The following is a 288358-nucleotide window of genomic DNA, read 5'->3' as shown; positions in this document are numbered from 1 at the left end:
CAGGAAGCCCGCTTCCTCCTCTCTCTCTGCCTGCCTCTCTGCCTCCTTGTGATCTGTCTGTCAAATAAATAAATAAAATCGTTAAAAAACAACAAAAAACCCAATATATTTCTCAAAGCAATTGGGTGAATGGGGTGTGCTTCAGGAAGTGTTGCCATATAAGTGAGCAGTACACAGTGCCACGGGGAGCATTCTGACGGAGCCCTCTGAGGGAAAGTGTGAATTGGAAAATAGAGGAACATGCAATAAATCTGTAGTCAGTGGGGACAGCTCTGGGCCAAGAGCTTGTTTTAACATCCACCAATATGTCTGTTACAACCTGAAAGAGGGCCCCATCCCTGGGGTCCAGAGACGCGGGTCCAAGTGAACGCTCTAGTGCCTGCTGGCCATATGAAGTTGCTCTCTGGGAGCCAGCTTTCTCATCTGCGAAATTGGGACAGTATGCTGTATCTTTCAGGGTGGTTGTGGGTAGAGATAAGCGTGCAAAGCCGCTTGCACTTTATGCTATGCAAAGAGAAGCCGTTGGGGCCGTTCAAACTGGCCAGGCCTATAACTACGCTTTGTTCAAACAGCTCCGTCTTCACCGGTTTGCAAAAGATACCAATGTCACAGCATAGCCAACACTAGAAGCTGACAAGTCGTACCTGGGGTCCTGGAGATGATTCACGGTAAGAGCCCTGTGGGAATAGACAGAACCCAGGGGCCAACATCGCAGTGTGGATCTTCACGTGACTCAAGAGTCTAGAGTCCAGGATGTGACAGATCAAACGAGGCCAAAGCCACAGACCTAGAGAAGCAACCCTCACTGTGGGTTAGAAGGAAAGCCAAAGCCTGAGCCAGAAAAGCTGAACGGAGCACCAGTTTGGATAAGTAAGAATAGGAAGCAGAAAGTAGGCCAGGACTCAGGAGAGTCCTGAGCATGGCGTACATATGCATGGTTGACATGGGATGTCCGTGCTAGGGTGTGGCAGGAGGCTCTTTCTTCCATGCCACTGGGGAGCTAGCTGAACTGCCACAGCTTCTGAGATGGACCCTTGCCCAGCTGTCTGTCATACCCTAGCAGCTTCCCCAGCTCTGCTCTTGTTCTCTCACCTGTAAAGAACAAGAGAACAGAGCAGGGAACAGAGATTGGTCCAGGTAAGAGGTTGCTAATGCTGGCCAGCAAGTGTAGGTGAGCAAGGAAACTCCAGGCCCGTAGCAGTCTAGAAGGTCTCCTTGGTACAGATGGAAGGAGCGTTTCCGTGCATCAAAGGCCAATCTCCTTGCCCACCTACAGAACCAAATCCCTCAGCACAGAACTCTACAGAAACTCACCAATTGCCTTTGAAGACATGGAGGTGGTGACAGACCAGCTTCATAGACCTGGGGTCCAGGGTGGGTGGCCTCTTCTCCACCTCATGTCCACCTTCCCTTCCTGACCACCAGCCCCAGCTGGCAGATGAGATCACCACGCAGTAGTTCAATATTCCCAGTCAATGTATAGAAGATGAAAGACAATTTAGGATTACCCATAATGTATAAAACAATGGCGTGTACAAAAGATGATTACTGGACCTTGTGTAATCTTTCGTTACAAATGTACTTCGTGAATTTTCAAGAAAATCTAGCATGTAGCATTTATCAAACTTTATTGTACTAATAGAAAAATGTTATGGGCTTCCCAATTCATGTGTTGAAGCCTGAGCTGCTAGTACCCCAGAATGTGACCATATTTGGAGACAGCACCTTCAAAGGGGCAATTAAGTTCAAGTGGAGTCATCAGAGTGGGCCCTAACACAATGTCTTTATAAAAAGAGGACATTAGGACATAGACAGAGATACCAAACAGGTCCAGGCACAGAGAGATGACAGTGTGAACACACAGCAAGAAGGTAGTTAAAAGCCAAGGAGAGAGGCCTCAGAAGAGACCAACCTTGCCAACACCTTGGCCTCAGACTTCCAGCCTCCAGAGCTGTGAGAAATTACATTTCTGTTATTGAACCCACCCCCAATGTGGTACTTGGCTGTGGTAGCCCTAGCAAACTAAGGCAGAAAACCCGTTAATATCTTAATGTCCAGTTTGGGATATGCTGGAATAGATGAATAATCGTTTCAATACGATTTTATTAAAATTTATGGTGGATATTTATTCATTTTTATGCATCAGTTACCTAGTAGCCCTGGTTTATAAGCACTAACTTAGCCTTTGTGTGAGTTCTTTGCACTGGACCTGCACAAATGCCCCATGTGGTAGACTCTGCCATGACAGACAAACTCAGTCCGTTCTCGGGCTGTGCTCCTAATCCCTAGCCGAGGCCTATGGGACCGTGTTGGCTTTGTACCAATATGGTTAAGCCGGGACCATGTTTCCGGGAAATCAGGGGGCAACCTTTGGAAGGCGGAAGTGACGCGGCAGCCATGATTGAAGCAGAAGGTCGGTGTGGGTGGCAGCTCGCGCACCATGCAGTGCCTCTGCTGGCTCTCCGCTTCTCCAGTTTCTCTGAATCCTGGCTAGGTCTGTAAATAACTCCATGACGAAGTGCACCAGCTCTTTTGCAGGTCTGCTGCATCATCGAAGTCTCAGGAAAGGCATCAAAGCCCAGTGTGGGACCTACAGGTCCCTTCTCTTTTCACAGGTTCCGGTCCTCTCCTGCGCTCCTCGTGGCTCCACTTCGCATCCGTCTTCCCCTCCTGAAGCTAGCCCAGCCTGCTGACTTCAGACCCGCGTCTTGACGCGGGGACAACAGATTGCACAGACTGCTTAACCAGCTTCCATAATCATGTACATTCTAATCCCTACAATAAACTCCTTGTTTCACTCAAAGTGGTTTTGCTTCTCCAATCAAACTTTAATTGATACAGATTTTGGAACCAGAGTGAGGGCTGCTGTAATAAAAACCTAAAACATATGCACTGGCTTTGGGACTGGCCTTGAAAAGTCTGTCAGCAAAGACTTAAATAAACATGAGGAAAATATTATTGGAATCTGAAAGAAAGGAGACATTTTTATGGAGTGGCTTAGGGAAGTTTAGCAACATTGACACCCACGGTAACTTGGAAAGTAGAAAACGCACCAATGAATTGTGTGATCTGGCAGAGGAAATTTCCAGGCAAAGTGTTGAAAGTGCCACCTGGCCTCTTCCAGCTGCCTACAATAAAATGAGGGAGTTATAAAGATAAGCTAAAGAACAAACAATTAATTATAAAGGTGACAGGACTTGCTGAGTCTGAAAACAAAATGGCTTCTCGTTCCCAGATGGCAAACAAATCTAAAATTAAGAGGTGGCTTCTGGATCTGGTTCCAGTAAAAATGGAGCAAGCAGATTCCATAGTCTCTCTCCCACCGGTTACATCTAAAAACACTAAACAGAACATGTAAATCAACTAAGGAGAACTCTGAAAGGTAATAATACTGGGAGGGTTGGGGAGGGAAATCAAAACTCCAAGAAAGGCCAATAAGGTGGTGAGAAGTCTGGGGTGTTTCTTCTTCCCCAACTCTTGGCATAAACTCACAACTTGAAACTTGGAACAGCTTAAGTTGCAAAGACAGGAAAATATCTCAGAGAAACCCTTTCTTTCTTATCAAAAGAATAGGGAGGGCAGGGTGCCCAGGTGGCTGAGTCCCTTGAGGATCTGACTCCTGATTTTGGCTCAGGTCATCATCTCAGGGTTTTGAGATGGAGCCCCTCATAGGGCTCCTTACTCAGCAGGGACTCTGCTTAGGATTCCCTCCCTCTGCTCCTCACCCCTCTCTCCTGGGGGCTCTCGGTCTCAAAAAAAAAAAAAAAAGAGAGAGTGAGCGAGAGAATAGAAAGGGGAGTTCCTTCATAAAAGACAGTCATTAGGGAAATTCTCAATTTTGTTTCTTTCTGACCTGTCCTGATTCCATAAAGCATTGAGACTTAGGGGTCTTGGGGAGGGGATGAGTGTATTTTGCTTGTGGGAGGGGTGTGAGTCATTGGGGCCAGAGGGTAGACTATAGCTCACTATATCACCTAAAGACGACCATAAGAGTATCTCCTGTCCCACCTACTCTTCTGACAACGCAATCTATCATCTCTGCTAAGAGATGAAGTCTGTATCTCTTCCCCCTTGAATCTGTGTGAAGCTTTGTGACTACCTCATGCAAAAGTGATACTAACGGAACTTCCAAGGCTCGATCATAAAAGGCGATGCAGTTAGCTCCTGGCTTATTCTTTGGACATGTGTTTTTGGAGGCCAGCTGCCATGCTGTGTAGAAGCCCACAGTACATGGGGAAGCCAGGCATGAGTGTTTCCCCATGGCCCCAGCTGAAATCCCTGCTGACAGGAAGCAATAACCTTGGATTCCAGCCCCAGCCACCCCCAGATTTCAACCCAGCAAGAACAGCCTACCAAAGCCAAATCAATGCCTACAATTATAGGAGATAATAATAATAAACATTTATTGTTGTATTATGCCACTGAAGTTGAGGTGATTCAGTTTCTCTGAATGGCGATAGGTCACTAGAATGGGTACCATAAAAACAGCTGTTCTAATTTCTTGCTCAATAGCTCTTTGGAATTTCTCCAAATCTATTCTCCTACCTCCCACCTGGAACAGCCAGCCCTGCATATTGATTGCCAAAGCATTCCCACCTTGTCGTTCTCACACTGTGGTTCACACTTCTCATCTTGATCCTCATTGACTGGGAAACCCTGCAGCCCAGACACCTACACTAGGAATTGCCTCTAAGATCCATCCTCAAGCTTCACCCTTCAGATGTGGGACCAGCAGAGCGGGAAGGAGGACCTTTCATGACTTGGGGATCATAAGTGTAGAGAGAAGCTTAGTAGCCCCTTGTAAAAGTGAGAGTGAGTAATGGGTATAATTATTGTAATTATCACACGACAGAAATCTAGAGAAATGTTGTCAAAAATACAGAGTAAGTCCTAAAGGGAAGAAAGAAAAAAATCAAGAGAGAAAAGAGGAAATGAAAGGGACATGTCAAGAACATGAGAAAAATAGACACAGGCTTCTGAGAAATAGAGGGGAAGAGATACAATCAGGAGGTAAGAAATGGAAAATGAGGGCAGAAACCCAGGACCAGTGCCTAATGCTTGAGAGGTAGCCTAAAAGTTCTGCTGAGTCATACAGACATGTGTGGAGCTCCAAGACAGCCATGGTGTTGTGCAAGAAATGAGCTAGCACTCTACCATATGTAATCTATACTTCATCGAAAAAGTGAACCAGAAGAAAGAAAAAAAAAAAAAAGCCCTAGCTGGACTAATGTATACCTATCTTCTGCCTCTGCTGTCAGAACAGTAACATTCAAGTCAGTTATATATCTAATAATAATGCAAAACTATGAGCTTTGGAGATGACACCTAAAATTTTGAGGGTCTTACAGGAAGAGATTTGACAAGGATGACTCTGCTTTCAACGGTGCCTACAATGTTGGCAGAGCATACTGAAGGATGGGCATTGGCTTCCCTACATCTGTTGGGATGTTAGTCATTTAAGGGACAAAGTGTGCTCTACCATTAAATAAATTATGCTGTAAGAAGATGAGAGCCATGACAGAGGTCGAGAAAAGCAATAACAAAATAAGCGATATGGTAGAAAGCAAGAGTCTATAGAACGTGGCCCCACTTTACTGAAGGACCCCAAACCAAAGAAGCATGTTCTTTCCTCCCTATAGCCCTGAATGAGAAAAAAATTATCCTATGAATCTGAGACAGATCCCAAGAGAAGGTAAAATAATCTGGCTTTACTTCTTGTAGCACCCTGGTTTGAAAGGGCATTTGATGGAACATAGCCAGGGTGCTTGAGCAAATGCAGTACAGGTGGGCCAAACTATTGAGTCCCTCATCCCTGGGAGAGGCCATGTGCAGCCCCATGCATTTGCCCCTGCATGCAATACACAAATTTATCTATCATTATGATTTTCTATGTGTCTCCAGTGAGGTAGAGAAAACAGAGTTGTAGTTGAGTTGATCATTTATTGGCAAGACCTTCCTGTAAGTAACAAGTCTGTGCATAATCTACCCTGATTCCATCCTGGTTAAGGAGAAGGGAAATCCACTTCAAACTACTTTACTATCTGCTTGGAACCCTCCCTCCAATCTGGGCTTTACACCCAAATTTATGTGGGGAGAAGTAGACTAAGGTAGAGGAAGGGAAATGGAGTTTACTGACCAGCTAAGTGACCTGGGCAAACTACAAATATCATCTAATGAAATCCCTTCACTGTATCCATGAGGAGCCCAGACTGAGGTTAAATGGTTTGAAAAATCAAAGCTATGGTGAGGGATAACACCAAGAATACAACCCCTGTGCTCTCCAGTGCCAGTATGAGGCTGCCCCCCCACTTGAACCAGACTCCTGCCCTGCCTGCCATGAGTAAATTACTCATTTAAAGAACAACAACAACAACAACAAAAAAAAAAACCCCACCATGTCACATAGGGAAATCCGCAGGACTGTGGGCCAAGAGGACTGGCTGGCCACTAGGCAGGAAGTTCATAATGGGTGAAGAGCCTTGACCTACTCCTCACATTTAAAGATAAGGGTTCTGCTTTGTTGATCCAGAAACCCCAGAACTGGTTGCATCATGGGAGGACAGACTCACACCAGCTGTCCCCAAAGACATGAAATACAAACCAGTGTATTCCTTGATAAGGGGGACTAGGTCCTCCCAAGGACTATTTCTGCCATCTTCAGTCACTCCTTCCGGTCATCCAAGTCCCTTAGGGACTAAGCTGAGGAGCACGAAATCAGAGCACCCCAGCCTCCATGAGACCTGACAAAAATCCTGCTCATAATAGGGGATCTATGACTACTGCTTCCTCTTCCACGCCCATCCCACCTGCTGTTGAATTCCGCTGTCTGGCTCCTCACCTGAGAGGGCGTCGCCATCCCACTCCTAGTAACACTTGTCCTTCCCTATGTAGAGCAAACACAATTGATTCCTGGTCCTCTGTGAGAATAATGACGTTCAGTCTCAGATAGGCTTCTATAGATGTCCTGATATAACACAATGATTAGTGGGGGGTCATCTCTATTTCCTTAGTCAATAATTGACTGACTATCCTTAGTCTGACTTCCCTCACTATCTTTTGATATGTCCTCACTTAGTCCCAGAGGTGAACTTTATCTCAAAGCTGTGCCTTCTTGTTACCGCATGCACTGACTACAGATGCTTCTAGAAGCAATGCCTAGTGACTAGTTCGGGAGCCACCCAATGAATTCTCACTGACCCGATTTTGGGAAATCAGGAAGGTTAACACACATTAGAGTTGCTCACTTGGGATTTTTTTCCACCCAGTGGCACAGAGGGGCTGATTTTGTGTCACTGAAGTACACTTTAGTGTGCCTTCTCCACTTACCCCTCCCTTGGTCCACTTTCCCCTTGTTGTCTTCTTTTTGAATCTTTTGCCTCCTTTGCTCCTGTATATTTGTAGCATGGCACAACCATTAGCTGCACTGACCAACCGCCTCACTTCCTCTGGAGAGAAGCAGAGATGAAATCCTGGCCTTCAGTGCTCCACTGCCAATTCTCAGCCAGGAGACTACTTGGGGGGCCTCAATTTCCTCAACTGCAAAATGGTGACAGTCCCTTTTATCACCTGTCTTCTTCCCAGGATTGTTGCGAAATTCAAATAAGATAATATAGCTAAAAATAGTAGGAGAGGCTTGGCAAGCCACACAAATGTAAGGAAAACATGCAGTCATTTGCAACACAAATAATTAGGCATTCATGTTCATTCATTTAAATGTGGCTTTGTTCCTTTCCTGTATCTAATTAAATCAAGAGAAATGTCAGGTGTAAGATTCTAAGGGAACAGGATTATATTCTTTCAGGACAAGAGAAATATGCCCTCAAGTGCCTTGGAAATAGAATCAACTTGGTTTTCTGTGCTTTAGGATTAAGGCCCTATCTGGAATTCTTATGGCTTTTTATCTTTCCCAACCATTTTGATGCTAATGTAGGAAAGTTCAGCAGGGATGAATATTCTAAATATATATTACTTTGTTTAATGAGTATCTTCATTAATAGTTATGGTTCATCACGTGACTAGCTTTTTTCAAAAGCAAGAGTAGGCGGATAGCAAACCAACCCTTGTGCTTGCTTGGAGAAGAAAATTCGGAGACCCAAATAAGTAAATTTAATTAGAGATTTCACATGGAATGATTGCGGGATGCAGGCAAACTTCACCCTGCCTTACAGTAGGAGGGCTTTGTCCTGGTGCATAGCGTTTCCAAGGCCCTTGTTCCTGGGAGCCCTTTTCCCCGGCCGCATACAGGCTTTTGCAGCTGCTGTAAGGTGTAGAGATTTCATTTGAAACGCGGAATATTCTCCAGCTTCTGTAATAACCTGCAGCTGTTTGACCACTGGCCGCAAGAGGTTGAATGTTGTGCATTGTCCCCGGAGCTACTTCAAAACCAAAGCAAAATATTTTCCACTTCCAAGAACCAGTGAAGGGCCACCTATTAGTGGAATTTAAAATATTTCTCCAATTAAGCCCCAGACCTATAGAGTCAGTTTTGAATGTGAGAAGAAAGGGACAAGGAGTTAGTCGAGTTGCTCTAAAGAAGGCTGTTCTTGAGATGAAAAAGCTTGCTGTTTGGAGCAGCCTTCAGCCCTCCTTCTGAATAAGGAAGCACCTGCGTGCAGGGGAAATACAAAACCCTCATTCCCTCCAGGCGAAATGAAAGGGAAAAGTTTGTGGATTTTTCTGGGCTGTTGTCGAATGCTCAACACCTGTAAGTGAATGCCTGACTAACAAGTAGTGTGCACAGAGGACAGACAATAAGCTGTTGGTTGAATCAGTAATTAGTGAAAACTGTAACTTTCGGGAGGATTTCCTTTATAAAATTTCTTCCAACCGAGTTCAACTTTTTCCTTCAAATTCTAAAAATACGTGATTGCGAGATGCCTGGGTGGCTCAGTCAGTTAAGAGTCTGCCTTCCACTCAGGTCATGATCCCAGGGTCTTAGGATCGAGTCCCGCATCAGACTACTTGGTCAGCAGGGAGCCTGCTTCTCCCTTGGCTGCTGCTCCCACGGCTTGTGGGCTCGCTCGCTCTCTCTTTCTCTCTCTCACTCTGACAAATAAATAAATAGATAAATACATATATAAATAAAAAAATAAAATAAGACAAAAATACATGGTTGTAACACCACTCTGGGAGGGACACCCACAGATTGGGGAAGGGTGTATGCTCCTGGCAAGCTAGATTAGTTGAACCAAACCTGACTTGGCAAACTAGATTAGTGGAACCAAGGAGATGACAGAAATCCCAGCAGATATCACTTATACCCTGTGTCCTTTTCTATCAATGCATTTCCATTCCAGCGCCCATTAGACCCTGGATTATTGCTAGGCTAACACTTGTTTTGTTTTTTTTTTTTTCAAATTGTTTAGGATTGACCACACTGGAGCTGGTCACATTCCAAATACTTACACCAAATATCTTTAACACGAAGTGTAAAACAATGGTATTTAGTTGTGTTATGGAGGAATATTTGAGTGATGGTTAGAGATTCTAGGATTAGAAAAAAGACACAATGGGCATGACTGTCATGGTCTCCCATTATCTCTTCAAAGCCACCCTCTTGTTTTTGTTTCGGCCATGAAGATAGACCAGAAACAAAATGTCAAGGTTTTGTTTTGGTCACTGGGCTGTCACATGTATCAATTTGATTTTTCTCCTCCTAGATGAGACCCAGGTGGCAAGTGGTGACGTTCAGAAAAATATTTACTTTCCACCGAAGCAAGATGTCCTTGACAAAGGTGACTTTGGGGGCTGGGATGCATGGTTGTACACAAAGATTTGGTGCACAGAGATGCTACAGCTGACTCCTTCTCTTTCTTTGTCCCAACCCTGAGGATCTTATTCAGAAGAAGAAACCCTGGGATTTCTTGCACTGTAACATTCACAGGAAACTAGATATGGGCCTAATAAAACCAGCCTTGTTGGGTTTTCTCATGAGAGTGCTAGCTAGTATCTATCTATGTTCCTTTAGTGCCAAGCAGCTTAGACCCAGAACTAGAAGAGCCCGCAGAGTTCCCCAGAGGTAGACACTGGGATCCCAAGAACAAATATCTTGACTCAGCACTATGACTTGGATGCATGCGTACCGTGTCTTCAAATAACTGCATTTGCCCAAGAGCTGAAGGGCCTTTTATAGTAGAGTCCTTCAACCATACACGGAGTGACGATTTGCGATCCTCGTATGGTACACAAAAAGGACACAGAAAAGAAGGAGAGCAATGAAGCAGGAAAACAAAAGAACATTCCTCCATCTACTCCCCTGCTCTATACCGAGCGTCAGAGCTCCACCAGGATCACAGGCCACAGCATGCTTCAGGGAGCTATGAAATCCTGGAGTCTCTTGGGACAACTCCTATTTGAAGATGCCCATGTTATGCTGAATGGGGGATCCAACCTGAGGAAAGGCTTGCTTTTCTTCTCTCTGCATCTCTGACATGTCTGAGCTGCTTTCTAGTGTGATCACTATGGTACATAGGGAACCTAACCACATTGCTATGCCTCTTTCTTCTGCTTCTTTCTATTGCAAACTTTTTCCTTCTAACACATTTGAGGGCGTGGTGTGTAAACGTACATGTGAATTTTTTGATGTCGGAATTGAGGAGGAGGAAGCTTTAAGGATGTCCCAGTTTTGCTTATGCGGTATCAGCAGACCCTTCAGGGCACCTCTACCAGAAAAAGTGAGACTCTGTGTATTCCAACCTCTGTGACTTCTGTAGTTCCTGCTTCCGATCACTCCTGTGAGCTCAGACCGATGACCTGTCCTTAATGACTGTCCTTGAGTGAAACTGAGACACTAAGGTACAGTTTTTGAACGTGCACTTTCCTATTCAGGACTTCCCAACTCATTCCTGTCCCTCCTCTTTTGGGGGAGTACGGATAGATTCACCTGCTAAAAGGGCAAGGCAAGTGCCCCCAGCTGGCCAGGCTGAGCTGTTTCTGAAATTCAGAATGGCTATGACTCATGCCTCCTACAGTCCGTTAACTTCTCACTCTGACTCCTACAAACCCACTTATTTTCAAATTTGCTCAATAACCATGACATTCAAAGGCAACCTGTCCATGCACAAGGTACTGAGAAAACACGCAGTGAGACCTGAGGGGGCACAGAAGAAATGCTGACCGCAAAGGGAAGACTTTTTTTTCTTGGATGCTGGGTGGTAAGACATAGTTACAAATGGGATACAGCAGCAAGTTTTAGGGCATGCACCATCCTGCCCAGTTAAGGGAATGCAGTCATCCTAACTGGTGATTTTCAGGAAGTCACTCCAGATTTTAATTGAATTTACAGGCTCCTACGGGATTAAGAACAGAAGACTTTGTGCCCAAGGCAGACTGAGCTGGTTAACAATGAGTTGAAATGGTTTGGGGCCATAAAGTTGTGATGCTCAAACTTATTCTCCCTGTGAACACTTCTGGGACCTGTGGCCAATGTCACAAAAGGAATGGTTTAAAAAAATTTTTTTCAGAGAAGGTTCTGGTCTTTTCCTGCATGGGTCCAACTGGCAGTGCAATAAAAAAAAAAAAATCAATGAATGCATGAAGCAGAATTGCAGCTGCATTTAAGAGAACATTGGGAGAAGAAATGACAAAAAGAAACCATCAGTTTGGTGCAAAGTCTCCAAGTAGCAAGTAGCGCCAATTTGTCCCATCCTTCCATTTGACTCCATGAATTTAAAGGGGTCTTAGCTGCCTATTTGTGGTCAGTGTCCAGGGATTCCAGGAGCCTATAATACTTTGCAAAAAGAGGAAATATTCAGCAGATTCATTCAGCGAGTATTTGTGAGTGCCTACTGTGTTTCAGCACAGAGACACAATGAGTTATGATCACAATAGCTGGTGTGGGAATCAGCTCCCCCAAAATTGAACCCCTGGACTATTAGTGGGAACCCTAAAGATACATATTCAGCATGAGCCCAAATTAAAAATGCAACTCGCTTTCTGTGTTATGAATTTTTTTTTAATGTCTTTGCTTTGAAATGAGATCCACACAGACTATAACCTTTCACTTTCACTGAGGTCTGGATGCCTATACGCAACTCTCGGCAGAAGGCTCACCGAGATGTCTGTCAGAGCGGCTCTGTAATCGCCTTTAAACCCAAACCCATTTTCTGCCCTCCACATCTGTAGGTCAGCTGATGGCAGTCAATTGCCCGAATCCAAGCCTTACCGCCTTCTACTCTTTCACTTGCAAGATCTGATTAGTCGCCCCATCACATCACTTTAATGCTTTAAGCACTATTCAAAAAATATGTGATCTCTTCTGTAGATATAGTACTGGGCATTCGTAGATGGGAACTATCATCCCCCCATTTTACAGATGAGCAAATAGGACTACAGAGGTAAAGTAACTTGCCTAAGTTCACACACTAATAAACAGCAAAGCCAATATTCAATGCAAGTTTCTCCAATTCCAAAGACCAGGGGTTATAAACCCTGCGCCTCTAACTTAACAGTCACTGCCCTGGTTTAAGCTTTGTCCCTCCCTCTGTCCTCTTATATCTCTCTGCCCTTACTCTTTTCTTTCCCTTGTTCATTTTTTACCTTTATTTTATTTTTTACAGTCAAGTGTATAAAGGTATAATATGTGAAAATAAAATTCACCCCTTTTCAGTACAGTTTGATGAGTTTTAACAAATTGTATGGTTGTTTCCAGCAGCCCAAAGAGTTGTTCTTGGACTTTTAACAGTCAAGCCCTTTCTCTGGTTCCAGACCTTGATGATTATTAGTCTGGTTCTTCCCTCTATAATTTTGCCTTTTAAAAAATATAACGTAAATGGAATAATATAGTGTATAACCTTTAGCATCTGGCGACCTTCACTTAACATAAAGCTTTTGATTTCATCCATGTTGTTGTGGGTATGAATAGTTTGGTCCTTTTAATGGCTGAGTATTTTCCTTTGCATGGATGGACCACTGTTTGCTTATCCATTTCCCAGATAAAGGACATGTGAATTGTTTCCAGTTTGGGACTACAATGAATAAGCTTCTAGAAATATTTGCATGTAGGTCTTTGTATAAATATATGTCTTCCTTTATCTTGGTTCAATAAATATATAGGAATGGGGTTATGGGTCAAAAAGAAAATGTATGTGTGTGTTTGAGTTTCTAAGAATATCTCAGACTGTTTTCAAAAAAGGCTATATAATCTTGCATACCAACCAACAATGAATGAGAGTTAAATTTGCCCTCCATCCTTACCAGCACTTAGTATTGCCAGTCTTCTAAATTTTAGCCATGCTAGTATGTATATAGTGGTATCTCATTATGGTTTCTATTTGCATTTCCTTAATGAATAGTGACATTGAAATCTACTTAATGTACTTATATCCTATCCATTTGTCTTCTTTAGTGAAGTATCTGCCAATCTTTATCTCATTTTTTAAAAACTGGGTAGTTTGTTTTTGGATTATTGAGTTTTGAGAGTTTTATATTTTATGTATAATTTATTAGATACATGTTTGCAAATATTTTCTCCAAATGTATGACTTGACTTGTCATTTTCTTCACAATGTCTTTCAAAAACACTGAATTCTGATTAGTTCCCAGTTCTGATTAGTACAATTTATTCATTTATTTTCTTTTATGATTCCTGCTTTTTTTTTCTTACTAAGAAATCTTTGCCTAAGCCAGGGTCACAGAAATTTTCTCCTACATTTTCTTCTGGATGTTTTATAGCTTTACCTCTTATATTCAGGACTCTGATCCATTTTTGAGTTAACTTGCATATGATGCAAGGAAAGGGCCAAGGTTTATTTCTTTGCCTATGGATGTCCAATAGTTTGAACACCATTTTTGAAAAGACCACACTTTTCCCATTAAATCATTTTAGTACCCTTATCAAAATAAATCAATCAACCATATATGTATAGGTCTATTTCAGGTCTCTTTACTCTGTTCCACTGATCTATATCTTATTTTTATGCCAGCACCATATTGTCTTATGTACTGTAACTTACAGTAAGTCTCCATCAGGTAGTATGATTTCTCCATTTCTAAATTATTTTGGCTAGTCTAGGTATTTTGCATCTGATACAAAATCAGCTTGTTGATTTTGACAAATAGCTTGCTGGAATTTTTTTATTTGGATTGTATTGATCTATTGATCAACTTAGACAGAATTGGCATCTTAACAATACTGAGTTTTCTAATCCATGAACATTATTTAAGCCTTCCTTAATCTCAGCAACATTTTGTAGCTTTCTGTGTATGTCTTAACTTTTTCTTAAATTTATTCCAAGAATTTCATTTATTAAAAGCATGGGAAATGATTTTTCTATTTAAATATCCAATTGTTAATAACCTTGCAATCGTGACCTTGATAAACTCACTTATTTATTCTAGAAGATTTTGTAGGTTATTTAGTTTTTTCTATGCAAGTGATCATATAACCTGTGAATAAAGACATTATTTCTTCTTCCTTTCAAACTGATATGCACTTAATATCATTTTTGTTTCTTAGCACACTGGGCAGGATCTGTAATAATTTTGAGCAGAGTGGTCAGATCTGACATCCTTGTTTTGTCCTCGTTTGGGGAAGTAAAACATAAAGACTTTGACCCCTAAGTATGATGTTACCTTCAGGTACCCCTTATCAGATGAAGGAGATTATAATCTATTCATTGTTTCCTAAGAATTTTTTTAATTTTATTATAAATTGATGCTAAATGTTATAAAATGTGTTTTCTGGATCTATTCATATTATCATATGGCTTAACTTTTACCATCTGTTGGTATGAATTACATGGATTGATTTTCAACCATTTAAAGAGCCTCGCAGAGGGCCCTGGAAGAGCATGACTTTATCTTGGGGATCATGGGTTCCCATGTTGGGTGTACAGAGTACTAAAAAATAAATAAGTAATTTTTTAAAAAAGAGTCTTGCATTCCTCAGATAAACCCTATTTAGCCATGATATATTATTCCTTTTACATATTGCTGGATTGTATTTCCTAATGTTTTGTTAAGGATCTTTACATCTGTATTGATGAAAAATATTGGTCTCTAGGTTTTTTTATGTCTTTTTCCTATTTTGGTATGAGTGCAATGTTGGACTATTTTCTGGAAAAATTTGTGTGGAATTCATACTATTCCTTTCTTAAACATCCAGTAAAATTCATCACTGAAGTCATCTGGTCTGGAATTTTATTGTGGAAATGTTTTAACTATAAGTTCAATTCCTTAAAAGAGGGCTATTCAGGTTATCTGTTTCTTCTTGAACGAACTTTAATAGTGTGTGTGTGTGTGTGTGTCTGTGTGTGTGTGTTTTATATATATGTCCGTTATATTTAACTATCAACGTTATTGGCATAAAGATGACCCCAATACTTATTTTTTAGCCTTCTCATATCTGTAGGCTTTGTAGTGATGCCCCTCTTTTATTCCCAATATTGTTCATTTGTATGTTGTTGTTCTCTTCTTTATCAGTTTGGCTAGAGGTTTATTTTATTGATCTTTTCAAAGAAATAGTTTTTTATCTTATTTATTTTCTCTATTTGCCCCCTTATTTTTTAGCACATTGATTTCTGTCTTTTTTTTTATTTCTGTCTTATTTTTATTTTTTATTATTTCTTTTCTTCTGCTTGCTTTGGATTTAATTTTTTCTTGATTTATAGGCTTTATCTTAAGGTGCAAGTTCAGGTTAATAATTTGAGTTCTTTCCAATATAAGCTTTTAATGCTATAAATTTTCCTGTAAGCTCCACTTAACTGTATTAAGGAAATTTTATATATACACCATATCAATCATTCATATTATAATTATGTCATAATTATAATTAATTGATTAAATTATAATATTTCCTTATCTTTGTGATTTCTTCCTTAATGTAAGTTATTTAGACAGGTGTTGATTAGTATTCAAATATTTCAAGTTTTTCTGGATATCTTCCTGTTATTGATTTATAGTTTAATTTTTTGTGATAAGAAAATTTACCTTGTATTAATTTCTGCATTCCATACTTTTCTCCTCAAAGCTACACTCTAAATGAAGAGTATCTCTCTACATTGCCATGGAGTGATCCCCAGAAAACAGTGTGAAAAAAGCAAGGTAGAAATACAACTTATATATGTTTTTTAAATGGAAGGATAAACCACAAAATTAATAAACAAAATGATTCCCTACAGAGTGAATTGAAAGAACCATTTAGAAGTGAATAGTAGAGATTAGATTCTTCAAATATACTTTGTTTTGTAGATTTTACTTTAGAAGCATGATTTTAATACAAGACTGAATTGGAATAAGAGGGGAAAAGAAACTCTTAAAATAAAAAACAATATGCTCACGAAATCATACAGACAAATAAAATGGTTTTCCACAATGCTTTGTATTCGCTTACAAAAATAAACAAATGGTCCATTTAAACCTTCTTAAAAGAAGTATTGTGGTTAAACTTGACCAACTAGTTTTTGTCTGGGAGCCAGAGTATAAAGAAGGAAATATAAACCCCAAATCTTAAAGAGGAAATTTTGTAATGAGAAATACCTATTTGCTCATTCTTTTCCAGAGTAAACATTTTAAATTTCTGTTTTTTTATGAAGAAAGTAAATCTAACTATCTTATTCTTCTACTAAAAAAAACCTCAAGGACTCCTCACTGTTTACGTGAACAAGTGTGATACCCATACCCTTGGTAGTATCTGAGATGATTTTAAGTCACCTGTGGACAAGTATTTTCTAATTTTTTAACTGTAATGTTCTTACTGTAAAGTGTATTAGAAAAAACTAGCATAACAAGACTGATTTCAGGGACATTACGCTAAGCAAGTTTAAGTTAAAAAGTGAGCTGATGGGAATATCCAACAAATATTACAGAGACAACAGGGATATGGCAAAAAGTTGGTAAAGCGTGGGGGGAAAAGTTGTTTTGGAATCAGCGGCTAACAAGGTGAAGTTCACAAGGTCTTCTCTCTCTACCTCCTTTCTTGCCACTTCTTGCCCAGCATTTTATGTATGCGTCAGTAACAAACACGGAATACCAGCGGTTTTCCATCCTCCAAACTGTGTCTTGCCTTCCGATGCCTATCCTTTTCTTCTCGCCTGTCCTCTCAACTCCAAACGAGCCCTTCAGCTTGTGTGCAGACCATACATCTGTACTTCTGTAACCGCACCTACCCACAGTCTACAGAAATGATGTCTTTGTATGCTTTTAACCCAGAGGATTATGAGCTCCTGAGGGCAAAGATTGTTTTATTCATCCTTGTACCTCCAGTGCTAGCACAGTGGTCATTAACTCAAAATTGTCTTGCATGAAACCTAGAGTCAGCATGGAATATGCTTAGTCATAAAATGGTAGAGCTTTTATTGAATCCCTCCTGTGTGCAAGGCAGGGTAGCAGACAGTTGGGAGCAAAGAAGAATAAAAATAAATCCCTTTAGGTAGCCTGTAATGATCTCATTTAATCCTCAGAATGCTTTTATGAGTCAGGAATTATTCTCTAGCTTATAGATGAGAAATTTGAGGCTTGGAGTAGTCGCCATCTAGCATAATGGTTAAAAGAACAGATTCTGCCTTCAAAAAGCTTATATTTAAGGGGTGCCTGGGTGGGGCTAAGTTGGTTGAGTGTCTGACTCTCGGTTTTCAGCTCAGGTCATGATCTCAGGGCCCTGGGATCAAGTCCTGCCTCCTGCTCCCCGTTCCTGGCAGGGTCTGCTTGTCTCCTTCTCCATCTGCCCATCCCCCAACGCACGCGCTCACTCTGTCTCCCTAAAATAAATAAATAAATCTTTAAAAAAATAAGCCTATATTCAAATCCACTTACTGGCTCTGAGTGGGTTACTCAACCTCTCTAAATCTAGGTTTCCTCTTCCGTAAAATGGAATAACAGCAGCAATACCTACTTCTTTGTGTTGTTTTGAGGGTTAAATGAGATAGTGTTAATAAGGCTACCTGAACAGGGTATGTATACATATATTAAGTCTATGTCTATATCACATTTTAAAATGCATGTATACATATATGTATCACAATAATTATAACATAATAATATAGAAGAGACTATTGTATTGCTTCATGGTTTATCTCAATTAACAGGAGATGTAAATAAATTACATCCACAAGTAATTTAAAAGCAGCTCAAATCATCATATCATTCTTTGAAAATGCCAAAGAGGATTTCCTCCATAACACACAATCAAATATCTGTAATATCTTTCTCATCTAGCATGAAACTGCCCAAAGCCCTACTGATCAAAGCATGCGACTACTTTCCATCTTTTTCTGCCTATGTCTGACCCTCTCCCCACCCCAAAAGAAAACCAAACAAAACTCTCTCTTCAAACACAGCCTGTGCTGGCTTTCTTTTTTTCTTTCTTCTTTTTGTCTCTCTCATTTTCCCTGCCAAATCCATTCTTTCCCCCAAATAACTTTCTGCCCTTTCCACTGTAAATCAATTTGGCTGTGAACCTAAAACAACTCTAAAAAGTAAAGTCTATATTTTTAAAAGTCTTTGGAGCTTTCTTGGTTTATAGGCTGTGTCACAGTTTTCTGGTAGTCTGCATAACACTGACTGAGTTATTCAGTAGAGGAGGAAAATAACAGCTAGCATTTTTTGGACATTTCCCATATGACAAGCCCTGTTCTGAGTATTTTATGTATATTATCTCATTTAGGCGGGACCCTCCCCTCCTCTTCATTTTACCCTGATCTGTCAGGTGGGGCCCAGTTATCAAGATGGCAAAGATAGGCTTACCTTCATTGGGTGGGAGAGGGGACCCTATAAATATGTTACCTTTCTTTCCATGTCTCAATAAGTTAACCTCCCCAGGTAAGAGGTTAACTTAATGCTTAGTAATGGAGGAGGTAACGTTTCTCTCCAACTCCAAACCCCACAATCTTTGCAAGCTCCATGAGGATAAGACACTAGATTACTTAAAGCTGAGCTGTCTCAAAGGATAATAATAGAGTACAGACCAGTGGCTGCCAGAGATTAGTGTGACTACAAAGACATAGCACAGGAAGTTTTGTGTGTTAGTACAATCGGTTAGTATCCTGATTGTGATGATGGTTACCTAAATTTATACATGTTAAGATTCACAGAATGAATTCCACCCAAAATTCCATTTCAGTCTGTGATAATGATAATGAAAAAGGAGGAGGAGAAGGAGGAGAAGGAGAGGAAGAAGAGGAAGAAGATGAAAAAGCAAAGCTGTTTTACAAAATTTCTCCCATCCAATATGGATAAAAAACTGAAATTGACCCCAAAATCAGAAACTAAAAAGTCTAGGCTGTCTTTCCTCTCTAGGAAAAGCGTACCTAGGGTCAAGTTGTGACTAAGCAAAGGCTTCTTTTTACCTTCCACCTCCTTTTCTGAGCACCCGCCCTCCTTGCCTGACCCTCTCCTGTAGCCCTGCAAGCAGGGGCACCCGTGGGCTCCTGCCGCCCTCCTCCCACGTGCACAGGATCTGCTAATAGGAACATCTGGCCCACTGCCCTGGGATTCCTGTCCTAGGGAGCTCTGTGCCTTTGACAACTATAGCCCTAACCTATGTATCAAAAGTAATTTCTTTGACATGAGGTTCTGCTCTCCACTGGTTGTCATAGCAGGAAGGGTCTACTGAACCCTTGCTCACCGAAGGGAGGTATTACTAACCAAGAATGATCGAAAGGGATGGAAATGTTAGTCAGGAGTAGACAGACAATGGGCAGATGGGGGGGGGCAGGGAAACTTTCACAACCTCATTCCACTCATTTCTTGTAGGTCCTGCCCATTATGGCCTCAAAATATAAACAGCCCTTCACAGAAAGATGTTATTCCTTTTTTTTTTTTTAAGATTTTATTTATTTGACAGGCAGAGATCACAAGCAGGCAGAGAGGAAGGGAAGCAGGCTCCCCACTGAGCAGAGAGACCTATGCAGGGCTCAATCCCAGGACCCTGGGATCATGACTTGAGCCAAAGGCAGAGGCTTTAACCCACTGAGCCACCCAGGCGCCCCAATGTTATTCCTTCTTTAAAAGTCTTCAGAACAGTGGGGGAGGCTGTCTGGGGTGGGGGGGCAGAAGTACTTGGGAACTCTGTACCTTCTGCTCAATTTTGCTGTAAAAGTGAAAATGCTCTTTAAAAAAAATGATGTCTATAAAAAAAAGAAGTCTTCAGAGCTTTCTCAGTATATATGCTATATGGCAATTCTTCAGCTAGTCTGGGGAAAATGGACTTTATTACTCAGTAGAGTAATAATAAAATAGAAACAGCTAGAATTTTCTCAACAGTTATCCTATGACAAGCTCTATTCTAAGTGTTTCACATATAGGTTCTCATTTAATTTTCTAACAATCCCAAGATGTAGGTGCTATGATTGTCTCAATTTTACAGGTGAGGGAATTGAGGCAAAAGGTCAGAGCCAGGTGACCTCTTGTGACAGACATGGGGGTATGCCACCCAGAGGCCTGGTCCTGGGGCTCCCCTGTGGTGTGGGTAAAGAAGAACAGCCAGCCCCTTGCCCTGTGCTCCCCAGGGCTGGTCACAGATACAGAGCATGCCTGGCCCAAGATCCTGCCCTTCCTGGCAACACAAGTGAGGTTCCATCCAAGGTCGGTGTGGAATGGTCGGGTCATTTCAGCTCAGTGAAGGACAATGACCGTCCAAAGCTCCCTGCAGGGTTGACTGAGGCTGTCAGACTTGGGCGTTGTTCCTACCCCTTCCACCTAGCCCTGCCTCTTCCCTGCTTTCGTAAGTGCTGATCCTCAACACATATCCTGTACCCCAAACTCTGTCTCAGCGTGGACTTCTGTAGAACCCAACTTACATAGCGCTGGCCAGGGGTCACACAGCAGCTAAGCGGTGATGCCATGAGTCAAACCCAGGCAGTCTCTTGCTTCCATATATAAATACAGAAACAAACACAGAACATTGATAGCAATGGTTGAAACCATTACTTGGAATATCAGAAACTTTGTTTTTAATTCTTTATAGTGGCTTTATTGAGATATAATTCATATGACATACCATTGACCTTTTTCATGTATAAACACAATTCAGTGTTTCTAGTATCATCACAAAGCTGTACAACCATCACCACCACCTACTTCCAGAACATTTCACCCCCTGAAAAGAAACTCTGTTCTCACAAGCAATTACTCCCCGTTTGTCATTAATTTGGTTCCCATAAACAATAATTAATGTAGTTAATCTGTTCTTGTGGGTTAGGCTATCCGTTTACTATCATCAGAGGTACAAACTTTATTAATTTGACTCTTTTTTAAAGTATCAAAGCCATAAACATGTTCAAATTCTTGTTTTGTAATGTCACTCCTAGGAACAGATCCTTTAAAAAAAATTAGGAAAGATGGAGGAGGGGGCAGAAATAAAATTGTTTGCTACAGTATAGTTCCTACAACTCAAAACATGGAAACAACTTTGTCCATTGTGGGGATTGGTTAATGAAATCATGGCACTTTAAGAAAATGGGAGTATTACGTGTCCATTAAAGACCAAATAGCAGGAAGGAAAATGTCTGGTATCATATTAACCATAGCGGCAGAATACAAAATTACATCTACAACTACGTAAAACATGTACATATGGATAAAGATCAAAAGGAAATGGAGAAAAATGAAACAGTTGCTACAACAGGATGTTGGAACCGTGAATTATTTTTATCCTTCTGAGTTCCTTTATTATGTCAAAATGTGGTCCTTGCAATAAATGAGAATTGGAGGGAAACGTGCATATATCTACACCAGTGAAATTTTTCATTCAGAAGGGCAGGTGGCATGACATGAAATTCTCATCAAGAGCAAAGACTTTGGAGTCACGCAGACTTGGATTTTAATTCTGGCTCTGATACTTCGGAGATGTGACTTCAGACCCTGACCTAAGCTCTATAAGCCTCATTTTCCACGATTAACAGGAGCTGATACTATCTACTGCATAGGGCTATTGTGAAAGATGCAGTGAGTGACAGCGCCTACTACCACTTAATAATAGAAAGCTACCGCTATTTTTTTCCTGCATGAGTAACAGTGATGGGACTCATGGTAGTGGGACTGACAAGGGAACAGGGGAAAGGGGACGGAGGTTTTTGCTCATGAAAATACAACTAGTACTGCAAACTTTGAATGGCAATACGACTTTACAGTGAATAAACAGGTAGAGGATTTTCCATCATCCTTATCAAAGGATTCCTCCAATTTAGACCAACTGGATCTTGCTTCCAGGGAGAGTTGGGGTTGAGGTCATTACTCTTTCTTAGCTGGAGACCTCAAAAATTCTGTACCTGTAAGGTACTCTTCAATGTGCTGGTTGAAAACTTCATCAAAGAAAATCAAGGACTGCTGAATTTGTGTGACTCATTTTATGAATGAATACAAAGGCTCCCCAACTATTTTCATTGCTGTAATTGTTAGTATTATCATCATCACTAACAAAGAGCCACTGTGGCATATTAAGCAAGTCCTATCTGTCTTTGTCTGTTCCGGAGGAGCTATGATCTTCTCCCAGGCCCGTGTCTCCCTTGAGCACAGGATACACAGGCCCACTCAAGGAGCCAGTTCCACTTCCTTAGGCCTCCATTTGTCCTCTCTTCTCATCCCTATATGGACATGCTGTAGCACCTTAATAAAAAACAAAAATCCTCACTTTATCCCATAATCCCTTCTAGGTATGGCCATTTCTCTGCTCCCCTTTACAGCAAAAGTCTTTGGAAAAGAACAGAAGAATGCTAAAATTTATGAAAGCAGAATGATGGGAGTATGTATGTTGCATTATTCTTGCTATATTTTTGAACAAAAGTTTATTGAGCTATAATTGAAACACAGTAAATTGTATATGTGTCACATGTACAGTTTAATACTGTATGAGTTTTAGTATTATACAATAATCAATAATTACATATTTCATACATATAATTTAATAATAATATATGCACTTACCCTGATTATTCATTGTTATTATATAAAACCAAAATTTTTTGTATATTGGTCTTGTGTCCTGTAACATTTGTAACCTCAGTAGTTTTAGAAATTTTTTGTAGATTCCAAAGGATTTTCTACGTAGACCAAGGGTTAGGAAACAATGGCTTATGGGCCAAATGGGATCTGATTCTTGATTTTTAGGTAAGGTTTTTCTGGAACACATAAATACTCATTGGTGATAAATTGTCTAGGGCTGCTTTTGCACTACAGTGGCAAGATTAAGTAGTTACAATGAAGACCAGACTATCTGCAAATAGTTTTGTTTCTCTAACTCTTAGCACAAAGCTGAATAAAAGTGATGAAAGCAAACATCCTTGTCTTGTTCTTGACCTTAGAGGAAAAACATTTAGTCTTTCACTATTAAGTAAGGTGTTAATATTGATTATTTGTTAAGGCCCTTCCATGACTAGTTTGCTGAGTTTTTAATCATGAATGGATGTGGGATTTTGTCAAATACTTTTTTCTATTTCTATTAAAATTATCATAGTTTTTAAAATCTTAGGAATCTAATTCTGTAGTTTTCTTTACCTACAGTGTCTTTGGTTTTGATGTCAGGGTAATGCCAGCTTAAAAGTGATTCCATGTTTCTGGCATTCTGGAAGCATTTGTATAGATCAGTATCATTTCCTTATTCAATGTTTGATAAAATTCACTAATGAAGTCATCTGAACATGAAGTTTTATTGTGAAAAATTTTAACCACAAATTAAATTCTTTAGTACAAATAGAGAAATTAGGGTATCTCTTCCTGCTTGGGCTTCTGTAATTTGTTGTGCCTTTCAAAGAACTGCACATTTCATCTAATTTGTTGGGTTTACTGGCATAATACTGTCCACGATATTCCTTATCATCCTTTTACCACCAGGGGACAATACAGTGATGCCACCACTTTGTTCCTGATGTTGAAAATCAGTGTTATCTTTCTTTTTCCTTCATCCTTTCAGATAAAAATATGTCAATTTTATTGTTTCCATCGATTTCCTCTATTGTTTTTGTTTTCTACTGTATTGATTTGTGCTATAATTTTTTTTAACTCAGCTTTGGGTTTAATTTGCTCTTTTTTCCCTAGTTTCTTAAAGTGGAAGCTGAAATTGATAACTTAAGATCTTTCTAATACATCCATTCAATTCGATAAACTTCCTATGTACTATTTTATTGTCATACTGTGCATTTTATATGCCTTTTTATTTTAATCTCTTTTAAAATACTTTATCATTTTCCTTTTTTAAAAAAGATTTCATTTATTTATTTATTTGACAAATAGAGAGATCACAAGTAGACAGAGAGGCAGGCAGAGAAAGAGGGAGAAGCGGGCTCTCCACTGAGCAGAAACCTGATGCAGGGCTCAATCCCAGGACCCTGAGATCCATGATCTGAGCTGAAGGCAGAGGCTTAACCCACTGAGCCACCCAGGTGCCCCTCTCACTTTCCTTTTGATTTATTCTTTAACCATTTGTTATTTAAATTACAAATATTTGAGGATTTTCTAGTGACCTTTCTGTCATTGGTTTCTAATTTAATTTTATTATAGAGAAAACACATTGTATGAATTCAATCCTTAAGAATTTATTCAGAATTATTTTGTGGGCCAGGATATTACCAAGTTGGTATATGTTCCATGCACATTTTAGAAAAATGTGTATTGTGTCATATGCAAGCTAACTATTCTATGACTAACAAGTAGGTTAATTTGATTGACAGTGTTCAAATTACATATTATCTTAGAGCTTTAGAGGTCTTGATGAATGTCTTCACAATGATAAATCATTGTGGAATGACATTTTTATCCATGATATGATATTAATATAGTCATTCTTTTTCTTTTTTTTAGCTACTCTATCTTTAGATTAGTATTAACATGGTAAATATTTATCATTATTTTATTGTTAATCTCTTTATCTGCATTTGAAGTGTGATTCTTTTTTTTTGAAGATTTATTTATATGAGAGAGACAGAGAGAGAATATAAGTGGGAGAGGGAGAGGGAGAGAGAATCTCAAGCAGACTCCACACTGAGTGCAAAACCTGATGTAGGGCTTGATCTCACAACCCTGAGATCACCACCCAAGCTGAAACCAAGAGTTTAACTGACTGAACCCCATGGGTATCCCTGAAGTGTGATTCTTACAGGTAGCATATAATGGGTCAAAATTAGGATGCCCCAAAACAAATTCTATTTTATCTATTTTGAAAATCTCTGTATGAAATGTAGACCATTTACATTTAATGTGATTACTGATATGATTAGGTTCACATTTTTTTTTCAAGAGAATATTAAATCGTTTATTGATTACACATGATAATGGATGATACATAAGCTTTAATCCCATCTATAATTTTATCTGATACCATAATTCAATTTAGATATATTGCATAGGATGTGCCAACAATCATATTAATAACCAAATAAACTCCAGGACTTTGCTTGGGTGACCTTTTAATGGTGAACTCCAGGTCACAAGACATTAACTGTCAGTTCAACTACACCAAGGTTTGTGGAGACAATGGCTTCTGTGCCCAAGCAGGTTGCAAATAAATTTCGAATGGAACCTGGCATCACCCTGAAGGAATTCTAACTTCACACTGTTGGGGTAGTATATCAAGATGGCTTCAGAGTAGACTAACTTTACACAGCACATTTAAAAAAAAGACACATTTATTCAGCGTCATGATCAGACTATTACATTTAGCAATCAACAGCATGGGTGCAAAAAAAAAAATCTACATTAAAACCCTTTGTTGGAATGCTTTACACTTTCCACAGAACAGAAACTAAAATAACCTGTTATACAATTAGTCACAAATACAGTCCTCGAGTTTTTTTGCCCATACACATGAGTATTGTCTAAAACATGTCTTCTTTGTAGCAGCTAGGCCCTGCCACCACTGTGCTTGGCTGAGTTCACAAATCTGTTGTAACCTGTAGCTTCCCTGTCACTTCTCTGGCTCTCCTCTCCTGCTAAGCTTTGTTTCCTGGCAGTAATTAAAACCTTCTGCCACTGCCATAGCTGCTGCTGCTGCTGGAACCACCATAGCCACCTTGGTTTCGTGGTTTGGCGAAGTATTGGCCTCCACCACCATAAGGACCAGAGCTTCTGCCTCCAAAATTGCCTCCTTTCATGGGTCCAAAATTTGAGGATTGATTGTTGTAATTGCCAAAATCATTATAGCTTCCGCCACCTCCAAAGTTGCTTCCATCATCACCAAATCCGTTATAGCCATCCCCACTGCCACCATATCCACCACCACCTCGACTGCCACCAAAGCCACCTTGACCACTGAAGTTTCCTCCGCGACCAAAGTTGTCATTCCCACCAAAACCACCTCCACGACCACCACCAAAGTTTCCAGAACCACTTCGACCTCTTTGGCTGGATGAAGCACTAGCCATCTCTTGCTTAGAGAGCGCTTTCCTTACTTCACAGTTGTGGCCATTCACAGTATGGTATTTTTGAATGACAATCTTGTCTACAGAATCATGGTCATCAAATGTTACAAAAGCAAAACCCCTCTTTTTGCCACTGCCTCGGTCAGTCATGATCTCAATCACTTCGATTTTCTCATACTGTTCGAAATAATCTCTTAGATGATGTTCTTCAGTGTCTTCTTTAATGCCACCAACAAAAATCTTTTTCACAGTTAAGTGGGCACCAGGTCTTTGAGAATCTTCTCTTGAGACAGCCCTCTTTGGTTCCACAACTCTTCCATCCACCTTGTGTGGCCTTGCATTCATGGCTGCATCCACCTCCTCCACAGTGGCATATGTGACAAACCTAAAGCCTCTGGAGCGCTTGGTGTTCGGATCTCTCATTACCACACAGTCCGTAAGTGTTCCCCATTGCTCAAAATGGCTCCTCAGACTCTCATCGGTTGTTTCAAAGCTCAGACCTCCGATGAAGAGCTTCCACAGCTGTTCAGGCTCTTTGGGAGACTCTGACTTAGACATGACGGCGGTGGGAGGGGAGACTTTAACGATGCTTACTCGGCAGCGTCCACGGGCCGATTAGGTTCACATTTATCATTTTTCTATTTGCTGTCAACTTGTCCCATCAGTTTTTCCTCTCTTTCATCTTTTTCTGATTTAATCTTTTCTGATTTAATCTTCTTTTAGTTTGAGTATTTTTTATGGTATCATTTGATCTACTTTGTTAGTTCATCAGCTATAATTGTTTTGTTATTTTTTGTGGTTGCTTTAGACATCTTACCTTACCACAATCGGTCTTGATATGATATTATACCACTGTATATATAACAACCTAAAAGTATGTTACTTTATGTTACTTAAACTTTTTGCTATTATTATCATGTGGTTCAGCTTTATATATGTTGTAGTCCTATATTACAGTTATTATTTTTGTTTAAACCATCAGTTATCTTTTAACAAGATTTAAATACTTTCAAAAATCTTATATTTTTACCTATGTAGTTTTAATCTCTGGTGTTCTTCCTTTCTTTGCTTCGATCCACCTTTCCACACTATTTCTTGTAGTGTGAGTCTGTTGGTGATGAATTCCTTCAGCTTTCATATATCTGAAAAAAATCTTTGTCACACTTTTATCTTTCAAAGACAGTTTTGCCAGGTACAGAATTCTCAGCAGTCTTTTAAATTATTTTATATGTTTTAAAGATGTTGCTCCACTGTCTTATCATCTGCATTATTTCTGGCAAGAAATCTACTGTCATCCTTATCTTTGTTCTACTGTATGTAATATGTCTCTTTTGAGATGTGCTTTTAAAATTATCTCTTTATCAGTAGTTTTGAGCTGTCTAGTCATGATGTGCTTTGGTGTGATTTTCATCATTTCTTGAACTTGGGCTTGTTGAGGGCTGTGAATATATGAGTTTATAGTTTTCATTAAACTTCAAAAAATTTCCTTATTATTACTTCTTACAAAATTTTTTCTGTCCAAGCTTCTCTCCCAATTACATATGTATGAGGCCATTCAACACTCTTCCACACCTCACTGCTATGCTGTTTATTATTTTTTCTGATTAATTCATTAGTGTTTCATTATTGTTATTTCAAGTTCATTAATCTTTTCCTTTACAATGTCTAATCTTTTCCTATACAATGATCCCATCCTGTATATTTTCATCTGTGATATTATAGTTTTCATCTTTATACATATTTGGATATATTAATATCTTCCATATCTCTGTTTAAATTTTTGAACATATACAATAAAGACATAATAATCATGGTCAAGTCTTTGTTTGCTAATTCTAACTTCTGTGTCACTTCTAAGCTGATTTTGGACCAACTGATTTATCTCGTTATTATGTGGAGTATTTTCTTGCCTAATTAACTTTTATTGGATATCAGACATTATGTATTTTTCCTTGAAGGATGCTGGGTATTTTTGTATTCCTATAATGAGTCATGAGCTTTATCTTAAGATGTTAAATTACAATGATTTGACCTTTTTCAATCTCATTTTTAATATATGTTAGCCAAAAATGCAGTGTCTGTGGCTAATTAGTCTCACTACTGACGCAAAAGCTTCTAAGCACTATAACAAATGTTACGTGAATCTTGAGTTCCATTGTGGCTGGAGGAAAAAGACACCATTCCCAGCACTGTGTGAATACCAGACAATGTTTCTGCTAATCCTTTTAAAGGAATCGTGTGCTAGTGTGTATTCAGTTAATAATAAAGTGAGACCTTCTCCAGATCTTTGAAGTTCTCGCTCTGTGGCTCTCTCCTCTACAGTATTTTGTTCTGTGATGTTAGTCACTTAGTCTCCCTAGACTCTCAGCTCCACATCCTCAATTCAAGGACCCCACCAGGCTCTGTCCCCTTTCCTGTGCTGAGGCCCAGAAACTCACTCAAATCAGTAAGCTGCAGCAGTCATGTGGCTCACTCATTTGTTTCTTCTCTTTCAAGAGTAACTGTCTTTTGTCACCCAAAGTCTTTCAAATCACTGTTTCATGTATTTTGTCCATTTAAAAAAATGTTTCATGTGGGAAAGTAAATACAGTGCCTGTTACTCAATCTTGGCTGGAAGTGAAAGTCTCTATTCTTGCTATATTTATTCACAAAAATGTCCACAAATAAAACAAATTAAGAAAAAAAAAAAAGGAAAGAAAAAAAAACTCTGCAAAAGAGAGTCTTCTCTGTTTCCACTTTATTCCTTCCCATGCTTTCTCAAATCCACTGCAATCTCTTGTCCCCCAAATTATGGAAACCATGCTCTTCGATGACCCCCAAAGGATGATTCTCAGTCCCCCTTCCACTCACCATCAGCTTGTAACCAGTTAATCACACCCTCCATCTTGAAACACCTTTTTCCCTTTTATATCCATGATACCGCAACATACACTCTCTTGGTTTTGCTGCTGTCAGCCTCTCTTTTGTTGGCTCCTCTTCCATTTTCCCACCTTTAAAGATTGGAGCACCCCAAAATCAGTCTTTAGTAGTTATCTTTTGTCTATTCACACTCCTTCCTTATTTCATTTTATTCAGTCCCAAGACGTTGAATATCATCTGTACATTCACTTTTATTTCAACTCTAATATCTTTCAGACTTACTTTAACCTGACATTTTCATAAGAATTTTTAACAGATATCTAAAACTTAGTATGTCCAAAAACAATTCTTTTTTTTTTTTAAGATTGTATTTATTTAACTGAGAGAGGAAAAGAGAGAGAGGGCACAGGATTGGGGAGGGTCAAGGGAGAAGCAGACTCCCCACTGAGCTGTAAGCCTGACGGTATATCATACTTAACGGGTCCATCCAACAAGAAGATCTAACAATTATGTATAATTATGACATATTGACATATGACATATAATTATGACTATATTATGCTCCTAACTTCTGTGCAGCCAATTATATAAACCAATTAATAACAAAATTAAAGAAGCACATTGATAACAATACAATAGTAGTAGGGGACTTCAGGACCCCACTTACAGCAATGGACAGATCATCTAAGCAGAAGATCAACAAGGAAACAAAGGTGCTGAATGACACACTGGACAAGATGGACTTCCCATATGTATACAGAGCATTCAATCCTAAAGCAACGGAATACACATTCTTCTTGAGTGCACGTGGAACATTCTCCAGAATAGATCACATACTGGGTCACAAATCAGATCTCAACTGGTACCAAAATACTGGAATTTTTCCCTGAATATTTTCATATCACAAAGCTTTGAACTCAATCACAAGAGGTAATTTAGAAGCAATGCAAACACTTGGAGATTAAAGAGCATCCTACTAAAGAATGAATGGGTCAACTAGAAAATTAAAGAAGAATTTCAAAAATTCATGGAAACAAATGAAAATGAAAACACAACTGTTCAAAACCTTTGGGATACAGCAAACATGGTCCTAGGAGGGAAGTATATAGCAATATAAGCCTTTCTCAAAAAATTAGAGAAGTCTCAAATACACAAGCTACCCTTACTCCTAAAGGAACTGGAGAAAGAACAGCAAATAAAGCTTAAACCAAGCAGGGGAAGATAAGTAATAAATATTAGAACAGAAATCAATGAACTAGAAACCAAAGAAGAGTAGAACGATCAATGAAAGTGGGAGTTGGATCTTTGAAAGAATTAATAAGATCGATAAACCCCTAAACAGACTTATCAAAAAGAAAAGGTAAAGAACATCAAATTAATAAAATCATGAGTGAGAGGAGAGATAATGACCAATACCAAGGAAATACAATTTTAAGAACATATTATGAACAACTATATGACAACAAATTAGGTAATCTGGAAGAAATGGATGCATTTCTGGAAACTCATAAACTACCAAAACTGAACCAGGAAGAAATAGAAAACTTGAACAGACCCATAACCAGCAAAGAAACTGAAGCAGTAATCCAAAATCTCCCAACAAAAAAGAGTCCAGAGCAAGATGGCTTCTAGGGGAATTCTATTAAACATTTAAAGAAGAATTCATACCTATTATTCTCTGTTTCAAAAAACAGAAATGGAAAGAAAACTTTCAAACTCATTCTGTGAGGTAATACTTTGGTTCCAAAACCAGACAAAGACCCTACCAAAAAGGAGAATTACAAATCAATATCCATGATGAACATAGATGCCAAAATTCTCACCAACATACTAGACAGTAAGATACAACAGTACATTAAAAAGATTATTCACCATGACCAAGTGGGATCTATTCCTGGGCTGCAAGGGCAGTTCAACGTTTGCAAATCAAACCATTACATTAATAAAAGAAAGGACAAGAAGCATATGATCCTCTCAATTGATGGAGAAAAAGCATTTGACAAAATACAGCATTCTTTCTTGATTAAAACTCTCCACAGTATAGGGAAAGAAGGAACATACCTCAATATCATAAAAGCCATACATGGTAAGCCCACAGTGAATATCGTTCTCAATGGGGAAAAACTGAGAGTTTTCCCCCTAAGGTCAGGAACATGACAATGAGGCCCACTCTCACCACTGTTACTCAACATACTACTAGAAGTCCTAGCCTCAGCAATCGGACAACAAAAAGAAATAAAAGGCATCCAAGAAGGCAAAGAAGAAGTCAAATTCTCTCTCTTCGCAGATGACATGATAGTTTATGTGGAAAACTGAAAAGACTCCACCCCAGAGTTGCTAGAACTCATATAAGAAATCATGGCAGGATGTAAAATCCTACAACATGGCAGGATATAAAATCACTGCACAAAATCAGTTGCATTTCTATACACTAACAATGAGACAAAGAAAGAGAAATAGGGAATCAATCCCATTTACAATTGCACCAAAAACCTAGGTATCTCAATACCTAGGAATAAACCTGACCAAAGTAGTAAAGTATGTGTACTCTGAAAGCTACAGAACACTTATGAAAGAAACTGAGGAAGACACAAAGAAATGGAGAAACAGGGCTGCCTGGGGGGCTCAGTCAGTTAAGCAACTGCCTTCAGCTCAGGTCATGATTCTGGGTCCTGGGATCAAGCCCCCTGTCAGGCTCCATACTTGGCAGGGAGTTTGCTTCTCCCTCAGCCTCTCCTCCTGTTTTGTACTCTCTCTCTCACTCTCAAATTAAAAAAAAAAAAAAAAAAAAAAGGAATGGAGAAACATTCCATGCTTATGGATTAGAAGAATAAATATTGTTAAAATGTCTATGCTACCCAGAACAATCTTCAAATTTAATGGAATCCCTATCAAAATACCATCAATTTTTTTCAATGAAATAGAATAAATAATCCTAAAATTTGTATGCAAGCAGAAAAGACCCTGAATAGTCAGAGGAATGTTGAAAAAGAAAACCAAAGCTGGTGGCATCACAATTCTGGACTTTAAAAGGAGAATTAGCTCCTTTTAATTAGCTCCTTTTTAAGCTCTATTAGACATCTATAATCATCAAGACAGTACAGTACTGGCACAAAAGCAGACACATAGATCAATGGAACAGAATAGAGAGTCCAGAAATGGACCCTCAACTCTATGGTCAACTAATCTTTGACATAGCAGGAAAGAATATCCAATGGAAAAAGGACAGTCTCTTCAACAAATGGTGCTGGGAAAATTGGACAGCCACGTGCAGAAGAATGAAACTGGACAATTTTCCTACACCACACACAAAAGATAATCTCAAAATGGATAAAAAGCCCAATATGAGACAGGAATCCATCGAAATCCTAGAGAACACAGGCAGCAATCTCTTTGACCTTGGCTGCAGCAACTTCTTGCTAGACACATCTCCAAAGGCAAGGGAAGCAAGGGCAAAAATGAACTATTGGGACCTCGTCAAGAAAAACCTTTGCACATTAAAGGAAATAGTCAACAAAACTAAAAGACAACAGACATAATGGGAGAAGATATCTGCAAATGACATATCAGATAGAGGGCTAGTATCTAAAATCTATAAGGAACTTATCAAACTCAACACCTGAAGAACAAATAATCCAGTCAAGAAATGGGCAGAAGATATAAACAGACATTTATACAAAGAAGACATCTAAATGGCCAACAGACACATGAAAAAGTGCTCAACATCACTCAGCAACAGGGAAATGCAAATCAAAACCACAATGAGATACCACCTCACACCAGTCAGAAGGCCTAAATTAACAAGTCGGGGAAAAAACAGGTGTTGGCAAGGATGGGGAGAAGAGGTAACCCTCCTCTATTGTTGGTGGAAATGCAAGCTGGTGCAGCCACTCTGGAAAACAGTATTGAGGTTCCTCAAAAAGCTGAAAATAGAGCTACCCTACAACCCCACAATCGCACTACTGGGTATTTACTAAAGATACAAATGTAGTGATCTGAAGGGGCACGTGCAAAGGAATGTTTATAGCAGCAATGTCCACAACAGCCAAACTATGGAAAGAGCCCAGATGTCCATAGACAGATGAATGGATAAAGAAGATGTGGTATATGTATACAATGGAATATTACTCAGCCATCAGAAAGGATGAATACTTACCATTTACATCGATGTGAATGGAACTGGAAGATATTATGCTGAATGAAATAAGTCAATCAGAGAAAGACAACTGTCATATGGTTTGACTCCTGTGTAGAATATAAGAAACAGCACAAAGGATCATGGGGAATAGAGGGAAAATTGAATGGGAAGAAATCAGAGAAGGAGAAAAACCATGAGAGTCTCTTAACTATAGGAAACAAACTGAGGGTTGCTGGAGGGGAGCTGGGGGTGGGGTAATTGGGTGATGGGCATTAAGGAGGGCATGTGATGTGACAAGCACTGTGTGTTATACGCAAATGAAGAATTATTGAATGCTACATCTGAAACTAATGATGTACTATATGTTGGCTAATTGAATCTAAACAAATAAACAAATAAAACCCTTATCAGTGCTAAGGGGTAGATGACCTAATATAGGACCCTTGGTTAGCAGGTCACATTAATATGATTTTGGATATGCAAAGGTAAAGTTTAAAGCTGAGATGGGTACGCAAGGCTAAACTGCTCTGTATAACAAAGAATAAAAATATTATTTCCTTGGAGAGTCTGAAGGGAGAGGCCCAAGAATTAAAAACGGGGCTCCACATAAATGGGAAAGATAAGGGGAACCATGCTTTGTGGGAGGAGGAAGGAGTTGGAGAGTAAGATGTCTGGTAAGAAACTGGAGAGAGAAAGCACAGAGTCTTTCCATGGAGGTTAAGAGAGAGAAATCAAGGTCAGTGATAACAAGAACTCAGAGCCAGGCTGTCCCTGGAAAGTGACAGGAATCTTGGGAACTTGACCCCAGTTTTACTCAAAAGTGACTAAGACTGTCATATCTCTGGAATGGGAGGAGCAATGTATAAATACAACCTTCATTAACCTCCTTTCCACCTTTTAAGAAACTGATGGAAACAAATAATGGAGATGTCCTCTTTGGAAAACAACAGCAACAACAATATGATGTGAACGGAGCCCCCTGGGGTCCTGCAGGGAAAGGTGGGAGGCAGTGCAGCAATGCCCATAGCAGAAAGTAGGCTTCCAATTTTGTTAAATGTTTCCATTATTAGGCAGGATGAAGATGTGGCCATCCCACTGCAAAAACAAAGTCAAGGGCTGGAGTCTTACTCAATTTTATTCTAGGCTATCCTTATTAAGAAAGGATTTATTAAGATAGTCTATTGTTTTGGCTAGGACATTAATTAGTCTTAATTTGACATTGAATTACATTGACATTCAATTACCCTTAATTTAAAAATAATAAACTTGAAAGTACTGTTTTAATTCTTTGTTATAAACATGTCTACAACAAAATTCACAAGAGAGCAAAGAGTAACTCTGTTTAAATCAGTGTGTTTTCTTTCCACTTGGGAAACAGAGCACAAAACAGTGATCCTTTTATGACCACACCTAGCATTTAGATACAAAGTTATCTTGTAATCTTGAAGCAAGGTCCATGGGACCACTGTGACCCACCAAAGGCCAGCCATCCTGAATTGGAGGACACTCAGAATATGTCCCTGCAAGTTTTACTTACAGTCCTATCTATGTGAAGAAATAAACGGTGTTGTGTGAAAACAAGAATCATTGTTCTGAAACATGGCTTTCTCTCCCATCTATTTCTTATAACAACAGAACAAAGCAGAAATCAAGCAGCAAAAACATAGCTCAAATGCTGCAGCCAACTGTCTATTTTTTTTCACATTCTGCCCACACCTTAAATAAACATGAAACATTATAACTAGCTACAGTCAGATACTACAGGAAACAGCAAGGCCAGAAGAAAAACCTCAGACATCCGGCCTTCATCCTTCTTCTACATGAAATCTACTTTGCTTTATGACTATAAATGTTGCCTTACAGAAAAGTAAAATCAGACATGATGTCATAGAATGGCTAGGTCCACACAACCTTTCTTGAAATTAGTATTTTGCTGAAAAGCACACAACTCACAGATCGGAAAAAAATTGTTTTATCAGAGGTGACCAAAGCTAAAAATTTTGTTTGTATCACTATGTCAGGAACAAGGCATGGACGGGGTTCAATATGAGGGTCCATTCCTTTGGATATTTTCTTAAATGCCTGTCAACTATTTATGGTAGTAATTATAGTGGAGCTGGGTCAGGGTTATTTATAAAGCTTTGTTGAAAACTAACATCTCTTTTGTTGTCCAGATCAACAACCTCAGGAGAAAACAAAAGAAGGCTGATGAGTAGAACAACAGCAGCAAAGAGTGCACATTTTCTCTCATATGTCAGTGGAAAGCAAATGAATGGGGCCTCTGACCTAGAACCAACTACCCCTGCACTTAAAATGGCAGCTTGTGGGGGCACCTGGGTGGCGCAGTCAGTTAAACCTCGGCCTTCAGCTCAGGTCATGATCTCAGGGATCAAGTCCAGCATTGGGCTCCTTTCTCAGTGGGGAGTCTGCTTCTTCCTCTCCCCCTGCTCATGTTCTCTCTCTCAAATAAATACAATCTTTAAAAAAATAAATAAATAAATAAAATAAAATGGCAGCTTGGGGCAAATCGAAAGATTTGTTGCCAATCTGTTCTCTGGGCTGCATCTGCTGAGAGATTTTCATTCTGTTTTGCAACTGAATAAAAAGACCTTGAACCAAACTGCCTATGGCCCCCAAACTCCTGTATTAATAACAATTCTAACTTTTGCATCTCACAAATCTCACAAGTCTTTTATCTGTTCAATTCCAATAGTTTTACTTTTAGTCTATTTCAATGATTTTTTTTAAAAATAATTATTTATTTATTTATAAGAGAGAGAAGGAGAGCGATCGTGAGACACAGCAAGCACCAGCACGGGAAGGGGGAACAAGAGGGGGAAGCGGGTTCCCCACTGATCAGGGAGCCCCATGCAGGACACCAGGATCATGACCTGAGCTGAAAGCAGTCGCTTAAGTAGACTGAGCCACCCAGGCGCCCCCTACTTCAGTGATTCTTATTAATGTCCCACCTTTGATACTAAATACTGTTCAGAATGATAACAGCCACCTCTCAATAAATGCTTATTACATGCCAGGCCCTAGGCTGAACCTACGTTATACATCAGCTCTTTGTAACTGGAACAAGCCTATGTATTAAATATTATTATTCTCAGTTTATAGATGAAGAAACTGAGGCTCGGAGCCATTAGAGAACCTGTCAAAAGCCACAGAGCTAAGTAGGAGGATATAAGGTATGTTCACCCGAGTCTTTCTATGCTGCCTCTGCACTACTTCTTCCACCTTCAACGTATCAAACTGAAATTCCTCCCTTCTTTCCAGCAATCTGCTCTCCTTCCGCCCTTCTACCCGGCTCCTATCTCAGAATGGAGTCGTCACCATTCATTCCACGGATATTGTGCTGGGTGTTCATATGCATTGAGAGCCTACTGCGTGCTGGGTACTGTTCTAGGTGCTGAGGACACATCAGTGAACAACACAGACAAAACCCTCGCCGGGTGGAGCTTACATTCCAGAAGGGGCCGAAAGACAATAAACAAGAGCAAGCCGCGAAGCACCTGTGCTGGTCCTGCCTGAAGTGAGGTGCAAAGAACCATCTCCCCGTTCAGAAAAGCAGAGTCTGGGCACAACTAGGCAGCGGTTTCTCTGCTGCAGCCCTGCCGCGTTCTTGCGACTGGATAAAACAAGCTACTCCCAAAGCTCTCCAGGCGGCCCACAAGCTCCTCCTACCTTAAACTTCCCAGACAGGCCGAGCCACTGTTACCCAGGAAACGGCCTGACAGGAAGTAAGGCTGCGCGGGCAACATCACGATGCATCCTGGGAGTTGTGGTCCGCTCTCAGAAGGCGCAGGCGCAGCCGTGGAGGCGGGGGATGGGGCGGAGAGGAGCGCACCCAGGAGCAGAGCCCCACGGGGATTGTAGTTTTTCATGAATTACGCACATTAAAGGCGTCAGAAAATCAGACGCGGTTCCAAGACTTCTCATTTCAGAAGGTAAAGGGATCAGCCGGCATGAATGCCTATGGCTCAGGGAGACTTGGTTTGGGAACGGTGTGGGTCGTCCTCCGTTCAGCAGTAAATCTGAGATGAATTGAGGTAGCCCCCAAATGGAGAGAGTGGGGCGAAGGACAGACCCCGTAATTTGCAAACGGGAATATGGAACGACGAGAGGATGCAGTGGAGTAAGGGAAGGAAGACGCCCCAGAGACTCAGGAAAAGGACAGACCTCAGTATTCACTTCATGAATCAGAATATTTTTCAGAAATTTTGGCCTCTTCAAAAACGATACAAAAAAATTACGTATATGACATGCAGTCTAATGAAAGTATGGCACAGTCTGGAAGAATATGCCGCAAACCGTTAAGATTTTTCTTTGGGATTACCTTTTTTTACACTTTTATGTGTATTTTGAGTTGTTTACAAGGGCTAAGTATTCCTTTCTGGTAAAAGATACCTCAAGTATGAAAAAAAAAAAAAGTATACAGAGCAATTTTTTAAACATCTTGGTATCCTTCCTTCTTCCATTCTTTCCTCCCTCTTTCTTTCCTTCATTCTAAGAGGGAAAAAAAATACAGGAAAAAGTAACTTTACAAATAGAGATGTCCTTTATGTAGCCCTTTCTCCTCTGCAGAGAAATACACACACTTGTTCACACACGCTCAGACACGTACACAACGTATATATTCTGCAAAGTATGTACGTGGCTGTGTGTGGATATACTTATAAATGTTTGTGTATTATGTGTTTTTCAGGTGATGGTGTCATACTGTTGTATAATTCTTTAATTGGCTTTTTTTTTCTGTAATGGGCTTTTACTACTCTGCATCCTGTTTTTGAGATTTATCAAGCACAATGAATGCATATAGTTCTTTTTTTTTTTAAGATTTTATTTATTTGACAGACAAGAGATCACAAGTAGGCAGAGAGGCAGGTAGAGAGAGAGGAAGGGAAGCAGGCTGCCCACTGAGCAGGAAGCCCGACGCGGGGCTGGATCCCAGGACCCTGGGACCATGGCCCCAGCCAAAGGCAGAGGCTTAACCCACTGAGCCACCCAGGGCCCCCACAATGCACATAGTTCTAATACTTCCTTCTGTACATCATTGCATTCTATGACAATGACATTTAATTATCTAATCTGGCAAGGAATATTTACTCTGCTTTAAATATTTTGCTTCTAAAAAAAATTGCTATGTACATTTTTAAATAGGTGCATGAGTTTCTCTAAGGCAATTACCTGTGACTGGAGTTGCCAGGTCTTGGGATTATACCTGTTTTCAGTTTCACAAACTTCTGCCAAGTTGCTTTACAGGGTAGCTGAACCTCTTTCATTCTATCAAAATTGATTGTGAATTCCCAGTGACACACATTCTTGCCATCACTGAGTGTTTCCATAACTTTCTCATTATTGTTAGCTTCATTGACTTAAAATAGTATCTACTATTTTAACTTACATTTACTTGACTTTTTCAGAATTTTTAAATTTTAAAAACGGGACTTTTTTCTCCTTTTTCTACAAGAAACATTTATATTTATATAATAGAATAATTTATTTTGGATTTAGATTGCATTTTGATAATGGTGTCTTTTTCTCTGTATTGTAAGTTTTTTGTACTATTTTACATTACTTGTATAATTATTTTTAATTTTATTACACTACTTTTCACTAAGCAACACTTCCTTGCTTATGTAGAGAACACTGTATTTCTAGTGAGTTCTGCCTAAGGCTGCCTTAACTTTTTAGCTATTATGGCAACAAACAGTATTGTGTATTATGTACTCTATACTCAGAGTATGTGTACATATTGAAACTGTAGGCCTCAACCTTTTTCTCCTGAAAAGCTTCTCACCAGAAATTTTCTATTCCTAGTTCTATTTACTTTCAGCATTTCTGATTATTTGGCCTTGATCTCTTGGCTTTGCCCATTTCCATCTAAATCAGTTCATGCTTTCTCCTATTTTTTTTTCAGGCATTCTCTGTATCTTGCTGTCAACCATAAGACATTTTTAGGAATCAGGTGTATTGAGATAAAATTGGCACATAGTACAATTCACCCTTTTTAGTGTGCAATTCCAGAAGTTTTGACAAGCATACGTAATGATGTATCCACTACCAAAATTGAGATAGAGAACAGACCCATCCTGCCCAGAATGTTCCCTCATGCTCCTTTGTAAACAACTCTTCCAATCTGATGCCCTGGCAACCACATATCATTTTCTGTTCCTATGCTTTCGTTCTTTTGAGACTGTGATTGTGTTAGTCTGTTCTGGTTGCTATAACAAATTATTATGGACTGGGTGGTTTCAGTAACAGACATTTCTTTCTCATAGTTCAGGAGGCTGGGAAGTCCAGAACCAAGGCGCCAGCAAATTTTGTTTCTGGTGAGAGCCTGCCTCCTGGCCTGCACATGTCCACCTTCTCACTATGTCCTCACATGGACACAGAGTTCTGGTCTCTTTTCCTCTTCTTTCTTCTTAGAAAGACACTAATCTCATACTGGGGGGTGGGGGGCCCCTCTATGACCTCATTTAAACTTGATTTCCTCTCAAAGGCCCCATTTGCAAATACCATTGCATTTGGAGTTAGGCCTTCAACATAGGACTCTGGGGGGTGAGAGACACAAACATAGTTTCAGTTCATAGCAGTGGTATAAGTAAAATCATATGTAGCCTTTTGAGGCTCAGTAAAATGCATTTAAGAGTCAACCATGTTGTGTGTGTCAGTAGATTTTTTTTTTTTTTTTTTTTTTTTTGCCAAGTAGTATACCAATACATAGATGTATGGCAGTTTGTTCCAGGATCCATCAGCTGAAGGAGATTTGTGGTGTTTTCCAGTTTGGGGAAAATATCCACAAAACTGCTATCACCATTTGCATACAGGTTCTTGGGTGAAGGTTCGCTTTCATTTCTCTTAGGTAATTACAAAGGAGTGGGTTTGGTATGTCTTATTTAAAAGTGTTTATATGAAATCGCCAAACTGTTGCCAAAGTGCCTGTATTATTTTTATTCCCACCATTGTGTTTGACAGCACCTGGTGGTGTTCTTTTTCCTCCCCCACTCTAAATATGTGTACCGATTCCTCATTATGGTTTTAATTTGCATTGTTCCAATGACTAAAGATGATAAGCATTTTTTCATGTGTTTATTTGCCATTCATAACTGTCTTTTTTTTAAGATTTTGTTTACTTATTTATTTACTTTTTTAGAGAGAACAAGAGCCTGCACGTGCACAAGCTGAGGAGGGAGAGGGGGAAGGAGGAAGAATCTCAAGCAGGCTCTGTGCTCAGCTCAATCTCACTATAGAGCAGGGAACCCGAGCAGAACTGGATCCCAGGACCCTGGGATCATGACCTGAGCTGAAGGCAGATGCTTAACAGACTGAGCCACCCAGGCACTCCTGTGCTTTATTTTTCCTGCCTTTTTGCAATAGCTAAGGCCATCAGTATTATTGTTCAATAGGAGTGATGAGACAGATGTCCTTGATTTGTTCCTGTGTTACTAGGGGAAAGCATTGAGTTTTTCACCATCAAATCAGATGATAGCTAAGGATTTTTTAGATGCCTTTATCAGCTTGAGGACCTTCCAGTCTATTCATTGTCTTCTAAGAATTGTTATCATAAATGAGTGTTAGGTTTTAGCAAATGCTGTTTTGCAGCTATTGAAATAATCATGTGGTTTTTCTTCTTCAGTTCCTTGTTATGGTGAATCACATTGCTTGATTTTCAGATGTCAGACTGGCCTCAGGATAAATCCTCAGGATAAATTCTATTTGATCATGATGTTTTACTCCTTTTATTAATTGCTGGATTTCACTTGCTAATATTCTGTAGAATATCATTGTGTTTGTGTTCATGAGGGATGTTGGTCTCATGTAGGTTTCTTTTTTGGTAAAGCCTTGTTCTGGTTTTGACATCAGGGCAGTGTTACTCTTATAAAATGAATTAGGACTCTTCTCTCCTCTTACTACCTTTTTGAAGAAACTTGGTGTAGAACTAGCATTATTTTTCACCAGTGAAGCCATCTCTGATAGTTAATATTATCTGTCCAATTTGACTAGGCCATGGCAACCAGATAGATATTTGGTCAAAGATTATTCTAGATGTTTTTGCAAAGGTATTTTTCAGATGAGACTAACATTTAACTCAGTAGACTTTTAATAAACAGACCCACAATGTGGTTGGGCCTTATCTAATAAGTTGAAGGCCTTAGTAGAAAAAAGAGCAACCACCCTGAAAAAAGGAAATTCTGGCAGCAGACTACGTGAGTCTCTAGCCCTGGCCCATCCTGCAAATTTCGGGCGAGCCAGCCTCCAAATGTACATTATTTTAAATTGTTTCATTACTTGTTTGCAAAAATAAGATAACCAATCACAACATGCATCCCAAAAAAACAAAAACCATTCTCAGTTTTATAACTTTAAGAAAACAAAGAAGAAAAAAAAAACACATTTGGTGTCACCATTTACCCCTTCAGAGAAAAATATCAGTCATGCATTTCATAAGCTGGTACAGTTTCTTACAAAAACTTGCATCATGTCTCCAGACAATTCTTTTAAGTTTGGAAGTTGAAGATTACAGTGTAGATGTAAACATCTTAATCAATTTTGACAGGAAGGTCTTTATTTCTTGACATTAATAAAAGGATATCACAAGACAGAAGACTTACTTAAGACTTAAATGACACTTCGTAAAATTAGTCTTATTGGGACTGTGCTTTAACCTAATTAATAAACTCCTGCCAGGGGAAGGGAGGACTGATTTCTGGTAAGATGACCACCTGGGAATTTGAACCTACAATCAAAGAATATACAGTTGGAGCTAAAGGATAAGACTGTTATTCAGAGAAACTGGATGAAACCTAGGAAGTTCAGAAAAGACAAAGTTGGGGTGTTTTTTTTTTAATTTAGATATAATCAAACAAATATACAGTCCCACATAGAGCCTCTGACTTGTGATTTTTATTTCTTCAATTATTTAATAGTTCATCATTGGTAGTATTGATGTTATCTATATAATTTCAGTTAGTTGCATTATTATATGGGTTACAAAAATAATATAACATGGTAAATAACTACTGAATACATAAAATAGTTAAACTCTCACTTATCTTTATCAAGGGAGGGAAGTAGTTCTCAAATCACTGAGAACTATTAATCCCTCCTGCTCGGCAGCAGCTGTGATCATGTTTCCAGTCGCCTAGACAAGCTTTTAGAAGAACAGACTATCCCATGTGGGTTAGAATGTGGAGAAATGGATCCTCTTCTACACTTTTGGTGGAAGGGTACGTTGGTATTGCTTTCACGAAAGTTGGCATGATATTAATATTTTAAATATTCTTCAACTCAGAAATTTTGCTTCTTGTTATCTATCCTAAAGAAACATTTGTACATGTCCATCACCCAGCTATCCCATACCCCCCCCACCAGCAACCTTCAGTGTATTTCCTGTAATTAAGAGTCTGTTATGGGCATTAAGGAGGGCACGTGATGTAATGAGCACTGGGTATTTTATAAGACTGGTTTTGACATCAGGGCAGGGTCGATGAATCACCGACCTCTACATCTGAAACCAATAGTACATTCCATGTTGATTAATTGAATTTAAATTTTAAAAATGTGTTATATAAGAAAAGAAATACTTGTGTATGTGCACAAAGAGGTAGGTACAAGGATTTTCCTTGCTTCCTTTCCTTGCTTCGTTATGATCATGAACAACTGAAAACAACCTAAAAATCAGCATTGGGAGAATAACTAAATTATGGCACATCTATAGAGTAAAAATATATTTCAGCAATCAAAGGGAACAAGTGAAGTCTGACATAAAAGAAATTCTTAGGGACAGACAATGTAGTGGGAGGATGGGAGGGGAGAAGTAAGCTGTGGGATAAAATACATAGTGTGCTATGGTCTATGTCTGTGAAGAAAAGTATATCACGTATATGAACAAGAAATGTATGCATAAAAATTCATTTTAAAAGGTCTGGAAGAGGGGCGCCTGGGTGGCTCAGTGGGTTAAAGCCTCTGCCTTCGGCTCAGGTCATGATCCCAGTGTCCTGGGATTGAGCCCTGCATTGGGCTCTCTGCTCAGCAGGGAGCCTGCTTCCTCCTCTCTCCCTCTCTGCCTGCCTCTTTGCCTACTTGTGATATCTGTCAAATAAATAAATAAATAAATCTTAAAAAAAAAAAAAGTTCTGGAAGATTCCACTTCTTCCAGAGGATTGGGATTGGGGTGACAGGATTTTGCTTAATCTCATAGTGTGATTTTTATAACTGGAATGCCATTTTCAGGTATTGTTACTCATACATCTTTAAAATTTATCAAATAAAAGGCATGCAGAAGAGAGGACAAGGCATTCAAACAGGCTAGGCACCAAAAAACCAATATGAATAGCAAAAAAAAAAAAAAATTCCAAAAATATTTTGAAAATGTATCAAGAACTAATGATAGCTCTTTTTGGATGATGAAGATATGAATGATTTATTTTTAACTTCTCTTTCTATTTTTCTCTATTTTTCAATTTTTTTAAATAACGGAAATATATACCAGAAATTTTTAAAGGACTAAGAAATGGCTGGTAAATCCCAACTAGCATGCTTCCACTTTTAATTCTTACTCTGCCAGGGAGGGTAATTTAGTCTATTTGGAGTATGTGGACATTTCTGATGAAAACTCCCATGGAAAAGTGTTATTTGTGGTAAATGGCCTTCTGATATCATGTGACAGACCAACACACTGATACACTGCAAACCAACTTAAAAAGAAAAAAAAAGCCCAGATTTGTAGCATTTTCCAATTTCATGGAGTTATGGGTTGAATTGGGCCTCCTCAGAAATATATGTTCAAGTCCTAACCCTCTGTACCTCCAAATGTGGCCTTATTTGGAAATAAGGTCATTCTAGATGTAATTAGTTAAAATTAAGTCATCCTGGAGCCGGGTGTGCACTTAAACCAATATTACTGATGGCCTTGTAAGAAGAAGAGAAGCGACACAGAGAGAAACACAGGGAAATGCCAGGGCCCACAAGTGCAGGGATAGGGCCCACACAGGTGGAGTTTGGAGGGATGGACCTTTAAGCCAAGGAATGGGAAGGGTTGATGGCCACCAGCAGAAGCTAGGAAGAGGCAAGGAAGTTTCTACGCAGAATGTCAGAAGAAGCATAGCCCGGTTGGCACTTTGACTTCTGACCTTCAGAACTATAAGAGAATACAGTATGGGTATATCATTGATACTACCTTTATAATAGCAATTAGTTACATCATTACAATAGTTAGGAAAATAATGCTACATAATAAATAATACATAACATGGTAATAGTTAACTCTCAATTATGGTACTTTGTGGTACTTTGCTAAGGCAACCCCAGGAAACTAAGAGACAGGTATAAGTTCTTCTGTCATGGCCATTTGATATAACTTCATTGAGTGCAAAGTTTCAAAGGGGTGTACAGGGCTGGTTCTCATGAGCCAGTATAAGCCAGCTCCAGCACATCCCCAAAGAGCTGACTTCGAAGCCATAGAGAGTTCCAAGTTTGTCAGAGAAGAATCTGACCGAGGTTCGACCAAGAACTTTCAGCACAGAGGTATCATCAGTGGACATTATCTTATGTTGTCTAACTTTTCCAAATCTCTATGTTGGTTTCAAGAAGCACCTTAGCCTATATCAGTTCTAGAGAAGCAAGTGCTATCATGAAATGTGAAAGTACCTGATAATCGTTCAAATATCAATGACGACAGGAGGGAATGTAGGTCAAGTTCCTGGGTTGAGATAATTCCTGTGTATATTCTGACTGTTTCAGTTAGGAGTTAAGAAACCACTCAGCACTGATAGATATCCTGGATGGAGAGAGCTAAACACACCCACAGTGATATTGGACACGTACAAGAATGTCAGGACACTAGAGTCTTCCTGCAGAACCTCTCTTCTTGCTCCCATCCCTCCAGTGAGGACCTGGGGCGTTGGAGTCGGTCAGACCTGAGTTCAAATTCCAGATCTGCTGCTTACAGCCTCTTTGGCTTGGAAGAAACTCTTTAGCTTCTACAAACTTCCTTTCCTTATCTGTAAAATGGTAATAGTGTAACTTAATTCAAAAGTGATACTAGAACTTAATGCAGAGGTCAATTATGAGGATTAACATATTTAATGCAACATATATAATAATAATAAACAGTGAGTAAATAATAATTAAACTGTGGCAACAACTCCCTGATCCAGGAGTCCTTAATCCAGGAGGTCGAGCAGCCCAGTTCCCAGAGTTGAGCCACGGAGGCTTGTTGATCAGGTCTGACGGCAGCGTAGGAGGGAGCGAGGGTCCATGTACCCCACATGCTCTGCAGGGGGTGCCTTGAACTAGGGAAACACCTGCCCCCTCTTGGTTCGGTTTGAAGCCTGCCTCCTTCCCAGGTTCTTGAGGTCTGAATCCACCCACGGTTTAGTCACTCCTCGCCAAAACGAATGTGCGACGTTGAGAGGAAGCGACAACCGTGGACGATCAAGACCAGCACAAGCCGGCATCTCTAAAAAGTCGGTGGAGACCCCTGTCTTGGCAGGCCCTGAAAGCCCGGAGAGAATGCCTGAAACCGTGGATGGTACTGAACCTTATACACACGATGTGTTTTCCTAATTAACCATAAGTAGTAATAAACCACAACTATTACGACACTATGCTGTAATAAAGCTATATGGATATGGTCTTTCTGTGTCTCCGAATACCTTGTGGAACTGTATTGGGCCTTCTTGTGAGCAGGTGAGATGATAAAAGGCCCGCGCGTGCAGAGGCCGCCAGGTGAGTGACGCATGCGCACTGGACACGCAGCGCGGCTGCTGCTGACGTCCTGACGCTGTCAGCCAGAGGAGCATCTGCTTCCGGGAGGCTCCACCCGGGAGCCAGGGACCACCACAGAGCCCCTTTGCTTCCGGAGGAACAGCCAGACTTTTCAAAGGTCAGTCTGCCCCCCAAGTAGGACCCCAGGGCCTTCTGGATATTCAGCAAAGACCGCTCCCCAGAACCTGACTCCATCTCCATTCTGGGTTGTGATGATGTCGCTACTTGTCACATTGTGGTCCGGAGACACACACATCGTGTGTCGTGACGCATTTTGAGGTAACCAACACAGAGTTGAGGTTCCCTGGGTCACGAATTCCGTAATAAGATGCTTTTTTCACCAGCGCACAGTGAGGAAGGGTGCAGTTGCACCTCCTGATCGGCTTCAGTGAGGATGGGCATTGTCACCAAAGCGTCCTTAACGTCTTGGTGAATTTGACAGGACAGGAAGATGACATTCAGTTAGTGACAGTATGTGAGGCAGAATTAAATGGTCACAAAGAAAATGAAACCCACTTTCCAATAACTTAAGGTATGACTGTCAGCTTTAAAACTGGGGAGATGTACAGAGCCTTCTTCTGAGATGGAGGTCGGGAGACCGAGCTGCGCACTGCACCAGATTTTCAGAGAAACGTCCACTCCTTTGGAAGGAATACCAGGACCTGAATGACCAAGATCCAATTCACCCAGTTAATGTTCCATTTTTAATGTTTCGTCTCCTGTTTCCCATCCTTCTCCCTCTAGCCCTATGGAATGCTATGCCATCCAGGAGGCAGTCTAATCCTTCACCTCTCTCATTGGTCTAGTCTGTTCCCACTCTGTGGCCTACTCTTCCTCCCCCATCCATTATCTACTCACCCTTTGAGTCAGACCTGGAGCCCTGTCCCTTCTGCATGGTCTTCCTGACCCTCTCAGGAGGACCTTCTTCCCGGCTTCCGTTATACTTGGTCATTACCTCCATTGTAACATTTATCAGTTTTTATTATAATCATTTCTATTTCTCCTCTCCAGGAGAGATAAGCCTCTCAAACCTAGAGATGATTTTGAGTTTCTTGTTGTGTCCCCAGTGCTTTAACATAAATGTTTAAATACTATTTAATGAAAACCACCAATTTCTAAAGCTGTTGGCAGTTTACAAGTCTTTTTTCAAACGCATCATTTCTACTGATTCTAGAAGTGACTCAGTTTTACCTATTATTAGCGATTATTGTCATCCCACTTATTTTGCAAATGAGGAAGCTACGGTTCACAGAGGGTAAAGAACTTGGCCTGAGCTACTCAGCTAGTAGATGGCCAAGTTTTAAAGACCTGAACATTATAATGGTAACATTATAATGGTATTATTAAGGGTACTTTAAGCCTTAGTTTTAAAACACAGATAATTTTGTTGATAATCTGAAACATTGAAAAATGTTGCTGAGAATATAGTTTACTGGTTTCACTATAGAGCACAGAATAAATTCTACTAACAAATATTATAGCACTAACCTTAAAGATAAAAATCATTCTATTAGAAAGTAATATATAGTATTACTATACTACTATACTACTATATTACTATACCTAGTATATTACTATATAATATACTAGTATATTATATATACTATATATATTATATACTAGTATATAATATATATACTAGTATATAATACTAGTATATTACTATACTACTATATATTACTTTCACAATAAAAAAAACCATCACCAGAAAACATGGCAGTTAGTGAACCTTATTGTTGAGAAGGCCGCTGTTGCATTTTATTGAGTAGTATTTCTGTTCTTGGGATAAAGTTTAAAACAGCAACTAGAAGAACTGTTTTAAGAAAAGACTGATATTATTTTCAGCGGTGTCATCATATAAAAGTTATCCTCACAATGGAAACTGCTGGAAATAGTCAAAGTTTTGCAAAAGTTTTTCATTAACTGTTTTGTGTTGTCCGTGCTTTAAACCTAAACACTTGCAAACTCTTCATAAGCTGTTGTAATGCTAGCTCAGCGGATAAATTAATAAAACTCCCTTTCTTTGAAATCCTAAGCCAAAAAAACATTCCTTGCAATGCTAATAAGAATAAATGGACTTGGATGGGCCACCCAAAGGTTCTCCTATTCCAGGATCATGTGCAAAAAAGAAAACATTGATTTAATCGTGTTTCTTGCTTATCCAGGTCAGTAGGTACCAATATCCATAAATCCAACTGCACAGAGATGGAACCTAGAGCAGTGGGAGGTGGTGTATGAGAACATGGGAACCAGCGGAAAAGGGGGGAGGGGCAGAGCAATAATTAATACCTGGCAGGTGTGGTCTGCAGGATGTAGGAGGCAACTGGTGGGCTAGAGGAAGAGAATGAGAAGAAAGGATGCTCATCCAAGGCGATGTTAATGAATCAGCCAAAAGGCCACAGATGGGTACTTGCAGTCAGAGAGATGATCAGAATAGCAGAAATAGCACACTTGACCCATAGATATGGGGCCTGAGGAATTCATTTTACTTTTAAGTTTAATTTTGTTTTAATTAATTTTGGTTTTAATTATTTTTTTAAAGCTTTAAAGTTTTAAAAATCTTTTAGTTTTTTACTGTGATACAGTAGATACAGCACATACCATTTTAGCCATTCTGAAGTCTACAGTTTAGAGGCATTAAAAACATTCATATTGTTGTATAACCATCACTAACAACCGCCTACAGAACTTTTTCATCTTCCCAAAATGAAACTCTATACCCATCAAATAACCTCTACCCTGCCTCCGCTGCCCCTTGCCTGAGACACCATTCCACTTTCTGTCTCTAAATTTGGCTACTCTAGGTATCTCATCGGAATAAATCATACAAGATTTGTCCTTTTATATATGGCTTCTTTCATTTGGCATAATGTCCAGGTTCATACGTATTATAGCATGTATCAAAACTTTTTTCCTTTTTAAGGCTAAGTAAGATTCTATTGTATGTAGATACCACATTTTTTAAAAAAATAATTCATCTGTCAATGGAAACTTCAGTGTTTCCACCTTTTGGCTATTAGGAATAATGCTGTGATGAACGTGGTTTGACAAATATCCATTTGAGTCCTTGCTTTCAGTTGCGTTATGTGTATACTCAGAAGTGAAATTGCTGGCTCATACAATAATTCTATGTCCCTTCCTTCCTTCCTTCCTTCCTTCCTCATTCGTTCATTTTTTTTAGAGGGACTGCCCTATCATTTTCCACAGTGGCTATACCAATTCACATCACTACCAGCAATGTATAATGAGTTCCAATTTCACCACGCCCTCTCCAACACTTATATTCTGTTTGTTTGGTTTCTTTATAATAGCTGTCCTAATGGGCGTGAAGTTGTATCTCTTTATGGTTTTGATTTGCATTTCCCTAGTAGCTAGTGATGTTAACCATCTTTTCATGTGCTTCTTGGCCATTTGCGTATCTTCTTTGGAGACACGTCTACTCCATGTTTTGCCCATTTCTAATTGTTTGGTGGTGGTTGTTGAGTTGTTCAAGTTCTTTATATGTTCTGGATATTAATCCCTAATCCGATAGGTGATTTGCAAATAATTTCTCAAGTTCCATGAATTCTCTTTTCACTCTGTTGATAATGTCATTCGATGCACAGAAGGTTTTTCTATGTTTTGTTGTTGTTGTTATCGTTGGTTTTGTTTTAAGTAAGCTCCATGCCCACCATGGAGCCCATTGTGGGGCTTTAGTTCATGACCTTGAGACTGAGACCTGAGTCAAGATCAAGAGTCGATGCTTAACTGAGCCCTGATACATGGAAGTTTCTTATTTTGGGGCTCTTGGGCGGCTTTGTTGGTTAAATGGCTGCCTTTGGCTCAGGTCATGATCTCAGGGTCCTGGGATCAAGCATTGGGCTCCCTGCTCAGTGGGGAGTCTGCTTCTCTCTCTGCCCTCCCCCTGCTCATGTGTGCTCTCTCTCTCTAATAAATAAACAAAATCCTTTTTTGACATTTTCTTTTGCTGCCTGTGTTTTGGGTGTCAGAAAACTTTTAGTTCTTTTTTTTTTTTTTTAAGATTATTTTTTATTCCTTTGACAGAGAGAGAGCAGGCTCTCCACTGAGCAGAGAGTCAGATGTGGGGCTCCATCTTAGGACCCCAAGATCATGACCTGAGCCGAAGGCAGAAGGCAAAGGCCACCCAGGTGGCCCCAAACTTTTAGTTCTTAATTTTTGAAAAATACCATGTCTCTTGCCTCATATGTACCACCAGACCAGGTCCTTTTAATTGCTAAGATTTGGTCAGAGGTAACTGCATTTTGAGGTGGAGAACATATAATTTCAGGATTGGAATGGAAAACTCAGGTAATTATTAATGTTCCAGATGTAAACAGAGAAGGTTCGGTATGCCAGCAGCTTACTAATCAGTCCTAGAAATCTGTTTTCGAATTCCCAAAGGCAGGAGTAGGGTTCAGTACACAAGGCCTCTTAGGACCAAATAGACAAGGTGTGAAGATGAGAATGAGATAAGATTAAATAGGATAAGATGGGTTAATAATATGAGGCGGGCTTTTGTCTGGAAGATTGAAAAGGGGTGGGCGGGCTTCACTTTCCTGAGGGATACAAGGTGGTCAGCGCCCTCTGGTGGAAGACCCTGGCTTGTTCTGACAGAGAGAAAGGTTTGACCTCTTCCTGCAATTCTGTATTAGGAATGTGAACTTTAAGATGCTGTAGGCTCATTTTAGACTCTAGGACACTTTGGCCTCTGGATTTCTATTGCCCTTCACAACCCACTCTCCTAAGACATTCAAACTTACATGCAAATTTGTTTACCCTGTGCCACTGAGGGCAAGTTGCTCTAGGTGTGAAAGTTTAAGGATGGAAGCTCACACCTTCCTCCCAACTCCTCAGGAGATTTGGCAGAAGTCTTTCCCTCCTGAGGCGCCCAGTTGAGAGCAAGGCCTCCTCTTTGGGATGAATCAACCATCTTTCCTCCTGGACATATTCTTTGCCTTCCTCAAGACATTCGCTCTGAATAGACACTCGGTCAAAGACACATTTCCCTTTAGGGTCTCATTCCTTCACTGCTTATCTTCCAGTCATTTCTGCTAAGAGCAAACTACCCCATTGGTGTGCTGCTTCTGGAGAATTGAAAGCTGCTCCCAGGGGACATAGACTTTCTACTGCTTCACAAACACAGACCTTTACTGGAATAGGATATGGCTGGAAAGTCAATAGTGATTATCACTTGCCTCTGAAGGTCTCTAGATGCTTTGAATCTCCCAGGGCTTTATTACTTTGCAGTCTCCTAGGCAGATGAGAAATATTTCCATTGAGGACAAGATAACCAGCCTGACGTGATCTACTTGTTAGTTATGTCCCCAGCCTGATCGGCAAGGGACTTTTGCTCAGACTCCCCCTTCTTGCTGGTGAGCACAGACATGTGTCCACTCAAGAAAGCCTGGAACCAGGAGGAAGCTGACTTCACCAGGGAAGGATGTCACTCTCTGTGTGATCATGAGGGAGCAGTGATCCACCACACAGGCAAAAAGTGGGCAGGAAGGACATGGGACCTTTGATATGAAAGGTGTTTACTGTGGTATTTAAGGGATATCAGGGAAAACATATGATGGGAATTTACTAAAATCAGTCGGTGGTAGAGCATTGATTCCCTAGATATATTTTCTTCTGGAAGAACCTCTACGTAGCTAGTATGATTGTAACTGGAGTTGTTAGTGCCTATTTGGGTGGGGAAATTTTTCTTATACCCTACAAGGTTCTTCTGACTGGTCTAGGAATTTAAATTGACAGAGAGAGATTAACAGGAGAAAATCAAATTTGATCACGTGTATTTGAGGAATCCACATAAATGTGAGATATCCAAAGACAGACAAAATGAGGTATATATGTCGTTTTGGATTAAGAAGAAGGGGTTAGTGGTCTGAGGCTTCAGAGAGAAGGAGGCAATTCACAGAAATAATGGAAGGAGCAAATGTTTAGTAAACAAATGCTTGTTAGGCCATCCAGAAAGAATGGGACATAGAGAGGACTTCAATCAAACTGGCCTTGCTATGTTCCTCCCTATCTACCATACCTTGTTCATATTATACTGTAGTTATCTATGGTGGCACCTTCCTTCCTAAAGCCAGCCCTCTATCTAAAAATGTATAGGCAAGACAAATAAATGAATAAATAAAGTAAAAAATAAAAAAATAAAAATTTTTAGGCAGTTAGGGAGAAGGGCTTTAAAAAATCAGCTTAAAATAATCCACATGCCAAATAGACATATTTTGGGGCGGTAAATTTTGTTTCCCTACATGCCAGTCTAGTGACACCCAGGTTCCTGGTTGGAAGTTGTAGCCAAATTTCCATCAGTTAGCTATGCATGTCTTTTATAAAGTATTACCAGCAAAATCTCTATCCTCCTGTCTTCTCACATCTCCCACGCCACGATGCTGTGTCTCTTCTGCCTGAGTCTTTCTTGCAGATTATCCAGCAGCTTTATGAAAACTCAATTCATGTCTGTTTTTACTTTATTTTTTCCTAGATTTTAATTATTTATTTGAGAGAGACAGAGACTGAGAGCACAAATGGGGAGGAGCAGAGGGAGAGGGAGAAGCAGATTCCCTGCTGACCACAGAACCCAACATCGGGCTCCATCCCATGACCCTGAGATCATGACCTGAGCTGAAGTCAAGAGTCGGGCACTCAACCGACTGAGCCACCCAGGTGCCCCTGTTTTTACTGTCATGAAAGTCAAGCCCCCTGGAAGGAAGGCAATAAGAAAGCAGCTATTAGAAATGTGGGATAGTATGGTTAGCCTTGTGGTTAAACAAAAAGCAAACAACAAAAGATAAAAGAATAATAATATTACATACAAGTGGGTCCACCAAGAACTTTTGCTGCTTTTTACAGTATTTTTTAGGAAAAAGAAAAAAATAAGTATGGCGCTAGGAAACCTAATACACACACACACACACACACACACACACATATATTTTTTCCTCAAAGTCATACTGTTAAAAGCTAATTAGTCAGTTTGATTTGAGATATTTTTGGAAGAATATGGAGAATAAACAAACACATACACTGTTCATAGAAGTAGTCTTCTGACTTCCAGATCAGAGGCACCCAATATATAATTACTTTTATATGTGCCTCAGTCTTCATGTCAAAATTCTGATGCCTCTGGAGTTTGAACACAAGAATGTGTTTCCATGCTCTATGCCGGTTTATGACCACTCATCTTTGAGAATCTTACTTGTTTACTCAAGTCAGTTGGTTTCCTTGAAACATTGTTGCTAACAGTCAGTAGTCCAGCATCAGTTTTGGGGTTTTTTTATTTTGGGGGGGTTTTTTGCTTCAAAACATAGCAGACAAAATGACCTTAGCATTTTAAGATCAGTTTTATTTGCCCATATGTAAACATATGTGTTGTTTGATCAAAAAATGTATTACTCAAGTAAAAATTATAGAGATCTTTTTGAACATCTGCTTAATCTTTGTTTTTCCTTTTATTAAAAAACATTTTATTTAAATTGAATTTAATTAACATATACTGTATGATTAGTTTCAGTAGAGTTTGGTGATTCATCAGTTGCACACAACACCCAGTGCTCATTCTATCACGTGCCCTCTTTAAAGCCCATCACCCAGTTACCCCATCCACCACCTCCCCTCCAGCAACCCTCAGTTTGTCCCTAGAGTTAAGAGTCTTCTACGGTTTGTCTCCCTGTTTTCTTATTTTATTTTTCCTTCCCGTTTGCTATGTTTATCTGTTTTGTTTCTTAAATTCCACGTATGAGTGAAATCATATGATATTTGTCATTCTCTGACTGACTTATTTCACTTAGCATAATACCCTATAGGTCCATCCATGTCATTGCAAATGGGAAGATTTCATTTCTTTTGATGGATGCATAATATTCCATTATATATTTCTATACACACACACACACACCCCATATATATATACACCACTTATTATTTCTTCTTCTTATTATTATTTTATTATTATTTATAATTAAATTATTTATTATAATAAAATATTATTTATTATAATAAAAAGATATTTATTATATCATATTATTATTATTTCTTAGCTTATTTCTTATGTATACTACACACATATATATACCACATCTTCTATAGATATAGATATATATCTGTTCTTAAAAATAATCAGCTTATACAGATGTGGTATCTATATATACCACATCTATATGTATATATATATCACATCTTCTTTATCCATTCATCTGTCAATAGACATCTGGGTTCTTTCCATAGTTTGGCTATTGTGGACATTGCTGCTATAAACATGGGGGTGAGGTGCCCCTTCAAATCACTATTTTTGTATTCTTTGGATAAGTACCTAGTACTGCAATTGCTGGGTCCTAGGGTAGCTCTATTTTTAACTTTTTGAGGAACGTCCATACTGAACATCCGCTTCATTTTGACTAGTTTTAAATTCAGCAGTAGCAACTCCAAAGCAATTCAACTTATTTCTATTGTATGACACCACACGGGCTAATCTTTTTGTCTTTTTTCAGTGAAATTGACAATGTTTGGCAGTTGCTTTAAAACAATATACTAGGTTAACCTAAAAGAACCTAAGAGCTTTCATTCCATTGATATGAGAATATCACAAATCTCCAGATTGAATAGTACAAGGCCTGCTATTCATAAATGCAAATTGTTATAATGTAATGACACCTATAAATACTAAAAGCAGATCCATGGATGTTAAGTTGAGGTATAGAGACCAGTATTCCTACTTATTATTTTAGAGCAGAAATATCTCCGTTACATGGATTGCAAAATAAAATAGGAACTTTAGATGGAGTAGGACTTAGGAATCAAACAGACCAGATTATAATTCTAGCCCTTATATATATGAACTGCATGACTTTGGGTAGGTTATGTACTCTCCCAGAGTTCGAATTTCTGTATCTGCAAAAAGGAAATTAAAATCTATGGTTTATGTGGGGATAAAGAGAATGAACGCAGATGCCTTGGGAGTGTCTGGTCCTTAAAGCAGGTGGCATTCAAGAAACATTGGTCCCCTTCCCACCTTTATTTTTTGCTTATACTATAAAGTTGGAAATGGGCTGCCATCAGGAATAGTCTTGAGGGGCTCTTGGGTGGCTCAGTAGGTTAAGCGTCTACCTTCGGTTCCGGTCATGATCTCAAGAGTCCTTGAATCAAGTCCCAAATCCAGCTCCCTGATCAGCAGGGGGTCTGCTTCTCCCTCTCCTCTCCCCCTGTCTCTCCCCCTACAAGTGCTCTCTCTCCCTCTCTCTGTCAAATAAATAAATAAAATCTTTAAAAAAAAAAGAATAGTCTTGGAAGAGACTGATTTGGAAACTTTTGTTATTAAAAAGGGGATGGAGAAGTGCCAATTTTATGTCACAAGGATTTATTGTCATATACTTGGAGCTTTATGCTCACAAGATACTTTTAGAACTTTTAGAGCTTCAAGAGAACAGTTTGGATGTCATCTTATTCCTTTAACATGGAACTTTCTTTCCTTTTCTGAGATTTGTGGACAGTATCTTTTATAGTTCTAAAATAGTGTAATTTTCTCCCTAGAGTCTGGCCTATTCTAATAGCTACAAAACAATATTTTTACCAGCAGATACTACTGCAGTCTATATGAAGATTACACATTGAAATTTCTTCTGAGTTTATGTAGTGGGGTTTTTTTTAGGAATAGGGAAGAAATACTTCCATAATCTATAAAATAGAATAGAAGTGGTCATTACTTGCTCCATATGTCTATCATATTATATTATATTATATTATATTTATATACATACTAGTTTCCTATTGCATAGAATACGTTACTTGAAGGCAGAGGCTGTGTCATACATTCCCTGTACCCCTAATGCCTAGCTAATCACAGAGCACACAGTAGGTGCTCAATAAGTGCTTTTAAAAAATGTGCTAAGAAGGGGCACCTGGGTGGCTCAGAGGGTTGAGCCTCTGCCTTCGGCTCAGGTCATGATCTCAGGGTCCCTCCTCAGCAAGGAGCCTGCTTCCTCCTCTCTCTCTGCCTGCCTCTCTGCCTACTTGTGATCTCTGTCTGTCAAATAAATAAAATCTTTTTTAAAAATGTGCTAACGCCTGGGTGGCTCAGTTGGTTAAGCAGCTGCCTTCGGCTCAGGTCATGATCCCAGCGTCCTGGGATCGAGTCCCACATCGGGCTCCTTGCTTGGCAGGGAGCCTGCTTCTCCCTCTGCCTCTGCCTGTGCTCGCTCTCTCCCTCTCTCTCTGACAAATAAATAAATAAAATCTTAAAAAAAAATGTGCTAAGAATAAATCTTGCTACATAGAAAAATACATATGAGTACAATCTACAGAGATGGCCAGGACCTCAAAATTCAGTCTCCAACTGTCAAAACCTTACCCATCCTTAAAGGCCCGGCCCAGGAGAAAGAGACATCTTCCTAGACACCCCCTGATCTTTCCACAACCCAGAGAGATAACCCTACTCACTTTCGTATTCTCATAGCACTTTGTACATCTTTTTGAATATTTGCCATTTTCTGCCTTGTGTTATAATCTGCTCAGTGACTCAGGTATGAATTATTAACTCGTGCCTACTCATGGTTGTGTCACCCTTAAGCATCTCACGGTACTAACAGACAGTGGTCCTCATCGAGTGCGTGTTAAATTTATCCCTTATTTAACAGCTAAGCTCTGAAATCTTTAAGTTAAAAAAACAAGTCTTAAAGTAGCTTCAAAACCCTTTTGGAAACAGGTATATTTTTAACAGAGTGAACATAGAAAAATACTGAATTTTGTATATTAGAAGAAAACTACCTGGATTTGCATCTGGGTGCCATCATCTATTGCTACTGGACCATGGTCAAATGACTTAGACTCTCTAGGCTTAGTTCATTCATCTATAAAAGAGGGTAATAATAATACCTAACACTTACAGTTGGAGACAATACAGGTAAAGGCCTTTGAAGAGAGTTTGTTTCATAGTGAGCTCTTGATAACTGTAATCTATTATTTAATGATGATGATGATGATAGTAATAAACCCAGAGATTGTTACTTTATATTCAGCTTTAAAAAAAATACCAAACAGGGGCAGCCATTCAGTCAGTTAAGCATCTGCCTTTGGCTGAGGTCATGATCCCAGGGTCCTGAATCGAGCCCTGCTTTTTGCTCCCTGTTCAGTGGCGAGTCTGCTTCTCCCTCTCCCTCTGTGATCACTCTTGCTCTCACTCTCTCTCAAATAAATAAAATCTTTAAAAAAACAAAACAAAAAACATCATTGTTAAGACTAATGTCATGAAGATTTTCCCCTATGTTTTCTTCTGGGAGTTTTACAGTTTCAGATCTTGCATTTAAGTTTTATCTATTTTGAGTTGATTTTTGTATTTGTTGTAAAATATGAGTCCAATTTCTGGTATGGAGTTTAACATTGCTAAACTGGTGCTTTCTTGTGGCCATTCAGTTTCTGCAATCCCCTTGACTTCAAACACACAATCCACCTTTTTATTTTTCTTCTGAAATTCTTCTCTTTGTGTAAGATTCATCTTTGCCTAAAACAGAGCCCATTTCTCTCCACTGTGTTTCCCACATTCCTTACTACCTAAGATAGGCATTGGTTCTGGTGCTGTCCTACACCCCCTGCAGCCAACACTGAGTCAACAAGAAAAATTTCCCACATTAAAATATTCTGAGATTCAACCCTCAGGTAATAATTCCCCTGCTTTTAGTCATTCATATCCTTTGGTTCACCGAAATGTTGAGTCTAGTGCCTTCTAATTGCTGACCTAAATAATATCCCCAGTTTTTTAAATATAAAGTTTATTTTAGTAACAACTGTGAGTCATTACAGAAGCTAATGAACTTGGGAATTCTATGAAATCATCCAAGCATATAAAGCCTATTTTCCAAGGTTCCTTTTTCTTAGTTCAAGGCCACAAGAATTGGAACATGATGGAACTTGACTTCCAGCCCACATTTGCCTTATGTCTAGATAATTATGAGTTATAAATCAAGCTAACAATTTGTTAAGTGAACACATTCTATTCTCCTATGTTTAATCTTAACAAACATACCATGGTAATGACCTGTAAGGCCAAGGTTGAACTTAGAATTTTCAGGTTCCTTGGTGTTCTGTATAGGACCTTGGTGACAGAGGCAAAGCTGGCCCCAGCCCTGGGCCAATCCCCTTCCCTTTTACCCCAGCCCTGTTCCTTACGTAAGGGCCTTGCATCCCCCTGTGTGGACTCCTTAAGGCCCATTCCAGCTCCAGCCACACATCCTTACTCCCTTCCCACAGTAGTACCTGGGTATCCTTTGGGCAAGCACAGTCTGTCTTTTGAGGAGGGATGCAGGGAAGAGGGCCTGCAGGCTCAGGGCCATTGGGACAGGGGCCTGACTATCCAGAGTGTGTTCTAGAAGAGAGGGTGCAAGCTCCAGGTAGGAAGGAGTACAGTCAGGGGAAGACCAGAGAGGCAACTCCTAGAGCACAGGTCCAGGCAGGGCCCTTCTTGCCCAAGTCAACTGCTCAACTGACACATGACTGTGTCATGTCCTCTCAGCCCGCTTCCCATTTCAGGCTCAGCTCCAGTGGACAGTTCCACGGAAGCACAGACTTTCCTTTTGTTGTCTGCATAAGCTCAAGTTCAACTTTCTGGCCCGTAGCCATTCCCAACATTGTAGGATTTTGCCTGCACATGAAAGCAGGCCAGAAATATCTCTGAGTTACCCATCTCTGAGGAAGCCTCAACACATACAGGACAGGACCAGTTGGGGAAGGGCTCAAGCTTCCCATTGCTTCGCTAGAGCTTTCCCTGAGCCCCTTTTGAGATCCTCGTAGAAACAGGAGAGCCACCTCCACAACACACCATTATCTTGGCTTTGGCTTCTCTTCCTTCCCTGACTCACTCACTCTTTCACGTTTGCTTCCAGGAATCGTTTCCCAAATAAATGCCCCACACTCAAGTCCATGCTCAGGCTCTGCTTTTTGGGATACTCAACAGAATAAAGAGACACATCTAAGAAATCAAAGGACTAGAATGTCTAAAGTCCTTTTATGAAGCCTTACTCCCATGGCTAAATTTTGCCAAATCAACCAGAGCCTATTGGGAGGCAGGATGGAGGCAGCTGCTTATCGAAAATGAAGAAGGAAGGGAAGCAGACCAGAAGCAAAAACCTGTTAGTAATTTTGACATCAAAGATGACAATGAGCAAGACAAAGTGCAAATAGACCCTTGAAACAGTTGGCCACAGGCTGAGGCTCGCATATACCAGAATTTCCTGGACAGTCCCCACTTCAACGTTTTGACATGAGATTCATAAACACATCCTCTAGTCATACTGTTGTTCAGGTTTAAGCTTCAGAAAATGGGGTCACAGACCATCCACAGCCATGACCAGGCCAGGAGCTTCTTTCTGTTGCTTGAGTCCCTTGTCCAGAGCCAGGCCTTAGGATCGGCTTCCTACATAGTACGTAGTGCCTAGTACCTGGAAGCTTAAGGGAAAGAGCTTTTCGATAAGACCAACAAACACCACTTCTTGCACAACCTAACCCTGTTAGGGGGACCCTATTGCGGAAAGCCCCTCTAGGGTCAGTGTACTACTGGCCTCTGGACGACCTTGCTCTGTACCAGTTTTCACTACCAGGCTCTGAGTAGGCACCGGAGAGCTCGGGCTTTGGCCCCTGTGACAGGGAGTCACTCGTGGCCTAAAAGTGAACCCAGCCATCTACTATTTACCTGCCCAATTTACAAACCAAAAACAGGATGGATGGCAGAGAGAGGACTAACCCTGTAAACCATCAATCTCAAGAGCTGGAAGGACTAACCCCTTCACTTAATAGATGAGACTCTGCCATAGGATTATAGCCTCTGGTATATACATTAGGCTCTTCTGTAGATTTGGTAAAATTAATCCTAAAACCTTAAGGGGTTGCATAATGCAACCATTTGCAATTTAATAATGTTTTCAGGGGTAATTTTGTACTGTAAACTGGTGGGGAGGGATCCTGCAAGATGCAAAAGGATTGATTTCATTATCTGTGCTGACCCCCAGTGGTGGAGGTAAGAAGGCACACCCAGGAGTGGGCACTGGTGTTGGTGCATCCAGGAGACAGACATTATAGACCTAAGAATAGACAGCAGCCCATCCTTATCTTCAACGTTACAATAACCTTGTAGGTTTGATCTTCTCTTCAGAAATGAAAATGACATCACTGTAGTTACGAGTAAACACCTTTTATGTACTAGCACTGGAAAAAATCAAAATTTTGACCTCCAGATACAATGCCATAAAATGTTTTAAATATCCCAGGTATTATTCAGCAAACATACTGAAATGAGCCATGAGTCAGGCACCGTTTTAGGTCCTTAGAATACAAAAATCAGTAAAATGAGGCCTTTAGCTAGAGGAACTCACAGTTCTTTCCCCGGAATGAACACTCAACAAATCATCACATTCAGTGTGATATGACCTGTTATAGCAACAAATTGGCTTTTCCACTAATATTATTAAAAGCATCAAACATCAGGGAAGAAAAAAATAACTTGGCAACTATAGGGTTGTCAGAATAAAGCAATAGAAAGTGTGAACTTTTGAAATATGCCAAATTGCAAATTAAATAGAAAATGGTAGGTAATGAAGCAAACAGCAAAAATCTTAGCAAGCAGTATTATGAAATGAAAATAAATGCACTGACCTGAGCTTTGGATGTTTTTGTCATGCAAAATGGAAGGTAGAAAAGAGGCAATATGCATCGATCTGAATATATTAATACAAAATGGAAGGTAGAAAAGAGGCAATATGCATCGATCTGAATATATTAACACATTTCAGTAAAAAGTAGACTGAAATATATTTATCCTTAGCAGATGAACAAAAGGAATAATTCTTTAGATTTTAGACTTAGATCTGAGCGACCTTGGCTGAAAGGATGGAAGCAATTTTGAGCCATTTAAAAAGAAAGTAACTGAAACTAAACTGGACCAAAATTTAGGATTAATTTAATTTAGTTAGGATTTAATTACATTTAATTAGTAGTCTATGGGATAAATGTTACCTAAATAAATGACAACCAAGAAATGACAGACACATTCTAAAATATCAAAAACAATATCTTGGTTTGGACACCTATCACTGAGAAAGGACCAAAAATGGAAATTTCTACTTTTTAAGAAAATGTGAGACTTTTGGGTAAAAATGATTGAATGTAGTTGGATCACAGGATCTACCTCCCTCAATACCTAATGATACAATCTACCTGAAGAGAAACAGCGGAGTTCCCCTAAATTAACTGATCATTGTGTGATGTCAGGTTATAGCCTTCAGAAAGAGATGCTGACTAATGAAAGAGAAGGAAAACTTTGGCAAGGCTCTGCCAGATGTCAGACCCAGTCTCACCAACAAAATGAGTCCAGAGCCACTGGGTAGTGCAGGTGCATCTAGGACCACAAGACCACAAGGATCTCTAAGAATGTTGGCTATTGTCTCAAAATGAGAAAATAATTTAAATTAATGAAAATTTCACGCTGTTTTATTTTTTAATTTTAAAATATTTTACAGGAAAATTATTTTTACTACAAAATATATGATCTGATATGTTTGATATCATAAAGAACAAGAGTATCTCCAAAAATGAGTGTTCAGAACCCATAATAATATCTAAATATCATAATATCTAAATGACCCTGCTAATATGCCCCATATCCAAGAGAAAGAAACTGAGGGAATAGCTTTGTCCTGTCATGGAGTGAAAAAAAATTTCTCTAAAGCTCAGCACTGGTTTCACTTCTACTTCAGTTATCTATTTTTCTGTTAAATTCAAGAAAATACAACAACTGAAGAAAAAAAAACTGGCCAGATGAGCTCAACAATAGAGTGGAAATGATAAAAGATAAAAGCAGTGTACTTAAGAACAGTGAATAGAAATTACTCAACCAGAAAATAGATTGGAAAAAAAAAAATGAACAGGGCCTCAGGATCCTGCAGAACAATAACAAAAGTTATATTTGTATCATTGGTCCCAGAATGAGAGGAGAAAGAATAGAGAGCTAGAAAAATATTCGAAGAAATAATGACTAAAAACTTCCCAACTTTGGTGAAATACATAAACCTATAGATGCATGAAACTAAATGAATCTCAAATGAAAGAAATCTGTGCCAAGACACATTGTAATCCAACTTTTGAAAATAAGCAAATCGAAAGTAATCAGAGAAAGATAATTGAGAGCATCAACTCAAAACAGCAGATTACTCATCTGAAACCATGGAGGTCAGCAGAAAGTGGCACATTTTTCAAGGGCTGATAGAAAAGAATAGGAAACTGTGAATCGTATCCAGAGAAACCAACCCTGAGGAAAGAAGGGTAGGGAAAACAAAAGCATCCCCAGATGAAAGAAAACTAAGAGAATTTGGCACCAGCAAACTACCCTTGACAAATGATAAAAGCAAGTTCTCCAGATAGAAAGAAAATGGTAATAGAGGGTTTGCAACTTCACAAAGAAGAGAACAGTGGAATGGATAAAAATAGGGGTAAATATAATGAACTCTCCTTCGCATGAGTTTCTGAGATCATTTTTGAGGGTTGATGCTGAATTTATAACACCATCTGTTTGGTGTTCAAAATATGTAGAAGAAATACTTGAAATAATTATATTATAAAAGGAGGGAGGGTAAAAGCATCTAAATGGAAGTAAGTTTTCAGTACTTCACTTGAAGTAATTAAACACTGATACCAATAAGTCATGTGATAAGTGTGATAAGTTATGTATGTATATTGTAATACCTAGAGCAACCACTAAGAAAACTATACAAAGCAACATACTCAGAAACAGTATAAGTTAAACAAGGTGGAATCCTAAGAAAATTATCAAGCATCCCACTGGAAGGCAAGAAAAGAGAAACAGAAGAAACAAACAGAAAACAAGAAAATAGCAGACTTAAGCTCCAACATTTTAAGAATTACTTTAAAGGTAAATGGTTTAATAATACTAACTAAAGGATAAAGATTAGCAGAATAGATTTTAAAATAAAAAAAGAAAACATTGAATTACATACTGTGTACAAGAAACTCACTTCCAACACAACATGAGTAGGTTGAAAATTAAAGGATGAATAAAACACATATAATGCTAATATTAATATTGATAATAGATAAGGATAACAGATCAAGTAGATTTCAAAGATAAAATTAAATGGAATAAAGAAGTGCATTATGTAATTATTTTAAAAAATCAACCAAGATACTGATTGTGTGATACTGATACTGATAGAGATACTGATTGTGTGTATGCCAAACAATAAAGCTTCAAATAAAGGCAAATATAAAACTTTTACTCCAAATTAGCATTATAATGATCCCATTTATTCAGACTTATTTTAGTCTATCCTTGCTTCCATCATCTATCTTTTTATCTTCCAATTTATCTGTATATGTTCCAAGAGAGGTGGATGGTGTGGTATTTTCCTATATTAATGATGGTTATTTCTATGTTGTGGGGCTGAGGTGGTTCTTTGCCATCTTCTTTGTCTTTTGCTGTATTAGTCTGCTATATTTTTTAATATGAGCATTTTTTTAAAAAGTAAAGTCATAAAAGAAGTAGCTACATTGGGGCGCCTGGGTGGCTCAGTGGGTTAAAACCTCTGCCTTTGACTCATGTCATGATTCCAGGACCCTGGGATTGAGCCCCACATCGGGCTCTCTGCTCAACAGGAAGCCTGCTTCCTCCTCTCTCTCTGCCTGCCTCTCTACCTACTTGTGATCTTGTCTGTCAAATAAATAAGTAAAATCTTTTTTTTAAAAAAAAAAAGGTAGCTACATTAAGGTAAATCAATGTAGAAATGAATGAGTTCAGTGTTTGATTTTATTAGCATTTCTGATTATATTTTAATTAGATTTTGAAATACTTTCTCACAGAAAACAGATGTGCTCAACCTATGTTCACTGTGCATTTGCCTGAGCTGTGCTTCAGTTTAAGCAACTTGCCTTGTAAAGGGACAAAATTGAACCAGACTTTAAGTATATGTAAATGCTTATCTATTGATTTAATTAAAATAAGATAGAGTCAACTCTTCATTTGAATAAAGTAGAGCATCCTGAACTATATTCTGGGACAGCTTGTGTTCTAGGTACATAGAGATGACCGATGCTTTCAGCCATCAGGAAGGCTCAGTGGGCACTGGAAACCCTAAGCAATTCACCTTGGCCACAAGCTCTGTTGTCCATTTATCCCCGTCTGTTTTAGGGATGTTATTTCCTGTGCATGCTGTGATGAAAAGAAAAAAAAGGAGCTGAAAGATTTATTACTCTTATGCCTCAGTCACATTGGTAAATGAAAGCGAAGTTGCTTCTAGATGACCTAAGAAACCTCACTGGTATTGATGCCAATATGCATATTATTAAACAGAGCAAATGATTATCAAGTAAGACAACAAGCTAGAATTGCAGAATTGTAGTGGTTATAGGTTACATTTCATAGACCATAGCAATAACTATTTAAGTCTATGTATGTTAAGAGACTCCACAGTTAAGCAGAAATTGAAACATCTTTCATTAATACGACTGTGAGCACTTTCAATGTACCAATTTATCAGAACTAACTAGATGATCCATGAGAGTTCCTGCTTTTCTGCAATACAAAGAGAAGGGTGAATTTTTTTTTAAGATTTTATTTATTTATTTGGCAGAGCGGGAGACAGCAAGAGAGGGAACACAAGCGGGGGAGTGGGAGAGGAAGAAGCAGGCTTCCTGCCAAGTTGGAAGCCTGGTGTGGGCCTTGATTCCAGGACTCTGGGATCATGACTTGAGCCAATGTCAGCCACTTAACAACTGAGCCACCCAGGTACCCAAGAAGAGAGAATATTTTATTTTATTTTTATATTCTTTAGATTATTAATGCTTACCAGCAGCATTAGCAAGTCAAAGTACACCAGTTCCAAACAGCACCAAGAGAAAAAAGCAGCCTTGACAAGATTAGATCTAGAAATAGAAAAAATGAAAAGAGCCAGGAGGATCCAAGACACAATTAAAGAAGAAAGAGGGGAGATTTACCCTGCCAAATATCAGAACTTCTACGAAGCTATGGCACTTAAGATAGCGTGGTTTTGCCATAGAGATAAACCAGCTGACCAAAGAAACTGGCCCGTAAAGTAGAATAGAGTCTCTGAACATTATTTAGTCTTTTATACACACACACACACACACACACACACACACACACATATATATATGTATATGATATATACATATATCATATATATGACATATATCATATATATATGACATATAGGTAGCATGGCCGATCAACAAGGAAAGGAGGGGCTTTTCAATAAAGAGGACTAAGAAAAAAATGGCTATGAAGGGAAGAAGAAAAATATATTTTTATCTTTATCTACAAAAATTAATTCCAGATGGATCAAGGACTTAAGTGTCAGAAGCCAAACTTTAAAATGTTTAGTAGAAAATATGGAAGAATAAGATGTGAAAAGACATTTAGCCATAAAAGGAGAATGAAGTTTTTAATTGTAGCAAAATAAAGAACTTCTTTCATCAAAAAATGAAAAGACAGACTCTAAATTGGAAGGAAATATTTGTGGTATGTAAAATCTACCAAGGATTAATTTCATATCAATGCAGTATAAGGAGCTCCTGTGAATTCATAAAAAAAAAAAAAAATGACAACCTGGTAGAAAATTGGTTAAAGACATCAATAGGACTTTCTTTTTTTAAAAAAGATTTTATTTATTTATTTGACAGACAGATCTCAAGTGGGCAGAGAGGCAGGCAGAGAGAGAGAAAGGGAAGCAGGCTTCCTGCTGAGCAGAGAGCCCGATGTGGGGCTCAATCCCAGGACCCTGGGATCATGACCTGAGCTGAAGGCAGAGGCTTTAACCCACTGAGCCACCCAGGTGCCCCCATCAATAGGACTTTGAAAGAAGATGAAAGACATGGCTGATAAACATATAAAATGTTGCTCAACCTCAGTAATCAGGAAGGACATTTTGCATCTATTTTACTGGCAACTATTAAGAAGACAATACCAAATTTGGAGATTGTGGACCAAGAGACCACCTATTTATTAGTTGGTGAGAGCTTAAGTTAGAACCACTGCTTTAGAAAACAATTTGGATTATCTCATGAAGTTGAACATTCTCTTATCTTATGGAAGAGTAATTCCTTTGCTATAAGCCATAAAGAAACTCTTGACCATGTACATCAGAAGACATTAAAAATAGTAACAATAACAATAATAATAACACCCAGTGCCATTCATAACAGCAAAAATCCAGAAATAAATCCAAATGTTCGTTGATAGAAGAATGGGTATATCAGCAGGAGAATGGATAAATAAGATATACATTTTAAAAATGATATGTTATTTAGGCTATCATATATATGTGATACAATTTTTCTTAAGCAAGGGAATCATAAATATAAATTTGGGGGAGTGGTTACCCCTGGGTTAGAGAGTGTAAAGCAGGGAAAAAGACAGGGGAAGAGTAGTTATCATTAGAAGTTAGGGTCAGAGTTCTAATTCTTTTTTTTTTTAAGATTTTATTTATTTATTTGACAGACTGAGCAGAGAGCCTGATGCAGGGCTCAATCCCAGGACTCTGGGATCATTACCTGAGCCGAAGGTAGAGGTTTTAACCCACTGAGCCACCCAGGGGCCCCCCAGAGTTCTAATTCTTGAGTTGTGTGCTGTGGTGCCAGGTGCTCATTGTATTATTCAGTATTATTCAAATTCATTGTATTATTTAAGTATTATTCAAATGTCAAGTATTATTCAGATATCAAGGATTATTCAAATTCATTGTATTATTCAAATATATTTATATAGAGGCCCAAGCACAGTCCAGGATGAACTATGAACCAATGTGTCCTATGAACCAAGAATTATGATTAATCTATTCTGTGTATTTTAAGTCATTTTAAAAAGCAGCAGAATACTCCTGGGTATTTACCCCAAAGACACAGATGTTGTGAAAAGAAGGGCCATCTGTACCCCAATGTTTATAGCAGCAATGGCCACAGTCGCCAAACTATGGAAAGAACCAAGATGCCCTTCAACGGATGAATGGATAAGGAAGATGTGGTCCATATACACTATGGAGTATTATGCCTCCATCAGAAAGGATGAATACCCAACTTTTGTAGCAATATGGACGGGACTGGAAGAGATTATGCTGAGTGAAATAAGTCAAGCAGAGAGTCAATTATCATATGGTTTCACTTATTTGTGGAGCATAACAAATATCATGGAGGACAAAGGGTGTTAGAGAGGAGTAGGGAATTTGGGTAAATTGGAAGGGGAGGTGAACCATGAGAGACTATGGACTCTGAAAAACAATCTGAGGGGTTTGAAGTGGCCAGGGGGTGGGAGGTTGGGGTACCAGGTGGTGGGTATTATAGAGGGCACGGCTTGCATGGAGCACTGGGTGTGGTGAAAAAATAATGAATACTGTTTTTCTGAAAATAAATAAATAATAATTTTAAAAAAAAAACAAAAAGCAGCAGAATTTTAAACAAATGCAATGTAGCATTTCTTGTCACTTTCTTATTCTACAACTTCCTTTGTTGCCTCTGTAGCAATATTTTATTTTAAATTTGATTTTTTTGTAAAAATTTCTTACATTTGGTTTGTCAAGATTTATTTTCCAAGTCTACTCTTAAATATGTAGTGTTCACTGTCTGTTAGTATCCAGGTGAGAACATTTAGAATACATTCTTTTGAAGGGGTTCAGCTTCTGCAACATGTTATAAGTCATGATTTCCCTTTTAATTGTAATTGTCACCTAGAAAGAAGATGGCATTTACTCTATAGGTCTTGGGGTTGCTTTTTAATGTAGCCTAGGATAGGATGAGATACTGGCTTCTCTCTTTCTTCTTCTTCTTTTTTTTTAAGATTTTATTTATTTATTTGACAGACAGAGATCACAAGCAGGCAGAGAGGCAGTCAGAGTGGGTGGGGGAAGCAGGCTCCCCATCAAGCAGAGAGCCCAGTGCGGGGCTCGATCCTAGGACCCTGAGATCAAGACCTGAGCTGAAGGCAGAGGCTCAACCCACTGAGCCACTCAGGTGCCCCAAGATGCTGGCTTCTAACAACACAGATTCATTAATGACCTAGCACACTAATCTATTAGTTGCTAGTTATCTTTGTGTTTTTCCACTAAGTTGGAAAAGGAAAATACAGACTCTGTGAAGTTAGCCTAGTTGTGTTACTCATAACATTTAGGGAGCTTGGTTTTGTTTTGTTTTGTCTTTTAACTTTTGCTGCCTAACTGTCACACTTCCTATCTCATATGAAAGACACTTTTCCTATAGGGATTCTTCCTTAGTGCCTTGTGGCACATGAGAGCAGACCCACCATTGAGAAGCATTTAAATAGCTTGTATATTAATTTGAAAATTCAATTAACAAAATATTATTGTATCTTTTAGCTCCTAAACACAAGACCACAGTGACAGTAAAGTAGGTCAAGGCATGGTAGCAGAGAGAGTTTGTCTTGGTCTTTGAGAGTGAATCCCCCTTACCACTTAGTCATGACTCATTGACCAAACCAGAAAGTTCAGAGGGAACAATACAGCAAAATAGCAGACATCATGGTGTGTGATCACTATAGTGTGCTGCTGATACTTTCAATGGACACTAGACCTATCTTCTCGTTGATGACAGGTAGGTTGAAAAATATTTCCTTGGACATTTTCTTCAGTCTTTCCAATTGTATTGGGATGAACTTAGTGTCCACAGGATCACAGGTTGGAATTTATTCTTTGGCAGGTGTAGGCTAGAGGAGCGGGTCTGTCTTTGGTCCTTGTGGCCTTAGGTCACCCTTGGGAACACGATGGTGCCACTACTAATTTAGAACATGGTGGAGAATAGGTTGCTAATCCGTGTCTAGGGAGAAAAAGAGATATTAATAGCATACAGCTATAAAATGAGGGGGACTGATACTTGCTTATTGTGAGAGGTAGGAGCTTCAGATACACGAACTTAGAACTTGACAGCCAAATTAGTTACTGGGGCTTGGTAAAACCCCTTCCAGTGAGGCTTAAGCAGTGTGAAAATGGATGAACCCAAATTTGAAAACAGCTGGATCAATTGGTAGAGCCTCTCCTACTTGCAAATGAAATGTTGCATCTTATATATATTGTTATAATCCAATCCAGCACCATTTAACTAATGTAGAGTCTGTCAGAAGTGCTAGGAAGACCCAAAGTCCTACAAATTAATACTTCCTATGAAGAGATTGTCAGTCTTTTATAAACTACAGGTTTCGTGTTCATGCTATGGGCGGGGCCATTTTTAAACATATATTATGGCAAGTTTCTTTTCCAAATGCAATTTTCAGATTTTTACTGTTCCTGATGGATCTGGATGATGTGGGTAGTGAGACAGTGTTGGTGTTACAAAGCTTTACAAACTGTTTACAGTGTCCTGAAAAATACTCACTAGGTCTTAATGAACAAGGCATTTCAAACATTGGAATAAGGTCTTTTCCAACATTGGCTGACAGATATTTGTAGAGGAGTTGCTTCTGTCCATCCTGAAAATATACAAATACTGAAGCATACATTTATAAGGATAACATTTTATTTGAATAGGTTAAGTCTGAATAATTAGGAAGATCCTTCAAGGAAAAGGGTAAGTTGCCTTCTTTGTCTTTAGAGTTCTTCTTATATCGTGGGCCTGAATGGGGAATTCTTATGACACTAGTGAGGTTACACTGGCAAAATTATGGAGAGTGTATCTCCCATCTAATTACTGTTGGAATTCCTTCTTTGTTCATGGGTGCCAGTGGGAAGTTAAAGTAGTGGGAAGCAGAAGTAAATACTTAGGCAATACCAAGTGGCCGTCTAGGAAGTGCCAAAGATGATTTGGTTACCAAGTCACCCTGACAGTTGGAATGTAAGGTTGTCAGAGAACACTGGTTATGTCTTGTACACCAAGGTTCCAGTTTGAGAATGAGGAATAACATATTTGTATTAGAGATCTGACAGTGTAATAGTCAGAGAAGACATTGATGCTGGGGCCATCTGGAAATCTTAGCTCCTTCAGAATTGAAGCACCCTTATGGTATTACAACCACCATTAGCCGTAGTTATCCCAAAGCACAGTCTGGGCCACTGAAAATGTTAACAGCTTTTTGTGTTTTGTGTTTTTTGTTTGTTGTTGTTTTTAGAAGATACAGTACTCACTTAAGGAAGAACATCAAATTCTGCTGCTTGGGGGTGACTTTTTTGGCCAGGTAGGGGTGGGGCCTCAGTTGTCTCTGTGGTGTTTGGCTTGAGTAGGGTGGTTATTGTCTAAAAGTTTTCTGTATTGCTAGGCATATGCTTTCCTGGTCCCTTGGCTAGAAAGAGCAGACTTCTTTGGAAGCTTTTTTCTTTCTTTGGTGTGTACTCATTGGTGTTTATGAGTGGCTAGTTTCCTCCTTAGTTGATCCAAGATACATGAGACAAAAACAAAACTCGGGAAATTCACTGTCACATCATTCCCTGAGTTCTGAGGTTGTTCCCCAGACTTCCTTTTTCTGTCCACCATCAAAGTCTTACATTTGCTTTATAATGTCTAGGCATTCTAAGCTATACTTATCAGGAGAAGTAGGGAGAAGTGCGTCTACTCCATCTTGGTCCCTATGGTGTTTTTGTATCAATGAAATAGATATTACATTGTAATTAAGAAACATAGCATGAATTTCAGATGTCTCTAGAGATACGCAGAGTGATCTAGATCAGAGTTTTTTCCAGTGGAAACCCTAGGCCTGGGTCATGTTTAAAAAATCAACTTTATCTGGTTTAATATTCATACAATAATGAATATGTTACATATAATTGAAGGCACTAATTTTAAGACTACAGCTTGTTGAGTTTTGACAAATACATACACTTGTGTAGCCATAACCACCATTAAGATGTATTTTCATTTACCCCCCAGATCTCCCTTGTGCCCCCTTTGCAGTTGACAGAGCCCTAATCCCTGTCTCAGGCAAGAATTGATATGATTTCTCTCAAGACAGCTTTGATTTTGCCTGCTTTAATTCTTTATTTAAATGGAATCATAGGGATTTCTGGGTGGCTCAGTCAGTTAGACATCGGACTCTTGATTTCCATGCAGGTCGTGACCTCAGTGTTGTGAGATCGAGCCCCACATCATGTTCCTCTGTGAGGAACCTGCCTAAGATTCTCTCTCTACCCCTTCCCCTACTCTTTCCCTCACTAAAAAAAAAAAAAAAAAAAAAAAAAAAAAAAAAAAAAAATTCAAGTGAAAAATTGGAATCACATCATATGTACTCTTGTTTGGCTTCTTTTACTCAGCAAGATGCTGCTAAGATTTATCCATGTTGTCTGTACTGGTATTTGTTTCTTCTTATTAATAACAACTCTTTTAGCTCCCGGCTAGCTCAGTCAGTAGAGCATGAGACTCTTAATAACGACTCTTCTGTGGTACAACTGTCCCTCAATTTGTGTATCCATTCATCTCTTGATGGACATTTCTACTGTTTCCATTTAGATCATTATACATCAAGGTGCTGCGAGCATTCATGTGCAAGTCTTCCGTGGGCATCTATTTCCATTCCTCTTGAATAAACACCTGGGAGTGGAATGAGTGGCTCATTCAGTAAATGTACATTTAACTCTATAAGAAACTGCCAAACTGATTTCACAAGTGGCTGTCCAATTTTGCATTACCAACAGCAATACGTGAGAATTCTGGTTACTTCACTTCCTTGGGCTCTGGCTTCGGTCCTTGCCACCAACACTGATGAAGATCCCTCCAGAGCCAGTGTGTTTTCATTGCTAGGCTCAGCCAGTGGCACTTCTTACTAAATCTAACCGATACTCCCACCATGCCAGCTCTTTAAATTCCCTGGAGCTGAAGGGTTGAGTGAGGTCAGATTCTGGGTTCTTCCCCTCATATACAAGCACAGAACCACAATCTCCATTTGACTTTGGAATTCTGGATTTTAAATCCAGCAAGTCTTTCTCAAGCCTAACCCCATTATTTGTCAGCATAGCTGATACTTCTTTATTGACACACTGCCCAGGGTCCTTAAGAAGCCTAGCCTGAAAGAGATAGAGAAGAAACCATCTGGAGGGACAAGGGTGGTGACACCCAGTAGATCAGTCAGCTATCAGTAAACTGATAGGAGATAATGAGCAAGATCCTTTTGTAGTTGTTTTAATCCTGATAGACCTTGGAAGATTTATAGGTTACTTACTTTCAAAATGTGGGCTTGTCTCATGGAACGTATTAATATTAATACAAAACGATTTTTTTCATTGAAAATGAGAAAAAAAGGCTTTATGCAAAAGAAATATTCCCCAATTAATTCCATTAATTCAATTTCAATTAATTAAAAAATAAATTTTACCAATCTCTTTCTCTTTATAGTAATAATCATGCAGGAGATTAAATTTTACTTGGAAAATCCCTCAACCCACCCAACATGGGCTAGTATTTTGTCAATTCTCTAATTGTTACCTACTCATTAAACAACTTGCTAAAATCTTACTTAGTGGATACTTCTCTCCTTGGACAGCCAGGGCAAACCAATCTGTGGACATTTCGACATTTTGATCAGGACAGTACTGCAAGAGGCCCAGAGCAGGGGGCCGGAAGTGTTTGGTCCTATCTGAGCCTTAGTTTCTCCATATTTAGATTGAGAGTATTTCTAAAATTCGATCTCAGGCCGCAGGACCTGTAATCCTCTGCCCATTTTATAGATGGATGCCCACTCTAGCCTTAAGATATCTATCTGCAGGACAGATAGAATGGAGAGTACCTGAGATGGTAAGAAATGCTTCCCCAGGGCGAAACATTTCCCAGAAGGACAATATTATTCCAGGGTGTGGTCTCTGAAATGTTTGCCATGATTCTATATACCATCTAACAGGGAGAAAAATCATTTTGTGGATTTTCCAAGTGAATCAACTGCTGATTCACAGGCGTGTCCATGAGGTGTTACTCATCCCATGGTAAGACTCAGCCCTCAGTCCTCCTTTGGAGTGGAGTGTGACTGAGCAGGTCTAGCTGGCAGAATTATTATGTTCTCCTGGTTTCTGCCCCCTGGTGTCCATGCTCCATGTGATTCTCTTCCCCTTGAGTGTAGGTGAGATCTGGAAAAACAATGGGATTTCATCCTGTGATAAGGTTGGGTTACCTGCTAATGGGAAGGGATCCTACAGATGTAACAACACCAAGAGGGAGATTATTTGGGGTGAGACTGACCTGAGCAAGTGAACACCTCAAAAATGGATCTGGGCCTTCTCTGAAGAGAAGAATTGTTTGAAGTGAGAGAGATCCTCCTACTGACCTTGAAGCATGTTAGAAACTGTCTGTGGAGGGAGCCAAGTGGCAAGGACCCAAGGCTTATACCTATGGAGAGTGGTTTCTGGTCAATGGCTAGCAGGCAAACAGGGACTTTTGTACTATAGCCATAAGGAGCCAAGTCCACCAATAACTTTTATGAGCTTGGAGATGGTTTCTTTCCTAGTCAAGTGCCCGGGCAGGGATACGGGGCCCAGCTAACATTTTGCCTTCAGCCAGGTGGGATCCCAAACAGAGATCTAACTCAACTGTGCTCAGACTGCAGGCCACAGAAGCTGAGAGAATAAATGCATATTGTTTAAAGATGCTAAGCTTGTAGTAAGTGGGCAGCAGAAAGCAAATAAAGCAGGAGCCGTTCAGCACTCATCTCCTCCACCCAGCTTTGCGCTGCTTGACTTTACAACCCTAGCACAGGGCCTTGCACATGGCAGGGCAGAGAGTCCAACCTGGTATGAGCTCTAAGGATCTGATGGAAACCATGGAGGATGTGTTAGGTGGTAGTATATGACCCTTGATGTAGGATAGGACCCATCACCTGTGATGTGTGTGCTTCACAACCACTGTGCAAGGATGATAGTATTTGTTAGAATCCTTTTATGAATAAGAAAGCTGATGTCCATGGAGATTAACCAAGATGCCCAAGGTCATGTCGTTGATGAGTGAGAGGTCAGGCTTCATGGCCAGATCTTGATGACTCTAAAGTCAGCGAGCTATCGTTTACAGTGCTCCTTCCTATTCTTCATCTCCACTCTGTTTTTGAGTTCCCAAGGGCCACATGATCCCCCACCTCCCAAGTGCTTGACTCTGGTGTGCTCATGTAGTTTTACTCATTGCCTAGAGCAACCCTTGTAGACAAAACATTCCTCGTTGGTCCCCTTGTTCATATATGTTTGCTGCTCCTCACACGTGCCATGATGGACAGAAGCTCCTGGCTTTGATTCTCCAGTGCCAGGAGCCACTGCTCCATTGCTTTCTGGAGCCTCTGGTGACAGGTAAGAGAAGAGTAGAGTTGGATAGAAAATCAGGGATATTAAAAAAAAAGAAAACTATGAATAGGTATCTTCCCATTTGTAGCCAGAGTAGACTCCCCAGCTCTGTAGCATTCCAACTCTATTCTGGGATTTGTTCACCCTTCTTTAGTTTGGCTTCTTTAAATGATGCTGTATAGTTCTTGGCTCTCTTGAGGGCAGTTTCTGGAAAATAAGTCTCTGCCACTTGTTCAGACTGTTTTTAAGGATCTGAGATCATCTGTGTTTCTGTACTTTCCTACAGCCATTCTCAAGGAAGGGCTTGGTCCTTTCTGAGCCTCTATCCACTGGACGGATTCTCCTTGCTTGTGCTGCTTCACTATCTCAAGAGGCCAGAGCTCTAAGAATCAGGATAGGGGCTTCTCACAATCTGCTTTGCAGATGCCTCCTCTCTGCTAGATTCTCCTCTCTCCTAGATTTTTGATTTGTATCTTTTGGAGAAGTAGTAGAAAGAGTCAAGAATCTAGAGTCAGAAATAGCTGGGTTTGTGTTCGGGCATCATCACCAATGGACTATGTGACTTTAGGCAAGTTGTTCAACCTCCCAGCTTTCATTTCCTCAGTTACAAAATTAGGAAAAGAATACCCCCTTTGGGGCACCTGGGTGGCTCAGTGGTTAAAGCCTCTGCCTTCGGCTTAGGTCATGATCCCAGGGTCCTGGGATCCAGCCTTACATCGGGCTCTCTGCTCAGCAGGGAGCCTGCCTCCTCCTCCTCTCTCTCTCTGCCTGCCTCTCTGCCTACTTGTGATATGTCAAATAAATAAAAATCTTTAAAAAAAAATACCCCCTTCATCAGATTCATAGGAGAACTACAGGAGATGATGCTTGTAAAGCCTCTGGCGTGGAAAAATTGTGTAACAGCGCTAGCTACTATTATATGCACATGTGGCAAAATGATAGTAGGCAATATTAACTGATGCATTCCCATCTTTGTCATCCCCACTTGCTTTTACTCTCTTATGCTCCCTATTCCCATACTGCCCATTTGGCTATTAGACATGAGATCTTTGTGTCCCCAAGGAGAATTGTCACAGCAGAAGAAAGGGGGCATTATGTTCTCGAGTCCTGATGTCTACGGCTGAAGCTGACACAGAAAGAGAGGGCTGATCTGCTTCTTCCCTCCCCTGCCTCCTTGCCACTAGGTCAAAGTCCTCCAAGCTGGAGGAGGGAGGAGACCTAGCAAGGAGAGTAGCAGAATGAGTCACTGGTGTGGGTTCTGCCCATTTTCTACTTGGAACCCTGAAAGAGAAGCTTCCACAATAACAGCCCCCCACACCCACCACAGTAACTGTAGAAAGAGCAGACTCACAGACACCCATGTAGCATGTCCCAGTAGCACTCAGGAAACAGCTAACTAACCTTCCTCTGTGGTCTGAGGTGCAGTTGCCTTTGAGGGGTGCAAAACATGCCATCCCCAAATGGGCCTCTTTGGCATAAGATTATTTTGAGACACATAGGATTATTTCGAGACACAGGAGAAGCTCTGAAAAGGGAGTAGAAGTTACTCTTTTTCAAGAGAAATTAGTATTTACAAAGGAAACCTCCACTTTTAAGGATGTCTCCCTCTCTGTACCAAGAAGAGAAGGAGGACTCTTTTCTTTTTTTAATTTTTTTTTAAATTTCTTTTCAGTGTTCCAGAATTCATTGTTTATGCACCACACCCAGTGCTCCATGAAGGATGACTCTTAATCATAAGAGACTGACTGATGGAGGGAGCACAGACTTAAATCTGTGTAACAACCTTACTCTTGTTTATCTTTCTTTTCCTGATAACCTCCCACATAACCAGCCCACCTCACTCTTCTTTCTTTTTTCTTTAGCTGAAGATGGTAGTTAAGCCAGAGGCTAAGCCATCTCAAGGAGTTATCACCTGCTTTTCCCTGGGTAGCTTCCATTTACACATGAGGTATACATGTTAGTAAACTTCTGTTTTTTGTTTTTTGTTTTTTTCTTCTTTTAATCTGATTTTTATCACAAGGGTCTCAGCCAAGCATTCAGAAGCTTACAGGGAAAATGATCTTTCTTCCCCTACAGGGGCCTCAGGGATTCAAGGACATTGAGTAGCAGCAGAATAAACCACGAAAGCAGAAGCTCATTGGGAATGCAGCTATCTCCACGGATCCCAGAGAGCAGAAGTGATGAGGACAACCTAGCAAAATGATGTAAGTCTCAGCAGGACTGTCACAGGCCCCTGTGACAATGGAGGACCACCTACCTCCAACCATCCAACCTCTTCCTCCCTCCATGATACAATGCTTTGCAAACTCCCAGGCAAGGAGAGAGCCCCTGATTGTCTGAGTTAACAGTGACTGGAGCAAGTGTGCCCTAGATTGATGAGTTTTCCACTGCCAAGTAGTACTGAGGTTCAAGTGACTCGATTTATTAACAGAGCGCTGAAGTTAGTTTGTAGACCCACAGAATGGAGGTTGTCCCAGTGAACTGAACCTCTGAGCCAGTGTGCATGCACATGGGCATGTGCTCACGCTCACACACATAAACACACACAAACACACCCACATCACCATGGCATCCTTCCTTGCTCTGCTTGCCTCTGGGAGTGATCTCTTTCGCCAAGGGCCATGCCACCCTAGACTTTCTCACTATTCTCATACTTGGGATTAAAGACACTTTAAAGCAAACTCCCATGTTATTATAGCTTTCTTTCTTTTTTTCTTTCTTTCTTTGAGATTTCATTTATCTATCTGAGGAAGAGGGAGGGAGAGAGAATCTGAGAGACTCTGTGCTGAGTGCAGAGCCCCACGTGGGGCTCGACCCCATGACTGCAAGACCATGACCTGAGCAGAAACCAAGAGTCAGGTGCCCCAATTGACTGAGCTACCCAGGCACCCCTGCCGCTTAGTTTTTTAACATACACAGTTCTAGGTCAAAGTCATCTAAGAACCAGAAGGTATAGCTTTCTCTTTCACCTAGGCTATTTGCCTTTCTATCTAATCAGCTGCTAATTTGAGCCCCAGGAGAAGTTAATTTTTAAGAGTGCTGCCCATTTCCTGCTTGGCACCCTGAAAGAGAAAACTCCCACAATACCTCCCCCATCAGAGTAGCTGTAGGAAGAGCAGACTCATGGACACCCTACCTGTCCCAACAGCATTCAGGAAACAGCCAACTAACCTTCCTCTGTGGTCCCAGGTGCAGCTGACTTTGAGGGGTACAAAATTTCACCGACTCTTCTCACACGTCGTGCTTTGAAAAGATTACTGATACTGATTATTTGTACACTAGAAAATTTCCTCAGTTGAATGTCATCCAGAACATTCTGGTTGACAAGTAGTGATGCAGTTCAGCGGAAGCTGTTGTGACTGGTGAATGTATCGGGATGGCAAAGGCACGAGGATAGTTCAGAGAAAAGCAGCAGTTGACCAGGCTTTTTTCTTGAAGGTGGTTTGGTTACTTTTGGTAGGATATTCTGGTGAAAGATAAACTGAGGCATATTACATTTTTAAGAGTTTATTTGAGTAGAAATGGATTTGAATCAGGCAGCAGAAAACCACAAGTGGTTAGGAGCCCCTTGGGGCCTCGGGGCAAGACTTGCATGGAAAAGGCAGAGAAGCAAAGTACGGAAATTGCTTGATTGGATCTAGCTTGAACAGTTGCCTTATTTGGAAAAGTTGGCTGTTTGTGATTGGTTGGCCTTAGATTGGGATTTCTTAGCCTAGAGGCATCGTTGGCTTAGGTTTGGGTCTACTTTCTGGGCTGCCCCAGCATCAGGGTCACCTTGGTCCAAATACTTACCTTTCAATTACAACTGAAAAATAACCTCTTGTTTGAGCATCCTGCCTGGCCAGAGCTGAGCTGGAGAGAGCCAAAGGCATTGAGGTGATCAATTAGGACAAGCCAAAGTGAGAGTAACCGTGGAGCCTTTAAATGCTTATTGGGTTGGAGGAGGAAGAGGCAGACTGGGGAAGCACTAGCTCTCCCAGTGTTTTATTTTTCACCCTGGAACAGGGCCAGCACAAACAGGAAGCCCAGACAAAAGGCTCCTTGCCAGTTTGTGGAGGGGGTGGAGAGAGCTGGGGAAGAGTAGGAGTGAAAATACTGAATACTGAGTCAGAGTGACTCAGAGTTCAGGGTCCCCCTGTCCCCAACTCTAGAAGGTGCTCTCTGCAGAGGTGCCTGAAAAATGCCTCAACCATGACCCCCCCCCCAACATAAGGAGGCCTCCAAATGGTGGTGATAGGGCTAGGAATGCAGGTATTTCTATGCATCACCAGCCAGGAGGGCCCAAGGATCCCTCCAGAGACTCCATGAGTTGCACACAGACACAGTGCATTGGCTTTGCATGAAGTGGGCTATGAGGAGGTCAGCTTCCCCCCATGAGGTCCACTAGGTAAAGCCTCTGTAATTGGCGAATGTGGGGCCAGAGAGACCATGCAAAGGGTTGTGACCTGGAGTCACACTCCTCACCCCTCAGCTTGACTTTCTTATCCACAACCCAAGTCCTAACTGGATGTCAGTGGGAAGAGATTTGTGACCCCCATAAGGATATTTCAAATGTGCCTATTTGAGTAGGCCTTTCTGAGCACCCATCTGTATTCTAAACCCTCGTTAGTTCATTTGCTGTTTTTCCATATACTTCCTGAGAATGGATATATGATAAATGTTGCCTGTATTATCTTGACCTTGATGGCTATTTCCTTTAAAACAGCAACATGAAGTCAGTAATATACTCCTTTTCTGTACATCTGTACACTGGTTTGTTAGCAATGAGGACAAATGGCTGGTTTCTTTTTTTCTTTTCTTACGTGTTCCGATGTTGTGATGTTCATTCTCCTCCATACCCACTCACCATGTAAAACCCAGTGAGGAAATCAACATTCTTTCTAGAACTAGTGTACCATATGCACCTCACATGGGTGGTAAAAGCACCTCAAAAGCTGACCTACTCTGACTTAGCTTGGCCTTGGTTCTCTGCAGTCTGGGGGAAGGAGGCTATACCAAGATCAGTCAGTTGACCTGCCCTAGGATCAGCTGGAAGCAACCCCAGTTTTTAAACTATTGAGTCATCCAGGTTTGCTTTGCTTTCTTTTTTTGACAGATAAATAGGTAGAGATTAGGAAGCTAATCAAAGGCTACTTAGGATGGGCAGAGGTTAGACTTCACATGCTCTGGAATTTTCTTTGACTCAGCTTACTCTTGTTGACTTGAAAGGAAGGGAAATAGCCTCTTATCAAGTGTTCCCTGTTTTTTTCAACAACCACTAACTCCACAAGGGAGTCTTTTATCTTTATGGTCCTAGTACCTAGCACGGTGCCTGGCAAAGAAATTATAAATACTCAATAAATATTTGTTGAATAAAAATGTTAAATTCCCCAGGGACTGTCTGCAAATTCAGGACTGAACCTGCTAATGTGGCTGCCATAGTCAGGCAGGCAGGCAGGATCTCTCTCAAGGTAGCTCAGCATCATGGTTGAGTGGGTAGACCCTACAACTAGACTCCTGGGTTCAAAATCTTGGCTATGCTCCTTACTTCTTTGTGTCTTTGGTCAAGTTACTTTAGTTTCCTGCTCTGTAAATTGGGGCTGTCTTGTAAGGTTGATAAGAGCACTACATGAGTTAGTATTTAAAACCACTTAGAAGAGTGAGAGCATAAAGTTGAGAGCTGTATGTGTTGACAAGTAAATAAAATAGTTTTCCCAGTTCTATTGACATATTCAATGACAGCAAATTTGATGGATATCTAAATAACCTATCATGGTTCTATTGTGCTTTAATTTATCAGACAACTTCTCTGTCATTATCTTTTTTGTTGTTCTGTTTTTTTGTTTTGTTTTGTTTTGTTTTTAGAGAGAAAGAGAGAGCATGTATACACATGCATGGAAGTTGGGGGTTGGGGGGAGAGGGAGAGAGAGAATCCCAAGCAGGCTCCATGCCCAGCACAGAGCTCAATGTGGGGCTCCATCCCATGACCCTGAGATCATGACCCGAGTAGAAATCAAGAGTCACACTTAACCAGCTGAGCCACCAAGGCACTCCTCTGTCATTATCTTTTAACAAATTCTCCTATCACTCCTACTGGTAGGGAGATATTATGGCCCCCATGTTAGAGAAGGAGAAACTGTAGTTCAGACTGGGGAAGAAGTAGCTTGTTAGCTCAATAGAACCAGTGCTTAAATACATGAAACCCAACAGAGAAGGTGTGGATGTGGGTGGTGGAGTGGGGATGGGGAATTCTGAACTGAAATGAACTGTGACTATGTTCTGCGAAAAATATTTCTTAGTCATAGTTCCGATATCTCTCTGTTGAACAGAGATTCCTGGACCCCATTGTCCTTGACCTCTTGAAGCAGGATCTCCAAGCATGGAACCCTAGTATTTTCTTTTTCACATGGTGATTGTGAGGCATGCCAAATTTGAAAGGTTATGAGCTCTCTCTAGGCATGGCCAAAGCACCACTTACTTTTACATACCATGTGAGTACTGCAAGAGTCTTTAGAAACCCTTGACTTTACGCCTGTGGACACTAGGAAACAGGTTGTAATTTGGCCACAATCACTCTACTATTAGTGGCCTACTAAGACTGGGACCCAGATATCTTCCTTCCTAATAGCCATATATGATTGCATTTGATTTACATCTGTGATTTATTATTTCCCCTTCATCTAAGAAACGGACTGATTGAGATCCTCCCACAGCAACATTCACTTTTTTCTCTTGCTCAGGATCAACTGATAAGTTAGATACATTGGAAAAGAAATGAAGACTTAAATTGGAATCTTTTATTTTAATCTATGGAAAGTTCTGGCAAATCACTAACAATGATGAAATAGTAACAGTGTACGTGGAGGATCTTTGGTCACAAGATTTCTGTTAAAAGACAATTCTGGGCCATTTCTAGTCACTGCCATGTCTCACTGCTCAAGTCTCATCATGGAAGGACACTTAAGAGTACAGATTTATTTTAGGTAGGAAGTAGAACTTTATTGGACTAGAGTAAGAGTAGCCCTTCTCAAATGCTACATCAAAGATTCAGATCTGATACCAGTTTCAACATGTATAGGTTTCTCCCCCACACCATCAAGCAATTCTTGGACACTCTCATGGTGTCTTCCAATGCAGCTTGATTCTGACACTACCTGGAGAGAGTGTCCTACGGCACAGGGTAAGGGCTCAGTCCTGAAAGATAGCCACTGTCTCCCCATGCCAATTGTGGGTTCGGATTGTCACCTGTGCTTCTGATGACAGTCTATGAATCAGAGGTTCCAATGATTCCCTTATGGGTGCCTTTGGTGGGATCCCCTTCTAATGGGTTCCATTAATTAGCTAGGGTGCCTCACAGAACCCAGACAAGCATTTTATTTACTAGATTACCAATTTATTATAAGAGGATATAACTCAGAAAGAGACAGAAGAGAGGCATAGGACAAGGTATGGGGAAGGGGTGCAAAGCTTCTGTACTCTCTGGGTGCACCATTCTCCCCACGTCTCCATGTGTCCACCAACCTGGAAACTGTCTGAACCCATTTCTTGTGAGTTTTTATGGAGGCTTTATTACATAGGCATAATTGATTAAGTCATTGGCCACTGGTGACTGAACTCAACCTGCAGCTCCCTTCTCCTCCCCAGGGGTCAGGCCAAGGACAGGGAGGATGAAAATTCCAAGCTTCTTATCACATGGCTCCTCTGGCAACCAGCCCCCATCCTTAGGTTACCTGGCTTTCCAAAAGTTATCTCATTGTCATTATAAAAGTCACCTTTATCTCTCTTATCATTTAGGAAATCCCAAGGTTTTTAGGAGCTCTGTGTCAGAACAGAGATGAAGACCAAACACCTATTTCTTATTATAAATCACAATATCACATGGACCATTTCCACGTGCAGGAAGTTTGATCCTGGCCAACTGAGAAAAGTGAAGATAGTAGAACGTGTGCATATGTGTGTGTATAATGAGCATACCACCTTTTCTTGGGAAAGTATTGGTCCTTTAATCTGAGTTTGTGTCCTTTATTTGGAGGTGGAGGTGGAAAATGAGAAGTTGGGGGGAGTTAAAACATCTTTTTTTTAAAACGAATAATGGTGATAATAGGTTGTGTTCTAGAGAACGTTCTTACTTGGCAAGAACAAATGTTGGATATCTTTAATTCCATAAAATCAAAGGTTGTAAACACAACTAGATTATCTGACATTACCTTATTACCATATTCTCTTATATTGACTCTCATTTCAGCAAATCAGTGCTCACGTGCATGGGGACACACCTGACATTCTCACCTCTTATAAGGTTCCATGACCTCATTTCCAAAGTTCTGGGTTAAGCAACTTCATCCTTCTACTCAGTCATATCTTTTTCAGGATCAGATTTGCCCCACCTTCCACTCACTCTCTGACCATAATGTCTCACCATTTCATCCAAGTTTATCAGGACCATCAGGCTCTGGACGACTGTTCTTACTCCCTGCATTTGTCACCCTTCTGTTTTCACTCCCCTCTCCGGCCAGCTTAGATTCCATGGTTCATCCATTCAGTAAATCATTTTTCAGCGTCCTGAAGTCCTCTATTCCTTTTTTTTTTTTTTTATATAAATGTGGACAAAGGCCCAAAGTTGGATAAAGCCAACACACACCAATACCCAAACAGCTGAGTGTAACCAAGTAAAATCACACCACGGGGCAGGCTGGTGCCGCTGTGACCTAATTCATAATCACTGGTGCCAAGGGGACCCTCGGCACTGCTCAGCGACCTTACTGAGCTTCTCTGGTCAACTCACTCTCCCGCTCTTGACAACAATTGTTGCAAACTTTCCTTGATGCCTTGATCACCTCCCTAACTTCGAGCAGAGACCTTGTCTTCTACTTCATAGAACATACAGAGGCTGTTATAAAGGAACTTCCTGCCACAAAAACTATACACCTGGCTTCATTAGCACCCAGCCTCACACTTTACCCATTAAAAAAAAAAAAAAAAGTCTTTCCTCTTCCCCACAATTATGCTTCGATTTACCCTCACTCATTTACTGCTCTGGCTACTCCTTCTCTCTCTCCCTGTCCTTCAAAGCCAATTTCTCAAGTTTCTTATAGTTGTTATTTGTTTCTTTGCTTTCCACTAATGAATCAGTCCACTCAAAGCTGGATTCCGTCTCTGTATTTGCAGGGTCCCCTTTGTCGGGATCACCTATAAAACCTGCCATCACAAAGCCAATGCATATTTAAAATCTTCCTTTTCTTTGAATTCTCAGTGGCTTGTCACATTTCCTCTGGAAAGTTTCTTCCCACAGCTTTCTCAGCCCATATGGTTTTCCCGTCTTTGACTTGAATGGTCCTTTTTCTCCTTTCCTGGGTGTTCAAATGTTGGAGCTTCCTCTTTCTGCATGCATTCTCCCCCAGTGCCATCTCTAGGCAAAGCAACTACAAGGCCACTCTTGACCTCCTTAACCCCCCCCATTCTCCCCCCCCCCCCGTTGACTCTCCTCCAGCCACAGTGGCCCTCTTAATGCTCTCCTTCAACCTTCCAGGCAGAAATGGGTTTTTGAAAATTCTTCGGTAAAATCAGTGAATTAGCACTCAACACTCAGAACCCAAGCATGGGTTCCTTGAAGGGAGGGCTGTCGGGTCCCCAGGTTATATTTAAGTCACATAAAACCAAAGCATAAGGAGAAGATTAGACAAGGACTCTTCCAGCCCAGACATGCTCCTTAATAGCTTTTGTACCAAATTTAAATTTGGCGAAAATGTTTTCTTGAAAGGGAGATGCTTGCCTTTCCTGAAGATGCCTAAACACCTCAGTTCTTCAGGTCTTTTCATTATTTTTTTTTAAAGATTTTATTTATTTTTTTGACAGAGAGAGATCACAAGTAGGCAGAGAGGCAGGCAGAGAGAGAGGAGGAAGCAGGCTTCCCGCTGCGCAGAGAGCCTGATGCGGGGCTCGATCCCAGGACCCTAAGATCATGACCTAAGCCAAAGGCAGAGGCTTTAACCCACTGAGCCACCCAGGCACCCATCTTTTCATTATTTTTTTTTAAATTTTAATTCCAGGATCACTAACATAGAGTGTTGCATTAGTTTCAGGCGTATAGTATAGTGATTCAGCAAGTGTATACATTACCCAGTGCTCACCATAAGTGTACTCTAATCCCCTTCACCCATTTCCCTCACACCCCACCCACCTCCCCGCTGTTAACCTCCAGTCTGTTGTGCAGTTAAGAGTCTGTTTTTTGGTTCCCCCCACACACTTCTGTTCCTTTGTTTTGTTTCTTAAATTTCACATTTGAGTGAAGTCATATGGTACTTGTTAGGTCTTTCATTATCAGGGTGGTAAAAGGTAGAGATTCTGGGCATGAAAATTCTCTTGTGAATATTTCTTGGCCTGCTTACCATGTGATAATTAATTATAATCATATTGTAAAGGATAATTATAATCATATTTTAAAGGATAAGGATGGAACAAGTAGAAAAATCAACCAAGAAACTAATACTTGTTTGTTCCTTCAACAACAAAATCCTGAGAATTGTCTTGGGCTCAAGTTCTAATATTAATATGTTATGATGTCTCAATTAATACCTCGTGGTTGAGACAAAGAAGTTAGTGAGCTAAACAAAATCATATAATGTGGCTTTTGGAAATGTATGGTACCTTCTCCACCCCTCCCCTCTGTACTCATCATGTACAATCCATGTTCTCATCATTGAGAAAGTTTTGTGCCCCTCTCACCTCCCCTTGATTAAATTTCATTTTTGAAGGCTTGAAAGGTACAATAAAAAGGAGTCATTTATATCAGTGGGTTTTAACATGGAGCTGGGAGGCCATTAAGGTGGGCCTTATGCACACTCCTCCCGGGGTGGAAACACGGACTTTTACACTGGGCCAAACAGCCGATATTCCCAGGACTTCCCACGAACACCTGCAGTCCGGTATAGGAATGAACTTTTGCTCAGTGATTGCCTTCGCAAGCAATTATGGTTAGCCAAGATTGGTTTTCTGTTGCCAACATCAACCAAATTCTTTGCAAACATAGACAAGCATTCCCTTTTCTCTTTAATAAACCCTGACTTCTATTTCCTAGTGGGTCAAAATTTGGGTTGCTACCTTAATGTGTACTCCCAAATTGCAATTCTGAGACCCAAAATAAATGTATTTGTTTGATTCAGTTCTGCTTCTTTTCTCAGTTGACACAGGTAATACACTGACGTGGTTCCAGAAAGTCGAAGTCTTTTTTTTTTTTTTTAAAGATTTTATTTATTTATTTGATAGAGAGAGATCACAAGTAGGCAGAGAGGCAGGCAGAGAGAGAGAGGAGGAAGCAGGCTCCCTGCTGAGCAGAGAGCCCGATGCGGGACTCGATCCCAGGACCCTGAGATCATGACCTGAGCCGAAGGCAGCAGCTTAACCCACTGAGCCACCCAGGCGCCCCAGAAAGTCGAAGTCTTATAGGAAAGTGAACACATGTGAAATCCCACTTCCATCCCCGACCCCATCCACCATTTACATATTTATTAGTTTCTTCTTCTTCTTCTTTTAAATCCTCCTGGTGTTTCTTTGTGCAAATGCATTTTTTTAAAAAGATTTTATTTATTTGACAGATAGAGATCACAAGTAGGCAGAGAGGCAGGCGGTGGAGGGGTGGGAAGCAGGCTCCCTGCTGAGCTCAATCCTAGGACCCTGAGATCATGACCTGAGCCGAAGGCAAAGGTTTAACCCACTGAGCCACCCAGGTGCCCCAGCAAATGCATTCTTATCTCCGCCCTCCCTTTTTATACAAAATAGAGCATATTACCTATGTGTTCTGTTTCACCCATTTCTACTTAATCATACATAGGGGAGATCTTCACCTCTTGGTTAAGCAGACTCCTCCCCACTTTTTATAGTAAATCATGTTCCATTATGTGGACATATCACAGTGTATTGAACCTGCCTTCTTTATAGATGAGTTGCTGCCTTTTTTTTTTTAAACCATGAAAACAATGTTGTGATGAGTAATTGTACGTAAAATTTTGCGCATGGACAGATGTATGGGTAGCCTGAATTTCAAAAAAAAGTAGATTGAAATGAAGAACATAAAATTTGGTTACGTATTGCCAGATTCTCCTCCACAGGGAATTACACCATTTTGCAAACCAACCAGTGGGAGGAGGTATTTCCTTATCGTGTTGCCCACAGAATGGTGTCTAACTTCAGGGCTTCTGTCGATCTGACAGAGGACAGAGGACACCTTACTTTGATTTGCTTTTTCTCTTATTACGATGGAAATTAAGCGCTTTACCTGAGTGTTAGGGACATTTGGTCTTTCCTTTTCTGTGAACTGTGTCCATGCCTTTGGTCCATTTTTCTACTGAATCGCTGGCTTTTTCCTTTTTAATATCTCAAACTTCTTTAGATAGTAGTGAGATTAGAATGGACTCATTTTCTCAACCCATTATAGAACTATAGCTTTAATTTAGTTTTCTGACTTAAAAACTATTCCATGTTCATTATAGAAACACTGGAAGGAATTTAAAACTGCACGTTTGCACTTTGTTATACTCCTTTTCTAAGTACGTTAATTTAAGGGAACACTTTCCGAGGGTGGCCACTAGGGACATTCGTGGTTTGACATACATGTCTCCCAAGTTCTTTTTCCCCTTCTCTTAGCCCCACTGAAAATGGATGTGGTGGAAAATGTCCTTTATGCTGTTACCATTCCGCAAAGCAAGGAAACAAGCAAAAACATGGTCATATTTAGGGACTGTGGTCTCTGCAGACCTGCTGTCCTTCCTGGCATCCTGGTCGTCTTAGGAACAGGGCCCCGTGACAGGGCCTGGGAATTAGAGAGCTCTGCTTATCCTATTCACCACCACCTCAAAATATTTGATGACAAAATCCTGCTGCATGCTTTCTAAATCAAGCTCCAGATCTTGGTTAAAACTGTTTTTAAACTAGAGGTAGCGGCACCATATCAGAAATGAGAACAACAAAAACTTGAACATGTTGGTGATTTAAGTTAAAATTTATATTTTGAAATAAAAAAATTTACAAAACAGTCACACAGGAACACATCTCAAGATACCAGGACATGCCTTATTTACCTAGAAAAAGTTCCACAGGTAAAACAAAGAGTGGTCATTTATAAATGTCAGTTTCTTTCTTTGAGCAAGAGCTAGCTTACCTTAAATGTCACAACTGCAAAACCCCTGAGGCCCCGGGATGCAGCAAGGACTCAGGACCTGCCTGAGGGAGGCCGCCTGCGGGGTGGGCCTCCATGGTGGAGGCTGCTTCCCCAGGCACCAGAGGAGAGGGGAGACTGGTAATTTCTAAGGTCCTGTGTGCCAAGGGCCTTTCATTCAATGAACGGGACATCATTATAATTATCATTTTTTGTACCTTTGACTGTAAACTTCAACAGAAAATAACACGCTTAAAAACTGTACCATAAAATGTGCTATGGTTTCTGCTGTGATTCTTAGCACCTTTGGAAAATTTCCACCTCAGAAATTTCTGAGTTGGTTAGCTCTCTTGGAGATTCCTGCCTTGGGTCGGGGGGTATCTTCCACGCACACTAGTCCATACGGAAAAACTAGCTAGCGGGCCTTTTCCCAAAGCCGGTCCAGGGCTCTGCCCTCATCACACAGGCTGTGCCCACAGTGTCTCTGCTCAGGCTCAGACCATCTTCTAATGACGGAGTGCCCAGCTGATTGATTTATTGTTTTTCATGGCATTTCACAGGTTACTAAGTAAGTTGTATTTTAGTGCATTCCTGTAGAGTTTCTTTAATTCACGCTACTAGCAGCGTGATCGACAGTGTGAGGTTTTTACATAACACCTCTTCACATATTTTGCTGGCATGTGAAGCTCAACAGATTTGGCTCAGGCACAAAGGACAGGATTTGGGTGCTGGCGGATAGCTGCATCTCTGCACCTTGCAGTTCTAACTCTGCCTACCCCTTCTTGATGTTGCATTTAGCTAAATTCCTCGCGAGAGTCAACGAGATTTGCTCACAATTCCTCTGGCAAAATATTTAGTTTCCTTTTCAATACTAAACATGACTTTTTGCAACAAAGACATGCTTGGGCCCAACATCACAAAACCATGCTCTCAGACAAATTACCAAAAAATACAATTGACTGGTCTCCAAATCCTGATTCTAAAATCAAGGTAGGTCTTTAGGACTTTGACCCTGCCCACGGAGCCCCACATTCTAGGATACATTATTCCCCATTAGCATGTCTGTGGTTTGACAAAAATCAGAGTACATACTCTCATAGAGAAGCATGTTAAGATCATTGAAATTTATAATTACAGTGTTTAACCTCTTTCATGATTACTCAAAAATTCATAACAGCATCACTGAAACTTGTTAATTTTCAGGGCAGTTGATTTAGAAACATTTCCTCTCACAACGATTGTACTACTATCCATTTTTATTTATTCCTAATTAAATTCAATTTCGGCTACCTGATTCTGAGTGTGAGGTAGCCTCATAGTTTTATTGCTAGGAAAGTAGCAGGTTCCAAAGTACCCTGTGAAGTATTCGATTAGATTAAAATGAGAGGAAAATACAGGATCAGTTAAACCATTTCCTCACTTGGCATATGAACTAAACAAAATAAAAAATAAAATAAAAAAACCAAAAACACCATCCATCCATCTTTAGTGGTAAAGATACAGTTCTTTTGTGAGCATAGACACAATACATGGAATCTGTTTCTTTCCATGAAAAGCAGAGTCAAGAGAAAAGGACTCAAATTCTGTGGCTACCTTTCGGTTAACCCGGGTAAGAATGTGCATAAACTCAAGCTTGTGAGCATACAGTTTCAGCATTGTGCAGAGTGACTGGATGAACCAGGATCCGTCCTTTGAGTTTCGCCAGGAATAGTAACCTACAAGGCAGAGTAACAACCCAAGTACCATGAGTATCTGATTTTATAGATTATGTATAATCACAAAGGTAAAAACAAGCACAAAGATCCACATGCATTACCAGCCATAAAAAGGAAATAAACACCTCCTCTTGTTTCAGGGGAGATGATGCTGGGGGTGGGGTTGGCATTGTGCATACACCTCTCCTTTTGGTAAGGAAAAAAGAGTGTGAGCTACCTTCCCCGCTGAATCATGGCGAGTTCTCTTGTTTGGGTTTCCCTTCTCATAGGGAGGAAGAGGGAAACATGTGAAAGATGCAGGGACAAACGTGTAAGAGACACCATTTTAAGAGGCATGATATTGCCATCAGATTACTGATTCACCCCAGACATCAACTGCTTATGTATACACACATTTGCATGTCCTAAATTTGTCTACAAGGCATCCAGACGAAGTATGATAAAGACATTACAGAATATTCAAAAACTCTAAAAAAAGAGAACACAATGTATCCATTGTACTTTTTCTCAGATTAACTCTCGGATCTATTGCTTCTAATTCGGAAGTACTTTACTTGGAACTGTCTTGAGGTTAAAAAGAAATCATATTGAGCATATTTAAAAATGTAACATTCTTTAAATATACATTTGTCCTCTATTTCCAAACTTTGTGTCACCCCGAGTTAGCTGTATAATAAATAAATTGCACAGTCAATCAATACTTATTTATAGGAGGACAGGTACAACACAACTGCAATAATATGGAATAACCTATTTCTTTTCCCCCATTCCACTCTACCCTCTCACACACTATCCAGGTTTATTTTTATTATTTTCCATCTTCCAAGGAATTCCTGGAAAATGTGACAATATAGCACATACCATACCGTATCATAAGATTACAATTCATCCCCTATATTACAATATACAATATACAATATTATAATATCTGGCATTAAGTTCATGGAGGACACTGTGGATGTATGCTTTCTTATTTTTTAATTTAATTTTTTATTTTTTAAGATGATTTATTTATTTGGTAGACAGAGATCACAAGTAGGCAGAGAGGCAGGCGGGGGGGCGGGAAGCAGGCTCCCCGCTGAGCAAAGAGCCCAAAGGGGGGTGGGGGCTCAATCCCAGGACCCTGGGATCATGACCTGAGCCAAAGACAGAGGCTTCAACCCACTGAGCCACCCAGGCGCCCCTCTTATTTTATTTTTAATACATTCAGTTAGACAACATACAGTACATCATTAGTTTTTGATGTAGTGTTCAACGATTCATTAGTTGTACGTAACACCCAGTGCTCATCACAATACGTGCCCTCCGTCATGCCCATCACCCGGTTACCCCATCCTCCCACTTTCTTATAAATGCACACCTTCCAGCCAAACTTTGCTTAAAGATGACTTTCTGACACTTCTGTTACCTTAAAATACAGACCCGTTAGCTGTTTATGAATGTGAAAACCTTGGAAACCTTTGGAACACTTGCTCTGTGTTTAGACTCTCCAGGTAACGTCTGTTATTGGTAACTGTCTTACCAGGGGCCGTGGAATAGGCATACAGGAAGTCCGCTTCAACTGGTATTTTCTGACAGGCCATGTCGTCCTCGGCGCCACTGTCCGTCTCAATACCGCAGTCCAGGTCTGTGCCTCGGCAGGCCTAGCAGTTAGAAAATAAGCATTTAAGGGTGCCTGCATGGCTCAGTTGGTTAAGCTTTTGACTCTTGATCTCAGGTCTTGTCCTCAAGGTTGTGAGTTCAAGCCCCATGCCGGGCTCCATGCTGGGTGTGGACTACTTAAAAAAAATTTATTAAAAACCATTATGTGTGTATACATATAATTGTTATTTCTAAGAAATGTAAAGGCTGGGTAAACATGGATGTTAAATGAGGAATCTTTTTGATTCAAGTCTAAAAGGAATATTTATTCTCTATCTTGTAAGTGATAGTTTAAATGAATAAAAAAGTTAAAGTAGTTCGGTAGCTTCAGGGGAAAAAAAATAAATCCATTGGCTAATCCACAAAAGAGCAAATTAATCCCTAATTAATCCTCAATAACTAAGTTGTTTAGGTATAAATTACCTGAATAATGAAAAGTTTGGGTTTTCCAGTCAGACTTCGACAGTAATCCCCTCTGAAGAAACCTGTTAGTTTTTTCAGGTCAACAGGTCCATTGGTTCCAAAAATTATTCCTTCATCCCCATGGCTTAGAAGTACACAAACAAAACTGCTCCTTTTGCTATGATCTTCTTTAGAGACTGGAAAAATGTTTACAAGTAAGGAAAATAAACATAAAAAACAACACAACTTCATTCACCCATCAAGTTTAAATACCATCATATTTAAACTGTACAGGAAGAAGATGAAGAAACTCGAGGACAGAACTGAGAGATCATCAAAACCCACCTTGGGGCAGTTGACATACCTCAAACCATGTTAGGGAGGTAGCATGAGTAACTTTTACTTTATGTATATAAAATGTGGGATTATATAGAATATGGTGCCCCAGTTCTCATGCCTTATTATTATAATTATAGCTATACCATAATATAAAACTGGACAATAAACGGGGGTCATCATTCTTTTAATTATTTCTTACCACTGTCCATTAATTCCAAAATTTCTTCGCATGTGAGATCATTTTTATTCCTGACTTCATATTTCAAGTTCGTGAATGTTTCCCGGAGGTTTGCTGCATCTACATCTGTACCAGACCGAGGTGCCATTCCTTGAAAACAGAAAGGATTACTTATAACTGCATTAAAAAAAAAAAAAATTCCTCAGAAATAAACTATTCAGCAAGTCACACAATCCAGAATAAAATCTTTTCAACTGATAAGAAAATTCAATGACTTTGATCTAACACAAAGTCTCTTTAGTTTCTTAGCATATAAGACACTTCACAACGCAAGCTGTATCAGTGCTATGGTCAGAAGGATATCTTTCACAGCTGCTTAGATAGTGAAAAACACAACTGAAATGCTTAACGAGAGAAGTTCGGTTAAATAAATTATGATTCACTTACATAATGGACTACTGTGTTGCCATTAACATTTCTGTAGACATGACACAGCTTAGTCGGTTGAGCGTCTGACTCTCAGTTTTGGCTCATGTCATGATCTCAGGGATGTGGGATCAAGCACTGCAGTGGGTTCCAAGCTCAGCCCAGAGTCTACCTGGGATTCTCTCTCTCCTTCTGCCCCTCCCCTGATCTCTCCCTCCCTCCCTCCCTCTCTCTCTCTCTCTGTGTCTCTCAAATAAATAAATCTTTTTTAAAAAATTTCCATAGACAAAATTTTGCCATGGGAAATGGTCATTGTATTTAAAAACCCTGTAAAACAACAGGGTCCTACTTTTGTGTAAGAAAAAAGGCTATATATAACAATACACACATCTCACACATTCAGAGGAACTGTATTTTTTTAGGTTCCCAACAATTTTAAGATCCATTACTACTTTAATATGCTTTCAGAAAAAAAAAAAAAAACCCCCAAACCACTACCACATTAATCTTGTTCACCAGGCATCCTGCTATGAGTAATTTCCTTCAACCCTTCCAAACACCAGTGTGACAGTGACTGTGACCAGCTTCACTTGGACAGATGTGGGAGAGGGAGCACAGAGAAGTTTAGGAACTTGTTGGAAGTAATAAGGCTAACGTCAGTCCTGTACCCAGGGGTTCTGGGCTTCAGTTTCTCCTTCAGAGTACTCTCCACATAAATGGACAGATTGACTATACAATGTGCTCAAATCTAAAAATGCCAAAGTGTTAGAGAAGACACACCTTAGAACTGAGTAAATTATAACATGTATTAATACAAAAAAATATTCAATGCCTATGCCCACAAAATATTGTTGATAGAGCATCTCTGAGTAGTGTGACTATGAGTGACTTTAATGCTTTTTCTTTTATTAATCTGTAGTTTCTGAAATTTGTATTATGGCCAGAGGTAATTTTTGTAAAATTAAAATAAGGCCATCAAAGTTTTGACTTTGGAGAAGATGACGACACCATGCAACTATGTGACAAAGAGACTGAATTCTGGTCCTGGGTTGTGAGCCATTTATTTATTTATTTATTTGTTTATTTTAAAATATTTTATTTATTTATTTGACAGACAGAGATCACAAGTAGGCAGAGAGGCAGGCAGAGAGAGAGGAAGGGAAGCAGGCTCCTCGCTGAGCAGAGCACCTGACATGGGGCTCGATCCCAGAACCCTGGGATCACGACCCAAGTCGAAGGCAGAGGCTTTAACCCACTGTGCCACACAGGCGCCCCATAAGCCATTTAACAGTAGAACAGAAAACACAAGACTATCAGGAGAGCACTGTGAGGACCTGACCTTCACATTTCAAAGCAGAAGAAGAGCTCATTTGATTGCTAAAGTTAGACTCCTGGGTTAAGTAATTTGTGGTTATGGCTGTTAAAGAATAGGTTCCACAGTGTAAAATTCTACAGGAAGTGGGCATTATAACTAGCAACGTGATGTAGAGTATCTGATGGTTGAAGGTGGCATCTCAACTTACAGCCAAAAGCAATACGAAGACTTTGGTTCAGATTCAGACACCTATTTTTCCCACTACTCCTTCCCCATAACTATTCTAACACCAAGTTCTGCTTATCGTTCCAGGGCAACCTGGATTCTTCTGGCCATTTTCACCACTGGCCCAATAGAAGGCCTCCTAAATTGGATCTGGTCCTTCTAATTTCTTTAATTAAAAATTAAGTCTAATGTGATCGATATGCCAATTCAAAGAATTATCACAGCATCAATATAAATATAAAAAATAAGAAATGGAGAAACAGCCCAAATGTCCATTCATAGGATAAATTATGCAAATTAAGCAAATGGAATACTATGTAATAATTTAAAGATCTGATAATTATATAGCAACGTGAAAAATGCTTACATTACATTAAGTGGAACAAGCAGAATACAACACTGCTTACATATTATGAATGAAATTAAGCTTTGAAAGAAACTCTCAGGAAAAAAAGAATCAACACATCCACATTTTAATGAACTTTCTGGGATTATAAGGGATTTGATGGTTTATATTCTCTAAATATATATATATATATATTCTGAACCATATCAGTAGAGTCACACCCAGTACAGAGACTGAGAAGAGAGATTTAGTGATCAGGCCATGGGGAACTTAAGAAAGCAGTTTCTGCAGAGGTAGAAAACAGAAAAGAGATTCAAGAGGGATGGAGAGAAGTGAAGATGGCAAGCTTACAGCCCATATTTTCAAAAATTTAGAAGAGATAAAAATCAGATCATAGCTTAAGAGGAAGCAAGGTGAAAGAAAGGTCTCTTTAAGATGGGGTTCTGTCGGGACGCCTGGGTGGCTCAGTTGGTTAAGCAGCTGCCTTCGGCTCAGGTCATGATCCCAGTGTCCTGGGATCGAGTCCCACATCGGGCTCCTTGCTCAGCAGGGAGCCTGCTTCTCCCTCTGCCTCTGCCTGCCATTCTGTCTGCCTGTGCTCGCTCTCTCCCCTTCTCTCTGATAAAAAAAAAAAAAAAAAAGATGGGGTTCTGTCATTTTTGTGGGGGGAAAGCAAAAAGTCAATAGAGCAAATGAAGATACAAAGAAGTGAAGCAGTGCTTCACTGGAAGGAGGTGGACTCAGTTCAGACTTTGGGGTGGGGCGTGGTCAGGCACACACCAAGGCCAAGTCCCAGCTCTGCTACTAAACGATCTGTGTGAACTCTGTGTCAGAATTTTAACCTTTCTGCATCTAATTGTGATTATTTTTCTGAATTGTTGCAAAAATTAAATGAGATAATACCTACGAGGTGCCTCACACAGTTCTGGGAAAGAAAAATATACTCCTCCTTATTTGTTGCAATCTTTCTGTTAGAATGAAAGAGGGAGCAGAAGGATAAAGAAGCAAGAGTTCTACAGAATTTGGGGCAGGAGAGCCAACATACAGATGGGAAGCTAGCTGTTGGAAGAGGGAGAAATTCTGATAATGGGCAGAAGATCAAGAGTTCGTGATGGACTATGTGTAGGGTCCTGCTCCATCTTTACTTTGTGGCTATTCTGTGTTATTGTTTACTAACGAATAATATCAGTTCTATTTTTCATATTATACCAAACGTAAATGGTACAATATTTGAAGAGGACTAAAAATTACGTTAAGGTACATACCAGTACTTCTGTGAAAGTTCTTATTATTAATTATTATACATAAACCCATTTCAGGATAATCCATTTTATAACTGTTGTCCAAGGACATTCCAGAGTCCACTGATTTGCTTCCATGTAAGATCTTTCTGTTTGGAAATCAAAAAACAGTTAACAAAGGTAGAAATGATCGATGCTGCTGTTCACAGTAATACAAATTTTATAATACATAAGAACAGTTCACATTTGTTGAATGAATGTCAGGCTTTGTGCTATAGGCCTTTCCTGATTTAAATTTCATGAGAAACCATTTCACAGATGTGGAAATGCGTACCCCGAGGCTCAGTGCTGAGGGTGACACAGACACTGTCAGAGCCAAGGGTGAGCACACCTGTCAGACTTCAGAGTTCAGGTTTTTACTCTCTACATTTTAAGTTTTCCTCTAAATTTTTATAAAATTTCACCAAATGTATTTTATAGTTTAAAATTCTTAAATTTCTTATAGCTTGTGAGATATTTATCTCTCAAGGTTAAGAGGAAGATCTTAAAAATACCCTGAAAATGAGAAGAAACTGAAAAAATGCAAATACATCTCAAAGCATGATATTTTTCACCATTCCTAAATTGTTCTTTAAACACTATGAGCTGAACAAATTAACAGTTAATACACAGATCACTGTTGTAAAGAATTGGAAATAGTTGTCTGCAGGAAACTTATCCAAAAACCTGTTATCTAGACCACGATCAAAAACCTTTTTTTTTTCAAAAAAGCCAAACATTAAGTATTTGAGATTTGCAGTTCGTACAGTCTCTGTTGAAGCAGCTACTCCATTCTACTGGTGAAAGTAGCCCAGGATGACATGTAAAGGAATGTGTGTGGCTATGTCCCAATAAAACTTGACCAAAATAGATGGCAGGCCTCACGTCTGATCTAGTCCAAGGATCAGGACACATCAGGTCTAGGGTCACCAAACATCAACACCTCAAGTCCACGTCCTCATGCATTTAACCCAAGAATATTTCAGATTATATACAATTCTATAAACATTGTTGGAAAAAGATTAAAATAGTAAATTAAAGCAGTCGAGGTCAGAAACAACTATATTTAGCTAACAATGAAGATCCCCACATTTTACGGGTGAGAAAATTTATGCTCAGAAAGCCAAGTGACTTGTTGAAAATATATAAATGGTGGATCCCAGAACTGTAATTCCCCTCCACCCCTGCTGCCTCCTTAGGAGGGAGAGCTCCTCTACCAGCAAATGGATAGCTGCATGGGGAGGGGGACATGCCTGACGCTGAGCAGATTCAAAAGCCAAGGAACACGAGCATAACTTATTATCGGATTGAAACAGACCTAAATCTGTTTTGAGCTCCTGTGCAATTTGCTATTAAATTATATTCTGTATGATATGAAAAGGTAGGAAACCTTTTAAGTCACTTAAAAAGGTTTGAAAAATAAATAAAAGACCCCAAACCTTCTAAAATGAGATTATATTTCAAAAGTTTAGTTTCTGGGGCACCTGGGTGGCTCAGTGGGTTAAGCCTCTGCCTTCGGCTCAGGTCATGATCTCAGGGTCCTGGGATTGAGCCCCACATTGGGCTCCCTGCTCGGTGGGGAGCCTGCTTCCTCCTCGCTCTCTCTGCCTGCCTCTCTGCCTATTTGTGATCTCTGTCATCAAATAAATAAAATCTTTTAAAAAACTAAAAAAAAGTTTAGTTTCTAATAAATCTCTTCAGTTAAGCAGACACTGCTAAATCATTATTGGTAACCTGGTGATTGTTCTGTAATACTTTTGTTTAGTATGAAGATCACTAAATAATTACTGTGATTTTTGTCCAAAATAATAATACCGGGTCTCAGAAGAAACTTTCAGAATTCAAAGTTCCACAGGGGATCCCAAGTGGATAATGACATGAATTACATTAATGGTGTTTACATCTGATCTTTATCCTTTCTCCATCTTCTGGTTATGGGAAGCATTAATAAGCAAACTACTGGAAAGAGGAAGACAGAAAAACAGATGGGGCAAGATCACCTAAAAGCAGGCAGTTCTTCCCCAGACTCAGAACTGGCATTTCATTTTAGTTCTAAAACTCATAAATAGGGATGTCTGGGTGGCTCAGTTGGTTAAATGTCTGCCTTCGGCTCAGGTCATGATCTTGGGGTCCTGGGATCGAGCCCCGTGTCCGGCCCCTTGCTCAGCAGGGAGCCTGCTTCTCCCTCTGCCTTCTGCTCCCCCTGCTTGGGCTCTCTCTGGCAAATAAATAAACAAAATCTTTAAAGAAAAAGAACAACTCATAAATAAACAGAAAGCCAAAAAATCTCCTCCAAACACAAAAGCTGTCATCCTACAGACAGATTTTGGGAGGCACAGAAGAATTGAAAGTTCTGCCTCTCCTAAGGCATCCTTCTGCAGGTTGGGGATTCTGACTACGGGGCAGGCGCTGTACCTCATCGTGCCTTGTGCCCTCCCCACAGTATCATGAAAGTTTGGTTTGAAAGACGAGATTCAGGGAGGATAAGTTAACACGTGCAAAAGCCACGCAGCTGCCAAGGGAGATGTCAGCTGGTTCTCTTGAGTTTGAAAGCCCTTTCTGCTTCCCCGTTCCTTCAAGTCTGCTGTATTACCTACACATCTTTCCTTCATTATAAAGTATAGAAATAGAATATTTTTCTATTAGAAATATATTATAGAATAGATTAGAATACCTATATATAGAATATAGAGTATATATAGAATATATAATAGAATATATAACATAATAGAATATATAGGAATATATTATAGAATAGAATATATCCAATAGAAATACTCACGTTTCTGAATTTTTAATGGATTTTGCATCCACTGTGTGTTCACTGTTCTCCATGGATACTTCTAACTGGAATATAAAGAAGACAGGAGTTAATCTGTCATTAGAAGACCACTGCATTATATTAATTATTCCAATGCTATATATGGACATTTTACCACTGGTATTACCACTCCTGGCTCAGCTTCTCCTCTCTTGTTAAAGGTTTTTGGGGGTCAAACCTGAGAGCTATAATCCTTTCTAAAAGTATGTGCAATGTAGTCCATTTCTTTCTCCTTTCTTTTTTAACTGAGCTATGAACTTCATTTAGTGTACAGGTAAGAAGCACACAGCTTAATAAATATTTACATTTATCCACTCCCACCATATCAAGATACAGACTGCAATTTGTTTCTCTCACAACAGATCAGGTCATTCATTGCTAAGAACTTAGTCTTCCAAGGCCGCACAGTCGAGACGAAACCCAGAAACTTCCCATCACAATGGTATAGCTCACATGCTACTATGCTACAATGCTTTAGATTCTCAAAAGATACAGCATCAGGAAGTCCAAACTTCCATGTAATCTTTATTCTGAAACTGGGCTTGAGAATTCCACCTACTCATCTAGGGCGGTAGAATGGCCAGGGAAACCTGGAAGAGAGAACTAAAGTTTCTGCTTTCAGTCTTCCATCAGACAATTCCAGTGGACCTGACACGGTGAGCGAGTCCTTATGATCGGAGCAGCAGGCACCCACGGAGGACTTAATAGACAGCAGGCACTGTGCTAGGCATCTCATCTTTCCTCTTCCCAACACTCCTGAGAGTCAGGAAACCCGATTTCTAGTTATTAAATGACTCTGTCCACAGTCACAGAGCTAAGTGACTCAGGCCCTCTCCTTCCACTCTGCTCTGCTGCCTCTGAAGAAGTCAGTTCCTTACTACTTGTCTTCTGGAGTTCTCCCATGTCTTCTCTGGCCTTCCAGAAGTAAAAGTACTTCCCATGGCAATCTGTCTCCCTAAATGAAGAAAAGAGAAAAACAGACCCCCAAATTCTTGACTTTCTCCAGCCTCTAGAAGCCCTGGCAACCGCAAAAATACAAATCAAAATACAACTTTAACCTGACTCGTATAGTAAGATCAGAAATCGTAAAAGGATATAAAAGCCCATCAATAGGTCTCAGCCAACCACAAAAGCCTTTACAGAAAGTCCTAGCATTCCTCACCACTTTTAAATTTTAAAAAAAATTTGTGATACATAAATCTACCATCTTAACTATTTTAAGTATATAACTCAGTAACATGAAGTACAGTTACATTAGTGTATAGCTATCACCACCGTCCATCCCTAGAACTTACTTTTTCATCATCCCAAACTGAAAATCCCTACCAAACCCACCCTTTTCCTAAGCCCAAAGCTAAGGAGACCTCTTCTGTTCTCCAAAGCTAATTTCATTCCTGCCTTCTCCCTAAATACCATGTGAACCTATGATGAGAAAAGATGGAGACAAGAATATGGAAGAAAGGAAGTATGACCATTTCAATTCAACCACAGAGGAGAGCAGTGTTTTACTTCCTCTCAAAGCCAGTCTTTCTTTTGCTTTTCTAACAAAGACTCTGCTTTTCTACCATCTTGTTTCCTATAGGCTTTCTAGAAAACCAAGGGAAGATGGTGAATACAACCTTAGTGAGCACATGCTTTGTAACAGGTATCACTGTAGGCACCAAGATGGAGTGGAAGACAAGACAAAGTTCTTACCTTCAAACTTTCATCCTAGAAAGGAAGAATAATTACAGATTGATAGTAAGATTTCTGACACTAATTGGGACCACGAAGAAAAGAAAATGGGGTAAAGTAATAGAGAGACTGGAAGTATAAGCTACTTTAGCTAAGCTGGTTGAGGAAGCCATCTCTCGAGTAATGTTTATATCAAGACCTAAATGATACAAAAGTTATCTTTGCTGGGAAGGACCAAGAAGTACAAAGTCCCTGAAAAAGTTTGGGTTATTCATGGTACAGAACAAAGACCATTTTGACCAGTGCATGGTAGAAGAAGGGAAGGCATAAAGAGAGATGAAGTAGGGAAGGTGAGATCACATAGGGCCCTCAGGAGCCAAGAGCGGCTTTGGTTTTATTCTGGTTGCAAGGAAAAACCATTGGTGTGTTTTAAGCAGAGGTGGGACGGCATGCTTTAAAAAGATCACTCTGGCTGCTGAGTGGAGAATCAACTGTAGAAGACTGGGGTAGAGGCACACAAGCCAATGGAAAGCCTTACAGAATAGTTCTAGAAAGAGATGATGGTGGCTTAGATTAGAGCTGATCACTGGATATATGTAGTTAAGAGTCTGGAACTCAGGGAGAGATCAGTACTGGAGATACACAGGGCACTCTGCTATTTACAAGGCCAGCCTGAGACTAAGAAGGATGACTGAAATGAGGAGGGGAGGTAAGTGGGGAGAAGTCAGATGAATGCTGTATACCAAAGCATGCAGAAGTCTTTCAAGGAATTTTCCATGCTTTAAATTTGCTAAGAGTTCAAGTCAGTTGAGGACAGACCATTGGCTTTGGCAAGAAGGTCATGGGTATAGTGGGGATTATGAGGAAAAATTGTCTAACACCTGGAAATGGGCAAAAGTAATTATTGTATACCATTTCAGTGTGGTGCTGGGCATGGTCTAGAAGAATCTTGAGGATTCGCTGACTTTATAGCGTGTCTTTTTTTTTTTAAGTTCTTATTTAAATTCTAGTTAGTTAACATAGAAAGTAATATTGATACCAGCAGTAGAATGTGGCGATCACTCACTTACATACAACACCCTGTGCTCATCCCAAGTGCCCTCATTAATACCCATATGCATTTAGCCATCCCCTCCCCACCAGCAACCCTTCTGTTCTCTATAGTTAAGACTCTCTTATGGTTTGCCTCCCTCTCTTTTTCCACCCTTCCTCCATGTCTTGTTTCTTAAATTTCACGTTTGAGTGGAATCATATGGTATTTGTCTTTCTGACTTATTTTGCTTAGCATAGTACACTGTAACTCATCCATGTCGTTGCAAAAGGCAAGATTTCATTCTTTTTGATGGCGGAGTAATATTCCATTGTGAGTATATATGTGTGTTTGTGTGTGTTCACACATAGCGTATCTTCTTTGTCCATTCATCAGTCGATGGACATTTGTGCTCTTTCCATAATTTGGTTATTGTTGATAATGCAGGTGCCCCTTCTAATCAGTGTGTTTGTATCCTTTGGGTAAATATCTAGTAGTGCAATTGCTGGGTCATAGGGTAGTTCTATTTTTAACTTTCTGAGGAACCTCCATACTGTTTTCTAGAGTGGCTGCACCAGTTTGCATTCCTATCAACAGTGTTAAGATGGTTCCCCTTTCTCTGAATCCTTGCCAACACCAGTTGTTTCCTGTATTGTAATTTTAGCCATTCTGCAGGTGTGAGGTGGTACCTCATCTTGGTTTTGATTTGTATTTCTCTGATGGCTGTGGTTGAGCATCTTTTCATGTGTCTGTTAGCCATCTGAATGTCTTCTTTCGAAAAATGTCTATTCATGTCTTCGGTCCATTTCTTAAGTGGATTATTTGGTTTTTTGGTTGTTGAGTTTGATAAGCACCTTACAGATTTTGGTTACTAACTCTTTATCTGACCTTGTAATGACTAGGTTATTTTACAACTCTGTAGGAAATTAAGTCATAGAAAATGGATAGCCATGCTAATGGTTCTTGCCTATAGCAAAAAAATGAATTTTGTCTTTCAATGATACTGATTTTTGACCTATAGAAAAATGACCCTTCCAAATTATGTTTCACTGCCCTGTAGGATATTAACCAGTTCTGCCTCTATTAGCAGATTCATCTCAGTATACCTAACCATCTGTTTGCTCTTCTAATTCTCCTTTGAACTGGTCTTAGTCTCTTACTGGTTCTATTATTAATTAAATAAAGTACCTGAAACATATTTATTCTACATTTATACAACAGCCAATTTTCAAATATTATAGTTTAAAAGGATCAATGTTATGGCAGTGGGTTAGGGAGAAAATGGGAGAACAAAAAGGAGTAAAGAGAACACAAGTGAGCAAGCAGTTTTGCAGGGAAGGGGAAAAGAGAAATGGCATAGGAGCTGGAGGGGGACGAGAGGTAGAGATTTCTTGCTTTGTTTGGTTTTGAAGATGGGCCATGGAAGGCTTGCTTTCATGCTGATGAGAATGATCTGTGTAAAGTGAGAAATTAATAAGGCAAGAGGAGAGAAAGTTCCTGAAGGAGTGAAGGATTTGCAGATCTCTCACCTATGGGGAGGCCTTAGTCTCAGCTAAGAACAAGTAAGGGTTCATCCCCCAGAAGGAGAAGGAGGGCAAACTATTGGGGTACATGTGGAAGGAGAGCGAATGTGAGGCAAGAAGGATGAGGTACTTCTTATAAGATCGCTTCTATTTTCTCTATATTTAGAAGATAAACTCTGAGACAAGAATCCCAAAATGTCCAAGGTGTACTTTCATGTATATTTACCCATATATTATAATCAAGTAATACCAAAAACCAATCACATACAATGCTAGCAGGGGTGTGGGAGATCGGCATTCTCATACACTACTACAAGGGGCATACATTGGTATTATCTCTTGAGAACATCTTGCTATGTCCTCCTATCCCTCAATAAAAACTTAGAAGTTTTGATCTGGTAAAATTATACTTCTAAGAACATAGTCTAGAAAAAATAACCCGAGGGAGTGGGAAGAGGAGGGAAAGGGAAGGAGGGGAGAGAAGAACATTGAGAATTGAGAATAATTACGTTGTGGTATATCCATACGTTAGTTAAAACAGCTATAAAACTTTTTTAAAGAACTAAATTATGCAGGAAATGCTTATAAGGCTAAGTAAAAATAGGTTATAAAGTTTTATAAAATAATATAATCTCAATTTTCTATACAAGAAAAGACCCAAAGTAATTATCCAGCATCTTCACACATTAACCTATCATCCAACAGTGGCTATCTCTGGGTGATGGGATTACTGGCTACTTATTTACTCCTTGATATTTTCCTGTATTTTCTACAACATCTATTTTTTTTTTAACCTAGAAAATAGTAACAAAGTTTATCTTATAAAATAATATCTATAGGACGGGATAGATTGCATCAACCAGGATTGTGTGGTCAATTTCAACCTTCAGCCCTGTTTCAAGAATGACAAAAACGGGAATGCTACTACTATGAAAGTAGAAATCTCGGGGCGCCTGGGTGGCTCAGTGGTTTAAGCCTCTGCCTTCAGCTCAGGTCATGATCTCGGGATCCTGGGATCGAGCCCTACATCGGGCTCTCTGCTCAGAGGGGAGCCTGCTTCCTTCTCTCTCTCTCTCTGCCTGCCTCTCTGCCTACTTGTGATCTCTCTCTCTGTCAAATGAATACATTAAAAAAAAAAAAAAAAGAAAGTAGCAATCTTTTCTTGGCTGCTCTGTACCATGTTCTAGTCTCCCTCTTTTTCTTTCTTTTTCTGTTTCACACATACCACAAACATAGATTAAGTACAAGAAACCTCAAACATTCTTAAACCATAAATATAGAGCCCAATTGCCCCATGCATGCCAATTCTAACTGGGCAGACTATAATGCAAAACAATTATCCATCCATGATTGAAAAAACAAAGTTGTGGTTAAGTTGATGAAGTGAGAGAATAGTTACAGAGTGGCTAACAATTTCAAACCAGAGGCAAATACATAGTAAGTGATTTATTGTTATATTACAGTCCATAAGAAAATAATATTATCTATGTTTCAAGACTTTATGACCAGCCTGTAGTAAATCTGGAATGAAAACAGAATGGGGGCATCTGGGTGGCCCAGTGGGTTAAACCCTCTGCCTTCAGCTCAGGTCATGATCTCAGGGTCCTGGGATCGAGCCCCACGTTGGGCTCCCCTCTCTGCCTGCCTCTCTGTCTACTTGTGATCTCTCTGTCAAATAAATAAAAATAAAATCTTAAAAAAAAAAAAACAGAATGGGAAAGAAGACTTAATAAAAATGGAAATTTCTAAAGCTGAACCTAGAGCTCCTGCCATGTCCTTTCTGGCCCCAGTTTGCTTCAAATTGGCCCTGTGGATGGGTTTTCCAAACGTAGGATACACAGTATGTGTTCAGGACCCCCTAAAAGCTGATGGGTTCCCACATATGATTGAGGTCTTTAAGATCTCACGTCAAACACTCCTGCAAACAGTGCCACAATTCTTAGACAGAAATACTAACTCCTACCAACCTTTTATCTCTTGCCAACAATAAAGCTATGGGATGAAACTATGTTACCCTTATAGAAACTTTAAATTTAAATAGTGCTCTGCTTTCCAGAGTTGTTTTTTTTTTTTTAAAGATTTTATTTATTTATTTGAGAGAGAGAGTGAGAAAGAGCATGGGCGAGGAGAAGGTCAGAAGGAGAAGCAGACTCCCCATGGAGCTGGGAGCCTCATGCAGGACTCGATCCCGGGACTCCAGGAGCACGACCTGAGCCGAAGGCAGTCGTCCAACCAACTGAGCCACCCAGGCGGTTTGGCTTCTTGGCTCATATCAATGTTAAGATTGCACCTAAATAGTAGGTGATTTTTAAGTACTCACTTCCTTTTCATACATTTATTGAACTTTAACCAAGTCACTTTTAATAGTTAAAGAAAGTTTCATAAAGATCAAGCCTAATACAAGTAATTGTAATTTAATGATATTTGATATTAGGCATGAGATGGACGATTTTGTTTCAGTAAGGCAGTTGGTGGCTGGAAGGAAAAAAATATGAATTCTTTAGAATGAGATTTAAAACAGTGTCTTATACTATATGATAAGGATTTCTCAGGAACACGCACTATGAGTTTCATTGCTTTCTTTATCAGTACCTGAACCATATATATTGCAACAGGATCAGCTGACCTTCGTATATTATCACAAATTTACACGGTGGTAAATAAAATCCCCATTGCATCAGACATGTGCACATTTACTCTCTTCTTGTCACCATCTGCTTTTTCCACATGGAAACACCACATCCACACTCTTGGGAGAAAGAACTTTGGTTCTTGCAGAACTTGTCACACTTAGCATTACGTCACCTCCATTAGCTAATGCCAGGCTGAATACAAATTATACTGGGGATGGTGATCTCATCTTAGAAGGATAAAAAAATGATCCCTCAAGGGAAATATTTAACACTCTCAGTGATCACAGGACTTTAAGTTCTTAGAACACTTTCATTTGACAAAACATAAGTAAGAAAACATACCAAAAGCGTTCAAAAAATATATCCTAGCACAGCAATGAAATTATCACTGATTCTCCCATACTGATGTATGTAATTTTTTCCATCAACTCAGGATGCTGCTGATAATAAAATACATTTCTAAACATATATTAGATCCTGGAGAAATTGTAATAGACCAACTGGCATTAGATGGCAATTAGAACTGGGGTCTTAGACTTACTTTCCTAGTTCCTAGACCCCTTTAATGCTTGCCACTGAAGCTGCTACAAACAGATCTTCAAAAACAAAAACAAAAACAAAAACAAAAAAAGGTTGTCGGTATAAATGTATGGTCACTCTAAAATAGGTATTTAAACATTTTATGCTGTTTTCCTAAACAAGTGAAAAGTCATAATGTTTTCCTATTTCTATTCTAGTTAGCCGACTAAAGAGACCATTGTATATTGCAATAATGCAGTAAAGCAGGATAAATGATCTACAGTGAAGGCAGCAGAATGAAAATTAATTTCTAAAACTGAAATTTTGATATCAAGTTATAAAGTGTTAAAAATTAAGAAGCCCACAAAACCCTGTTATTATAAACGAACAGTTTGAAAGTGTGCCTATGGTAGAGATTTCAAAATAAGACATTAGATGAGTAAAGTTTGCCAGATTCTACTCTGCTAACTTGTCACACAGCAGTAGCCTACTCCTAGGGCCTGCCTAAAAGGAAGCTGAGGCAAAGGATAACGCCTGGTTTGAAATCTCCAAACGTGACATCAGAATGAATACTGCTCACTTATGAATCATCTATCATGGATCATGGGTCTATCTAAAAAAAAAAAAAAAAAAATTATGAGTAAAGATTTACCAAAACACATAGCCAAAGAAATGGCCAAAGAATCACAATGCCTTATGTGATTTGAGGGTTCTGTACAAGTGTCATGTACAAACAGTTCCTCTTGATGCTGGCTCATCTGGGCTAGCCTCTGAGCCAAAAGGTACTTTTACTTATTTAGGTACACATTTATTATTTACTCAGGTCTTTCTGGCTAGTCCTCAAACCGGGATCTGTCTGCCTTGAGAGGGCAGACTCCCACTCCTCCACATGACTAGGGTAATACTCTCCAGAGTTTCAAGGAAGGAAACTAAAATCCATAACCTAAAAGCTCTCATTAAGATGAGACAGAGAACAAAAAGAACATGACAGAAACGGACAGCAGAGATACTGAAATAGTAAACGCACTTACTCTAATTAATGAACAAAATAGGAATGACAGTTATGGTGTTTTTGATACCACTGGGTAATCTTCTAAAAGTCAAATATCTGGTTTCATGTTATTAAGATATTTTCTATATGCCTGTAAAGTCAAAGTGAAGCCTTTCCATTATGACTTCTGGGAAGGTTATAATTTTGCCAAGAGTTTGAGAAACATCAGGATTGTATTTATGACCTATTAGAGGGGCGCCTGGGTGGCTCAGTGGGTTAAAGCCTCTGCCTTCGGCTCCGGTCATGATCCCAGGGTCCTGGGATCACTTCTCTCCCTCTGTCTGCCTCTCTGCCTCCTTGTGATCTCTGTCTGTCAAATAAATAAATAAAATCTTTTTTTTTTTTAAAGGACCTATTAGAGAGGACAAAGTCTCAAAAGCAGTCAACATACCCAGATTTAGTCACTTAAACAGAAAGAACAGACTTCTCACAATAGTTTGGATAAGAACAGATTTCAGCTGTAATGTACTAGAGGTTTTATTGAAATTCATTCCCATCTGGTCTTTGAATTTCTCTGGGGAATTTTAAGAATCACCAAATTGGACATTGCCATTAGACCTGGTAGTCAATCTCTTAATATTTACTTTGTAATTAAGGTGAAAAAACACTGAGCATCAAGTAAAATAAAACAGAGTAAACTAAACTAAGTTCAGTTGTGCCGTACAAACAGATCAAAACATTCTTTCCTTTTCTCTGGAAGGGCCCCAGGACCAGGAAGACAGGCTGGAATTGTTTCCCCACGGTTTAAAGTCATATGTTGCATAAAATAAATATAGAATGAAGGATCTTGGATGCCTTTTATAAAAATTACAACCTCTAGCATCTCCTCCCTCCTGCTCAGAACCACTCCTCTGCAGAAGCACATTCTGGTTTACAACCACTGGATTAAAGAAACCCTGCCTGCCAGGGAAGGTTTGAAACTGGGAAAAGTCAGAGTCGGTAGTCAGTAGTATTTATTCATTTGTCACCGGCACTGTCATAATTTATTGAACTGTGTGCAGAGCACTGCAGTAAACCTGTGTATGGAGTTGTGGTTGGAGCCAAGGAGCCTGTCCCTGTGTGGGACTCACACCTGGACTCCCTTATTCAGCTCCACAAGGGAACTGCCACACAGTGCTCAGTAGGGATCAGAGTTTATCTTACTCCACACTAATTCAGAAGCTCTATAAGCAATATGCAGGTAAGAACAAAATAGGCAGAGAAGTAACATTATCTAGCTACAAAGCATAGTCAACAGACATCTCATTTTATCCCAATAACCCTGTGAGGTGTGTATATCTGATTTATGCCTAACTTATGAATGAGCTAGTAAGTGGCAGCCTTGGGACTTGGCCTTGAGTGTTCTGACAACAAAATACCTACCTCTTCCCCTCCACTACATTTGTTACATGTGTACAAAACACTATCTAACAGTCTAAGAATTCCCACCTCTTTGTTGGGGTGCAAAAACCAGTGCTTCCCCTATTTGAGGCAGAGTTTAAAGATCTAATAGTAGGCACCAAAATTGTTTTAAAGCCATACATGAAAATAAAGACTGCCTTTTAGCTCTGGAGGGGGATGAAGCAGTAGATTGTGTGAAATTGGTTTTGAAAGCAAAACAGTAAAGAAATACTGTAACTGCCTATATCAGATAACACGTCAGTTTCTTAAACAGGCAGGAAGCAAGGCCCTTTTTAAAGAGCAAAAGCAAATCTGATTTAATTAGGTACAATGGTTCTTTTCTTTTAACTGTGAACAGATTTTATTGCCACACTCCAGTAATTGTTCATTAAAACACATTCTAACTTTCAAAGCCTTTTTTTTTTCTTTTTTTTGCAAAAGAGCAAAGCAAAACCAAAGCTCAAAATCAGGTGGTGATAGGGAAGACTTAAGCTTTACAGTCATTCTTGGAGATCATGTAACTCCAACACAAAGTGGCTGCGCACCACCTTCCTTAGCACCTGTTACTATCTTGCAAATTCACATTGTCACAGTGACTCCATATTTCACTTCTACCATTTCTTTCTAATTCTCATCTTTTAATTATACTTTGCTAAGTAAACCCAAAATAGGTTTATGTTTTCTAGATAGGGCATAATTATTAAAAAGCATAATATTGTAGTGTGGGTATTACTTGTGCCAGACCCTATATATATATGGAGAAAAACAATAAGGAACAACAAGATAACAAGATAAATATAGTCCCTCATGGAATTTGCTTACAAACTATTAGGGAAGAGAGTAGACAAGCAACTGCAAAGGATATGCCATTTGCTTTTTATGAAATGTAGGATGCAAAAGGAACTCATAATAGAAGACTTAACCTTGAAGTACTTAATGAGAACAGAAACGTAAGTGGGAGTTCCTCAAGTGAAAGTGATGCAATGAAGGGAAAGAGGGAATGCAGAGTGTTCCAGGCAGAGAATAGGTCTGAAGATCAGCCTGGCTGTTCAGTAAATGAAATGGTGATATAAAGAAAGATAAAACAAGGGAGGGGACTAAGGCGCCAACCTATGCTTGGCTTTGTTAGCCTTGTTAAAGGGTTGGAGTTTGTCCTATGCCCAAAGGAGCAGCCTTCTAGAATTCTATTTTATAAGGATCATTCAGCTTGCGCTGTGAAGAATGGAATGGAGGGCAGGGGGAAGGGTCTGGAAGTGTGGAGGCCAATAAGGAGGCTGCTGTAGCTAGCTAAGAGCCTAGGGTGGTTCTCAAAAATGGAGAGGAGTGGACAGAGCTCACCAATATTTAGGAGGTCCTGGTGGCTTGATGGCTAATTGGGGAAGGAACAGGGAGGGAGAGGCAGCTGAGAACGCTCATTTTTGGCTTGGATGCCACTTACTGAGTACAGGGACAGGGGCAACTACTGACTGCATGGCTTTAGAACAGACCCACTGAAATCAAGAGGGAGGAGGGTTGGGAAAGGCAGCCTTTTCAACATGGCCTGAGGGGACTTTAAAGCAGCTCCCAGGTGACTTTGGCAACAAATACATAATCACAGGGAAGAACTGCAAGGAATTATGGAAGCCTGCGGGTCTGAAAAGGAAATGGAATTCAGTGGAATTTACTTCTCTGGAAAACTGAGTCACACAATCAGCCCGAAAAAATCTAGGCCCGAGACAGAGAAAAGCAGCAGAGACCAAGCCCTCTTCCAGTAATAGGAGGATCAGTCCGCGACTCTCAGCAGCACCAGGCTCGCCTCCCGCCCTCTCGAGGCTCCGTTTTTTTGGCGCGGGTCATCCGCTCCTCTTTTCCCGACCCAATTTCAGCCCAAGGTCCCAGCCACCCTCACTTCTCAAGCATCCCGCTGCCTTCGGCTCCAGCTCCAACCTCCTACCACCCGGCCCCGGCGCCCCCCACCCTCACCCCGGGGCCCCGGGGCCAGACTCTTCTGCAACCCAGCCTCGACGCTCCCGGCCCGGCCTCTCAATCCTCCAGTCCTCCGGGCTCCGTATCTCCAGCCAGATCTCCGTTTCTCGGCCTCCACCTCCCCTGGTCTCGCCCACCCCCTCGGGTGTCTCGCTAAGCAGGCTTCAGTGCACGTTCTCGCACCCGTCGTGGTGCCATAACAAAGGATCCGCTGCAAGGACCGTGCCCACGTCCTCCTCCCCGGAGCAGTTGCAGGCCGGGGCAGGTCGCCGGGGCGGGCGCAGAGCTTGGGAGGATGGAGGGAGCGGGCCCAGGGCTCCCTCGGCAGGAAGGGCCGCGGCGGGAAGGGCGGATGGCAGCACTCACCGCACAGCCTCCACACAACAGCCACGTACGGATTCCTCTCGCACTCGTTAGGCTTCCTAAACCGCAGCCTCTGCCCGCAGCCCTAAAAGGTGTACTCCTGGGAGGCCCCGCCCATAGGCCCGCCCCCTAGGCCCCGCCCCGGGCCCGCTCCCTTCTTCTCGCTGGGGAGACCTGTTCCATCAGCCCAGGCGCTCTCCCGCTCCCACCCACCCATGCTGCTCCCTCATAGGCCCGGCGCACTCTCTCCCCGCCCCCCGCCTGCCATATGCCTCTTCCTCATAGGCCCCGGCGCACTCCTCTCCCGCCCCCGTGGCCCCTATGCCGCTCCTTCATAGGCCTGAGAGTCCCTTCCTGTCGGCCCGCTCACCCCGCGCTGTGGCCTCGCCCTCGCGCCTGGTTTGAAGACTGGTCCCGCCTGCTGCCCCTGAGCACCGGCGGGTTTCCGCTCATGGCGCGGGGTTCTGAAAGTAGGAGGGACACCTGAACGCTCCGCGAGACCCAAGGAGCAGAGAGGAGGGAGTCAGAGGCGGGCCTGACGCCCGCTCAGACCTCCCGGAGGTAGGAGCAGGTCGCGACCCGCGCTGGGAATCTGTACCTCCCCTGTGGTGCCGAGGCCTTTCCTTCGCTCACCCCCCAGTTCCCTGCCCCTTAATCCTCCTTCCCTGCGCTCAGTATTTCCCCGCCTGTTCCGGTTCACGAACTGTGTTCAGACCCTGATGCAAACAATGCGTCGTTTTCGCAGAGTGTTATCAATACAATCGAGCACCAAATTCTGCATCAAACTTCCAGAGGTTCAGGACATCCTTCGAAGTCGGGGACCCCACGTTAGCAGCTAGCCTGCCCCTAGCATTTCTGCCTATCCGGGTGAAGGTCAGGGGTGTAGTCTGCCCATAAATAGACGTCGTCATGTGTGTGTGTGTGTGTGTGTGTGTGTGTATAGACGCCTTATAGATGTAAGGCAGCCCCTTGTGAAGTGCTCAGTACATTTTTCGCAGTACATTTTCTTATTTTCTCCTTCCAACAACTCCTGGAGGTCGGAATCCCAATCCCCACACGGGTTTAAGAGAGTTAACTCATTTGCGCCTAACGAAAGCAGAATTACCTGAGTTCGATTTGCATCTCGAGAACACCTGGGCCTTTCTTCATCCCTCCCAAATTGAGAGAGGACCAGTGTTTGGCAGGCGCTTTTTCTGCTGCAGTAAAACTGGAGACCAGGACCCTCTCCAAACCCTACCAGTGGTTTAGGGCGCAGTTCTTCATAGGGAGTGTGGTCGCACAAGCCCTGTCACCCCGCTGGGATGCCCACACCCCTTCCAGTGCTAAGCTCTCTTACCAAAATCATACGTCAGTGAAGGCAGCAGCAGCGGTTTTCTGTTTTCCTGTAGATTGTACTAATCAGTCTAGTTGAGACTTCATTATAGTAAAAGGGTTGGCTAGAGGCCGTGTCTTCTGACTGAATTCTGTAATTTCTTTTCACAGAATTGTCGCAGAGGTGGCGGACTTTGATCTGGGCCTCGAAGAGGAAGAATTTGAGAAAAGCAGGTGAGGCCTTCCAGGTAAGAGAAATAGGTGGTGGTACTGGGTCAGGGACAGGATGTGATCCTCGCTGAACAATAAGAAATAAAATGATTAAGTGGTTTCGATTCTGGGGAGACAGTAAAGTGGCTTACAATCTGGTCCAAGTTCTCGAGGGAGTTTGGACTTCTTGGGGTAAACTGAAGTGTGAATTGAGTGATTTTCTGAATCATTAATTAGTGTCGCTATGGAAAGTTACAAGCCAGGTTTTAGGGGTGACTAGTGTGGCAGAGAGGCTGTTTGGATGGGGATCCTGTGGGGATGGTAGAAAGGGGGAACTGGAAAAGAACAATAGGTCATTGTATGTTTTCTTATCCCTTACAGGAGATTTTTGGGAAATCATGAGTTACTTCTGTTCAAGCATTGAGAGGCAAAATGACCAAAGTGGAAAAGGTGAATGTACTAATTTGGAATGTACTCTTAAGTAGCAATATTACTATAAGTGAGTTTTAATCACATACTTTATTACGAATATTCCAGCAGTGGGAGAAATAGTATAAATGTATTCCAAGAGGCCATAAGGGATTATGTTAAGAAAATATTGCCAGGGGCACCGGGGTGGCTCAGTTGGTAGAGTGTCTGCCATCGGCTCAGGTTGTGATCCTGGGGTCCTGGGATCGAGCCCCACATCTGGCTCTCCGCTCAGCTTAGAGTCTGCCTCTCCCTCTTCCTCCGTGATCTCTCTCACTTTCACTTTCTCTCAAATAAAATAAAAAAAAGAAAGAAAAAGAAACTATTGTCAAATACCAGAACACAACTAAATATCCAAACTGGAACATACATGCCAGAAAGCACAAAATACTGATAAATCTGTTCTCAGGACAGAGGGAACAAGGGTTGACTTGTGATAGACAAAAGAGGAAGGAAGTTTTCCCTAGAGACCAGGAATCATGAAGCATGGGCCATCTATTGCAGCTGTTCCTGAGGTTCAGGCCATCAGGTATCTGAGATAGGCATATCTAGGCATAAACCTAGGGAAACCAGGGCTACTGAGGTTGGCTGTCTGTGTCATCGCTCTACCTCCTTCTCTCTGCCTCTTCTCCCACTATAGTTCCTGTAAAAGGACTAAGCCAGCCTTTCTTCTAGCCTGACCACCTTTAGTTGTAGAATCAATATTGACCATGATTGAATGCAGTATTAAGAAATGACCGTGGACAGGTGGGGAAGGGGGGCACCTGGCTGGCTGAGTGGGTAGAGCCTATGATTCTTGACCCTTTGGTGTGAGTTCAAGCCCCACATTGGGCATGGAGTTTAAGAAAGGAAGGAAGGAAGGAAGGAAGAAAGAGAAAAAGAAAAGGAAGGAAGGAAAGAAATTAACGTTGTGGTGCATTGTGAAGAAATAAACAATAGAGTTCTTAAACCCACTATTTTAAAAAACAAATATTTTTCTGTCTTTCTTTTCTTTTTTTTTTTTAAACAACAAATATTTTTCTTTGGAACTTGGAAATTTACCAAAAATAGTTAACAGCCCCTTTGTGCAAAGGGGTTTTTGATGTACAGTTATATAAAAGAAGGACGACAGTCCTTCCCCACCAGGAATTAAAAGCATTTCCAAAATGGTGACATATTTCTCATCCCAAAGGATAGGGATGAGGAATATGATAGTCCAAAACCAGAATGCCAGATGCCTTTCTCGTCTCCATTTCCTTTTCCTTTTGTCATTCAGCACTCCTGCTTCAGTAGTCCAGCCCCCAGCTGTCTTCTGACCCTCGCCCCAGCTGTTAACATTTTTGAACTGTTCAGACAACATGAGAGCATAACGTATATTGAATTCTTCTTTTTCCTTTGTTGTCATTGTGGTTTCTTCGGTCCAGGAAGCGTCAGACTGGTTTTCCATTGTGTCTCCATGACTTTCATGTATGGCTTCCTTCCCATGGTTATATCAGTATTTTTACCAAATCAAAAGTTTTCTGGATGTCCGTGTCACTAAGTGTGAACATCCACGTGGTTATTCTGTCAGTTACTGATAAGATACTAGAGCTATAAATCCTATCTGATTGCATTGTGTTAATTTTTTTTTAAAGATTTTATTTATTTGACACAGAGAGAGACAGCGAGAGAGGGAACACAAGCAGGGGGAGTGGGAGAGGGAGAAGCAGCTTCCTGCTGAGCAGAGAGCCCAATGCAGGGCTTGATCCCAGGGCCCTGGGGTCATGATCCAAGCCGAAGGCAGACGCTGAACCACCCAGGTGCCCCCGTATTTATTTCTTCATTAAGTAATCATTGTGCTTTATTAAAAGTTAATACATTTCATAGAATAAAGTCAGTTTCTCACTTAGGTTGTCAGAATGTGGAGGATTTTTATCGGTATGCGAAGCAGATTAAAATAAACCAAATACTCAGGATCTAGCAGTCTGGAGTCCTCTGTCATTTTGCATTGAAAAAAGCCGTTTCATTAAAAATTATTCCAGCTCTTCCATCCAGTGAAATTATATCCTGTTCCTAGGCATGTCTGGTATGAAGTTTATATTGATACCTTTAGAATTAGGTTTGTTTCTTGGCTTATAATTTATAATTTTCATGTGGATCACGTGTAATTGAGAGTAATCTTTCTTAGGTCTGACATGTTTGAAGTCCAATGTGAAATCTAACAGTGTCATGATACTGTATCCTCTCAATCTTTTAGGATGAACCTCCTTTTCCTTTCTGGGAATATATCATTTGCCATTGAGTTTGTGTTGCAAAATTTTCTGCAAGAATTCAAGAGAATATTTATTGATCCGATAAGCACAAGTACTAAAAAGGCATTGCCAGAGGTAAATAGGAATTTTTCCCTCGAATGCTTTAGTATGTGTTGTTATTTCACCTTAAAAAATGAATATATGTGCTTTCTACATAGATAAATTATTTTATTAGTGAAGATGATACTAATGAAAAGGGAGACTACCTCAGTTATCGATTTCTTTTTTTTTTTAAGATTTTATTTATTTATTTGACAGAGATCACAAGTAGGCAGAGGGGCAGGCAGAGAGAGACAGGGCCCTGAGATCATGACCTGAACCGAAGGCAGAGGCTTAACCCAGGTGCCTCACAGTTACTGACTTCTGTATGAAAAACCAGACCAAAACTTCTTGGCTTAAAAATAGTTCATTTTTGGGCGCCTGGGTGGCTCAGTGGGTTAAGCCTCTGCCTTTAGCTCAGGTCATGATCTCAGGGTCCTGGGATCGAGCCCCACATCGGGCTCTCTGCTCAGTGGGGAGCCTGCTTCCTCCTCTCTCTCTCTGCCTACTTGTGATCTCTACCTGTCAAATAAATAAATAAATAATCTTTAGAAAAAAAAAAAAAAATTCAGTTCTGTGGGTTGACTGGGGAGGTTTTTTACCTGAACTCACTCGGGCTTACTTAGGCATTGAATTCAGATGTCTATATGGTCCAGAATGTCTGAATTCCATGTATCAGTAGTTGGTGTTGGCTGTTAGCTGAGGTAACTTGGTTCTCGTCCACATGTCCTTTTATCTTCTGTGAGACTGGAGTTCTAGCACGACAGTCTGAGGACAGTCTTGGTCTCAGGACAAATCCAGTGCGCAAGCACTTACTACACCTCGGTTTGCTTCACATTTGTTGATGTGACATTGACCAAAGCAAGTCATGTGGCCAAGTAAAGAGTACGTGAGTGGCCTTAGATAGCATCTCTTCGAGGGAGGAATGGCAGGTTTTGTGGCCATTACTTACCTACGACACAAGCTCTTCTCCCCTTCTAAAAGCCTATCCTTTTTTGGTAAGTAAACCATAAATCCCAAATCATAAAAGTATTTTCTGGCCCCCTTACCTTGGCGTGGCTAACATGGAAACATTGTGTGTAAATAAAAAACACATGTCATTAATAAACAGGGATTAAAAGACTGCTACTTTAATCCAGTCATGAAATTAACAGACATAGGTTAAAAATATGTGTATTCCTATCTCTAAACATGCTTATGATTAACATGGACATTCTAAACCAAGACTAACCAATATTGCAGTTCCATTTATACACTGAATTGTTCTCCCAACTAACCGCTGTTTTGGGAGAAAAGAAGAACAATGGATAGAAACAGAAGAAAAGGGAACTGCACAGTAGTGTCTAGAAATGAACTCTGTACTAAGAAATAGCACAAAAGTGATGGCCAAAGTAGTAGCTCCACTTGGGCAAGATAGATAATGCTTGATGCAATAAACTGGTTATAATAAAAACCATAATGATACAAAAACCGCTTATGTTTACATGAGGCTTTGTAATTTACAAAACGTTTTCTTACATCCTGTCACATTTATCCTCATGATAATTACATAAAGTGTTCAGGACGACATTGATCCCCATTTTGCAGTTAAGGCTTAGGGTACTTCTAAAATCAGCACTATTAAATAGAAGAGCCAAGATCTAAAGCTATCTGGTAACTAGCCCCATTCCTATTTCACATTAAAACTTCATGCAAAACTATATATGTACATAGTACATTTATATACATAGTATGTATATTATATTTTATATTACATATTCTATATCATATAGAATATATGTAATATAAATTATGTATTATAGGTATATAACTACATGTATGTGTGTGTGTATGTATATGTGTATGTGTAAGGAAATGGTTTTTGACGTTTTACCAAAAAAATATATTCTAAAGAAAGAAATTATGTCTTTGTTTTAGTGCTAATTGACAGAAATCTTACATGGGTTAGGATTTAGTTTCCCTGTAACTTCTAAACCAATGGAGAGAAAATGGGAAGCAAAACTGAAGAAAATTGAAGAACGAGCATCTCGTTATGAGCGGAAACCGTTGCCCTCGGTATACAGACCAAGATTGTCCAAGCTAGAAGAACCACCCTCCATTTGGAAACTATTCCATCGGCAAACTCAGGCTTTTAATTTTGTTAAAAGCTGTAAAGAGGTAATTTTCTTATCTCTACCTCTTTTTTTTTTTTGAAGCTACTCTAACTTAGGATTTTTTTTTTTTTTTAAGATTTATTTATTTGTCAGAGAGAGCACAAGCAGGAGGAACAGCAGGCAAAGGCAGAAGCAGGCTCCCCATTGAACAAGGAGCCTGATGTGGGACTTGATCCCAGGACCATGGGATCATGACCTGAGCTGAAGGCAGACACTTAACAACTGAGCAACCCAGATATCTGTAAATATCACACTATTTACAGAAACTATCCCTATGAATTTTTGATCATTTACTTAGTATTAATAATGAAAAATAATGGGCTATGTAGTGACAATTAAAGATTTGTAATGATATTTTAAAGTTTTAATTGAAATGTAGTTGACATAGTGTATTAGTTTTGGTGAACAACAGAGTGATTCAACAATTACACACATTACAAAATGCTCACCATGATAAGTCTAGTCTCCATCTATCACCAAAGTTACAATAATAGTACTGACTATATTCCCTATGCTGTACTTTTCATCCCCATACCTTATGTATTTTATAACTGGAAGATCGTACTCTCATCTCCTTCACCTAGTTCTCCTGTCTCTCCACATCCCTTTGCTCAGGCAACCACCAGTTTGTTCTCTGTAATTGATGAGTCAATTTTAGATTTGTTTTGTTTTTAGATTCCACATAAAAATGAAGTCTTTTGATCTTTGGTTTTCTCTAGCTTATTTCACTTAGCATAATATCCTTTAGGTCCATCCATGTTGTTGTGAATGGCAAGACTTCATTCTTTTTTTATGGCTGAGTAACATTCTTTTGTGTATATACTGCATCTTCTTTATCTTCATTTATCAATGGACACAGGTATCTTTCATACCTTGGCTATTGTAAAGAAACAAAGGACATATATTCTTTTGAATTAGTGATTTCATTTTCTTCAGGTAAATACTGAATTACTAGAATTAATGGATTGTATGGTGTTTCTATTCTTTTTAATTTTTTTTAAGATTTTATTTGTTTGACAGACAGAAATCACAAGTAGGCAGAGAGGCAGGCAGAGAGAGAGAGAGAGGAGGAAGCAGGCTCCCCGCTAAGCAGAGAGCCCGATGTGGGTCTCGATCCCAGGACCCTGGGATCATGACCTGAGCCGAAGGCAGTGGCTTTAAACCACTGAGCCACCCAGGTGCCCATGTGTTTCTATTTTTAATTTTTTCTGAGGAACCTCCATTCTGGTTGCCATAATGGCTACACCAACTTACATTCCCACCAGTGGTGCATAAGTGTTTCCTTTTCTCCAAATCCTTACAGTGTTATTTCTTGTCTTTTTTTTTTTTTTTTTTTTTTTTAAAGATTTATTTATTTATTTATTTTAGAGAGAGCAGGCTGGAGGAGGAATAGGGAGAGAGGGAGAGAGAGAATCTTCAAACTGACTCCCTGCTGAACACTGAGTCTGACACAGGGCTCCATCCCAGGACCCCGAGATCATGACCTGAACTGACAAGAGTCAGACGCTTAACCAACTGAGTTACCCAGGTGCCCCATGTCTTATTTTTTTGATACTAGCCATTCTGACTGGTGTGATACTAGCCATCAAAATCATTTGATTTGATTTGATTTGCATTTCCCTGATGATTAGTAAGGTTGAGCATTTCTTGATGTGTCTGTTGGTCTGTTGGCCATCTGTATGTTTTACTTCTTCCTTACCAATTTGGATGGCGTTTTTTCTTCCTTCTTTTACTTGTCTGATTGCTGTGGTTAGGATTTCTACTACTATATTGAGTAAAAGTGGGAACAATGGGCATCTTTTCATTTTTGGTCTGATGTTGACTATGGGTTTGTCATTCATGGTCTTTACTATGTTGAGGCATGTTTCCTCTGTATTCCCTTTGTTGATAGTTTTATCGTAATGTTAAATTAGGTCAAATGCTTTTTCTGCATCTATTGAGATGATCGTCTGATCTTTATCCTTCATTTTATGAAAGTGCTGTAGATGCTGATTTGTGGATATAGAACCATTCTTGTGCCCCTGGAATAAACCCCATTTGATCATGGTGAATGATCCTTTTAATGTATTGTGTTAGGTGTGCCTATATTTTGTTGAAGATTTTTTGCATCTGTGCTCATCAGGGATAATGGTAGTGTCTTTGTCCGTTTTGGTTTGAGGGTAATGCTGGTGGCCTTGTAAAACAAATTCAGAAGCATTCCTAGGGGGAAAAAATTCCTCCTTCTTGTATATTTTGGAATAGTTTGAGAACTCTTTATTAAATGTTTGGTAGAATTCATCTGTCTAGCCATCTGGTCCTGGACTTTTGTTTTTTGGGAAGTTTTTGATTACTGATTCACTTTCATTACTAGTAATCTATCTGTACAGACATTCTATTTCTTCCTGATTCAGTCTTTATCCATTTCTTCTAGGTTGTCTAATTTGTTGGCATACATTTTCTTGTAGTAGTCTCTAATAAATCTTTGTATTCTTGTGGATGTCAGTTGTAAATTCTCTTTTATTTCTGATTTTTTTAAAAAGGCCTGGGTGGCTCAGTTGGTTGGACGACTGCCTCCGGCTCAGGGCGTGATCCTGGAGTCCCAGGATCGAGTCCCACATCGGGCTCCCAGCTCCATGGGGAGTCTGCTTTGCTCTCTGACCTTCTCCTCGCTCATGCTCTCTCTCACTGTCTCTCTCTCTCAAATAAATAAATAAAATTTAAAAATAAATAAATAAATAAATAAATAAAAAGGTTTTATTTATTTATTTGACAGACAGAGATCACAAGTAGGCACAAAGCAGGCAGAGAGAGAGGAGGAAGCAGGCTCCCCACTGAGCAGAGAGCCTGAGGCGGGACTGGATCCCAGGACCCTGGGATCATGACCTGAGCTGAAGGCAGAGGCTTTAACCCACTGAGCCACCCAGGTGCCCCTCTGATTTTATTTTTGTGTCTTCTTTTTTTATTCTCCCCCCCCCAAGATTTTATTTTATTTTTTTTGACACAGAGAGAGATCACAAGTAGGCAGAGCGGCAGGCAGAGCGAGAGGGGGAAGCAGGCTCCCCGCCAAGCAGAGAGCCCAATGCAGGCTCTATCCCAGGACCCTGGGACCATGACCTGAGCTGAAGGCAGAGGCTTAACCCACTGAGCCACCCAGGCGCCCCTTTCTTTTTTATTCTTGATGAGTCTGGCTATATTAATTTTATTTATCTTTTCAAAGAAGCAGCTTTTAATTCCATTGATCTTTTCAGTTATCTTTTTAGTCTTTATTTCATTTATTTCCACTCTGATCTTTATTATTTTCTTCCTTCTAATTTGGGGCTTTGTTTGTTCTGATTTTGCTCATTCCTTTACATATAAGTTTAAATCGCTTTTTTGAAATTTTTCTTATTTCTTGAAGTAGGACTATATTGCTATAAGCTTCCCTCTTAGAACTGCTCTTGCTGTGTCCCAGCCATTGCGTTTCCATTTTCTCTTGTGTCCAGGTATTTATACTTCCTCTTTGATTTCCCCATTGACACCATTGACCCCTCTGACCCACTGTGTAGTAACATGTTGTTTATTCTGCATGTGTTTGTTATTGCCAGTTTTTTTCTTGTAATTGATTTCTTATTTCATATTGCTGGAACAGATGCTTGATAGGATTTTAGTCCTTTTAAATTTATTGAGACTTGTTTGGTAGCTTAACATGTGATCTATGTTGGAGAATTTTCCATGTGCACTTGAAAAAGAATATTTTCTTCTCTTTGGGGATGAGATGTTCTGTATAATCTATTAAATGCATATGGTCTAATGTGTCTTTGAAAGCCAGTACACTTTATTGATTTTCTGTCTGGAGGATCTATCCATTGATGTAAGTGGGGTGTTAAATTACCCTAGTATTATCGTATTACTGTCACTTTCTCCCTCTTTGTCTATTAATACTTGCTTTATATATTTAGGTGCTCCTATATTGGCTGCATAGACATTTACGATTGTTTTATCCTCTTGTTAGATTGATCCCTTCCTCACTATGTCATGCTATTTTTCTTTTTTCTTTTTTAAATATTTATTTATTTAGTAGAGAGCATGCAAAGTGGGAGAGGGGCAGAGGGAGAGAATCTGAAGCAGACTTCCTGCTGAGTACAGAGTCCAACAAGGGGCTTGATCCCAGGACCCTGAGATCAATCATGACCTGAGCTGAAATCAAGTGTTTGATGCTCACCGGTTGAGCCACCCAGGAGCCCTTATGTCATGCCTTTCTTTGTCTCTTTTTACAGATTTTAAATATATTTCATCTGATATAAGTACTGCTACTCCACCTTTTTTTTGTTTGTTTGCATTTGCATGGAATATCTTATTCTATCTCTTCTTTTTCAGTTTATATGTCTCAGTCCAAAGTCTTTTGTGGGCAGCATATAGATGGGATTGGCTTTTTTTATCCATTCAGTCAAACTTTGTCATTTGATTGGATCGTTTAGCCCATTTACATTTAAAGTGATTATTGATATATATGTACCTATTGACATTTTGTTTATTGTTTTCTGGTTGTTTTTGTAGTCCTCGTTTTTTTCCTTCTTGCTGTCTTTCCTTGTGATTGATGACTTTCATTTATTTATTTATTTATTTATTTATTATTAACATATAATGTATTATTAGCCCCAGGGGTACAGGTCTGTGAATCGCCAGGTTTACACACTTCATAGCACATACCTTCCCCAATGTCCATAATCCCACCACACTCTCCCTACCCCTCTCCCCCCAGCAACCCTCAGTTTGTTTTGTGAGATTAAGAGTCTTATGGTTTGTCTCCCTCCTGATCCCATCTTGTTTCATTTATTCTTTCCCTACCCCCCAAATCCCCCATATCAACTTCCTCATATCAGGGAGAGATTGATGACTTTCTTTAGTGTTACACCTGGGTTCCTCTCTCTTTATTTTTTGTGTATCTGTTACAGGTTTTTGGTGTATAGTTACCACGAGGTTCATGTATAGCATCTTATGTATACAGCAGTCTCTAAAGTTGGTGGTTGCTGATGTTCCAACACATTATAAAAGTGCTACATTTTTACTTCCTACCTCCGTGTTTAAGTGTATGATGCTATATTTTACATCTATTTATTTTACATATCCCTTAACTAATTTATTTCAATACTTAACTACTTTTGTCCTTTAACCTTCATGCTGGCTTTATAGTGATTGATCTTTTACTGTATGTTTTCTTTGATAAGTGAAATTTTTTCCTGTTATAATTTTCTTCTAGTTATGTTCTTTCCTCTTCCACATAAAGAATTCCTTTTAACAGTTGTTGGAAAGCCAGTTTAGTGGTGATGAACTCTTTTAAATTTTGTCTGGAAACTCTATCTCTCCTTCATTTCTGAATGGTAATCTTATTGGGTAGAGTATTCTTGGTCATAGGTTTGTTTCTTTCTGTACTTGAAATAAATCATGTCATCCTCTTCTGACCTGCCTAGTTTTTGCTTAAAAAAATGCGCCTATAATCTGTGGGTGTTCCCTTATATGTAACTGGTTGCTTTTCTCTTACTGCTTTGAATAGTCTATCTTTAAATTTTGACATTTAGTTATCATGTTTCTGAGTGTGCACTTCCTTGGATTCATCTTGTTTGGGCTCTATTTGCTTCTTAGAGCTGTTTTTCTTTTTTCCTTCCCCAGGTTAGGGAAGTTTTAGGCTATCATTGCTTCAATTAAGTTTTCTCCCTCTTTCTCTTTTCTCCTTCTGGGGCTTCTATAATGTGAATGTTTGTGCCCTTGATGTGTCCCAGAGGTTCCTTAAACTATGGTTATTTTGTTCATTTCCTTTTCTGTTCAGTGTTCAGCCTGGGTGCTTTTCACAATCTGCATCCTCTAATCTGCTCTGATTTACACTAGTGTATTTGTCCTGGTGATTTTCTTAACCAGACATAATAGGGAATGGGGACTTGTTCTCAGTTCTCCTGCTTTAGGCACCCATGCAGGAGCCTGATGTGGGGCTTGATCCTTTTTCTCTTCAGGGAGGACTTCTGTGCCTGTGCTAACTGTCCTGCTTGTGGTTCTCCATACCAAGGTTTGGTTCCTATTTTTGCTTTAGCTCCTCTTACCCTTCTTGATGTGGCCTTGTTTTTATGTCTTTTGTCTTAAGCTGTGGAGGATCTGTTCTGCTGGTCTTTGACTGCTTTCAGAGCAAGTTGCCTTACTTGTGGCAGTTACTTCAGTGTGTCCATGGGAGGTGAACTCAGCATCCTCCTATTCAGCCTTTTTGTCCTACTCCCACATAATGATATTTAAAAGAAGCTATTCTGAGGGGCCTGGGTGGCTCAGTCGGTTACGCATCTTCCTTTAGCTCAGGTCATGATCCCAGGGTTCTGGAATCCAGCCCAGGGTGGGCTCCCTGCTCAGCGGGGAGTCTGCTTCTCCCTCTACCTCTGCCTGCTGTTCCCCTTGCCTTTACTCTCTCTCTCTCTATCAAATAAATAAATTTAAAAACAAAGCAAAACAAAAGAATGAATAAAAGAAGTTATGCTTAAAGTCCACATCCATGCACTGAAAAATAATAGAATGACTAAAAAATAAGAATGACTAATAGAATGACTAAAATAGATTTTAGTGGAGAACTAAAACAATGCCCACAAAAATGTGAGGAAATGAATGAGTGGAGTATGAAAATTTGAAGGATGAAATGAGGAAGAAAAATGGAACTGAAGCAATAGGAAAATAAAATGTCTCAAATAATATAGTGTAGAGTTCATAAACCCTGGGTCTTAAATCATACCACCAAAGCAAACATGTATTTAACTTTCTATGCTCTCCTTTTGTGCTTTGGAATAATAGAGTGGATTTATAATAGTAATTTCCTACTTATTAGGTAAGTGGGATTAAGGAGTGGTTGCTGGTTGCTACCCTTGCAAATGGTCTGATGCTCAGAAATAAACAAATGTGTACTGCACATCATTTATTTGGCACTGTGGGGAATATAAAGTATGAAAAGGTGCATATGTGAAGTCAAGCATAAATGTATTGTGATTCTGATCACTGATACTATATAAAAACTCAGTGTGCTTAAAATTTTTTAGGATGAAGACTGTTTGTTCCCTTGTAAAGGGAAGCTAACTCAGATCTCATCAGAAGAGTTTAGGAAATAGGGACACCTGGATGGTTCTGTCAGTTAAGTGTCTGCCTTCAGCTCAGGTCATGATTGCAGGGTCCTGGGATTGGATCCCAAGGTCCTGGAATTGAACCCCATGGCAGGCTTCCTGCTCAGCAGGGAGTCTACTCCCTCTGCCCCTCCCCCTGCTCCTATGCACAAACGCGCTTTCTCTCTCTCTTTCCCTCTCTCAGATAAATAAATAAAATCTTAAAAAAAATAGTTTAAGAAATAACAGCCTTTGTATTCATTTTGTGTAAACCCAATTCAAGTATTAGAAATTAAAATCCTGACAGGTTCATTTGAACTTGAATTAGAATAGGAGTATGATTACTAAAGTTAACAATTACCAACTATAAAATTTATCTCAGGAAGATTGTTTTAATGTCAGTAATTTAGTCTCTAATTGAAATCTCATTTCTGAAAATGGAAGTTTTATTTCCCTGATTGGCTTAACAGCTGCCATTAACTAAGTGGAAAGAAAAGAACTTGTATATCCCTTTAATAGAAGAAACTCTTTGGGGCAACAAATGCAAATGGTTATATCAAGTGTCACAGCCATTAACCTTAAAAAAAGTGTCTCATAGAAAAGACTATTTATAGTCTTATACTTGTTAAAGGTAAACATTTTAAATCTTAAGCTTTTAATATTAACTTGTAAATATTTAAAAATTTAAAAAATTTGTTGCCCACATGTATTTATATGTACTAGAGAATTTATTAATTTTAGTCTAAGTCATTTTTTTTAAGATTTTATTTATTTATTTGAGAGAGAGAGAGAATGAGAGAGAAGGAACATGAGAGGGAAGAGGTCAGAGGGAGAAGCAGACTTCCCACTGAGGAGGGACCCCGATGGTGGGCCTTGATCCCAAAACTCCAAGATCATGACCTGAGCTGAAGGCAGTTACTTAACCAACTGAGCCACCCAGGTACCCCTAGCCTTAGTCATTTATAGTAACATTTAGGTTGTTTCAAAAAATAAGTTTTAAATGGGTGGCACAGTCAACTGAGCCTCAGACTCTTGTTTTTTTTTTGTTTTTGTTTTTGTTTTTTTAAATTTTATTTATTTATTTGAGAGAGAGAGACAGTGAGAGAGAGCATGATCGAGGAGAAGGTCAGAGAGCGAAGCAGACTCCCCATGGAGCTGGGAGCCCGATGTGGGACTCGATCCCGGGACTCCAGGATCACGCCCTGAGCCGAAGGCAGTCGTCCAACCAACTGAGCCACCCAGGCGTCCCAGACTCTTGGTTTTGACTCAAGTCTTGGTGTTGTGAGATCAAGCCCCATGTAGGGCACCTCACTTAGCACAGAGTCTGTTTGAGATTCTCTCTCCCTGTCCCTCTCCCCCTAATGCATGTGTGCTCTGTCTCTCTCTTTAAAATGAATAAATAAGTCTTTTTTTTTTTAAGATTTTATTTATTTATTTGACAGAGATCACAAGTAGCAGAGAGGCAGGCAGAGAGAGGGAGAAGCAGGCTCCCTGCTGAGCAGAGAGCCTGATGCGGGACTCGACCCCAGGACTCTGAGATCTTAACCTGAGTCAAAGGCAGAGGCTCAACTGAAGGCAGAGCCACCTAGGTGCCCCAATAAATAAGTCTTTAAAAGAAATGTTTAATTTCATAAACTAGAAAGTGAAGCTATAATAGGAAGTCAAGCTAGAGTGATTGAAAAGTGATTTTTCTCTTTTTTTTTTCTCTTTTTGGTCTGGATATTTGAATGGTTTCTGCCTTGAACATGTATTACTTAAGTGAATAAAAATAAATATAATTAGATTTTGATTGGCATAGTCACAATAATTATTTTTCTTTTTTTAGGAATAAAGATGCTCAAATTCCAGTTTTCCAAAATTTGATAAAATTCATGAACATTGACTAGCTACAGTTGTTTTTGGATTTCTACTTTTATTAATTTTTCTACTATTATTTTTGCTCTCATAAAGGATGTTCACGTATTTGCTTTGGAATACAAAGTGGGCGATGGGCAACGTATTTATCTGGTGACAACCTATGCTCAACTTTGGTTTTATTATAAATCCCGGTAAGTCTGTCAAGGACAACATATTAAAGTTACATTTCCTTCATCTAGTAATGTTGGTGAAATTAATGCTGGCTTAATTAACTGTTGTGAATCTCCATCCCACATTTGATTACTCCTTGATCCATAAAATTGAACCCTGGAGCTTCCGTGTCATAGCAGTACTAAATGATCTTACCAGGTGCTGGGAGAAAAGTCAGGGGCAATCGTGTGTGTGTTGTGAGTTCTTGTGTATGTGATTACACAATTCCCCCATCACTTTTTGTTCAAATTACAAACTTTTTACTTCCATAGGATGCCATCTGGATTTCACTTAGCCCAAGTCACCATTCATTTACCGAGGCAGTATCTATTTTTATTAACCTGTGTTAAAGTCCTATCTCTTGACCCACATGTGAGAACTGAAAGCTTTTGAAGTCAGGTGATTCAGAATATGTTTCTAGCCAGTTTTTCAAATACTGTTTTCCTAAAGAAAATACAAAACTTAAAAATTCTCATAAAAAGCTTATCCAATCCCAAGAATACATGTGATCCTGGGATTCCAGTTCGAGAAAGAGAGTTCTTTTTCTCAGACAAGATTCGTTCTGTCATGACACAAGAATAAAGAAGGATCATACAATGTCAAAATTATCTGTGAATAAGTAACAGCATGAGGTTGACCATATTTTCAAGGCAAATAATGTGACCGAATATGATTGTTACATCTTCTTTGACGGAAGCTCTTAATAATACGATGATCCTTAAACCCACAGGGGAGCAGTTGTTCATTTTGTCATGTCTTCATTATGCCATAGTTATGTCATTAAATCAGTTAGTCCAGTATCTTGAGATGTAGGATCAACTACCATGATTCGAAAGGTTTAAGACAGAAACCTAACAATCTTGAACTATTTAATTCAGGAAAAATCTCTTACACTGCTATGAAGTCATTCCTGAAAATGCTGTGTGCAAGCTTTATTTTGATTTGGAATTTAACAAACTTGCCAATCCAGAAGCTGATGGAAAAAAGATGGTTGCATTACTCATTGAGGTAAATTACAAACTCAGGTTTTTCTCCTTATATCTGTATATCTTTTCATTCATGTATTCATTAATTAAGTGGATGCAGCCTGTGTAATATTTGGGTTCTGTGTTTCACCTCCTTTTCCTTTTCCTCTTGAATTTTCATTTCTTAATATGACTTCTCTGAGTGAATTTCTAAAATGGTCAGAGATTCAATTTAGGTCCATATATATTGTAATATTAGTATATCTATAAAAAATAGACTTGAGAGGGGCACCTGGGTGGCTTAGTTGGTTAAGCAACTGCCTTCAGCTCAGGTCATGATCCTGGAGTCCTGGGATCGAGTCCCACATCAGGCTCCCTGTTCTGTGGGGCGTCTGCTTCTCCCTCTGACCTCTCCCCTCACATGCTCTCTCTCTCTCTCAAATAAAATCTTTAAGAAAGGGGCATCTGGGTGGCTCAGTGGGTTAAGCCTCTGCCTTCAGCTCAGGTTGTGATCCCAGAGTCCTGGGATCGAACCCCGAGTTGGGCTCTCTGCTCAGCAGGGAGCCTGCTTCCTCCTCTCTCTCTGTCTGCCTCTCTGCCTTCTTATGATCTCTCTCTGTCAAATAAATAAATAAAATCTTTAAAAAAAACAAAAACAAAAGAAAAGAAAAAGAAAGTCCTAGCAAAGAGGGGGGCCTGGGTGGCTCAGTCGGTTAAGCATCTGCCTTCAACTTGGGTCATGATCCCAAGGTCCTGGGATCCAGCCCTGCATCAGTCTCCCTGCTCAGAGGAAACCCTGTTCTCCCTCTCCCACTCCCCTGCTTGTGTTTCCTCTCTCACTGTGTCTCTCTCTGTCAAATAAATAATTAAAATTTTTTTTAAAAAAATCTTTAAGAAAAAAAAAAGACTTGAGAAAGGTGGCAGTTCAGAAACTTTGATTATATATTAACTCTATTGCAAGTAGCTGACTGATAAAAGTTAGGGAAAGTAATTTTTACTGGAAAAATTGGTTACTGAGCTGAATTTTCAAGAATTAAAAATTATGTCCTAATTTTTGTGCTGGGAGGAATTTTGGAAATTATTCTGTCTTACACCATCATAAAGGAGAAGTCTAAGGTCTAGAAAAACTTAAAACTCCTAGGTCCTATAATATTGGTAAAACATGATCTAGAAGTACAGTTATTGTTGTTTAACAAAGAGAAAATACTGTCGTTCCAGTAGGTATTTTTGGTTTAGCGGTGTCAATTGGGAAGTTACTAACAAAAGGAGTAATATGGGCTAGTTCAACAGAAGTCTATTAATGTTTTCTTATGAGATCTTTTTAAAGATTTTATTATATTAAGTGTTATTAAACTTATATTGGCTATTATTTGGGCTCAAAGTAGTATTAACATTTATTGATTAGTTTGTTTTCTTTCTTTTTTAAAAACTTATTAAAGTTTTTATTTTATTTTATTTTTTATTTTGAGAGAGAAAGTGAGCAAGCCAGGGGAGGGGCAGAGGGAGAGAGAGAATCCCAAGTTAACTCCACGCTGAGCACAGAGCCAGATGTGGGCCTCGATCCCATGACTCTGACATCACGACCTGGGCTGAAATCAAAAGTTGGATGCCTAACCGACTGAGCCTCCCAGGCACCCCTTAATTTTTGTTTTTCTTTTTAGAGAGAGAGTGTATGCACATGTGAGTTGGGGGAGGGACAGAGGGAGAGGTAGAGAGAGAGAATCCCTGGGATCATGACCTGAGCCAAAATCAAGAGTCGGATGCCCAAATGACTGAGCCACTGAGGCGCTCCTTAATTTTTTTCTCTTAGATGTTAACTATAGATGACACATTTTATAACTTTAAGAATATATCTTAAAATGTTTTTGATAAAGAGTATCTGCTGATTATGTTGAATCACTCTTTTTTAAATTTTAAATTTTTTGAAAAATGTATGCAAATACATAAAAAAAAGTCATGTAATATTAGCTTTTTCTTGGCTTCCCCCCTCCTTTACTTAGGTTTATTTATTTACTATGAAGTATAGTTGACATTTAATATTTTATTTGTTTCAGGGCTATAACATAGTAATTTAACACTTAGTATACATTATGTAAGATTCATCATGTTAAGTCTAGTTTCCTTTTGCCACCATATAAGCTTATTATAATATTAATGACTATAATGCTTACATTGTTTTGCATACATCCCTGTAACTTACGTATTTTATAACCACAAGTTTGTATCTCTTAATCTGCTTCACCTATTTTGCCCATACTCCTACTTCTCCCCTCTGGCATTTGCATTTTGTTCTCTGGATTTTTGAGTCTGTTTTGGTTTATTTTGTTTATTTTGTTTTTTAGATTACGCAGGTAAGTGAAACCATGTGGCATTTGACTTTCCCTGTTTGACTTATTTCACTTAGCATAATACCTGTGCTGGCAAGTGACAAAATGTTACTCTTTTTCATGGCTGAGTAATTTTAGTGTATGTATATATACCACATCTTCTTTTTCCATTCATTTGTCAGTGGACACAGGTGTCTTCCATATCTTGGCTATTGGAAATAATGCTGCAATAAATCTAGGAATGCATGCGTCTGTTTGAATTACTGCTGTTTTATTCTTTGGGTAAATCCCTGGGAATAGAATTGTTGGGCCATTTGGTACTTCTATTTTTCACTTTTTGAGAAATCTCCATACTGTTTTCCATAGAGGCTACACAATTCGCATTCCCACCAACAGTGCACAAGGATTCCCTTTTCTCTACATCCTTGCCAACATTTGTTACTTCTTGTCTTTTTGATATTCACATTCTGGCTTGTGTGAGGTAATACCTCGTCGTTTTCACTTGCATTTCCGTGATGATCAATGATGTTAAGCATTTCTTCATGTGTCTGTTGGCCATCTGTATGTCTTCTTTGGGAAAAGGTCTATTCAAGTTTTCTGCATATTTTAAAAATCAGATATTTTTTTTGGTGTTGAATTTTAGGAGTTCTTTATATATTTTGGATATTAATCCCAATCCCTTATCAGATAAATCTTTTGTAAATATCTTCTCCCACTCAGTAGATTATCTTTTTGTTTTGTTGATGGTTTCCTTCACTGTGCAAAAGCTTTTAGTTTGATACAGTCCCAGTTGTTTATTTTTGCTTTTGTTACACTTTACTGAGGAGACAGATCCAAAAAATAATGCTAAGACAAATGTGCAAGAGATTATTGCCTTTATTGTCTTCAAGGAGTTTCATGGTTTCAGGTCTTCAGGTTAGGTCTTGAATCCATTTTGAGTTTATTTTTGTACGTGATGTAAGAAAGTGAATTGTTTTTCATGTAGCGGTTCAGTTTTCCCAGCACTATTCATTGAAGACATGGTCTTTTATCCATTGTATATTCTTTCCTTCTTGGTCATAGAATAACTGACCATTTAACTGTGGGTTTATTTCTGGGCTCTCTATTTCCTTGATTTATATGTGTACTTTTGAGTCAGTACTTACTGTTTTGATTACTGTAGCTTTGTAGTATAGTTTGAAATCTGGAAGTGTGATACCTCCAGCTCTGTTCTTTTTTCTTGAGATTGTTTTATCTAGGTATAGCAGTTTGTGTGCCCCTATGAGCAGGGGGAGGGGCAGAGGGAGAGGGAATCTTAGGCAAAGCTGAGTGCTCTTTCCCATGACCCTGAAATCATTAGGTGAGCTGAACCAAGAGTGGGACACTTAATTAACTGTATCACCCAGCTGCCCCAAGATTATTTTAGGTAATATAATCTTCATATGTATTTACATGGAGATTAATTTCATTTATTGGTTACTTTGTATAACAAGTGTATAATCCAGTAAGTACTTTTCCTTTTGAGTCCCCTTGTGAAGAGGCATAAATTAGATTAACTCTTAACAGATGGGTAAGAAGTAACTGACTAATAATAGCTAGTGATAACATATAATAGCTAGTGGTAACATATCATCCTTTGAGGCAATGACAACTGATGAAATTTAATAAGCCCCTTCTGCCAAATGGAATGGACTCTGATGCTAGTGCATTTATAGAACTATACTGACATGTAACATTGCTCAAATAATCATATTTCTAACTTGTGGATCATATAGTTTTAATATTTAAATGTCTTACTTTTTTTTTTAAAGATTTTATTTATCTTTTTGACAGAGAGAGATCACAAGTAGGCAGAGAGGCAGGCAGAGGCGGGGGGGGGGAAGCCGGCTCCCTGCTGAGCAGAGAACCTAATGCGGGGCTCAATCCCAGGACCTGAAATCATGACCTGAGCCAAAGGCAGAGGCTTAACCCACTGAGCCACCCAGGCTCAGTCCTACATTTTTATTTAAAGTTTAACTTGGGAAAGTTGACTTAGATGATTAGGATTACTTTTTGTTTGTTTGTTTAACCTAGGCAGTCAGTACATTTATTCTGTATAGCTCCAGAATATAAAACCGGACTTTATTCCTTGATCACAAATGTTTCAGCCTCCAGTAAGTGTCAGTGTGTTTAGGCACTCGGAAGACCACGGGTTAGTCCACAGAGACCTAGCTTCTGCCTTCATAGAATTCATAGTCTCATGGGGATAACAAATTAGGATAACTTTAGTTACCATAATTTAAAAAGGGGCTTCTGGGGTGCCTGGGTGGTTCAGTGGGTTAAAGCCTTTGCCTTCAGCTCAGGTCATGATCCCAGGGTTCTGGGATCGAGCTCCACATCAGGCTCTGCTCAGCGGGGAGCCTGCTTCCTCCTCTCTCTCTGCCTGTCTCTCTGCCTACTTGTGATCTCTGTCAAATAAATAAATAAAATCTTTAAAAAAAAAAAACAAAACAAAACAGGACTTAAACAAGATAGAGCTTAATTTCTCCCTCATGTAGTATCTGGATATGGCTCCGTTACACCAGAGACCAGGCTTGTTGCTTTGCTGTTTCCTGAGATGTTGCCTTTATGTACTCTGTCCAAGTGGCTCAGGACCACAATGTCTGCTTTCCTGTCAGTGGAAGACCGTGACTTCCCCCATGTCACCGGGCATGCCTCTCCCCGGTAAGAGTATAATTTGGAAATCACCTGCTTTCCTTCTGTTCATATCCCATTGGCCTGAACTTGGCCGTGTGGCCACACCTTACTGCCAGAGAGTCTGGGAAGTGCGGTCTTTATGCTGGGTGGCCTGGTGTCCAGGTAGACCGCATTCTTTCTCCACAGAAGCAGTAAAGAATGGAGGGTGAGGGGTGGCCTTTGTAATGGACTGAACACCCAAGTCAAAATAATCACACAGATTCACATAAAACTGTAGCCCTGTAAGGACTATAATCGGGACAGAGTGTGAAGGGGGAATGGATGTAGAGAGGGGAATTGAGGAGGCTTCGGAGAAAGTGAGAATTTATTGAAGGCTACAGAGAGCGTGGGAGGGGTTTTTATGATGATACAAAAATAACATGAATAAATATAAGTTCGGTATAAGTGCTTGGCAGTTTATAAGCCTTTTGCTCATATCAAGATAACCATGTACGGTAGTTCTTAGTAACTTCATTTTGCAAGTGGGAAAACGGGTTTCAGAAGTGACTTGTTTTGTGGCTGCACAGCTAATGCTTTTAAGCAGAGACATATACCAAGCAATGTGCTAACTTTTTACACTCATCTTGTCATTTACTCCTTAAAACAAATCCCAGAAGTTAGGTCAAATTATAATCCCATTTTGCGGTCAAGGAATGTAAGGTATGGACTTGACCAAAGTCACACAGAGCTGGTAAGTGGCAAAGCCAGTAATCAAACCTAGATCTTTCTGATACCAAATCTATGCTCTTACCCCTGGGCTTGCTGCCTTCTTACACTGCATAACTGCCTTCAGTGTCAGTAGCACCTCGCCCCAGAGGGCTGAATTTTTGGAGGTAGATTTTGGCTCAGTATGTCTGAGGAAACTTCCAAAAACTAAAACTATGAAAAATGGAATTAGTGACTTTTTAACTCGTAGAGGATATTTGAAGAGATGATGCTTAAAAATAAATAAATTTACTGTGCTTAAAAAGGAATATATTTATTGTGATTTTGGAGGAGATTAATATATAAGATAAATTGTTTGAATTTTAGGACGTCTTTACTCCTGAGAGTCTATGACTCTTGGAACATGTGGGATAATTTAAATGTGATGTATATTTCTGTATATCAGTAATTTGGTGAAATTGTTACATTGTAAATATTCAGATAATAAAATTTAAAAATGAGGGGCACCTGGGTGGCTCAGTGGGATGAAGCCTCTGCCTTCGGCTCAGGTCACAATCTTGGTGTCGTGGGGTTGAGCCCCACATCGGGCTCTCTGCTCAGCGGGAAGCCTGCTTCCCTCTCTCTGCCTGCCTGCCTCTCTGCCTACTTGTGATCTCTGTCTGTCAAATAAATAAATACAATTTTTTTTTAAAATAAAAATAAATAAATAAAAAATGAGTTAGAGTTGTACCAAGATATTTGAATTTCCTCATGGAAAAATTTTAAAACCATTTGAAATGCTAATTACTTACATTTTACTGTGTTTTTAGCATGTTTGTAAAGCACTTCAAGAGCTATACAGGGTTAATTGTTCACCCGAAGATGTTTTCAACTTGGATTCCAGCACTGATGAAAAATTTAGCCGTCATCTAATATTTCAGCTTCATGATGTGGCATTTAAAGATAACATTCATGTTGGTAAGTGTACTGTTTTTATGGAATTCTGTTAAAATCCTCATATTTTCCTTTTCCTCTTAAGGTTTTGTAAGGTTTTATTTGTCAGGTTTTATGGTTGTTGCCCTACCCTAAGTAATGAAATGTGATTTTGCACATCGTCAGGATTTGCCTTTAGTTCTAGACCTACCTTCCTCTTCTAGACACATTTTAGACATGTTAACCTCCTCAGGACGCCCTTGGCATTATTGCCTCCAGCTAGAGATTGTGAGATGGTCACGCATTGCATGGTACGGGTTTCTGTTCCAACAGGACACATTTCAGAGGTTTTCTGGGTAATGCACGAGAGGCCCTGTTCAGATCTTATCTGTGGTGCATCAGAGCCGTATTTCTGTCCTTCACTTCAGCCTTGTCTTAGCCTTAGCTTTTAGGATGTGAGGACTGGGGCTTGGGCTCCAAACCACACCTGGAGAGGCTTTTTTATTGTTTATTACTCCAGACTGAACCTCAGGATTGGGAAAATGTCCACATATATAAGTCCGAGAGTCTTTGTCTGGTACTGGACATGGCGAGATGCAAGCCCCGGTGTGGAAATGGAGTCCGTCTGAGGGGGAGCAAGTAGGCAGAATGGGAAACACTGAAAATCAAGGTCTCAATAGAAGCCCCAATCCCGATTGTTGATCGGAGCAGCAGTAGAGCGAGTATTTCTAGCTCTGAATGGCAGATGATTAACCAAAGTGCAGGCGATAGGTAATGCATTTCAGAACTACAGTTGTGTGATAGTTTTGTGGGTACCTAGGGGAAAAGGCATGAACATAGTCACTAAAGGACTAGCATAGAAATCAGGAACCTAATTGCTCGATTAGACTAATGCTAGGTCACAGTGACCTAGTTTGCTATGTTTGAGGGGCTCCTATTCTCTCCCTATTTTGTGTTGCATCGTTGGACATTCCTTCCGTCTTTCATCCCTTAGATATTGATAATTGTAGAATCTCTTCTTGTCCCTCTGTTCCCTCTACCCATAACCTTGATTATCATCCGCTCTCAAGTCAACGCATAGATGGTCATCAGAGCTGTAAGTCTTCACCTTCAGCCAAGATTGTCCGCGCTGCAGGACCCGTACAGCCAACTAACATTCCCACACAGACACTTCAAACGCAGCATTCCTAGACCACATGCCTCATTTCCCCCCAACCTTGCCCTTTCTCCTGTGATCTGTAAATCAGTGAGTAGAATCCATCATCTGCCCAACTGCCCGAGTGGAAGTGCTAGCGTCCTCTCCGAGCTCCGTTTCCTCTCCGCCTCCTTATTCAGTCAGCTGGCTGGACGGACGCCCATGTGCCTCACGGCCTTCCGGGACTGCTCGTCACCTTCGGGAAAATGTCCAGATGTCTTAGTGTGCGCAGAGGCCCGCTGTGCGCTAGCCTCCTCTCACACCACCTGACCCTTGTAGTGTAAACCCTGCCAGTGTTTTGTTTGGCTGTAATGCGACTGCCTGACTTAAGCTTCGATTGCGGAGGCATCTATTTCCAAGACTGCTGTCTCAGTAAACGTGGGCTGCCTCACCCCACCCACTGAGGCTCTTCGGATTCAGAAATCTTTTTCTTTTTTTTAATATATATTTTTAAAGATTTTATTTATTTATTTGATAGACACAGATCCCAAGTAGGCAGAGAGGCAGGCAGAGACAGAGGAGGAAGCAGGATCCCCACTGAGCAGAGAGCCCGATGCGGGGCTTGATCCCAGGACCCCAACTCCATGACCTGAGTTGAAGGCAGAGGCTTTAACCCACTGAGCCACCCAGGCGCCCCAGATTCAGAAATCTTGATTGAGTTCAGTAACTCACGTTTTGGGCATCTTGTTTTCTCTTCCTTGCTTTAAATTCCTGCTCTTATGTTTTAAATTCACCAATAAGGCATGAGCCCAGGCCCCCACCTGTGCTTGCGCTCCCTCCCTGAGAGCGTGCTGTGTGTGGCCCCAGGTAGGCGGTGTAATTTTCAGGTGTTATAAGTAATAAACCTTTATTTTTTCAGAATTTCCTGATGATTGTTACTGAAGGGCCTCTTGTAGTCATAAATGAGAGCCACAAGGGCCAGTCCTGGTACAAAATAGGTCTTCTTTCACCAGGGCCACATTTTCTCTTGTCCGTGGGCCTTTGGACTTTTGGGTGCTGCTCTCTGAAAAGACATAACCCAGTTACCTGGTCTGTGAAGACTCAGTGTGGATATCATCAGATGAACAGCCATTTCTGTCACGTCCCTAAGACTCAGGGTGGTGGTTCATCTGGGTTGTAGCTAGCCCAGGACTTCTGGCATCCAAGCATTCAGCACTTCGGAGGTAGTTTTTCTGTTGTCGTTGTTGTTTTGTATTCTTTTTTTTTTCCAATTTATTTATTTTCAGAAAAACAGTATTCATTATTTTTTCACCACACCCAGAGCTCCATGCAAGCCGTGCCCTCTATAATACCCACCACCTGGTACCCCAACCTCCCACCCCTCCGCCACTTCAAACCCCTCAGATTGTTTTTCAGAGTCCATAGTCTCTCATGGTTTACCACCCCTTCCAATTTACCCAAAAGCACATACCCTCCCCAATGTCCATAACCCTACCCCCCTTCTCCCAACCCCCCTCCCCCCAGCAACCCACAGTTTGTTTCGTGAGATTAAGAGTCACTTATGGGTTGTCTCCCTCCCTATCCCATCTTTTTTCATGGATTCACCTCCTACCCACTTAAGCCCTCATGTTGCATCACTACTTCCTCATATAAGGGAGATCATATGATAGCTGTCTTTCTCCGCTTGACTTATTTCGCTAAGCATGATACACTCTAGTTCCATCCATGTTGTCGCAAATGGCAAGATTTCATTTCTTTTGATGGCTGCATAGTATTCCATTCTGTATATATACCACATCTTCTTTATCCATTCATCTGTTGATGGACATCTAGGTTCTTTCCATAGTTTGGCTATTGTGGACATTGCTGCTATAAACATTCGGGTGCACGTGCCCCTTTGGATCACTACGTTTGTATCTTTAGGGTAAATACCCAGTAGTGCAATTGCTGGGTCATAGGGCAGTTCTATTTCCAACATTTTGAGGAACCTCCATGCTTTTTTCCAGAGTGGTTGCACCAGCTTGCATTCCCACCAACAGTGTAGGAGGGTTCCCCTTTCTCCGCATCCTCGCCAGCATCTGTCATTTCCTGACTTGTTCATTTTAGCCATTCTGACTGGTGTGAGGTGGTATCTCATTGTGGTTTTGATTTGTATTTCCCTGATGCCGAGTGATATGGAGCACTTTTTCATGTGTCTGTTGGCCATCTGGATGTCTTCTTTGCAGAAATGTCTGTTCATATCCTCTGCCCATTTCTTGATTGGATTATTTGTTCTTTGGGTGTTGAGTTTGCTAAGTTCTTTATAGATTTTGGACACTAGTCCTTTATCTGATATGTTGTTTGCAAATATCTTCTCCCATTCTGTCAGTTGTCTTTTCATTTTGTTAGCTGTTTCCTTTGCTGTGCAAAAGCTTTTGATTGATGAAATCCCAACAGTTCATTTTTGCCTTTGCTTCCCCTGCCTTTGGCGATGTTCCTAGGAAGATGTTGCTGCGGCTGAGGTCGAAGAGGTTGCTGCCTGTGTTCTCCTCAAGGATTTTGATGGATTTCTTTCTCACATTGAGGTCCTTCATCCATTTTGAGTCTATTTTTGTGTGTGGTGTAAGGAAATGGTCCAATTTCATTTTTCTGCACGTGGCTGTCCAATTTTCCCAACACCATTTATTGAAGAGGCTGTCTTTTTTCCATTGGACATTCTTTCCTGCTTTGTCAAAGATTAGTTGACAAAGAGTTGAGGGTCTATTCTGGGCTCTCTATTCTGTTCCATTGATCTATGTGTCTGTTTTTGTGCCAGTACCATGCTGTCTTGATGATGACAGCTTTGTAATAGAGCTTGAAGTCTGGAATTGTGATGCCACCAACTTTGGCTTTCTTTTTCAATATCCCTTTGGCTATTCGAGGTCTTTTCTGGTTCCATATAAATTTTAGAATTATTTGTTCCATTTCTTTGAAGAAGATGGATGGTACTTTGATAGGAATTGCATTAAATGTGTAGATTGCTTTAGGTAGCATAGACATTTTCACAATATTTATTCTTCCAATCCAGGAGCATGGAACATTTTTCATTTTTCATTTCTTTGTGTCTTCCTCAATTTCTTTCATGAGTACTTTATAGCTTTCTGAGTATAGATTCTTAGCCTCTTTGGTTAGGTTTATTCCTAGGTATCTTATAGTTTGGGGTGCAATTATAAATGGGATTGACTCCTTAATTTCTCTTTCTTCTGTCTTGTTGTTGGTGTAGAGAAATGCAACTGATTTCTGTGCATTGATCTTATATCCTGACACTTTACTGAATTCCTGTACAAGTTCTAGCAGTTTTGGAGTGGAGTCTTTTGGGTTTTCCACATAGAGTATCATATCATCTGCGAAGAGTGATAATTTGACTTCTTCTTTGCCGATTTGGATGCCTTTAATTTCCTTTTGTTGTCTGATTGCTGAGGCTAGGACTTCTAGTACTATGTTGAATAGCAGTGGTGATAATGGACATCCCTGCCGTGTTCCTGACCTTAGCGGAAAAGCTTTCAGTTTTTCTCCATTGAGAATGATATTTGCGGTGGGTTTTTCATAGATGGCTTTGATGATATTGAGGTATGTGCCCTCTATCCCTACACTTTGAAGGGTTTTGATCAGGAAGGGATGCTGTACTTTGTCAAATGCTTTTTCAGCATCTATTGAGAGTATCATATGGTTCTTGTTCTTTATTTTATTGATGTGTTGTATCACATTGACTGATTTGCAGATGTTGAACCAACCTTGCAGCCCTGGGATAAATCCCACTTGGTCGTGGTGAATAATCCTTTTAATGGACTGTTGAATCCTATTGGCTAGTATTTTGGTGAGAATTTTTGCATCTGTGTTCATCAAGGATATTGGTCTATAGCTCTCTTTTTTGATGGGATCCTTGTCTGGTTTTGGGATCAAGGTGATGTTGGCCTCATAAAATGAGTTTGGAAGTTTTCCTTCCATTTCTATTTTTTGGAACAGTTTCAGGAGAATAGGAATTAGTTCTTCTTTAAATGTTTGGTAGAATTCCCCCGGGAAGCCGTCTGGCCCTGGGCTTTTGTTTGTTTGGAGATTTTTAATGACTGCTTCAATCTCCTTACTGGTTATGGGTCTGTTCAGGCTTTCTATTTCTTCCTGGTTCAATTTTGGTAGTTTATATGTTTCTAGGAATGCATCCATTTCTTCCAGATTGTCAAATTTGTTGGCATAGAGTTGCTCATAGTATGTTCTTATAATAGTTTGTATTTCTTTGGTGTTAGTTGTGATCTCTCCTCTTTCATTCATGATTTTATTTATTTGGGTCCTTTCTCTTTTCTTTTTGATAAGTCTGGCCAGGGGTTTATCAATTTTATTAATTCTTTCAAAGAACCAGCTCCTAGTTTCGTTGATTTGTTCTATTGTTTTTTTGGTTTCTATTTCATTGATTTCTGCTCTGATCTTTATGATTTCTCTTCTCCTGCTGGGCTTAGGGTTTCTTTCTTGTTCTTTCTCCAGCTCCTTTAGGTGTAGGGTTAGGTTGTGTACCTGAGACCTTTCTTGTTTCTTGAGAAAAGCTTTTACCGCTATATATTTTCCTCTCAGGACTGCCTTTGTTGTGTCCCACAGATTTTGAACCGTTGTATTTTCATTATCATTTGTTTCCATGATTTTTTTCAATTCTTCTTTAATTTCCCGGTTGACCCATTCATTCTTTAGAAGGATGCTGTTTAGTCTCCATGTATTTGGGTTCTTTCCAAACTTCCTCTTGTGGTTGAGTTCTAGCTTCAGAGCATTGCGGTCTGAAAATATGCAGGGAATGATCCCAATCTTTTGATACCGGTTGAGTCCTGATTTAGGACCGAGGATGTGATCTATTCTGGAGAATGTTCCATGTGCACTAGAGAAGAATGTGTATTCTGTTGCTTTGGGATGAAATGTTCTGAATATATCTGTGATGTCCATCTCATCCAGTGTATCATTTAAGGCCTTTATTTCCCTGTTGATCTTTTGCTTGGGTGATCTGTCCATTTCAGTGAGGGGAGTGTTAAAGTCCCCTACTATTATTGTATTATTGTTGATGTGTTTCTTTGATTTTGTTATTAATTGGTTTATATAGTTGGCTGCTCCCACGTTGGGGGCATAGATATTTAAAATTGTTAGATCTTCTTGTTGGACAGACCCTTTGAGTATGATATAGTGTCCTTCCTCATCTCTTATTATGGTATTTGGCTTAAAATCTAATTGATCTGATATAAGGATTGCCACTCCTGCTTTTTTCTGATGTCCATTAGCATGGTAAATTCTTTTCCACCCCCTCACTTTAAATCTGGAGGTGTCTTCGGGCTTAAAATGAGTTTCTTGGAGGCAACATATAGATGGGTTTTGTTTTTTTTATCCATTCTGATACCCTGTGTCTTTTGATTGGGGCATTTAGCCCATTAACATTCAGGGTAACTATTGAGAGATATGATTTTAGTGACATTTTATTGCCTGTAAGGTGACTGTTACTGTAAATTGTCTCTGTTCCTTTCTGATCTACCACTTGTAGGCTCTCTCTTTGCTTAGAGAACCCCTTTCAGTATTTCCTGTAGAGCTGGTTTGGTGTTTGCAAATTCTTTCAGTTTTTGTTTGTCCTGGAAGCTTTTAATCTCTCCTTCTATTTTCAATGATAGCCTAGCTGGATATAGTATTCTTGGCTGCATGTTTTTCTCGTTTAGTGCTCTGAAAATATCATGCCAGCTCTTTCTGGCCTGCCAGGTCTCTGTGGATAAGTCAGCTGCCAATCTAATACTTTTACCATTGTATGTTACAGACTTCTTTTCCGGGGCTGCTTTCAGGATTTGCTCTTTGTCACTAAGGCTTGTAAATTTTACTATTAAGTGACGGGGTGTGGGCCTATTCTTATTGATTTTGAGGGGCGTTCTCTGAACCTCCTGAATTTTGATGCTCATTCCCTTTGCCATATTGGGGAAATTCTCCCCAATAATTCTCTCCAGTATACCTTCTGCTCCCCTCTCTCTTTCTTCTTCTTCTGGAATCCCAATTATTCTAATGTTGTTTCGTCTTATGGTGTCACTTATCTCTCGAATTCTCCCCTCATGGTCCAGTAGCTGTTTGTCCCTCTTTTGCTCAGCTTCTTTATTCTCTGCCATTTGGTCTTCTATATTGCTAATTCTTTCTTCTGCCTCATTTATCCTAGCAGTGAGAGCCTCCATTTTTGATTGAACCTCATTAATAGCTTTTTTGATTTCAACTTGGTTAGATTTTAGTTCTTTTATTTCTCCAGAGAGGGCTTTTATATCTCTGGAGAGGGTTTCTCTAATATCTTCCATGCTTTTTTCAAGCCCGGCTAGAACCTTGAGAATTGTCATTTTGAACTCTAGATCTGACATATTACCAATGTCTGCATTGATTAGGTCCCTAGCCTTCGGTACTGCCTTTAGTTCTTTTTTTTGTTGTGAATTTTTCCGCCTTGTCATTTTGTCCAGCTAAGAGTATATGAAGGAGCAAGTAAAATACTAAAAGGGTGGCAACAATCCCAGGAAAATATGCTTTCACCAAATCAGAAGAGATCCCAAATCGTGAGGGGAAATTTCTCCCCCCTCACGATTGGGTGAGGGATCTCCTCTGATTGGGATCTCTTCTGATTGGGATCTCCCAATCTCTTGTGATTGGGGTCTCTTCTGATTTGGGGATAAAAAGAGGTTCTAAAAGAAAGAAAGAAAAAAAGGAAAAAAAAAGAATTAAAAAAAGAGATTGAATTAAAAATTCAATCAAGAATTAAAAAAAGAGATTGAGGAGATTGGGATCTCTTCTGATTTGGGGATAAAAAGAGGTTCAAAAATAAAGAAAGAAAAAAGAATTAAAAAATCGAATAAAAAAAGTATAAACAAGAAAAAAATATATGTATATATATTAGATAAACTAGTTAAAAAACGTTAAAAAAGAAAAGGGTAAAAGTTTAAAAAAAAATTTAGCAGAAGAAGAGAAAAAAAAATGAAAAAGAAAAAAATTAAATTAACTGCAAGACTAAAAAATCACAGGGAGAAAGCCATGAGTTCCGTGGTTTGTTTTCTCCTCCTCTGGAATTCTGCTGCTCTCCTTGGTATTGAAACTGCACTCCTTGGTAGGTGAACTTGGTCTTGCCTGGATTTCTTGTTGGTCTTCTGGGGGAGGGGCCTGTTGTAGTGATTCTCAAGTGTCTTTGCCCCAGGCGGAATTACACCGCCCTTACCAGGGGCCAGGCTGAGTGATCTGCTCGGCTTTGCTTTCAGGAGCTTTTGTTCCCTGAGCGCTTTCCGTAGAGTTCCGGAGGACGGGAATACAAATGGCGGCCTCCTGGTCTCCGGCCCGGAGGAGCCGAAAGCCCGGGGCCCCGCTCCCCAGTGCGCCCTCAGCGAACAGCTCCTAGTAACTCCCGTCTGCCCAACCTCTGGCTGCAGTCCGAGCTCACCGAGCGCGCGACTGGCTCAAGGCAACACCAAGCTGCGAGCTCACTGTCGGCTCTGTCTCTGCAGCCGGCTCTCCCATTCCAATATCCGCAAGCTCTGCGACACTCAGACACCCCCGATCCTTCTGTGACCCTGCGAGACCCGAGGCCACGCCGACCCCGCGTGCGCTTCGCCCCGGTTTAGCCTCTGGAGCGATGTCCCTCAGCGGCACAGACTTTTAAAAGTCCCGATTTTGTGCTCCGTTGCTCCGCCGCTTGCCGGGAGCCGGCCCCTCCTCCCGGGGTCTATCTTCCCGTCGCTTTGGATTCACTTCTCCGCCAGTCCCACCTTTCAGAAAGTGGTTGTTTTTCAGTTTCTAGAATTGCTTTTCTTCTTCTCTTCGATCTGCCGATGGATTTGCAGGTGTTTGCACTCTTTAGATAAGCTCTCTAGCTGATCTCCTGCTAGCTGAAGTAGTCTCAGCCTGCTACTTCTCCACCATATTGACTCCTCTCCCTGTTTTGTATTCTTTACTTAAGTTCCACTTCATGTTTCTTTAGGGCAGGGACAGTTTCTTATTCACTTTTTATTTTCAGAGCTTAGCGCGTAATAATGTCTTTATCAATAATAGTGCCACAGCAATGAAATACAAGCAGGCATTTGGTAAGAATGTGGGGAGTGGAAGACTGCTAAGAAGGCTCTAGCACCGAGATCCCCATGCCACAGTCTTAAGCAAGACACCTCCTTCATTCTGTTCACTCCTTGAGTCTGCTCTGCAGCTCCCAGCGGAAGGCTGAACATCGAGACTGGTTGCTAGGGAGGGCAGGGAATAGAGATTTGTCGGGTAATTAGCAGTCTCTGCTGCAGATGTCTTCTGAAAGCAGAAGACATTCAAGCTGGCTTTAAATCCGATTTCTTTAGAGAAACAAAGTAAGAAAGGCTTTACTGGCAGAACAGCATACACAGAAGTATGGAGATACAAGTTTGAGGCTAACCTGGGGCGGGGAGAGCAGAAAGGGGCCGAAATTTCTTTCCTCCAGAATTATGGACTGCCGGGACCAGAGATGCAGAGATGATAAAATTAGGCTAAGATTTCCCCTTCAGTTCCCGTCCCTCCACATATGTCTTGGTGACATTTGTAGCTCCCCTTGTCAGCCTGCCAGAAAGCAGAATTAGAGTAAGCATAAGCCATCAGAGAATGTTGGCCAAGTCTGTAAGTTTGCTCTGCCTGAAATACACTTTTGCCAGCCTGCCGTAGGATCCGGAATTCCTGGGATTGATACGTTCTTTTGAGTTATCCCCAGCAGTAAAACACCTGTCCCTGCATTGATGAGGAGGGCGAGGGCGGTAAGACTGGGGAAGAACTGGAAGCCTCTGCTGGACTGACTTCATGCTGCTCATACTGTCATTGTTGCGTCCCTGCGGCCTTCGCTCCCTGCCGGAGATGAGTGGGCCAGGGCTTGCCTGGCGAGGGCTCCCTTCCCGTGCCTTCATTTCTCCCACTGCTCCCGTCAAATAGATGTAATTTCCAGGAACATTAATGTTACCCACTTATGTTCGTATTGCTTTATTGTCCTGTGCTACATCATGATTTCTTTTTACTCAGTATTTACCCTCAGTTCCCTCGTTCCAGAGATAATCATACCCGCATGTCATTGCAAGGATCAAATGCTTCTGCTTTCATTTTGATGTATAGTGTTTTATGAACTACTGGGTTTGTTTCATTGAGCAGAGAATAATTTGGAGAAAGAGAATTTTGAATTTAAAGCATGTGTATCCTGTGATTTAAAAGTTTAAGCTGCGGGCATCTGGGTAGCTCAGTTGGTTAAGCGTCTGCCTTCAGCTCAGGTCATGATCTCAGGGTCCTGCGTTCGAGTCCCATGTGGGGCTCCCTGCTCAGCGGGGAGCCTGCTTCTCCCTTTCCGTCTGCTGCTCCCCCTGCTTGTGCTCTCTCACTCTCTGTCAAATAAATAAATAAAATCTTTAAAAAAAAAAAAGTGTAAACCGGTAAATAAAGTGACAAACCCTGACAATAGCAGTTTTAGAAATTAAAATTAAGTTTCTCTTACCACACCGCATTTCTCCAGTATTGTTATAGATGAAGCAACTTAACCAAATTCTCACTTGAATTTGTGGTATAAATAGTACCTGAGAGTTCCAGAAGCTCTGGATTGTCGTACCATCTTTTCTTGGTAAAGGTAGCTCTTCGAGTAAGGGCTGAAATGCCGTACACGTATTTAATTGCTTTCAGTCTGGGCTTCATTTACGGTGCCACAGCCCGTCTCATGGCCAATGAGAAGGAAAAGGAGGAGGAACAGTAGTTGTGGAAGTGATGGCTGGGAATGTCAGGGTTCCCAGGACATATTCTGGCAGGAAAAGGAGAGAGAGGCAGCTCTGAGAAACCTGACAGCCTGACTCAAGGAGATGATGGTGTTGATGTGCGTTATCTTGGCAGCACTGTTGATGCATATAAACCTTTCATTCTTTAACCCATTAATTGTCAAGACACGTCTACTCAATTTGTATTAATAAAAGTGGTGCTCTTGGGGCACCCTGGGGGGTGGCTCAGTTGTTAAGCGTCTGCCTTCGACTCAGATCATGATCCCAGGGTGCTGGGATCAAGCCCTGAGGCGTTGGACTCCCTGCTCAGGGAGGAGTCTGCTTCTCCCTCTCCCTTGACCCCACCCCCGCTTGTGCTTTCTCGCTCTTGCTCTGTTCTCTCTCTCTCCAATAAATAAATAAAATCTTTAAAAATAAAAATAAAATCAAAGTGATGCTCTCTTGGTGACAGTATGTTAGGCCCAGCTTCATGGTAGTAACAGTGACACATCTCCTCAAACCAACCTTCCTTTCTAAGATGATCTATTTACTTATTTTTAACTTCTACACTGGAATAAAAACATTTATTTCAAAATAATAGTAATTAGAGAATCTTGCAGGTCAGGTCACCGGGCAGTTTTTAGATTTTTATTTAAATTCTAGTTGGTTACCATATAGTGTACCACTGGTTTCAGGGGGTAGATTAGTGATTCATCACTTATATAGAATACCCAGTGTCATCACATCTAGTGCCCTCCTTCTCCGTAACACCCACCACCCGTTTAGCCCAGCCCCCACCCACCTCCCTCCATCAACTCATAGTTTGCTCTCTATCTTTAAGAGTCTCTTATGGTTTGGTTTCCTTCTAGTCTCTCTCTTACTCTCTCTTTTTTAATCCCTTCCCATATGTTCATCTATTTTGTTTCGTAAATTCCACATATGAGTCAAATCATATGGTATTTGTCTTTCTCTGATTGACTTATTTCGCCTAGCATAATATACTCTAGCTCTATCCAAGTCATTGCAAATGGCAAGATTTCATTCTTTATACTGGCTGAGTAGTATTCCAGCGCGCGCACGTGTGTATGTGTGTGTGTGTGTGTGTGTGTACATGCCACATCTTTATCCATTCACCAGACAGTGGACACTGTCTCTTTCCATAGTTGTGGGCTCTTTCCATAGTTTGCCTATTGTTGATAATGCTGCTATAAACACTGGGGTACACATGCCCCTTTGAATCTATATTTTTGTACCCAACTTCCTAGTACAGTTGCTGGGTCAATAGGATAGTTCTATTTTTAACTTGAGAAACCTCCATACTATTTTCCCCAGTGACCATACCAGTTTGCATTCCCACCATCGGTGTAAGAGGGTTCCCTTCTCTCCACATCCTCACCAGCATCCTTCCTTTCCTGACTTGTTAGTTTTAGCCATTACGAATGGTGTGAGGTGGTATCTCCCTGTAGTTTTGACTTGTATTTCCCTCATGCTGACTCATGTGGAGCATCTTTTCATAGGTCTTTTAGCCGTCTGGATATCTTCTTTGCCAAAATGTCTATTCATGTCTGCTACCCTTTTTTTTCTTTTTTTAAAGATTTTATTTCTTTATTTCACAGACAGAGATCACAAGTAGGCAGAGAGGCAGGCAGGGAGAGGAGGAAGCAGGCTCCCTACTGAGCAGAGAGCCCGATGTGGGGCTCGATCCCAGAACCCTGGGATCGTGACCTGAGCCGAAGGCAGAGGCTTTAACCCACTGAGCCATCCAGGCGTCCCTGCTACCATGTTTTAAGTGGATTATTTCTTTTTGTTTTTTAAAGACTTATTTATTGTTTTGAGAGAGAGATCTGGGGGAGGAGCAGAGGGAGAGAATCCTCAAGCAGACTCCCCACCGAGCCCAGAGCCCAACATGGGACTCAGTCACAGAACTCTGAGATCATGACCTGAGTCAAAACCAAGAACTAGATACTCAACCAACTGAGCCATACAGGTGCCCCTGGATTATTTGTTTTATGGGTATTTGAATTTGATAAGTTCTTTATAGACTTTGGATACTAACCCTTTATCAGATAGGTCTTTTGCAGATATCTTCTCCCATTCCATAGGTTGCCTTTAGTTTTGCTGATTGCTTCCTTCACTGTGCAGAAACTTTTTATCTTGATGTAGTCCCAATAGTTCATTTTCGTTTTCGTCTCCTTGCCTCCTGCAACATGTCTAGTAAGAATTTGCTACAGCTGATGGTTCTTTGAAAGAATTAGTAAAATTGATAAACCCCTGGCCAGACTTATCAAAAAGAAAAGAGAAAGGACCCAAATAAATAAAATCATGAATGAAAGAGGAGAGATCACAACTAACACCAAAGAAATACAAACTATTATAAGAACATACTATGAGCAACTCTATGCCAACAAATTTGACAATCTGGAAGAAATGGATGCATTCCTAGAAACATATAAACTACCAAAATTGAACCAGGAAGAAATAGAAAGCCTGAACAGACCCATAACCAGTAAGGAGATTGAAGCAGTCATTAAAAATCTCCAAACAAACAAAAGCCCAGGGCCAGACGGCTTCCCGGGGGAATTCTACCAATCATTTAAAGAAGAACTAATTCCTATTCTCCTGAAACTGTTCCAAAAAATAGAAATGGAAGGAAAACTTCCAAACTCATTTTATGAGGCCAGCATCACCTTGATTCCAAAACCAGACAAGGATCCCATCAAAAAAGAGAGCTATAGACCAATATCCTTGATGAACACAGATGCAAAAATTCTCACCAAAATACTAGCCAATAGGATTCAACAGTCCATTAAAAGGATCATTCACCACGACCAAGTGGGATTTATTCCAGGGCTGCAAGGTTGGTTCAACATCTGCAAATCAGTCAATGTGATAGAACACACCAATAAAAGAAAGAACTAGAACCATATGATATTCTCAATAGATGCTGAAAAAGCATTTGACAAAGTACAGCATCCCTTCCTGATCAAAACCCTTCAAAGTGTAGGGATAGAGGGCACATACCTCAATATCATCAAAGCCATCTATGAAAAACCCACCGCAAATATCATTCTCAATGGAGAAAAACTGAAAGCTTTTCCGCTAAGGTCAGGAACACGGCAGGGATGTCCATTATCACCACTGCTATTCAACATAGTACTAGAAGTCCTAGCCTCAGCAATCAGACAACAAAAGGAAATTAAAGGCATCCAAATCGGCAAAGAAGAAGTCAAATTATCACTCTTCGCAGATGATATGATACTCTATGTGGAAAACCCAAAAGACTCCACTCCAAAACTGCTAGAACTTGTACAGGAATTCAGTAAAGTGTCAGGATATAAGATCAATGCACAGAAATCAGTTGCATTTCTCTACACCAACAACAAGACAGAAGAAAGAGAAATTAAGGAGTCAATCCCATTTATAATTGCACCCCAAACTATAAGATACCTAGGAATAAACCTAACCAAAGAGGCTAAGAATCTATACTCAGAAAGCTATAAAGTACTCATGAAAGAAATTGAGGAAGACACAAAGAAATGAAAAATGAAAAATGTTCCATGCTCCTGGATTGGAAGAATAAATATTGTGAAAATGTCTATGCTACCTAAAGCAATCTACACATTTAATGCAATTCCTATCAAAGTACCATCCATCTTCTTCAAAGAAATGGAACAAATAATTCTAAAATTTATATGGAACCAGAAAAGACCTCGAATAGCCAAAGGGATATTGAAAAAGAAAGCCAAAGTTGGTGGCATCACAATTCCAGACTTCAAGCTCTATTACAAAGCTGTCATCATCAAGACAGCATGGTACTGGCACAAAAACAGACACATAGATCAATGGAACAGAATAGAGAGCCCAGAATAGACCCTCAACTCTTTGTCAACTAATCTTTGACAAAGCAGGAAAGAATGTCCAATGGAAAAAAGACAGCCTCTTCAATAAATGGTGTTGGGAAAATTGGACAGCCACGTGCAGAAAAATGAAATTGGACCATTTCCTTACACCACACACAAAAATAGACTCAAAATGGATGAAGGACCTCAATGTGAGAAAGAAATCCATCAAAATCCTTGAGGAGAACACAGGCAGCAACCTCTTCGACCTCAGCCGCAGCAACATCTTCCTAGGAACATCGCCAAAGGCAGGGGAAGCAAGGGCAAAAATGAACTATTGGGATTTCATCAAGATGAAAAGCTTTTGCACAGCAAAGGAAACAGTTAACAAAATCAAAAGACAACTGACAGAATGGGAGAAGATATTTGCAAACAACATATCAGATAAAGGACTAGTGTCCAAAATCTATAAAGAACTTAGCAAACTCAACACCCAAAGAACAAATAATCCAATCAAGAAATGGGCAGAGGATATGAACAGACATTTCTGCAAAGAAGACATCCAGATGGCCAACAGACACATGAAAAAGTGCTCCATATCACTCGGCATCAGGGAAATACAAATCAAAACCACAATGAGATATCACCTCACACCAGTCAGAATGGCTAAAATGAACAAGTCAGGAAATGACAGATGCTGGCGAGGATGCGGAGAAAGGGGAACCCTCCTACACTGTTGGTGGGAATGCAAGCTGGTGCAACCACTCTGGAAAACAGCATGGAGGTTCCTCAAAATGTTGGAAATAGAACTGCCCTATGACCCAGCAATTGCACTACTGGGTATTTACCCTAAAGATACAAACGTAGTGATCCAAAGGGGCACGTGCACCCGAATGTTTATAGCAGCAATGTCCACAATAGCCAAACTATGGAAAGAACCTAGATGTCCATCAACAGATGAATGGATAAAGAAGATGTGGTATATATACACAATGGAATACTATGCAGCCATCAAAAGAAATGAAATCTTGCCATTTGTGACAACATGGATGGAACTAGAACGTATCATGCTTAGCAAAATAAGTCAAGCAGAGAAAGACAACTTTCACATGATCTCCCTGATATGAGGAAGTGGTGATGCAACATGGGGGCTTAAGTGGGTAGGAGAAGAATAAATGAAACAAGATGGGATTGGGAGGGAGACAAACCATAAGTGACTCTTAATCTCACAAAACAAACCGAGGGTTGCTGGGGGGAGGGGGATTGGGAGAAGGGGGGTGGGGTTATGGACATTGGGGAGGGTGTGTGCTTTGGTGAGTGCTGTGAAGTGTGTAAACCTGGCGATTCACAGACCTGTACCCCGGGGGGTAAAAATATATATTTATAAAAAATTAAAAATTAAAAAAAAATTTGCTACAGCTGAGGTCGCAGAGGTTGCTGCCTCTGTTCTCCATGAGGATTTTGATGGTTTTCTTCCTCACAATTAGGTCCTTCCTTCATTTTTGAACTTACTTTTGTGTATGGCGTATGGAAGTGGTCCAGTTTCATTCCTTTGCATGTTGTTGTCCAGTTTTCCCAGCACTATTTGTAGAGGAGACCATCTTTTTTCCATTGGGTATTCTTTCCTGCTTTGTCAAAGAATAGTGGACCATATAGTTGTGGGCCCATTTCTGAGTTTTCCGTTCTGTTCCATTAATCTGTATGTCTGTCTTGATGATTTCAGCATTGTAATAGGGCTGAAAGTCTGGAATCATGAAGCCCCCACCTTTAGTTTTCTTTTTCAGGATCACTTTGGCTATTCGGGGTCTTTTATGGTTCCATGCAAATTTTAGGATTATTTGTTCTAGCTCTGTGAAAGATGCTAGTGTTATTTTGATAGGGATTGCATCAAATGTGCAGATTGCTTTGGGTAGTACAGACATTTTAATGATGTTTGTCCTTCCAATCCAGGAACATGGAATGTTTTTCAACTTATTTGTGTCCTCTTTAATTTCCTTCATAAGTATTCCCTAGATTTCAAAATACAGATTTTCACCTCTTTAGTTAGGTTTATTCCTAGGTATCTTACTGTCTTTGATGGAATTGTAAATGGGTGGATTCCTTAATTTCTGTTTCTGCTACTTATTCATTGGTGTATAGAAATACAACAGATTTTTGTACATTGATTTTATATCCTACGCTGAATTCATGTCTTAGTTCTAGCAGCGTTTTGGTGGAATCTTTTTTTTTTTTTTAAAGTAGGCTCCATGCCCAGTGTGGAGCCCAGTGTGGGGCTTGAACTCTCAACTCTGAGACCAAGACCTGAGCTGAGATTAGGAGTTGGGACACTTAACTGAGTGAGCCACCTAGGAGCCTCTGGTGGCACGTCTTTTATGATATTTATTATAAGTGACACCAAGTGTCCCTGTCAGTGGGAATTGAAAAAGTAAAAGATTGCCCAAGAGGAAGGAAGTAACAGCAGAAGTATGTTACGGTTTGTAATAACAACTCAGTTTTAAAACCAGAAATCAAAAAAAGAAGCCTTGCTGTATAAAATTGTCATGTGTAGATTTGTGCCTAGATCTTGAGTTACAGTTTGTAGAAAAGAATTAGGTTAATCATAGTATTTTTTTTTTTCTAGGTAATTTTGTGAGAAAAATTTTGCAGCCTGCTTTTCATTTAATTGGCAGGGAAGATGACGGTAGTACTTCAGAGACCACGGGCCATGAATTTTCCCGTTTTCCTGAAACGCCAATTAAACAAGGAATTTCCTGTAGCAAAATGTCCTCAGATACAGACAGAGGAGAGAGCTGGGCCTGGAATTCAAAGGAACGGGAGAGCCCGGGCTCAGCTAAGCTGAGCAGTCCTGACCTATCATTTTTAGTTGTGAAGAATAACGTAGGAGAAAAGCATCTTTTCGTAGACCTCGGTAAGTGAGATTGCCAGCTCTCTGCTGGACTGTCCTTGTGTACCTCCCCGAGCGACCCATCAGTGCCCATCCGTCACTTTGCTGAGGATTCTTGCTGCCACCAGAGCGACCATGGAATCACTAGCAGAATGCAGCCTGGTTGGGTAACACATAGGCCACTCGGGGCCCCTCATTCAACTGGCTCCATTCTGGTCAACTAAACCTCATTCTTCAAGAATTTTTAAGTAGGCTTCACGCCCAGTGCAGGGCCCAGTGTGGGGCTTGAACTCAGGACTCTTGAGATCAAGACCTAAGCTGCAGTCAAGAGTCGGACGCCCAACTGACAGAGCCATGCAGGCGCCCCTAAACCTCATTTTTATACTGTGGCTCTAGCTTGTGGTTTGAAAGCCGTTAAGAGCACATTTTGCCACTGAGGGGTGGAGCAGCTGAGAGGGTGTCGGTGTGTAGAGGCTGGAGGAAGCTAGGTTTAACCTACAAGCTGGGTACTCCAGCCAGCCAGGCCAAGGGTAGGGAACCGTTCCTGCTGCGCTCTACCTTCCTAGCTAGCTACCCTGACAGCCAGGTGCCAGAATTTGGAAATACAGTCAGATCCGCGGAGTTTAGCAGTCTGGGTGTAAACCAGCACGGGTTATGAATAGAGGAACATTCTTCCAAATGACCAGTTTTGTTCTGTTAGGGGAATAGCCTCTCGAGGTTGTGCGAGTATAAACTAGGCAGAAGGCCTGATGGGAAGTGATTCAGGGGGAGCAAAATAGCTGATTTCTGTGCTCTGATTCGACCCCAGTATTGAAGACCCGAAATTCATGATGGTTAGCCTTAAAAGTTAGTTTACTGGGGCGCCTGGGTGGCTCAGTGGATTAAGCCTCTGCCTTCGGCTCAGGTCATGATCTCAGGCTTCTGGGATCAAGCCCCACATCGGGCTCTCTGCTCGGCGGGGAGCCTGCTTCCCCTCCTCTCTCTGCCTGCTGCTCTGCCTCCTTGTGATCTCTCTCCCTCTGTCGAATAAATAAATAAAATCTTTTTAAAAAAAAAAAAAAAGTTTACCGCACCAGCAAGGAAATTTCCATGATATGCTTGAAAGAAAGATTTCAAGAGTATACCCAGAATTATTTATATACCGAAAAGGACATTCCTTAAAGTGTCTTTTGAAAAGGACAGGGATTTAATAGTACACGCTGACATTTTTTTTTTAAGACTTTTTTTTTAAAGTTATCTCGATCTCCAGCATGAGCAAGAACTCACAACACCGAGATCAAAAGTCTCATGTTCTACTGACTGAGCCAGTCAGCCGGCCCCAGAATTTTTTGAGGAAACTTTTTACTGAAGTATAACATTCAATCAGAAACATGGCTAATTTATGAGTGTGCAGGTCAATGAATTATCACAAAATGAACCAACTCTTGTCACCACGCCACCCTAGATGAGAAATAGAAGATTACCAGGATCCCAGAACCTCCTCCTGGTGTCTCCTCGTGAGTCCTCTTCCTCCTCCCCACAGGTGACTGCTAATCCAGTGTCTAACACTGTTTTTGCTATTTCTGAACTTTATCTTTGGAGCCCTATCTTATTTGTGCCTTGCCTTTTCACTCTCTTTTAATGGTGTCTTTGGTGAATGAAAGTAACTTTAAATAATAATAGTCTGATTGACCATTTTCCTCTTAGTGTTTCTTGTATCTTGTTAAATCTTTCATTATCACCAAATTATGAAGATATTTTCCTATCTGTAAGGCTTATTTTTTTACCTTTTATATTTAGATCTACAGTCCACTTGGAGTGGATTTTTGCCTGTTCTTTGAAGAGGAGTTAAGATTCTTTTTTTTTCCAAACCATAAGTGACTCTTAATCTCACGAAACAAACTGTGGGTTGCTGGGGGGAGGGGGTTGGGAGAAGGGGGGTATGGTTATGGACATTGGGGAGGGTATGTGCTTTTGGGTAAATTGGAAGGGGAGATGAACCATGAGAGACTATGGACTCTGAAAAACAGTCTGAGGGGTTTGAAGTGGCGGGGGGGTGGGGGTTGGGGGTACCAGGTGGTGGGTATTATAGAGGGCACAGCTTGCATGGAGCACTGGGTGTGGTGAAAAAATAATGAATACTGTTTTTCTGAAAATAAATAAATTGGAAAAAAAAAAAAAAGAAAAAAAAAGATTCTTTTTTTTTCCATATATGAATATCCATTTGTCTCAACACTGTTGAAATAACAGTCCTTTTCCTATAAGGACATCTTTGTCATAAGTCAGTTGTCTATATATGTTTTGTCTTTTTCTGGATTATGTTCTGTTCCATTGTTGTATTGATCTGTTTTTATGCTATTACCATTACTGTCTTAATACAGGGGTTTTTTTAAGTCTTGATATCCGGTAGAATAACCCACTAACTTTGTTCTTTGAAATTTCTTGGCTGTCCTTGACCCCCTTGTACTTCCATTTAAATTTTAGAATCAACTTGTCAGGTTATACACACACACACACACACACACACACACACGTAGCTAGAATTTTGATTTAGTTTGCTTGAATCTAGAGATCAACTTGGGAAGAATTGACATTTTGTGGTCCAGTTTGTGAACATGCTTTGTCATTCCACTAACATAGATGTTCTCTAATTTCTCTCAATGTTTTATATTTTTCTAAACAGAGAACTTACACATCTTTTGTTAGATTTATTCTAGGTTTTTGTTTTTGAGGGTTTTTTTGGTTTTTTTGTTTTTGGTTTTTTGGGTTTTTTTTTTGCTTAAACAACAAACATTCCTTTCTCACAGCTGTGGAGGATAGAACTGCAAGGTTAGGGTGCCGGCATGGGTGGGTTTTGGTGAAATCCCTGTCCTGCTTTACAGATCACGGTCTTCTCATTGTATGCTCACATAGTGGGGCGAGAACGATATTTGATTTTTTGATGCCTCCCTTTTGGGATTTTTGACACCGAAAATACTGCCTTGGAAGCCCTTTAATAGTCTCAACCTTTTTTTCCTAAATGATTTGCCCAACTTTCCTATTTACAACGGAAGGGTTACCCCCAAATAATCTTGTCTCATTTTCTGTTTCTGCCTGCGGCGTCTTCCATACCAACTCAACTTTATCTTAAGTTATGTGTTGCTTTTCTTTTGTTTACAGCTAATAGAAAATAATTGTTTTTTTCATTTTTATTTTTGTTTATGTGAACATGAGTTTTTTTCCCACCTTCATTTTTTTATTGAGGTGTAATTGACATGTCACATTACATTAATTTCAGGTGGTCAACATAATCTGAATTTGTATATATTGCAAAATGATCAGCACAGGAACTTTATACTTAGTTACAGAATATTTTTCTTCTGATGACAATTTCTAAGATAATACTCTTTTAGCAACTTTCAAATATGCAATACAGGGTTGTTAACTATATGTGCCATGCTGTACATTACAGTCCCATGACTTATTTATGTTATAACTGAAGTTTGTGTTTTTTGACTCCCTTTACCCATTGGCCCACCCCCACCTCCCCACCTCAAGCAACCACAAGTCTGTTCCCTGTATTTATTGGCTTGGGTTGTTTTTTCTTTAATTTTTAGATTCTTTGTATAAGTGGTATGGTATTTGTCTTTCCCTGTCTTATTTCACTTAGCATAATGCCCTTAAGGTCCACCTGTGTTGTCACAAATGTCGGGATTTCTCTCGCTCTTTTTTTTAATAGTTAAATGATATTCCATTTTGTGGAGATATATACATATATTTTCTTGTTTGATTTTCTTTATTCATTCATCTGTCCACAAGACAGTTTGTTTCCATATCTTGGCTATTGTAAGTAATGCCGCAGTGAATATTGTGATGCATCTGTCTTTTTGAGTTAGTATTTTTATTTTATTCAGATAAATACCCAGAAATAGAATTGCTAGGTCATGGAGCAGTTCTATTTCTAATTTTTTGAGGAACCTCCATACTGTTTACCCCAGTGGCTGCACAAATTTGCCTTCCTGCCAACAGTGCACAAGGGTTCCCTTTTCTCCACATCCTCATCAGTGATGTTATTTCTTGTCTTTTTGATATATCCACTCTGACAGGTGTGAGGTGAGATGTCATTGTGATTTTGATTTGTATTTCCCTGATGATTAGGAATATTGAACATCTCTTGGCCATCTGCATGTCTTCTACAGAGAAATGTCTATTCAGATCCTCTGCCAAATTTTTAAATCAGATTTTTTTTTTAAAGATTTTATTTTATTTATTTGAGAGAGAGAGACAGTGAGAGAGAATGAGCGAGGAGAAGGTCAGAGAGCGAAGCAGACTCCCCATGGAGCTGGGAGCCTGATGTGGGACTCGATCCCGGGACTCCAGGATCACGCCCTGAGCCGAAGGCAGTCGTCCAACCAACTGCGCCACCCAGGCGTCCCTAAATCAGATTTTTTTTTCTGTTGAGTTGTATGAGTTCTTTATATATCTTGGCTATTAACATCTAATCAGATATATGATTTGCAAATGTTTTCTCCCACTCAACGTGCAGCCTTTCCATTTTGTTGATGGGTTCTTTTCTCTGCAGAAGCTTTTTACTTTGATGATGTCCTGCTTGTCTATTTTGCTTTCGTTGCCTCTGCTGTTGGTGTATTTAAAACACCCATCTCCAAGATCCAGGTCAAGGAGCTTATTGCCTGTGTTCTAAGAGTTTTATGGTTTCGGGTCTTTGAATCATTTCGAGTTAATTTTTGTATATGGTGTGAGAAAATGGTGTGGTTTTATTCTTTGGCATGTGGCTTTCCAGTTTTCCTGACTCACTCTCCCGAAGAGACTGTTCTTTCCCTATTGTATATTCTTGGCTCCTGTGTTGTGGAGTAATTGAACATATAGACTTGCATTATTCCTTTGCCATCTGTTCTGTTCTGTTGATCTGAGTCTGTTTTCATTGCCAGTCCCGTACTGTTTCGATTACCGTCGCACTGTGATGTAGTTTGAAATCAGGACCCGTGATGCCTCCAGCTTTGTCCTTCTTTGTTGGGATAGCTTCAGCCAAAAGATCCACTTTGGATCTTTTGTAGTTCGTATAAATTTTAGAATTCTTTGTTCAGCTCTGTAAAAAAATGCCACTGGAGTTTTGATGGGGATTGCACTGAATCGTAGCTTGCCCTGGGTACTATGGACGTTTTAACAATATTTTTCCAGCCCATGAGGTTGGCGCCTCTTTCCATTTGTTTGTGTCATCTTCAGTTGCTTTCCTCAGTGTTTTGTGTAGTTTCCTGAATATATAGGTCTTTTACCTCCTTGGTTAAGTTTATTCCTAGGTATGTTATTCTTTCCAGTGCTTTGTAAATGGGACTTTTTAAAAATGGGGTTGTTTCTTAATTTTTTTTAAGATTTTATTTATTTATTTGACAGAGAGAGATCACAAGTAGGCAGATAGGCAGGCAGAGAGAGAGAGAGGGAAGCAGGCTCCTTACTGAGCAGAGAGCCCGATGCGGGACTCGATCCCAGGACCCTGAGATCATGACCTGAGCCGAAGGCAGCGGCTTAACCCACTGAGCCACCCAGGCGCCCCTTAATTTCTTTTTCTAATGGCTTATTACTATAGAGAAATGCAACAGATTTCTGTGTTGTTGATTTTGTATCCAGCAACTTCACTGAATTCATTTATTCTGACAGTTTTTTGGTGGACTCTTTGGGGTTTTCTACATAGAAATTTCGGTACATAAACATCGGCAAATAGTGACAGTTTCACTTCTTCTTTCCATTTTGGATGCCTTTTGTTTCTTTTCTTCCCTACTTGCTCTGGCTAGGACATCCAGTGCCATGTTGGTAAAAGTGATGAGAGCAGCGTTCTTGTCTTGTTCCTGACCTTAGAGGAAAAGCTTTCAGCTTTCACCACCGAGCGTGATGTTAGCTATGTGTGTGTCACATTCGGGCTTTATTTTGAGCTGTGTTTCCTCTGCGCTCACTCTGTTGAGAGTTTTGATCATGCGTGGATGTTGAATTTATATATACATACACACACACACACACACGTTCTGTATATGTCTGTTATTTCCCTCTGGCTCAATGTGTGGTTTAAGGTTGATGTTTCCTCATTATTGATCTTCTGTCTGGATGATCGATCCATTGGTGTAAGTGGGGGTACTGATGTCCCCTACTGCCGTATTTCTATTTCCTGTTAGGTCCTTTAATATTTGGTTTATATATTTAGGAGCTCCTATGTTGGTGCCTAAATATTTGTAAGTGCTATATCCTCTTTTTGGACTGACCCTTTTGTCATTATGTAATGCCTTCTTTGTCCCTTACTGCAGTCTTGTTGAAATATTTTGTCTGACGAAAGTAGAACTACCCCAGCTTTCTTTTGGTTTTGATTTGCGTGGAACTTTTTTTTCCATCCCTTCACTTTCAGTCTGTGTGTGTTCTTATGTCTGAAATGGGTCTCTTATTGGGAGCATATAGATGGGTCTTCTTTTGTTTTTACCCTTTCAGCTTCTCTGTGTCTTTTGGTTGGTGAATTTAATCCATTTATAGTAATTATTGATCAGTATGTACTTGTAGCCATTTTGTTCATTATTTCCTGGCTGTTTTTTCATTCTTTTTTTTTCTATCTACTTCTCTTGCTCTCTTCCTTTGTGGTTGGTGAATTCTTCAGTGGCATATGCTTCCTTTCTCATTATCGCTCTTTTAGCTACTATGGCTTTTTGCTTTGTGGTTACCATGAGGCTTAAGTATAACGACTTACTTGCATAGTAGCCTATTTTAGGTTTATAACAACTTAAGTGTGAATGCATTCGAAGCTGTACATTTTTACACTCCATATCTCCCCCCCCCGTTTTACATTTTGCTGGTTACATTTTATATCTTTTTGTCTTGTGCGTCCCTTAGCTCATTATTATGGTTGCAGTTACTTTACTCATTTTTTGAGATCTTTACACTAGCTTCACACTTGATTCACATACTCCTTTAATATATAGTTTCCTTTACCAATGAGATTTACGCTTTTATACGTTTTCTTGTTACTAATTAGCAATCACCCCCTTTTGGTTTTTTTTCCAGCTTAAAGATGTCCGTTTAACATTTCTTGTAAGACCGGTTGAGTGGTAATGAACTTTTTTATCTCTTGCTTGTCTGGAAAGCTCTTTATCTGCCCTTCAGTTGTGAATGATAACTTTGCCAAATAGCGTATTCTTGGTTGGAAGTCTTTTTCTTTCAGTACTTGGAATATATTCTGCCACTCTCTGTGGCCTGCAGCATTTCTGCTGAAAATATGTGCTCATAGTCGGATGGGGTCTCCTTGTATGTAACAAGTTGTTTTTTGTTTTTTTTTTTTCTTGCTGCCTTTAAGATATTCTCTTTCTCTCTCTCTCTCTCTCTCTCTCTTTTAAGCTGATGGCATTTTAATTATAATGTGTCTTGGTATGGGCCCCTCTGCTGCATTATTTCATTTGGAATTCACTGTCCTTCGGGATCTGTGCGTCTTTTCCTTCCCCAGGTTATTAAAGTTTTCAGTTATTTGTTCAAATAAGTTTTCTGGCCCTTTCTCCTTCTGGGATTCATATAATGTAAATGTTAGTCTTATCAGTGTTGTCTCCGAAGGCCCTTAACCTATCTTCACTTTGTTTCCTTCTTTTTTCTTTCCACTGCTCTGTTGGGGGAGTTCCTCTGTCCTGTCTTTGGGTTCATTGGTCCGGCTTTGTCTAGTTTGCCATTGAACCCTTATAGTGTATCAAGATCAGTTTTTGTTTTTTCAGCTCTGTGATTTCTGTTTGCTCCTTCCTTCCATTTTCCATCTCTTTGTTGAAGTTCTCACTGTGTTCATCCATCCCTCTCCCAAGTTTGGTGTGCATCTTTATGAACCATTACTTCGAACTCTTTTTCAGATAAATTACTTCTCTCCATTCTGTTTAGGTCCTTTAAGAGTTTTATCTAATTTGTTTGGAATGCAGTCCTCTGTTCTTCATTTTGCTTGACTCTCTTTGCCTGATGAAAGAGCATTTCCTCCCAGTCTTGAAGGGTTGGCCTTGTGTAGGAGATGAAACTTCTCCTTCAACTCTGTCCTAGCTCTTGGTTGTTTCCCAAACTTTTGTTAATTATCCAAGCAGCCTCTTTTAGCTTTTATGGTTCCCAGGACTTCAGAATATGCCTGGCCCAGTTAATGTCCCAAAGGGCAGGATCTCATTCAGCACCTGGGTTCAGGCTGATAGGTAGCGACTTTAAGAGAATGGAAATATATACAGTCATATGGGTCTACAGATGTGAGTCCCGCTGACCCGCACAGCTGGGGAACATGGAGGCATCCTGTGGGTGGTAGTTGCAAAACTCAGGACTTGCTGAGCATACAAGCTCGTTTCTGAGAGGTCCTGGTGAGCTGTGGTCCGGTGGGAGAACACAGCGATAGCATCACCTGGCCTGTGCTCCCTGGGAGCAGTCTGGAGCTTCTAGATGTGTGCCAGACTTGAAGATTGCCCCCCAGACCAAAGCTTTAGGACAAGCAGTTAGGCCTCTTTCCCAGAATGTTCCAGTCTTCTCTGTGTGCAGTGCGCAGGGGGTGGCAGCCCTCTAAGAACTCTCTCTCTGACTGATGCAGTCTCGTGAGCCCCCGGACCCGAAGCCCCCTGGCCCCCAGAGCCAGGTGACTGAGGGTTATCCCCTAGGAGGCAGCTCCAAAATGCAAGGTACCCGATGTCAAAACTGGGGCACGAGATGCTTATACAAGTCCCCCTCAAGTTACCAGAGATGCTGGTGCTGTGAAGCACAGCAGGAGAGAGGACGGAACTACTGCCCGCCCTCCAAGGTCTCAGGAAAGGTTTCCAGGCAGACCCTGCCGGGGTGTTAATGTCATTAGAAACCAGCCCCATCCGCCGCGCCAATTGTGATAGCTAATAGGCTTCTTAGGGAGAATGCGCCCCTGGGCCTGTTGCCTCTTGCTGAGCCCTAGGGATGGTGGCTGTTGAAGAACTCCTCCTCTGTCAGTCTTAGTTCTGCAGGACCTGTGAGCGTCAGTCCAATAGGCCACCAAAGCCAGGTGATGGAGAGGAGTCCCCTGGCAGCAACTGCAAAAATCAGGGCACCAGACAAAGGGCCTAAGCCCTGTTCTGGAAGATCCCAGTGAGCTGAATGGTGCGAAAATTTTGTCCACTGAGCTCCATGCCCTGATGGCCCTTCTGGAGGCTCCTATAAGTGTGCCAGACCGGAAGCTTGCCCTTTGGGCTAGGTCTGCGGCTCAAGCAAATAGGCCTCTTGCTCAGAAGCTGGGTGTGTTTCCCGTGTGTCTCTGTGCGGTGCCGTGGGGCTGGTAGTCTCCCGAGCACTGTCCTTCCAGCTGTACAGTCCTGGGGACCCAGGAACCAAGCCTCCTTGAACTTCAGAGCCAGGCGATCAAGGGATCACCTGAAAAATGGGTTACCACGTGTAAAAACCCGGGCACCAGATGGGAATAGACACTTTCCTCCAGGAGCTTCTGGTGCTCTGGAACACAGCAGAGGGGGAGCCAAAGCCAGCCTCGCTCCTCTGGCTGGAGTGAGGCTGAGGGGGCGGGCAAAGATGGCACCCACTAAGAAAAGGGAGGGGGGAAGGAAAAGGGGGAGAAAAAAGGAAAAGAAAAAAGATGGCAGCCACCGGCTTAGAGAGGCAGAGAGGATGATGGTGCCCACCACCTCCATCCCTGGAGAGTATCCCTCAGTCCAGCGCTGTAAGGTTTGGAAATGAGTCCCTTTCACATAAAGTCTGGGCACTTTCGGAAGGGCTGCTTGCGCACTAGGCCTTGAGGTGAGTAAGTGTGCAGGCGAGCCCTTAAGAGCCCTTCGTCAGTTAGCCACAGCGCAGTCTTCAAAGCCAGATGTTTCTGGGGCTCATCTCTTGGGGCAGGCCTTAAAAGTCGGGCTACCTAATGTGAGTTATGATCCTTTACTTTCAAGGAGAAGCTCTAGGTTTTGAATTCCCTGCCAGTTGTGGATGTTGCCCTGGGGGTGGGGCTTACGGCGAGATTGTGTCTCGGCCTTTCCCACCTGTTTCCATGTGGTTTCCGTCTCACTGGGTGAAGGAGTCAATCTGCCGGGTTGTAGGTTTTTTCTAGAGGAAATCTTTCCGAATACCGGTGTAGCTTTGGTGTGTTCCCGTGTGGAGAGTCCAAGCTCTTCATATATTGTCACCTTGAACCAGAACCAGTTGTTTCTCTAATAATGCTATTCAAAATTAATATTTACTGACCATAAAAACAAATCATGGAAAACATGCATTCATAATTGTTTTATTAATTTTTAATAATAGGAGTTTATACAAGAAATAGAAACTTCCGGCTGTATAAGTCATCGAAGATAGGGAAGCAGGTGGCTTTGGAGATTGCTGAAGACAACAGATTTTTTCCTGAACAGTCCAAGAATATTTCTGAAGAAAATCAGTATTTCCTGTCTTCTTTGGTCAGCAATGTCAGGTATATAGTACCAAAACACACCGTTGTGCATTCATGAATGTTTATTAAACAGCGAATGACATTGTGTAGTACCAAAATGTGAATTGTGTAAATTCATTCTAACTTAAGAATTCTTAAATTCTAGGTTAGCTTTCTTTTTATAAGAAAGAAAACGAAAACTACTTGAATTCCATTTGGAAATAGAGTTATTGTTAATACCTACTTTCCATGGATATACATTCATATGTAAAATTTACATACCTCCTTCATTCACAGAGTATTTTCTTGAGATCATTATTTATGTGGTTATGTCAGTTGTTTAATCCACTGAACATTATATCATGACTATCTGCCAAGTTAATGACTCGCAACAGTTAATTATAACTAAAACTTTTATTGCTTATATAATTTTCCATTATACTGATGAACTCTAATTTATTGTCAGTTTTGTTGTTGAACACTGAAGGTACCACCTTTTGGTCATTTTTAAAAAGTGTGAAAGACCTCTTTCAACAGAAATGTTTGCCTCCATTGCTGTACCGGAGTTGGCAAATTTTTGTTAGTCCAAACCACACTTAACGATCAAACTAAATTGCCTTCCTCAGTTGACTTGCTCTACTTCTTTTTCCTTTGCCTTCTCTAGATACAGTTCTCAGGAGGAATCCCGTAGAAATGGATGTTCATAAAATACTTAAGATACTTCGCTGGAGGGGGAGTTGTGTCCGCATAGCCACTCACCAGCAGTTACTGGGGAGGGTGGGAAGACGGGCGGTTTCTCTTCATATTATTTCTGGACTTTGAGTTCTTTCATAACATTTTTCAGATGGAACGTCAAAGTCTTAGTTTCCTTACCTTTAAAATGGACATGATGTGACCCCCTCTCTTAGGGAGTTGTGAAGATGGAGGGAGTTAAAACTGGACAAAAAAGGACAGCCATGCCCGGCACATGGTAGCCTCTCAGTAAATGTTAGTTGTTAGCAATAGCAGTTCCGCGATTCTGGAAGCGCTGTAGAGATACTGGAAGAATTGTATGACAGCTGCTGCTCACTGCTGCTGGCCCAAGAGAGGCTTCTTACTTTGTCTTGTGTGGGAAAAGCACCACAGCCTGTAAGATTGCCTAAAGTCATCTCCCTATTACCAAACCCCATTTCCGTTGTAGTTTCAGCATTAATTCCACAGAAGTGGATTTCTACTGAATAAGGGTTTCCTTAATTTTCTTTTGTGGTTCCGAGTAAATACTGGGTACATTTCTTCCTGAAATGAAAGCTAAATTCTTTAGGGTTATAAATGTGTCTTTTGGTTAATTTTAATTATTTTTTCCTTTGCTCTCATCCCTCCTTCCTTCTTCCCTTCTCCTCCCCACATTATTCACACTTTTGCAAACCATTGTAACAAAAATTTTAAAGGCACCATACTTTCAAAGAGTAGAAATATATACTTCATTCTGTGGCTTCAGCAGTCCCAGAGTCCCCTGATTCACACTGTAGTTGAAAAGAGTATTTTAAATGATCACCAGACTAGTGTTGGGATTGGTGTTTTTGTAGGCAAGTGTGACTTCATTGTCCTAGAAGAATTAGCTGTTGAATAAAGGATTTTAATGTGGAACTATGTGAAATTCAGTTTCCTTTCTGTAGCCATCTCTCTTTGATTCTGAGATCACCTTGCTTTCTTTCTTCCAATATTTTCTTCAGATTCTCAGATACTTTACGAATTCTGACCTGTGACACATCTCAGAATGAACAGAAGCGAGTTGAGTATTTTAACAATACCAGCAATAAAGGTAATTTTAAGAAAACAATTTCCTATGAAAATTTAAGGATACAAAGTCTGTTTTGCCTTAAAAGTCTTAAATCTTCAAGATTCTTATCTACTGATCCTTTAAAACAACTTAGTTTGTATTCAAATTGGAAAACGTATAAAGAAAAGATGCTTTTTTTTTTTTTAAGATTTTATTTACTTATTTGACAGAGATCACAAGTAGGCAGAGAGGCAGGCAGGAGGGGTGGGGAAGCAGGTTCTTTGCTGAGCAGAGAGCCTGATTCGGGGCTCAATCCCAGGACCCTGAGATCATGACCTGTGCCAAAGGCAGAGGCTTAACCCACTGAGCCACCCAGGCACCCCAAGAGAAGATACTTTTTAAAGCTTATTCACTAATTTTCATTTTATGGTGATTTTGAGGGGGGGGAAAAAAGCCCAGAAGAAAATAAAGTAGTTTTGTTTGTAGAAAGAAACCCCTATTAAAAGAAAAACTAACAGTACTCTTCCCTCTGTCCACAATCACAGATGGACAGCCGCTGTTTGTTTCCACTGAACCCAGAGGAGCTTTCCCTGTATTCTCATTCTTTTAACGGCTGCAGAGTTTTTTCATGAGATGCATATGTTCTTCATTCTTATACTGAAAAATGGGCTTTTTCTATCAATACATTAACTCTCTAGTAAACATTTTTACACGTATTTTGTGCCATTTTACAAGAGCAAAAAACTGAAAACAATCTAAATGTACAAAATGAGGTTGGTGACACTATTATAACATACTCGGTAGCCATCTAATTTAAATTTGTAAAGCCAATATAAAATGGAAAATTTCCATTTATGATATTAAGAGAAAAAAGACTCCAACATTATTTGGGAGGTGTGATCCCAGGTTCATTAAATTGTGGGTAACATTTTCTTAGGTTTATTTTCTTCTGGTTGTTTAACAGTCATTTCTAGACATTGCCTTAGACTTTATTTCTCTCATTTCTGCTTCATTATATTTTCCATAGTTTCTCCAACTACGTAAGTATTTCACTCTGTAAGTGAAATATAGGTTTTATTTCAAGAGAAGTAGATACTCCATGTTTAAAAGTTAAATGAAATTTTAAATAAGTTATCATAAATTATTACAGTAGATTCTTAGATACAAAATATAACTGATCCTACAGCTGAGGATCATGGGAGAACACACCTATTGCTAACAAGTGGAGTTTGGTCCTGGCTTCCATGTGGAGAGCTCTACCATGAGGACCTGTGGGGCATCTCGGGAAAAGGGCATTAGAAAAGATTTATTACAGGATGCAGGCTTGAGTTAGGTGCTTTTGAGAAGTGTCTAAGGAGGCATGGGTTTGTTTCAAAGAGACGATTGGATGACTGACTATCTTCATAAATTTTATCTAGAAGGAAGGCAGGTTACAGTGCGTGTAAAGCTATAATTGGTTAAGAAGGAGCAATTACTCATATCAGGTAAGGTGGGAGGTGTTGGTCATTTCTACGGTTTAGAAAATGTTCATGTTTTGTCTGTGTTCAGACACAGTTTTGGAGTGAGTGGTCTTGTTTTTTTTCATGAATCATCTTGGCCACAGAGCGGCCTTATCTGATGTTGAAATTCTGTGAGATAATTCCTTATTAGCAGGGAAGCACCGTTGCTGAGCTGTCGGGGAGCAGCCTGGTGTGTCGCAACATCAAGGCTGCGCTGATAGCGGTAGGCTGGCTCTGGAGTACAAGGGGTTGCTTTTCTCTTTATCAAAATGAAGAAAGCAGTTGAAATGATTACAGGTGCTTCTTAGGAGGAGTAGTTAACATTTGACTTAACTGCCAGGTTTGACTTTTCCCTGCTTGCTTGTAGGGCAAGCAAGAACCCATGACTGCCTGAAACCATAGAAACAAAAAAGTTGCAGGGGCTCCATAACCTATCATTGTCCTAAAGAACAACTTTTAACATTTAACTCTTCGACTCTTAGCCACTCTAACTACAATTAATTTTTCTCTCTGTTGCAGCAGGAAACATTGAAGGTTTTCATTGTTCACCCTACCCTGAAATTGACCAGTTTGTTCTTTCTTTGGTGAATAAAAATGGCATTAAAGGAGGTAAAGATAATCTTATTCTTTATTCACTGTAATATGACAGAGTTTTAATACCTTTAGAAACATTATTTGTATTTTAGGAATTCGACACTGGAGCTACTTTTTCCCAGAGGAATTACTGGTTTATGATATTTGTAAATATCGCTGGTGCAGAAACATCGGGAGGGCCCACAAGAGCAATAATATCATGTAAGTAATGTTGCTTACTAACGAATTCTGTGTATTTAACCAATATTATTTTAAATGTTTATAATTTGTACAGTTGAACATAAAAATGACTTTGGTTTCTACAACAAATTTAGTTGTATCAAATATTGTATTTGGGTTCTGTTTTATAATATTGAATTTGGCTATGTTAATTATCACCTTGCTTCATAGCACATGTCATCTTTATTTGTACTTTATTTAGTAGTATAATCCCTTAGGTAGTATAATCTTGAGAAGAGAAAGATAGGCCTGAGCAGGGCTAGGAAGAAATTAGAGGCAATAGACAGGTGAGTGAACAGGGACAAGGAAGTATCTCTCTCTCGTCCTTGACATTTTATGGTGTGTAAATTGAAATTGAACAAATTAGGGTGAAAAGGAAATTATTCAGTGTTAAGAGTTGGAGTTAACATTAACTTGGTCAAGACAAAGAGTGGTACTGGATGGCCCAGTTAGTTAAGCGTCTGCCTTCGGCTCAGGTCATGATCCCAGGGTCCTGGAATGGAGCTCCTTGAGTCAGGCTCTCTGCTCGCAGGGAGTCTGCTACTCTCTCTGTGCTCTCCGTGCCTCTCCCAAATAAATAAATAAAATCTTATGAAAAAGAAAAACAGAATCATATTGAAGGGAACCAATATTTATCGAATGCTTGCTGTATACACCAGGCCCTGTGTTAGGAGTTTTCTTTAAAATCCCCTGGCAAAAGGAGAGGAAGTGAAGGATGAAATAGAATTTTAGATAATTCAAGGATATGGTAAGAATAGGAATAAGACAGAAACCCAGTAGTTATCAGTTATGATGTGGGAAATTTTGCTGTTTTGTATTTAATATCAAAGCTGAGACTTCTGTATATCAAGTGTATACAGCATGTGTGCCAGATGTGAGGAAAGATCGTGAAGCTTTTGCTAGAAAGCTGGAAACATTGTGGGAGGCATCTTTCAGTGCTGCACATCTGTATGTAGATTAGCTTAGTTAAAAAAAAAACAAACTTATGCTCAATACACAAAAGCTATCACTTAGAATAACACAAAGGAAAAACTCCCCCACAGGCCCAGAACCAATGATAACTGTGGCTATGGTTTTGGTTTATCTTTCTCGTCTTTTACTCTATGTATTTTACCAGGAATTCATTATCATAAGATGATCATCCTTTAACTTTTTGAGATTCTTAGGTTTCTACATATTTCTTTCTGGAAAATTACCTGCTTCTATTATGTAGCCATAATCTCTTCTTTTTCTTCTTTTTCTTAACTGTGAAATCCCCGTACATATAAAAGCATGTGCGGGTACGCCTCAAAGGCACACTGAAATGATCACGTGTCCTGTCTGCCACATGAGAAGTGGAACTTGACCAAACCTCAGAAGTGTTCTGTGGGACCAACCCCGGTTTCTTCCTTTCCTCTGACCATCTGAGCTAATAATAACTCTTGTCCTGGGTTTTGTGTTCATCTTTCCCTTGCTTTCTTTAAATGTTTTTTTTTTTTCCCCCATACATATTTATATTTCTAAGCAATAGATTGTTTTGTTTTCCGTGTTTCTGAATCTTGTGTAAACTGCGTCCTCAGAATTGCTTTTTGGTCCACACTGAGTTCGTGGCGTTCATCCATACAGCAACATGCGGCCGTTGCATATTTTTTCCACTGTGGTGCGGTGTTATGTAAATACGAACGTGCGCGTCTGTTTCCCTCCTCTGGACATCTGGCTCACTGGCTTGAGCGACGCCGCTGCAGGTGCTCAGGTACATCCTGCCTGTGGCCCGTGTGCCAGAGTTTCTCAAAGTCCGTGCCTGAAGGCAGAATTGATGTGCGATAGAGTATGCCCAGATTTCACATGACTACGTATGTGATTTTCCCAAACGGCCAGCTAATTCTCCCGCCAGCAGTGTTTTCAGATATTTTCTGCTGTTCCATAATCTCACCAAGGTATATTTTAAAAATCTCTGTTTGGCTGATCTGGTTGTGTAAGAGGACACTGTGGTTTTCATCTGAATTTACCGGCTCCCTAATGAATATGACATTGGGTGATCAAACCACACTCACACGAAACAGCAGTCTGACCCGAGGTCGGGCTGACCAGTACGTTCTAAGATTCACGGAATCCAGAGGCGGTCCCGTGCTATGAGCTCTGGGGCACCATCACATCCCCATGACTTCCTCATCACTGAGGGTTTGTAAGTAAGGGTTGCGTCCTTGAACTCATTCTTACATAAAAATACTTATTAGTGGGGTGTGTGTCCTTCTGAGCATTGCATAATCTCTCAAACCTTGGAGTTAGTGGACGCTGCCACCCCAGTTCTCTCTTATTCCACATTGACGGTTATGGCCCTTGGTTTTTTGTTTTCTTAAAGCCCTGTGAGTTTTTCTTTTTTCTCTTTTTTTTTAAGATTGTATTTATTTGAGAGCAAGAGAGGGAGAGAATAAGCAGGGGGGAGGGACAGAGGGAGAAGCAGACTCTTCACCAAGCAGGGAGCCTGATGCGGAGCTCGATCCCAGGACTCTGGGATCATGACCCAAGGCAAAGGCAGATGCTTAACAGACTGAGCCACCCAGGCGCCCCGATTATGGTCCTTGTTATCATAGTCACCACCGAAAACCTCAGCTCAACAAAGACAGGCCATCACTGAAAGGCATGAAAGCTGTTACAATATGGAAGCTGGGAACGCTAAGCAAGTAGAATGTGGGGTGCCTGACAGACGTCCAGTATCGCTGTGTTTCCCTAGAAGGATGCAGATACTCTTCATGGCCTGGAGACAGTCTGGTGTACGGCCGGGGGACTGCAGCCCTGGGGTCTTTATGAGGATGGTCCAGGTTTTCTGAAACTTGTTAGGTGTGCTTGGTTTGGGATCTTTTTATCTAGTACTTTGTCTATTTTACCAAAATTTTTAATGTGACTGGCAGAAATTGTTCTTAATGTTCTTAAATTTTTAATATCTTATGATTTATAGTTATATCTGCACTTAATTTCTGATAACATTTGTGTCTAGCTAATTTAATTTTGATCAAGCTTGGCAAGAATTGTATTAGTTTTCACATTTTGGCCTTGTTGATTTAAAATCTTACTTATTACTTCCTGCCCTTTATTTTATTAGATCTATTTTTCATTTCCCAAGTTAGTTACTTATTGGTCTTTAGCCATTCTTTTTTGTGAATAATGCTTTTAGGATTCTGAATTTCTCTCCAAATCTCATTTTAGCTCTGTTTCCCATATTTTACTATATATTTTCAATTCCATTCATTTTCTAATTTCCATCATGATTTTTGAGTAATTGATTATTTAGAAATGCTTCAGTTTCCAAGTTATGGGTTTAGCTATTTTTTAGCTATTTTTGTTACTTTTTTAAAAAGATTTTATTTTATTTGAGAGAAAGAGAAGGCAAGTGCACAAGGGGGGTGCACGAGAGGGTGGGGAAGTGGCAGAGGAGAGGGACAAGCAAACTATGGGGAACGGAGCCCGATGCAGAGCTTGATCCCAGGACCCTGAGATCATGATCCAGGCCAATACCAAGAGCCTGACACTTAGCTGATTGAGCCAGCCAGGTGCCCCACTGTTACTTATTTCTAAACAATTTGCTTTGTGGTCAGAGATGTGTTGTGTGAATACTTTTAAATTTAATGAGACGGACCTGGTACCCTAGCACACTCAGTTTTTATAATTGTTTTATATGTGATTGTAAAGAAGTTCAAATGATCTGAGGCAGTGTTCCTATAAACCTATTATAGTAAACGTGTTAATTGCTTTTAATTTTATTAAAAAATGCTTTTTAGGTCATTCACATTTTCTGTACCCTCACTGAATTTTTTGTGATTGTTTGTATCAATTACTAAAAGAATGTTTTTTAAAATCTTGATTTATGGTACACGGTTTATCCTTGGAGTCCTGTCAGTTTTGCTCATTCATTTTGAAGCCGTCGTATTTGGCGGGAACAGGTCGGGAACTAGGTCTTCTTGGGAAGAACTTTCGTCGATGTGTGTAATTTTGCCCTAAAGTCCACTTGGGGTGTTATTTTTAACATCCAGAGTTTTCTTTGGGTTGGTGTGTATTTATTTCCATCCTTTTACTTCTTACCTGGTCTCCATCTTGAAGGCTTAGGCACGTCTCTGGTAAGCAGCATGTAGATGAACTTTGTTATCCATCCAGCCTGGGGATTAAGTAATAACTTTTTCTCCCCTTTCTTTTTCCCCAACGTAAAGGATTTTGGTTGATCTGAAAAATGAAGTTTGGTATCAGAAATGTCATGACCCTGTCTGTAAAGCAGAAAACTTCAGATCGGACTGTGAGTTACTAATTTTTACATATGTACCAAGTGAAAAGTGGACAGCTACATGGAAGAGTGAAACTGTTTTCTTGTCCAGGTTTTCCGTTACCTGCTGAAGTGAGTCTCCTGTATCTTCTCAAAGAGGTGAGCGCAGGTTTGAGTTTCTCTCTCATTCCTAATCTGTTCTCGGTACGACAGTATAACTGAGCTGTGCGCCATGTCCTCAGGACATGTTGTCACAGAGGAGTGTGCCCCAGTGACTGGGCCGGCGTCTGCACGCACCCACTCGTGCGTGCCCGCGGGCTTCCTCTGCTGCGCCCAGTGTGCACACCCCCCTGTTGGACCGCGCCCAGCCAGGGACAGTCTCTCACTCTTGGCTTTAGGAAGATCAAAATACTAATCTTTGTGTTTATTTCAGCAACTCTGTCTGTAGGTAGAATTGCTAGAAGTAGAATTATGTCAAAGGGTGTGTGCATTTTAAATTTTGGTAGAAATGACCAGATGGCCAAATTGACTTTGTCCTTTTAAAAACTTTTATTTCCCCAAATCATTCACACTCATTGTGAGAAAAAATTAGAAGATACATGAAAAGCCAACAGGGATAAACTCCTCCTTTCCTAGAATTTGACCAGTCAGGGATAACTGATGTGCTTTGGCAGATATCTTCCAGAATTTCTGTTGATGTATGCTCACATATATATTTTCAAAGTCACAGTATGCACCCTACTTTATAGACCTTTTTTCCTAATTTGTTTTCATGAGTACATATTACCAGTTGGTAGCCATAAAAATGGTAGGACATAAGGCTTCACAAATTTTTTTTATAGATTTTATTTATTTATTTGACAGAGATCACAAGTAGGCAGAGAGGCAGGCAGATAGAGGTAGAAGAAGGCTCTCTGCTTAGCAGAGAGCTTGATGTGGGGCTCGATCCCAGGACCCTGAGATCATGACCTGAGCCGAAGGCAGAGGCTTAACCCACTGAGCCACCCAGGCGCCCCCAATGAGAACTTTTTATTAACTCTTTGATCATGTTATTTTCCAGACTGAACATTTTAGTGTTCTTTTCCCCACATCTATCACCCTTTTCCTTTCTGGTGTTCTGGTTAGAATAAAAGCTACCTGCTACACGCAGATTAAGTGAGCTCAGTTGACATTCTGAGTAATGATCTGCTGCCTATTCAATTTGACTAAAAAATGTCTCCAGCACAAATTCATACAACTAACATAGACATGGTAGGAGCAGGACCAACATAGCTGATAGCCAGATTCCCTGGTAAACTCTTAGGTTAAAAAGTGTTCTTGAAATAACCAAGAGAAAATTAATTTGTAAAAATAAACTTTCCCTCCAAGAGGAGGAGGTGTATGTTATCCTTATGTTCGGAGACTTATTTTGAGGAACGTTTGTGGTTTCAGTGGATTTTTAAAAATTACTTTTCTGCTTATCCAGTAATGCCTCAAAAATGCCAAGTTGAAAGTAGCTTTGGTACATCGTATTACCACTGCTTGGACAGAATTTTTTTTATTATTATTTGAAATAGAAAATTAATAAGAGAACAGCTTAATGAATACCCATGTACCTATCACATCATTATAACGGTTTATATTCTGTCCTTTCTGCTTCCCCTGGCTTTTTTGCTTTTAGTATTTTAAGATGAATTACCGATCAGTGTTAGTTACCTGGTTTTCTGTTGCATTCATCCTCTTAGTTTTTTAAACATTTCTTTTTTTTTTGCCCCCCCCTGTAGAAATGTTGCCCAACGACAGGGAGCTCTCCCTTCACCTAGATTTGCCATCACTAACACTTGGCCACATTTGTGTTCTCCCTCTGCTGTTCGGGCGCACGTTGTTATTCTGGAGGACTTTTTGTCTTAGTCCATGCAGGCTGCTATAACGCAGCGTGGCAGGTGGGGTGGCTTGTAAACCAAGAAGGTGCTTCCTCACAGTTCTGGAGGCCGGAAGTCTGAGCTGAGGGTACTGGCTGATTTGGCGTCTGGTCGGCTCTCCGGGTCGTAGCCATCTCCTTGCCAGGCCCTCCCTGTCACAGGGATGAAGGAGCGCTCTGGGGTCCCTTTTATAAGGTTACTAATCCCAGTCGTGAGGGCCACATCCTCAAGACCTAATCACCTCCCAAAGGCCTCCCTCCTAATACCATGACGTTGGGGGTTAGCATTTCAACTTGGGAATTTAGGGTAACACAATCGGTCCATACCAAATCTCTTGAGAGGAATTTGCAGCCATCAACCCTATGTCTCTTCATGTTTAAGCTTGTAACTAGAGATATTTAGGTTAAGGATATTCTTAAATGAGTGTGGTAAAATTCCTAAATTCAGGAAATTTAATATTGATCCACTACTGTTATCTAATATAACCATCCATACTCCTGTCTTGACATTTGTCTCAACAGTTTTTAACAGTTTTTTAAATTCATGTTAGTTCTTAAAATACTTTATAAATAGGAAAATCAGTCTTTTAAGATAGCAGATAGATTTTCCAGTTCACCTTCAGCTGGACTGTCTGCTTTTTAAAAAATTCAGTCTACCATCTCTCTAGCCCCATCTGTGTATATTGAAAAGAATGTACCAGAGGAACCAGGCCGGGGGGTGGGGAGGAGCAGTTCCAAATTTAGAGTTTCGAGTGTCTGAGCTACAGTGGCAGCTACATTTGAATTCACTCATTCCCATGGCGACTATAGTGGCGACACTGTCATCCAGCCTATTTATTTTAGAGTCTGTTCAAGAACTGGTCCCTACCTAATGCCTTAGCTTAACCTACACTGACCGGAGAGTGAGAGCATCGCAGTCTCCCTGACTGACCTGTATCCTCTCCCTTTCCCACTCTCCACTACCTTCCCCGGTCAAACTGAAGGAAGAAGAGTTCGCAGCAGCTGAAACAATGAACAGTGACACCGGAAGTGCTCAGAAGCCACCACTGGGCCTGTCGTCAGAAGGTGCCGTTTCCGACGCCGACTGGGACGATGGCCTTGACGAGACTGACTTTGTGGAAGCTACTGAAGATGCTGAACTAGCCGAAGCCGCGGAGAGCGGGCTCCTCGGCTACTGCGGGGGGCAGGAGGACATTCCCGATGAGCTCATCGTGCAGGTATTACGAGAGTAGCTCATTAACCCTGGGCTCTTAGGTAACCGCCGTGATTGGGCCTGACGACGATTTAGGGACCGAAGCCTTATTAAACCTGTTAATGAAAACCAAGTTTTATCACTTTGCTTCTCAATTCCTGTTTTTTACTGAAGTAAGCCAGTTTTCTTCAATATTAGAAATCTTACTAATTGACCAGAGTTGGTCTATGTTCATATCAGCTTCATTTTGCAGGTCTGTTGATGGGTTAAGACTCTTAATCTTATTTAAAAATTTTTACCTGAATTGTAATTGACATACAGTATCCTATTCAGGTGTATATCCTGATTCGGCATCTTTATACATTACAAAACGATTCCCGTAACTCTAGTTACCATCTGTCCTCACACAAAGTTATTACATATTATGACTGCATATTCCCTATACCATGTATTACATCCTTAATATATTTATTTATTTATAACTGGAACTTTGTACCTCTTACTCATCTTTACCTATTTTACCCCCCTGAACCGCTCCTCCCTCTGGTAACCAATAATTTCTTATATTTTGGAGTCTGTCTCTCTTTGGTTTTCTAGATTCCACAACTAAGTATAATCATATGGAATTTGTCTTTGACTTATTTCACTTAGCATAATACACTCTAGTTCCATCCATGTGGTTACAAATGCCAGGTTTTAATTTTTTTTACAGCTGAGAAATATTCCTGTGTGTTTGTATAATACTCCTCATTTTCTTTATTCATTATCAGTGAACACTTAGGTTGCTTCCGTATCTTGGCTGCTTCAAGGAATAATAATGCTGCAGTAAACATAGGTATGATACATTCCTTTGAATTACCGTGTTCATTTTCTTCAGATAAATACCCAGAGGAAGTGAAGTTACTGGATCGTACGGTGTTTCTGAGTTTTTGAGGAACCTCCATACTGTTTTCCATGGTGGCTGCACCAACTTACAGTGCACGAGGTTGCCTTCTTTCTCTCTCTCTCCTCACCAACACTGGTTATTTCTTATCTTTTTGATAATAGCAATCTGATGGGTGTGAGGTGTGATACTTTTTTTTTTTTTTAAGATTTTATTTATTTGAGAGAGAGAAAAGAAGAAGAGCATGCACATGAGTGGGGTGGAGGATCAGAGGGAGAGGGAGAAACAGACTCAGGGCTCGATCCCAGGACTCTGGGATCATGACCTGAGCTGAAGGCAGACACGTGACCCACTGAGCCAGCCAGGTGCCCCTTCATTATGGTTTTGATTGGCGTTTCTCTGGTGACTAGTGGTCCTGAGCCATCTTTTCATACGTCTTTTGTCTGTGTTTATCTTCTTTGGAAAAATGTCTATTCAAGTTCTCTCTGCCCATTTAAAAAATTTTTTATATTGTAGAAGTTTCTATATATTGTTGATATTAACCTCTTATTGAATGTATGATTTACAGATATCTTTTCCTTTTCCATAGGTTGCCTTTTCATTTCATTGTTTCCTTTACTGTGCTGAAGCATTTTAAGTTTGATATATTTCCATTTGTTTACTTCAGCTTTTATTGCCCTTGCTAAAGAGATTGGTCCTCTTAAAAAAAAAAAAAAAAAAAGCATATATATGGGCAGGGGTAAGGGCTGAGGGAGAGGGAGAGAGAATCTTAAGCAGGCTCCACGCCCAGCATGGAGCTCAACATTGGGCTTACGCTCACGGCCCTGTAATTTTGTGATGTCTTTGTCTGGTGTTGGTTATCAGTTATGCTGCCCTTGTAAAATGAATTTGGAAGCATTCTTTCATCTTCAGTATTTTGGAATAATTTGAGAATAGATACTACCTCTTCTTTAAATGTTTGGTATAATTTACCTGTGAGACCACCTGCTCTTGGACTTTTGTTTTTTAGTTGTTAAATGACCGATTCCATTTCATTACTCGTAATTAGTCTATTCAGATTTCCTATTAGTGATTCAGTCTTAGGCTACATATTTGTATTTATCCATTATCCATATCTATGTATAATATATTTATCCATTTCTTCTAGGTTGTCCATTTTGTTAGTGTATAATTGTTCACAGTAATCTCATGGTTGTTTGAATTTCTGTGGTGTCAGCCATTTCTGACTTTTTTGGTGCCCTTCTCTTTTTCTTAATGAATCTGGCTAGAGATTTACCAATTTTGTCTTTTCAAAGAACCAGCTTTTAGTTTCACGATATATTCTATTTTTTTTTATTCTCCACTTATTTACCCTCTGATGTTTATTAATTCCTTCCTTCTGCTAACTTTGGGCTTTGTTCAGTCTTCTTTTCCTAGCTCCTTTAAGCATAAAGATTTTTTTATTTTCTTGCTTCTTGAGGTAAGCCTATATCACTATGAACTTCCCTCTGAGAACTGTTGTTGCAGTGTCCCCTAAAGTTGTTTCCATTTTCTCTCAGTATTTTTCAGTTTCATCTTTGGTTTCTTCATTGACCCATTGGTTGTTCAATAGCGTGCTGCTGCATTTGCACGTTTGTATTTTTTCCAGTTCGCCTGAATTTCAGACATGTGCTCTTTCTTGGAGAATACTCCATGTGCCCTTGAAATGAATGTGTATTCTATAGTTGGGGATGGAATGGTCTGTATATGTTAAGTCCCTCTGGTTTAATGTGTTGTTTAAGGTCAGGTTTCCCTTATTGATTTTTTGTCTGGATGACACTGATTTAGTGGGGGTATTAAAGTTCCATGTTATTATTGTATTGTTAGTTTGTCCCCTTATGTCTGTTAATATCTGCTTTGTGTGGAGGTGTTCCTGTGTTGGGTACATAGATATTTACTAATGCTCTATCCTCTTCTTGTATTGACCCCTGACCATAATGTAATGCTCTTCTCTGTCCTTTGTTAGTCTCTGTTTTAAGGTCTAAGTATGGCTACTCCAGCTTTTTTTTCCATTCCATTTGCATGGAGTATCTTTTCCCCTTTCTTCACTGACTGCGTCTAGTCTGAAGTCTATGTTGTAGGCAGCATATAGATGCCTCAGTTTTTAAATCCATTTAGCTACACTGTGTCATATGATTGAAGCATATCAAAATACCATTTTGTTAACCATTTTCTTGTTGCTTTTGTTGTTCTCTGTACCTTTCTTCTCTTGGTCTCTTCCCTTGCGGTTTGATGGTTTTCTTTAGTGTTTGGGTTCCTTTCACTTTGTCTGTTTTAGGGTTTTGGTTATCACGAGGTTCATATGTACTGACCTATGTAACAGTGTATTTTAAAATGATAATCCCTTCTAGTCCTTGGTGGGAGAGCTGGGGCTAGCCTGGGCCCCGGCAGTCCCAGGGTCCTCTCTGCTGGAGACGGGGTGCCGGGGCCAGACGGCTGCAGTGGGCCCAGGCCAGAGGGTCCTGGTGTGCTCGGCCCTAACACCGCTCTGTGGCATGGCTGGAGCTGGGGTGCACACGGGGTGGGGGGGCGGGTCAGTGCTGGGGGTACAGCTGGACCTCTCTCAAGGGGCCAGGCCTAGAGGAGTGGTTAGGGGGCCCAGACCCTGCTCCAGCCAGGCTCTTGGCGGAGGGGTAAATGAACAACAGTGCTCCTCAGCCTCTTGAGCCCCAGAGGATTCCAGCAGTTCCCTACAGCATGGTGGATGTTCTAAGGTTAGTGCGTGGGTTTCCTTCATTTGCAAGTCTCTCTGTCCTTCAAACTGATGTTTTGTTTCGGGGGCGGGGGAGTTGCTGTGCCCCAGGGCTGGCGACTCATGGGCCAGCGCTTCAGGGCTGGGGTTCCCACTGTCACCCCGTGTCTGCCTCTTACCTCTCTCCTTGGGGCTGGGTTGGGCTCCTGGCATCAGTGAGCAGCGGTTCGTCAGGCCTCGGTGTTCTTCAGGAGGAACTGCTCCATGGGTGTCTGGAGATGCGGTGAGTTCGGGGTCCTTCTGTCCCGTCTTGGAACTCCTCCCTCTGCCACTTCTGGTTAGAGCTCTTCTAGGTCAGAGTCTGATTAGCTGGTGTCTGGAATCTGGCCTCTAAAACCACTTATACACTCAAACTTGCCACCTAACATGGTCATTCAAACCAAATAACTATGAACAAAGTAATCCTAAATTCTGGTGAAAAGCCAGCCTGAACAAGTAGACAAATTTCACTTCTCAAAGAATTTTTATTTACAAAAGTATAGTATCAGAAGGGAACAGGCAAGCGCAGGGGACTAGTCTTTACAGAGTCACATTTCAGTAGATTGGTCACCTTTCTGGTCAAGGAGCTTCTCCAATTGATGGTTGATATTTTGTAGGTGGTTTTCAGCTCCCAGAAGGGTTCTCGCTTTGACTAGCAGAGCTGGAAGGCTGGATGAATCATACTGTTGAAGGAAAATCGTATTTTGATTAACATGCCTAAAAAACTTCTTTAACCCTATCTGTTACACAGCTCACTGCTAAATGGAGCTTTTCGTAAACTTTCATTTTTTAAATTAGGATCATTTTTAAAAATTGGTTTAACCCTTTTCTTTAGGGCACAATTAAAAAGGTTACAAGGAAACTGCTCTAGAAAGCTTAGGCTGATCTCCTCCCTGACAACCAGTTGGTTCCAAGAACTGTGGCATTTAAATTATTTAAAACAAAATCATTCCTCATACGGATCGAGACTTGGTTTGGGCAAGTCTGCCGACCTCATGCCTATTTTAAACGCAGAAAACTGTAAGGCAGATTAACTTTTACCGGAAGAACTAATGGAAGACGAAAACCAGGCCCGTCTAGTTCACGAGGAAAAATGTATGGGGAAGACTAAAGACAAAATTAGAATACGAACCCAACATAAAATAGAAATCAAAACCCAACTCATGATTTTGAAATAACAAAGCCAAGCTTCATGTCGTAAACTAGATCCGGGGATGACGGACTACATTCCCCCTACAGAATTTGCTCATACTTAGGTTAACTGTTTAATTTCATTTTTTCAAGGTGTTTCCTTCAGTGATGAAAAGAACAGCTTTGCATGGAAAAGCTGTGCAACTGTGACTTCCATCCACATAATTAATTCTTCTAGACTATACCCTACCCTGGTACCATGAATTTCAAACAGATATTTGAGAGCCTAATGTATTCAAGCTGCCATGGGACATGCGCTCTCAGGGAGGTGTGGGGGTAGGACTAACATTTGGGGTTAGAGGTCTAGTTTAGGAAAGAAGACAGATTCCCAAATACCTACTTTCCACAAAGGAAGAGAGACACTACAAGTGAGCACAGAAGGCCTACGGGCATGCGAAGGACACGTTAGAAAGACTAGGGTATTCTGAGCAAAGTCAAGTCCTCACGTCTCTGTTTCCACCAAAGTTATGTTCAAATTCAAGCAGCACTATGATCATCCAAGTGAGTAACCAAATCCCCAACTCAAGCAAACTGTAGACTAGTGGGTACTGTCACAGAAAACATTAAAAGCATTCTACTTTCAGATCTAATATACAAACTGAAGGCTTTTAAATCAGTGTAAAAACTTAAAATTGAACTTGGAAGTGAAGAACACAAGTATGATCTTAAGATATGTATTTATATTTTATATAAAATTATATTTTGATTTTTTTCCCTGTAATTTAAATTTCTGTTGATCTGAGCTGGTCCTTGTAACAGCAGCAACATCTGCAGCAAAAATCCAGAAGCAACAAGTTTTATAAAAATAACATACGCCTTTCCCTACTCTAGGTCCCTCTCATGTTTCCCGACTTCTAAAATTAGACCTACTATGAATGGGGGATGACGGCTTATGTCCAGCCATTTCTCTTTGATAAAATCAGCATTTCTAGATTGCTCTCTATTCCTCTAGCCTGAAGTAGCCAAAGAGGCGATGATCACAGGGATGCTGTTTGGGTGACTGTAATGCACCCCATTTCCCTCTCCCCCAAGCTCCTGCCGAAGTACTCCACTGTGCAGGTGCCCTGATCTTCTGAATCACAGTGAAAAATAAAAATTGAAGTTACCGTTTCTTTTACATGAGGTTCTTTTTCTCGAATATCTGAGTAATCTTGATGAAGCTGTCTTAGGTTCGATAAGAAACACGCCGCATTCCTGAGGGAAGATTTTCTCTCCTTAAGTTCGTCATATTTGACTTGTAGTTGTTTCAGCTGTGGTTCTAACCTGCAACGACGAAACCATTTCCCCCAAATGAATGCCTACGGCCAAGTGGAATAGCCAAGGGGTAGGAGGCTGAGTGCCGGGTCCACTGAGGCAGGACCACGCAGGGGAGGGGGACTAGGTCTTTAAAGAATCTTCAGTTCTGAAATTATGTGTGACAGGGTCTAGGTTTCAATTTAAAATATAGACAAAACTCTGAAATACGATACACAGTAGCTGGAAATGAAACCCACAGAAGAAGATGCCTTGTACATCCCACAGCCCATCCGGTCACTTTGAGGGAGCTGTGGTTTACTCCTCCTGGCCTCGGCCAGGGGCTCTCATGCTACAGGGCAACAGCGAAAGCACAGACCAAAGGCCTTCCCTCTGCCCATCTGCCAAGGTCCAGTACAACCCGTGGAAAAATTATCCGAGTGCCTGGATGAAAAATGCACGGGTAAACTACTTTCAACTACTTCCTCTCTGTGTCTTAGTTTCTTACCTGTAAAATAAAAAGGGATGGCTTGAATTTTATGGACAAAAAAAGGGATAGGCTACCAATTTTTTATTCTCTTACAGACAAAAAGCAGCTGTCCTCTAATACAATTTTTAGAAGAGTCCTTTTAACAGTTGTGTCTGTTGAACAAATGCAGCATTATGGAAAGACAAGGGCTGTGGTCAGGGGCACAGGGCTGGTATTCAGTCTGCGACATGAGATCCTGGCCCCCCACTTCCTCGGGCGGAACTGTGGGTAGGTACCTCTCCCCCAGGCCAGAGCCTTTCCACCTGTCAATTCAGAATAACCAGACACTGCATTTTTCTTTCTAGGCCTTTTCAAGATATACTTTTCAATGTCTAGAATTATATCTAAAAAAGGAACCAAGAGGCTGGTCTTTAACGAAAATGTCTTTTTCTTATTAAACAGACATCATATCCCCATAATCCTGGGAGATGGGTTAACAAGCAAATATCTGAAGCCTGCAGGCCGGTGCCCCGCGCACCAAGGAAGCTTGTTCAAATGTGGTTTTCTTTAGGCCTGAGCCCCTGGAAACTTTTCCCCAGTCCGGCACTGGCCCAGGCGGGACAGGGGAGCCAACGCGCTGGACCCTCTCCCAAACCTCTCTGGCATTCCAGTCTCAGACTCGGCACTGGAATTACAGGTGCTCTTTTCTGATCATGCCACTTTCTCGCCCTGTTTTGCAACACTCTTCGGAGCACAGAGTGGACCTGACTGCTGCTCCTTCTGCTGCTCTAGGACCCCTTCAGCCAGTCCTCCTGGCCGCACGGAAGGCCTCCTGAGCCCTGCGTGCAGGCGACCCCACCGCGGGGTCCCAGGGTCCTAGACCCCGCACACGGGGGCCTGTTCACATCACACAAGCACCACGCCAGCGACCACAGTAACAAGAACCGGTAACACACATGGCACCAGCTGAATGGCATCGCCGCGAAGCACTCCGCGTGTTTAGTCATTTAGCCCTCCCGGCGCCCCGGGAGGGGTGGGTATCGTGCTCCTTTACTGAAGAGGAACTGAAGCCCTGGGAAGGTCAGCAGCCTGACCCAAGGGGGCACAGCCGGTAAGTAGCTGAACTGGGTTTGAACCTGGGTATCCAGTCCCAGAGTCTGCACACTAAATCTCTACGTGGGCTGCCTCGTGGGCCGGGGTCAGATCTGGCCGCAGACAGATCCGGGCCGAACTCTCTTTTGCCAAAAGCTCCCGCTCCGCAGCACGACCACCTTCACTGAGCTTCCAGACACCAAGAACACCTGGGATCGCAGGACAATACAGACCTCAGCGGTGGGCCCCCCCCACCCCTACTGTACTGTAATCACATCCCTTCAGGTAAGTTCTTAGAGGAGCTTAGATAAGACATTATCTTACCGAAGCAGTTCATCCTGGAGTTCAAGCAAACGCTGCCTTTTCTTTTCAATATCTGAAATAATCTAAAGCAAGACAACAATTTGTTAAAATAACTCCCTAAATATTCCAGCACTGCTAGCGACCCTGTACCAGGTGTTAGAGGTGGAGTGGGAAAGAGACCGCAGGGGCATTTACTCCAAGACAACTCTAAAGGGGAAGCAGGGGCCAGACCTTTCAGACCCCACGAGCCATCCAGTAAGGAGTTGGGATTTTATGTAGGTACACCAGGAAAATGCTGATGCAGGAGACTGCCCAAATCCAATCTGTGTTTTAAAGAGATTATTTATATATTACAGATTATTATTTCAGCCGTCCCTTTTAGGGACACTGGACACTCGGACGGTTCCCTTGCAAGGAATGCAGAGCTGACCAGCAGGACAATGAAACTGAAGGAGAACAACCCAGCGAAGGTCTGTAAGTCGTGGAAACAAAAATATATGCGTTTCAACTGCATTTCTATTATAAATGTGAAGGGGGAGCCGCTCTTCCAATCCTGGATTCATGCAAGTGTGGAGCTCAGAGGTCATCTGGTCACACACACACCCCGATGGGCAAGTAAGGCCCGGGGCTCCCTGACTTGTTTCTCCTCACATATCCTCGTGGTACAGAGTTTCTAAGAAGGTGGGACAACACTGAAGTAGAAGAACCAGGACAAGAGATGAGGTCGCTGAACCCTTACCACCGTATTCTTCCCAGGCTGTCCCTTGACTTGAGACTGGAACAGTTCTTTATGCTAAAAGGTTTTATTCTTTGACAGCCACAAAAGCAATAAATATGTATTACTTGATAATTAGTTACAGTTAATACCATGGAAGTCGTTATTTGGGCCTTGATAGCTGCCTTAGGCTGGCTGGGAGCCCCATCCCTTCGCGTGCACACCCACACACCCACAAGACCAACCGGATAAAAGCCTGACTTAAAAAAAAAAAAACCTTCGACAAAGCAAAGGTCCTGAAAGCCAGAGTCAAGGGCGTTACTTAGCTCTGCATGGCTCAGTGGCCCACGTGACTGTCTGCATCTAATCACACACACGTGACTTACCTTCGTGTTCTTCCTTTTCAGAGTTTTTGACATCTGGACTTCTTTAAGCTGCACAAAAGAAAAAAATATTTGTGCATTTTCCAAAATTAAAATGTTTATTAACTTACGATCTATTGCATTTAGTTTAAAAACAACCTGTGAAACAGGAACAGTTCTAATGAGCTCTTTACCATATCACTAGCACATGAGATCTTTTCTAGGATAACCGTCCGCTGCCGCAGGATGAGCGTACAAACTGAGTCTGACAAATTTATGTCAACGAACTTACCGTTTTGATGAGTTCTTCTTTCATATTAGAATGAAATTTTTTGATGGCTTCCTTAAAAATTTTAGATTCTACTTTTTGCCTATAGCAGGGGAAAAAAAAGATCAGACTAGGTATTATATAAAGGACTTTGAAAGGTGTGTTTCATTTTCTTAGCACATCAACAAACCACAATTAGACATACACCATTTTGAAGATCTAAAACGGGATGGCTAGAGATATTTCTCAGGCTTAAAAAAAAAAACTAAAGGTGTGCCTGGGTGGCTAAGTTGGTTAAGCATCTGCCTTAGGTTCAGGTCATGATCCTGAGGTCTTTGGATCGAGCCCAGTGGTGGGTTCCCTGCTCAGCATAGAGTATACCACTCCCTCTGCCCCTTCTACACCCCCACCTTCCCAGCTCATGCTGTTTCTCTCAAATAAATAAAATCTTAAAAAAAAAAACCCAAACACTACAAACAGCCTCAACAGAAGAGAAGGAACAGGAATTCTTTTTCCCTAAGCCTTGGAGTATGTGGTTAGCTTCACTCCCTGATACTGGCTATGTCCACAGGTGAAGGCAAGTGACGTAGAAAGGTGTACAGCCAGTCCCTCTCCTTTTCCTGGCACTGGATCCAATGAGCGGGAGACTTCAGCCCCTCCCTGCCTGCCAACAACTGGAGGAATAATTGTGTGACACATCTGGACTGCCCAAGAAGTAAGTAGGGAGAAGTCAGCGGCACTGACACAGCTGAACGTACAGTTCTTCAAAACCATGCAGAGCTCACCCTAACAAACTGGTTCTGGTCCCCGTCATCAGAGGAGGGCCCAAGGCTCCCAGTCTGGCGTGCAGCAGTGGCAGCCATCTTCCAGGACAGCCGTGACCCCCTACTCTGCCTCAGCCCCGTAGGGTACTAGAAAGGGTCCTTTGAATCGAAAGTAACAAATACTCTATATAAATGACAGGTGATTAGAAAATGGTTTCTCTCTTGGGGGAGATCCATGAGAAGGAAAAGGTACTCAGGAGAAGGGGGCTAAGCGAAGCGTGACACAAGAGAAGGCCTGTACTTTCGAATACAGATCTTTGTAAAAGGTCTCATTAGAAAAGTGTTAGAAGTGTGTTTCTAGTGACATCAGCAAGATAGTGGAATAGAAAGCCCCAAGCCAGATTCCCCGCATAGGGATACCAATTTAACAACTATATACAGCCCAAAAGGCCTTGTGAGAATCCCAGAAACCAATCAAGTTGCAGGCAAGTTCAAAGTCAGGAACAATCCTACTGAAACAGGTAAGAAAAGTGGCTTCATATCAACTTGGACAGCCCACCTTCCAAGCCAGCACAGCTTGGTTCAATCGAGAAGCTCCGTGCGTGGTAAAGAAAAGAATGGAACGTAGGTCCAAGGTTCTGGCTTTTCGGAGGCTGCCCAAGGGCCTCCCCTCCATCTTTCCCAATCCTGGAGGATAACGGAAGCAGCGTACTTGGGAATGCCTGGCTGCCATGGGGAAGAGAGCTCAGCGGCTGCTCTAGTAAGAGAAGCAGCAATGCCACTCACAGGATAGCAGGACAAATGGCCCAGCTCATACCTTCTCCCTTGGCAGGGAAAGAGAAGAGAAGAAGGTTATCCAACATTTGGAATGGTTTCTGTGTCACCTGAAGTAGAGCAGTGGTGATAACAAATATTTTGGATGCCTCTGGTCGGAGAAACCACAAAGGAGCTCAGCACCTTGTTGCAGCACGACAGAACCTACAGTACCACCGAGAGACACCAGAGGGAGCTCTAGTCTTCAGAGATCACAAATCCCTAAAAAAGAAGCAAAACCTCTCTAGTTGGAAAATTGCATGCTCAAGGCCAAAGAAGATACACCCCCAGAAAGGATTAAGGGACCACCCAGGCTGACTGGCAAAGGCCTTCCCCTGTACAAATCCAGTATGTAAAGACCAGGAGGGGTGGCTGCTTTTTATATGTACAAAACACTGCAAAAAATAATAAAGCACTAGAAACAAAACATAACCCAACCAAGTGGGGGGAAAAATCCCGAGAAATAGACTTTAAATAAAGAAATGGAAACCTATGAATTAGCAAATTCATAACAAATACATAACATTCATAAGCAAATTCCTAACTCAAAAATAGTAATCTTAATGAAGCTCAATGTGCTATAAGAAAACACATGAATAAAATACATCAGGAAAATGGTGCATAAACAAAATGAGAATGTCAACAAAGAAAACTTATAAAAAGAATCAAATTCTGGAGCTGAATAATACAATGACAATTGAAAAAGTCACTAGATGGGTTCACAGTAGATTTGATCAAGCAGAGGAAAGAAATGGCATTTGAAAATTATCAAGTCTTTTGAAACTATCAAGGTGGAAGAACAAAAAGAAGAATGAAGTGGAGAACTTTTGAGATTTATGGGAACCATTCAATATACCATTATGTGTGTTACAAGTAACCCCGAAAAGGAGGAACAGAAAGGAGCAGAGAACATGTTTGAAGAAATGCTCCAGAATTCCCAAATCTGAGGATGGAAATGGACACCCAAATTCAGAAAGCTCAAAAGACCTCAACTAAGAGGAACCCAAAGAGGCCCACACTGACACACATGATATTCAAACTGTCAAAATTCAAAGGCAAAAATAGAATCCTGAAGGTAGCAAGAGAAAAGCAAATTGTCATGTACAAAGGAACTCCCATAACATTGTCAGTGGATTTCTCAGCAGAGACATTATAGGACAGAGGATGGGATGATGTGTACAAAGCACTGAAAGAAAAAAGTGCCATCTAAGAATACTATACCTGGCAGAATTATCCTACAGAAATCAAGGAGAAATAAAGACTTTCCCAGATAAGCAAAGGCTGGGTTCATCATCACTAGACCTGCCTTATAAGAATTACTAAAGGGAGTCCTTCAAGTTGAAAAAAAAAGGACAACAGACAATAACACAAAAGTATATGAAAATATAAAGGTCTCTGGTAAAGGTAAATATACAGATGGATAAAGACCCCATAAAACTGTGATAGTAATGCACAGATCACGTTTAATACTGATACAGAATTTAAAAGATAAAAGCATAAAAAACTATGAAACTGTGTCTAATGGTAAAAAAACAAAAAGGTGAAATCTGTGCTATCAATAACAAAGTGTTGTTTATCCCCATAGAGTGAGGGAGGGAGACATAAAGTAGGCGACTGAGGTTAAGTTATCATTTTGAAGCAGACTGCTATTAAAATCATTTATGTCACCCCCAGTGTATGCACACACATTTACACACAAAATCTACAGAAGCACAAAAGAACAGTGAATCAAGACATGTCACTACAAAAAAAAAAAAAAAAAGAAAGAAAGAAAATCAATGAAACACAAAGGAAGGTGAGGAGAGAGGAAAAGAACTAAACAACTATAAGACTTAGAGAAAACAAAAGAATTCAGTAGTAAGTCTGTCATTATCAGGAATTCCCCAATCAAAAGAAATCAAGTGGCTGACTAGATTTAAAAAAGAAAAAAAAAAAAGATCCAACTGCATGCTTTCTACAAGAGACTCACTTTTTAGTTAGGTAAGGAAATATACAGGCTAAAGGCAAAAAAGATACTCCATCAAATGGTAACCAAAAGACAGCAGTGGTGACCATACTTACATTGGACAAAATAGACAAAGTCAAAAATAGTCACAAAGGAAGAATATTATGTAATGAAAAAAAGGTCAGTTCACCAGGAAAATATAAAAGCTATATGTGCACCCAACACTGGAGCAATTCAACAATTCTGAATTAACAGAACTGAAGGGGGAAACAGGCAGTAACACAGGAAGAGTACGTTATTTCAATACTTCACTTTCAACAATACATCAACCAGACAGAGGATAAAACAGGAAGATAAAAAAAACAGGAGATTTGAACAAAACTATAAACCAAATGGATCTAAATCACCTACATAGAACATTCCATCCAATAACAGAATCCACATTCTTCTGACAAGCACAAAGAACATTCTCCAAGACAGATCACATGTTAGGTGACAAAATAAGTCTTAACCAATTTAATTCAACTGAAATCATGCTGAGTGTCTTATGGGACCACAGTGGAACAAAACTAGAAATCAACAGCAAAAGGAAACCCAGAAAACTCACAAATATGTGGAAATTAAACAATACATTCATAAACTACCAATTGTTCAAACAATAACAAGGGAAATCAGAAAATATCTTGGAACAAATGAGAACAAAAACAATTACCAACACTTATGGGATGCAGCAAAAGCAGTACTAAGAAGCTGATACCAATAAACACGTACATTAAAAAGAAGAAATACTTCAAATCAACAACCTAACTTTACACCTCAAGAAACTAGAAAAAGATCAAAGTTAGCACTAGCATAATGAAGAACAGTAAATATTAGAGCAGAAATAAATAAAATGAAAAACAGGAAAAAGAATTTACCTAATAGTTTTGTTTTTTTTTTTTAAAAGATTTATTTATTTGACAGAGATCACAAGTAGGCAGAAAGGCAGGCAGAGGGGCGGGGGGAAGCAGGCTCCCTGCTGAGAAGAGAGCCAGATGTGGGGCTCAATACCAGGACCCTGGGATCACAACCTGAGCTGAAGGCAGAGGCTTTAACCTGCTGAGCCACCCAGGCGCCCCCTAATAGTTTTTTGAAGAGATCAACAGAACGGACCAATCCTTAGATAGACTAAGAAAAAAAAGACTAAGAAAATGAAAGAGCAGGCATTACAACTGATGCCACAGAAGTAAAAAGCCTCATAAGAGACTGCTGTGAACAATTACAAGCCCACAAACTGGGTAACCTTGAAGAAATGCAGAAATTCTAAGAACATAAAGCCTGCTAAGATTGAATCAGGAAGAAATAAAAAATATGTTCAAACATGGCTGGTAAAGGAGACTGGATCACTAATCAAAAACCTCCTATCTAAGACCCCCAAACCAGGTGGCTTCACTAGAGAATTCTACCAAATATTTGAAAAAGAATTAACAATCCCTCTCAAACTCTTACAAGAAATTTAAGTGGGGGAAGGAAACACTTCCAAACTTATTTTATGAGCCTGGCATTACCCTGACAACAAAATCAGACAAAGATACTCAAAGAAAAAATGAAAGACCAATATCCTTATTAATGCAAAACTCCCCAACAAAATACTTGTAAAGGGAATTCAACAACACATTTAAATGATTATACATCATGAAGTGGATTTCTGGAATGCAAGGATAGCTCAACATAAGAAATACAATCAATGCAACACACAATAACAGAACGGAAGGACAAAAGCCATATGAGCATCTCAATTGATAGAGGAAAAACACCCGAAAAAATCCAACACACTTTCATAATAAAAACTCTCAAGAAACTATGAATAGAAGGAAATTACATCAATATAAAGGCCATACATGAAAAGGCTACAGCTAACATCATACTCAGTGGTGAAAGTTAAAAGCTATTGCCCTCAGACCAGGAACAAAGTGGGGATGCCTCACTTGCCATTACTATTCAACACAGTACTGGGAATATTAGCCAAAGCAATTAGGTAAGAAAAAGAACTAAATGGTATCCAACTGGAAAAGAAGTAAAATTACCTCTGTCATAGAGGTTCCCTGTTCCCTCTGTCATAGAGGACATGATTTTATATGTGGAAAAACCTGAAGATCCCATACACACACAGAAACTGTTAGAATAAACAAATTCAGCAAGATTGCAGGATACAAAAATGAACATACAGAAAACAGTTGCATTTCTATATACTAACAATGAACAGTCCAAAAAGGTAATTAGGAAAACAATCCCATTTACAATAGCATCAAAAAGAACAAAATACTTAGAAATAAATTTAACCAAGGAGGTAAAATATTTATACACCGAAAACTATAAAAACATTGTTGAAAGAAATTGGGGATACAAATAAAAGGAAAAACATCCCATGTTCATGGACTGGAAGCCAAAGCAATCTATAGATTCAATACAGTAACTACTAAATTTCCAATGGCTTTTTTGCAGAAACAGAAAATAAAAATCCTAAACTTCATATGGAATCTGAAAGGACACCAAATAGTCAAAACAATCTTGAGAGAGCAAACCAAGTACTTAACACTACTGAATTGTATACTTAAAAACGGTTAAGATGGTAAATTTTATGGTACATAAATGCACATTTAAATAAAAATAAATTTTAAAAATAAAAATTCATAATTAAAAAGTTCATCAGCTCTAACTTTAAAAAAGGTATTTCTAATATAAATATGAAATCATGACTTTAAGATGTTAAAAAATTAGAAAACTGGTTATAAAAAATTAGGAAAACTGGTGAGATCTTTCTGCATATGGCTTACAATGATAATAATTTTAGTAGACTATACCAACTGAAATGGTGGTGGTCTACATACAATAGCCGGACCCAACTTTTTCAAATTCTAGTACCTTAAAAATCTGGTCACTTCCCTACAAATAACTGAATAATTGAATCAGTTATAAAATAGCCTATGTTTTTACTGTCTGCCTTTCATGGCCTATTTCCCTAATTATATATACATTGGTAAATTGCTTACAATCTGTAAACTTAGCAAATTATTCAGGTGTGAGTTCCAGATATAGGGTACTAAAAACAGTACACCCTCAAATATTTAACTTGATTTTGAATAAAACTTTTCATGTGGTTGAGAATACTTTAGGTTAAGAAAATAAAACAAGACCAGTGATTCTACCAGAATCATGCGGTATGACAAAAACACAAGGGTATGTGATTAAGACTGATGAATCACGGACCTGTACCCCTGAAACAAATTATACATTATTCAATTAAAAAAAAAAGTCCATGAAGTGCCTGGCTGGCTCAGTCGCTAGTGTATGCGACTCTTGATCTCAGGATCATGAGTTCAAGTCCCACACTGGGCCTGGAGCCTATTTAAAAAAAAAAAAAGGCTAACAAAAATACTACAGCTCTTCTAAATCATTCTCTTGTAAATCAGCTCTTCTAAATCATCAAGAACACTATGCTAAAAGGTAAGATATTGCCATTTTGCTAAAATAAAAGAAATCTTTAAGTCTTTTCTTCCTTTGAAGAGATTTAGGAGTGGGAAGAGTGACACAGTCAAGAGCTGGTCTCTAGTCAGAGACCTGTACCAATTTTAACCACACACTGGCTTTAGACCATACAGTACCAAAGAGAACATACACTACAGAAGAATAAAACCGACAATTCCCACAAAGATGCTAAGTTAGCGTGACAGGCTAGCTCCTTTCCCCAAGATCAATCCCAGAAGAACCAAAGAGGGAAAACTCCCTCAAAATGGGGAAAGCTGTGAAAAACGCGGAGGTGAGAGGAGGAGGTATTTAGAATGGGTGAACCGGTGAGAGGGACAGGGGCTGTGGCCCAGCACCAGAAGGGAGACATAGAGGTTGGCCTCCGCTTCTTCCCCAGCATGATTCTCACAAGCTGCGCCGAAGAGCCGCAGCCAATGTCTGTCTCTGTCCCTGTGCCTCCGAGAGTCAAACCTGGGCTGCGACTACGGGGCCTGGAAAGCAACGTGGAGACTACCTTTGGCCGGTTGTCTCCTCCCCGTTCCCCTGCCAAACCCCCAGGGCTGGAGAATGATAATCTAAGGATTAGATTCGCTACTGAGAGCTGGCGGGCCAAGCTTAAGCCCAGGCCGGACAGGTTACCAGGTGGGGTAAGTGAGGCTTTCCTCCCTAGACCTTAGCCAGCCCCCTCCCTGGCACTCCTGGGAATGGACAGGAATCACGGCTTGGTCTTCCCTTACATACACTGTCTGTGTGACAGAAAAGCTGACAGACGGAGGTACATAAGCTCATCGGCTAGAGGAACAACAGAGGAACACAACTATATTAAAGAGAAAACAAATTATTAGACCAGAAATTCTAAGAGCAGGAGGTATTTCAAAATAAGTAAGACAGTATTTTGAAATTAGCCTAATAAATATTCTATGGAGGACAGTAGCAACATATAACATGACATAAAGGGAACCAAATAGAAATGTTAGACAGAACGTCATAAGGCTACATTACAAGACTGGGTAGATGAGATAAATGGCATTTTGGAAATACCAGAGAAATAGCAAGTTAGCAAAGTTCTTGTTTCTAGACTGAGGAAATCTAGAAAAACAAAGCAGAGGACAAGGATATAGCATTAGAGAGATCAAAAATATTTTTAATTTTGGAGTAAAAAAGAACCACCTTAGACTGGAAAAGTGAGACCCAACAGAGTGAAATTAAAGAATATCACACACAAAATATTCTAAAAGCTTAGAGAAAAATAGCAGATCACATATAAACAAGACTGACAGACACCAAATTTTCCAAATCAATACTAGATGCTAAAGAAGACAAAGGAACAGTGACTCCAAAGTATTTAAGGAAATTATTTGGAACCTAGAATACTACATTGAGCTAAACTGTCCTTCAAATTCAATGTCATGACCAAAATAATCCAAAGGAGTTAGACATATTTACAGCACAAAGAGCCACACTCACAAATGTTGGGATAAACACTTAAATAAGAAAAGAGACATTACCAAAAGTTGTCCTAAGAAATGTATGACATGAAGGTGAGCAAATAAATGCCTTAATAAGGTTTGCTGCGGTCTTAAAAATAGAGAGGAGAAAACAATGTATCTTACCCCAGAATTAAAAATCTCTGGGGTAGGGGAATGGGAGAGGTGACCAAGAGTTAAGAGAGCTTGACAGAGTTCTAATCTTACTAGTGGAGAGTTATAAATTTTATTTTTTTTTTAAAAAGTTATAACTAAAAACATCAAAGGAGAACCAAAAAAACTAAAGTAAAAACAACACATCAACACATTCTTCCAAATATATTGGTAATTGTATGTGAATTGACTGAAGTCAAGAAAGATGGATACATTGGATTTAAACTTTACTGTTTTTTTTAAAGATTTTATTTATTTGAGAGAGAGTACACGCAAGTGCATGTGTGAAAGAGAGCAGGAGCAGTGGGAAAGGGGCAGAGGGAGAGAAGAAGCGGCTCCCCACTGCAGGGAACCCAATGCAGGGTTGGACCCCAGGACCCTGACATCATGACCTGAGCCAAAAGCAGACGCTTAACTGACTGAGCCACCCAGGTACCCCTAAACTTTACTATTTCTTATAAAAAATTATTTTAAGGTCAGACAAAGGCTGGAAATAAAAGGAAGTAAAAAGAATGTAAGTTCTAGCAAATCTTAGCAAAAGAAATCTAGTGACACAATACTGGTATCGGATAAAACAGATTTTAAGACCAAAACACTTTTAGGAATGGAGAGGGTACTACAGAAGGATAAAATGTTCAGACTACAAGACAGAGCAATTAAATGTGATGTCCTAACAGAATAGTCTCTAAATATATATAGCATAAACTGATAAAAGAATCAGGAAAAACAATACTGATTCGACATAGATCCAATAATTAGATTCCCCATAGATTATGTGCTAGGTAGGCTATAAAGAAAGCCTCAAAATTACAGAAAATATCACCAGTCTCTCAAATTTGATCACATGTTTTAAGACACAGGTTAATATAAAAATATAAATTAAGAAGTCACATATTTGGGCATACCAAAACATACTACTAAATAATTCACAAGATTAAAGAAAAAATTATAATGGAAATGTAAAAATTCATCAACTAGGTGATGAAAACACAACAGAAGCCATGGGATGAGCAAAGTGATGCTTCAAGGAACGTTCACTGGGCACGTATATCACGTCGGAAGACTTACTCATACTCCAGGATGGTCTTCTCAAAGGCAGACAAAACGACATCTAACTCTGAGATGTCACTGGCTTTCTTTCCTTTCAGACACCAAATAGGTTGAGAGTCGGAACGATCTGGAATATTAAGAGAAGTCCATTTAACATACTGAACATATTTTGGCTCTAGGCCCAGGGTTCTGAAAGCCCACAACAAAAACCATCCCACCAAATTGCCAGAAAGAGCTGTGGTTGGAGAGGCACAAGGAAGGAGCCAACTCACCTCTCCCTAAGCCAGTGCAAGCTAAAAACTCGCCTCTCCGAGGTCACTAACTGCCCCCCCCCCGTTCTCCCATTTCTGCCAGAAGAGCCTAACGCACTGCTGACTCAGAGCTCCCTGGTCCACCCAACACCGCTGGTCAGAGAGCTCTTTGTGAATTACAGTTCCGTAATTTTAATCTACCTCACAGATCACTTCTGGAACACACAGCCATTCCTCAGTGTGCTGATCTGGTTTTAGCAATGTGGGCAAAAGGTCACGCACCGAGTAAAATTGGGTTGTACGATACTTAATGATAAGGATATGATCCCATCTGGGATAAGGATAAGATCCCATCTGGGGTGGGCAGTTGAGGTAGAAGGATTGAAGAGTATACACCATAAAGCAGGGGGGCTCTTTTTGGATGAGGGGATTGTAGGTGATTTTTTCTTCCTTTCTACACTTTCCAAATTTTCTAAACATATATGACTTATCTTTTAAAAGAAATGAAGGGGAGAAAATGCTTTATTTTCCTCCCATTTTTCAAAAAATTTCGACTTGTAGCAATAAAAATGCAGATGAATCTCAAGTTACGCCAAGTGAAAAAAAAAAAAAAAGAACCTTATTCAGAAGGGCGAAACCACGTTATGTGTTCAGCAAGGTTTCAACACTGTGATGAAAAATTAAGGCGATAGAGCAGGTGTAACAGTAAAATCTAACCCTATAAATACATATTGTAAGAGTCCTTCAGCTTTGTTGTAGGTTGAAAATTTTCATGACAGATGTCGGGAAAAAAATCAGTTACTACAAATACACATATTCTTAGCTTTTTAAAGTAGCAATTTTATATACTTATAATTTACTACTTTAACAAAGTTTTTAAAATAAAATTCTTGAATGCTTGATAAGGTATAAAACACTATTCTGTACCTGAGTCTCTGGCTTCACTTCTTGATTTCTTCTTTCTGCCACAAAACACCTTTTTCTGAGTTTTCTACAAAAAAAAATTGCAAAGATGTTTAAGAAAAGTTTTCCTTCTCTTAAAACGTAAGTATTCTGAGCACAGTATTATCAAACACTTAATCACTTAATTCTGGCTGTTACTCTCATTTAGGTCTAAATTATTTTTTTATTATCATATAATGTATTACCTGCCCCGGTACAGGTCTGTGAATCACCAGGTTTACACACTTCACAGCACTCACCATAGCACAGACCCTCCCCGATGTCCATCACCCCACCACCCCATGCCTCCCATGCTCCGCCCCCCCCAGCAACCCTCCTCATTTAGTTCTAAATTATTATGTATATAATCTAATACAAAGAGACACTGAAAAATTAAATGGTCTCAAAAAGTAAATAAAACTTCCAGTTGGCTTTTAACTATGGTTGCCTTGCAGGCACCTGGGTGGCTCAGTTGGTTAGGCGTCTGCCTTGGGCTCAGGTCATGATCCTGGGGTTCTGAGATCCAGTCCTGCCTCAGGCTCCCTGCTCAGCGAGGAGTCTGCTTCTCCCTCTGCCTCTCCCCTATCCCCTGGCTTGCGCTCTTTCTTTTAAATAAATAAAAATTTTTAAGAAATAAACTAAAAAGGCTTTTTAGGCAGCACTGTAATTCAACAGGATTGAGAAACACTACCCTGAGTAAGGCCTACCCTAGACCCACCCTAACAAACCCTAAAACCAATCTCAGACCAGATTCACTAGAAAGAGCCTGGAGGTTGTAAACAGAATTCAACGATGACCCCCCAGGGATTTGTAGAACTCCCTTCCCTTGCATGTGGGTGGCTGCTGTGAATAAGATGGGGCGCTCATTCTTCCTCTTAGGTCACCGTATAGAAGACTCCGCTGTAGCTGACTAGAGAGATTCTTTGGCTTTTTTAGATGGTAGCTGCCATGTTAGGGCCATGAGACCAAGACCTAACGGTGACCCCCAGCTTCAACCAGAGAGAACCTCAGGTCTGCAAAGGCAACCAACTAAATTCTACCAACAATCTGAATGATCTGACGTGAGGACCAGGAGTCTCACATAAGATTTCTGTTCTACCCAGCACCTTGATTTCAGACTCGTAGGACCCTGAGTGGAGAATCTGGCTAAGGTGGCCTGGACCTGTGACCTACAGAAATTGTGAGTCATAACAGTGTTGTTTTAAGTCACAAAGTTTGTGGTAATTTATCATGCAACAATTATAGCAGAGGTTGAGTCGCAGAGAGTTTGAGCTGCTTGGAAAATATGTTAGGCCTTCCACAAATTGACCCTAACAAAAGATAAAGATAAAAAGTCAACATTCCTAAGACGACGAGAGAATTCAGAGTCTCAACAACCTGTCAACAGTATCCAATACACAATCCGAAAGTACTAAATTAATAATGTTATACAAAAAATGTGACCCACAGTCAAAACAAAACAAAAATACTCAAGAGAAATGAACACCAAGTCAGCCCAGAGCAAAGACATTGAAGCAGGTGTCACAGATATGTCCCAAAGAAGTAAAAGGAAATGGTGGTCTAAATGACTACAAAAACTCAGGATACCTTAGCAGAGAAACTATATTTAGAAAACAAAACTAAATGGAAATTCTAGAACCAAAGAGCACAGAACTGAGGAGTCACTGGGTCGTGTTTCAGTTTCCCGTGGCTGCTATAGTTACCACAACTTGGTGGCTTAAAACAGAAACAGAAATTCTCCAACAGTTCTGGGGGGCAGAAGTCTGAAATCAGCTTCAGTGGGCCAAAATACAGGTGTTGGCAAGACACGGTTCCCTCCAGGGACTTGGGTCCCTGGGCGTATTGTGTGGGATCCCACAGCTCCCACACAGACACCATTCCCTGTGGCTGGATGCCCCACTGTCATTGCTGTGGTGGGCAGGGGGACGACACTAAGGCCGTCTCACTAAGCCATGACGCTCTTGCTTCTGTCTTTAAAGCTGTCTCTTGCAGAGCAGCCTATAGTTAGCCAGTCTCTGCCCCGTAGTTGTAATGCTTAGTTCACTTCCTTTCGATGTATAACTGTTACTGCGGTTGGGTGTAAGTCGGCCATATTGATCTTTGTCTTCCGTTCACCTATTTCACCCCACTCTTGCACACTCTCCAGAAGCCCATTTGCTTTTGATGTAATTTTAAATATCCTTAGGTTCAAGTCTACCATCCTCCTTACTGTTTTCCACTGGCCTTTTGTTTTTTTCCTTCTGTTGCTAATTTTGGATTAACTGAACATATTTTGGTTTTCCATTTTCCTTGCTCAATTGGCTTCTCAGCTATGCCTCTGAATTTTTAAAGAATGGTTGCTTTTGGGTTAAAAATGTGCATCCTTGAGTTAACAAAGGCTACTTAGAATCAGTATGTGAACACGTCATACATTCTGCTTCCTGAGAGTCAACTACTTCCCACCACATGAATCTCATGACATGACCACATTCTTCCCTTTATCTGTCACCCTCTGTGCTGCTCTGGTCACAGGTTTTACTTCTACATTCGTTGTAACCCAACCTTCCAGTGTTGTCATTTTTGCTTGAAAGAACTATTTCTTAAGGAAATTATGAGAAGAAAAAAAATACATAGTTTCTGTTACCCACTCATTTTTTTAGAATTTAGTCTCTTCAAGTAGGCTCCAAGCCCAACATGGGCTCAAACTCACGATTCTGAGGTCTCCTGCTCTGCAGACTGAGCCAGCAGGCACCCCCTCCAAACACCCCACTTTGTAATCCTTCGATTTTTCTTTTCCAGTTGTCTTTTTCTCCTTCCTATAGATCTGTATTTCCTTCTGATACCTTTTTTCTTAGCCTAAAGAACATCCTGTAGCATCCTTTTAACAAAGATCAGCTGGCAACAAATTCTCTAAAATTTTCTTTATCTGAAAGTATGTTTATTCACCCTTTTTTAAAGGAAGTATTCACTGATGTAGAATTCTGGGGTGACTTTTTTCCCCTCAGCTCTTGTTGTTTTCTGGTCTCTCTGGTTTCTGTGAGCTGGCTGTGAGACTTGTCATTGCTCCCCTGTATTTATTCTGTCTCTTTCCTCCGGCTGCTGTCAAGGTCTTCTGCCTATCTTTGGTTTTTTGGCATTTTAACTCTGATATGCTTACGTATGGCTTTATCTTGCTTAAGGGTTTACTGAGCTTCTTGGATCTGTAAGTTGGAAAATTCCAGTCATATTTTTAATTTTGCTAGCCCATTCTGACTCTTCTTTCAGTACTCTTATTATACGTATTGTAGATCCTTTGGTATTGTCACAGTTTTCTGTGACTCTGATATTTTTCCCCCCAAAATTTTTCTCTCTGATTTGCAAATTGGATAAACTTTTATTGCTTTGTTTTCAGTTTCACTGACCAATTTGCCATTTCAAATGTGCAGAGAAGGGGGTGTTGCCAGGTGGCTCCACTGGTTAATTCTTGATTTGGGCTCAGGTTGCAGTAGCAGGGCTCCATGCTGGGCGTGGACCGTGCTTGGGATTCTCTCTCTCCCTCTGCACCAGCGCCCATAAATAATGAGAGAGGGAAGGAGGGGGAAAAGGGAAGGAAAGAAGGAAGAAGGGAGGGTCGGTCATTTAGTGAAGGCCGTATGCAGTGACTGGTGCCCCTTAAGACCTGTCCGTGCCCCGGAGAGTCACCTCAAGGCCCCTTTGAGAGGCAGAGGGAGGCGAGACACAAAGGAGAAGATCACGTGAAGACCGAAGGCAGATACTGTGGGGATGTGACCACGAGCTGAGGAATGCCAGAGCCACCAAAACCGTAAGAAAGAGAAAACAGAACACGATGAACTGACTGAGCCACCCAGTTTCCCTAAAGTCCTGGTTTTACTCACTGTGCTTTGATCATGTATAAAGTCGGAATCAGGGCGCCTGGGTGGCTCAGTTCGCTAAGCCTCTGCCCTCGGCTCAGGTCGTGGTCCTGGGGTCCTGGGATCCAGCTCTGCACCAGGCTCCCTGTTCAAGTAGGGAATCTACTTCTCTCTCTCTCCCTCTTCCCCTCCCCACTGCTCATTCTCTGTCTCCCACATAAATAAATAAAATCGTTTTAAAAATTATTTTTTTTAAGTAAGAATTAGATGAATTTGGGTAAAAAACACGTGGGAAATTCCTGCATTATTTCTGTAACTTTTAAGTCTAAAATTAAGAAAACAACAAAGCTACAAAATTCATGATGCAAAACTCTGGAGAACTAAAGAATCCACAAAATTGGGGTATTAAAAACCACCTGGGTGGCTCAGTGGGTTAAGCGTCTGCCTTCAGCTCAGGTCATGATCGCAGGGTCCTGCTCAGTGGCCAGCTTGCTTCCCCCTCTTCCTCCATCCCTCCCCCTGCTCATTCTCTCTCAAATAAAATCTTAAAAACAAACACCCTACTTTGTAAAAAGGAGACTATTCCCACCATTATAGGCCTATAAGGAGACATAATATCTGAACTATGTCAGTCACCTTGACCTGAGAGCACATTCCCAGAATACCTCAAACAACTGCAAATTCAAGTTTATATGGGATGTTGACCAAGATAGACCAATCAGAGGCAGACCAACATGTGTAATATGCTTCTATTTGTGTAGAAAGGGGAAACTGAAAGAAAATACATCCATATTTATTTATATGGGCAGAAGGAAACTCTGGAAGAACACATAAGAACCTATATAGAATGTCACCTGCATCTTTATTTCCTGGGTGAGGAAGACGGTAAGTGGGCCATGATGCAGCACGAACACATTAAACTTTTTAAAATAAAAACACATTAAATTTTTTTTTGAGGGGCGCCTGGTAGCTCAGTGGGTTAAGCCTCTGCCTTCGGCTCAGGTCATGATCTCAGAGTCCTCTGCTCTGCAGGGAGCCTGCTTCCCTTCCCCTCTCTCTGCCTACTTGTGATCTCTGTCAAATAAATAAATAAAATCTTTAAAAAAATTTTTTTTTGAACAGGAGGATGAATTATTCAAAACATTAAAACAAATGAATAAAAGGACATATTGAGAACTTGACCAAAAGATACTAAATGTCAAGAATTTAAAACAGAGTGATTATGACCCAGACATCTTATCTTAGCCACTTTTTTCCTAAGGAAATGATGGAGGGCGTACACCAAGATTTAGCTAGAAAGAAATTCATGAAAGCGCTTAAAATTTTTTTTAACTGCAGCCACTCATTAGTAAGAGATTAACTACGGCACACTCATGAACGAAATGGCGAGCGCTAAGACCACAGCCTAGAACACAGGTGCCCGAGGCTGGTCACCCCGGGGGTGAGGAAAGTGCAGGAAAGGCGCTGAGGAGCCTGGACCGAGGAGCAGGGTGGCTCAGGAGACGGGATTGTGGGTGATTTTATCTTCCTTTCCGTACCTTCTGAATGTCGTCAAATATTTTTTATAACAGAAACATAAAACTTCTCTTTTTAAAGAAACAAAGGAAAAGAGAGGAAATGCTGTTTTCCTCCTAAACATTTCTCCGTCAACCCTCCTCTTCCCTCCAGGGCAGTGGCAGACACGCTCTTACCGAATGACGTGGTTCTGTCTCGGGCTCTTTTTCAACAGCGGACTTGGCGCTACGGGGTCTGATGTTTTTAGGAGTGACCGACGCAGCCGGTTTCTCTGGAAGCTCCGAGGATGTATGGGGTGTATCTGGCTGTGTCCTGATTTTCTCTGCTGGTTGAACTTTCCTTCTTACAGCCTCTTCCTCAGTGCTTTCAGAGTCATCGCTAATGGGCCTGCCTCTCCTTCCTGGCTATGGCGAGAAAGCAGCATTACTGGCTTAGAAAATACAAATGCTTTATCCCCCTTCCGGCAACAGTGGCCAGCCCTGGTCAAGTCCACATTGCTCATTCGCCACCTTCCAGCTCGAACATAACAGGAAGGTGGCAACGGGATTACCGGGTAGGTTGCCGGGGGCAGGGAGGGGTGCGGACGACCCAGACCCAAGAGTCCAAATAAACACTCCCCACAATTCACACGCCTTTGTGGATCGTGATCTAAACAGATGACATGAACACTATGAAAATCAACTAGGGACAGAGACATTCGAGCCTCTATAAATAAAAGCATCTAAGATATACGAAAATATAGTCCCTTTTTACAGTAAAAGTATCTTCTGCAATGTAACATTCTGTATGTAAAATGTGGTTATAGCACATTTTCTCTGCATCCTATCGAAATAGGAAATCTGCTGCAAGATACACTCCTACATACCTTTTTGGCCCTCATCTCTGTAGACATGTTTTCACCTGCTTCAATTTCGTAAGTGTCTGACCTGTACCAAAGAACAAAACATCAGTAGTATCTTATACTTTTTTTTTTTCACATGTCTTGTAGAAGTTGCTCGTCCAATATTAAAACAAGCTCAGTTCCATGAGGAGACTTCCGCTTGTCCTGGGCGGGTCTGCCACCTTCCAGATGTATGGGTCATCTCCCACACCATGCCACGCCCACGCCCCGGCCGTTTATTCTTGGTGCGCAGATAAGCGCCATAACTGCACCACCTTGTGGTCATGCCCCAGAACTGCACTTGCCCCGTGTTCCCACTCACAGGTAACTATACCGGCCATCATCTGATGGACTGAAAGCTAAGGCCACAGACACCAGGCCCATCATAGGGGATGTAAAAGGGAAGACCTTTTTTTTCCCCTTTGAAAAGGAAGACAAAACAAATCAAAACAAAACCCTAAATTTCCAAAGAGAGACGAGAGTTCATTTTGTCACTCAACTCAACATTCATTTGATGCCAACTTCCACGCCATGCAGACAGAACATGGGGGGCCCCCTGGAGCCAGCAGGCATACCAGGGAGAGAAAACTGGCATTTCAGAAAGACGGCACTGGAAGCTGTGGGGCGGGTGGGCTGGAGGGGAGAGAGCAGTTCTGGAGACAAGGGACAGCAGGCAGGGGACGCTGGCGAGAGGAGCCAAGCGCCTAGGCCATGGCAGGGGTATGGAGAGAACAAATAAGACTGGTCAGAGAACAGAGGCTGCTGGGAATGACTCTCAGGTGACAGCAGGACCATTAATCTAGAGAATGTCAAAGGAGCTTGCTGACACTGGGTGAGAGAGGAAAGGACTGAGCTTGGCTTTGCCTTTGTTGAATCCGAGGTGCCCGTGGGCATCTAGGGACATATGGCCCATCTCCAGGACATGGCAGGCCCCAGAGAAAGGCTGGGCAAGACAGGCAGACAGACAAGGAGCGCAGTGGCATCTGGGTAGCTAAAGGAGAGAGGAGAGAGCAGAGAGCAGCCTCACCTGTGCACACGAAAAGGTGAGGGAGAGGAGATCAAGGAACAAAGACCCAAACGTCCCTGGTGAGGATCTGGGGCCTAGAGGCTGCTGCCTCCACGAGTCCTGCTAAATGCCGCTCTCTCCCCGGTGCGTCCCTGATGCCCGGACTCCCCTTAGTGTCCATATAAATGAATGAAAGACCTAACTGTGAGACCGGAAACCGTAGAAAGCCTAGAGGTAGTAACATCTTTGACATCGGCAGTAGCAACTTCTTAATAGCTACTTCTCCTGAGGCAAGGGAAACAAAAGCAAAAATAAACTACTGGGACTTCACCAAGACAAAAAGCTTCTGCACAGCAAGGGAAATAATCAACCAAACTAAAAGACAATCTACTGAATGGGAGAAGATATTTGCAAGTGATAAAGGGTTAGTATCCTAAGTATGTAAGGATCTTGCAAGGGGCGCCTGGGTGGCTCAGTGGGTTAAGCGTCTGCCTTCGGCTCAGGTCATGATCCCAGGGTCCTGGGATCGAGCCCCACATCGGGCTCTCTGCTCAGTGGGGAACTTGCTTCCCCCTCTCTCTGCCTGCTGCTCTGCCTGGTTGTAATCTCTGTCTGTCAAATAAATAAATAAAATCACTCACCATCAGGGACATGCAAATCAAAACTCAGTGAGCTGTCACCTTACACCTAGGGTCAGAACAGCTAAAATCGAGGCTGTAAGAAACAACAGGTGTTGGCGAGGCTGTGGAGAAAGGGCCTTGTGCCCCATTGGTGGGAATACAGATGCAGCCACTGTGCAGAACGGTATGGAGGTTCCCCCAAAAATTAAACAGCAAACTGCACTACTGGGTATTGACCCCCCAAATACAAAAACACGGATTCAAAGGGATACATGCATCCTGATGCTCATAGCAGCGTTATTTACAATAGCTAAACTGTGGAAACAGCCCAAGGGGCCGTCGACTGGTCAATGGATCAAGCGGGATACACATCCAGTGTATGTTACTCAGCCATCAGAAAACCAAAATCTTGCCATTCGCAAGGACGGGGATGGAGCTGGAGAGTATCGCACTGAGTGAAGTCAGTCAGAGAGAGACAAACAGTCTGATTTCACCCACATGCGGAATTTAAGAAACAAAGGAGCGAAGGGAAAAAAAAACAAAAGAGAGAGTAGGAGGCAAACCAAGAAACAGACTGTTAACTACAGAGAACAAACTGACAGTGACCAGAGGGGAGCAGGGTGCCAGGATGGGTGAAGTGGGTGATGGGATCAGCAGTGCCCAGCCCCGCCCCATGAGGAGATCGTGGAGACTGGAACTAAAATAAAAACTTAAAAAAATAAAAAATAAAAAATAAAAAAAGCTTCCCCCTCCCTCCTTGTTTTACCACAAAGCTAAAACCCCCTTCATAAGCATGTTCTGTAGGATAGGCCGGTGGCCATTATAATGACTTTGGGGCTCTTTAGATTAAATCCGACTTTTAGGGGCACCTGGGTGGCTCAGTGGGTTCAAGTCTCTGCCTTTGGCTCAGGTCATGATCCCAGGGTCCTGGGATGGAGCCCCGTATTGAGCTCTCTGCTCAGCAGGGAGCCTGCTTCCTCCTCTTTCTGCCTGCCTCTCTGCCTCCTTGTGATCTTTCCCTCTGTCGGATAAATAAATAAAATCTTTATAAAAAAATAAAAAATAAAAATAAAATAAATTTGACTTTTAAAATTGAGGTATCATTGACGTATTAGCTTCAGGTGAACAACACAATGCTTTGCTCCTTGTACACACAGCAAAATGTTCTCCTCAGTAACTCTAGTTAACATCTGTCACCGCAGAGAGCTACAGAATGTGTTTTTCTTGTGACGAGAACGGCTAAGATCTACTCTCCCGGCAACTTTCCAATGTACAAGGTATTAGCTGTAGTCCCCCTGCTGTAACTACATCCCCAGGCCTGTTTCCTGTGACCGGAAATACGTGCCTACCGTTAGTTACTACAAGTCACGTTAATTTCTGAGAACAAGCTTTTGTGCACCGGTTCTCTGGAGGAAAAACCCAAGCTGGGTCCAGAGATCTTCGAAAAGCAGCAGTCATGTAAGCGCCTGTGTCAGAGAGCTTCTCCGGGAGAGCCCACTGACCACGGCTCCACGAGCACTTGAAACAGAACCCTACCTTCTCTCCGCCTCTTTTCCTTGAGGAGTCGAGGGCACGGAGGACCCGCAGTGCTTGGAGAATTCGTCTTCATCAGCATATATCGCGGTGCTGTGTAGAGGAGGGTCTACAAGAGATTTTTTTTTTAAGCACAACTTTAAAAGTCTGGCAGCTTGAGCAGCGTTTCTCATTGTTCCAAACCTCAGTGTGAATGGTTCCCACCGCACAGGCGACTGACGCCCCAAAGGTCTTTGGGCCTCGCCCCTCAACGCTAAGCATTTTAAACCGTTTCACTAGTAAACACGTGGACGTTTACCAGTGTTCACCGGTGTTACTGTACTGACACGCTCCGTGGGAGTTTCTCAATGAGCTGAAAGAAATGTGAGTGGGAAGCCTGGGGTCCTCTGTCCTCACTGGGAGGAGCGTCAGGGCTCTATGTGGGACCCCACGCTGGGAAAGGCACAGTAAGGGAGGACACCCCTCCCTGCTCAGGCAGGGGGAGCTTGGGGGAGGGAGGGAGGCGGCCAGGGGTAGCTGCAGGGTGCCTGGTAAGAGCCAAGCGACCACTGCTTCATGCTCAAATCTTAGCTGGCGGTGTAGACTTTAGACAGGTGTTCAACCAAACAGCTGCTTCAGCGAGGAACACTATCCACGCATGATTTTAAAGGTAGGGATAGGCTCTGCGCTGCCCTCAGCCAGACAAAGGGATCTGCTGATGCTGCAAATAACAGAGAATAAAAAAGAAATAAACCAATCCTGAATCTCCGTATGCAGCCAGGCACCCATGCTGGACTCTCACACAGAGAAAGAGAACCCAATTTTAATAAGATAAATAATCCAGCTTAAAAATGGATAAATGGGGGTGCCTGGGTGGCTCAGTAGGTTAAGCCTCTGCCTTCGGATCAGGTCATGACCCCAGGGCCCTGGGATCGAGACCCGCATCGGGCTCCCTGCTCAGTGGGGAGCCTGCTTCCCCCCCACAACCTACTTGTGATCTCTCTGTCAAATAAATAAATAAAATCTTTAAAAACAAAAATAAAAATGGAGAAATGATCTGAAGAGACAGCTCTTAAAAGAGACACACCAATGGCCAAGAAGCATGTAAAAGGATGTTCAAGATCATTAGCCACTGGGGAGACACAATTCAAAACCACAGCGAGGGGACCCTTTCACGCCCACCGTCAAAACGAAATCCAAGTGAGGCCGCGGGGAAACCGGGATCCTGGTGGACCTCTGCGTTTGTGTAATGGAGATGCTGCAGCCTCCGTGAAGACGGCAGAGCGAGGCCTCAAAAAAGTGACCACAGGATCCGGCAACCCTACTTCTGCGTCTACACTCCAGAGTGAAAGCAGGGACTCTAACAGAGGTTGGATTCACAGTCATCACAACATAAAAGCGACCCCAGTGTCCACAGACAGCCGAATGGCGGTACACAGAGCATGGAACAGGATTCAGTTTTCCAAAGGAAATTCAAGGGGTGCCTGGGTGGCTCAGTGGGTTAAGCCGCTGCCTTCGGCCCAGGTCATGATCCCGGGGTCCTGGGATCGAGCCCCACATTGGGCTCTCTGCTCAGCGGGGAGCCTGCTTCCTCCTCTCTCTCTCTGCCTGACTCTCTGCCTGCTTGTGATCTCTGTCAAATAAATAAATAAAATCTTTAAAAAATACATTAAAAAAAAAAAAAAGGAAATTCAGACCCAAGCTACAACACAGGTGGGCCTTGAAGACGTCCTGTTAAGTGGAGGGGGAATAAAAGGAATGAAAGGAAAAATACTGTAGAAATCCTCTCATATGAAGTATCTAGAGGAGTCAAATTTCTAGAAGCGACAAGTTGGGCTGGGAGGCGTGGACAGTCAGGAGCTGCTGGTCCAGCGGGCGCGGACCCTCAGGGGGAAGTGGGAAGGTTCTGGAGGTGGACGGTGAGGACAGCGCTGATGCCACAGAACCATACTCTTAAAAATGGTGAAAACCGTCAGTTTTATGGTCTGTATAGGCTACCACAAAAACACGGTGAGACAGCACTGGACGGTCACGGCCAGAATCGGAAAGTCGGGAGAAAGGGCAACACAGGTCCGTGCACAAGCCTGTGCATGAATGTTCACGGCAGGACAACTCAGGGGCCCCACAGGGGAAACCAGGCAGGTGTACGGCGGCGACCGGCGAATGGAGAACAAAGTGAGGAGTATCCCAGCAATGGATTATTGAATGAAAATGTTTTTAAAAGGAACAAAGTATTGATTCTCGCTACAGGACATAGGGACCCTGAAAATACTAGGCAGAACGAAGGAAGCCAGTCACAAATGAACAGGGTATGACCCCGTTTACAGGAGGAGGCACACCCACAGCCAGGAAGGAGGTGGAGGGTTGCCAGGGGCCGGGGGAAGGTGGGGTGGGGAGGGACTGCGAATGGGTAGTTTCCTGCTGGGGTGATTAAAGGTTCTGGAATACACAGGGTCGAGGGTTGTACAATTCTAGAACTACACCAGAGTCCCACTGAATTGTACTTGAAAATGGGGAATTTGGTAAGTGAATTACATCTCAATTTAAAAAATTCTGTGAGGGCGCCCCAGGGGACTTAGTCAGTTAAGCATCTGGCTTGTGATTTTTGCTCAGGTCAAGATCTCAGGGTGGTGAAATCAAACTCCGTGCTGGGCTGGAGCCTGCTTAAGATTCTCTCTCTCCTTCTCCCTCTGCCGTTTCCCCATGTCCCCCTCTCTAAAAAATAATCAAAATGAAAAATAAAAAACTTATGTGGTTTCTTTTGGATTTGGATATTTTACACTTCAATTTCCTTAATTAAAACACTTCAATCAAGCCATAACAAAAGATGTACTCTGACAATGCTTATAAAGCATACACTATTCTTTTATTAAGAACAGACTAGAAGATATTAGAGACCAAATGAAAAATATGTCAGAGTACAGGTTTTCCAAATGCCCTTAAGATTTTTTCCAGCAACAATGTCTGATCACTGCTGATCTCTGTGGGGGGACACCTGGCACTTTCTGCCATGTTTTGGCCTGTGGAGTGGCCACAGAGGGCACAGCCAGAAGCAGTCCCAGCTGGACAGCTCGCGTGCTCCTGGTCAACCCAGTACAGCCCTGTTCTCCTCACACTCCAGGGAACACAGGCGAAGCTCTCCCCTGGCTCTCCTGAAGGAAACTTCTGCCTCGGTGTATCAAGGAAAAGGGAAAATTACCCCTCTTCTCCTCCCTGAATTCAGGCCCCTTACTGAATGACTCCGTTGGTGGTATGGCGTAAGAAACAGTTCACATTCTCCTCGTTACAGAATGCTATGATGTGTGTCCCGATAGGACTAGCTTGATGAATGCCACCAGGCGAGTTCCATCCTGGTAAATGTTTAACAGAGTTCGTAGTCCCAACCTACCGAGAAGTGAGGAAAACTAATTCAAATTATCAAGTATTCCGCCCCCCAACACTACAGTCCTATGCAGACAGCGGATTTTTAGATCTGAAGATATTCCCATATTTTTACCAGTAACTGGCCTAAAGGTCTGAGGATACGCTACTTTATAAAACTTTAGGATCAAGACTTAAAATACTGACCAAAGATTTCGTAAGGTTCTTCATCTTTCTCATTTTCACCCAGCCTGTCGATGCTGGAGATAACAGAATTATCGGGGAAATCAAACACATCAGTGGGCTTCTGCGTTGGGCCGGCTTTCTAAAAGTAGACAAAAGCAAAGTCATTGAATGAGCTTGAAGTCATTGAAGGACCATTATGAGCTGATTTATCCAGCGAGGATAATTCTGCTATCTCGCTGCCCAATGAAGTGATCCTTAACACCTGTTGCAGGGTTGAGACACAGACCCCTTTTATAAACGGGGGCAGGGGCTGGCAAACTTTTCTGTAGGGGACCAGACGGTAAATATATTAGGCTCTGCACCTGTTGCAACTACTCAGCTCTGCCGCCGCGGTCTGAAAGCAGACGGCAACGACACAGAGAGAATGAACAGGGCTGTGTTGCAGTAACTTTATTTATGAAGACGGAAATTTGAATTTCGCGTCATTTTCCCCTGTCATGAGATGTTCTTCTTCTGATTTTATTTCAACCATTTAAAAATATAAAGATCATTCTCAGCTCACAGGGCTGTCCAAAACACAGGGAGCAGGCAAGATTTGGCCCATGGGCCACAGTTTGCTGATTCTGGATCTCGGCAGAGCTCTGGGCCCCCGCTCCAGAAATCTGCCCATATACCTGAGAGTTCACAAGGACCCACAGGGCTGGAAACTGCCAACCAAAGGAGAGAGACAAGGGTTTATGGTTCAATATACTAACAAGCCCCACAAAGTTTGTAATCCCAAATCCTCATGAATGGATCAAAACATACAGAAAACAAGAAAAACTTCCATCTCAACTCTGAAAAATGTGGAAGGTGCCATTAACAGATGAGAAAGCATAAGAAAATTCTGGAAGATAGAAAGAAGACGGAATAAACTGACCAAACAACAACAAACACAACGTTCCCACTTACAGACCCTCCATCCTCCCTGCAGCAAACTGGCTTCCAGCACCCAGGTGCCTTCGAGGGAAGAAAGAGGTCAGACAAGAGCCACCCCCGAAGGCTGGGGCTAGGGCAGCAGGTGGAGAGAGAGCTCAAAAAACAGGGGCCCCGGGTGGCTCAGTGGGTTAAGCCTCTGCCTTCGTTTCAGGTCATGATCTCAGGGTCCTGGGATCAAGCCCCACGTGGGGCTCTCTGCTTAGCAGGGAGCCTGCTTCCCCCTCTCTCTCTGCCTGCTTCTCTGACTACTTGTGATCTCTCTCTCTCTCTCTCTCTGTGTCAAATAAATAAAATCTTAAAAAAAAAAAAAAGACAGGAGAGCAGGGCAGAGAGTAGACAAGCCCCCAACTCCCTGCACGCAGAAAGCAGCCACTCTCAATGTCGTTGATGTGGGTTTCTACTGCCAAGTAGATGAGCCATTGGAAAATAATATGAAATGAGCTTTGCAGAGTGCTGAAGAAAACGTACCCGCTTTTAACATACATTTATTTTAAGACCCTAAACAGAAACTATAATATGGACTAAATCAACAGCATGAAATCACAAACAATTGTGGGAAACAAATGGAGAAGTGATTGAGTGAAAAAAGCAAAATACGGACAGTTGAACACATTTTTGTAGGATATTAATTATCCAAATTGGAAAAAAACAAAAACAAAAAACAAACAAGGCTCAGAAAAAAAGATTCAAAAGGTTAACAGTGGTTATTTCTTCCAATATACTGGTAAAGGTGGAAGGAAAAAGAATATGCTTTTTATCACAATAAAACTGAGTTTACTCAGTGAAATCTAGAAGATTCAAAGCTTCCCTCAAAACACGTTATTTCATATCATCGGTTACGGGAGAATCACATTAAAATACGAACATAACTTACATCTTTTGCAGAATGCGTTCTTCCTGCAGTGTTCTTTGAAGATCTCACACTATTAAACAGCAAAAACACAAATAGGATATATTTAAAATAACTGGGAAGCACCCTAACTTGCAACCCTTTCTAAGCATTTTTTCTCCCCAAATTACAATTCTTGCTAGTTGCACCAATAGTGCATACCCAGTGAAAGTCAGGTTATGGCCAAATCCTTCCAGAAAACAGAACCCGTATCTCATAGGTATTTTTTACAGGCCAAATCCTATCACTGGTATAGAAAGTCACACACCTGTCTGCATCAGGGACACAGACATTCTCCATCCTGCTGCTATCCTTGCCCCTGAGGACAAGTCAATAGCAGGGACTGACCGTTTCTGGAGAACTAAAAAGGGAGGTCCAGCGGCGAAGCACCTGACACCTGTTCCACCTCGCGGCTGGCTCTTGGGTATATATTTTCTCATTTTGCTCTAACAGTCCTATAAAGCAGAAGTGAATCCCATATTGCAGATGTAGATTTGCCCAAAGCAGCACAGGGCCAAGGAGGAGAAGCCGGCATTAAAACGTTCTTTCCAGCTTCCCTCGGTTCAAATCCAGCTTCCCTCTTCCCACTGCCTCAGGCCACTCCACAGGGCTTTAGCATAAAAGGATAAAGCTGTAGATCTTCAAGCGTAAAGTAAACAAGATGGAAAAACAGGGACTAAAATACAAACTGGAAATAAGAGTCATGGGAAATACCACCGCCAGTGAATGGGTATCGAGTATCCTTTGCACACCAGGCACTGTAGTAGGGCACCGGGGCTGCTCTGGAAAATTCCATACCCAGTCTCTTACTTTACAACATGCCACGCAGACACCCTCTGTGGGTCACAAAATCAGCTTAGTGTGCCTGAATCCACATTTGAGTATTGTTGTATGTGACAGAATTTCGAACTTACAGGAAAATCACAAATATAAGAACATTCCTGTCCTTCACCCAGGTTCACCAATGGTTTACATTCTATCTCCTACGCTTTCTGTGTGTGTATATGTAAACTAGAGACAGCATGCACTTTTACCTCCAAATAATTCAGTGTGTCTCTAAGAAAGTGTTCTATTGCATCCTCACCGTACAATTTCCAAATTAAGAAAAGAAACACTGATAGGATTATATAATCTACAGTCTCTATCCAAATTTCATCCATTGCTTCATCATGTCCTTCAAATTTTTTTCTGCATTTTCAAAAAGGAAATTAAAAAATATAAAATATAAGATTACATTGGGGATTGTATTTTCATAAACTTTGTTGTTCTGCATGTATGGAGAGCACATTTATGTACAGTGATGTAAAATGTCAGTACTGTGAATCACAAACGAAAGGGCTGAACTCCTTAGAGCCGTGGTTCTCAAACTTCTCAGCATCAGAATCACCTGGAGGGCTTTGAACAGATTGCTTGGCCCCACCCCCAGAGTTTCTGATTCCGCGAGCCCAGGATGGGATCTGAGAGTTTGCAGTTCTAACAAATGCAAGGAACCACACTTTTAAGAACCTCTACTTAATTGGATTTTCAGGTCCCAAGAAGGTAGAACCGGTATTCATTTTAGGGCATCTATGATTCTTGGATTCAGAAAAGTGACTTATCAATGCTCATACAATCAAGTAACAGAAATAGGATTAAAACCCAGATTGCCTAACTTCTTATCCTCCTCTCCACTGGCTCCTGCCTCCTCGGTGCTTCAGAAAAAAAGTCAGGTTTCCTCCTTACCTTAGGGTAGGAGCAAGGTGAGGTTTCCCAAAGACGGAAACGTCTGTGATACCATATGTGAGATTTTTGGTGGATTTCAGGAGTCTCAAAGGCAAGAATGTTTTATGTACACACACGGAGAAAGAGGAAGGGAAGTGGGGGGAGAAAAACAAAAACTACCTGGCCTATCAGAATGAGTTTAACTTTCTGCAGGTGACGTTAAGGCCCATATTCTTTCCGGATCCTCCTCTCTATTGGGAGAGTCCTCTGTTCTTCCCCAGCTGCAGTTTAATCCCAGTTTATGCCTGCTGTCCTGCTCCGCTCACCTTCCACAGTCAGCGGGCATCTACAACCGCCACCTTCTCCAGGCAGTCTTCCCACCACCCAGGACCTCCTGCCCGTATGTAGGACCTTGTGTACCCACTGCAGCAAGCCGAGACCCCTTTAGCCAGGACCACTCAGGACCTTTGGATGCTCTGAAGACACAGCCAGCCAGATAGTTGTCGGTGAACCCACTAAAAAAATAATATTTTGGAGAGTGGTTTGGCAGCCTGTATTTAAATGCATGCCCTTTTTGAGAAACAAACAAAAACCAATTGCTTGACCCATTTTGCAGTGCCCTTTTTAAAATAACAAGCAGCAGCTTGGTCCCCCAGCTGAAGGTGAGGTTCAGCTTTTAAGGCCTCTTATAAAACCCCAGGGTCTTGAAAATAAGATCCTGACTTACTGACCAGCCACAGCGCAGACGTTTCTAGAATGTAAAGTCTGGCAAGCAGGTGGCACTCGGCGAGCTATTGTTGGGTATTTTGTTTCAAAATATTTTGAGTCTACTTTAGACCACACCCACCCACGCAAAGCTAACATTAGCAAACGTCCTTTTGCACGCTCCGGGCCGAGTGCTCAGCGGTTAACTCCTCTGTCTTGCGGCAACCCCGCGCAGTCGGGATTATCATTCCCATTTTACAGGTGGAAACCGAGGCCTGAGCGAGCACCGCGGCGGCAGAGCCAGGGAGCCTCGCGAAGCAGCACGAACAGCTCCGAGAGGCACAAACGCCGCCGCAGAGGAAAGAGATAAAGCCTGTCCCTGGGTCGGGGTCTTCACGGGCCGCACAACTCACCCGCCCTGCCCCGGGTACCGCATCCGCCGCGACGGGGCCATCCTAGTCTACCGAGCTCCCCGCAGACGCGGCCCATAAACCTCCCGCCAAACCCCGCGCCGCTCCGAACAGCCAATCGCAGCCGAGCACGCTTGCCCGCCCCCACGTCACTCCCCGGCCCCCGTAAAGCCGGGGGCCCGCGGCTCCTCCCCGTCCTGGAGCCCGAGGGAAAACCCGGTCTGGAATTCTGGGAAAGCTGGAGTCTGCGTCTTACAACCCATTGCTGATGGTCTCTGATAAGGCACCAGTTTGCCGGGCTTTTCCTCCCACCCGTGCGCCGCGCCAGTTTTCCAAAGCTCCGCAGTTCCTGAGCCTCGTGGGCCCGCCCCTGGGGCGGGGAAGGGGAGGAGCCGGAGCGGAAAAGAGGTGGTGCGCGCGCCCGGGTTGCTGGATCCAATTTCCGGAAGGAGCTCCTGGCGCTTAGGCTCCTGGGCAGTTAGAGCGCTGCAGTGCCTGAAAGGCAGGATATGACCTCGCTGCAGCCCTCAACCAGCTGTATGAGCTCCGCGTATTATTTTACTTCTTTTTCGGTTTCCTCAGTGCAAATGGGAAGGGCCCCTTCAGGAGCTAATATTCTCTTCTATTCTTTAATTCGCTTAAAAATGTATTATCCTGGGGCGCCTGGGTGGCTCAGTGGGTTAAAGCCTCTGCCTTCAGCTGGGGTCATGGTCTCAGGGCCCGGGGATCGAGCCCCGCATCGGGCTCTTTGCTTGGCAGGGAGCCTGCTTCCTCTCTCTCTCTCTCTCTCTCTCTGCCTGCCTACCTGTGATCTCTGTCAAATAAATAAAATCTTTTTTTAAAAATGTATTATCCTGCAAATGAACGTTGGGCCCTTACCACACAGTAAATACAAATGAACTTAAAATGGATCAAAGACCTAAACTTGAAAACAACACACCTCTTAGAAGAAAGCACAGCAAGAACTTCATGACATAGAATTGGGCAATGATTTCTCCCATACGTGCCAGAAACACAGCTGGGAAGATGAACAAATTCTGCAGACGGAGAGTGGTCGTTGGTTGCCTAACCTGAATGTACTTAACTAGCGCTACAGTGTGGAGTTAAAAGTGATTAAAATGCTGAGTTTCATGTTATCTATATTTTATCACAATAAAAAGTTATAACAGGACAGGAAATTGTTGAGCGCTCTGGATGAAATAAAAACTCAACCCAAGTAGGTTTAAAAAATAAAAGGAATTTATGAGCTTGTGTCCAGAGGTAGGCTGGCTGTCGAGCTCAGTTTGACCTGGAGATCTGACAAGCCATCAGGGCTCTGAATCCATTTTCTCACTCTCCTGGTACATCAGCTTTTTCCTTGGGCTGGGTATATCATCAGCACCATCATCACCACCACCACCATCATCATCATCACCATCATCATTGCTTGGATTTATTGAGCATTTACTATGATCCAGGCATTGTTCTAAGTGTTTAGTACTTATTAAAACCTCGCAATAACCCTATGTGGTAAATACTATAATCCCACCTTACATATAAGGAAATGAAGGAGCAGCCCCACGGGTGGGAAGTGGTGGTCTCTGCATTAGGTCTTGGGATTTGGGTCCAGAGCCGGCACATGGCAGCTGTTCCAAGTCCATCATTCAAAGAAAGAGAGTGGCTATACCCAGCATTCCCAGAAAAAGGCCTCAACTTTATTCTAATTGGTCCAGCTTTAGTGACATACCTACCTGGGTGAGTCAGAGTTCTCCATGGAAACAGAACCAATAGGAAGTACCCAAACACACACATATCTCCTATAAATGTGTATATGTATATTTATAGAGATAAAATAAATCTCTCTTTCATGTATATGCATATAAAAAAGAAAATACCCAACTGTTAAGACAGGAAGAAGTTCAGCACTCTGGATGGTGTATTTATACACATCTATACAACAGAGAGATTCATTTTAAGGAATTATCTCACATATTCAATTGTGGAGGCTGGCAAGTTGGCAATGAGAAGGCCAGCGGCCTAGAAGTTCAGGTTAAGAGTTGAGGTTGCAGCCTTAAGTCTGAATTCTGCAGGGCAGCAGGCCGGAAACTCAGGCAGGATTTCTAGGCCGCAATCTTGAGGCAGAATATTTTGTTATCATGGACAAAATCCCAGACTTTGCGCTTAAGGACTTCAACTGATTGGGCAAGGCCCACCCTCACTCTGCTCTACTCAAAGCAGAATGGCGAATAATTTGCCCTACTCAAAGTCTACTAATTTAAAGATTAATTACATCTAAAAGATGCCTTCACCGCAACATCTAGACTGCTGTTTGGCCAAACACATGACCCCTGAACCAATTCCTGCAGCCAAAGAACTGGAATACACTCACTAGCGTCCAGGAAGCTCATGGATTCCTGCTAGAACAGCGGTGGTTGACAGGGGTTGGAAATTGAGAATGTGGAAAATGGATGCTGTGGACACAGACAACTGAAATCCTCTGCAGAAACCTGCCCAGGCCAGCAGAGCCAGTCATAAGGAAGGCAGGATTCCAACCTGGTCGTTCTGAAGCCAAATTCACATGCTGCCTTCTCAGTTACTAACTGTTAGGTTAGAGCAATGATTCTCAAAGTGTGTGAGGGAAGGTGAGAGGAAAGGGGGCAGTTCCCGGATCTCCCAGGCTTGTGTAGCGTGATAAAGCAGTAACACCGTAACATAAAGAAGACTCTCAGTTGTTCTGGTCAAAGGGTGAGTGGGAGGGACGCCAGGGTGGCTCAGTCGGCGAAGCATCTGCCTTGCCCTCAGGTCACGATCTCAGGGTCCTGGAATCGAATCTTCTTTGAGATCCCTGCTCAGTGGGGAGCCTGCTTCTCCCTCTGCCTGCCACTCCCCCTGCTTGTGTGCATACTCTATCTGACAGATAAATAAAATCTAAAAAAGAAAAAAAAAAGGGGGGGTGGGTGGGAGCCGTGCTTAAGACTTTAGTGTCCAATGACAATTTCAAAACCTCCATGGTTATTTGTACTGCTGCGGCAAAGATCAGAACTTGCATGAGTGTCTGAACATAGAAAGCCAAGTGCAGAGCCCGGCCTGGGGGGAGGAGGCAAAAAGCGGAGGCTCATAAGAAAGTAAGTGAAACATAGAGGCGGGGGACTGGAGGCTGGCAGCTGGGGAGGGGAGAAGGGTCAGTCAAGGGAAGAAGAGAAGCCCAGCAGATCAGAGAAGCTGCAGCCAAAGACAGATCAGGTTCCTGGGAAACTCTCTGTGCAGACAGTGGCAGATTACTTTTCAAGGAAGCCACAGCCCATATTTTCTGTTTTCAGATGGTCCCCAATGGATGCTCTCCCCCAACACCGTTAACCTTTTGTGCATGTTTGTTAAACTCAACAACTTTGTCTCCGTGTACTTAGGGAGGTTGCGAAGGATTAGGGCCAGGGGCCAAGATGGGGTGAGTTGGAAGGAGGCCAGAACACGCAGGAGTGGAGGGAGCAGGGCCCTCACCCCTGCAGGTAGCCTGGGGCAGTGTGAGCAACCAGAGGAGGAAAAGTGATGGTGGAGAAGCCAGAGGACATCCTCATGGATGGGTGGGCAGGTGGGCGGGGGCCGTTGGTTCTAGAACATACTTGCATGTTTGGAAAATGAAAAAAAAAAAACCCACAAGTATTGCTTTTATAATATACATGTAGAACATGAAGACGTAGAAAACATCTTGGACCCCGGGATGAATGGAGCGGCTGGGCATGAAACACCCCCCTGTGGAAATCAATATATCTTCCCTGTGGATTTGGGTGATACATATTAGCTTTATGTTTTAGGATGTATTAGGTTAATGTTTTAGGATTATTAGTTTGATTTCTAAATAAGAATATAAATGGGAATATTATTATTTATCTTACAGGTTTGTCCTAAAGATAACAAGTAAAGAATACAGTAAAGAATAAAGTCTGTATGTATACATACATATACTATATATATGTGTATATATATACACACACATATATAGATATATATAAATAGCCATTTGTAATGGATTTTGTAATTTGTTTTGTAAGAATACAAATTTTCACCAGGAGTTTAAGGAATTGCCCCAACATAGCTTTGGTTTTTTGTTTTTGTTTTTTTAATTTAAATTCAATTTAGTTAATATATAGCGATTGCATTACTAGGTATTTATCCAAAGGATACAAAGATACTGATTTGAAGGGGTCCATGCACCTCAATGTTCATAACAGCAATATCCACGATATGAAGAGAGCCCGGATGTCCATCAACAGATGAATGGATAAAGATGATGTAGTATATAGAACAATGGAATATTACTTGTCCATCTAAAGGAATGGAATCTTGCCATTTGCAATGATGTGGGTGGAACTAGAGTGTATTATACTAAGTGAAATAAGTCAGAGGAAGACAGATACCATATGATTTCACTCAAATGTGGAATTTAAGCAACAAAACAGATGAACATAGGGGAAGGGAAGAAAAAATAAAACAAGACAAATTCAGAGAGGGAGACAAACCATAAGAGACTCTTAATCTCAGGAAACAAACTGAGGGCTGCTGGAGGGGAGGGGGGTCGGGGATGGGGCACTGAGGAGGGCACTTGATGGAAAGAGCACTGGGTGTTTTATGCAACTGACAAATCATCAAAATCTACCAGGAACCTAATAATGTTCCAGGTAGATTTCCAGGAATGTTTCCAGGTATGGTACTTAAGCTGAATTTAAATTAAAAAAACAAAAACCAAAGCAATGTTGGAGCAATTCCTAAAACTTCTGGCAAAAATCTGGACTCTTACAAAACAAATTACAAATGGATATTCCACTTCTGGAATAAAAAACAAAAACAAAAAAAACCCCAACCTACCCTTTCTTATAGGGCCTCTGCTCTTTTTTCAAGTTAGCTTTTCTGTCGAACTTCGCGTACAGAGAGGTGGCCACCGGAGGGCAGATAAAAACTGGGCCGGGAGGTTTGGAAATGTGATTAGAGAGCGGAGCTCTCGTATTCAGATGTTGTAATAAACAAAATAGGTAAACACAGGGGACGGAAGGAAAAATAGAATAAGATAAAAACAGAGACGGGGACAAACTATAAGAGACTCGTCTCTTTTTTTTTTTTTAAGATTTTATTTATTTATCTGACACACAGAGAGAGACAGCAAGAGAGGGAACACAAGCAGGGGGAGTGGGAGAGAGAGAAGCAGGCTTTCGGCTGAGCGAGGAGCCTGATACTGGGCTCCATCCCAGGACCCCAGGATCGTGCCGGATCATGTAGGATCATGACCTAAGCCAAAGGCAGATGCGTAACAACAGAGCCACGCAGGTGCCCCACTGAAAGAGACTCTTAAGTTTAGAAAACAAACTGAGGGCTGCTGGAGGGGTGGTGGGGGATGAGGTAACTGGGGGATGGGCATTAAGGAGGGCACGTGATGGTTTGAGCATTGGGTATATAACAATTGGGTTATATACCCAATTGGTGTTATATACCCAATGCTCATTCCATCATGTGCTTATATGCAACTGATTAATCACTAAATTCTACCACTGAAACTATTAATACACTGTATTTTAACTAAATTGAATTTAAATTTAAAAAATTTTTTTAAATTAAAGATAAATTTAAAAATAAAGATAAATTAAATTAAAGATAAGTCAGTTCAAGATTAGTGAGAAGACTACATAGATTTTTTTTCTTTTTCTTTCTTTTTTTTTTTTTTTTTTTTTTGAGACAGAGAGAAAGTGAGCAAGCACGAGTTTGGGAGAGGGGAAGAAGGATTCGATCCCAGGACCCTGGGATCATGACCTGAACCAATGACAGACGCTCAACCTGCTGAGCCACCCAGGCACCCCAAGACTACACGTCTTTACTACCTGTTGCTCAACTCATTTTTTCCTTGCCCCACTGTCACTCCCGTAAGTTTCCCTTACGGCAAAGGGTGTGATTTTCTATCATGGAAAAGAAAACACAGAAAACAATTTCTTTCTCAAATTTTCCTTCTATGTTTTTTAACTTCCTGTGAATTACTGGGTGCACAGATTAACCCACTACACTTGGCCGTTCTCTTCAGGAAGAAACTCAAGTCGTTATCTGTTTTAAACAGACCAACTGCTCCACATCTGTGACTATGATGCTGGAAACTAACTGAAAACGTCCCGGGAGAGCAAGGCCGGGGCAAGGAAGGAGGAGACCTCTGCTTAGATATTCCCTTTCAGAAAAAGAGGAAATAAAACTCAGAGAGGAAGTTTTATTCGGTGTATTTTAAAGTTGGAAGGCAGAAAGATTTTCCGTTGTGGCAAACTGCAATGACGTTAGATCCCTCCGTGTGTCACAAGCTCTCTGGCATTTCCCTGGCTCTGATCCCACTGATGAACTTACTTGCTCTGCCACCAACGTCCTACTTTTTCCAGACCTAACTGGCACCACTCCTAGCCCAGCTGAGATCACATGGCTAGTAGGTCTGACCCCTGCATCAGGACCTGCTGTGTCACATGTTTCGGATTCCATTCCCGGCTCCCTGCAGGCTTGGGTCTGGGGCAGGAGCATTCTGGCAAAATCCAGGGTTTCTCCAGCCCAGCGATCACTGATTCCGACCTGCAGAGGAATTCATTTTATAACTCAGACTTGTAAGAGGGACCCATGAGCACCTAAGCAGAGAAAGAGAAAAAAAGAACACCCGCCAGGAAGAGATTTTTGTAAGAAAATAAGAGACATAAAATGTCTACAGTAGAGATTTGTCTCCATGTTTCGCTCTCAAGCTGTGGTCCAAAAAAAAAAAAAAAAAATGTTTCTAAAAACAGTTTTCATCCTTGTAATGACCTTGCTCACTCTGCCATGACTTTTGGGCGGCCTGACAGCACGCAGAGTTGTACAGCTGACTTTGTCCCCAGAGGTCAAGGAGGCAGCTGGTGCCCTTACCTCAGGGATCCTTTTCTGCCCAGCTGAGAACAAAATAGCAAAAGAATCAGCTGAGAACAAAATAGCAAAATAGCAAAAGAATAGCAAAATAGCAAAAGAATCCGGTCAGGTCGACAGGCTTCCCTCTCAAGCCCCCAGGTGACACAAAAACCTTCTTTTTGGAACCTTCTGTAGGAGTAAACAGATCCCCCCCAGCACACTCCCTTTGGCTGCCGCCCTATGTCTCACAAGCCAACTTATTCACCTCTTTATTTAACCTTGTCACTTAGCATAAAGAAAATCATTACCAGTTACCCTACCCCTCCACCTCACAGCACTGCCAGGACACAGACATGCCTGACTCTTTATTTCCTGGGCTTGGAGAATAGGAGAAGACTTCCTGGAGGAAGTGGCATTGACATTCTAATTGGAATAAAGGTATAGGAGTCTATGAGGCCAGGGTAAGAGAGTGCTCTATGGAGAGGGCATGTGCAAAGGCCCAGTGGTGAGCAAGAGTGGGATGCATTCTGGGAATTAGAATACATTCAGTGTGGCTGGCACAGAGTTGGGGAGGTGGCAAAAGATGAAGCTAGAGATCCAAGCAGGGGTCCCCCAGTTCTTTGCTCTTCAAGGGGTCGTGCACAGACCAACAGCATGGACATCCCCCGAGAAACCTATTCAAAACGCACAATTTCAGGTCCAATGCCAAATGTATTGAATCCAAATCCAGATCGACTGGATTTGCACAACTGAGAAGCGCTCCTCTAAGCGTAGGAAGCTGTGCAGACTTGGGAGCAAGTGGAGCTTTCTGAAGGTGAACACAGGAGCACCACATGATGGGCTGGGGGTTTAGAAACGTCATCCTGGCTGCAGAGTGGAGGAACAGAGGGTGAGTCAGTAGAGACCCACAGAGAGATAGGGAGGCCAGTTCAGAGGCTGGTGCCAGTTGTCCCAGCAGGAGACAGCTGCCACCCTGACCAGGCACGAGGGACAGGGGATGGGGGGGTGGACGCCGCTGAGACGCTGTGGAAGAACACAACCAAAGACGGCGTGGTGGGCGGAATTCCCGCCGGGTGCAGGGCCCACTGCCCGCCAGCCTGGCTGGGTGTGGCGGGGGAGCTGGCCCGAGCTCAGCGGGGTGGGGCCCGTATCAGTGGGTGTGGGAAAGCACAGGGCTCTTAAGGGAGAGTCCCTCTGCATCTGCCCCTGTTGCTTAATGCAGAATGTGAGCAAACCGGTTTCACGCATGCTTCACACGTGTCCCATTCAGTGCCTGGTGCTTAGATCCCCCTATGGCAGCCCCTCCGCCCCCGCCGCACTGCCCTGCACCCCTGCCAGCTGTCACTCTCATGACTCACCCTCCCATTTTAACATGCAAAGCAGGAGGTCTGCCTAGAGTTCCTGGTGGGGCTGGGGGCGGGGGGCGGGAATCCAGTAGCCTCAGTAGTTAACAAGGACAATTTCTGTAAGGGAAATCTGACAGTCAAAACCATTCTCTGTCCCCTCATTAAAAATCTCAGCAAAAGTGAGTGGCTAAGAACTTACATTCAGCACGTGTTTGTGAAAAATCCCTGCTTCTGGCTAAGATCGGTCCATCTCTGTGCCTTTGGAAACAAGTAGAATTCATCCAGCAAGACTTCTACCATTTGAGCAAGTCAACAGGGCAAAGGAATTAAAAGTCAAAAAGGAAAAATGTGACTTTCCTTTTGTGCCAAAAATATGGCTAAAAATTCCAGAGTCCACGGCATTTACGCACCTCCACCTTGTGACATAGCTGCAAACAGGTGCATTTACAGTGGAGAGACTGGGGGCACCTGCGGACTGGCTAATGAAGTTAGGAACGAAACAGCATCGTACAGGAGTGTAGCACACAGTACTTCCTAGTACAACCCGCAGCTGCTATGACCCCATCAGTGAGGATTTCTAGAACTTCGGAGGGATCTCATGAACCAGCTATATGCCTGCGACACAGCCTCACACACATTCTCCTCTAAAACAGAGCGGCTGGCTCTACCAGACTTCGAGTCCTTGACAGATCTGGGGTTACCAACATCGAAAAGAGCAACCAGGGCACCTGGGTGGCTCAGTGGGTTAAGCCGCTGCCTTCGGCTCAGGTCATGATCTCAGGGTCCTGGGATCGAGTCCCGCATCGGGCTCCCTGCTCAGCAGGGAGCCTGCTTCCTCCTCTCTCTCTCTGCCTGCCTCTCTGCCTATTTGTGATCTCTCTGTCAAATAAATAAATAAAAATATTAAAAAAAAAAAAAAGAAAAGAGCAACCAGATTTAATTTTGGATTAGCCATAAAACCAGAACGAAACTCCAGGGAGTGGTATCAGGCCCTGCTATGACAAAGAGCAATAGTAGGATAGGAATCAAAGCCATTCGTACTGATGCTTGGACGCAGAACGGGCAGGGCCGAGAATGACCTACCAACGTGTTTGGTCAGAAGTTCACGGCCGAAGGTGAACAAGAAGAAACATCCACAGCGTGAGGTTGGAAGCTCAGCTCCAGCTTCCATTCTGCTTGGTGTGTGACACTGATCACATCCCCCGTGTGCCTAGATTTCCCCGTTGTAAAACGGGGACAGCGGCAGCATTTGGCTCCAAGGGTTGTAACGTAAAGTGGGTCATCTGGGTAAAATGCTAAGAATAGCGTCTGGTGTGTGGCAACATCGGATGCATTTTAGTTTTTTCTTTTTCCAAAGGAATCGAAGAAATGAGAGGCAAAAATATTTACCAAATGCTAAATATACTTGACAACAAACAGCCTTTCTGAGTTTAAAGATCTAGAATGGGGGTGTGTCACCGGGGTGGGGGAAGCGCTGCAGGGAGGGGCAGGAGGTGCTCTGAGGGCAGAGAGACCCCTGGGGTTTTAGCGCTACCCTGCTCACGCCTCCTCGCCCCTTGTCAGTGGGGAGACACCTGCTCCCTGGCTGTCCCTAAGACAGGCTTAATGCGCAGGAGTTCTGGACAGAAAAGATTGTCTCATTCCAAGGCAGCCATCGTCTTCTGTTCCAGCTGGGTTTGAGACACAGACCACTGGGCTCTGATTAGTGGGAAGAGTGCCATTGGTTCTCTCTTGCTGTTGAACAGGGCTCAGACCCCAAACGGTGCACCATGGAAGTTAAGAATTGAAAGACAGTGTTTGGGGATTAGTATCCAGAATATATAAAGAACTCCTAGAGCTCCATAAAATGCACAATCAACCCAATTTGTAAAAATAGGCAAAGGGCTTGAAGAGACACTTCTCTAAAGAAGATATACAGATGACCAGTAAGGCCAGGAGAAGATGTTCGCCCTTACTAATCATTACAGAGATGCCGAGCAAAACCACCTGCGATAGCACTTCACGCCCATTAGGATTTGTATTACCACAAACACAGAAACCAACCAGAGAGGACGTTTGTAGACAGGATGTGGAGGAATCGGAACCCTGGTACTGTGCTCGTGAGGATGTCTAGTGGTGCAGCCACTGGGGCCAACAGGATGGCAACTCCTCAACAAATGAAGCATGGAATTACCATATATATGACCCAGCAACTCCACTTCCGGGTACACACCCAGAAGAATTGAAAGCAGGGACTAAAACAGGTATCTGTACGCCCATGCTCAGTTATTCTCAATAGCTATTATTAATCTCAATAGTATTAATAGTATTACTATTAATAGTAATTACTATTAATTCGTATTTATTAGTATTAGTAATTAGTATTATTAGTATTAGTAATTGGTCTTTATTAGTATTATCAGTAATTAGTGATTTCTAATAGTATTAACAGTTTAATCTCAATAGCATTATTTTTTTTTTTAAGATTTTATTTATTTATTTGACAGAGATTACAAGTAGATAGAGAGGCAGTCAGAGAGAGGAGGAAGCAGGCTCCCTGCTGAGCAGAGCCTGATGTGGGGGGCTCCATCCCAGGATCCTGGGATCATCACCTGAGCTGAAGGCAGAGGCTTTAACCCACTGAGCCACCCAGGCACCCCAATAGTATTATTCTCAATAGCTAAAGGGTATGAACCACTTGAGTGCCCATCACCATAAGAACAGATAAAGAGAATGCGGGCTGTGCCTACCAGGGACTACTATTGAGCCTTAAAAAGGAAGGAAATTGGGTGATGGGCATGACAGAGGGCAGGTATTGTGATGAGCACTGGGTGTTACATGCAGCTAATGAATCGTTGAACACTACCTCAAACACTGAGGATGTACTGCATAGTGGCTAACCGAACATAATAAAAGATCAAAGGGAATTAGTAAGAGTGTAACAGAGAGTATCTATGGTCCTTCAAAGAGGCCAGAGGTTACTGCTTTGAATTTATCATGAAGGAAATATGCTCTTGGCACAATAAATTGCCCTGGCACTAAATAAAATTTACTATCATAATAAAAAATAAACAAAAATGAAACAAAATAAAAAGGAAGGAAAATTCTGACCCGTGCTAAACCATGGATGGACACGGAGGATAGTATGGTAAGGGAGATAACCAGTCCGAAAGACAGACACACTGTAGGATTTACCTGCAAGGGAATGCACAGGGACAGTGAGGATAATAGAGGTTGCCAGGGGCTGGGGGGGAGCGGGCAGGGAATGGAAGTTAGTGGTTAATGAGCAGAGTTTCCCATTCACAGGATAAAGTGTTCTGTGGACAGAAGGGGCTGATGTTTGGACATCAACATGCATGCACTTAATGCCTCCGAACTGGGTTCTTAAAAAATAATTAAGATGAGGGGCGCCTGGGTGTCTCCGTCAATTAAGCGTCTGCCCTTGGCTTGGGTCATGATATCAGGGTCCTGTGATCGGATCCCGCATGGGGCTCCCCGCTCAGCGGGGAATCTGCTTCTTCCTCTCCATCTGCCCCCCGTCCCTCACTCATGCTCTCTCTCTCACATCAACAAATAAAATCTAAAAAAAAGTAACTAAGATGATACATGTTATGTGTGTTTTACCACTTTTTTTTAATAAAAGGATAAAACCCAGCATGAACCTCAACCTCATCCCAGGAGAAGCTTTGTTCAAAATTGCAAGCATTTGTTCACAGGAGATTAAATGAACGCCTACTGGTTTGCAGGCTGTGTTGGGCGCTCAGGGAGGGAAAAGAAAGGTCGTGCCCAGTGGGAAGAGGGAGAGAAGGGGAGACAACTATTAACTCACATGAAAGGCAGAATGGCTCACCAGAGATATGTGAACAGGCCTTAAGTTTTAGAGGAAAAAAACCGATTATCTCCACATCAAACAGGAGATTTAGGGGAGGGAGGCGGATTTCAACACCGCAGACTACCTAAGAAACCGGGCTGACTGGCGAACACCTACAGAAGAGGAAATCCTGACGATGATAGCGTAGCGTGGAGACCAGAGGAAAAGGAGAGAGAACAGGTTGGCTGCTGCAATTGAGACATCTTCTAGAACAGTGCTTAGTAAGAGAACTACTAAAATACACAGAATTAAATCCCCCACAGAACCACCAACTACAGCCAATGTCTCCGGAAACAGAGCTTCCCAGCAAAGAATTTGCATTTCCAAGAATATCCGTATTATGCACACCATAGTTTTCTTCTGTGCAACGTAGCAGGGCAGTTGCCAGAGAACCCTGAGGTCCCGGGTCACCCTATGGGGGTGTCAGGGAAGCCGCAGGAGGACGGGTCTGTGGCCCAGGGTCCTTCCCGCTCGGTGCCTGCGCGCACCCAAGCCCCAGCCCTGACAGGAAAAGAGAAGCCTTCACTCCCTTGAAATGCAGAAATATTTATTTTGGTTTCCTTCATTGTTTTTTGGAAATTCTGTTTTGGTTTATAAAACATAGAAATAGCCAACACTTAAAGCAAACATTCAAAACCCCAAGGTGACAAATTATCGACTTTTTGTGCAATGAAGAACACACGGATGAAGTTAGGCTACCCAATAGTGTTACTACGGTGACAACCCTTCAGTGCCAACCCTGTCGTGCTCAGGTAAGACACAAAACCCCAAACCAGCTGCTTTCAGTGTGTACAGGACAAACCTCATTCGGTCACACGTGGCAAAGACTTGCAGCAAAGTGAAATGCAGCTAACTTCCAAATTAACTTTTAGAAGAACAAAACAAAACAAAACAAAATCCCTTGAGAAGTGAATCCCAGAAAATGAGTTTTCCAGATTTCTACGCGCTAGAATTTTGGCTTGTCGAACACATTTCATAAAAATCAGGTAGCACTGTAAGAGCCTTCGTTCTCACTGTCCACGTCGGTAAGTGCCCAAGCGTACCTACTCCCTTAATAGGCTTAAAGACATGCCCTGCCTGAGAATTGATCTGGGGGTGGGGAAAACCACTTAATCACAACACAATCTTTTGATATGAAAACCACATTAAAAATCCGACGGCCATCACAAAGAATGACTGTCTCGGCGGAGATCAAGGGGACAGTTCACTAGGCGTCACAGTTGAGCATGGTCGATCCAGGTAATTATTTCCTTCTTGAAATGCTTGTCTTCACTGCAGAGTCTGAGGCAGATATTTTAATAACCCCTGGGAAGGGATCAGGGAGAGGGGAGGGAATCGGGTCTGGAGAAGAGGGTCTGAGAACATTCTGCTCTTGTGGGCACCGGAAGCCGTTTGCTCAGGTGAGCAGCCGTTCGGAGACCCGGCGTCTGTGCTAGTCTGAGTGGGATCTGTTCTCTCCTTCGCCGGGAACCTTCTGTTCCTCCGGGATAAGAGGGACCGTGGAGAAGCACGGCCGCTCTGAGACCGGGCCGGAGCGCGTGTGAGGCGGGGAAGGGGAGGAGGCAGGGATTAAGAAAGAATCTCTGGTCCACTTGTGACGTCCTCCAGCTGGGACAGTCGTTGCTTTTAAGGGACAGCTTCCCTCCAGTGCACTGTACTTTGCAGAGCAGCAGAACACCTGCAGGATTTGCAGCAAGCAGCAGACATCTCGGAAATAGCAAAGTCCTAACCCCTTAGAAAAACAGGGAGACAGAAGTTTTCACCCGTCTTTTTTTTTTTTTTTTTTTAATACCGAGGAAGTCTCAAATAACTTAGCCCATGGATAGTTTCCCCTTGACAATTTTAAGGCTCATTTAGGAAATTTTGTATCACCATAAACACGGTCTGCAACAGGAGGTGACTGTAAGGCAGTGTTCCATTTCCTCTAACGTTCCTATGACGAGAACCCCGAATGCACAAGTCAAACATGGGCGCTCCCTTTCCTATGCGCGCTCTAGTCAAGATTACCGCCGTAAAGGCCAGCAGCTCCAGGAGACGGCGGAGGTGGGCGCCTTCGTCCTCGCATTAAACTTTGATGGTGGAATAAAGTTCATCTATCTGTGACCTAAAATAATTCCGAAGTTCAGGCCGTTTCGCCTTCATCGTTGGGGTCAGGAGGCCGTTGTCGATGGAAAATAGTTCAGGGTGAAGACTAATGCCTTTGACCTGCAAATAAATGAGGCCATTAAAGCAAAACCTAGGGCCGACGGAACCCGGGCCTTAAAGCACGTTGGTCGGAAGGGATGGAGACCCTGTGGCCGTCCAGTCCTTCCTAGGCCTCAGGCCAGCGGCTCGCTCAACACGGGGCAGGAGCTGCTCCCAGGACAGGCCCCGGGCTTGGATCCTGACCTCCAGGGAAAGAGCATGCCTGCCCTTGGTTATAGAAATCCCTCCCCGGGCCAAAACTCGCCCTTTGTCATTCCTCATGGGTTTCTTTAGGTCCTCTTGTGCTCCATATTTATTCATACAAAATCCTCAGGTCAGAGATGGGTTTTGTAGGGGTGCAGGCTCCGTGACGCCAATCTTACCTGTTCAAAGGGCTTCAGGCCAGAATCCTTCCCAAGCCTCACCATGTCCTCCAGGATGGCTTTTTTGACATCCTAGGAAGGTGAGGAAATGACAGGCTTGCTGAGTTGGCATCTCTGAAGGCACGCCCTGTGCCAAGCCAAGGTCCGAGGAAGCCGACCACACACTCCCGAGCCTTACCTTGTTCCTGCACAGTTCTTCAAAGGAACCTTCGAATCCTTTCTTTCGGGCCCAGGGACGTAATGTCTCAACATCTGGTACCACAATTGCTATGAGAAATGCCTTTAACACAGACAAGTGAGTTATTAGGTGGCTTGATCCAGATGTTCTGAAATAGCGATTCTTTGTCATTCTGCATGACACCTGGGACAATCTGACGGAAGTTACAGACCCTCCCTTCAGAACATATTATCAGCCCTAGGAGTCTACTGCACCCAGGTAAGAGCTCCCAGCTCTAAAATACAGATGGCATCAGAAATTTTTCAATTAAATATCTTAAAAAGGACCCCTGAGAATCAAAATCTAACGAAACCCTAATTTTTTACTTTTGTGCGCAAGCGCGTGCGCGCGTGTGTGCATGTATACAGTTTAACAAAACAGGGTCAAATAAGCAGTGGGACCATAGACATCAAGTAACTGCTTTAAAAAAGAGAGAAATAAATTTATATAGATTCATTTTTTTAGATCTCCAACACCGCATTTTTTACAATTTAGTAACAATAAAAGTAAATAAAAGTCGACAGTATGTTAAGATTTTAGGTCAAAGGGAGATGCCTGGGTGGCTCAGTGGGTTAAGCCTCTGCCTTCAGCTCAGGTCATGGGCCCAGGGTCCTGGGATCGAGTCCCGCATCGGGCTCCCTGCTCAGTGGGGAACCTGCTTCTCTCTCTCCCTCTGCCTGCTACTCCCCCTTCTTGCACTCTCTCTCTGTCAAATGAATAAAATCTTTAAAAAAAAAAAAGATTCTAGGTCAAAGAAAAACAGGTGCATTCCTTATAAGATAATATTCTTCAACAACTATTTAAAAGTCTCAAGATTCGTAAAAAGATTGGCTTTCAGGGGACCAGGCCCTTTTCTCTTCCCTGACACCATCTACTTGACGTTTTGGCAATGAGACGTTCCGTTACGATATTGACCTTGGTTTTCAACTGTACGTATTTACTGGCTCACAACCCCCACTGCTCACACACACGATTTTGGAGACACAGCACAAATACGATGGGTTTAATATGTTGAAAATTCTAAACTTTCTTATAATCAACCCATCAATATTTCCTTTCATAGTTTAAATTTAGAAGCATATTTTACCCACCCCCTAGTATCCTTATCCAGCTGCCCTTGGTATGCCAGAACACTCTAGGTGAAATAAAAATATGGGATTTAAAGAGAAAAATTTTTCTGGATGAGAAATGCCAAGCAGCAAACCCTGATAATGTTCCAGCACGTCACATGAGAAAGGCAATTCAGTCCTCACTGCAGACCTTCCATTGCCCTGCAAATGCCCGGAGTTTGAGGCCCCGGCCACGCCCATGCGACTCGGCTCACAGCCCCAAACGCGCGTACCTGCAAGCTTTCTCCGTGGACAAACACCTGAGCGACAGGCTCACTCCGCACGTAGATGTTCTCGATCTTCTCAGGTGCTATGTATTCTCCCTGTGCCAGTTTGAATATGTGCTTTTTCCTGTCGATGATCTTCAAGGTACCATTCTGTGTATGAGAGGGTGGGCAGGGGGGGTGCTGTGAGGGGGGTGGGTGGGAGGGGCAGGAGGGGCTCACTCCTGGGCCCTGGGGCAGGTCCATCAGGCCCACGCTGGGACTGTGGGAAGGATACAACCCCTGCACTGGACGTGCCAAATGCCACCGTGTCCCTTCTGGTTGTCAAAACCCACCCCCAGGGGCCTTCCTGTGGTTCCAAAAGTCGGCTGCAGGGAAGTTTCTCTGGTTCTGGCACATTGGTCCCGCACCACGTCCCCAAGAAGCAGACTGAGGTCAAGGTGATGATGAAATGTGTTCCCAAGAGCCCAAGCCAGAACTGGACTGACACTTAATCCCTCTTGAACTTGAAAGAAGGGACTTAATGTATTTCGGAGCACCTTGGTATTCTGAAGTCTGAATTAGCTGGGTGGGGAGGGGGAGCATTTTTCAAATCCGTAAAAATTTCCCGGAGTCTCACGCACCTTAAATCTACAAGAATGGGACGACGCAATGATAAAATCATGCAATGATAAAACTGGCCTACGCCACTTCTGTAATAGCAGTTCAGCATGGGGACAACTTAGAAGAAGCAATTCCGAACTGGTCCCGGCCAGCCAAACTGGTCAAACCCACGGTTGTGGTTTCTTAAAGCTCTTTTCCCTCCTCTGATGGACCCTGGCATTTGTCTACAGTAATAATTCTGAGACTACATTCAAAGGCGTTGGCCTAACCTGTGGGACACTTACCCTATTTTTAAGGAGAGGGCAAGCCTAAGAAACACACACGCTCGCAACTTCTTGCCCACCACACCTCCTTCCTGACCACTGACCACAATGTACCCTGTACCTTCTGGAACGAAGGCCTTCACGTGGAGGCCCAGCACTGATACAGAAAAAGCCATACACCGTTCTCTCTGGATTTCGAATGGGAAGCAGCCATCAGAATTGATGTCACGCATCAAAACCAGACATACTCGCTACATTTCAAGTGAAAACCCACCTAGGCACGCTAGGAGTAGAAAGCTGTCCCCTGCAGGAGATGGAAGAGCCTCCCTGCTACCCGCCTCTGCAGGGAAGGGGAAAGTGAGGTCGCACAACAGCAATGGGCAGAAGAAAAGTATCTGCAAACAGGGGAGGGGAGAGCTTACCGGAAGCCACTTTCCAATGTCCCCCGTGTGTAACCAGCCATCTTTGTCCAGAGCTTCTGCTGTTTTTGCTGGGTCCTTCAGGTAGCCTTTAAATACATTTGGCCCTTTCACACACACCTGGAGAGAGAAAGATCGGGAGCAAGGGTGGTTGAGGGGAAATGGAGGGCGGGGGCCAAAAGTTCCAGTTAGGACTCAGGTAGGCATCGGAGACCGAACGTACAGCCCAGTGACCTCCACCCACACAGACTTGTGACTGTATTTAACAGCTAAGAGATGAGGTCTTCAGAGTTCTCAACACAAGGGGAAAAAAAAAAAAAATCTTTTTTTTTTTTTTTTTTCTGTTTTCCTTGTATCTCTGTGAGATGATGGACTATGAAGGAGACTTATTGTGGGGAGTAATCACTCCACCATTGATGGACGTAAATCATTATGACGTTTCCTCTCAACGCATACAGCGTGTATGTCAGTGACATCTTGAGAGAACTGTAGGGGACAAAGGTGATCTGTTAAGAGAATTTACGGGGGGGGGGATTCTATGGAGAAAATGTGTGTGTGTGTGTGTGTGTGTGTGTGTTACACGTATCTCAACCTTTAGTGAGAAGCCCCGGATTCCACGATCCAGAGGGAGCTGGCAGGGAACCACACACTGGGACCCTGGAGGTTCATCCAATGCCTCTGGTCCCCTTACCCTAACGATATCAGTCGCAGTCAAGCTGTAGGGCTGATGACTGCCTGAGGTTCCAGCTCAAAGCCCCAAAGAGGAGGAAATTACTCTGAAGTCATCAGGCTTTCCTTCCACTAGCCAGTGGCTCACTACTAGGTCTCTAGGGCGACGAGTTGTCAGGAACTGTGCTCCAGGCCTTCGGGCACAGGAGCCTTTGCACGGTCTCGAGCCCAAGTCCCTGCGGTGTCTGGCGGAAGAGACATGCATGGTCCCCTCCCACATAAGGGTACCTTCAAAGAGAAGCCTGTTTGATCCGGGATCACCAAGAACATCAAGCTCGGCGGCCTTACGTGACACTGCCGGCAAGCGGCCGAACTATCGGGGAATGGCAGTGTGGGTGAACGACTTGCGAGGGGTGGGCAGGGGGCGCCGCTCACCTCGCCCTCGCCCTTGGAAGCCAAGTAGTTCATCTCTTCCACGTCCACGAGTTTTATAAGGTTGCAAGGCATTGGGGCGCCAACATGGCCTGCGTGGTAAATAAAACAATGATCATTCCCGGGAGGACTCCTACTATCCTTAAGCCAAATGACTTTTATGACCAACAGGCCCGCTCAGGAGGAGAACAGCCGGTGTAAATGTCTGTCTGCAGCGACGACAGCCCGTCTCCCCCGGTACATGAGCACAGACAGTGTATTTCCAGAATAGAGACAAACATTCATAACTCTCTTAGGACCTTTCCCCAGTTTGAGGCCCCAAATTGTTTTTTCAGAGTATAAGGACTCGGCTGTGGACTGTGAGGGTTTCTACAAATTCCTGGAAGCAAGCGTTCCGAAACCTTTACCAGGTTCCTACGATCTGACGGCCTGTGCTCACTGCTTGCCCTGTCTCCCTCACTCACTTCTCTACTCCCTACTTCCTCTAAGAGAAAACACACAGCTTTGGTGACTGGATTACTCTCTTGACGTCACCTGGTTCTGACCAAAATGGTCTTCACTTCCTTAAGTATAGGGGAACACGTTTTAGATTGAAGTTTATTAAGATAGGATGGTGGGGGAGCGGCTGGGGGGCTCAGTCGGTTGGGCATCTGCCCTCAGCTCAGGCCATGATCCTGGGGTCCTGGGATGGAGCCCCACATCCGGCTCCCTGCTTCTCCCTCTCTTCCTCGCTCATGCTCTCTCTCACTATCTCTTTCTCTCTCTCAAATAAATAAGTAAAACCTTAAAAAAAAAAAAAAAATCTCATTCTCACAGTTAACTCAACTCTCCTGCCAGAAGTTGCTAGGATTGGGTTGTCTTTTTCCAAACAATAGAAATGAGATGGGTTTTAAGAGCAACACAAATAATTCCTTCTATGTTTTAAAAATGTCTGTGTAAAGAGATCACTGTTCCAGATTCTCTAGTCTGGTAAGGAACCAGTGGTTAAGAATTAAACCACGAAGAAGGTTCAGAGACCGTCAGTACGAGTCCCAGCAGAACTGTGCTCCTACAGTCTGGACACAAGAATCCAAGTTCCCAGACGGTGCTCACATTTATGCCCCAGCAAATACATCAGCGGCATTTGCCTACCAGAGCATAGAACGTACCACTGGTCAGACCTGGGGTGGGATTCTGGCTGGGTAAGTTCCTATACACTGTTTATATGCTTTTCCACCAACAATCACTTCCTGTCAGAGGGAGCAGGACTTGGGCCCCAAGGACGTTCCTGGGATGAAACCACCGACGTGCTCAAGGACAACTGCTCCACTGGGTAATTTCTATATCTGCCTCTCCTTATGCCTTTCGGGAGAGATGACATCTTTCTTTCTCTCTGTGGGCTCAACTCCCAGCCCAGCACCCAGTGTAAACTGGAGTCAAATTTACCAGCAAATACTTTGACCCAAATCCATTCCCGGAAAGCTCTGTGAGGCCAAATGCTCTGAACCCGGTGCAAAGGGCTTTCATCCCTCAGCTGTCAGCTTCGGATTCTAGGTGAATCTCTACCACCACCCACCTTCCGGCTGGTCCTCCAAGCACAGGTGCTCCGTCACAGCAGCCCTTGTCCATGAAGATCCCTGATTTACAAGGCCATTTGCACCAAGGCTTGAACACCCGAGACACAGAACTTCCGTTGGTCAAGGGACCAAGGACAAACCGAATTCCGAGAATTCCCATCGGAATAACAAGATTCCCATAAGGAGTGTCCCACGGCTCGTACCTGCTGTCCAGTCCCCAGGCACAGTCAGGCAGCAGCCGGCGGTGCACTCGGTCTGTCCGTAGCCTTCATAAAACTGGACCACCAAGAGACGAAACGTTAGTAAAGAGAGTCACACTGTTCCACAAGGGCACAAATCAGGACGTTCTTCTCACTCCTGAGTGATGGCGAACCGTGGCAACATGTCTCTTTTAAAAATCCGTTCAGAACTACTCCGACGGCACCCAAAGATGTCCCCCCAAAGCCGAAACCCTGGCCGCTGTCCACAGTCATCTTCTACTTGCCCTCCTGCAGACAGGCGAGGGGGACACTGACATGGCCTGACAGGTCACCCTGCACATGACCCTCCCAGGAAGGCACTCACTCTGTCTGCTCATGGCTGCGCCCCACACCTATCCTGTTAGTCACCCGGTCCCGGCTCCCTCCCCACGCCCTTCCAGGCAGGTTCTCCCCAGGGTTTGCAGGTTAGGTCCTCACTTGCAACCCATCCCCATCCCCTCAGGCCTGATGAAAGGCTAGTTTCCTGGCTGGTACTTCCCCCAGTCTGTGGTGGCCACAGACACATTACCTCCTGCCCAGGGGACAAGACAGACACACTTCTGTCTCCAAGCAACCTGGGAATAACGTCCAAACCAAAATAAGACACCCGCTCGTAAGAATGCCTTTGTGGAGAGGAGAGCCCTGGGCTGGCAAAAGCCGGAGACCAGGAGCCGAGGGGACGCCCACCTCACCTGACAGCCGAGCGCGGCTCTCAGAAACGTCAGCACAGTGGCGGACACCGGCGCGGCTCCCGTGATCATCAGCCGGACTTTTCCTCCCAGGCTCGACTTGCAAGGCAAGCAGAGGGGATACAGTGAGGGGCCAATGGCTGCACGTGTACACGTGGGTGGGTTCCTCAGAGACCCCTTCTGGAAACCCAGTCCCCGGATCCACCAGCTCCTCTGCAGGCCGCACAGAGAACTCTCGGGCCCCCTGAGGCTACCCCCTTCTCTATCAACACAAGCCAAGACCGCTACCTGCAGGTATTTTGAAGGAATTAGAACAAGACTGTGGTGGGCTTGGAGGTAACCACCACATCTGGGGCATTTTGGGGGACACAGTATCATTATTCCATATTCTTAATCACACGTGCCTATAAAATGACGTCAGTCATAACATACTTGTTGCAGAAAAGGAAAGCAAAATAAAAAATTAGAAAGGCTCAGTGCATCTGGGTGATTCAGCCCGTTAAGTGCCTGACTCTTGATTTCGGCTCAGGTCATGAGCTCGGGGTTCTGAGATGGAGCCCCACATCGGGCTCTGTGCTCAGCAGGGAGTCTGCTTGAGATTCTCTCTCTCCCTCTCCCTCTGCCCCTGCACGCCTTCTCTCTTTCTCTCAAATAAATAAATCTTTTTTTAAAAAATTACACTGATAAATCACTGAACACTACACCTGAAACTAACAATGTACTCTATATGTTGACTAATTGACTTAGAGTAAAAAAAAAAATAAAAAATAAAAAAATTAGAAAGGCTCCAATACCCTGATTCCTTTTCTGCCTCTCCATGTTACCATGTTGTTTAGGTTTGCATGGGATACTGAGGTTTAAGTACTGGCTTTGTCTTTAATTTTTAGAAATGTGCCTGGTTTACTAAAAACATGCTCTTCTCTCTCAGCTTCATACCGTGCTTTAAGAAAGAGCCCTCACAGACACTCCAAAGGCCAAGTGAGTTTCCCCGGGCAGACAAGAGCTGTGAATGTGTCACCTGTATCTTGTGAAAGATCAGTCTGTCCCACAGGCTGTTGTTTCTAATGATGCCACTGCGGAGCTCTGCTTCTTTCCTCTTGGAGGCGAAGTCCAGCAGCCACCGTTTCAGCGTGGTGTTTGCCTGCCCAAAAATCTGACGGGTCAAGGAAAAAGAGAGTTACACAATGATGGGGATGGCTCGAGTCGAAAAGTCAGATAATAACAAGCGTTGGTGAAGATGTGGAGAAACTGGAGCCCTCAGCCTCTGCTGGGGGGCAGGGAGTGTAATATGGCGCGGTTGCTCTGGAGAATAGACCAGTAGTTCCTTAAATAGTTAAACCCAGAAGTACCATGGGACCCAGCAATTCTGCTCCTAGGTAAGTGCCCAAGAGAAATGAAAACGTTCATTGCATCATTATCATAATGGCCAAAAAGTGACAACAACCCACATGCCCACCGATGCATGAAAGGAGAAATAAAATGTGTTGTAGCCACACGGTGGGATATTACTTGGCCATTAAAAGGGATGAAGTAGGGTCACGTGCCACCACATAGATGAATCTGTGAAAGAAACCAATCACGGAAGAACACGTTACGTGATTCCATTCATATGAAAGTCCGGAAGAGAGAAATCTACAGATTCAACAATCAGATGCATTTGCCTGGGAGTGCAAAGGGGTAGAGGTCGGCTACAGGACAGATGCAGGGTTTCTTTCTGAGGTGGTAAAAATGGGCTGTGGTGATGGCTGCAGAACTCTGTGGATATCCCCAAACCTTGGAATTTTATACTTTAAATGGGTGAATTATATGGAATGTGCATTATATATCTCAGTCAAGCTGCTTTTAAAGGACCATTAAGAAAAAACACCAAAGGTTCTCAGAGATCACAGAAGCCCTGCCTTACTAAAGAACATGAAAACTACCCCATCCAAATTGACCTTGAAGACTGCTCGTGCCTCACGCTGGTCTCACCCAGGATGGGTGGTCCGTGCCACAGAGACCTCCCTGCCCCAAGGGGCTGGCCGTCTCTCCATCCCTGGCTTGGCTTGTCACTTCTTTCCGTGTGGCTAAGTAAGTCACGTTAAGTGCGTATGAACGTTACAATTTCTAGAACCATTTCATAGTTATAGTTCTCATGTGATGCAACTGGCAACTTTATGAGCTAGACAGCAGGGGGAGGAGGCAACAGTCCATCATGCAGATGAGAAAATGGAGGCTCTAAAGTGTTTATGGTACAAATCATATGATCTCCCACCTTCCACCTGTATTGGGCCTTCCGGTTTACAAAGTATGTTCATGTGTTTTCTCTTCTAATCTTCACCAATGGTTCTGTGATATAAACGCATTCTGGTTTAACTGATGGATAAACCACACTTCTGCGAGACCACGTGTACAGAAGGTATCTGGCTGGCCCAATTCGAACCAGAGTCTCAGACTCCCTGTCCAGTGCTCTGTCCCCACCCTGCTGCTCCTTGGAACTTACTCGGTCAAACATCCGGTTCAGCAGTCTAGGGACCACAGGAAAGATTGTGGGTTGAAGTGTCTTGAGATCGTCCATAAGCAGCCTGATATCTCCTTGGAAAAATCCTATTTTAGCTCCATGACACAGCATTACACACTAGCGTAGGAAAAAAAAATAACGCCCATGTCTTCATCAAAGCAGGGACCACACAACATACACACAGACACACAAGGCTTCTGTTTTAGCATTTCGGAGCAGTGTCCAGAAACCACGAAGTTCCTACATGTTGGTCACTTTTCAAAAAACATTCTTGACTTCCCTGGTCATTATACAACATCAAAGTGTGGTCTTTCTCTTGATCACCCTGAAGATAAAGGAGCTGGTAAGAGACCAGACGATGTTGTTTTTAGTGATGATCACGGCGTTTCTGCTATTTCAGCTCTAGGATAAACAGCTGGTGAGTGAATGACAGAGTGTTAAGTAATCCCAGTATTTCACTTGCCTAGAAAATTTAGGCCTAATTTGTTCTCCAAACAACAAGAGAGCAACTTGCAAACTTGGCTACTTGCCAAGCGTGTTCAAGTCTCATTTTTAAAAATCTGAATCTCACAAAAAAATATCTGAAAAGCCACTGACTATGTTGCAGCTGAGACACTGGGGTGTCAAAGAGCAGAGTGGCTTAACGTTCAGCTATGATCTACTCCATGGGTTTGTTCCCACCCGATGCAAACCGCACCGGCAAGCCGTATGCACTTGACCCACAGTCTGGCTGTTTTAAATTTTAAAGAGAAAGAGAGATTCAAAAGATGATGCCATGGAAGTACAAATGGTCTCAGGCTTGAAAGCAGAAACCACTAGAAAGGTACGCCCAGCCTGGTTCATGGTTTAAAAATTCAAGCTGGGCGAGGAGGGCTTTTGTCCTCGATGGCCTGCCTCCCAGGCACACATCCCAAACTGCAATTAGGCATACATGGGCCATTATCAGCCTGTCTGAGATCGCTTTGGAAACTCACAAGATCTCCTGAGGTGCGCAGGAGGAGAGGTAACAGACCCAAGATGGGATCTCATGACCCTTGGTCCTTTAGGGTAAGTGCACCCTACGGGCCAGCAGCCGATCAAAGGGCCACTCGCTCTCAGTCACCTCTCGATTAGTCTCAGTCACTGACACTCAGCACAGTGCCTGGCATACAGCCGGAGCTCAATAAATATTTGTTAAATGAATGGACGGTGCCCACGGTTTTTTCCTAAAGTACAGGGTCCAAATTGTTGGAGAAGTTAAAGAGATGGTTGTCACACAGTCGTACAAAGAGAGGCGAGGCTAAGGTCAGCTAAAGATCATCCTACTTTTCCAAGGGCACTTGGAATACTGGTGAAAAAAATGAATCGTAAGCGGACTTGTACAGTATGAACAACCCCAAGGAAAACCAGCAGCTTTTTACAGAGGCAGAGGCTTCATGAAGCTTTGCAGGATGGCATTCATAAAAATTCTACCTTGACAGTTAATCTTTCTGGAATCATGCCCAGGTGCATCTCCTGCAGAAGCCTGAGCTTCCAATTTTAAAATGAATGATTAAAGTTCACGTACTCAGACCGCTCCCCCTCCCCGCAACATTTATACTCTTTTAAGTAATTAGCACCATTTCTAAAAGGGGGCCGTGCAAACAATTCTCTCTGGGGGTGACACTCTGCCCTGAAAACTTACCTGCATCAGTTGCTCATACATGTGTGCAAGTGGTAAAAACGAAATGTGTATGTCACTGGCATTCAAGGCAAGACTTTTCTGGAAAACACAACAACTTAGCAGAACACAAACAAACAAGCAAGCGCGCGCAGAAGAACAAAACAAGGCCTACCTCTACAACTCTTTCAAACATATGGGCGAGAGGCAAGAAAGATATCAAAGTATCATCTGGGGAAGGATTGACTGTATTCTGTAAGCAAAGACACCGGCAAGCAGAGAAGGGTTAAGATTCCCAGTAATTTCCCATTTTTATTTCAGAGCACATGATACCTTAACGCTAAGGAGAAAGCGGCTTTCACTTGCAATCTGCCATTAATTCTCACAGAAGGATGGAAATGAAAAGGCAATGTTTTTTATGAGTGGAGGTCATTCTTCATGACAAAGGAAACCCACTCAGGATTTTAGCCCGAACAGGGAAAATTTTGCCCAAATTGGGATATTAAGGGATCATGTGCTTTAATCATTTAGTATTCCAAAGTTACTGTACCCCACTGCCCAGCAAACTCAATTCCACCATAAGTAAGAAATAAAAGGTCCATTCCAACATAACATAGCATATTATGTTGTGGGAATAGATGATCTATTCCAACATAAAATTGCATTTTATGTTATAAAGGGATAGGCGGAGGGATGATAAGAAAACTGATTTCCAAGCTCTTTTAATGTATAGTATAAATGCATTTTGAGTATTTTAGTTTGATCAAGATCTTTACCTGAGTGGCCTGCTATATACCCCATGAAAACTACATCGATTTGTTTAGTGCAAGAGCTCTCCTCTGGCCCCAATTCCTATAAAATGCTGATTTGTCATAGAATTCTGCATCGAGGCTAAGCTGGACATCTGGGTTCCACTGCAAGGCTAAGAATGGTCTTTACTTAGGACCAGGCATAGTGAGGGTTTTACGGGGGATATTCATGTTATTCATGTGTAAGGAATTCTGGCCAAAGTAAGAGATGACCTCCAGCAGCTGCCACCATGCCAGTCAGGTGCCCATGCAACCGCCTCCAGGCCGTGCCCAACCCCCACCAGTGCGGAGCAAACCCAGTAGCCTGATCCTGCCACAATCTTAGATTAATTTTCTTCCAGTGTGATCTGCATCCCAACTAGTTCATCTCAGGATGTAACTGTTTATATAATGAGAAGTCAGATTCTATAATTTTTATACTTTTCAATTTTTGATTTGGTACTCAAAAGAAAATGTGCATTAGCAAGATTAGAAGTTTTACAAAGTTGAGAATGCCCTTGATCGTATCATTAATTTTAAACCAAGTTTGTAATCCTTTGCCTCAGTGAGCCAGGAGTGTATTTTAAGTTTTCTTCGAAGGCTAGTTAGGAAATTAAAATTCTACTTGGGTGAGGTGCTAAATGTTGAATTGTTTATGAAATATATGCCCCCAAAATAGGTATTTGGGACTAAGAAAGTGTGGGTGTAGGCAGGAGGAAGCTAGGCCTTCCGTAGCCACCAAAGACATGTATTCCCCAAAACCATTAAGCATGGGGGCTCTGGTCATGAAAATTAGGGCTCACAGAAGAACCCTCTCAGACACTGTTATGAGGGAAAGGCACTGTATTGTTTGAGAAGGACTTTTAAAACTCAAGTTTGAAATATATCCTTGGTGCTTGGACAGAATTGTATCACCCCCTGTGCCCAAATTCATGTTAAAGTCCTAATCCCCCATGTGATTGGATTTGGGGATGGAGCCCTTGGGGAGGTAATTCAGGTGAAATGAGGTCATGGGGTGGGGGACCTGATCCAACAGGGTGGGTGTCCTTGCAAGCAGAGGAAGAAACAGCAGAAACCTCTCCCTCATTCTCCATGTGCACACAGAGGAAAGAGCAGGTGAGGACACAGTTCTGGAGGTGGCTACCTACAGGCCAGGAAGAGAGCCCTCACCAGCAACCGAATTTGCTGATACTTTGATCATGGACTTCCAGCCTCCCGCACTGTGAGAAAATAAATATCTGTCGTTTAAGGCCCTCAGCCTGCGGGATTTTGTTATGGCCACCCAGAGGACTAGGACACACTGGGGCGGGGGAGGAGCGGAGCAAACTTTAAGATGACAGGAAACACTAAAGGTCAAGGCTTTAATCTTTCTCGTAAAATGGAAGTGAAGTCAATTGCAATAAGGACCAATAATTCAAAAACCTTCTGCGTCCTATTAAGATTTCATTTGTCCACTTAAATTATTTTCCCCGCACTGGAATGGTAGGTGGATAAGGGCACAAGAGAGTCATTTCTTCTTGGTTCTGTCCTGGAAACAGTTATAGGGCAGTATCCAAATAAAGTTGTACCCTATACAAGTTGTAATAACTTCTGTCTGTCAACTTAGCTTTACGGTCACACACAGGACTTGGGGGATGAGGTCCACAATGAAAATGATTTGAGGGCAGGTGACCTTAGACTATATTAAAGCTCAGCTCTTAACTCTGCCTCCAATACAGCAGGGGCCTGACACAGTGGGGCTGCCTTTCCCGCTCTCATTCTTGAGGCCTCATGCCAACCAAGGAACATGAAGGAAGATGATGATATCCCCGAAGTTTACCTCTGTGACTTTCACAAAAGCTGAACAATCGCTCACTATATTTCCATGAGTGATCAGTGCTCCTTTGGGGTTGCCTGAGGAACACACAGGAGCAAAACAAAGTTAAAGAAAGTCCATCCAAAAGTGCACGAAATTAAGGACGCCCAGAACCCTATGTAATTGGGTTACGTGCCTCTAGCATTAGGTGCACCCGGGAGAGCCAAATGCAGAATGACCTTACATTCTGGAAAAATCTGCCATCCTTTACGTGAAACTTCTTATCATGAACAACCTTTACTAACACGGGTGACTTTTAGAGGGCATGTAAGAAAATCTCTGGAAATCAAATGTTGATTTGTCCCAGGAAAGAGAGGAATCTACCGTCCGCTCCCATAAACATCTGAGGAAGTGCACAGCACACTCAGATTCCGAGGGCAGATACAGTGACGGGGAAGAGTGCTCGAACCCCTACGGCCTCTGCTTTTGGTCCACTTGTAGCTCAACTAAGTACCACGTCACCCGCCATCCAAGAAAGGGAGGGTGGGGGGGCACCCCTCCAGACACCACTCAGAAGCGACTGCATTTCAAAACTTACCTGTAGTTCCACTGGTGAAACAAATGACTGCAAGATCTTCAGGTGCCGGAGGCTACAGGACATTTAAAAACAAAAAGAAACCACACATAACCAAGGTGGTGTAAGTCAGAACCGAAAAGAAAACTATAAGCCATAAGCTAACCCCCAAGATCTGTACTAGTCTCACAGACAAGTAGATATTGGAAGAGCTGAAGCAGGGGGCTGACAGGATGAACTTACCTTGGGCCTCTGTCTGTTGGCTCTTCCCAGGTCCTAAAGGAGAAGAGAAAAAAAAAATCCTAAATGGGAACATTTTCTAAAAGTAAAGAAGAAGGGGACATCCAGTCACTTCAAGCCGACCTCACCGTGGGATTCACTTATCACTGGCCCAAAGACAGTAGACATTTCAAATGAAAGAAATGGCAATTTTAACCACCTAAAGTGATATATTTAGGCATTGTCTTCAGACGCCATTTTCCAGTTGTCTTCACTCATAAATAAAACCGTATAAATGGTATGAGGACTAGCCTTTCAAACAGAATTTACTCAAAAGACAGGAATTAGAGTCTTTGACGGTGGATTTCTTGCTCCCACTCCCACTCCCCTTTATGGTCGTTAGCAAAGCCTGGCTCTTAACCAACGTCAAACCATAATCTTAACCCAAGAACTGAAGATGTTCTGTACCCTACCGCGGTCACCCAATTCTGGGTAACTGGCATCCTCTTCAGTCTAAAGAGAATAATCCATCTCTCGTAGACGAAACGCTAGAGGCTCAAATAGCTGTATTCCCCACATGGAGTGGATTAAAAAAAAAAGATTTTGGAACCTCCAATTACAAAACAGTCCTCTCGAACGGTCATAAAGAGTGGCAGGTTCGTTTCCGAGGGGTGCGATGCCCAGCGGCCAGCTCCCGTCTCTACCAGGAGTCATTTGGACGTTGTTCAGTTCACTGCACACAGGCATCTCGGTGGCCACTTTAATTAGTTATTAATTTCTCTAATGAACCATTTATATTCTTTTCCTATTAAAACTGAATGGCCTGAATGAGCATATGGAGTGAGCATGCCTAGAATTAAGTGGAAATCTGATGAGTGCGCTTAGGGTTCGGGGAGTTTCTGCCCGGCGAATGGTTTTAAACTGTTTTTAATCTTAATTACATTTTAAATTATATCAGAAACAGACCACTGATTTAAAATAGGAACAGTAAAGTCAACCAAGAGCTGAAGCAATGATAATTTCATTTTTTTCCCCAAAGGAATCTTCATCAGACACAAATCTCCGTTCATCTGTTCAAAATTCTTACATAACTTCAACAGTTACATGCGATTTGGCTTTTAATTTATCAGGAATAAACGTTAACCAAATGAGTGCCCTATGGGACAAGAAAGCCCAGAGCCTCAAACCTGTCTAAGGACATTATGTAGAAGAGAGTACAGCAACCATAAAAATGAAAGAGTGTTGCCATCTTTAGGTTCCAAATGCCAAAAACAAAAACCAAAAAAACTTAAACCAGAAGAAAATCCAAATTCCAGTTAATGATTAGCATGCTAAAGTATTTAGGGGTGATAAAAACTGTAACTTAAAGAAAATGCATTAAAAAAATAGATGCAGGAATGAATGGAGGGAGTGATGGATGTATAGGGGATGAAGCAAATATTAAAACACTAGCTGTGGGATGCTTGGGGGCTGTGCAGTAGTCTACTGACCAATTCTCCCAACTTGTTTGCATGTTTGAAAGTTTTCATAATAAAGTGTCAAAACAAGCAAAAATTCCAAATACCAATATTTCTCTTTTGGATCCTATAAAACTATCTGTTAATATAAACTTGATCACAGGACCAGCCATACAGCCAGTTTTATAACCACTTCTTGGAAATTAACCTTTGGCTTACCAAATTTTTAAAGGCTGAGTATGAATTATATTACAAGAGAAGTATAGAACGCCTTTTATAAAATGAAGCCTTTAATATAAACTTCATATTACAATCTTCATTTACCTAAATTTTTTCAACTTAAAATTACTACATCATAGAGGCATCGAAAAACCCCCCAAATTCCTGTGTGTACACACGAGTGTGTATATGTGTGTGCATGTTTGTGTGGTGGGGTCACGGAGAAAGAGGAAAGATGGGGGAAACGATGGCATTATTGTGAGCGGCAATCACAGGTGCAGAAGCAAACGTGTCAGAACACTTGGTTAAAAAGCCAGCTTGCCCCATTGAACAGTATGGCATATGCGTTCTTATAGACCCAGCTTCTCTGCTACTGTGTGTGTATACGCGTGTGTGTAAGTATGTACACGTATAAGGACTCTGTTAGAACAAATTACAGTTTCCCTATGAAGGCTAAGTTCCTCCAGAAAGGTATGACGCAGATCCTTGTTTGTAGCCTCCAAGGAGATCCATAAGTAAAATAAAACCCAGTTCCAGGGAAATATTTATAACATTTTCGGAAGGAGAACAACTTACTACTGCATTTAGCCTCTTCCTGCGATATGTCCCTGACAAGATCCTCCTCTTACCAGCTCCTTGGGATTAAACTCTAATCCAAATCCTACTGGAGAATCAGCTTTTTACACGATGTGATGTCAAACAACGGATTTAAATATGGGCCCTGCTCATTTTCCTAGCATGGTTACCTTGAAAGTTTTGATTAACATGAATCTTAAGAAATTCAATATAAAAGTAAACCAAATCCGACATCTATGCTGGGAATTCACCAGGATGCTAGAAAAGCAACTTGGGGAAAAAATAATGAGGCGGATTGCCGTAGCTGGCTCTGTTTTAGAAACAAAGCAGTGAGTAAATGGCATGGAAGCCTTAAAAGGACATCCAACAACTTAAATCTCCGCCTGAACGAAAATTCACATTTCTCCCAAATATCGTGTGGCCTGTCAGTAGTCTAGAATAAATGGGTGGGCACTGCAACTTGTTTTACAAGAGCACCTTCTGTGTGATGGATTCACAGTGGGGCACGCACATAGAATTCTTCTTTCCAGCTAAGGAGACAGGAATTTCCACTCTGGGTCTTTTATGGTTGTTGAGATGACCAAGCAGAGCTAGGATTTCCACATTTGAACCAAAATGGCCCCAGGGACACCTGTCAGAGGAATGGGCAGGATGACTCACCTCCAACGCCTTCATACTGATAATTTCCACGCCACATCTTTTGCCTCGTTCCAACAGATCGATGCCATAGGAGTCCATGAGGACGATGGTTTTAATGCCTGGTGTTAACTTATTTTCTACACTGTCTAATAAGAGGTTGGCCTTCTCTGGCTTGTCAACAAAAACCAGAGAGAGTTCAGCTAGGAAGGAAGAGATACAGTGAAGAATGAGCTCTGAGGTATTAAAAACCTGACTGTACCATATCTGACACCAGGTTATTTTAAGGACTACAGTCTTCGAAGAGAAAGAATTGTGTGCATTTAAACAAAATCCTGGGGATGCCTGGGTGGCTCAGTCGGTGAAGCATCTACCTTCGGCTCAGGTCATGACCCAGGGGTCCTGGGATCGAGCCCGATGGTGGCTCCCCGCTCAGAGAGAAGTCGGCTTCTCCCTCTCCCTCTGGCCCTCCCCCCGTTCTTGTGTTTTCTCTCTCTCTCTTCCCCTCTTTCTCTCAAATGAATAAACAAAATCTTAAAAAAAAAAAAGGAACATAAAGTCCCTATCAAATCAAATATAACCCAACATAAATCCACCAAAGCGAAGCTGATAACCAGGCCAATATCCACCCAAAAACCACAGACCTACCTTTGTTGACTATGTAGGTGATTGCTTCCATTCCAAGGGTATCATAGAGGGGAACGACCACCATAGAGTAAGCAAAGCATCCTTGTTCAATCATCACCCACTAGATGACCAGTAAAGGTTGGGGAGAGAAAAACGAGATGTCACCATGGAACTAATTCAAGGAGAACAACACTCTAGAGAGATTCAAAGTGGAAACACTAAACGTGGCAAAATTCACATTTGTGTGTCTGCTACTACCAGGCACCCCGAGGGACTGATCGTGCGAACAAAACACCTGCTCCCTTCTAAGAAGGAAAGAGCAATTTGCTGGGAGAACTGATGCAAATACACGAAAAGATAATTAACAATACAAGAGAGTGACCAACTCGGACCTGAGGGAGCCCATGGTAGGCCACCTTCGTGGGGACGGTAACTGAGCTCAACCCTTTGCCAGGGCAGCACAGTTTGGATGGAGAGAAAAGCAAGGAGACTCCAGTAGTGGGGACCGCATGATCGAGAGCAGGGAGGAGGTGGGCAAGCACCCTGGCCGGCGTGGGTGGCCCAGCAGGCAAGGCTGCGGTGCGACGAGGGAGGGGCCTGGTTCCATTCCCCAGGGAACACACAGCCTTGGAGGCTTCTCGGCACAGCAGAGGCTCTGGGGTCTGCAGATCAGCCAGGCTGCTGTGTGCAGTAGGATCTGGGAACTGAGGAAGGAGGGACACATGCTTGTGTAACAGGAAAAATGTTCTGGCGACATCTCCCCGGAGAAGTGATACAGGAAAGACATGATAAGGTAACTGGTCACCTTGCCTCTAAACTCATCAGCCATGTGGCAACTACTCTGCCTTTCGGGCTAACACAGTGAGGTCAGCCTTTCACTTAAAATCCTTGGCCGCCCCATCACCTCCAGCTGGAATCCTCGAATCCCCTGCAGCCCGCCGACACACGGCACCGATACACACAGAGCTGCTGTGGGGAAAGGAGCACGGCGCACTTAAGTTTACTTGGCCCCGAACTACTTTTCCCCCTTTTCTTTCCCAGCACCAATTCCAAGTTACAGATGTGGAGGTCAGGTCCGAGCTTCTCAGCAGGGTCATGTGGTACGTGGTACAGGAGTCTTTCCTGCCCCTCCAAGCTCTACCATAAGAAAATGTCTCCTTCCCCAACACAGACATGGTGCTTGATGCAAACATGTGGTTGTTCCTGACATTCTCTTGGCTCCCCCACCCTCAGATACTTCAACACTCCACTGGGAGGCCACCTCCAGGAAGTCCTCCTTGACTGAGCTCCCATAATCCTTTTTCTCTGTGTCCACCCTTCCCACACTACAGAGAAAGCAGGAGCTTATGGGCCGGTCTTCCAAGTCACTGTTGTGCTTTGGTGTCTCGCAGTGCCCGGCATATAGTAGGTGCTCGGTAAACATTTATTAAACTAGCTGATACATACAGGAAGGGGCTTACTCTGTGAAGTAAGGAATACCTGTCCTCGTGATCGACTCATTATAAAATTCCACTCATGCAAAAATCTGGGTTGTGTTCCCTTGAATGAGTTTTACTTGAAATGAAAGAAACTAAATTTCATGAGCCTGGTCACCGTCCAGCTGTGGAAAACGCTGTTTTCCCTTACCAATACATAAAACTGTAGGAAACCATCCTCATTTATACAACGGTTGGTAGCACAGGGATGGAGCCCACACGTCTTTTGGACACAGGAACCAATCCAACTTCTTCAAGCTTAGTGCCTGAATTTTTCCCAGCCAAGTTATGCCATTAATCTGTTCACAAACGCCATAAGCAACAGCTCCAAAAGGGCTTCTCATTTAAACTGACCTTTAATGCAAGGGTCTGAAGAAGCACCAGACAGTGCCCTTGACAGCCAGTAAAGACAGACCACCACACATCCACACTAAGGCTGACTCATGGTCAAGGCATGCCCATGGTATTTTTCCCCTGCTGCCCATGGTATTTTCAACTTTGTAATCTGACCAGAGGGCAAGCTCCTACCTTTCAGAGAGCAAAGAGGAGAGTCTGCAACTGACAAAGATGTGTCATGCTATTCTTCTAATCACAGACATAAGCCTTAAGGTAAGAAGATTCTTTGTGAGCTACTTGTTCTAGCAACTTCTCTGTTAAGTTTTTGTTTGGAACCTGGTTTTAAAAAAACAAAAACCAATAATCCAAAAAGTGATTTTCTTTTCCCCTGCACTTAAGGTCAAGGACACTCTGGCTCAGGTTTTTGTATGAGGCACTTTAAAAAAAATTTTTATTTAAATTCAATTAACATATAATGTTTGTTAATATAACATATAATAATTGCTAATAATGTTAATGTTTCAGAGGTAGAGGTCAGTGATGCATCAGTCTTATACAACATCCACTGCTCAGAGCAGTGGCTATTGTATCCTTAATGTCCATCAGCCAGTTACTTCATCCCCTCACTATTCTCCCCTCCAGCAACCCTCAGTGTGTTTCCTATGGTTCAGAGTCTCCTATGGTTTGTCTCCCTCTCTGATTCCATCCCCTAGGATCCTCTGTCTTGTTTCTTGAATTCCACATATGAGTGAGATCATAAGATAACTGTGTCACTTTCTAAGTAATAACACAGAGACATATTCTCGGTAGAGATCAGAGCACAAAATCAGGTCCTGAGCAAAAGCGGGTATGAATTCCCAACGGCTCTTCTATCCCAAAACTCTCAACACCACTCAGAATTGTCTCATGGTCAATACCTCGGGTCTGTTCTGAGCGAAGATGCCAATGAACTGATCCGAGGAAGGCTTGAAGCCCTTCTGGAGGAGCGCTGAGCCCACACACTCGGCTATCTCGGCAACCTAGAATGGAGAAGACAGACATCAGGACGGGTCAGGCCCAGCGCAAGGAACAGAGCTCACCGGGTGATGGCCGAGCCTGGCACCTTGGCCAGCGAGCAGGAGCACATGATGAGGAGACCCCTAGCGCTACGTTTATAAAAAGCAAGGCATGATTCGCCGGATCTCACTCCTAAGGGAACTGATCAGACGGCCTCCTCCTGGAAAGCAGACAAATCGGATCCCGACAGCTACGGGCCACAGATCGCTGGATGTGAGGCCTTCTGAGACATTTCTATTTCACACTTTACTTTCATAAAATTATAAAACTATAATTTCATAAAATTATAAATAATACAAGGACACGGAACTATTATTATTATTATTATTGTGACCATCTGGAGTTATAGAGAGCAGCAAAGCAGCCCAAACTTGTCACTTGCTATAAAAACAGAAATAACAAGGTTGGGGGATACCCTTCTTCAAAAAACTTGTAAAGTTTACATAAAATAAAGAGATAAGAAAATAAATACTCTTATTGCAAGTAAAAATAGGTAGATTCATAAAAATTAGGTAGGACTATAAATTTGCCCCCATCCTCTCCCTATTCCTATCCCAAAGTAACTAAAAAAAATTTGTTTTAATCTTCAAATTTGGATTATTTTCCTGATTCTCAGTTGGTGGCTTCTCAAGAGCACTTGGGAATCACACCCACGCCTGTGGGATAAAGCCACACCTATTCTGGCCCAGAACTGTTTGTCCTGGCACATGGCTGCCACCGCACTCTGCCTATGGGGACGAGAGCTGACACAGGTGAGGTGACAGCAAGAATGATATAAATATGCTTATTGTTTTCGTACCCACAGCCTGTTTCACAACCTCTGCTCGCATGTCAGGGACGGGAGCCCGTGAAACGCCGCCATGGTTGGCAGAGAGTATCAGGATAAACCGCAGGCATTTCTAGCTCTAGATAGAGGCTCCGTACATTTGTTCAGGAAACCTCAAAGGGACTCCTAGCCCCACAAAGGTCAGAGTCACTAGGCTAATGAAAAGGCTTGAAGGTACAAGTCCAGAGTTGGCTTCTCTGGGTCTAGTTTTAGGTCTTCACCAGCCTCTGGCTGAAATGTACCAAACACAGATGAATGTCTTCATAAACTGCAGTGATTTTTCAATCTGCCTCGAAAAAATCCAATCAGCCAAGGACTTGCCTTCTCTGCCTTCCGGCTGGCATACAATAGAAGTAATCAGACAGCACTGGGGGGGATCTGTGAGGCCTGAAGCCCACCAAGCAACACTGTGTGTCCAAAGCAATCAACTGTTTACACACCACGTGTGAAAATGAGGAAGCTCGGCAACTGCCTTATCTGGGCTCTGGTAAAGCAAAAGCAAAGAGGCAAATTCCCTCTGGCCCCCAGGGCTACACAGCACAGCGCTCCTTCCACAAGGAAGGTACGCCAAGCTTTTCTGCCGCTCTGCTCTCCGTCAAGAGCTACGCAAGCAAAGCCTTTTGCATTTCATTCATCCTCAGAAGAGGGAAGGGGAAGAAAACACGGTGTGTGTCTCTGTCTCCGTGTGGGGAGGGCTGGTGAGCACGAGTCCCAGGCCGGCTTCGGGGTGCTTCGTGACCATCTCTGGTCACATACACTCCAGCGTGTGTCAGCTGTCGGGGCGCCCTTCCCACGGAACGTGGAAGGAGGAAGCTCATTTGTAGTCATGAATGCCACAGGATGACCTGTCCCTACAGCAGGGAGCCATTTCCTGGACAGCCGTGCTGGAAACACGAGGCAGCAGACTGGACAGTTCCCAGGGGCTCCTGTATACTCTTGGGGTCCTACTGCCATGGGGGAGAGAAGCAGGGGCTTCGGGATGTCCTGTTATCATGATAAAAATAAAAAGCAAAGTCTTCTTGCTCTGCTTTCGGCCGTCAGCAACTATTTAAACAGCAGCAGCTGTGAATCAGCGGGGCCTGCAGAGGGACAAGAATAAATCCACCCCAATCCCAGCTTCCTTTGTGCTGATACAGTAATGCAGGTGTCGCCTCTGAACATCTGTACCACTCACTACAGCTGCCCTGTCACACCAGTCCCCAGTGGGTCAGGTTACCGAGACCAGATCTCACTTCCGGTCCCATTTTTGCCACTGACCAACTGTGACCTTGGACGAGTCCCATCCTTTCCTAGGGGCTGTTTTCTCATCTTTAAAATGAGAGAGTTGCTCTATATTGGGGCTTCTAAAAGTCTCTAGCACCCCGTAAGGCAGAGGAGAGCTTCTATCCCCTCACGGGCTTTGGGAGAGAGTCACCTGCTTCGAGCACATTTCTAGAATATTACCTTGGAATTATATTCTGCTCTACGGTGCGCCCACTGAAGTTCTACAAGAAAGTGCTTTTGAACCACCAATGAAGTGACTTAACCATTTTTTCCCAAATCTTTGTGTAAAACTTCTCCCTTCAGAGGCTGCACAATAACCCCAGAGCTCTGGGCTAGCCCAGCGCACAGATCCTGGAGTAAGCTTTCAGTCCTCACAGTCAGTAACTCCAAGAACGGACAGATTTCAGCCCCACAGTGTATGTGAGGACCCACAGAGCCAGAAAACTCACCTGTTTGTATGAAATCCATTCGTAGGGCTGGTCTGGCTTCCGAGAGCCTAAACAAGGGCCATTATCTAAAAAAAGAATGAAAAACAAAAAATGAGTTTAATGTGCATAAATATTCTAATTGGTACCCGACTTCATTCTATAAAGTATCCGTAGACTTTGGTCCCCAGATTGGAAATAAGAAGGAGTTTAGATTAGAAATGTGTTCTCCCAGGGTTCTGGTGTGATTTTTTGTTAGTTTGTTTCTATTTTGTTCCTTAAATGGGGCAGGAAAAGAGGAAAAGTAAGAGGATACGAGGCAGGGGTGCCGCATGGCTCAGTCAGTCAAGCATCTGCCTTTGGCTCAGGGGTCCTGGAATCCAGCCCTGCTCACCGAGGAGCCTGCTTCTCCCTCTGCCCCTGCCACTCCCCATGCCTGTGTTTCATCTCTCACTCACTCTCTCTCAAATAAATAAATAAAATATATATTTTTTTAAAAAAGATATGAGGCAAATACAATTTTTAAGGACAATCAATTTGTGAATTCTTCATACCCTATTGGTTTAGAAAGGAGTCAACAGTTGCATGGTAAAAAAAAAAAAAAAAAAAAAAATCCTAGTGTAGGTTTCAGAAGAATCCCTCAAAATTTCTAAAGTGTAAAGCATTCTAACTCCGAATGTAAAAAGGAAAATGTGTCTCTTGAAAGTCCAAATTCTGATGACCTGGAATGTACTTACATGGGTGAAGCCTTACTGGCAGAGAAACAAAATAAGGAAAAGATACAAAATAAAGAGAAAATAAGGTGGGGTATTTGCGAAAGCAAAAAATGAAGAAATATCAGGATGTGTCCTGATTCTAACTTGGGTACTGAATAGGCAGAGAGCAAGAAAACCCGTATTACGTATTGCTACTAAGGGCTAGTATAGTAAAAAGTACCACTGAGGGACACCTGGGTGGCTCAGTTGGTTAAGCAGCTGCCTTCGGCTCAGGTCATGATCCCAGCATCCTGGGATCGAGTCCCACATCGGGCTCCTTGCTCAGCGGGGAGCCTGCTTCTCCCTCTACCTCTGCCTGCCATTCTGTCTGCCTGTGCTCACTCTCCCCCCACCCCGGATAAATAAATAAAATCTTTAAAAAAAAAAAGTCCCACTGAGATCATTTATATTTGGAATCACGGGCGTTTCCTTCTGCAGGTCGACCCTAAGCTCACTTTACGCTCAAGTTTGTAACTGTTGAAGACAAAGCAATGTGCAGCTAAAGGAAAAAAAAAGAAAGAGAAAAAGCTGCCATGTTCAGATGATGAGAGCTAACTAGAAACACAGGCTCTGTGTTAAGCTGGGCCTCATGGCTCCTGCAACGAGGCGTGTTTTTGTCATCTCCCCTCTGGAACAGGGGACCTGCATTTCTGTTTTGAGACTACAGCGTATACAGCTGCCCCATTCTGGGTTTGAGTGTCTGCTGAGGTGTCCCGATTTGGTTTGGGGGCCTGGAGGATGGCAGGAAGGCTGAGCCTGGCCCCCACGGCAGTCCATGAGGTAGGGCCCCTGAGGCAGAGTCACGCCCTGGAGAAAAGGAGGGGCATGGGTGACGGGTCAATCCCGAGGACAGGGAGGACCCAGGCTGGACCGAGTCACTGCTTCACGTTGACTTCTGGCTGTCTCTACTGCAGCCTTGAGGCAAACAGAAAAGAGCACTAGGGGCCTCCTTCTCAGACTCTCTGCCATTCACAGGGACTGTGATAAAGGCCAGGCCGGACATCACAAGTTCCACCAGAAGTTGTTTTCAGACACATGCCATATGAAATAATGTTACGTTATTCTCCCAGAACAGGGATTGGCGGTGCATGTAAGCCGCCGCCAAATCAAGCCTGCCACCTGTTTTTGTGAAGCCACACTCGCTCATTTACATATTATCTAAGACCTTCAGCCGAGCAGGCCTGATAGAGACTATGTGGTCCCAAGAGTCTACGTATTGACTATCTGGCCCTTTCCAGAAAAGGTTTACAGACCCCAGCTCCAGGACAGTTGGAACTTAAAAAAATACCATACCCGGGCCCTACTAACAACAACAAAACAATTTTAATTCTTTTTAAAAAAAAAAACTTAAACTCAATTAATGAACATGTAATGTATGATTTGTTTCAGGGGTAGAGGTCTGTGATTTGTCAGTCTTTTTTTTTTTAAGACTTTATTTATTTATTTATTTTAAAAGATTTTATTTATTTATTTGACAGACAGAGATCACAAGTAGGCAGGCAGAGAGAGAGGAGGAAGCAGGCTCCCTGCAGAGCAGAGAGCCCAATTCGGGGCTTGATCCCAGGACCCTGGGATCATGACGGGAGCCCAAGGCAGAGGCTTTAACCCACTGAGCCACCCAGGCGCCCCTCATCAGTCTTATATAATGCCCAGTGCTCATTATAACACATACCCTCCCCAGTGTCCATCACCCAGCCCAATTCTTTATATAATTGGACAGGGATGGGTCCCGGGCAATACTGCTGTGCAGCAGAGATGAGAATCTACAGGTTCGCAGGCAGAGCCCTCCCCTTACACGCGGCTCCCTGTGTACAGTCTGAAAAGCCGAGCTTTTAAAAACTCCACTCCGGCTTCTCCTTTCATTCAACAAACTTCCAAGTACCTTATCTAGATGCTGGTGTTTGCTCTCCTACAAAGCCTTCATCACATGGTAGTCTAGGCAAATTAAAGCTTAGAATAAGGAAGCCTGGGTGGCTCAGATGGTTAAGCGTCTGCCTTCGGCTCAGGCAGGGTCCTGGGATCAAGCCCCATGTCAGACTCTCTGCTTAGCAGGGAGTCTGCTTCTCCCTCTCTCTCTGCCTGCTGCTCCTCCTTCCTCAAATAAATAAATAAAATCTTATAAAAAAAATACTTAAAAAAAAAGGCTTAGAATAAAAAAAGCTTCCCTGGTGGGGGTTAAAAGGCAAAAGTGACCTGCAAAGCAGCTTCCTTCAATCAGTATAGATTAAGAAGAGTGAACTTTGTTTTCTTCAACTTCTCTGTAACAGTCACATAAGATTTTGCCACAATTCGCTAGACTGGAGTCGGCTGACAGTGAGGGACTGTGTGCTGTTGCCGACTCTGGCCCCACAATGTGTTGCAGATAATACACGCTCAGAAGTGCCCTGTAGAGAAAGTGACCAAAAAATACTTGAAAAGTTACTGTCTTGAGGTCAGAGGAGAGTCAGAAGGATAATGTAAGTCACCATACTAGCAGGATGAATTCATTCTCTGCTCACACTGAGAAAAACGTAAAAACATTTCTACACGTGGCTTTGTGGTAGTGGTGAAGATTCTATATACATAGGTACAAATCTATACATATACAAATATTTAATATACAAATATTTTGAAGTGGCTGTATGGAATGACCCACCCTGACCCTGACACTATATTTGAACAAGTTCAAAATATAGAAGTAAGTTGGCTTTCCCTTTAGAGTGGGGCTTAATGAATCGTCTACAGGAACACTGGGTCAAAAACGCATTAGAGCCATCCAGCGTTACCAGTAGCCAGTAAAAAACAGGGCACTTCTGAGCGTGTATTATCTGCAACACATTGTGGGGCCAGAGTCGGCAACAGCACACAGTCCCTCACTGTCAGCCGACTCCAGTCTAGCGAATTGTGGCAAAAATACAAGCTAGCCATCAAAAGATTTAAACAACAAACCATGAATCCCGGAGACCATTTCTACAGAGTAACCTGAAACAAGCCAAAACGAAGAGGTGAAAACACAAAGAGGGATGCGGGCAGCTGAGGAGACATTAATGGAGCACCTACTGTTTGCCAGGCCGTGTGCCAATGTCGAGAGAAGAGACAGCTGCCCTGCTCAAGGAGCCCTGGTGAGTGGGACAGAACAGCAGGCGAGTGTCTCCACTCCCTGGAGGGGCGATTACAGAAATAGGCACAAGATGCTGGGGGGAAACACCTCACCTAGAGGCAGGAGATGAAAAGGAAAGACTAGGGCAGTGGCACAGAAGAGGGAGACAGGCAACAGGCCCTGTAGAGGGCCAGTACACAGAGACAAGCGCACGAAGGCGTGGGGTTATGAGAAAGGGGAGAGGGCTGCTGGTTTTGCAAGAGGTTCGGCGTAAACTTGAGGAGACCCTATCCGGAGCCGGGCAGGGAGAGAGGCCGGAAAGGCAGGCAGGAGCCGTGGAGTGCGGGCTGGGTTTCTCCGGCCACGGTTTAGTGTGGGAGCGTGTCCCGTGAGCCACACTTGCAAAGGCTCTCCTAGAACACTACTTCCTTGGGAAGTCAGTGTTTATTTCTCAAGATATGGGTCCCGTGGTCAAGTAAGTTTGAAAATGTTGGATGGGGCCCCATTAAACCTTTTGACCTCAGGAAATGTCAGTGCCCGATAATGAGCTAATCTCTGTAAGACTCTGCATAACACCCAGGACACGCTGAAAACTTATTTGACCATGAGACCCTCTCTGCCCCAGCAGCAGCCAGAGGGGCTCGTGTGCTTTGGGGTTCACTCTCGAGACGGTATGGGAGGAGGCAGGGGACTTGAACAGGTGGAAGGGGATAGAAGATGAGAGCAAATACGACGTCCTCAAGAGAGACCGCTTGTTCTCAGTGAAAATCACTGGACATTAGTCACACAAGTGCAGCAAACGCTTACTTGAAATCTGGATGCCTCTCTGGAAGCCTTCGTACAAAGTTCTGACATCTTCGTAGAAATACTCCAAGGGCTCATCGCTATCCAGCAGCGGGGATCTCCGAGCGCCATCGCTACCCTGTGCAAAGAGACACAGACGCAGGAGCACATTAGGGGAAAACATTAAAAATAAAAAGCCTAGCGTGCGTGCCCACCAGGCCCTCCACAGGACCTCTGTGGGGTCGCTGCTCAGTATTTGTGGAACGAATGGAAGTGCAGGATTTGCTAAGAGAACTCATTTGCCTGGGGTCAAGTGTAGCAGGCTTCAAAGAATCAAGGCTAAGACCAAACGGCCGTCAGAGGGGCCCATCTCTGAGCAGAGGTCTAGCCTAGAAATGTGCCGCCACCACCACACAAGCCTCTACTATCAACAGCACGGGGGACGGAGCTTGCATCAGCTCTCATGGAAATGACAGGCCGTTTGCTTTTACTTCCATCCTGTGTATTCCTTTCGAGATGATTTCCACTGTTTGATCCCCATGTCCACAGCAGCATAATCTGGGAGGAACTTCTGATTTTCCAGGGAAATCAGACGACGACACAGGAACTTCTGGTACTACAGGAAAGGACCATTTACAAGTGGGAGAGACTGTTTCTAGCGTGAGGTTTGAAGAAAGCAGAGAGGAAAGCCTTCACGAGAAAGGAGCAAAGGGCTGGGTCTCAGACAGCACAGTTGCTGATGGAGACACCACAAGCGATCCAGGGGAAGAACCAACATGGAGAGCCTTCGTAGGTCATGACCGCCAGACAGACTTTGGTGGATCCTTTTTCTTCTTCTTCTTCTATTTTTTTTTTAAAGATTTTATTTATTCATTTAACAGAGAGAGCGAGCGAGAGAGGGAACACAAGCAGGGAGAAACAGGCTTCCCACCAAGCAAGAAGCCCCATGTGGGGCTCTATCCCAGGACCCCAGGTTCAAGACCCGAGCTGAAGGCAGACACTGAACAGACTGAGCCACCCAGGCACCCCTGTTTTTTTGTTTGTTTATTTGGGTTTGTTTTTGTTTTTTTTTTAGGATTTCGGTAGGATTCTTCATATCTCCTGTAAGCTCTCCCCCCAACCAATTTAACATATATGGACTTCAAAAAAAAAAAAAAAAGAACAGTACAGAAGTATATTAAGGAAAAAAAATGACTAGCCCCTATTATCAGTTCGATGAGTTCTTTCCAGACTTTTTTCTTTGCTTTACATAAGTTTATATAAACTCTTTCATTATCTACTAGGTACTAAATATGTGTTTGACACTTGACCTAATGCAGCAAATCGTTTTCTGGGATAAATATCACCGGATGATATATTTGACTCATCAGCATACTCTATCTTGGCAGACGCCTGCTAACACCTGTGGCCATGATTCCAAACATGATTATTAATTATAACACACTACTTAATAAGGCAGAGAAGTTATTCTCTGTTTGTACTATGGTAGGAAAATCTCTGCTCCATAGAATCATGCGTCATGACGACTTAATCTCTGAGTCTGTTTGCTTGTCTGCAAAACGGGGATCCCACGTGTCCGTGTCCAGGGTTACTTTCAGCTAAACAAAACTGGTCCTATAAAAGAGGAGTATGTAAAGTACGATTCAGACCTATAACAAGTCTTAACTACGAATGCCAGTCCTGCTTAGCCTGTATCTTTTCTCCAACAAATACTCTGATTAAAATTCAGAAGTAATTTTGTGGCTTTACAGTACACATTGGAAGCCTTTTCAACCCGGGAAGGCACCCACCAAAAAGAGCCAGGGCATCACGGCTATGGTAGGAGAAAAAGGAGCAAGGGATGGAGTGACAGAAAACAGGAAGAACAGAGGTGTGCCTGGTGGAGAGGAGCAAACAGCCACATGTAACCGCCTCCTGGCCACTGGCCCGGCCTGGCCCACTATGCCTATCAGGCATGGCCAGGAGGCACAGGCAGCTTGGTGGCCCAGGTCCTCATGACCTCAGCTTAGGACAGGGCCTCCTGCGCCTCCCACCCTGCCATGGTATCACTCGGGGGTCTCTCTGCAAAAGCAATCCTGCCCTCCCCCAGCATTTCACTGAAAACTCTCACAGCTATCAGTGGGGCAGAGGGGCATCAGGGGAATAACAGCTTTCTCCGGAGGACCCCCGCGTCTTATCCTTACCAGGCCCTTCTAAGGAAAGCAAGTTAGCTCACCCTTCCCTAGGTCTACTGAATCAGAAACTCTGATCCAGCAGAGTGTGATCCAGCAGCTGTAGGAAGCCCTCCGGGGGATTCTGGTGCGCGCTGGTGAGAACCACTCACTGGACACATTAAGGTACGCAGGGGAGTAGAGAAAATCAGAACGCTGCGTCAGAAAGAAAGCTACAAGAAGTGAGGCAGCAGCACGAAGAATGGGATGGAGGGCAAGGGACCAGAGAAAAATGCACTCCTGCGGGCCTGGGTGAGGGAAGGGTGACACCAGAAGTGGGAAGGGTTAACGAACGGGATCTGCCCAGTCACCGGGTTTAAAGGAGGAGGTCTAAAAATAGCAGTTCCATTTAATCAAAAATAGAAGACTGGGCATGGGGGCCAGGTTTGAGAAGAGAGTCCGTTTAGCTTTGGATATAGGGAGACCACATCCCTTTCAAGATAGTAGGTCAACCTCCCAATCCCTATTCTGAGAATCACTGGTCTGGAGGATAATTTGGTGACAAACTTTTGGTTAAATACTTCTTTGGTTAATTTTTTGGTGGTACATAATCCTCAAAACTTTGAGAAACATGGAAGGAACAGAGCCAAATCCAAGTTAAAGAAGTTAATTGAAGACAAGATGTTTATTATTCTTCTTCTAATTAGCAATCAGAATACTTAGCAAAGGTTTGAAGACGAAGCAATAAGTGAGCTCTAGGCCCCAAAGGCACACCATTTAAGGCATAGGTGAAACTAGGTAAAAAGTCACACTGCCACTTACTCGTAATATACTCTGTAATTCCAAAATTTCTGAATGAAAGGGGAGGGGGGCACTAAGCAAGATCTGTGCTTTGCAATGTGTTGCTCTATGAAATGATCACACATTCCCCTGAGGAATCACCGTTTTAAAACAAAAATGCTATTTATAAACACTGGCTGTTGGCAACCTTAATTATACCTACAAAGGGGAAAGGATTGCACTCGGGGTGTTGGGAATCAGGGCTGAAACTGAGCTCAAAAGTCTATATGTGCTACAAACTCAAGCCATTTCAAAAGGAGGGCATTCCATTACTGGGTCATGCAAGGACATGCCGCTATTTCTAGGAACATTTACTTAAATGAAACAAAAATACTTCTGGACTTCTGATATAACCTACAGATGGAGGGTAGAGGCTGGGGTTTCAATTATTTCCAAGAAACAGGGAGAGCAGGCGTTCCAGGTGGCTCGGTTGGTTGGGCATATGCCTGGGGCTCAGAAGTGACCCCACTGGGATTGAGCCCTGTGTCGGGCTCCCTGCTCAATGGGGGCCTGCTTCCCCCTCTCCCTCTCCCCAGCTTGTGTTCTCTTTCTCTCTCGAATAAATAAATAATTAATAAATAAATGAAAAGAAGGAAGGAAGGAACAGGGAGAGATAAGCAGACAACCCCAACTAAACATACAGGAAATCAGTCAGTAAGATTGAGTATCAAGGAGAATTATGCTATACACTTCTTTAACGTGGTTTTAGAGTCTTCTAATTTAAAAAAATATAGAGAAGGTCATGAGTCAAATACACTACGGTCACATCAGTGGTCCTGAGTCCATTCGGCAACATCTCTATAAGCTAAGGTTCCTCTTGAGGTCAGTCTCCCCATGTGGGCTGAATTAGGAAATGAAAGTTCAAGTTCCACTTGGGGCCAGTAAGGGCAGGACCACAGTGGATGTCTGCATATCCATGGTTCCCAAGACCGGAACCTTTGCCTATACGGGCCCTTGCTCCTACTTTCTGAAAGTTCACTTTATGAAACTTGACTTTTATGAAAGACCCGCATGAGTACTACCTGTTTCACCAACAGGACAAAATCTGAAGAGGAGTTTCACGTTTATGCAAAAAGGAGTTTTGTGTTTACATAGATCTTCTTGTAAAAGGGAAGTGGCATAACTGGAACTTCTGGAAAGTGGGGGACACTCTTGCTTTATGCCCTTTAGGCTTACAAACGCTTTCAGAGGAGCGCTCTAGTTTTGGATACCAGGGGAAACCTGTATTTGATGAAAAGGACTCAAGATGGTGAGAGTCATTTTGTGCACGCCTCATATTTAAATGCAAAAATGGAATTACAGGGGCACCTGGGTGGCTCAGTGGGTTAAAGCCTCTGCCTTTGGCTCAGGTCATGATCTCAGGGTCCTGGGATCGAGCCCCACACCGGGCTCTCTGCTCAGCAGGGAGCCTGCTTCCCCCTCTCTCTCTGCCTGCCTCTCTGCCTACTTGTAGATATCTCTATCTGTCAAATAAATAAATAAAATCTTTTTTTAAAAAATGGAATTACATTCTTGTGGATTTCTGGGGGATAGAAAGATCCAGACTTTGTAAACTGGTCTCGTTCATCTCTGTCTAGAAAATGGGTATCTGCAGGCCATGACAGTCAAGTTCCCTCTGTGTTACTACTGGGGGGGGGGATACAGAAAGAGGAAGGGAGACAAGGGAGGGAAGGAAGAACTACGTAACTTGTAAGGAAACTGTGGAAGACGTGGCTGAATTTTAATGTTAAATCCATCTCCAGGGGAAAAACAGCAGAATCACAGCCCTAGGGGCATGGGGGTTTTATGGGTTGTTGGATTTTTGTTTATTCATTTATTTATTATTTTCTATTGCCAATATCCTCCATGTGAAACTTTCTTCCCAGCACTTACATTTTTACATGCCTCTTACCTGCCCAGAGCATCACTGTCTTGCTCCACAGGCACAAAAACCACTCTTACAAGCAGTGACCTCTTAGAGACTCCCTGGCCATCAATTCTCAATCCCACCAGCACTAGATCTTTGCTGTATGAAACAGGGCCTTTAAAGGCCAGCTGGTCTGTGACCTTCCCACCTCAATTCCTGAACGCTAACAGACAGGACACGTAAAACACACCTAAACCCCCCGTGATATGCTGAGCTGTCTACATCCCAGCATAGCGGGGAACCTTCAGGCTCACTGTTCACGCTCACCATTGAACAAACTGATTTCCCCAGATCCTTTACGCCCAGGGAGGAAAGAAAGGACAGAACCATGACGTCACCATCAGTGCTGGGTTCTGTCATCTGAGTGCAGGAACAATGGAAGCTAAGTGACTATTTCCTGAGCACCCGCTACATGCCAGCCGCTCTGCAGGTGAAAAAGCAGCCCCAGGGCAAGGCTTTGGCAGGAAATGTCCTGGACGCAGCTCTGTGGACATCTGGCATGGTAAGAAGATTCTGTGGGTCCCGAGCAGGTTCAAACTCACCCCACACCACTCATCTCCCATCTTCAAGGAGCCAGGCCCAGATCACCGGTGGCTGACTCAGTTTTTTGGATCTTCAACACTTTCCCCTCATCCCAGAAGGGCTTCCATTTCACAACCCCCACCCAGTTTCCTACTTCCTGAGCCCCCACTTTCCCAAGCGAGGGATGTGCTTCCGGGGACAGGGGGGGGATCTGGCACAGCACTTGGAAATGATAGTTCTGTGCCCCAAGGCACATTTCAATGTCACACGAGGGGACATCAGCCAACCACAGAAGGGAAAATAGCACCCTCCCACCTCCGGGAGAGGGACGAAAGTCTGGAGCCACCAAACCCCAAACCCACAAACACACATTGTTCCAGCAGGACAAAACTGCCTGTAGCATCTCTGTGTGCCCGCCTTTAGACATGCCACCCATTCCGCTCGGCTGTGGGCGAGTCGACAGGGAACCAGCGTCTACTTCTCATCCATGGCCGGCCTTCTAGACATGAAGTGTGAGAAGGAGGGAGTTTTGTCGAGGGGCTCGGAAAGTTTTCAGTTGTCATTTTTCATTTGACACGAGTTGCCCCGGCTATTTTTAAACTCAAATAAATATTCCAGCACACACTTCTGTCATTTATGAATACACACGTTCCCTGCTCAAGGAAGCCTGTGAGAGGCGGCATCCTTTGCACAAAATCCAAGCTCATTGTCACACCTGTTTGACCATACTCCTATTTAGTGAACAGTCGTAAGCGTTTACTGCCTGGCTAAATGGAACCGAGAAATAAATTTTTCTAAAACAATCATCTTTCTATCTTTGCATTCCTAAAGGCAGCTACTTAATAACCTCTGGGGCCTGGTCTTGGCATGGAGTCAGAAACTCTGCCTTCAGTTCTCTGTCATGCCTGCCCTTGTCCGCAGCCCACTCTCCCGCCCACCGCGGCCCCATGACCAGCACCTCCTCATTCAAATGACCGGTCACCTTCAATTAGCGGATGAGCCCAAAAACCTAGAGAAGCCCGGTGAAATGTCCTATGATGTGAGTGTAGCCAAGAAAAAAGTAACTAGCAAGGTTTTTCATACTTTTTTATTAAGAAGGTGCGGAGTCTTAGAAGACGTGCTAAAGTTACGGCAAGGTATGAAAATGCTGATGTTTGCATACCCCCAGGATGCTAGGTCTAAGCAAACACATCCCTTCCATCCACTCCCACTGCCCCAACTGCTAGGACCGCTTGCTAAAAATGCCCTCCGATGCCGTAACGCTTTAGAAAAACGTGTTTGAAAACTCTCTGAGCACCAGAGCAGCCAAGTTGCTAGGGATAAGATTAAAAAGCAAAATCTTTAAAAAAAGAGAAGCAAATCTTTGCATACGTCTTTAACCACACACACAACGATTTTGCAGTCGGACCAGGGCAGCACAGGCAGTGGGGGAATGCTGACCGGACACCTGCAGTTACAAACAGCAAGTGAAAATGAAGGTTGGCACCCCCAAACGGGAATTCCCACAAGTACTACGGACCGGTATAACGCCAGCGCATCAAACCAGGAGATCCTCTGGGAGGCCCCCCCGGACTTCTGGTCGACCATTCCAAGTCTCCTCCGGGATGAGAATTCTGTTTTTATTGAGGTTTCTAGCTACAAGTGACTGCAGAAACAGCTAGACTGTTGCTCATATTTCTCCCTTCCTCTTCATGCTCCCCTGCCACCTGCCACCGGGTTTGAATTCGTGAGTCTGACACCCCCTGTTGCGGGCGCTCGGCCAAGGCCACCAGGGGGGCGGCCATGGGTGCACCGTGTGAACGCACCCGCCCTTCCCACGGCTCTTCCTGCTCTGGCCCGGCAGCGACCCCGCGGACCCTTCCTGCAGCTCTGCCTCACGGCTGTGTTTGCCCCCTGCCCCACCGGACAAGAGCGCCCCACTCGGAACCAGCCCCAGCCATTCACGTCCCGCGCGTTGCCATTCTTTGCCCTTTGTTTTTTCCAGCTTTACTGAGGTGTCCCCGATCAACCCGTGATGAGGCCCCTAGAGTGTACCGAGAGAGAGAGGCCTGCACTGGGAAGACTCTCGCAATGGAGTCATTAACATCTCGTCACCTCACAGACGTGCATTTTGGTTTCTTTTTTGGTGAAGACACTGGAGTCCTTCTCTCTCAGCGACTCTCAGTCGTCCGGGGCGGTGTTCTCGGCCACGTCGCCATGTTCCAGGCGAGCGCCTCAGACCTCGCTCATCGGCAGCTGGAAGTCTGGGCCCTTTTCTCCCTATACTCCCACGGCTTCTCTGAGTCAACTTCTTTGGGTCATTTTCACTCTCTGGATTGCCAAAGTCATTACCTCAGAGACAGGCAGTGTGTCTGTGCAGGTCCCATGTTGAGTTTTCATCAAAACTTAAACCCACGCTATCTGCTGAGCGCGGCCTCCAGGCCAGGTGTGTTCCCTTCGGTCCGCTCCTTCCAGAGTTCTGATGAACCGGAGCTCTAGCTTGAGGGCACGAGAACCAGCTGCTCATATGACTCTTGGCTTAAGGACGCTCCTTGCCCTCTGCCAGGGAGAGAAGAGGTCCTTGGCTGTTCTGCCCTCCACCCTGGAAGCTATGCGAAGCCAACAACCTCTTCTTCCCAGGGACGGTGCGCACATTGCTCGGCCGATGTTCAAGTGCTTCTGAATGGATGCCCGTCAGATAATGTCTCTGTGACTCACGGCAGACTAAATCCAGAGTGTCCCCTCCTCCGTGGGAGACCTTCTAGAGCACAGGACTAACACGCTATGGCAAGCTGCTCACCGTATATAGCCCACCATGTGCACGGGCCGATCTCAAGCTTTCCTGCCAAAACGGAGAGCCTTCCAGCATGCGCCCAAATGTCAGGAGATCATCTGGTGGGAAAGTCATCCAACTCAGACAAGAAGCCCGACACCCAAAGAACCGGTTCTGTATTGTGAAAGATACGGAGCCACCCTGGAACCAAGGGGCCACGGCTAACAAGTTGAAACAGTGAATCTGTTACAGATTAATTGGTTTAGTTGCCAGAGATAAAGCTGAAACAAAGTCCTGATATTTTTAAAATGAAGTCTCAAAAAGCCTGGACCTGCTGGTATAAAAAAGTTTTGGGGGGCTGTCTGGGGTGGCTCAGTTGGTTAAGCGTCTGCCTTCAGCTCAGGTCATGATCTCCGGGTCCTGGGATCCAGACCAGCATCAGCTCCTTGCTCAGCAGACAGTCTGCTTCTCCCTCCCGCCACCCCCCCCCGCCCTTCCCCTGCTGTGCACTCCCTCGCATAAATAAATAAAATCTTTAAAAAAAAAAAAAAAAAAAGAAAAAAGTTTTTTGCATCCTACAATTTACTGCCTTCTTTAATATTTAAAAACAAAGCGTGTTTAAAAACAAAACTCAAGTGTGAGTTTTCATTTAAGTACACCCTAATCTAGCAGTAGTCACTCAAAATCTTCCCATGTGAATTTGACAAGTAAGCTATCTCAAGGCCTACAGGACATCTCTCATCTTCTTTCTTCTACCTCCTTCAGCAATTACAATGATTCCCTTTTATGCTTTGGGATGGTTTGTTGCCTTGATCCCTTAAACTCTGGAAGGTGGGCTTACGACCCAATCAGCACCAAGTTTTGCTCTGACCCCATCTATGTCCAACCTGGTGCAGGGGAAGAGGAGGAGGGAAGGCAGAAGCTCACCAGGAATCCACTTTTGCTGCTGGCCCAGGCTCTGACAGCTCCATGCTCTCAGCCCCAGGCTTCCCCCCTCCGCCTGCAATACCCGTTGTCAGAAGAGGCTGCTCCTGGGTCCAAAGGTCTAGCCCCTGGCTCTTCAAATTAATCTAGACAGGGATACCTGGGTGGCTCAATCAGTAAAGCATCTGCCTTTGGCTCAGGTCATGATCCTGGGGGTACTGGGATCGAACCCCAAATCAGGCTCCCTGCTCTGTGGGGAGCCTGCTTCTGCTTCTCTCTCTCCCTCTGCCTACCACTCCCCCGGCCTACGCTCTCTTTCCCTCTGTCAAATAAATAAACAAAATCTTTAAAAAATTACTCTAGACAGACCCCAACTTGCCTTATTATCCTTATTTTCCTCCTCCCCCGCCCCTGAAAAACCCTAGCTATAATCCATAACTTTCAAGTACTGTAATAAACTGTAATGAAAGCACATAGCAGAGCTCTTGATAGCCCACTAACGGTAGGTGCAATTTTGCCTCTTTGGATTCAGCTGTTTTCTTATATATAAAACATGATGGTTACGAAGAGGCCTTTACAGAAGAAGAAAACTAACACTGACCGAACACTTAGCATGGACAAGCGGACACTCTGCAAATAATCTAAGCAGCGCTCTTAACGCCCACCAGGGAGGGCAGATACTGTCACTCCTGTTTTCTAGAAGGCTGAAGGTCGGGAAAGTCAGGGGAACTTGCCCAAAGCTGCCCGGTCTAAGCCAAGGAGCCAGGCCCAGCCTCTGCCACATCCGCAGCCTCCCTGGTCCTTTCCAGCACCATCATGCTCCTCTGTCCCACTAAGGCCTGGGCCTAGGTCCCAAGGGGTCCCTAGTCTCTGTGGTGAAGGTCATCGTCACCAGGGGACGTGGGGAATCTCAGCCGACAGGCAGAGGCAAGCTGAAACCTGGAAATGTGCACGTCACCTGTGAACGTGATTAAAGGCCGCACAGACACAGAAAACCTCGCTTCCCTCCACAGCTCAGAATCATGGAGCAGCAGCAGAAAAATTCTGTGGCAGACGGAAGGTCCTCCCCAACATGCAGGAAGAGGCAGTCCTTGGGGTCCCGCTGCTGCAGGCCGGGTCAGCTGCCACCACGGATGCCGGGGCACAGCCCTCTAAACACAGCCCAGATCAAACCATGCTTGAAAGTTAAAAAAGGCTTGCTGGATTCTGTTCCAAACTCCAACTTCTCTGTCCCATTCCGCAGCCCATGTCCTCACTGCCTTTCATACATGGGGCTAGGGCTCAAGGCTAACATCACCTTTATCACCGTGACTTTTTAAAAATTGTTTTTATTCACTTGAGAAAGTGAGAGAGAGGAGGAGAGAGAGAGAGAGAGCAAAAGTAGGAGGCGGGCAGAGGGAGAGGGAGAAGCAGGCTCCCCATTAAGCAGGAAGCCTGATGTAGGACTCAATGCCAGGACCCTGGGATCATGATCTGAGCCAAAGGCAGACTCTTAACCAACTGAGCCACCCAGATGCCCTTCCACCCTGAATTTTAAAAGGAAATGTCAAAAGCGGTAACTTATCAAGAACCTCTGTGCCGCTGCTTTAAGAAGGTGTAGCTTGGAGGGGCTCCTGGGTGGCTCAGTCATTAAGAGTCTGCCTTCAGCTCAGGTCATGATCCCAGGGTCTTGGGATCAAGTCCCACATCAGGCTCCCTGCTCTGCGGGAACCCTGCTTCTCCTCCCACGCCCCCTGCTTGTGTTCCCTCTCTCGCTGTGTCTCTGTCAAATAAATAAATAAAATCTTTAAAAAAAAAAAAAAAGGTGTAGCTTGGAATCACGTGGTGTGGGGCGGTCATGAGATGCAGCAAAACCAAAAAGTGCAGATTCCTCTCATTTTAATATCCAGGAAGGTTTATGGGAAGCGGGAGAGGGTAAAAATCTGGATGTGAGATGGAGGCAGGGGTGGGGGGGATCAGGATGTGGACTGGCAAATGGCGCTTGCTTGTTTTCAAAGTAGGAACCAAACAACAATATTTTATTCCGGCAATCAGTTCCTCTGACCGTGCCAGATAAGCAGGCTTTTCATGAATATGTAATGAAATGAATTAGGGGCTTCTTCCTGCCATAAGCACTCCATACGGCCATGCTAGCTATATAAACGCATCTATAACTACCAAGCTCTCTTGAATTCGATATTTTAAGGTCTTTTTTTAGAAATGCAAAGCAAAAGGACCTACAAGTTCTGAAAACCAGAACTAAGTCCATTTCTATAGGCCAAGAGAAAAATCAAGAAGCCTCTCTACCAGGGAGTGGAATTACAGATTTTAATTTTCTTTCCGCTTCTCAGTAATTTTTAAACTATTCCACAGAGGACAAGCATCCTTATTTTCCCAAGTCTCAGAATGACTGTATGCGAAGCTGGAGCTTAAAGAGCATATTGTAAGTGCTTCCACAATTTCTCATATAATACGAATTAGGCATTTACAGTTACTGCTAAATTATAAATATCGTAAACCTGCGCTTGCCAAATATTCTTCTCACAGCAATGGCAATGCTACTGTGAGACACCAGGTCCTCCTCCAGAAGAAAAGGAATCTCAAAAACCTCACACACATCTATTAGAAAAACTGAATTCTTCTCCTTCACGGTTTGTGATTAGCTGAGGTAAAATATTAAGCCATGTTTACCTTCTAAATAAGGCATAAAACCAACTTTTCTTGGCAATAATTCAGTCATTCTATTTTTGCATTTTGGCATGTATTAGACTGACATATCTACTATATATTTAAAAAGCTTCAAATTAATGAATCCAAGAATTGTCTAAAGGAAAGCAAAGAACTAAAACTATAAATAACAAAAAGGTACTCATCAGGCCAAGGTTCATTTGAAAGGGCATCTCTCCTGCTCACGGCCATCAGCCTGGGGAGCAGGGCAGGATGGAGAAAAAGAAATATTCTTTATATGTGCTAAAAGTTAGAAATACTGAAAACGGATTCTGCCCTGGGTGGGGAAAGCGAGAGACGACAACGCAGAGAGTAGGCCACGAGTCCCAGCACCAGAGAGACCCCGGCTGCTTCATCTTTTCAACCCCTCACGTTTTATACTAAAGAGATTCAGAAGGGAAGGAGGGCAGAGCCAAAGCACTAAGAAAGAATCTTTCTAAAAAGGTCCTTAACTTTCCCCATGCCATTGCAACCATTCAGCCCTAATGAGGGAAATATATTGCGTTTCACTTTCATGACGACAAGAACATGACTGATGGTGTGCCCAAGTTCTACACAACTGTGGGACTCAACCTCTGATACCACCTGAATGCTCTTGGCTTGTTCTTGGCCTACCCAAAACTCTGTGGCCGTGTTATTCTGGCAAGTTCCTAGCATTGCCTTTTCCTAGGTGAAATCTCAGAGTCTCTTTCAAAAGCTAGGGAGGTGTTCTAAGTATCAGGTATACCACAGAGGAAATCCTTCTTTCTGGAATGTTTGTTTGACAACTCTCTTCTCTGCTGGCACATAAGCCCCTTGGGAGCAGGGATTCTATGCCTCTCCTTTCCTGCTCACAGAATCCTCTGGGCTGACTGTAGGGCCTAGCATCGGGTCAAAACTGAGTAGGACTCTTGCAGTGAGCCTCTGGGTGACTAGAGGGAGACACCCCGCCAACACCACCCACTTTGTCCCTCTGCCCTGTATTTTGGCCCTTACCCCCATCTGTGACCCCACCGGCCAACTTTGTGTGTTGAGCACATTTTGGCTTACAAAGTGCCCTTGCCAGCAAATATCGGCCAGTGACTGATGTTGACCAACATAGCACTCGACAGGGAACCTGGAGAAATACAGAGAAAATGCACACAGCAGGCAGGCCAGCCCCTCCACTTACCGGCACTTCCACAGACTGCATGGAGAGGTCGCATGGTGGCTTCAGGGCTTTGGGCCTCGTGGCGTACCAGAAGGTGGTGAGGGCAGCAAAAGCTCCGAAGCCCATGAGTGTGTTGGTCGGCAGCGTGCGAACGTACTGTCGGAAGTCAGCCAGCTCTGGCATTCGAAAATACCGGAACAACTCGTGGGCTTGCATCGTCCCGTGATGGTCGCTCCCTAAGCTGAATTCTGTCAAAAGACAAGAATGTCACATTCCTTCCAGGAAGGCAAGATCTGTGTCTAAAACTCCTAAAGGCCAACCATCCAACTTGATTCCTGAAACCACAGTCTAACGGTCCAGCTCTTTCCTTGGCTGTCAAGTTTCACGTCTCTAAAAACCCTTTAGAAATTCATTGTTCGTTTGTACGTGTAGGGGTGCCTGGGTGGCTCAGTGGGTTAAAGCCTCTGCCTTTGGCTCGGGTCATGGTCTCAGGGTCCTGGGATCGAGCCCTGTGTCAGGCTCTCTGCTTAGCGGCGAGCCTGCTTCCTCCTGCCTGCCTCCCTGCCTACTTGTGGTCTCTGTTTGTCAAATAAATAAATCAAAAATCTTTAAAAAAAAAAAAAAAGAAGAAGAAGTTCATTATATGTGTATCAGTTTGTGTCAAGCTTCCATTCCCCATGTTAAAAGGTTTCGTTCAGGAAGAATTCTTGCCACAACATGCTTCTGTGGCGTAAGTCACCACCTCCTTCCCTGATACCGTCTCTGTTCCCTTCCACCTGATCAGATATACTCAGCTCTCATTATCACGGCTAATGAGAAGAATGGGGAAGAGGCACAAATAAGCCCACACCACCTAACGGCCATCCGCTCCCGCTTCTGCCCACGCATCTCAGAACGAGCTCCCAATGGATACAGCACGCCAACCTAAATTTCAACATGCCTCTTGCCTTCCCCATACTCTGTACCACAAAAGCAGCAACACAAATGCCAGGGAACCAGAGTTCACTATTTGGATCGAATAATTTCTTTTATATATATTATATATATATATATATAATTTCTTCTATATATAATATAATATTACATTATAGTATAATGCTAAAAGGGTGCACATGAAGTTCAAACCAACCACCAAACATCTAGAGAGAGACTGCAGCATAGTAGCTGAGAAGAAGTAAAGAAGGGTATTTAAGATCCCAGATTCAAGAGCCAAATCCTCTCTTCCCAGCTTATTAGCTAGAGGACTGAGGACATATTACTTCACCTCTCTGAGTCTCGTAGCCCTAAGAATAAATGGAGGCTGAAAACAGTAGTGATCTTGTGGGGTTTTTATAAGGACTAAATGCACGGGGCACCAGAAATGACTCAATACGTTCCAGGCACTATCATTATTTCACCTACCAAGACTCTGTGATTGGTCCTGTGTGTAGAACAGGAAGGGACAGAGTTAATTAAAAACAAGGCTAGACCACAAAGAGTTCACCAACAAAATTAAGAGGCCAAAAATGTACAGAAGAAAACTAGACAAAAAGCCTCACACTGGATGTTACAGACAACTCATACATATATCAGTATAAAAAGTGTACAGTACAGATAATAAGTAAGAGTAACTCTAAGGAGAAAACTATTGATGAGGAAGTACTCTACAGCACGTGTGGCAGTAAAGGGGAGAACATCGTGGTAAATGCTGACGGCTTTTCTCGAATACTGCCTGCCGATTCAGAGTACGAACATTTTAGCTATCATTCAGGAGGTATCTGTGAGCCACTTCCAGTGTGTTCTTTTAAAGAGCTAGGTCACAAAGCTGAAGATAATTTTCTTTTTTCAAATACAGACATGTTTACGTTTCCAATCTATGCTACTGTAATTCTTTTTTTTTTTTTTTAATGGAGTGGCAGAGGACCCACTGTTTTTACCGGCCACCAGTCCTGTAGTATATCTGGTCAGTTTGGGCAGACATGTGCTACAACAGCTCTGTGTAGGTGTACACACACACACACACACACACACACACAAACACACAGAGGAAATTTCCAGGTTTTACATAACAATTGAGAAGGAACAGATAAGCAAGATCTCTTTAGGTCACCATCGTGGAGAAAGAGAGCTCTCAGACTTACAAAACCACTCACCATCTGTGCCACCCGGGCCTGACTGCTAGGTGACAAGCCACCACAGAGCAGAAGAGGTGGCGAGGGCTGGGGGCAGGAGGGGGCTGGAGGAGCTCAGCTGCCGCTTACCCAACCTGCCAAGGTCTCTCAGGACATCAGTCACATGCTGACTCGCGTGCTGCTGCCCACTGGGCTAAAGGTAACTAGCAGACAAAATTCATACTTGACTTCCCAGGAGGAGAGAGGGTGGAGGATGGGCCAATGAGCAGCTGGGAGCAGAGTCACCCCACTGCTCCACCCATGGGCAGGGACGGGCATCAGTGTCACTGCCAGTGCCAGATCTGAAAACAGACACTGTTTTCTTTCTGCTCAGTTTCTCCATGAGAAGAGACAATGGACATATTTAAAAAAAAAAACAACAAACAGCAAAATACAAGATCAGATGTTGGGTGGTTATGTCGAACCAACATGAGACAGACCAAGAAAGAAACAGATTGTCTGTAGTACACTCCCGGCAGATTTATTCTAGATGAATGCACAGGAACTGAGTTACTCTGGTTGGTGCCCATCATGAGGCATCCGGCGTATGGCAGGCCCCGTGCCCGCAGTGGGGAGGACGGTGCTGGTGACCCGGTGCAGGTTCTCCATGGGCTCACCTGCTGGTGGGGACGGAGCAAAATTAAGCCAGCAGTGTCTGCACGGTGTGAGAAGTGTTCCGGTCGGTGGAGCCGGAGATGAGGCAAGGCCTCTGCGAGGAAGAGATGGTGAGGATAAGCAGACAAATCAAGTCTGGCCCCTGTGGTCACGTTGCAAAAACAGCACTGCTACCCTATGGACGCGAAGCAAGCAGACGTGTACAACATGCAAACGTGCCTTCCCTGCAATCGTTCCACCTTCCCGCCGTCTTCATACGACGGCGCCCCAGATCTGAACAGGGCTTTCCCACCCACCCCCGACACACCCCTCTGCCCTTGTCTCTTCTCTCCCACAGGTCCCGAAGAAGGTGATTTCCATAAAACCTAGACTGCGTGAATTCGCAGGGGCTGTTCAACAAAATCCCATCCCTGTGTGAGGATAAAAAATAATTCCCCCATGAACAAATGCAGTTATAAGCTGGTGATTTTTCTTTTCTATTTTAAGCATCAGCAGTAGCCAAACTGTAGACAGCATTAGACTAAGAAAGAAAAAAAAAAGTCTCTTTCTAGAGATAAATAAATTAAGATACTAAGAAAACTGAGAAAGAGAACTTAAAAAAAAACAAAAACTTCAGAAAATTACTGATTTAGGGGCACCTGGGTGACTCAGTGGGTTGGGCCTTTGCCTTCGGCTCAGGTCATAATCTCAGGGTCCTGAAACGGAGGCCAGCATCAGGCTCTGTGCTCAGCGGGGAGCCTTTTCCCCCTCTCTCTTTGCCTGCCTCTCTGCCTCCTTGTGATCTCTGTCAAAAAATAAAATAAAAATCTTTAAAAAAAAAATAAAGAAAATTACTGATTTAGTAGCACCCGGGCTAGACCATTTAATCAGACCTGAGTCTGTAACTTTAAGGGTTTAAATCCAGCTGCATTCTTATCTTTAACAGGTAATGACGAGGTATAGCAGTTTAATTCATGTCTCTCAGAGGAGAGCCAGGCGACAAGCCACAAACCAGCTTCACTGAACCCACTGGCTAACGCTGTATATAGGAAAACTATAGTCTTTTCAGTAAAGAACTAAAGCAAATCCTTCTTTTAGATCCACAGGAAGAACAACTCCTGTAAAGCATTATAAATCTCCTCTCTATGGAACTGCTATGAAGGAAAAAGTACTTGGGGTGTTTAAAAATGAAGGCAGACCCACATCCAAAGAAAACCGGCCACAATAAATAGCCTTTTAATGCCGCAGGTGAATATAAACACCACGCTTTAAGACAGTCCCCCAACAGGTCTTGAGGAAGAAGAATCCAACAAATTATTAAAAACCAGACAGATTTTATTCTTATTCCAATGGTGTTCCAGCTGGAGTATTTTTAAAAATTCTTTCAAAAGCCAATTTCCACATCATCCTCTCCATACGTTTGCAGGCCTGGCAAATAACAATGTTGCTGTTTGCTAAGAATAATGATTCAATCAGCTTAAAGGCTTAAGCAGTCAGTATTTCTCGGTCAAGAACGCACAAGCCTATTGTCAGCTAGCTTCTCCTTCCCTGGCAACGCTCTTGAGGCTCCTTCCTCCTCACACCTACGAAAAGGGGGTTTGCTCACTGGGGTCCTTAAGTCTAAAACCACAGAATGGGGGCACCTGGGTGGCTCAGTCAGTTAAGTGTCTGCCTTAGCTCAGGTCATGATCTCAGGTCCTGGGATAGAGCCCCACATCTGGTTCTCTGCTCAGCAGGGAGCCTGCTTCCTCCCTCCCCAACCTCTGCCTGCCTCTCTGCCTATTTGTGATCTCTGTCTGTCAAATAAATAAAATCTTAAAAACAAACAAACAAACCACAGAATGGACAGTGAACATAAGAACAGCGGTCAGGGAAGTGTGGTGCACTTCCAGGGCAAAGTACCAGAGGGAAGGGTGCCTAGGCTTCCAGAAACATGCACGGGGCCAAGTCACAGAAACTGGATTGCATGACCATCAGAAAACAGAAATCCTGGTACTTATCAACCCAAACTGTGGAGAGCCTAGCTAGTGGCCCAGCAAACGCTGATTTAGTGTTTCAGGAAGTGAAGCTTTCACACTCTGTATCACACTGTCTAGCAGTACAAAATGAGTATAAGGAAGCTGAGGCTGGAGATTTATGGGGCTTCCCTGAGACACTGACCTAGCTCTCAAGTAGTGCTTTTTCCTGTACGTGAACCATTCCTACCCGCTGTCCCTGGTCCTCAGCACCGGGAACACGCGCGTACCCCTCTGCGCGGGGCGGGGGGTGGGGGTTGTGTGCAACTTGCAAGTCTCCTGCCACCCACCCCGGCTCAGGAACCGTGAGGGCAGGTGCTCTCTAAAGGTCCTTCTGGCACTCACTTTCCCCAACAGGAGCAGAGCCTAGCATCTGAACTCCATGTGAACGCTCCATGTCTTACATAACCGCCCGCGTTTGCCCCATCATCCTGCACTCTGAACATATGGGCCCAAGGCCACCTGGACACAAAGTCTCACCTCTTACCATTTTGTTTATACCAGGAAAAAGGGGTGTGGGGCAAAGGTGACTCACAAGGGCATCATTCTCTAAGGACACAGGGGCACACACGTGTGTGTACACACACGCGCGCACGCACACACACACACAGCTCCTATGATTGTGTAGATTTATACTTACATCAGCATTTTATTTTCTTCCTATCATTTGCAAACCCAAAAAAAGGTGATCTGGACGTGTCTCCCCTTCTGAAGTTCCTCAAGCTTTCATTCAGCTGAATAATCACGGTCTGATGGAATACTTCGCTAGGAATGCAGCCTTCAAGCAAACCCACAGAAATAAATTGCACCCTTGCCCTGGCAGCAGCCGATGAAGAAATCCTGACATCTCTCCTTAAAAGCAACAAGCCAAGCTGGCAAGATGCTGCCATTCCTTGCCCCACCTCCTCCCCTGGTACAATAGGCTATTTACAGAAGGCTCAAGCTCCCCCTTTGTCCTGCGCTGGCTTGGGCAGAGCTCGACCTCCGGGAGGAACAAGAGGGCGGCAGCCAGACCGTGCGCTGTTCTTTCAATGTGCCACTCCAAAACTGTCGGATTTGTGCTCCTTAACCCTGGCTGGCAAATGACCTAAAGCTAGATTTGCTTAAGCCATCCCCTCTTGAACCAAAAGAGCGGCCGGGCTCTCCCTGAAGAGCGTTGTATGGGAGTTCCACAGACACGCCGGAGTCCACCAGTTTGGGAGGAAAAGCAGAAGTCGCTGTCCAAACCCCACTCTGTACAGGAGCTCCCGACCACAGACACTGCCCTGGGACCATCGTCCTGTTCTGAGCCTGAGTAGGGCAAAGACCGACCACCCGGGTAACTTCGGGAACCCACACAACAGCACGCAAGTCATTCCACAGGGAATTAATTACTCCCTTCTGCTGCCTTGGAGCGGTTCTTCCCAACTAAGTATAATAAACCTTAAGCAACACATTTGATTTCCATGAAAGTGAGGCTCTGGATCACCAAGTCAATTTCCAACAAGACTGTAAAAGGAGCAATGAAGCAGACACACTCTCCCTGCCCATATGCCCAAAGTTAGAAAGAGGAGGACGTAAAGCGTTTAAAGCATCAAGCTCGACTAATTTATAACCAGTGAGACCAGGGTGATGCCTCACCTGTTCATACTGGCCACCAAGACACAACTTTCAGATGTGCCCCCAAGCAGTGAGATTCCAAATATCATGTGTCCAACTTGAACAGATCAACTTTTAGGGATAGAGGACATGGTCCAAGGTCTACTTATAAGAGTTTCTGTAAGCTACGAACATACTTAGGCCACATGACAAAAAATTACTTGAGAAGTGTGTGCTTTTTCCCTATTTACATTTCACTGGTATTTTATTAGACTTCTTTGAGCATGCTTCTTCAAACAGGATCTTTAAACGTGCTTCTTCAAATAGGATTTTGTGCGGTCACGTTGGTTGCCACCACTGAACAAATTCTCCCATGTCACAGGAACACACCTGTACAATGTTAGGATAGTTTAAAAAATGTGTCCAATGGGTCCATATTATATAACTCAACCTCATACCTGATTGCTTGTTAAACTGACTTTTAAAAGCTTTTGACAGTAATATCCACTATTTGCCTTTATAAGGTCAAACCTCCAGAAAAAACAACCTAATGGGTATTACATTTCTTTTCCTTAGAAAAAATCTGAAGTCAGTGAGGTAGGCTCTGTGAGGACCCAAGACTGGGACTGGCAGAGGGGGCTTCAGGAAAGGGGCCTTTTCTACCTGATGGGTGTTCAAACTGAGGTGACTGACAGAACACCCCCCCCCCACAAATGAGAGCCTGGGTAAGAGAGAGGCACCTTGCAAAATGAGGGAACCTGGGTGACATGAGGACATCAAGACTGACAGAGTTTGGGGGAAATCCTCACCCTCTCTCGGGGCATCTACATTATTTACTCTTCACGTGTGGACTGCGTTCGTGAAGCTTGGAAGTAAGAAACGTAACACAAATATACACACAACATTCTGAGAAACAAGGTGGCAGTCAGGGCCAAAGAAATGAGAGAAGAGGTCACACACCCTCAAAGGGGAGCCATGTGCAGAAGCCACAAAGAGGGCTGGTCCTCAAGGGATCGGTGTGGCCTCTGACCGTCAGCTCTGCTTCAGGGTATGGGGACTAAACAGGACGGCTGGAAGCAACTCCCCAGCTCAGCGCTAGGACCTGAGCAAATTAATCTGGAATGAGTGACAGGATGAAACTGGGTTCAGGAGAAGGGAAGGAAGACATTCAGGGAAATCAGTGTGAAATGATTTCTTTGAGAGCCGCTGTGCTAAGCAATCACAAACATGACTAAGCACAATTCTCACAACAGCCCCCACGCAGGGAGATGTTATTAGCTTCAGCTCAAAGATAGGAGGCTGTGCCCGGGGAAAGTCCAATGCCATGCCCCAGCTCCGTGCGAGAACGGAACTAGACACCAGGTCTGAAGGCGAAGCCTGGGGACGCTGAAAGGCACAGGCTGCCACCAAGGCATGCGGTGATTCAAATCTAGACAAAGGTGGGAGGCAATGCGCTGGATGATAAAAGAACCATGACATGGAGCTTTGAAAAGCGGGGATCTGAACCCCAAAGCTCATCGACAGATGGAGGGACACCCAAATGTGGAACCTGCAGACAATGGCGTATCGTTCAGCCTTTAGAGCAGAAGAAAATTCCGACACGCACCATAATGTGGATGAACCCTGAAACGACGATGTGTTCCAGGGACTCTGATTGCAGCAAATTCGTGGAGACAGAAATAGAGGCTACAGGAGTGGAAGGTGGGAGGGGCAGGGAGAGTCGCTGCCTCACGGCAGTGACTGTAAGTCTGTGTTTGGGATGATGAAAAATTCTGGAACCCCACGGCACTAACGGTTACACAATATTGAGAAAGTGCTTAATGACAATGAACTGTATGCTCAAAAACGGGTTAAAGGGTAAATTTTACATTATGCCTATTTAACAGTAAGAGGCTTTTAATGACTTAAAAAAAACAACAACGTATTTTGGTATGTGGATATAAAGGGGAAAAAGGAGGAACTGGAGGGCTGGGTTTTCGAGCCCGGAGAATGAGCCATAGAATGTGGAAGAAAAATGGGGAGGGGAGGCTGGAAGGTGGTTTGTGGGGTCCCAGCCAGCTTTCCAAGGTCCTGAAAGCTGCCCTCCATGTGTGAGGAGAAGGGACCATCTTCTCCCCATGCGTCTCTGGGCGAGCTCCCCTCCCGGCGCCTCACCTCAGCAGGGCCAGGAAGGCAAGTGTCCCAGTCTCCACTCCTCCACTGAGCTCCTGACCTTCCCTGGAACCCACCAGAAAGTCTTCCCTATGCCTCCATGCCCACTCTGTATCCCCCTCCTTTGCTGTCTCCTTCACGTACAGCCCTTTCCCTGGCACTGTTTTCAGATGTCCAGCCCACCCAAACAGGCCACTTTCTCTCGTCAATTCGTAAGTACATGACCTCCTCAGTCAGAGGCAGTCAGAGCCCCCCTGAATCCTTGGAGGATGCTCCCCACAGCCCATGGGCAACTCTTTGTGCCTCCTACTTCGCACTTGTGGGGAGCGTATGCATCTCTCTCTCTCGGGCCGAGGGCCTCTTCCCATCTGTCTTTATATGCCCCGATGCCTTGTCCAGAACAGGTGCTTTATTGACCGTCACTTAGTTGTGAATGACCCTCTGGGATTCTGACCAGTTCTCTGCTACGGGCCCTGGGGAGGGTGTATTTATAGAACAATGATTCTCCAAAGGGAAAGGAAGTATTCCAAGTATTTCTAAACGTTAGCATTCTCCCTCTAAACCCCACATCGTGGCGGCGGCGGCAGCTGCTGGGAGCCCGTGTGCAAGAAGGAAGCAAGCATCCCCACCTAGAGATGCAGGCGGGGGAGAAAAGGTGGGAGACCATTGAATTAAAGCTATTTAGAAAAAATACTCTCCTGCCCATCTTCCCATGATGTTCTCCAATGCCCAGTCTGTTGCACTTCTGTATAATGTCACCTCAAGGTCATCCACGGACAAGGGTCCTCTCCTCTCCTTAGCAGACATGTAGACATATATTCAGACAGAAGACCATGGATCACTTTCTGAAAGATCAGGGTTGCCAATAAGGAAGGGAAGAGAGCAAATACCTTTCTTAAGTAGAACTGCAAATGTCAGAAGAAGCGCTTGAGTCCTGACACCAGGCTGGCACCCAGCTTCTGGAAGCGAGTCTTCTAGGGCAGAGAAGAGAAGCCTCAAAACCAGAGAAACCTCCCAGGAGCCGCTGGGAGCCACGGCGGGACTGCAGGGAGGAGAGCCCGTGGCACCGCCCACGGCCGCGGGTGGGCGGCCATCTGAGATGGAAGGAATGCCGCAGGCAGGACCTGCCCAGCATTGTCTGGAAGGCAGAGGAAAGAAAGCCGAAGAGTTCTCCTTCCATCACCCTTCAACATAGATAGGAAGATCTGCCACGGACAGACACCTCGGAGAATGGTGACTGCAGTTTGCACACGCCCAGCGAAGACTTCCCAGGTGACGTGAGGTGGCTCGGATTTAAGAGGAGACGTTTCCATTTAAAAAAAAAAAAAAAAATTCCTAAGGGAAGCAAGATTTTTCCACTGGTCTTCAAACATCGATTTAATTTTGTTAAGTGAGTCCTCAGAAGCCAAGACAAGGCAGGGCCATTTCCTGCTGGGAGTTGGAGAAAGGGGCAGGGTGGGCGGAACGGGCCTCGGTCAGTCGCTTCACTTGAGCTGGTGGACATAAGACCCGCTGGCGAGGCCGACCCAACCCTTCCGCGGGAACAGAGACAGAAGGGGCTTCGGTAGGTCCGGCTTCCCACTCACCCACTGGATCCAACAAGGCACGTGACCTCAGCTGACATCTGGCACAGGAGCCCAAATTACGTCTGGAGGACCACATGTTAAGAACATGACACCACGGTCTTGGGGGACAGGGCAACACAAGGAGAGCCTATTCTGACAAGAGCTAGGGAAGGAAATACAATTCAGAACGGACTCTCCACCTTCCTGGCCTGCAATGAACCACAAAGCAAGCTCTGGGACAGGAGGCTTCACCTCCTGGGAGGGAAAGAACTTACTAGGAAAGAGGGCAAATGTCTTTTGATGTTAGCCATGGTTGGACCCCACGAAGCAAGAACTCCAGTTAGGGCTCCAGTATGGGAAGGGGGACCCATTTGTTTGAGAAACTGCACACAGAGAAGGTACCTAAGTCCCGGGTTCCCCTCAGATGTTGTGTCCAAGAAAACAGGAGTCTCAGAGGCAAAAACCTCATTGCTCTAGGGACTGGCTGTGCCCGCTGAGCTGCTGCCTATGTGGGCCTCAGAGGGGATCCAGAAAGGGTGGGAACAGAGGAAATGTGCACCTCCTTCTGTCACCAACACCAGGGAGCATCTCCAAGGCGATGCTAGAGAGAGCAGAAGGTGGCCACACAGCCTTGTCTTGAGTCAGGGACTTGGTAACAGATTCCACCCCCACCCAGAAACTCCAGATGACAGCATGACACGGCCACATTACATTAAAAACTGTCACTTCTATACTACACCACATAGATATTTGTTTTGTGATTTTATTAGTCTATGTACTTTGCTGTGTTATTACTTTTTTTTTTTATTTCTCAAGATGAAGAAGATATCACTAGGTGAAGTCAGTTCATTTCTTCTCACACATACATATTTCCCACCTCTCCAGAAAATGGCCTAGGGCCTTCCAGAAGAGTGACAGATGGGGCAGAAGTCCCATCACTGTCCACCTGGTGTGGGACACTGGTGCAGCCAGTGACCAGCTATGTGGCAACTTCCAGCTAAGGGTCTCTTTGAGAAAGGTCCCACCGCGAATGAACAAAATCGCAGGGAAAAAAACCACTCTCCCTCCTCCCCGGCCGACAGAAGGCCAACAGCACGGGGACGCAGTGCCCGTGGGCTTCCTCTGCCTTCGAAGAGTTTAGGGTATCGGTGAAAACAAACACTCCTGCAGGAAAGATTTAATCCAACTATCCAGACAGAAAGTGAAGAAGGAGTGGTGGAGGGCTTCGGGAGGGAGAAAGCACTACAGATGGGCTGGTGTGGAGGCAGGGCCTTCCAGAAGGCGGAGGGGAGCAGGCAGAGACCAGTGGGGGTGGGGCAACAGCCCGAGAGCCAGCCCAGGCTGGCAGGCGGGGGCAGGGGCGGCTGGCTGGTCAGGAACCGCGGTGGTGCCACAAACCAGGGTCACAGTCACGCCACCAGTTCACGCTGAGCCCTGGCTGGCTGCAGAAGCTCGTCCCCCTGCAGTGGGGCATCGTCTGCCAAGCATCCCGTGTCCCCACCAGGGTGAGGCCTGATGCGGGTGACAGAGAAAAACGAGGCCCAGTCCTTGCTGCTCACAGAGGTCACGACGATCAAATAGCAATGACCTGGCTAAGAAGGCTGAAGGGACACAAGGTTGGGTCGAGTTACTTACACCTCTGAAAATAGACCGTGGCTGCAGGGGGGCGGATAAACTAGACGGGCGGCTTAGCCGTGCGGGTAAGTGGGAGACAGAACACGGGCGGACCTCCACCCACACAGAGGAAGGCCAGCCACCCAGGGACGGGGACGCTTTCGAGTGTCTGCGGATTTCAGCACAGAAATTAATTGTTTAATTGTCTGTGTCCCTAAACAGCAGTGATGAAGGGAACCTCCCATTATTCTTACCCGGTGGGCGTCCTCAAGACCAAACAGAGCCTTGGAAGAGCGTGGGGCCCCCGATGCAACCTCTCCGTGTGGTCAGCTCTGGGGGAGACCTCGGTGGTGGTGGAGGAAGTGACACATGAGACACACACAGGGTTGAAGGATTAAGCTCATTGTATGTGGAGGGAAAGGCAGGGGCCTGGTGACAACCAGGGACAAGGGCTAGAATAACAGCCAGAGTTCAGGTAACTACCAGAGGAGGTGGCAGGCCACAGGGAAGCTGCAAACAAAACACACCCAACAAGTCTGCGAGGACTGCTGAAAAATGACACCATGTTCCAAAGGGAAGGAAGAAGAAGAGATGGCCTCCGCCGGCTATTACCTACTTGCAACAAGTGACACGAATTCGGGGTCTCTATTTTCCCCTTGTGTTTTTTTTAAATTTTATTAGGAAAATGCCCACATGGATTCAAAGGTAATTAGAATAGTTTAAGAAGGCAACGATGTGCCCCTAATCCCAGCTTGAGCTTTAACGTTTTACGACTATTGTCTCATTTTACACCCATTGAAACAAAAAGCTTTCAAAACAAAAAGATTTCAAAGAAATCCCACACCTCCTCTCATTCAGGTGACACTTCGGAGGTCCGTCCAGCATGATGCTCGGGGAGCTCTGTGAACGGATCTGCTGGGAGTCACGCTGACTGACCCGTCCCTGCGTCCTGCCGTCTGACTACAGGTTTCAACAAAGAAAGCCAACCTAAATATTGACTTAAGTGCCATATGCAGCATGATTTTTAACTGTCACCCAAGGGAAGGTCCATATGTTCAATTGAGAATATTTCCTGTGTATGCACTCTATATCAAACATTGCTCTAGCCTCGGGGAAGGGACACAGCATAAAATAAAAAATAAAACCTTTGTCCTAGGGATGCCTGGGTGGCTCAGTCAGCTAAGCGTCTGCCTCTGGCTCAAGTCATGCTCTCAGGGACCTGGGATCAAGTCCAATATCAGGCTCCCTGCTCAGTGGGGAGCCTGCTTCTTCCTCTCCCTCTGCCCCTCCCCCTCCCTATGCTCTCTCTCTCTTTCTCTCAAAGAAATAAATAAAATCTTTAAGAAATAAAAAAATAAAATAAAATCTTTTTCCTAATGAGGCTTCTACATTGTTAAGCTTTGGTCCAAAGTCAAAATATACTCTGGATTTAACATGACTCTTCTGACGTATGAGGCCAAATTAACATGAGTCACAACCTAGTTTTGCAAAGCAGTTTTGATTCCCCCTTAACTGACAAACTGAGTTCTCTCTCTCTATTTTTTAATGGCATTTATAGGTATCCTGCCATGCTGATGTACAAAGGAGGAGTTATTTTCTGGTTCTTTCAACTTTTTAAAATGCATCCAGAATAATAAAGAAATGGGTACGTAATATGGAAATGCAGCCATCTATGAACTCTAGACATCTGCAAATATTTTCTGAACATTGCAAAATGTATGTATGTGTGTATATATATATATATATATATATATATATATATGAATTTAACCTAAAAAGTAAATAGCTGCACAAGTTCTAATGCCTCCACTCTGCACCCTGGGTAGTCTTCCCACTTCGGGGCGTGGGGCACGTGTGCTCTGTTTTGGAAACTACCACTAAGCAGTACCCACAAATTCTGCGGGCACCTGCCTGGCCGGAGTCTCTCTGTCAGTTCTTGAGTATGGGAGACCAACAAACAAAAGTGCTAACTGGAGCCCCCTGAAAAGTGTGCCGCGGCTAGGGGGCAGCGTTACCAGTTGGGGCCAAAGCCTACACACAGACTTCCCACCGAAGAGGGAGACAAAGACACTCAACATTGCCCATTAGGGCAAGAAGTGTTCTGGAGAGGACAGGCTTTGCCAGGGATGTCGCCGGGGCAAGCGTGAGAGCCCAAATGGACTGGGCCAGCTAGTCTGGAGGAAGGAGAATCAGTGCCCCAGGGCCACAGGGGATCCATGGCGCTTATCTCTGAACCCTATCAGGAAAACACAGGCTGGCTCTGGCTTCCAAGTCGAGCCTGTGTCTGGGCCCGCAGCCACACCTCTCTGGACCACGGTTCTGGCCTCTGGGAGGAGGCTGGTTGGACTGCTTGACAGGCAAGTTCCCTGCCAGCTCCCCACTCTGGGGTACCTCAGAAGCCTGCGTGAGGCACAATGTGGGTAATTGTCCCTAGAGAAGGAACAAACAGCTATTTGACCATTTTACTAGTGGCACAGAGACAAGGGATGGTTTTAAGTAGAAATACCAGGTAAATGAAGACTAGGGTACAGTTATGTAAGATTATCTAGAACCTGACACTGATCTGCCTTCTTCCCACTACAAAACCTATAGCCACCTGCTGTTTGAAAATCTCCAGAAGTACCCTGCAAACGATACCTCAGATATACCCCTAGACATTAAGTTCAACCCAATGAAAGTTCAGGCTTTGGTCTAGTGATTTTTGATGCCTTGATCTTACCTACAAGATCTAAGCTTTGCCCAGAACCATAATACACAAACCTGGGACATCTAAAAGTATATTCTTGTCAGCCAGTGACTCCCTTCTATACCTGACCATCGGAACGTCTCCTGGTCTCAACCAACCATCAGACGGTATTAAGTGCTTACTCGCAGTAAGGTCCCATGTTAAATGCTGCTGAAAACTCACAGATGAGAATTACTAGGTCTGTTAAATGCCCAGAGCCTAGAACGGAGCTGCGGAGCCTATGTGAGGGAATAAGATATGTTCACATGAAAGACAAATGAAGGAGGGAGGGAGGGGAGTTATTCCAAACAATGAATAACCAGTACAGCCAGGCATCAACCAACTGGGAACGAAGTAAGCCACTGGCCCACAACAGGCTCAGGAGATCCCCGGATGAACCAGGCTTGAACTCTTCCAAATCAGAATTAGGGGTGGGGGCCCTTAGGGTGGCAGCTATTTCTACCCAGTATGGGAGTGTTTCCACATCTGAACCATCATCGTGGCTGCTGGCACACCGCAGCTCGCTGAATGTCAGCCCAGCCTTCCAGTGAGTGATGGGGATTCTCTAAGGAGCAAGGCTCTGAAGAAGGGGGGTGCGATAAGGACTCGCAGACAGGTCATGCTAAATGCACAGGGTCCCTGGGGTCCTTCCAGGACATAAGAAAGCCAGTCAGGCAGAGGAGAGAGCTCACGGAAATGTTCTTGGGAGGCAGAGATCTTTTTTTTTTTTTTTTTTAAAGATTTTATTTATTTATTTGACAGAGAGAAATCACAAGTAGATGGAGAGGCAGGCAGAGAGAGAGAGGGAAGCAGGCTCCCCGCTGAGCAGAGAGCCCGATGTGGGACTCGATCCCAGGACCCTGAGATCATGACCTGAGCTGAAGGCAGCGGCCTAACCCACTGAGCCACCCAGGCGCCCCGGGAGGCAGAGATCTTGATGCAACACTATGCTTCCAGAGTCTGCCTTTCCAGAAGTCCCAGGATGTGGTAGCTGGGGAGATATAAGGTAAATAGCAAGCTGGGAAGCAAACTCTAGAAGCTCATGAGAGCCAGGCTGAAGACTTGGGGCTTTATAAAGGGAATCCTGGAAGCCTTCTGGGCAGAAGGGAGGGATTCAATCAGAGTTCTGCATTAGGAAAAGTAATCACCCTCTCTCTCTCTCTCTCTCTTTTTTAAGATTTTATTTGTTTATTTGACACAGAGAGATCACAAGTAGGCAGAGAGGCAGGCAGAGAGAGAGAGGGAAGCAGTCTCCCCGCTGAGCAGAGAGCCCGATGTGGGGCTCAATCCCAGGACCCTGAGATCATGACCCGAGCTGAAGGCAGAGGCTTTAACCCACTGAGCCACCCAGGCGCCCCTCTCTCTTTTTTTTTTTTTTTTAAACGAAGGGTCTCTGCTGTCTAAACTAGAGGTGATGGGGCTATGGATTGGGCGGTGATGCCCAGGAGGAAATAAAAGAATGGCTATGTGTTGTGCAACCCTGTACAGAGAGTAAATTAAGAAAAGCAGATTGCAGGGCACAAATCAGAGAGTACATCGAGATCTGGTCATTCCTCGAACAGGCCCAGGAACAAACTCCCCTGTGTGTCATGGCCAGAGGGGAACACAGGTTGTGTAACCTGGGCTCAGTCACCCATCTCCCAAACAACAGGTTTGCCAAGAGAGCAAATTAGTCTATTTCGGTGTTGTGGGGGCCTGGGGTTGCTGGGAAGTCCCTCAGACCAGGGTGACTGAGGAAGCGAAGTGCCTGAGCTGGGGTCCCTACCCTTGCCCCCTTCGACCATGGCAGTCCTGCTTTTATTTGCTATCTTGGGGTTCTGCCTAAAACTGTACTAGAAAAAAAGGCAGCCCTCCCCACTAGAGGATACCACTGTGCCTTCAAACCCTGAAAAGGCACAATTCTGTTCTTCTTGTCTAAAACATGCTGAGAAAGTCTGTTTCTGGTAAAAAGTGCCCTAAGATATGCAGCGGAAAGCAAACCTATGTGCCGCGGCGAGGCCGAGCACTTCCTTAAGCAGGTGAGGCTTGAGCAGCTCCGCTACGCCTGGGTCCCTGGCCTCAGCCCTGCAGCTCTTCCTTCCACACACCTGATGCATTGAGCATGCGCCCGACGGTTCACCTGTCTTAGGAGACCAACTTCCAGGGCAGGCACAGCCTTTTACTCTTTAATTCTCTAGAAAGTCGAGCTGCCTAGCCAGTGATTCTGCTACTCACTAAACTGAGCTGAACCAAAATCTGTTGTCCTTTTCGGCACTCTGGTGGTCTGAGACCGAGTGTAAAAATGAGACAGGGAAATAGCAAGGGGCAGTGACACGGAGACTGTTCTCAGTCTCACCACCAGCTGGGTAACCTGGAACTTTCCAGACACTCCCTGGACCAAGAATGTTTCAAGGTCTTCAGAGGCAGCGGAGCCAATTAATTAGGAGCTCTGACCCTGAAGCCTGACTACGCGTGCAGGTTCAAATCCCGGTGTGGGCAACTTAATCCCTGCACCTGTTTCTATATCCTTTGTAAAACGGGGATAATAGCAGGACTTACTTTGCAGGGCTGTCGGGAGCCTTAACCGAGTCAACACGTGAGAAGCACTGAGCACAGGGCCTGGCGTGGTTGGCTGTTATCACCACCTCTCGGGTCCCGAGCCTGAGCCTGCCCCTGCCCTGGCTGGGACCACAAGGTTAGTCATCTGACACTGCCCTGCTTTGTAGGTGACAGCTGAGCCTTGAGGCAGAAACTAGTCTCTGTAGCAACTTTCTTTTTTCTCTAGTTGTTAAAAGAATAAACGGTATTTGAGGTATTTGGGCCTTAGCTCTACAGACATTTCTCTCTTAACAAACCTGAGGGGGAAAGTACCCATTTCTCTTGCAGCCAAAACTGTGCATATGGACAGATAATACATTTATCAGAAGGCCTTCCAGAATGAGGAAATGGTATAAACAGCAATCCACATTTCCTCCTCTGATGCCCTAATTTTTTCCATTTCTCTTTCCAGACCATGAAATCCTTATTTCGACAGCTTCTGACTAGAACACATGAACCCCAAAATCCATTAAAACCATTCATGAACAAAAATAATTTTCAAATCATTGTCCATTCCAACAGTTTTAGAGCAGAACATGCCCTAATTTCTTAAAAAGATACATTTAAATATATGAGAAGCTTGGCAAACTGTCCTAAAATAGTTATTCTTAAACATTCAACAATAGGGGCCCCTTGGTGGCCCAGGCAGTTCAGCATCCGACTCTTGATTTCAGCTCAGGTCACCATCTCGACGCCCTGGGATCAAGTCCCATGTTGGGTTTGGTACTCAGCAGGGAGTCTGATTGAGGATTCTCTCCCTCCCCCTCTGCCCTTTCTGCCCCACTCCCACACACATGGTGCCCTCTCTCTCTCTCTCTCTCTAAAATAAGTAAATACTTAAAAAAAATATATCCAACGATAGGAAAAGGGTAAATGAATTGGGACATATCCCATATACCACATTATGCAGTTATCCTCAAAAGTCATTTTTTGAGGAGCAGGTAACAACATGGAAAAATGTTTACAATATAACTTACGTGATTAAAATTAAGTTATCAAAATTTTTATATTTGGGGAGCCTCGGTGACTCAGTCATTAAGTGTCTGCCTATGGCTCAGGTCATGATCCCAGAGTCCTGGGACTGAGCCATGCATCGGGCTCCCAGCTCAGCAAGGAGCCTGCTTACTCCTCTCTCTCACTCCCCATCCTTGTGTTCCCTCTCTCTCTGTCAAGTAAATAAATAAAATCTTGAAAAAAATTTTTTATCTTCAATTAAAACTATATGCTCAAAGTAAAAAAAAGCAATTGTTTAGAAAAACACAAAAAGGAAATGCACAAAAATGTGAACAGCATTTATTCTCTTGAAGACTGTTTTTTAAGAGCTCCCAAATTTTCTATAAGCATAGATTCCTGTTATAATATAAAAAATATATATTCCTATTTTAATATAATTCTATAACAAAAGCATACATTCCTATTATAAATACTTTCATATTTATATACTATATACACTTTTTAAAATTATAATTTTATATTTTATATTCATATACACACACACACATACACATACATATATAGGTTTTCTAAGGCAAATCATTTTGACTTAGGTATTAGTTTTCAAGTTTTCATGTAAAACTTGAAGACTGGCAACTAACTCATGAAGAGAATTCGGCCAGGTACCCACACAAAGCCACCAGTTTTGAAATCTTAGATTTTGCAAGCAAGACATTTACCTCTAGCCAAAGGCATTCTCCCAGGCAGGCAGCACAGGGCAACAGAGCGCTCACCTCCACCTCAGCTTTTGTCCAAAGAATGTGCCCTCTGTCCAAGCCAGCCACGTTTCAAGCAAGGCTCGTTCCATATTTCATTGTCCCCTCTTGATTCCAAAAGGTTACAACTCAGTCAAGAACTTCTGAATGTGAGGATGTAAAAAAGGCAGGAAAAGTAACCTAACACAGACTACACAATAGTTTGCTCTCATCCTTGCAGTCTGGGCAATTTTTTCACAGTTCTGTATCACCTTGGGCTTCCACAAACTAGAAATTCCTAGGTGCTGTCTGTCATTCCCCATTTTAGTTAAGGAACTGGAGATAAAATGATCATTTCTGAGTTGCAGCCAGAAACACTGGTAAAACTGCTTCTATTCTAGTTCATAAGCTTTACAAACTTGGGTTTCTTTAAAAGCTCTCAGAGAGGGGCACCTGGGTGGCTCAGTCAGTTAAGCGTCTGCCTCGAGGCTCAGGTCATGATCCCAGGGTCCTGGAATCCAGCCCCAGATCCCTAGGTCCTGAGGTGTCCAGATGGGGGCTCCCTGCTCAGTGGGGAGTCCACCTCTTCCCTGCCTCTCTCCCTACTCATGCTCTCTATCTCTCTCTTTCAAATAAATAAATAAAATATTTTTAAAAAATAATTTTTTAAAAAAAAATAAATTCTTAAAAAAAAAAGCTCTCAGAGCCCCTTTAAGTACGACAATGTTTAAAACTAAACCCAACCCCTGGCAACTTCAGATCAGCTCCGTTCAGAGATGCAACCTCTAGGCATGAATGTCAAAGAAAAGTGTCCCTAAGATGTTTGTCTGCCCAAGCTGGTGTGACAACCTACAGTAAAAACCTCTGGCACCTTCAGTCTACCTCCTCTGACTGAGCTGCCCGTGAGAGAGCAAGGCTTGAAGACCACGGTTTCAAGTTAGGCTGTAAGATACCAACAGCTTGGAGCTGCCTTAAGGGAAGTTCTTCTGTATTTTTGAACACAAGAGTCTAACCCATTGCATCATCCAAACAATACTGTTCATCAAACATTGTTAATGGGTCCTAACTCAACAGATTTTTGATATAAGAGAGAGTAAGTGCCAAAGAATAATGGACAGATGCTTTATGGGGAAAGTTTGCGCAATAAATTCAGCAGCTGACCTTAAAAATTATATATTCATCTCAGGTTCTTGAGTGTCAACATCTAGAAATTACTAGCATTTCGTAGTCTTGCTCTTTCCAGAAAAGTGAAACTTGAAGAGAGAGAGGAGAAATCCCCAGCTGTAAGGACAAACCAGTCTGATCTTTCCCCAGCTCCTCCTCTGAACAGGTCCATTTTCCACAACACGGCTACCTCAAAAACAAAAGATGTGGTAAGGCCTGGACAGGAGGCATGACACTGTGGCATGCGAGGACACTTTGAGTTCTTTCAAGCTCCATTCAGAAGAGAGAGAGCCATGACAACTCTGCCTCTCTGATGCAAACAGAAACCAGTCCCTACCTGCATTTGTCCCAAGTAGCTCTCTCTCTCAAATGTCCCAAATCAAAAAGCCCAGAGATCTCTTTCTAGTCAGGCTGCCAGCAATAATAATAAAATTACTGCCAAAATATGCATGACATAGACAGGAAGGAAATAGGTCAAAATGCTTATAATTGGGAGGGAAGGGTGATAAAAAAAAAAAAAAAAGCTTCTCTGTTTACAGTAAATGCAAAAAACAGAGGTGTATAATATATGGCCTATGATAGGTCTACATCATTTAAGTGAGGAAGGTAAGTATGAAGTTTGCTTTTAAGGACTGTCTTTTTCCAGTCATAGAATCTTAGCTCATGAAAGGCTTCAAGCCTAAAGCGGTCCTTTCACAAATAAGGAGTCAAGTTTCAGCCTGGGAAGGGATTCTCCCAGTTGAGTGAGGACTAGAAAGAAAGCCTCCAAAGACCCGCTCCACCATGATGGCAAGCAAGATCTCCTCTAATAAAGTTCGACCTCCTCGACCCCACTCATCCGCCAATCTAAGCTGCCGTCTCCATTTGAAAGTGCAGAATCAACCAGAAATTTTGTTTGTGTTAAGCAAATAACTGCTTACATTGAGGTAACCACAGGGGATATTTGTGTCAGAAATTGTGAGATTTCATGTTTTTCTCATGCTAAGCAATGACAAAAATAAATAAATAAATAAAAGGAAGGGTATTGACAGTCGGGGGCACTTCGGATACTCCTGCACCAAGAAGATGCCTAAAAGTGTTAACTTCTAAAGACAAAGAACACTTTTATCAAGGTCTTAATTAAGCTCCATAGCCTTGAAGGTAGGCGGATCGGGGAAGGGGTCTGAGATTTAACACACACACTCATCAGTGTCTGTCTCTAGGTCCGAGTCCACGTGTCCATTCAAGCCGTTTACCACCACTCTCTGTTTACGCCGCAAGGAGATAAGGCACCATTTCTGCTTCCTAATTTCAAAACACAGGCTTCGTACATCAGTGACTCCAGCACCGCTGTGTGCAGCGGCTATGGGCACTCTGGAGACACCGCGAGAATTTCTACACTTGGCAACGGGCTTTTGGATGCTGCCTTTGACCTTTCCGCAAGCGCTCCGCGCAGGGGCCACTGACACGCCGCGGTAGCAGGACCGTCCGGCTCCGTGCTTCCAGGCGCGATCCGAGAGCGCCTCAAAAACCCTGCCACGGGGCCAGGAAGGACGCCCGTGGCCGAGAGACCACCGGTCCCAGCCCCGCAGGATCATCCCTGGCATGTGAAGCTCGGGGTCCGCCTTCCGGGCCGGGTCGGCCCCGCCGCCACACAAACGAGAGGCCGGTCCCGCGGCGCGCGTCCCCCGGACCCCGCCGCGCACCAGCCCCGCTCCCGCGCAGCCCGGGCATCCCCGGCTCAGGCACAGGAAGCGGCCCGAAGGCCTCTGCCACCGCGGAAAGAGGAGCCGAGGGCAGAGGCCGGAAAAGCAGAACGGCCCCGGGAACCGAGGGGAGGCTCACGCGTCTCCGCGGCGGCCGCCGCCTCCCGGGCTTGGGCCGGCGGAGCAGCCTGAGCCCCCGCGCCTCCACCGAGACCACCGGCGCCGCAGCCGGAAAGGACGCGGCTCCCCTCGGCAAGAGCACTCACCTCCTCGGCTGGCCGGCCGCTACGCCGCCAGCTGTCACCACAGCCCACTGCCTGTTCAGCGCCCGCTCGGATGCTATTTAAGGGCGCCGCCGTGGAGCCGCGGCGCCCTGGCTGCGCCCCAGCCTCCTCCGCCGCGGAGCCAAGCCGCTCGCCGGTGCGCCAGCCGCGCCCGCCCCGCCCCGTCTTGTCCCGCCCCGTCCCCCGTCTACAAGCCCCGCCTCCGCCAGCAAGCCCCGCCCCCGACGTGCGCCTGCCTGCCTCCCGGCCGGAGGAGCCCAAACCTGGCTGCGTGCGGGCGGGTGCAGGGAGGCAACGAGCAAACTCAGGAGTCGCTTCGCCTGCGTTCCATTTCATAGCGAACCTGTGGAAGGGCGAAGGGTGTATCACAGAGCCTCAGCCTAGAAGCCCGGCCAGCTCTGGGGTCCCGTTGCTGCGGGGACCGGAAGACGCCCTTTTGCGTCCTCCACTCCCAGTTGTCTGCCTTGCTGACTTTTGGCGACCGGGGTTTCTCTGCAGGCAGAGACCCGGGGCGGGGTGGGGAGCTTCCCTGGCCTATTTTCTATATATATATATTTTTTTTGACACTCACTTGTGAAGCCCCTTTTTACCCGATTTCACCACGGTCCCCACATGGGGTTTTGCCACAGTCCCTGGCAGGGAAGACTCGTCTGGACTTCTGCAATGTCTTGGTCGTGAAGCAACTCCGGACCTATCGTACTGGTCTACTTACAGCAGAATGCAGATCCAGCGTTACTCAAGGACAATATCCACTTGCCAAGTTCTTGAGGCCTCTATCTCCAATTCAGCCCTGGCTGGGGTTTTGAGGGGTTCTGCATCTGTGCAATGCCCATTTGACATGAACTTCTTCGGGTCCTATACCAAATGTTATTTTTCCTCCCAGCACCTGAGGTCTGCCGGTTCAGGTTACAGGGGTGCTTGCGCCTGGCATTGGGAGGAGAGCTGCTATCTAGTACTTCTTTAAATTTGCAGCATGAAAAGCATTATTGTGATGATAAACCCCTCTGAA

At 42.5% G+C, this 288358-nt stretch overlaps 5 protein-coding genes and 1 long non-coding RNA gene across 11 annotated transcripts in view; 2 read left to right on the top strand and 4 right to left on the bottom strand.

Annotated features, from left to right (window-relative positions):
• LOC122889141 overlaps positions 1-2627 on the top strand; it is a 15012-nt gene extending 12385 nt beyond the window's left edge. The window contains exons 3-4 of the long non-coding RNA XR_006380820.1: positions 573-668; positions 2597-2627. This is a non-coding gene — a long non-coding RNA (uncharacterized LOC122889141). The remainder of the gene's footprint in view (positions 1-572; positions 669-2596) is intronic.
• A 23242-nt stretch (positions 2628-25869) lies between these two features.
• On the bottom strand, positions 25870-26913 carry LOC122889140 (heterogeneous nuclear ribonucleoprotein A1-like). Its single transcript, XM_044224046.1, has one exon. It carries the CDS (start codon positions 26844-26846, stop codon positions 25884-25886), a length of 963 nt encoding a protein of 320 aa, XP_044079981.1. The 5' UTR covers positions 26847-26913; the 3' UTR covers positions 25870-25883.
• Positions 26914-87275: 60362 nt separating this feature from the next.
• On the bottom strand, positions 87276-110393 carry CASP3 (caspase 3). The gene is made up of 7 exons (XM_044225635.1): positions 110280-110393; positions 98100-98164; positions 95303-95427; positions 91747-91875; positions 91230-91405; positions 90688-90808; positions 87276-89165 (listed from the first exon to the last, which is right to left on the bottom strand). The coding sequence occupies exons 2-7, from the start codon at positions 98150-98152 to the stop codon at positions 88936-88938; spliced, it is 834 nt and encodes a 277-aa protein (XP_044081570.1). The 5' UTR covers positions 98153-98164; positions 110280-110393; the 3' UTR covers positions 87276-88935.
• A 269-nt stretch (positions 110394-110662) lies between these two features.
• PRIMPOL (primase and DNA directed polymerase) lies at positions 110663-179948 on the top strand. 4 transcript variants are annotated; one of them, XM_044225630.1, is made up of 17 exons: positions 110663-110837; positions 111759-111835; positions 112179-112247; positions 114481-114610; positions 116492-116731; positions 125763-125860; positions 126758-126887; positions 133341-133488; positions 150769-151056; positions 161263-161425; positions 163096-163184; positions 165161-165250; positions 165328-165436; positions 169639-169721; positions 169801-169847; positions 172572-172805; positions 179877-179948. In XM_044225630.1, the coding sequence occupies exons 5-17, from the start codon at positions 116552-116554 to the stop codon at positions 179880-179882; spliced, it is 1665 nt and encodes a 554-aa protein (XP_044081565.1). In that variant the 5' UTR covers positions 110663-110837; positions 111759-111835; positions 112179-112247; positions 114481-114610; positions 116492-116551; the 3' UTR covers positions 179883-179948. The 4 variants fall into 4 exon arrangements, with proteins under 4 accessions (XP_044081565.1, XP_044081564.1, XP_044081563.1 ...); XM_044225629.1 differs by lacking the exon at positions 179877-179948 and having other exon boundaries at positions 165164-165250; positions 172572-172913; XM_044225628.1 differs by lacking the exon at positions 179877-179948 and having other exon boundaries at positions 172572-172913.
• On the bottom strand, positions 176927-210629 carry CENPU (centromere protein U). Of its 2 annotated transcripts, none has more exons than XM_044225634.1 (13): positions 210553-210629; positions 207719-207767; positions 205888-206005; positions 202345-202450; positions 199168-199228; positions 198479-198706; positions 192943-193006; positions 191783-191891; positions 182070-182148; positions 181802-181849; positions 180722-180783; positions 178710-178866; positions 176927-177095 (listed from the first exon to the last, which is right to left on the bottom strand). In XM_044225634.1, the coding sequence occupies exons 1-13, from the start codon at positions 210591-210593 to the stop codon at positions 176961-176963; spliced, it is 1257 nt and encodes a 418-aa protein (XP_044081569.1). In that variant the 5' UTR covers positions 210594-210629; the 3' UTR covers positions 176927-176960. The 2 variants fall into 2 exon arrangements, with proteins under 2 accessions (XP_044081569.1, XP_044081568.1); XM_044225633.1 differs by lacking the exon at positions 210553-210629 and adding an exon at positions 208082-208183.
• Positions 210630-223141: 12512 nt separating this feature from the next.
• Positions 223142-287425, bottom strand: ACSL1 (acyl-CoA synthetase long chain family member 1). 2 transcript variants are annotated; one of them, XM_044225627.1, is made up of 21 exons: positions 287332-287425; positions 265581-265807; positions 252655-252769; positions 248038-248102; positions 245361-245462; positions 242654-242753; positions 242030-242208; positions 239142-239174; positions 238923-238974; positions 238349-238422; positions 235917-235994; positions 234085-234219; positions 232621-232755; positions 231606-231701; positions 230878-230950; positions 229122-229210; positions 228021-228137; positions 226742-226885; positions 225361-225462; positions 225183-225254; positions 223142-224820 (listed from the first exon to the last, which is right to left on the bottom strand). In XM_044225627.1, exons 2-21 carry the CDS (start codon positions 265773-265775, stop codon positions 224680-224682), a joined length of 2097 nt encoding a protein of 698 aa, XP_044081562.1. In that variant the 5' UTR covers positions 265776-265807; positions 287332-287425; the 3' UTR covers positions 223142-224679. The 2 variants fall into 2 exon arrangements, with proteins under 2 accessions (XP_044081562.1, XP_044081561.1); XM_044225626.1 differs by lacking the exon at positions 235917-235994 and adding an exon at positions 235766-235843.
• Between the last annotated feature and the right edge of the window lie 933 nt (positions 287426-288358).

The sequence above is a fragment of the Neovison vison genome, chromosome 11, assembly GCF_020171115.1.
Source record: "Neovison vison isolate M4711 chromosome 11, ASM_NN_V1, whole genome shotgun sequence".
Taxonomy (NCBI): Eukaryota; Metazoa; Chordata; class Mammalia; order Carnivora; family Mustelidae; genus Neogale; species Neogale vison.
Note: the sequence above shows the minus strand (reverse complement) of the source record. Positions and strands in the feature narration are given on the sequence as shown.

Coding starts and splice junctions, on each gene's coding strand:
- LOC122889140 (XM_044224046.1), bottom strand. CDS start 26,846: ATGTCTAAGTCAGAGTCTCCCAAAGAGCCTGAACAGCTGTGGAAGCTC.
- CASP3 (XM_044225635.1), bottom strand. CDS start 98,152: ATGGAGAACAGTGAACACACAGTGGATGCAAAATCCATTAAAAATTCA. Junction 91,406..91,746: donor TTTGGAATTAATGGACAGTG/GTAAGAAATAAT, acceptor ACATTTTTCCAG/TCTCTAAAGAAGATCATAGC. Junction 90,809..91,229: donor CCAAACTTTTCATTATTCAG/GTAATTTATACC, acceptor TCTAACTGCTAG/GCCTGCCGAGGCACAGACCT.
- PRIMPOL (XM_044225628.1), top strand. CDS start 116,552: ATGGAGAGAAAATGGGAAGCAAAACTGAAGAAAATTGAAGAACGAGCA. Junction 125,861..126,757: donor TGGTTTTATTATAAATCCCG/GTAAGTCTGTCA, acceptor TATTTAATTCAG/GAAAAATCTCTTACACTGCT. Junction 165,437..169,638: donor CACAAGAGCAATAATATCAT/GTAAGTAATGTT, acceptor CCCAACGTAAAG/GATTTTGGTTGATCTGAAAA.
- CENPU (XM_044225633.1), bottom strand. CDS start 208,173: ATGAGAAAATATATACCCAAGAGCCAGCCGCGAGGTGGAACAGGTGTC. Junction 193,007..198,478: donor AGACAGAACCACGTCATTCG/GTAAGAGCGTGT, acceptor TTTTTTTTGTAG/AAAACTCAGAAAAAGGTGTT. Junction 181,850..182,069: donor AAGAAGAACTCATCAAAACG/GTAAGTTCGTTG, acceptor TCTTTTGTGCAG/CTTAAAGAAGTCCAGATGTC.
- ACSL1 (XM_044225627.1), bottom strand. CDS start 265,775: ATGCAAGCCCACGAGTTGTTCCGGTATTTTCGAATGCCAGAGCTGGCT. Junction 238,423..238,922: donor TTTCACCAGTGGAACTACAG/GTAAGTTTTGAA, acceptor TGTGTTCCTCAG/GCAACCCCAAAGGAGCACTG. Junction 228,138..229,121: donor CTTCCAAGGGCGAGGGCGAG/GTGAGCGGCGCC, acceptor TTCTCTCTCCAG/GTGTGTGTGAAAGGGCCAAA.